General features: G+C 41.2%; 12 protein-coding genes and 6 pseudogenes across 24 annotated transcripts; 14 read left to right on the forward strand and 4 right to left on the reverse strand.

Moving 5' to 3' along the window:
* Positions 1–5,598: 5,598 nt before the first annotated feature.
* On the forward strand, positions 5,599–6,748 carry LOC143336696 (trace amine-associated receptor 1-like; annotated as a pseudogene).
* Positions 6,749–7,551: 803 nt separating this feature from the next.
* On the forward strand, positions 7,552–11,018 carry LOC143336698 (trace amine-associated receptor 1-like). The gene is made up of 2 exons (XM_076756979.1): positions 7,552–7,572; positions 9,975–11,018. The coding sequence occupies exons 1-2, from the start codon at positions 7,552–7,554 to the stop codon at positions 11,016–11,018; spliced, it is 1,065 nt and encodes a 354-aa protein (XP_076613094.1).
* An 8,566-nt stretch (positions 11,019–19,584) lies between these two features.
* LOC143336448 (trace amine-associated receptor 1-like) lies at positions 19,585–20,502 on the forward strand. Its single transcript, XM_076756642.1, has one exon. The coding sequence runs from the start codon at positions 19,585–19,587 to the stop codon at positions 20,500–20,502; it is 918 nt and encodes a 305-aa protein (XP_076612757.1).
* Positions 20,503–23,666: 3,164 nt separating this feature from the next.
* LOC143336699 (trace amine-associated receptor 1-like) lies at positions 23,667–24,647 on the reverse strand. The gene has a single exon (XM_076756980.1). It carries the CDS (start codon positions 24,645–24,647, stop codon positions 23,667–23,669), a length of 981 nt encoding a protein of 326 aa, XP_076613095.1.
* Positions 24,648–27,313: 2,666 nt separating this feature from the next.
* On the reverse strand, positions 27,314–28,291 carry LOC143336700 (trace amine-associated receptor 1-like). Its single transcript, XM_076756982.1, has one exon. The coding sequence runs from the start codon at positions 28,289–28,291 to the stop codon at positions 27,314–27,316; it is 978 nt and encodes a 325-aa protein (XP_076613097.1).
* Positions 28,292–33,907: 5,616 nt separating this feature from the next.
* Positions 33,908–40,438, forward strand: LOC143336701 (trace amine-associated receptor 1-like). Its single transcript, XM_076756983.1, has 2 exons — positions 33,908–33,970; positions 39,395–40,438. Exons 1-2 carry the CDS (start codon positions 33,908–33,910, stop codon positions 40,436–40,438), a joined length of 1,107 nt encoding a protein of 368 aa, XP_076613098.1.
* A 6,541-nt stretch (positions 40,439–46,979) lies between these two features.
* Positions 46,980–47,829, forward strand: LOC143336703 (trace amine-associated receptor 1-like; annotated as a pseudogene).
* Positions 47,830–50,226: 2,397 nt separating this feature from the next.
* LOC143336704 (trace amine-associated receptor 1-like) lies at positions 50,227–52,484 on the forward strand. Its single transcript, XM_076756985.1, has 2 exons — positions 50,227–50,322; positions 51,441–52,484. The coding sequence occupies exons 1-2, from the start codon at positions 50,227–50,229 to the stop codon at positions 52,482–52,484; spliced, it is 1,140 nt and encodes a 379-aa protein (XP_076613100.1).
* A 2,967-nt stretch (positions 52,485–55,451) lies between these two features.
* Positions 55,452–58,833, forward strand: LOC143336705 (trace amine-associated receptor 1-like; annotated as a pseudogene).
* A 3,296-nt stretch (positions 58,834–62,129) lies between these two features.
* Positions 62,130–63,146, forward strand: LOC143336617 (trace amine-associated receptor 1-like; the record flags this gene model as incomplete). Its single annotated transcript, XM_076756879.1, has 1 exon — positions 62,130–63,146. A coding segment is annotated over one exon (1,017 nt), but the record flags the coding sequence as incomplete, so codon positions are not given.
* A 6,570-nt stretch (positions 63,147–69,716) lies between these two features.
* On the forward strand, positions 69,717–70,866 carry LOC143336706 (trace amine-associated receptor 1-like; annotated as a pseudogene).
* Positions 70,867–74,004: 3,138 nt separating this feature from the next.
* Positions 74,005–75,208, forward strand: LOC143336707 (trace amine-associated receptor 1-like). The gene is made up of 2 exons (XM_076756987.1): positions 74,005–74,076; positions 74,165–75,208. The coding sequence occupies exons 1-2, from the start codon at positions 74,005–74,007 to the stop codon at positions 75,206–75,208; spliced, it is 1,116 nt and encodes a 371-aa protein (XP_076613102.1).
* A 3,450-nt stretch (positions 75,209–78,658) lies between these two features.
* LOC143336708 (trace amine-associated receptor 1-like) lies at positions 78,659–79,901 on the forward strand. Its single transcript, XM_076756988.1, has 2 exons — positions 78,659–78,790; positions 78,849–79,901. Exons 1-2 carry the CDS (start codon positions 78,659–78,661, stop codon positions 79,899–79,901), a joined length of 1,185 nt encoding a protein of 394 aa, XP_076613103.1.
* Positions 79,902–83,046: 3,145 nt separating this feature from the next.
* On the forward strand, positions 83,047–84,250 carry LOC143336709 (trace amine-associated receptor 1-like; annotated as a pseudogene).
* Positions 84,251–87,351: 3,101 nt separating this feature from the next.
* LOC143336714 (trace amine-associated receptor 1-like) lies at positions 87,352–90,750 on the forward strand (annotated as a pseudogene).
* Positions 90,751–96,436: 5,686 nt separating this feature from the next.
* Positions 96,437–132,739, reverse strand: LOC143335878 (uncharacterized). Of its 13 annotated transcripts, XM_076755530.1 has the most exons (55): positions 132,644–132,739; positions 128,067–128,210; positions 126,508–126,611; positions 126,331–126,382; positions 124,914–125,066; positions 123,712–123,876; positions 123,146–123,289; positions 122,899–123,069; positions 122,720–122,758; positions 122,450–122,602; positions 121,325–121,495; positions 120,535–120,576; positions 120,274–120,441; positions 119,999–120,163; positions 119,852–119,887; positions 119,616–119,672; positions 119,182–119,241; positions 118,024–118,080; positions 117,834–117,905; positions 117,609–117,677; positions 117,431–117,499; positions 116,637–116,690; positions 116,449–116,517; positions 115,998–116,069; positions 115,817–115,867; positions 115,666–115,719; positions 115,514–115,564; positions 115,182–115,241; positions 114,349–114,420; positions 114,164–114,232; positions 114,016–114,066; positions 113,863–113,913; positions 113,531–113,590; positions 112,697–112,768; positions 112,526–112,576; positions 112,378–112,428; positions 112,226–112,276; positions 110,939–110,956; positions 110,398–110,466; positions 109,398–109,463; positions 109,187–109,258; positions 106,853–107,473; positions 105,743–105,849; positions 105,597–105,655; positions 105,369–105,508; positions 105,078–105,290; positions 100,202–100,411; positions 99,943–100,095; positions 99,672–99,850; positions 99,348–99,512; positions 97,781–99,181; positions 97,617–97,658; positions 97,271–97,330; positions 96,997–97,063; positions 96,437–96,914 (listed from the first exon to the last, which is right to left on the reverse strand). In XM_076755530.1, exons 3-55 carry the CDS (start codon positions 126,607–126,609, stop codon positions 96,844–96,846), a joined length of 6,597 nt encoding a protein of 2,198 aa, XP_076611645.1. In that variant the 5' UTR covers positions 126,610–126,611; positions 128,067–128,210; positions 132,644–132,739; the 3' UTR covers positions 96,437–96,843. The 13 variants fall into 13 exon arrangements, with proteins under 13 accessions (XP_076611645.1, XP_076611649.1, XP_076611648.1 ...); XM_076755534.1 differs by lacking the exon at positions 119,182–119,241; XM_076755533.1 differs by lacking the exon at positions 116,637–116,690.
* Positions 132,740–137,772: 5,033 nt separating this feature from the next.
* tnfrsf21 (tumor necrosis factor receptor superfamily, member 21) lies at positions 137,773–180,285 on the reverse strand. The gene is made up of 6 exons (XM_076756573.1): positions 179,901–180,285; positions 169,639–170,350; positions 163,131–163,715; positions 151,046–151,311; positions 141,959–142,211; positions 137,773–140,349 (listed from the first exon to the last, which is right to left on the reverse strand). The coding sequence occupies exons 1-6, from the start codon at positions 179,925–179,927 to the stop codon at positions 140,120–140,122; spliced, it is 2,073 nt and encodes a 690-aa protein (XP_076612688.1). The 5' UTR covers positions 179,928–180,285; the 3' UTR covers positions 137,773–140,119.
* A 9,970-nt stretch (positions 180,286–190,255) lies between these two features.
* Positions 190,256–236,816, forward strand: cd2ap (CD2-associated protein). The gene is made up of 19 exons (XM_076756673.1): positions 190,256–190,566; positions 203,957–204,114; positions 211,265–211,442; positions 213,131–213,231; positions 213,830–213,956; positions 214,945–215,123; positions 216,943–217,030; positions 217,434–217,528; positions 219,462–219,560; positions 220,282–220,335; positions 222,686–222,722; positions 223,795–223,857; positions 227,339–227,489; positions 227,589–227,698; positions 229,914–230,029; positions 231,406–231,489; positions 233,084–233,304; positions 234,019–234,082; positions 236,465–236,816. The coding sequence occupies exons 1-19, from the start codon at positions 190,563–190,565 to the stop codon at positions 236,504–236,506; spliced, it is 1,971 nt and encodes a 656-aa protein (XP_076612788.1). The 5' UTR covers positions 190,256–190,562; the 3' UTR covers positions 236,507–236,816.
* The last annotated feature ends 39,471 nt before the right edge of the window (positions 236,817–276,287 follow it).

Genomic DNA, 276,287 nt, shown 5'->3' on the forward strand with positions numbered 1-276,287 from the left:
GATGTCAATGGATTTAAGAAAAAGATGAAAGTTTCATCATTCAAAGTGATATGAAATAAATAAGAGTAAATGCAAAGTACTAAATAAGACTTGTGCATGAACGCTAATATCTAAATCAGTACTTTCACCAGCAAGTTGTGCATTGTTCACAACACTATGAATGTTACACTAAAGAAGGATAACTTCTCTGTTTCACTGTACAAAAACAACTTCAGTAAAAAGTGTCTGTCTTGGTTCATCCTGACTGCTTATTGTATTCATGATTAGAAAACATGTTTATTAATATTCACTTCAATATTCTTCATATATCTCATATCTTCATATATTCAAAATGTCCACTTTCATTGCCTTTCACAATTATCAGTTGTCAGCTGCCACTGACTTTTACATATCTGGCCTCTGGTGTGGTATAAACAACTAATCAAAGCACCTTCTGAACCACACATTGCCTAAAATATCTTTAATCTTTCTTTTTAAAGTAGGAAAAACACATTTGTGTGCACTCTATCACTGTTAATCACTGAAAATTCAAATGTGTACCTCATAAACTGTTGTTTACTTTCCAAATGAATTCTGAATTGTGAAGTTAAAAGAATTAGCTGCTGTTAGTGATTAATATTAATATTGACTGGAAAGACAGTTACAATAATTAAATATTTATTGACTAGAGATGGAAAAACTGTTTGTCCATGATGTCACCCATAAGATTCTCAAGAGTCTTTGTGAAGCTCAGGCTCTGGATGTCGCTGTCTTGGCAATGCTTGACTGGCGAATCCAAAAATGTGTTGGAAGGTCAGTGGAGCTGAGGCAGGCATGGTTGCTGAAATACACACATCTACCTCGAAGCTACCAAGGTAGCTAAGGCTAAGACACTAGGTCATAAGCTACTCTCTGTTGCTAGCCGTCTTACCCGGTGGCCTTCCAGTTGGTACGCAGTCTCCCAGCTTACGTTACTTGAGGTAAATTAACCTGAAACTTCTCAACAAAACTTTAAATACTGATTAATTTGTTATTGAGTGTATACTACACAAAATTAAAAGTGCTTCAATATTTGTTAGATATAAAATGGTGGTAATTTGCAAGACTAGAAATTTTTCCACTGTTACTTAATAAATGTCTTACAAACAATTTGAAGCCATCAATTAAAGTGAATTTAAATTTTCACATAATTTTAGTTATGAGTCATTTAGTTGGATCTCACTTATGCTTTTAATAAGTTAGCATTAATAAGCTAAGTTACAATGTGATGGTATCTCATGTATTTATAATTTTTATTATTATTATTATTATTAAATTGTACCAAACAAGAAATTAGAAAATCTGCTTCAGCATCCACTGAGGCGCATAGTGAGCAGAGGTCGGCAACTTTCTGCAGAGTCAATCGCTGCTGAAATCCAAACTTCATGTGGCCCTCAGATTAGCTCAATAACAGTGCGTAGAGAGCTTCATGGAATGGCTTTCAATGGCCGAGCAGCTGCATCCAAGCCATACATCACCAGGTGCAATGCAAAGCGGATGGAGTGGTGTAAAGCAGGCCGCCACTGGACTCTAAAGCAGTGGAGACACGTTCTCTGGACTGATGAATTGCGCTTCACCATCTGGCAATCTGATGAATGAGTCTTGGTTTGGCGTTTGCCAGGAGAACGGTACTTGTCTGACTGCATTTTGCCAAGTGTAAAGTTTGCTGGAGGGGGTATTATGGTGTGGGGTTGTTTTTCAGGTGCTGGGCTTGGCCCCTCATTTCCAGTGTAAGGAACTCTGAATGCTTCAGGATACCAAGAGATTTTGGACAAGTCCATGCTCCCAACTTTGTGGGAACAGTTTGGGGATGGCCCCTTCCTGTTCCAACATGACTGTGCACCAGTACACAAAGCAAGGTCCATAAAGACATGGATGAGAGAGTTTGGTGTGGATGAACTTGACTGGCCTGCACAGAGTCCTGACCTCAACCCGATAGAACACCTTTGGGATGAATTACAGCAGAGACTGAGAGCCATGCCTTCTCGTTTAACATAAGTGTGTGACTTCACAAATGTGCTTCTGGTAGAATTGGAAGCTGTTATAGCCGCAAAGGGTGGACCGACGTCATATTAAACCCTATGGATTAACAATGGGATGTCACTTAAGTTCATACGGGAATCAAGGCAGGTGAGCCAGTACTTTTGGCAATATAGTGTATGTTTACAGACTGTCATCTAAATTTTGAGGTATTGCTACCTTTTTCCGTATTGTCAACATAAAAACTACTGGTCCAGCCATTTTGAGTTAATTTCATATTTTTCATGATGTGACTCTGGAGCTGGGGAAGCCACATCAGGGTGCTGCATGTCACTGTCTGTTGCTTTGACTGTGATGGACTGTAGAGGAAAGGTCTTCCGCCCTTCTTTTCCCACTCCCCACAAGGAAGAGCCCGAAGTCACAATGATGAAGGAGGACCTGCACCAGCTTGACCTTGGCATGAAGATAATGTTTTCTTAAGATTGATAAAGCAAGGAAATTTGTCAACAGTGTTATGGCTACATTTGTTCATATCTTAAATGGTGCCACAATTAAGCATCCTCACAATACACATGATGAACAGTAACCTATGTTGATTCTACTGGACACACCGTGCCGACCCATTCTGGAGTTCACTGATGGTGCCTCGATCCTTCTTCACTTACAAGGGGCCGGGCAGGGGTGCCCTGTAGTTTGCTACATAGAACATTGCCAACGCTAACATCAACAACAACAATTTCCCCCCGGTGATCAATAAAGTATTTCTGATTCTGATTCTGATTCTGATAGCTAAGATAACCTGTTCTGATGATGTCAATGTTCTTAATGTTTTTTCTGTTCTTGTCTTTCTCTGATTGTTTTGTCAGTGTATTGACTTTTTGTCTCAACACACTAACTAACAAAAAGAAATAAATCAAACCATAGACATGATAGTCCTGAGCAATTTTTGGAAGATGGAGTTTATTCAGCACCAAGGAGAAATTATATGGGCAGTTTACTGCTTCCAGTTGGCAGTGTCACTGCTTTTGAATTTGGACTTCAGGAGCCATTTTCTTAGGCCTGAACATAGCATGACTAAATAAAGAGATTGAACATAGGACAAATATTTCACACAATGTCTTACTGGGCTGAATCATGTCTTGTGTGACTGGGCTGGGGCAAGAAGAGTGTCTGGGTCACAGGGTCAACGGGTTCATGGCAATGGCTCTCATCTCATCCTGAGGGGAATGTCAGTGCCCAGGTTTGTGATTGATAAACCAATATATCTTGAGTTGCAAAGGTAATGAATCTGTCAGACTTGTTTGTTCCTGATGGCCTCTGTTCCCCTGCGATGATGGCCCTCAACACAAAAACACACTGGTTTCAACATAAGCCCAATAATGCACAGCACCACTGTCACACAGAACATGTCACTGACATGTTGTGGCACAATTTCCTTTTAGTCAGGTGATTTTCTGCCTTGACTGCAGTTACGTGTTAAATTGTCAAAAGAGTACAATTTTAGCTAAGACAGATTAAAATTCTGGCACATCTTCATCTACTTCCAAGGTGCATAGACGACAGAAAAAGTCTCAAGAAGTCAAAACTTCAAAAACAGCTCTTTGTTTTGCTTTTTTTAAAGAGTGAGCTAATGGTACCACTCCAAGAATCACTACCTTAACATGGCAACGGATTTCTGCATCCCTGTGATGCTGGGACCTGTGTTGTCGGGAGCAATAGTTCTTGGCAGGGTCTCCCAAGATAAATTAGTCCCAGAGGTGGGTGACTGACTAACAGTGATTCACAGATCTCACATGAATTGGCCGAGCACAAACAGCAGCATCTCGGGCCGGACAGGGAAAGAGAAGCCAGATCTGGAAGGGAAACTCACCAGGGAGCTTCTAGTGGCTGGACCTTGACCCATGAGGGCTGGTTGAGCAATGCCTGAACAAACAACATGGCAAAAGCAAGCTGACCCTTTGTATCGCAGACTGGTTTTAGATTGAACATAAAAACAGGGATTGAAAATGAACGGAAAATAAGATGGAGAACAAATCCCACTTGAGTATAATAGTAAAAATAAGGATGTAAAGAGAAGCATCAAAGCTCTTTACACTCTTCCTATCCCTTTACTACTGTGGCAGCCGGCAATTTGAGAGTTAATAGGCAATCAACCCTTATCTCATGATTCTCCCATATTTTACTCTTCTCTCCCATTGTCCTACTGTTTAAATGTTATTTTCCTGTGAATCTCAGCCTCACTGGTCCACTTCCTCACTACAGGTTTGCAGTGCTTTAGTTTCTGCCAGTACGCAGGAATCAGGTGGACCATGAAGTGGTCAGAGTGGCCCAGTGCAGCACGGAGGACAGCGTGACAAGTATCCCTTACTGTGGTGTAACAGTGATCCAGAATATTCTCCTCTCTGGTCAGATATTTAATAAACTGTCTGTATTTAGGGAGCTCATGGAATGAGGTTACCTTTGTTAAAGTCACCAAGGACAATAACTAAAGAGCGGTCTGCTCCACACACAGTATCTGGTCGGCGAGCACGCGCTCGGGTAAATGAGGGGAAAACTGAGCAACAGGCAACTGGTAGAGCATAGAGCGCTAAAGAAAAGAGAAGCGAGAATCTACAGTACACAGGCAGGAAGTAAACTGCTTTACAGAGCAGTTAAAAGGAGCTTTCCTGCTCCTCTCTCTCACAAATGTCCACATCCCGAATCAGATAGATCAGGTGAATTATAAGCTCATATATGATTTCGTAGCAAACTAGCAGCAAATTGTCTTAACCAACTGCTTCACATGCAAAGCAATGGGTATATGTTCACAGCTACGTGAAAAAAACACACTTCATTTTTTTTATTTCACACTACAACATTTAGTCACAGTATGGAGCCTCTTGTAGATTACAGAAGTCCAAACCCGAAGGTGGACTGGTCATCAGCCACAAGTTATGGACATCAATGCGCTCATACAGTATTAATGTTAACTTGACTCTTCTTCTGCCTCCTCCTAATTAGATTGTCTGCTAGGTTAGGATATTCCAATTAAAGTAAAGAAAAACAAAGGTTAACATATTTAATTCTCATATTAAATTGCGCGCACACACACACACACACACACACACACACACACACACATATATATGGATATTACAGTGTTTGTACTAGTTCACAATAGAAAAAATATACAACTCAGTAAAAATTGTGACATATTGCACACATATTGTTTTGTGATATTGTAATGGGAAAACAACATCAACACAGTGGTACATTAAACAGTTAAGTTAATCAGCCATGAGAACATTTTATACATATTTGCACATTTTAAACATATATTTATATGCTTTTTAGCAGAAAGTACTGTATTTGTACAGATTTGCAAAGGTGACGTTTTTTAATGAAGAAGATTTTCATTCTACTTCATGGACCTGGATGAAGACCTGGATGACCTCCCATTGTCATGGGAGATTAAACACGCAGGAGTTGTATGACTCATCATATTGTCTGACGTTAAATGCCACTCCCTTGACCATAATATCCAAGTGAGACCACAATAAAAACTTTGAATCCGAACATACTTCTCAGTAGCACGGAGACCGAGGGCTCCCATCAGGACAGATGCGCAAATCAAACAGGTATGCTATGAAACATACAGAGCACTAAAAGTAACTGAAAACCTCTCTCTACAGAAACCTTGATCCTGTTAATTTACTTGATTTAAGGCACGACTGCAAATGTTACCTCACTGTTCATGGTCATTTATACAGGGAACCTAACTTTTTTTGTCCACAGATCTCAAGATGTTTTTGAAGACAAACATCTCTGTAACAAATCAGAAAATGTATTTGGCGTGACAACAGTGACCACCACCACATATTTATTATGTGTTTTCATTGGCTCTTTATCAGTTCTGATCATGTTTGGAAATCTTCTTCTCATAATCTCTATTGCTTACTTCAAACAGCTTCACACTCCTACAAACTACCTCATCCTCTCTCTGGCTGTGGCTGACCTGCTTGTCGGGCTTTTCGTTTTGCCTTTTAGCGCATTACTATCTGTGAGCTCTTGTTGGTATCTTCAAGATGTACTCTGTAAAGTACGAAGTAGCTTTGACCTCTTTGTGTGTACAGCTTCTATTTTGAACTTGTGTTTCATTTCTGTTGACAGATATTATGCTGTGTGTCAGCCTCTGAGGTATAGAACTAAAATAAATGTCCATGTTATTGTGATCATGATCCTGGTGAGCTGGACTGTCCCTGCGCTAAATGGAATAAGCATCATGATATTGGGAGTGAACCAAGAACAATCTGACAGAACATGTGTTTTATTTCAAAATATACGTCTTGCAATTATAGGAATTGGTTTGGGTTTTTATCTCCCAGCAATCATAATGTCCACCATCTACCTAAAGATTCTGATGGTGGCACAGAGACAGGCATACAGCATTCAGAAAACAACCTGTCAGAGCACAAAGTCTGGAGCAACTGTCAGTAAGATGGAGAGAAAGGCCACAAAAACTCTGGCTATTGTTATGGGAGTGTTTCTCCTCTGTTGGACTCCTTTCTTTCTTTGTATGACCTTTAATCCTTTGCTTAATTATACAATACCAGTCCCAATGATTGCAGCATTTAAGTGGCTCGGATGGTCAAATTCAATGCTCAATCCATTGGTCTATGCTTTCTTTTACAGCTGGTTTCGATCAGCTTTCAGAATGATCATTTCTGGGGAAATATTTCAAGGTGATTTCACTAATTCTAAGCTCTTTTGACTCATTATTTGAAATGCTGTTATGTCAGTGATTCATTCAACACACTGAAGATGAATCTCCTGTCCATTGCATGTCATATATTTACATACACATTGTCACTGTACTCTGCATAAACCTGTACATCTTTATGTTGAACCAGTGCACTGATAACCCTTTGAACAGTGTGTCGACTCATTGTGTATGTATGTTAATAAACGTAGGATCCATATATCTCAATGAGTGGCTCTTTTGCTCTATATATTCAGTTATTACTGTTCTGTATTCTCTGCATTGAATGCGAGAACACATTTTTGTCTGTGTGAAAATTTATAGTCCTTTTCAAAGTCTTGATCTTTGCTTCCCTTGCTACAGCACACAAAGCTTTAAACAGACCTGTAAGGAAATAATGAACGGTGAAATGATCTGTCTCTTACAGCAGTTTTCATTCAGGGCTTCCAGTATTTGAACTGGCTGCAGATGTCAATGGACTTACGAAAAGATGAAAGTTTCATCATTCAAAGTGACATGAAATAAATAAGAGTAAATGCAAAGTACTAAATAAGACTTGTGCATGAACATTAATGTCTAAATCAGTACTTTCACCAGCAAGTTGTGCATTGTTCACAACACTATGCAGTGACTCAGACCTGACAAACAGGGGACAGACAGACAGACAGACAGGAGACAAAGGAGAGGCATAACACTGGAGGTCAATGGGGGAAAAGAGGACAGAAGTCAGATCTCCATACGTTGTGTCAACCACCAAAATATTCATTGGTGTTTATGCAGGATGTCTCAGTTGATCAGACTTGGTGTCACGAGATATGACGGCCCTTATCAGCATGGTAACTTTCTGGACTCAGAAGTGACAACAGGGTTAAACACTGACAATGTTTCAGTATTAGAATGACCGATTTCTGACCATCACTGTGTTTTCTGTTGCCAACCTAATCTCAACAAAGAGTAAAGGGGATTTTTTGGTTCAAGAGATTCCTTGATTGCAAGGCTGTAGCGAAGTTCTGCAACATTAGGAAATCATCTGAGTCACACAGCTATGGCTGTTCTTTAAATGACATGGTTGAACACTTCAACAATACCATGCCATCTGCCTTAAATACTGTTGCTCCACTACAGGATAAGAGAATCTGTTGAACAGCTGAAACAAAAGTGGGCTCACAGTTCACTGATATTCGCTATTAAACCATGACTGTAACAAAGCAATACATTTGGCAAGAAAGGATTACTTTTATAAGATTATTACAGGAAATGCTGGAACAATAGTGGAGAGTATTATTCCCCTCTATTGAGCAGCTACTCAGCACCGCCCCCACCCGTCCACAGTTCTCTGCATCATATTGTAAAGAGTTTACATCATTCTTCAGTAACAAAATAACCTCAATTAGAGCCAGCATTGCTGTTGATGTGAACACAGATGACCTCAACAAACCCTGTTGTAAATGTAACATTCGGAAATTTCACCTGCATTACATTGACTGAGCTCTGCAAGACTGTCACTGATTCGATCTCATCCACTTCATGTCCCTACAGCACTTTTAAAGCAGGTGATTGACAGTGTTTCAAGTTGTGTCCTGAAGATTATAAATACATCTGTACAATCAGGTATCTTCCCCAATGTGTTTAAAACAGCTGTGTAAAACTATTACTAAAGAAACCCAACCTCGATGGTCATGCGCTTAGCAAGTACAGGCCGATATCAAACCTTCCATTCATCAGTAAGATACTGGAAAGAGTTTCAGTGCAAATTTACTTGTTTTGTAAAATAACATCTTGGAGATATTTCAGTCTTCAGAATATACCCCTCAGAATAAACCTCAGACTGAACACTGATGAAAATAAGGTCTCAGTTCTTGTCCTCTTAGACCGAAGAGCAGCATTTGATACGATTGACCAGTACATCTTACTCAATTGTCTTGAACAGTTGGTTGGGCTTTTTGACTGTGTTAAACTGGTTTCAATTACACATCAAAGGGAGAAAGTCTCGTCAGTCTTGGAGATGACATCTGTTTAGGCATTGCACAAGGCAGCTGCCTTGGTCCATTACTATTCTCATTATAGATGCCACCACATGGCCACATCATTAGAGAGCACAATGTATGTTTCCATAGTTGCAGATGACACACAACTGTACATCTCTGCCAAACCAAATAACAATGCAGCTGTTTAAAAATCTGAGGAAATTAACTCCATGGATTAAATCTGACGTTACAAGTCTTGGTGCTCTGCTAGACTTAGATGAGATTCAAGTCCCACATCAACAGGGTGACAAAAACTTCGGTTTTGCACCTTATAAACATAACTAAAGTAGGACCATTTCTAAATGAAAAAAGATGCCAAACAACTGATTCATGCTTTTATCTCAAGCGAACTCGATTACTCTAACAAAAGGATTGCTTCACGAAAAAAGCCACTGAAAGACTCCTGGCAACATCACAAAATCTTGGATCCAGCTATTGGACAGTGTTCAGCATCAGCACAACACCAGGCTCTGCCAAGTCTAGAGGAGGTGTACTCTGCATTCACATTAATGACTCTTGGTGCTCAAACACAGTCAAAGTAATTGGACCATGTTTCCCGGATGTTGAGTTTTTGATGTTGAGATGTCGATCATATTATCTGCCCAGAGAATTCACCAGTGTTTTTGTTGCTTTTTGCATTGCTCTACATGCAATTTTAAAAAAAATGCACTGCAGGAAGTGTACTGTATGAGGTCATCAACAGTCACATGACAAAACAGCAAGATGTTTTTTATTGTGCCTATAATTAAAAAGAACCTCAGAGCTGTTGAACGTAAATTCCATCAGCGTGTCCAATACCCACCAGGGGAAGCAATACCCTGGACCATGTTTACAAGGTAGAAGGTTAATTTATTTATCATCCTACAACACAGGGCTGTACAGTGAAATACAAGGTGAAGCTACAGTAATTAATTTAAAAGAGTCAACTTAAAATTGTGTATTTGTATGGGAGATTAAACACATGCACCAGGAGTTGTATGATAACTCATCATACTGACCAACATAAAATGCCACTCCCTTGAACATAATATGCAAATGAGCCCACGATAATAAATGTAATCCATGTGTACTCAGCGGCACAGAGACCAAAGACTGTTAGAACTACAGATGCACAAGCCAGGATCAATAGACGTGGTATTAAACATACAGAGCACTGAGATTGACTTCAGATGTCTGTCTACTGCAAACTGGTTATGTTTTCTTGATTTAAGACCTGTTTTTACAAATGTTACATGAGCATTAATGACCATCTAAGCATGGAACCTAAATTCTTTGTTAACAGGTCTGATGATGTTGTTGAGGACAAACATCTCTGTAATGAATCAGCAAAAGTGTCTGACTTAACAGCTGTCACCTTTTCATATTTATTATGTGTTTTCATTGGCTTCTTATCTGTTCTTATAATGTGTGGAAACCTTCTTGTGATAACCTCCATTGTTTACTTCAAACAGCTCCACACTCTGACAAACTACCTCATCCTCTCTTTGGCTGTGGCTGACCTGCTTGTTGGCGTATTTGTGTTGCCTTTTAGTGCAATTCTGGCTGTAAGCTCATGTTCGTATCTTCAAGATTTACTCTGTAAGATCCGAGGTGGCTTTGACCTCTTTCTGTGTGTATCATCTATTTTGAACTTGTGTTTCATTTCTGTTGACAGATATTATGCTGTGTGTCAGCCTCTGAGGTATAGAACTAAAATAAATGTCCATGTTATTGTGATCATGATCCTGGGGACCTGGACTTTTTCGGCTCTACTTGGAATTGTCGTCACAACTTGGGGAGTGAACCATGGACAATCTAACAGGAAGTGTGTTTTATTTCAAAATACAATTCCAGTAATCATTGCAACAGTTTTTGGATTTTACTTCCCAGCAACAATAATGTTTAGTATTTACCTAAAGATTCTGATGGTGGCACAGAGACAGGCATACAGCATTCAGAAAACAACCTGTCAGAGCACAAAGGCTGGAGCAACTGTCAGTAAGATGGAGAGAAAGGCCACCAAAACTCTGGCTATTGTGATGGGAATTTTTTTCATCTGTTGGACTCCTTTCGCTCTTTCTTTGACCTTTAACCCTTTGAGTAATAATACAATACCAGTCCCTGTAATTACAGCATTTAAGTGGCTCGGATGGTCAAATTCAATGCTTAATCCATTGGTCTATGCTTTCTTTTACAGCTGGTTTCGATCAGCTTTCAGAATGATCATTTCTGGGAAAATATTTCAAGGTGATTTCTCTAATTCTAAGCTCTTTTGACTCATTATTTGAAGTGCTGTCATGGCAGTGATTCGTTCGACACTGAAGATGAATCTCATGTCCACTGCATGTCATATATTTACAAACACATTCTCACCGTACTGTGCATAAATATGTACATTTGTATGTTGAACACAATGCAGTGATAACGCTTTGAACAGTGTGTCAACTTGTGTATGTCTGTTAATAAATGTAGGATCCATATATCTGATTTTGTGTCTTATTTACTCCATAAATTCAGTTATTACTGTTCTGTATTCTGTGTGTTGAATGTGGGAACACATCTCTGAATTTTTGTCTGTGTGAATATTTATAGTCCTTTTCAAAGTCTTGATCTTTGCTTCCCTTGCTACAGCACACAAACCTTTAACAGACCTGTAAGGAAATAATGAACGGTGAAATGATCTGTCTCTTACAGCAGTTTTCACTCAGGGCCTCCATTATTTGATCTGGCTGCAGATGTCAATGGATTTAAGAAAAAGATGAAAGTTTCATCATTCAAAGTGATATGAAACAAATCAGAGTAACTGCAAAGTATTGAATAAGACTTGTGCATGAACGTTATTCTCTAAATCAGTACTTTCACCAGCAAGTTGTGCATTGTTCACAACACTATGAATGTTACACTGTAGAAGGATAACTTCTCTGTTTCACTGTACAAAACCAACTTCAGTAAAAAGTTTCTGTCTTGGTTCATCCTGACCGCTTATTGTATTCATGATTAGAAAATATGTTTATTAATATTTACTTCAATGTTCTTCATATATCTCATATCACAACTAATCAAAGCAACTTCTGAAGCACATATTGCCTAACATATCTTTAATCTTTCTTTTTAATGTAGGAAAGACACATTTGTGTGCACTCTATCACTGTTCATCACTGAAAATTTAAATGTGTACCTCATAAACTGTTGTTTACTTTCCAAATGAATTTTATATTGTGAAGTTAAAAGATTTAGCTGCTGTTAGTAATTAGTATTAATATTGATTAGAAAGAAAGATTAAATATTTATTGACAAGAGATGGAAAAACCATCTCTCCATGATGTCACCCATAAGATTCTCAAGAGTCGTTGTGAAGCCCAGGCTCTGGATGTCGCTGTCTTGGCGGTGCTTGACTCTAATAAACTCCTGGCGAATCCAAAAATGGGTTGGAAGGTCGTTGGAGCTGAGCCAGGCATGGTTGAAGAGCACCACCGAAGGTCCCCATCATCCACTGTGGCGCCAACAGCATGGGGGAGGTCACAGTGATGAAGGAGGACCTGCACTAGCTTGACCTCTGGTACCTTGGCATGAAGATAATGTTTTCTTAAGATCGATAAAGCAAGGAAATTTGTCAACAGTGTTATGGCTACATTTGTTCATATCTTAATGGTGCCACAATTAAGCATCCTCACAATAGACATGATGAACAGTAACCTATGTTGATTCTCCTGGACTCACCGTGCCGACCCATTCTGGAGTTCACTGATGGTGCCTCGATTTCTCTTCTCTTACAGGGTACAGTGCAGGGATGCCATGTAGTTTGCTACGTAACGCCAATGCCAACATCAAACAGCTGGGGGGGGGGTTACAGATACAGCGCACGCGCACACACACACACAGAGCACACACAGAGGCGCAACAGACAAAATGCTGGAAAGGTGAGAAAATGAGTGACAGCAGGAAATGCAGTAAAATTTGATATAAAGTATGTTTTGTACATTAGTAATTAATTTTACACATAGTTTTACATTATTTTGGTAATAAATAAATTTAAGCTACAAAAAATCTGAAGAGCCAACCGGCTCTCTTAAAAGAGCCAGAATTCCCATCACTATTTCTCTGATTGTTTTGTCAGTGCATTGACTTTTTGTCTCAACAAACTAAATGAATGTAGCAGTATAGAGGTCTGCGGGTTTCCATGCCTAATTGGCAACACGGGAGGCACACTGACCTATAAAAGGGGCAATTCCCACCAGCTAGTTCTCTCTCACTGCTTCCCAAGTGACGATGTCACTTCCAGGCCGGACCTTTTGCTTGGGACAGAGGGGCTGACTTAATGACTCCAGACTCCAGGGTGTGTGTGCCACCTAAATGGCCTGCTCTGGTAGACGCCGGTAGCTGCGCAGTACACTCTCTCCTTCTTCCTCCAGTGTGTCATGCCTCGCCGACCGACGCTAACTGATTCCACTGCCAGCAGAGCGTGAGTGAGGACTGACTGTCAAGAGTGTCTGGATGCTTGCATTTTTGGTTGGGTTTCCCCGCAACAATCAGTAGCCCAGGTGCCGTTGTTGGCAACAATTCAGACAGTGTAAAATTTAACCAGATTTACAAAATCCCTCCGATACCAACCGACCCCTCTCGCGTCGCCACATAACAAAAAGAAATAAGTTAAACAATAGGCATGATAGTCCTGAGCTATTTCTCAACACCAAGGAGAAATTATATGTTTTTAAGTACTTTAGCTAACTGACTTCAAGACCACTTCCAAAGGCAGTTTACTGCTTCCAGTTGGCAGTGTCACTGCTTTTGAATTTGGACTTCAGGAGCCATTTTCTTTGGCCTGAACATAGCATGAATAATAAAGAGATTGAACATAGGATAAATATTTCACACAATGTCTTACTGGGCTGAATCATGTCTTGCGTGACTGGGCTGGGGCAAGAAGAGTGTCTGGGTCACAGGGTCAACGGGTTCATGGCAATGGCTCTCATCTCATCCTGAGGGGAATGTCAGTGCCCAGGTTTGTGATTGATAAACCAATATATCTTGAGTTGCAATGGCAATGAATCTGTCAGACTTGTTTGTTCCTGATGGCCTCTGTTCCCCTGCGATGATGGCCCTCAACACAAAAACACACTGGTTTCAACATAAGCCCAATAATGCACAACACCACTGTCACACAGAACATGTCACTGACATGTAGCATAATTTCCTTATAGTCAGGTGATTTTCTGTCTTGACTGCAGTTACGTGTTAAATTGTCAAAATGAGTACAATTTTAGCTAAGACAGATTAAAATTCTGGCACATCTTCATCTACTTCCAAGGTGCATAGACAACCGAAAAAGTCTCAAAAGGTCAAAACTCCAACAACAGCTCTTTGTTTTGCTTTTTTTAAAGAGTGAGCTAATGGTACCACTCCAGCAATCACTGCCTTAACATGGCAACGGATTTCTGCATCCCTGTGATGTTGGGACCTGTGTTGTCGGGAGCAATAGTTCTTGGCAGGGTCTCCCAAGATAAATTAGTCCCAGAGGTGGGTGACTGACTAACAGTGATTCACAGATCTCACATGAATTGACCGAGCACAAACAGCAGCATCTTGGGCAGGACAGGGAAAGAGAAGCCAGATCTGGAAGGGAAACTCACCAGGGAGCTTCTAGTGGCTGGACCTTGACCCATGAGGGCTGGTTGAGCAATGCCTGAACAAACAACATGGCAAAAGCAAGGACGTAGGCATGCTGATTGAACATAACAGGAATTGAAAGATGAAGATGGAGAACAAACCCACTTGATTATAATAGTAAAAATAAGGATGGAAAGAGAAGCATCAAAGGTCTTTACACTCTTCCTATCCCTTTACTACTGTGGCAGCCAGCAATTTGAGAGTTAGTAGGCAATCAACCCTTATCTCATGATTCTCCCATATTTTACTCTTCTCTCCCATTGTCCTCCTGTTTAAATGTTATTTTCCTGTGAACCTCCTTTTTAAAAAGTAATAAAAAGTTGACAAAAGGCATAGTCCCTTATTTGATGTGTTTAGAAATTCCCCTGAAATACAGCAGGTGGTAGCATGTATGTATGTAGAATAGTAACTGTAACGAGGAGTCAGTCCCTGAAATGGCACCCACGAATAAAAAGAATGTAAAAAAGAAGAATGATGAGCATGAAACCTCCTCCCAAGTAACCTGAAAAGCATAGGGTGAAGGTGAACTGGAATGACCTTACTGAGGCCCCTGTGCACAAGCTCTTTAACTTCCACCTACAGTAGAATTTCTTATGCATTCACCAAACAATATCAATGTCTCTCAATCACTTTAAGGGCTCTATTTTCGTCCCAGCCACTGGCGGAGCGCAGGGTGCACACCCCGCGCAGTGGTATTTTTGTGAAGCACAGGCGAGCACGCAGCGCACTTGGTATTTTGGTAAACCGAGGCGCACAGAGGTACGCCAGGATGGGCGTTGCGGTGCAGCATGGGGAGGTGTCGGCAGGATCAGCTGGCGGATTTGGATTTTCGGTCCATTTCGCTCCACGCCGACGGCATAAAAGTGCGCTGAAAGCTCGCTACTCCAGACCAGGTCAACTTTGTGCGCCAGCGGTGCGCCTTTGGGCTAGTGGATTTTTGTAAACCGGCGGAGTCGGGCGCCCACGTCACCAATACCTCACAGGCAGGTTTCCACATTGTCTGGCATTTCACTGCGATCAATAATTAACAACAGCCACGATTCAATGCAACTATCTGAGTCAGCACATACAGTCAGACCTAAAAAAACGTAAGTGATGATCGTTGTCCGCTATTACCCACGTCATTTCATTCTAAATACAAATGTTATCATTATAATGCTTAACGTTATCTACAAAGATTGAGTACATCACTGCTTTGAGGAGGAGGAGGCCGAGGATTTACCATTGATCGAAGGACCTCATATTTAGACATGAGTGAGCAGGAGTGCAGGTGGGCCATGAGAATAACGCCTTCAACACTGTAAGCTATGCAATTTTCTTTAATCATCTACTCTTTTGCACGTCACAGGAACAAATTACATCTGCCAAGGGAGGTCTTCGACGTGGTAGCGTACATCGTGGCCTCCGATGCGCACCCCAGCTGCGCTCTCCCGGCTGCAGGCTCAGTCATCCTCGAAACTTGCCATGCGCCTCGCCAGCAGTGTTTTTAAAGGTGAGGTGAGGAGCTGCTGTGATTGGTGAAGATTGGACTCGGCTGTGTCAAACCCATTCCACGTCTTCTCCCCTCCCTCCTTCCGAGTTGCGCCGCTGGGTGGGACTGAGATGAGAAGGGGGAGTAGTTGTGCCCGCAGTGCAGTGCACAAAAATACCAAAGTCTGCGCCACCACGCCCCATCAGTGAAGTGGACCTGACTTTGCGCCGCGCCGGCGGCGCAAACGAAAATAGAGCCCTAAGTCTGATGTTGCAAAACCTGGTGCAGGCCTGAGTTGAGGTTTGGGAGCATGGAGGCCTGAAAACTGCAATGGCAGCTTGACTTGTTTACAAAAGCGTAACATAAAAATCCACAAGCAATGTAATCAGTACTCACAAATCCCGAAGATATTCAGGGGGGTAAATGGGGGGAAAACTGAGCAACAGGCAACAGGTAGAGCATAGAGCGCTAAAGAAAAGAGGAGTGAGTCTACAGTACACAGGCAGGAAGTAAACCGCTCTCCAGAGCAGTTAAAAGGAGCTTTCCTGCTCCTCTCTCTCTCTGACAGTCACAAATGTCCACATCCCGAATCAGATAGATCAGGTGAATTATAAGCTCATATATGATTTCGTAGCAAACTGGCAGCAAATTGTCTTAACCAACTGCTTCACATGCAAAGCAATGGGCATATGTTCACAGCTACTTGAAAGAAACAACACACTTCATTTTTTTAATTTTACACTACAACATTTAGTCACAGTATGGAGCCTCTTGTAGATTACAGAAGTCCAAACCCGAAGGTGGACTGATCATCAGCCACAAGTTATGGACATCAATGCGCTCATACAGCATTAATGTTAACTTGACTCTTCTTCTGGCTCCTCCTAATTAGATTGTCTGCTAGGTTAGGATATTCCAATTAAAGTAAAGAAAAACAAAGGTTAACATATTTTGCTGCTATCACTTAGGTTGTTTGGCTGATTACACGCACTAGCTCATAAGAGAAGATAAGATAAAACTTTATGAATCCAACGCCAGGCAAATTGAATTGTTACAGCCAGCAAAGTATAAAAAGAAAGCTGAAGTGAGATCAAGATAAGAAAAGGATGTAGAATAAAAAATAAAAATCAACTATATATATGTACATTGCGTATATACAAGATCATGATGATATTTTTGATGATATTTTGTTTATTTCGGTCACAAAACACCAACATCAAAATCATCCATTATGCATATACAATTTAGCCGGCACATATTATACATAATTGCAACTATGCACAAAGGCAAAAAATAAATAAAAATAAATCATTACTGTAAATTATAATTATTCATTATTTTACGTTTTAAGGCTTTCTTAAAACTCAACAGAGAACTATCTAACTTGAACTCATCACTGAGCTTATCCATATTTTAACTCCCCACACTGAAACACATTTATATTTTTCATTAGTTCTCACTGTACACATCTCAAAAGTGAATAACCCTCTTAAATTATAATTTCCTTCTCTTAATTTAAATAACTGAAGAATACAAACTGGAAGGCTGTTATTCTTTGCTCGAAAAATTAGCTTCAATGTTTTTAAAAACACAATATGTGTAAATTAAAATGTAAATTTTAATGCACCAGATCTTATAAATAGTGACTTAGTTGGTTCACAATAGCTCACTTTGTTTATTATTCTAATTACTCTTTTTTGAAGTTTTATTATAGGGTCCATGTTAGTTTTATATACATTTCCCCAAACCTCAACACAGTATGTCATATATGGTAATATAAGTGAATAGTATAGAATATGCAGACATTTCTTATTCAGTAAGTCCCTTGTTTTATAAAGAATAGTAATAGTTTTGGATATTTTACCTTTGATATATTCCATATGAGGCTTCCAACACAATTTCTGATCAATAATTACTCCCAAACTCAATTTAGTTTTAATTGTATTTCACAATTAGTCTTGGCACCACTAAACACCATAAATTTAGTTTTATTTTCATTCAATGATAACTTATTAATATCAAACCATTTTTTTAGCTGAATCAACTCTACTTCTACTGTCATTAGTACTTCTTTCAAATCCTCCCCTGAACAAAATACATTTGTGTCATCAGAAAAAATAACAATTTTTAACTTATTAGACACTGTACAAATGTCATTTAAATACAGTATAAATAACTTAGGTCCCAATACTGAACCTTGTGGAACACCACAGGTTACTCTTCTGGGGTGTGATGTAGTCATTAATTTCAATATACTGAAACCTATTACTTAAATAACTTCCATCATCAGAATACTGTTGCTCATATTAAATGCACATATAGATACTGTACAAATGACATTTAAATACAGTATAAATATTTTAGGGTGGCACGGTGGCGCAGCAGGTAGTGCATGTGCCGCACAGCAAGACGGTCACTGGTTCGATCCCCGGGTCGGGGTCAGGGCCTTTCTGTGTGAAGTTTGCATGTTCTTCCCGTGCATGCGTGGGTTCTCTCCGGGCACTCCGGCTTCCTCCCACAGACCAAAAACATGCTCATTAGGTTAATTGGTGACTCTAAATTGTGCTTAGGTGTGAGTGTGAGTGTGAATGGTTGATTGTCTGTATATGTTGCCCTGCAATTGGCTGGCGACCGGTTCAGGGTGTACCCCGCCTCTCGCCCATTGACAGCTAGGATAGGCTCCAGCCCCCCGCAACCCCGAAAGGGATAGGCGGGTATAGAAGATGAATGAATGAATAAATAATTTAGGTCCCAATACTGAACCTTGTGGAACACCACAGGTTACTCTTCTGGGATGTGATGTAGTCATTCATTTCAATATATTGAAACCTATTACTTGAATAACTTCCATCATCAGAATACTGTTGCTCACATGCGATACATATGTAGATATATAGATATTAAATATTTGTAATATATATTTGTAACTAGTTCGCACGAGAAAAAATATACAACTCAGTAAAAATTGTGCCATATTGCACACATATTGTTTTGTGATATTGTAATGGGAAAACAACATCAACACAGTGGTACATTAAAGAGTTAAGTTAATCAGTCATGAGAACATTTTATACATAATTACACATTTTAAACATATATTTATATGCTTTTTAGCAGAAAGTACTGTATTTGTACAGATTTGCAAAGGTGACTTTTTTTAATGAAGAAGATTTTCATTCTACATCATGGACCTGGATGAAGTGGATTGTCTGTAAAATTTAAAATGTATTTGATTTAAAATAATTGAAAGTTAATAATAGCTAATAATAAGAATAATTTGAAAGAGATTAAAATTGCAAATTGGTGTGGGAGATTATACACGAACATTCACAAGGAGTTGTATGACTCATCATATTGACTGACGTTAAATGCCACTCCCTTGACCATAATATCCAAATGAGACCACGATAAAAGCTTTCAATCCGAACATACTTCTCAGTAGCACGGAGACCGAGGGCTCCCATCAGGACAGATGCGCAAATCAAACAGGTATGCTATGAAACATACAGAGCACTAAAAGTAACTGAAAACCTCTCTCTGCAGAAAACTTGATTCTGTTAATTTACTTGATTTAAGGCATGACTGCAAATGTTACCTCACTGTTCATGGTCATTTATACATGGAACCTAACTTTTTTTGTCCACAGATCTCAAGATGTTTTTGAGGACAAACATCTCTGTAATAAATCAGAAAATGTATTTGGCATGAAAACATTGACTACCACCACATATTTATTATGTGTTTTCGTTGGCTCTTTATCAGTTCTGATCATGTTTGGAAATCTTCTTCTCATAATCTCTATTGCTTACTTCAAACAGCTTCACACTCCTACAAACTACCTCATCCTCTCTCTGGCTGTGGCTGACCTGCTTGTCGGGCTTTTCATTTTGCCTTTTAGCGCATTACTATCTGTGAGCTCTTGTTGGCATCTTCAAGATGTACTCTGTAAAGTACGAAGCAGCTTTGACCTCTTTTTGTGTGCATCATCTATTTTGAACTTGTGTTTCATTTCTGTTGACAGATATTATGCTGTGTGTCAGCCTCTGAGGTATAGAACTAAAATAAATGTCCATGTTATTGTGATCATGATCCTGGTGAGCTGGACTGTCCCTGCACTAAATGGAATTAGCATCATGATTTTGGGAGTGAACCAAGAACAATCTGACAGAACATGTGTTTTATTTCAAAATATACGTTTTGCAATTATAGGAATTAGTTTGAGTTTTTATCTCCCAGCAATCATAATGTCCACCATCTACCTAAAGATTCTGATGGTGGCACAGAGACAGGCATACAGCATTCAGAAAACAACCTGTCAGAGCATAAAGGCTGGAGAAACTGTCAGTAATATGGAGAGAAAGGCCACCAAAACTCTGGCTATTGTGATGGGAGTCTTTCTCCTCTGTTGGACTCCTTTCTTTCTTTGTATGACCTTTAATCCTTTGCTTAATTATACAATACCAGTCCCTATGATTGCAGCATTTAAGTGGCTCGGATGGTCAAATTCAATGCTCAATCCATTGGTCTATGCTTTCTTTTACAGCTGGTTTCGATCAGCTTTCAGAATGATCATTTCAGGGAAAATATTTCAAGGTGATTTCACTAATTCTAAGCTCTTTTGACTCATTATTTGAAGTGCTGAAATGTCAGTAAATTCATCAGTAGTTTGCCACTGCAGATTTGCATGTTGTGCACTCCATGTCATATGTATGCCTAAAACTATTGTGCATGAAGTAGAGTAAATGATAAATGTACAACTACAGTGCATAGATGTACAATACTATAATACTATGCAGTATAATACAGCGTATGTAGTAACAGTATGTATGGTAATCTCAATGTCAATGTTCCAAAAAATTTCATTGTCTGCCTCATTGCTACATGTACTTAGTTATTCACGCTGCATCTGCATGTTGAATGGAGGAGTGCATCCCTAAATGTATGTTTATGTGAACAAACCTTTAGGAATGAATGAACACTGAAATGATCTTTCTCTTCCAGTGGTTTTCAGTCATGACCTCCATCATTTATATTGCTGCAGATGGCAATGGAATTAAGAAATAGATGTAAGTTTCATCATTCTAAAGGGTAACTAAGTACTGTATAAGACTTGTGCATACATGGTAATATCTCAGTAAGTACTTTTTCCAGCAAGTTGTTCATTGTTGACAGCACTGTGAAGATAAAACTGATGGAAATCTTAAGGATAACTGCTGTAACCATGCAATAACTGTGTCACCATACAAAGACAGCTACAGTAAGTGTGACTGTTTTTTGCTGTTCATAAATGTGTCAGTGATTAGAAAATAGTAAATTTATGGATGTGCATCCTTTCCCATTTAAACACTTTTTGTGCAAGTTAATACGTTCTCATTCTATCTCTGCTTTGACACTATGGAAGATGCTGTGAAATCAAGACTTAACAGATAAAATGTCCACTTTTATGCCTTTTATTGTGTAGAATCAGAATACTTCACAATTGCTATCATGAAATGTACTTATTGTCGACAGTTGGAAAAAAAAAATAATATTTGTTTTTGCACAATTGTAAGGTCTATGGGGAGGCAAAGAGAGGGCCAAATGTAAATGTCTCTAACAATACATAATAAAAAGTGACTGTCAGTCTTCCAGCAGAAGCTTGGGGACCTTGGGCCCTCCTACCTGTTCAGATAGGCAACTACAGCTACTACTCTCTGTACTGTATTGACTCCTGAAGGTTGATGTGACAAAACGACTGGCCATGTTTCTGTGGTGAAGCAATATGGGGATTTTTGGGATGGGATATCAGTCTGTTGCATCCATGGCAGTTATGTTAGATGCATCAGCAGATGTCACAGAATGAAAAAGCTGAAAACATGGCAGACGCACAATCAACTGCATGTCTCCTGACTTCACATGAACCAGAAAATCAGAGAAATAAATACCCTGTGTGCCTCTATGTGAGGAACCAGGTGATGGCTCTTTTACTTACTTCCTCCTCTAATAGTACCACAAAGAGCAGAGCATGCTTAGCGGAGGAGAGGGTGAACCACTGATTTGAATCTATGTTGAATAGTGGGGCTTGGGGATATAGGTGAACGGGGCCGCTAATCGTTACTGTCTGGCAAAGGAGGAAAACACAGCTGCCCACAGGGCAACACTACCTGTTGTGCTGTCATTGGAGAGGCTGCCATGGATGCTGAAGAATTAAGCGTTGAGAGATATGAATCACACTGATCTCTATCCCCCCACTCCCTCTATCCTTCTCTGTATTTCTCACAAAAACAACAACAAACAGTGGCTAGTCCAGACTTCATCACTGACTCATGACAGTGCAGATGTGGTTCTGTTGTTACAGTGTTAGCATGCATTTCTTGACATCCCCAGAGATATGAACAGAGATGGCTGGAGAGATACACACTCCTACATCATGATAAAAGACAAATGGCAAAGCCACAGTTTGTAATGGGCCTGGCTCATTAGGCCTGCTCTGACAAGTGAGATCAAGTTACAGATGCACATCGATCGTTCTAACTTGGTGTGTTATGCACATTTAGCTTTAACCCCAAATTTTATAAAAATGTATTTATTCCTCAGGAAAGCTATTTTGTTAAAGTCTAAGTCTTCTCTGAGTAACAACAGAATTTCTGCCATTGATCTCTACATAAAGAGCCCCCTAGATGATTAACTTAAAAGCAAATTGTAATAGAAGCAATAACAAAGATTGGTTGATCACCACAATTTATTGGCCTGCTGATTTTACAACAGAAAGGGACATACACTGCCATCTGAAGACCCTTTCAGACACAGTGCAACAATACTACCACTGCCCTGTGAAACTTATTATTTTCATTGGCTTGCACCACACTATAACAGCTTTTCACTTCTGAATTAGTTGAACTTCGGTTACAAGCTTGAAGGCTAACTACTGATTCCAGCAGCAAATGCAGCTCAAACTTTTTACGTAATTATGTGATACTGACCCCCTTTTTTTTTCCTCGGTGTGGCAGCAATACGCTTCCGTAGTAAAGCTTTTGATTTATAATAAAAAAAACCAAATGATTTAAAAAAAAAAATATCTATTTTGTACCAGCACAATGTACATTAGCACTCAGCCACATTTTGAATAATCAATTTCAACGACAATAAAACAGCACATTACACCTTTTGATGGGCAAGAGAGGCAATTGAAAATATGTGTGAACTACAACAAACTGGCAAAGCAACAGCTATGCTTATGACATTGCACTTTGGCTGCTGTTTAATGAACACGCGTCATTGATCAGCTACACCGTTCTCAGCAGTGTGCATGCAGACATGGAGAATTTATTAGTGAAAAGGGGTTGCAGGGGTTTCGAAATATTAAAAAAAAACAAAAAAAAACACTTACTCTTGATGGATTAGAGACTGTGCTTTATGTGGATGATCTCCTTGCGAGGATAGAACGGATCTAAAGGTACAATCAAATTCATGACAACATCATCAGTAGTATTAAGTGCAATTTGGGAAATTTTCAGCAAAATTAGCACTTTAAAAGAGCACTTTGCCCTTTTGGAAAATACGCTTTCTTTTCAAGAGTTAAATGAGACAGCCAGCTACACCAACAGCCATTATGTTAACCTAAACTAATTGGCTCTAGCATTACACTTAGTACACAGATGTGAGTGGCAGTGGTGTAAAGTTGCAAGTACATACACAACGTGACACAAAGGTACAGGTTGCAGAGTCTGATGACATGCTTAATCTTTATTGCTCCAAATGTTATCAGTTCTGACTCCTCTATTAGCTTTGCACTCCAAAGAGGAGGTCAAAGCAGTTTTGTGTTAGAAAAATCACCTTGAAATATTTTTCTAGATATGATCATTCTGAAAGCCGATCTGAACCAGCTGTAAAAGAAAGCATAAATAAATGGATTGAGCATAGAATTTGACAGTGTAAACCAGTTAAGACTTTCAGTCACTGCAACTGGCACTGACACATCATTCAACAGCTGGAAGGAAAAACAAAGAAAGAAAGGAAACCAGCACATCAGAAACACTCCCATAACGATTGCAAGAGTTTTAGTGGCTTTTCTCTCCATCTTACTGGCAGTGGCTCCAGACTTTGTGCCCTGGATGCTGTGTACCTGTCTCTGTGCAACAAGGAAAATCTTCAGGTAGATACAGAGCATTAAAATCACTGGGAGGTAAAATGAGAAAATGGGTCCCAAAATGGTTGCAAGCAGAACATCAAGAAAACACATTTGTTTACATTTTTCATGTTTCAGTCCTGCCATTATATAGCCAATAGCGACTAGAACTGGAACACTCCAGCTCACCAGGATCATGATCACAACAACATGAACATTTATCTTCGTTCTGTATGTCAGAGGGTGACACACTGCATAATATCTGTCAATAGAAATACAACCTAAATTCAGGATGGAAGCTGTGCTCAGTGTTACATCAAAGCTCTCTCGTACTTTACAAAATAAATGTTGAGAGTACAAACATGAACTTACAGAGAATTTCATGCTGAAAGGAAAAACTACAGCCCCAACAAGCAGGTCAGCTACTGCCAAGGAAAGGATGAGAGAGTTTGTAGGAGTGTGGAGCTGTTTGAAGTAAATGATGGAGATTAATACAAGAAGGTTTCCACATATTGTGACAACAGACAATGAACTTAGGAAAACATATAATAAAACACATACTGTGGAAGGTGAGCTTGTCAGTATGTAAGAAACATTTTGTGTTTCATAACAGGGATGTACGTCAGTGTAAGTGTGTTCAACAGTGACTTCTTGTGCCATGAAAATACAGATTTTCTGTTCATGTCATACCTTTTGAATGCTGAAGGCAGTTCACACATCAGGGTGTTGATGGGTGTTCGTGACACACTCTAGATTTTTATCAGCTCTCATCTCATTGCTATGACAAGCAACTTCTAAACTTGTCCAATCAGATGTGGGAATGGTCATCTTGGTGACATTTGATCCGAGAGCAGCATACTGTAGTCTCTTCTCGTACATTTATTCATTTTACCAATAATGCTAATATCTGAGTTATTAACTTGGTAGATATACAAAGATCTTTTTCGAGGACACAAAGGCAAAAGTTTCCTTGGTAAAAGAAGTATTAACCCTGACCCAAATCTTTTTTAAATTTGAGAATAGGCCCGCTCTGACAGGTCCATGGCAGGCAAATTTATACTAATAGCAGAAGTGAAAAGAGTAAAACTAGTAGCTACAGTAGAGGAGGCAGCAGTGATTCAAGGACGTGAAGCTAGCAAGACAAAGTAATTAAAACTGTATTGTCCTGAACAGAATAATTCTTAATTTGATTTTCTTGAGGATAGAGACTGATTCCATCTCTCACCTTTGCTTTTTACAAATCTCTGGACATCGTAATAAGAAACACTCCAAGAATAAAAAAATGTGCATGCAGGAGGGAGCATCACCTGACCAGACAAAAATTGCAATGGCTGAATCTAGACTGAAATACGTCTACAACTATTCAAGGAATTTCCATGAAATTCTGCATTCCCCACTGGATGAATCCTGGGACGTGTGAGGCTGCGGGCCAGAGGATATTTTCTTTGGATCCAAATAATTTCTCCACTTTCTCAGCAGTTTTTCAGTTTGTCACTAAAGAAGACAGAAGTGTTGCAAAGACCAATCAGAGAGCGTTGACAGGAGAATATGTGGAAATACTCATGTCGTATTGGCTAACAGGTCCATCAATTCCTCACTTGATGGCGTTACTATGCCAAACACAAGGTCTCTCACATAGTTGTGATAACATGAAGATATTTTACCTGGAAAATGGAAGCAGTGGCTCAAAAATCTTGTTATGCTAAGCTAAGAAAACAAGGTGTGTACATGTCTGTCTGATATCAAACTTATGTGAACATGATATCAGCAGAGCTGAAGTTATGTACAGCAACAGTAACACACTTTGCATTGCACTGTAGCCAGCTAAACCATTAGCAGTGATGGCTTACTTCTGACTCCCTTGGCTAGCGACACCACACTAGCCTCGTCTTATTGTGTTCATGGATGTATAATTAGAACTAGTTTCAGTGTTTGAATTGGGGATCTATTCATTCCTATGACTTTGCTCAGAGGTGCATGAGGCCAAAAAAGTCACTCTGATGAATGCATAGTGCGAGCATGCACACCAGAGACTTCTGTAGGCCGGCTAACTTCCAGTTTACCCCTCTGCTAACTTGAATGGGGATACAATCATTGAATCGTGCAGCTCTTCCAGATTTTCAAGAACTTATTGGACCAAATGGATCAAACTTAGATTTTGAAATTAGTCACTTTGCAAGACTTATGATGCTCATAAATCTTTATCCACTGTGTTATAACCAGTTCATTCACAATGCAAGTCTATGGGAAAAAGTCTTTTTGTGCCTGTGTGCATCACGTGACATTGTAATTACACGATTGTGCTTCGTCACATTGGATTCAAAGCCCTGCGCTCTTCCTGGGGTATCACTTGCATTAGACAGCCCAAAAAAAGTTATATTTTATCTAAAAAAATGCATCCAAGACAGACAGCCACCTCTGTGCTGCGCTCTCTGGTACTTGCTTCTTTTTTTTGTGTGTGTTGTCAAGGTGGCGTGTTATATATGTATATTCACAGCCCTCCACACAGGCTCTGTGTGAGCCCAGACAGCACATCAATCATGGTGGGAAGAGGCAGGAAGGGTGGCATGGGAGAAGGAATGAATGTGACTTCACCAGATCCAATACATGTAGTGCTTGCTGGTAGTATCACATTCAATAACTGTTAGCAACTGTGAAATGCTGTTTGTGAGAAGAATGCCTTTCTGATGCAATCTGTCCACAAGCAACTTGACATTTTTATGGTCTATGCAAGCACATGTATTTCAGTCACAGCTCTGCTGGTGTTACATAAAAAGGGCATTATCTCACAAATGGAGCTCCTTCAGAGAATGACCCTTGTACACTTGATTTTATTTTTCATTACCTGAATCTGACCTTCAGGAACTCTGCAGGGTTGGTTGGGTTATCATACCCAGCAAGTTGGGTACAGCAAACAAACTAATTTTGTTTTCTTTTTTTTTTTTAAGAAGAAAAGCAATAATTGGAAAAAAAAAAAAAAAAAAAAAAAGGTTCAGAATGAGGCCAACAATTACTTATATTGAGAGTCCAACTCAAAACAGGACCAGACAGTTTGAGGCCAATATCTGTATCACTCCTGCTGGGGGAAAATATCCTCCTCCTGACGGTGTTCGAAATGTTATTGAAAACTCACCCACTGATGTCATTCAGTACATTTAATTTTATTATAAATATATATTTGTGATGCATTTTAATGTGTACTAAGTAGAAGAAGACAGGACACAAAGGTACAGGTTGCAGAGTCTGATGACATGCTTAGTCCTTATTGCTCCACATTTTGTCAGTACTGACTCCTCTATTAGCTTTTCCACACTCCAAAGAACAAGTCAAAGCAGTTTTGTGTTCGAAAAATCACCTTGAAATATTTTTCTAGATATGATCATTCTGAAAGCTGATCTGAACCAGCTGTAAAAGAAAGCATAAATAAATGGATTGAGCATAGAATTTGACAGTGCAAGCCAGCCAAGATTTTCAATCACTGCAACTGGCACTGACACATCATTCAACAGCTGGAAGGAAAAACAGAGAAAGAAAGGAGACCAGCAAATCAGAAACACTCCCATAACGATTGCAAGAGTTTTAGTGGCTTTTCTCTCCATCTTACTGGCAGTTGCTCCAGACTTTGTGCCCTGGATGCTGCGTACCTGTCTCTGTGCAACAAGGAGAATCTTCAGGTAGATACAGAGCATTAAAATCACTGGGAGGTAAAATGAACTAAAAAGTCCCAAAATGTTTGCAAGCAGAACATCAATAAAACATTTTTCTTTACATTTATCTTGTAATCCTGCTATTACAAGGCCAATTGCAACTAAAAGAGAAACACTCCAGCTCACCAGGATCATGATCACAACAACAGGAACATTTATCTTAGTTCTGTATGTCAGAGGGTGACACACTGCATAATATCTGTCAATAGAAATGCAACATAAATTCAGGATGGAAGCTGTGCTCAGTGTTACGTCAATGGTCTCTCGTACTCTACAAAATAAATGTTCAGAGTACAGACATGAACTTACAGAGAATTCCATAGTGAAAGGAAAAACTACAACTCCAACAAGCAGGTCAGCTACTGCCAAGGAAAGGATGAGAGAGTTTGTAGGAGTGTGGAGCTGTTTGAAGTAAATGATGGAGATTAATACAAGAAGGTTTCCACATATTGTGACAACAGACAATGAACTGAGGAAAACATATAATAAAACACATACTGTGGAAGGTGAGCTTGTCAGTATGTAAGAAACATTCAGTCTTTTGTGACAGAGATGTAAGTCCTCATAAGTGTGTTCAACAGTGACTTCTGGTGCCATGTTTCCGGGTTCCTGTAAATCAGTTTTCCACGGAAAATCAACAAAATTGAAAATAGAAAAAATAATGTTGATTTTAAACTGTTTAGCCCTGCATGAGTGCAAAGCTGCAATGATAGTTCTCTAAGTGAAAACAGTGATTTTCACTTTATGTCATACCTTTTGAATGCTGAAGGTAGTTCACACATCAGTGTTGATGGGTGTTCTTCATCACTGTGCCACTGGGCACAATCTTGATTTTTATCAACCCCTGCTTATTTCCATAATAAATGCATTTTATCATAGTCCAATCAGATGTGGGAGTAATCTTCTTGTTGACATTAGATGCCAGAACAACATAATGTACTGGAGATGACATCAACAAACTTGAATATCAGATTTTTCATTTTGGTAGACATCCTAAGATGTTTTTCCAAGGACATGAAAGCTTGTGATTTTTTATTTGTTTCACCTGTTCCTTATTATCCTTCTGTCTATAGTGTATTCAGCCTGTGCCAGTTCATCTTAGTACGTTGTGTGCCAGGTGTTCCAGCCTTTTCCCAGTGTTTATTTCAAGTGGTTTTGGATTTTTGTTTTGTTTGCCAGGACCTTGTTTAATTGGATTCAAGATTCGTTCCTGTTCCTCTCCAGATTTTTTCATGTTTGTGGGACTGCCTTTTCCTTGACTTGACCTTTGCCCTCCTCACCCTTCCCAAAAGGTGTGTCCTTTTATGTGACTGGTGCTATGGACTGTAAGGACAAGATGAGATAAGATATAGCGGCCCCTTTGCTCAAATAAGCAAGACGCAGAGAGTTTCAAACAGGTGTCTGTATTTTATCTTTGTTGTGTTGCACCGTCAAAACTACAGAAGAGATAAAAAGAGAAACACTCCTGTAGCTTCACAACTCACATCCAGATTTACAGTACCACACATTATGTCCAATAATATGCTTCTGAAACTTACAACAAATATGACCATTACTAACAGTGCAATGTATTATATGTATCTTCTTTTAAATGAGCTTAAATGTTTGTTCACAGTTAGAAAGTACACTGCCTTAAAACTAGCCACTATGCAGTTATAGTGTATTTCACATGAACCAAAGTATTCAAATTCTTTAACAATATATACAATCAATGTTTCATACCTCAATCCGCATACTGTACCAAGGGCGCTAGTTTAAGAGGGTGTGGACGACAGCTCTCTTTGCTAGCCTTGTGCTTCATAGGTTAGCCCTTTGAAAAGCATATGAACGATACAAAGGTAATGAGGTAAATTACAAAATAGACTCCTTTCTCATGATACAAACATGGAAACAGGATACATGACGATACTTTAGCCTTTTAAACATTTACCTGTACCCTTGATGATCTCTAAGATTAACATTGCGCCAGGAGAACAGCGTGGAAGTCTCTCGAAGTGCGGCAGGAGGAAACAATGGGGGGGGCAGAAGTTAGCAGGATAACAGCCGTGGAGAAGAAGCTTTTCCTGTGGAAGAACGGAATGGAGGCTCCTGAACCTCCTACAAGATGGCTGGGGGCAAACAGTCCATGGTTGGGGTGGTAGCTGTCTCTGCTGATGCTACATGCCCTTCTTAGACACCACTTGCGCTGGAGGTCCTCGATGGCAGTTCGCTGGGCACCAGTGATGTACTGGGCTTTTTTCACCACCCGTTGCAGGGCCTTCCGCTTGGAGGCTGTAGAGCTGTCGTACCATACTGTGATGCAGTTGGTCAGGATGCTCTCGATGGTGAAGCGGTAGAAATTAACTAGGATTTGACGAGCCAGGTTAACTTTCTTCAGTCTCCTCAGGAAGTAGAGGCACTGTTTAGCCTTCTTTATCAGGGTGGAGGAGTTGAGGGTCCAGGAGAGGTCCTCGGAGATGTGGACACCCAGGAACTTGAAGCTGGAGACACGTTCAACCTCAACCCCGTCAATCTGAATGGGGGTGTGACTGCAGCCTTTAGTTTTTTTGCTGTCCACAATCAGCTCCTTAGTCTTCTTGGTATTGAGGGTCACGTTGTTGTCGGAGCACCACATCGTCAACTGCTGAATCTCATCGCTCACGGCTGACTCGTGGTTGTTGTTAATCAGGCCTATCACTGTGGTGTCATGTGCAAACTTGATGATGGATGATGAAACTTGATGATGATGGAGTTCGCATGTCATAGTGGTGACTGTGTATATCCTTCCCTCTGCTATGGCTGATGCAACTTGTGACGTCATCAACACCGTGATCAGCAGGCTGCAGACTCAGAAACCACAGGCCCTCTTATTGATCTCCGGGGATTTTAATCATTCCTCTCTCTCTTCCACTCTGCCCAAATTCATCCAGTATGTCACATGTGCCACCAGAGACAATAAAACACTGGACTTATTCTATGCCAACACCAAGGAGGCATACAAATCATCACCACTCCCCCCTCTAGGAAGAGCTGATCACAACCTGGTTCATCTCTTGCCTGTATACAAGTCCCTTGTTAACAGGCAACCAGTTGTGTCCTGCACAGTGAAGAGGTGGTCTGATGAGGCGGAAGAGGCTCTGAAGGACTGCTTCGATACAACAATGTGGGATATATTCAGTGACTCTCATGAGGAAGACATTGACAGTCTGACAGACAGCATCATGGACTACATAAACTTCTGTGTGGAGAACACTGCACCCACCAGGACTGTACAGTGTCACTCCAACAACAAACCCTGGATCAATCCTGACATTAAGGCTCTCTTTAAGGAGAAGAAGAGGGCCTTCAAGTCAGGGAACAAAGAGGAGCTGAAAACTGTTCAGAGGGAGCTAAGAAGGAGTATCAGGGAGGGGAAGGACAGAACAGCTGCAGGAGAACAACACCAGGGGAGTGTGGAGAGGCCTGAAAACCATCTCAGGTCACCAGGAGCCAAACTCCCAGGCGGCTCGGGATCCAAAGTGGGCATTATGGGAATACCCCCCCAGTATTCAGCTCACCGCAATCAACGCCACCCCCCACTGCTCCTCCCAGCCCCCCATCCACTTCACAAGACACTCAGCCCCCCTGCTCCAACTTGTCCCTCACACCTCTCCAGGTGAGGAATCTACTCAGGAGGTTAAAGACCAGGAAGGCCGCAGGACCGGATGGCCTGAGTCCCAGGCTCCTCAGATCCTGCTCTGATCAGCGGAGTGGGATCATTGGACATCTGTTTAACCTGAGCCTGAGACTGGGAAGGGTGCCACGCCTCTGGAATATGTCCTGCGTGGTACCTGTGCCAAAGACCCCACATCCCAAGGACCCTAGCTGCTACAGGCCGGTGGCCCTAACATCCCACCTCATGAAGGCCCTGGAGCGGCTGGTCCTTGCCCACCTGCGCCCCCTGGTGAGCTTGTCCATGGACCAGCTGCAGGTCGCGTATCAGCCTGGCATCGGAGTGGACGATGCCCTCATCTTCCTCCTCCATCCAGCTCTATCTCACCTGGAATTGCCTGGGAGCTCTGTTCGCGTCCTTTTCCTGGACCTTAGCAGTGCTTTTAACACCATCAGGCCAGCCATCCTGAGACACAAGCTGGTGCTTTCAGGGGTGGACCAACACCTCACATGCTGGATAGTGGACTACCTTTCCAACCGCCCACAGTATGTGAGGACACGGGACTGTGTGTCAGGGACTGTCCTCTGCAGTGTGGGGGCCCCCCAGGGAATGGTGCTGGCACCATTCCTCTTCACCCTCTACACAGCAGACTTTTCCCACCTGTCACCTGCTTGCCACCTGCAGAAGTTCTCTGATGACTCTGCCATTGTCGGCCTCATCACAGATGGGGACAACAGGTCATACAGAGGACTCATCCAGGATTTTGTGGACTGGTGCCAGCAGAACCACCTCCAGATTAACGCGGGTAAAACCAAGGAGCTGGTTGTGGACTTTGGGCGGCGCCCGCACTCTTCACCAACACCAGTGAACATCCAGGGAAGGGACATTGAGATGGTGACATCTTATAAGTACCTGGGTGTTCATCTGAACAACAAACTGGATTGGACTCATAACACCAGGGTTCTAAATTAACAACCGCCAACCCGCCAAATGCGGGTTAAAATTCATATTGGCGGGTGTAAATAAAAACTTACTAGCCAATTTGGCCGGTAATGCATTAGGCAATCATGTCAGTCAGAGCCGCTCTACAGTTCTTGGTCATTTGTCCCCCTGACAGTCCGTCCTACATTTCCCATGAACACTGTCGTAATGCTACGTGATGACGTATAAGACGCCCATTGGCTGTGCGCAGGCACACTACAGTCTGTAGTGCAACGGGCGCGAGAAACCACGGAAACGCAAACACAAAGAAGAAGAAGAATGAACGGCGGCGTATAAACTGTAAAAAAGGAGACCGAGCTAGCTAAAAGTGAAAAGTGAAGTTAAACTAAATGCTGCGGTGGTTGGGACAGACATCTGGGGGCGAGAAGAGGAAGGAGGCAGGGGATGAGAATGTCGACAAAGCGTGCGAAACGAAGAAAAGAAAGTTTAATGCTAAATGGCTGACAGGTCGTGAATGGCTTGTGTTTGATCACGAAAATGCCGTCATGTTTTGTAAGGATTGCCGCATGTACACGAAAGAAAAAAAATTGAAAGTCATGGCTGTTACTTATATATATTTCTTATTAAAGAAGGAAAGCAGAAACACTTTAAGTTGAAAGGAAAAATACATTTTATTAGGAATGTAATGATACTAAATACTTACTGGAAAAATGTCTTTTGAAAATAATAAATCTGACAGCATTTTTTGTTTGTATAAATTAAATGTTTGCACTTTCTGTGTATATTTTGTTTCATGTGTTGTACTTTCTGTGCATTTTTCATGCCAACAATGTAAATAAAATGATCAAATGTATTCAGTGGCACTCATAATCTCTCTTATTTTCTCCAGGAAAAAATTTGGCTAGTGGAAATTCTGATTGGCTGGTAACTTTAGAAGATCACCAGCCACATTGGCTGGTGATCAAAAAAGTTAATTTAGAACCCTGCATAACACCACTGCACTTTACAAAAAAGGACAGAGCAGACTCTATCTGCTCAGGAGGCTGAGGTCTTTTGGGGTGCATGGTGTAGTCTGCTGGGGGAGCAGCACCACTACAGCTGGCAGGAAGAGGCTGGACAAACTTATCAAGAAGGCCAGTTCTGTCCTGGGATGCCCTCTGGAACTGGTGGAGGAGGTCTGTCCTCCATGACAGACAATGACTCCCACCCCCTCCAAAACACACTCACTGCACTGAGGAGCTCCATCAGTGACAGGATGCTACATCCAAAGTGTGTGAAAGAGCGGTATCGCAGGTCATTCCTCCCTGCAGCTGTCAGACTGTACAATAAAAACTACTCCAAGTAATCAGTGCAATAGTCTGGGCAATAAGCTGTGCAATAAAAACATGTACATAACAGTCTGTAAATACTATCTACAATTTCTTACAATTTTTTACAATTTCTTTCTTTTTATTTTTATTTAAAATCCTCACTCTTTTGTATATACTGTTTTTGTAATTTCTAATTTGCATGCACTTCTTATATTAATCTTTACTGATGCTGCTGTATTCTGGAATTTCCCCTCGCGGGACAAATAAAGGAATATTGAATTGAATCGAATTGAATTGAATTGAGTTGGAGCCATGCACAGGCACGCAGTCATGGGTGAAGAGGGAGTAGAGGAGAGGCCTCAGCACACGCCCTGTGGGACGTCGGTGTTCAGGGTCAGGGTGGTGGAGGTGTGTTTGTTTAAGTCCAGGGTCCAGTTGCAGAGGGAGGTTCTAAATATCTGATTTATCATTTTGGTAGACATCCTAAGATGTTTTTTCAAGGACATGAAACCTTTATCCTTCTGTCTGTAGTGTATTCAGCCTGTGCCAGTTCATTGATCCCACGCCGGGGAAATTTAGTCGTTACAGCCAGCAAGCATTTCAAAGAGCACGCACATTGGCATAAAGAGGTCAAAATAAAAACAGTACAAAGGGTACAGAATAGAAAAACAACTATGTATATGTACATTTGTACATATTACAATATGTACTCACTGAAGCAAAAGCCATAGAAAGACTCCTTGTATGGGCCTAATTGTCCAAATTAAATGGCAAATGACATCATCATAATTGTTAGTCATAATTATTATAGCAACTTGTTTTGGGGTTCTTGTCGAAGTAACTGATACTGCTGTTCTATTTGGGAGGACAGTCTCATTTTTTTATTAATTGAACAAAACAGTCTGAACCAGCAAAAGACTTTGCTACTAAACTGAAGACAGTCAGAAAGAGAGCTGTAGCATTATGGACGGTGATATGGTTGTTTGTTGATGTGCATACTCAGAAGCGTGTGAATGATGATGCCAGCTGGGTCAGGAGAGGTCAAGGAAGTTCACAGTCAGTAACTCTGAATGCTCGAATCGAATAAGAGAAGCAGTCCACCTCCAGCAGGCCTGAGAAGCTACTGTTAATAACATAGGTTCCTTTTTAAATTGCCTTTCTGGGACAGAACAGAACAGTTCAGTTGGCTATACAGTTTGTTTGTCTTGTATACTTTTATCACTGTATGTTTATTTTTCCTGATATGGGTAGCATATTTTTCAAAATCAAAAGTTTAATGCATGTTGATCCGAATTCCCACTTATGGCTTCATTGTTATGTCTCGAGCTAGACGATGTGATGCAAGAACCTTCAATTAGAGGTGTGAATGTATGGTGTTGTTATTGGTCCCGAGGCTGTCTTTGTCACAAGCACACACACACACACACACACACACACACACACACAAGCACACTTCTCACCTCCTCAACCTGGGGCCTTTTGGTTTTCTAGCAATAGCAGAACTAATAGAGCAAAACAAACTCATGGCCACTTAATGATCTGAATGATGACATAATAGACCCACAGAGTCCAATTTAATGAGGAACAAGGAACAAACATGACGTCTGAGAATAACCTTTGTTATAGTTTGGGTAATACATCCTGTTTACTGACTGAATAACAAACCAAAACTTTTCTTAAGTGTAAGAATGATGAGTCAGCCTAAGTAGAATTCTTCATTGACATCATTGAGTTCAGTTTCAGTGCACATACTCACACAACAGAAGAGTAATAGTCAAATTAAATATCTGTCAATAGACTTTGACTTTCCAGGTTATAGTGGTGAACACCTAACCTGTTGCTAAAATGAAACTAGCTCATCCCATTCAAAGCACCATCATCCTCGATTGACCTGTTGACCCTGTCTCCTAGATATTATGTCTGTATATTACTTATGTGTTTTCATAATTACAGTTGTGACAAAGTTCAGGACTGTGACACCAGAATCCAGGATGTGTGTCCAGATTCCTGTCTGTGGTTAGGTTTGGGCAAAAAATGCACTGCGGCAAGGTTAGGGAAAGATTGGGATTTTGGTTAAATATAATGACATTTCTGTATTAAAACAGGTGAATGAAACTGAAAATAATAACTGAACCAAGTCTTAAAATAACAAGTCAACAATATAAAAATAAGTTCCACATGGGACACAAACCCTAGTCTCTAGTGTGAAAGTCCTGTGCCGGACCCATTCATCCACCTTGACCTGCACCGCAGGCGGACTTGGTAGCATAATGTCATGTGTAATGATAGCAGCCCTGTCCTGCTCTTCAGTGAATTAAGGAAGTTTACACCACAGGAACCAGTGCCAAAGTACTCTGAGATAGCTTTACATTTATAGTATGTCCTCATCCTAAAAGCTTTTGTCTTGCAAGGTTAAAAGTGGAAATCAGTCGTGTAACCACCTGTAGTCTGCTAGAATGTAAGTTGTGTGTGTGCAGAACGTTGTCAGTATGAGTGTGTTTTTAGTGTTATAGTCTAAAGACATTTTATGTTTCATGCAAGTTCAAGAGTGACTGGTCAAGAGTTTAATGAGAGAGACGTACAGAGTCAGTGAAGTTAAAATGGTGCTCTTTTTCTGAGAAAGCTTGTAAGGAAGTTTCTTTAAATGTATAAATTATCAGTATTATTGATGCAGGAGGTGAGAAGCATGGAACCAGAAGCCATTTTTAATAGAACTTGTGTTGTCAATGATCTACATTCTTGCTATGAATTAGACAATTCATCTTACATATTGCTAAGCAGCACTTCGACAGTATGTGTTTTATTATCTGTTATACTTGGCTCTTTATGTGCTGTCACTATATGTGGAAATCTTCTTGTAATAATCTCCATCATTTACTTCAAACAGCTCCACACTCCCACAAACTATCTTATTCTCTCTCTTGCTGTGGCTGACCTGCTCCTCTGTTTTCATTACAGTCAGAGCCAGGGCCGTCGTGGGGTGGGGGGGTACCAGGCCCTGTGCGAACTTGAAATGCGAGGCCCCGCTCTTTGTTATTCATAATTGCGCATCCATGTCAGTCAGAAACAATTGAAAAGCTTCGCTCGCCCAATGTCACTACTATGTTACTGGAAAAGTCAATAGGATCCTGAACACAATCTCACAGTTAGGGAAAGTTCCTTCAATCCCTTCAAGGTAACGAAGTGTTTTAAGTGCTGTAGTTGTTCCCTTTGGGATTATCTCTTGAAATATCCTCAACTCCGCGAAGAGGTCCGGTGCATTTACATCCTGAGATTCAAATGTGCTCAGTCGTGCTTCAGTGAGGCCTAATGACATAAAGACAATGAAAAACCTGCTTAATTTGTTGGATTTGTTTTTTATTTATTTGTTTGTTTTTAATGTGACCTTGACAGAGACAGAGAAAGTCATATATAAGATTGAAGGTCAGAAAGGCAGGTAGCAGACAAGGTAAAACTGACAAAAGGTACTTAGCGACAGATGATTGGAGGCTGAAAACCTGGTGCTTATATACTCTGTAGGCAGGTGAGTCTTGATTGCTTCATTGAGCACAGCTGTGCTCAAGAGGAGAAGAGACTTGGCCCAATCTGTCGGCCATGCCCCGCAGTGACACAGATTCAGACCTGACAAACAGGAGACAGACAGACATGAGACAAAGGAGAGCCATAACACAGGAGCTCAATGGGGGAAAAGAGGACAGAAGTCAGATCTCCACATGTTGTGTCACCCACCAAAATATTAATTGGTGTTTATGTAGGATGTCTCAGTTGATCAGACTTGGTGTCACTAGATATGATGGATTAATCCTGAATGGAGATCTGAATATTCATATCAACAAATCAAATCACTGAAAGATATGGATCATGTGAATGTACTGGACAATTTTGATCTCACCCAACAAGTAAATGAAGCCCCTTATCAGCATGGTAACTTTCTGGATTCAGAAATGACAACAGGGTTAAACACTGACAATGTTTCAGTATTAGAATGACCGATTTCTGACCATCACTGTGTTTTCTGTTGCCAGCCTAATCTCAATAAAGAGTAAAGGGGATTTTTTGGTTCAAGAGATTCCTTGATTGCAAGGCTGTAGCGAAGTTCTGCAATATTAGGAAATCATCCGAGTCACACAGCTATGGCTGTTCTTTAAATGACATGATTGAACACTTCAACAATACCATGCCATCTGCCTTAAATACTGTTGCTCCACTGAAGGTTAAGGGAATCTGTTGAACAGCTGAAACAAAAGTGGGCTCACAGTTCACTGATATTCACTATTAAACCATGACTGTAACAAAGCAATACATTTGGCAAGAAAGGATTACTTTTATAAGATTATTACAGGAAATGCTGGAACAATAGTGGAGAATATTATTCCCCTCGATTGAGCAGCTACTCAGCACCGCCCCCACCCGTCCACAGTTCTCTGCATCATATTGTAAAGAGCTTGCATCATTCTTCAGTCACAAAATAACCTGAACTAGAGCCAGCATTGCTGCTGATGTGAACACAGATGACCTCAACAAACCCTGTTAAATAAATGTAATCATGGCAAAATTCACCTGCATTACATTGACTGAGCTCTGCAAGACTGTCACTGATTCGATCTCATCCACTTCATGTCCCTACAGCACTTTTAAAGCATGTGTCCAACAGTGTTTCAAGTTATGTCCTGAAGATTAGAAATACATCTGTACAAAGAGGCATCTTCCCCAATGTGTTTAAAACAGCTGTGTAAAACTATTACTAAAGAAACCCAACCTCGATGGTCATGCACTCAGTATAGTATAGGCCGATATCAAACCTTCCATTCATCAGTAAGATACTGGAAAGAGATTCAGTCCAAATTTACTTGTTTTGTAAAACAACATCCTGCAGGTATTTCAGTCATCAGAACATACCCCTCAGAATAAACCTCAGACTGAACACTGATGAAAATGAGGTCTGAGTTCTTGTCGTCTTAGACCTAAGTGCAGCATTTGATATGACTGATCATGATATCTTGACCACTGAGAGACTTCTGCCTACATCACAAAACCTTGGATCCAGCTATTGGACAGTGTTCAGCATCAGCACAACACCAGGCTCTGCCAAGTCTAGAGGAGGTGTACTCTGCACTCACATTAATGACTCTTGGTGCTCAAACACAAGTCAAAGTAATTGGACCATGTTTCCCAGATGTTGAGTTTTTGATGTTGAGATGTTGATCATATTATCTGCCCAGAGAATTCATCAGCATTTTTGTTTCTGTTTGCATTCCTCTACATGCAAATTTAAAAAAAATGCACTACCGTACCTGTACTCTATGAGGTCATCAACAGTCACATGACAAAACAGCAAGATGTTTTTTATTGTGCCTACAATTAAAAAGAACCTCAGAACTGTTGTACCTAAACTCCATCAGCGTGTCCAATACCCTGGACCATGTTTACCAGGTAGAAGGTTCATTTATTTATCATCCTACAACACAGGGCTGTACAGTGAAATACAAGGTGAAGCTACAGTAATTAATTTAAAAGAGGCAACTTAAAATTGTGTACTTGTATGGGAGATTAAACACATGCACCAGGAGTTGTATGATAACTCATCATACTGACCAACATAAAATGCCACTCCCTTGAACATAATATGCAAATGAGCCCACGATAATGAATGTAATCCATGTGTGCTCAGCGGCACAGAGACCAAAGACTGTTAGAACTACAGATGCACAAGACAGGATCAAGAGACGTGGTATTAAACATACAGAGCACTGAGATTAACTTGAGATGTCTGTCTGCTGCAAACTGGATACTGTTGTGTTGTTTTCTTGATTGAAGACATGTTTTTACAAATATTACGTGAGCATTAATGACCATCTAAGCATGGAACCTAAATTTTTTGTTAACAGGTCTGATGATGTTGTTGAGGACAAACATCTCTGCAATGAATCAGCAAATGTGTCTGACTTAACAGCTGTCACCTCTTCATATTTATTGTGTATTTTCATTGGCTTCTTATCTGTTCTTACAATGTGTGGAAACCTTCTTGTGATAACCTCCATTGTTTACTTCAAACAGCTCCACACTCCGACAAACTACCTCATCCTCTCTTTGGCTGTGGCTGACCTGCTTGTTGGCGTTTTTGTGTTGCCTTTTAGTGCAATACTGACTGTACTCTCATGTTGGTATCTTCAAGATTTACTCTGTAAGATCCGAGGTAGCTTTGACATCTTTCTGTGTGCATCATCTGTTTTTAACTTGTTTTTCATTTCTGTTGACAGATATTATGCTGTGTGTCAGCCTCTAAGGTATAGAACTAAAATAAATGTCCATGTTATTGTGATCATGATCCTGGGGACCTGGACTTTTTCGGCTCTACTTGGAATTGTCAACATAATTCCGGGAGTAAACCGTGGACAATCTAACAGGAAGTGTGTTTTATTTCAAAATAAGAGTTCAGCAAACAGCGGAACTGCTTCTGCATTTTACCTAACAGCGACAATAATGTTTAGTATTTACCTAAAGATTTTGATTGTGGCACAGAGACAGGCATACAGCATTCAGAAAACAACCTGTCAGAGCACAAAGTCTGGAGCAACTGTCAGTAAGATGGAGAGAAAGGCCACCAAAACTCTGGCTATTGTTATGGGAATTTTTTTCATCTGTTGGACTCCTTTCACTCTTTCTGTGACCTTTAACCCTTTGAGTAATAATACAATATCAGTCCCTGTAATTACAGCATTTAAGTGGCTCGGATGGTCAAATTCAATGCTTAATCCATTGGTCTATGCTTTCTTTTACAGCTGGTTTCGATCAGCTTTCAGAATGATCATTTCTGGAAAAATATTTCAAGGTGATTTCTCTAATTCTAAGCTCTTTTGACTCATTATTTGAAGTGTTGTTATGTCAGTGATTCAATCGACACTGAAGATGAATCTCATGTCCACTGCATGTCATATATTTATATACACATTTTCACTGTACTGTGCATAAATATGTACATCTGTATGTTGAACACAATGCAGTGATAACGCTTTGAACAGTGTGTAAACTCAATGTGTATGTATGTTAATAAACGTAGGATCCATATATCTGATTTTGTGTCTTATTTACTCCATAAATTCAGTTATTACTGTTCTGTATTCTGTGTGTTGAATGTGGGAACACATCTCTGAATTTTTGTCTGTGTGAATATTTATAGTCCTTTTCAAAGTCTTGATCTTTGCTTCCCTTGCTACAGCACACAAAGCTTTAAACAGTCCTGTAAGGAAATAATGAACGGTGAAATGATCTGTCTCTTACAGCAGTTTTCACTCAGGGCCTCCATTATTTGATCTGGCTGCAGATGTCAATGGATTTAAGAAAAAGATGAAAGTTTCATCATTCAAAGTGATATGAAATAAATAAGAGTAAATGCAAAGTACTAAATAAGACTTGTGCATGAACGCTAATATCTAAATCAGTACTTTCACCAGCAAGTTGTGCATTGTTCACAACACTATGAATGTTACACTGAAGAAGGATAACTTCTCTGTTTCACTGTACAAAAACAACTTCAGTAAAAAGTGTCTGTCTTGGTTCATCCTGACTGCTTATTGTATTCATGATTAGAAAACATGTTTATTAATATTCACTTCAATATTCTTCATATATCTCATATCTTCATATATTCAAAATGTCCACTTTCATGGCCTTTCACAATTATCAGTTGTCAGCTGCCACTGACTTTTACATATCTGGCCTCTGGTGTGGTATAAACAACTAATCAAAGCACCTTCTGAACCACACATTGCCTAAAATATCTTTAATCTTTCTTTTTAAAGTAGGAAAAACACATTTGTGTGCACTCTATCACTGTTAATCACTGAAAATTCAAATGTGTACCTCATAAACTGTTGTTTACTTTCCAAATGAATTCTGAATTGTGAAGTTAAAAGAATTAGCTGCTGTTAGTGATTAATATTAATATTGACTGGAAAGACAGTTACAATAATTAAATATTTATTGACTAGAGATGGAAAAACTGTTTGTCCATGATGTCACCCATAAGATTCTCAAGAGTCTTTGTGAAGCTCAGGCTCTGGATGTCGCTGTCTTGGCAATGCTTGACTGGCGAATCCAAAAATGTGTTGGAAGGTCAGTGGAGCTGAGGCAGGCATGGTTGCTGAAATACACACATCTACCTCGAAGCTACCAAGGTAGCTAAGGCTAAGACACTAGGTCATAAGCTACTCTCTGTTGCTAGCCGTCTTACCCGGTGGCCTTCCAGTTGGTACGCAGTCTCCCAGCTTACGTTACTTGAGGTAAATTAACCTGAAACTTCTCAACAAAACTTTAAATACTGATTAATTTGTTATTGAGTGTATACTACACAAAATTAAAAGTGCTTCAATATTTGTTAGATATAAAATGGTGGTAATTTGCAAGACTAGAAATTTTTCCACTGTTACTTAATAAATGTCTTACAAACAATTTGAAGCCATCAATTAAAGTTAATTTAAATTTTCACATAATTTTAGTTATGAGTCATTTAGTTGGATCTCACTTATGCTTTTAATAAGTTAGCATTAATAAGCTAAGTTACAATGTGATGGTAGCTCATGTATTTATAATTTTTATTATTATTATTATTATTAAATTGTACCAAACAAGAAATTAGAAAATCTGCTTCAGCATCCACTGAGGCGCATAGTGAGCAGAGGTCGGCAACTTTCTGCAGAGTCAATCGCTGCTGAAATCCAAACTTCATCTGGCCCTCAGATTAGCTCAATAACAGTGCGTAGAGAGCTTCATGGAATGGCTTTCAATGGCCGAGCAGCTGCATCCAAGCCATACATCACCAGGTGCAATGCAAAGCGGATGGAGTGGTGTAAAGCAGGCCGCCACTGGACTCTAAAGCAGTGGAGACACGTTCTCTGGACTGATGAATTGCGCTTCACCATCTGGCAATCTGATGAATGAGTCTTGGTTTGGCGTTTGCCAGGAGAACGGTACTTGTCTGACTGCATTTTGCCAAGTGTAAAGTTTGCTGGACGGGGTATTATGGTGTGGGGTTGTTTTTCAGGTGCTGGGCTTGGCCCCTCATTTCCAGTGTAAGGAACTCTGAATGCTTCAGGATACCAAGAGATTTTGGACAAGTCCATGCTCCCAACTTTGTGGGAACAGTTTGGGGACTGGGGGTTGTGCACCAGTACACAAAGCAAGGTCCATAAAGACATGGATGAGAGAGTTTGGTGTGGATGAACTTGACTGGCCTGCACAGAGTCCTGACCTCAACCCGACAGAACACCTTTGGGATGAACTACAGCAGAGACTGAGAGCCAGGCCTTCTCGTCCAACATAAGTGTGTGACTTCACAAATGCGCTTCTGGAAGAATGGTCAAAAATTCCCATAAACACACTCCTAAACCTTGTGGAAAGCCTTCCCAGAAGAGTTGAAGCTGTTATAGCTGCAAAGGGTAGACCGACGTCATATTAAACCCTATGGATTAAGAATGGGATGTCACTTAAGTTCATATGCGAGTCAAGGCAGGTGAGCCAGTACTTTTGGCAATATAGTGTATGTTTACAGACTGTCATCTAAATTTTGAGGTATTGCTATCTTTTTCCGTATTGTCAACATAAAAACAACTGGTCCAGCCATTTCGAGTTAACTTCATATTTTTCATGATGTGACTCTGGAGCTGGGGAAGCAACCTCAGGGTGCTGCATGTCACTGTCTGTTGCTTTGACTGTGAGGGACTGTAGAGGAAAGGTCTTCCACCCTTCTTTTCCCACTCCCCACAAGGAAGAGCCCGAAGTCACAATGATGAAGGAGGACCTGCACCAGCTTGACCTCGGCATGAAGATAATGTTTTCTTAAGATTGATAAAGCAAGGAAATTTGTCAACAGTGTTATGGCTACATTTGTTCATATCTTAAATGGTGCCACAATTAAGCATCCTCACAATACACATGATGAACAGTAACCTATGTTGATTCTACTGGACACACCGTGCCGACCCATTCTGGAGTTCACTGATGGTGCCTCGATCCTTCTTCACTTACAAGGGGCCGGGCAGGGGTGCCCTGTAGTTTGCTACATAGAACATTGCCAACGCTAACATCAACAACAACAATTTCCCCCCGGTGATCAATAAAGTATTTCTGATTCTGATTTTGATTCTGATAGCTAAGATAACCTGTTCTGATGATGTCAATGTTCTTAATGTTTTTTCTCTTCTTGTCTTTCTCTGATTGTTTTGTCAGTGTATTGACTTTTTGTCTCACCACACTAACTAACAAAAAGAAATAAATCAAACCATAGACATGATAGTCCTGAGCAATTTTTGGAAGATGGAGTTTATTCAGCACCAAGGAGAAATTATATGGGCAGTTTACTGCTTCCAGTTGGCAGTGTCACTGCTTTTGAATTTGGACTTCAGGAGCCATTTTCTTAGGCCTGAACATAGCATGACTAAATAAAGAGATTGAACATAGGACAAATATTTCACACAATGTCTTACTGGGCTGAATCATGTCTTGTGTGACTGGGCTGGGGCAAAAAGAGTGTCTGGGTCACAGGGTCAACGGGTTCATGGCAATGGCTCTCATCTCATCCTGAGGGGAATGTCAGTGCCCAGGTTTGTGATTGATAAACCAATATATCTTGAGTTGCAAAGGTAATGAATCTGTCAGACTTGTTTGTTCCTGATGGCCTCTGTTCCCCTGCGATGATGGCCCTCAACACAAAAACACACTGGTTTCAACATAAGCCCAATAATGCACAACACCACTGTCACACAGAACATGTCACTGACATGTTGTAGCACAATTTCCTTTTAGTCAGGTGATTTTCTGCCTTGACTGCAGTTACGTGTTAAATTGTCAAAAGAGTACAATTTTAGCTAAAACAGATTAAAATTCTGGCACATCTTCATCTACTTCCAAGGTGCATAGACAACCGAAAAAGTCTCAAGAAGTCAAAACTTCAAAAACAGCTCTTTGTTTTGCTTTTTTTAAAGAGTGAGCTAATGGTACCACTCCAAGAATCACTACCTTAACATGGCAACGGATTTCTGCATCCCTGTGATGCTGGGACCTGTGTTGTCGGGAGCAATAGTTCTTGGCAGGGTCTCCCAAGATAAATTAGTCCCAGAGGTGGGTGACTGACTAACAGTGATTCACAGATCTCACATGAATTGGCCGAGCACAAACAGCAGCATCTCGGGCCGGACAGGGAAAGAGAAGCCAGATCTGGAAGGGAAACTCACCAGGGAGCTTCTAGTGGCTGGACCTTGACCCATGAGGGCTGGTTGAGCAATGCCTGAACAAACAACATGGCAAAAGCAAGGACGTAGGCATGCTGATTGAACATAACAGGAATTGAAAGATGAAGATGGAGAACAAACCCACTTGATTATAATAGTAAAAATAAGGATGGAAAGAGAAGCATCAAAGCTCTTTACACTCTTCCTATCCCTTTACTACTGTGGCAGCCGGCAATTTGAGAGTTAATAGGCAATCAACCCTTATCTCATGATTCTCCCATATTTTACTCTTCTCTCCCATTGTCCTACTGTTTAAATGTTATTTTCCTGTGAATCTCAGCCTCACTGGTCCACTTCCTCACTACAGGTTTGCAGTGCTTTAGTTTCTGCCAGTACGCAGGAATCAGGTGGACAATGAAGTGGTCAGAGTGGCCCAGTGCAGCACGGAGGACGGTGTGATAAGCATCCCTTACTGTGGTGTAACAGTGATCCAGAATATTCTCCTCTCTGGTCGGGCATTTAATAAAGAATATACCCCTCAGAATAAACCTCAGACTGAACACTGATGAAAATTAGGTCTCAGTTCTTGTCCTCTTAGACCGACGAGCAGCATTTGAAACGATTGACCATTATATCTTACTCAATTGTCTTGAACAGTTGGTTGGGCTTTTTGACTGTGTTAAACTGGTTTCAATTACACATCAAAGGGAGAAAGTCTCGTCAGTCTTGGAGATGACATCTGTTTTGGGGTTGCACAAGGCAGCTGCCTTGGTCCATAACTATTCTCATTATAGATGCCACCACATGGCCACATCCTTAGAGAGCACAATGTGTGTTTCCATAGTTGCAGATGACACACAACTGTACATCTCTGCCAAACCAAATAACAATGCAGCTGTTTAAAAATCTGGGGAAATTAACTCCATGGATTAAATCTGAGGTTACAAGTCTTGGTGCTCTGCTAGACTGAGATGAGATTCAAGTCCCACATCACATCAACAGGGTGACAAAAACTTCAGTTTTGCATCTTATAAACATAACTAAAGTAGGACCATTTCTAAATTAAAAAAGATGCCAAAAAACTGATTCATGCCTTTATCTCAAGCCAACTCGATTACAATAACAAACTGATTGAGTCATGAAAAAAGCCACTGAAAGACTCCTGGCAACATCACAATATCTTGGATCCAGCTATTGGACAGTGTTCAGCATCAGCACAACACCAGGCTCTGCCAAGTCTAGAGGAGGTGTACTCTGCATTCACATTAATGACTGTTGGTGCTCAAACACAAGTCAAAGTAATGGGACCATGTTTCCCGGATGTTGAGTTTTTGATGTTGAGATGTTGATCATATTATCTGCCCAGAGAATTCATCAGTGTTTTTACTTGTGTTTGCATTCCTCTACATGTAAATGTAAAAAAAATGCACTACCATACCTGTACTCTATGAGGTCATCAGCAGTCACATGACAAAACAGCAAGATGTTTTTTATTGTGCCTACAATTAAAAAGATCTCAGAACTGCTGAACCTAAATTCCATCAGCGTGTCCAATACCCACCAGGGGAAGCAATACCCTGGACCATGTTTACCAGGTAGAAGGTTCATTTATTTATCATCCTACAACACAGGGCTGTACAGTGAAATACAAGGTGAAGCTACAGTAATTAATTTAAAAGACGGCAACTTAAAATTGTGTACTTGTATGGGAGATTAAACACATGCACCAGGAGTTGTATGATAACTCATCATACTGACCGACATAAAATGCCACTCCCTTGAACATAATATGCAACTGAGCCCACGATAATGAATGTAATCCATGTGTGCTCAGCGGCACAGAGACCGAAGACTGTTAGTACTACAGATGCACAAGACAGGATCAATAGATGTGGTATTAAACATACAGCGTACTAAGATTAACTTCAGATTTCTCTTGACTGCAAACTGGACACCATTGTGTTATATTTTCTTGATTTAAGACATGTTTTTACAAATGTTACGTGAGCCTTAATGACCATCTAAGCATGGAACCTAAATTCTTTGTTAACAGGTCTGATGATGTTGTTGAGGACAAACATCTCTGTAATGAATCAGCAAATGTGTCTGACTTAACAACTGCCACCTCTTCATATTTATTATGTGTTTTCATTGGCTTCTTATCTGTTCTTATAATGTGTGGAAACCTTCTTGTAATAACCTCCATTATTTACTTCAGACAGCTCCACACTCCGACAAACTACCTCATCCTCTCTTTGGCTGTGGCTGACCTGCTTGTTGGCGTTTTTGTGTTGCCTTTTAGTGCAATACTGACTGTACTCTCATGTTGGTATCTTCAAGATTTACTCTGTAAGATCCGAGGTAGCTTTGACATCTTTCTGTGTGCATCATCTGTTTTGAACTTGTGTTTCATTTCTGTTGACAGATATTATGCTGTGTGTCAGCCTCTGAGGTATAGAACAAAAATAAATGTCCGTTATTGCGATCATGATCCTGGGGACCTGGACTTTTTCGGCTCTACTTGGAATTGTCATCACAATTCGGGGAGTGAACCATGGACAATCTAACAGGAAGTGTGTTTTATTTCAAAATACAAGTTCAGCAATCATCGCAACAGTTTTTGGATATTACCTCGCAGCAAGAATAATGTTTAGTATTTACCTAAAGATTCTGATGGTGGCACAGAGACACGCATACAGCATTCAGAAAACAACCTGTCAGAGCACAAAGTCTGGAGCAACTGTCAGTAAGATGGAGAGAAAGGCCACCAAAACTCTGGCTATTGTTATGGGAATTTTTTTCATCTGTGCGACCCCTTTCATTCTGTGTGTGACCTTTAACCCTTTGATTAATTATATAATACCAGTCCCTGTAATTACAGCATTTAAGTGGCTCGGATGGTCAAATTCAATGCTCAATCCATTGGTCTATGCTTTCTTTTACAGCTGGTTTCGATCAGCTTTCAGAATGATCATTTCGGGGAAAATATTTCAAGGTGATTTCACTAATTCTAAGCTCTTTTGACTCATTATTTGAAGTGCTGTTATGTCAGTGATTTGTTCAACACTGAAGATGAATCTCATGTCCATTGCATGTCATATATTTACATAAACATTTTCACCGTACTGTGCATAAATATCTACATCTGTATGTTGAACCAGTGCACTGATAACCCTTTGAAGAGTGTGTAAACTCAATGTGCATGTCTGTTAATAAATGTAGGATCCATATATCTGATTTTGTGTCTTATTTACTCCATAAATTCAGTTATTACTGTTCTGTATTCTGTGTGTTGAATGTGGGAACACATCTCTGAGTTTTTGTCTGTGTGAATATTTATAGTCCTTTTCAAAGTCTTGATCTTTGCTTCCCTTGCTACAGCACACAAAGCTTTAAACAGTCCTGTAAGGAAATAATGAACGGTGAAATGATCTGTCTCTTACAGCAGTTTTCACTCAGGGCCTCCATTATTTGATCTGGCTGCAGATGTCAATGGATTTAAGAAAAGATGAAAGTTTCATTATTCAAAGTGACATGAAATAAATAAAAGTAAATGCAAAGTACTAACTAAGATTTTTGCATGAACATTAATGTCTAAATCAGTACTTTCACCAGCAAGTTGTGCATTGTTCACAACACTATGCACACAGACTCAGACCTGACAAACAGGGGACAGACAGACAGACAGGACACAAAACGAGAGGCATAACACAGGAGCTCAATGGGGGAAAAGAGGACAGATGTCAGATCTCCACACGTTGTGTCAACCACCAAAATATTCATTGGTGTTTATGCAGGATGTCTCAGTTGATCAGACTTGGTGTCACTAGATATGACGGCCCTTATCAGCATGGTAACTTTCGGGACTTTCTGAAATGACAACAGGGTTAAACACTGACAATGTTTCAGTATTAGAATGACCGATTTCTGACCATCACTGTGTTTTCTGTTGCCAGCCTAATCTCAACAATGAGTAAAGGGGATTTTTTGGTTCAAGAGATTCCTTGATTGAAAGGCTGAAGTTCTGCAATATTAGGAAATCATCTGAGTCACACAGCTATGGCTGTTCTTTAAATGACATGGTTGAACACTTCAACAATACTATGCCATCTGCCTTAAATACTGTTGCTCCACTGAAGGTTAAGGGAATCTGTTGAACCGCTGAAGGAAAACTGGGCTCACAGTTCACTGATATTCGCTATTAAACTATGACTGTAACAAAGCAATATTTGGCAAGAAAAGATTACTTTCATAAGATTATTACAGGAAATGCTGGAACAATAGTGGAGAATATTATTCCCCTCTATTGAGCAGCTACTCAGCACCGCCCCCACCCGTCCACAGTTCTCTGCATCATATTGTAAAGAGCTTGCATCATTCTTCAGTAACAAAATAACCTCAATTAGAGCCAGTATTGCTGCTGATGTGAACACAGATGACCTCAACAAACCCTGTTAAATAAATGTAACATTAGGAAAATTCACCTACATTACATTGACTGAGCTCTGCAAGACTGTCACTGATTCGATCTCATCCACTTCATGTCCCTACAGCACTTTCATATAGTATAAATACATTTTTACAAAGAGGCATCTTCCCCAATGTGTTTGAAACAGCTGTCTAAAACTATTACTAAAGAAACCCAACCTCGATGGTCTTGCACTTACCAAGTACAAGCCGTATCAAACCTTCCATTCATCAGTAAGATACTGGAAAGAGTTTCAGTGCAAATTCACTTGTTTTGTAAAACAACATCCTGGAGATTTTTCAGTCTTCAGAATATACCCCTCAGAATAAACCTCAGACTGAACACTGATGAAAATGAGGTCTGAGTTCTTGTCGTCTTAGACCAAAGAGCAGCATTTGATACGATTGACCATTATATCTTACTCAATTGTCTTGAACAGTTGGTTGGGCTTTTTGACTGTGTTAAACTGGTTTCAATTACACATCAAAGGGAGAAAGTCTCGTCAGTCTTGGAGATGACATCTGTTTTGGGGTTGCACAAGGCAGCTGCCTTGCTCCATTACTATTCTCATTATAGATGCCACCATATGGCCACATCATTAGAGAGCACAATGTGTGTTTCCATAGTTGCAGATGACACACAACTGTACATCTCTGCCAAACCAAATAACAATGCACCTGTTTAAAAATCTGGGGAAATTAACTCCATGGATTAAATCTGAGATTACAAGTCTTGGTGCTCTGCTAGATTCAGATAAGATTCAAATTTCACATTAAAAAAGATGCCAAACAACTGGTTCATGCCAGTCACAGTCCAGCACAGCACTTACCTGTGCTGCAGCTCTTCAGCCACGCCCCATACCTGCCTATCTGCACACCTAGCCAATGAGAGTCATCAGGAGGGTATTTAAGCCACGCTGTCATTCTTCCCAGTTGCCAGATTGTCATTGCGTCATGCCAGACTCTCCAGCGTTCTTGTCCAGACTGATCTCCGGTGTCCGACCTCGCCTTTTCCCGACTACTCCTTCTGTCCTAGCCCTGTGTCTGCGGGTGTGCAGATCTTACCGTCTCGGTGGTTTCAAAGAGCATATTCCTCCTCCGAGAGTGGTTTCAACCACGCCGAAATCTGTCCGTGACTTTAGCGTTCAATCCACTCTCTTCACACTCTGAGCCGGCTCTCTGCTCAGTACGGCACATTGTTGCTCCGGTTGTCCGTTTCCCCGTATTCCCTGTAAATCGGCCAGTACTACAGTTGGGTCCTCCACTAGCCCGTTACACATGCCTATCTATCTATCTCAAGCCAACTTGATCACTCTAACAAAGTGTTTGCTTCCCAAAAAAAGTCACTGAGAGACTCCTGGCAACATCACAAAATCTTGGATCCAGCTATTGGACAGTGTTCAGCATCAGCACAACACCAGGCTCTACCAAGTCTAGGAGGTGTACTCTGCATTCACATTAATGACACTTGGTACACAAATGCAGTCAAAGTAATTGGACCATGTTTCCCGGATGTTGAGTTTTTGATGTTGAGATGTCGATCATATTATCTGCCCAGAGAATTCATCAGTGTTTTTACTTCTGTTTGCATTCCTCTACATGGAAATTAAAAAAATGCACTAGAGGAACTGTACTGTATGAGGTCATCAACAGTCACATGACAAAGCAGCAAGATGTTTTTTATTGTGCCTATAATTAAAAAGACCTCAGAACTGTTGTACCTAAATTCCATCAGCGTGTCCAATACCCACCAGGGGAAGCAATACCCTGGACCATGTTTACCAGGTAGAAGGTTCATTTATTTATCATCCTACAACACAGGGCTGTACAGTGAAATACAAGGTGAAGCTACAGTAATTAATTTAAAAGAGGCAATCTAAAATTGCGTATTTGTATGGGAGATTAAACACATGCACCGGGAGTTGTATGATAACTCATCATACTGACGACATAAAATGCCACTCCCTTGAGCATAATATGCAAATGAGCCCGGGATAATGAATGTAATCCATGTGTGCTCAGCGGCACAGAGACCAAAGACTGTTAGAACTACAGATGCACAAGCCAGGATCAATGGACGTGGTATTAAACATACAGAGCACTGAGATTAACTTCAGATTTCTCTTGACTGCAAACTGGATACTGTTGTGTTGTTTTCTTGATTTAAGACATGTCATCACAAATATTACGTGAGCGTTGATGACCATCTAAACATGGAACCTAAATTCTTTGTTAACAGGTCTGATGATGTTGTTGAGGACAAACATCTCTGTAATGAATCAGCAAATGTGTCTGACTTAACAGCGGTCACCTTTTCATATTTATTGTGTATTTTCATTGGCTTCTTATCTGTTCTTATAATGTGTGGAAACCTTCTTGTGATAACCTCCATTGTTTACTTCAAACAGCTCCACACTCTGACAAACTACCTCATCCTCTCTTTGGCTGTGGCTGACCTGCTTGTTGGCGTTTTTGTGTTGCCTTTTAGTGCAATACTGGCTGTAAGCTCATGTTGGTATCTTCAAGATTTACTCTGTAAGATCCGAGGTAGCTTTGACCTCTTTCTGTGTGTATCATCTATTTTGAACTTGTGTTTCATTTCTGTTGACAGATATTATGCTGTGTGTCAGCCTCTGAGGTATAGAACAAAAATAAATGTCCATGTTATTGTGATCATGATCCTGGTGACCTGGACTTTTTCGGCTCTACTTGGAATTGTCGTCACAATTCGGGGAGTGAACCATGGACAATCTAACAGGAAATGTGTTTTATTCCAAAATACAAGTTCAGTAATCATCGCAACAGTTTTTGGATTTTGCTTCCCAGCAACAATAATGTGTAGTATTTACCTAAAGATTCTGATTGTGGCACAGAGACAGGCATACAGCATTCAGAAAACAACCTGTCAGAGCACAAAGTCTGGAGCAACTGTCAGTAAGATGGAGAGAAAGGCCACCAAAACTCTGGCTATTGTTATGGGAATTTTTTTCATCTGTGCGACCCCTTTCATTCTGTGTGTGACCTTTAACCCTTTGATTAATTATATAATACCAGTCCCTGTAATTACAGCATTTAAGTGGCTCGGATGGTCAAATTCAATGCTCAATCCATTGGTCTATGCTTTCTTTTACAGCTGGTTTCGATCAGCTTTCAGAATGATCATTTCTGGGAAAATATTTCAAGGTGATTTCTCTAATTCTAAGCTCTTTTGACTCATTATTTGAAGTGCTGTTATGTCAGTGATTTTTTCGGCACTGAAGATGAATCTCATGTCCATTGCATGTCATATATTTACATACACATTTTCACCGTACTGTGCATAAATATGTACATCTGTATGTTGAACCAGTGCAGTGATAACGCTTTGAACAGTGTGTAAACTCATTGTGTATGTCTGTTAATAAACGAAGGATCCATATATCTGATTTTGTCTCTTATTTACCTTACACATTTGGTTATTACTGTTCTGTATTCTGTGTGTTGAATGTGGGAACACATCTCTGAATTTTTGTCTGTGTGAATATTTATAGTCCTTTTCAAAGTCTTGATCTTTGCTTCCCTTGCTACAGCACACAAAGCTTTAAACAGACCTGTTAGGAAATAATGAACGGTGAAATGATCTGTCTCTAACAGCAGTTTTCACTCAGGGCCTCCATTATTTGATCTGGCTGCAGATGTCAATGGATTTAAGAAAAAGATGAGTTTCATCATTCAAAGTGATATGAAATAAATAAGAGTAAATGCAAAGTACTAAATAAGACTCGTGCATGAACGCTAATATCTAAATCAGTACTTTCACCAGCAAGTTGTGCATTGTTCACAACACTATGAATGTTACACTGTAGAAGGATAACTTCTCTGTTTCACTGTACAAAAACAACTTCAGTAAAAAGCGTCTGTCTTGTGTCATGCTGACCTGCTATTGTATTCATGATTAGAAAACATGTTTATTAATAGTCACTTCAATATTCTTCATATATCTCATATCTTCATATATTCAAAATGTCCACTTTCATGGCCTTTCACAATTATCACTCGTCAGCTGTCACTGATTTTTACATATCTGGCCTCTGGTGTGATATGAACAACTAATCAAAGCACCTTCTGAACCACATACTGCCTAAAATATCTTTAATCTTTCTTTTTAATATACGAAAGACACATTTGTGTGCACTCTATCACCTTATTTACATTCAACGTACACGTCTTAATCACTGAAAATTTCAATGTGTACCTCATACACTGTTGTTTACTTTCCAAATGAATTCTGAATTATGAAGTTAAAAGATTTAGCTGCTGTTAGTAATTAGTATTAATATTGATTAGACGCGGCACGGTGGCGTGGCTCACAGCGAGGAGGTCGCTGGTTCGATCCCCGGTTCTTCCCATGCATGCGTGGGTTCTCTCCGGGCACTCCATTCCTCCCACAGACCAAAAACATGCTCATTAGGTTAATTGGTGACTCTCATAATTGTCCTTAGGTGTGAGTGTGAGCGTGAATGGTTGTCTGTCTCCATCTGTTGCCCTGCAATCGACTGGCGACCGGTTCAGGGTGTACCCCGTCTCTCACCCGTTGACAGCTGGGATAGGCTCCAGCCCCCCCGTAACCTCGAAAGGGACAGTCGGTATTGATTCGAAAGAAAGATTAAATATTTATTGACTCGAGATGGAAAAACTGTTTGTCCATGATGTCACTCATAAGATTCTCAAGAGTCTTTGTGAAGCTCAGGCTCTGGATGTCGCTGTCTTGGCAGTACTTGACTCCAATAAACTCCTGGCGAATCCAAAAATGGGTTGGAAGGTCAGTGGAGCTGAGGCAGGCATGGTTGCTGAAATACACACAATTAACTCGAAGCTACCAATGTAGCTAAGGCTAAGAAGCCAGGTCATATGCTACTCTCTGTTGCTAGCCGTCTTACCCATTGGCCGCCTGCGGCTAATTTGCTGTGTATCGTCCCCTCTCTGTCTCTGTCCTCTTTCCTATTGCACCTTCAGCTGTCTCCATCATAAAGGCTACCCCCCCCCCCCCCCCCAAAAAAAAACAATAAAAAAAAAGTGCTTCAATATTTGTTAAATATAAAATGATGGTAATTTGCAAGACTAGAAATTTTTCCACTGTTACTTAATACATGTCAAACAAACAATTTGAAGCACATCAATTAAACTGAATTTAAATTTTCCACATTTTAGTTACAAGTCGTTTAGTTGGATAGATAGATAGATAGATAGATAGATAGATAGATAGATAGATCCTCAGTCTGTCATTGGAGCAGGACAGTGACAGCAGCCTGTCACTGAAGCTGCTGTGCCATGATTGACAGGAGCCTGCTCAGTGCCCATCGCTCTGCCACAGATGTCAGGCTGTCCAGCTCTGTGCCCACAACAGAGCCGGCCTTCCTCACCAGTTTGTCCAGATGTGTAGCGTCCCTCTTTTTGATGCTGCCTCTCCCAGACTGCGTAGAAGAGGACACTTGCTACCACAGTCTGGGAGAACATCTGCAGCATCTTTTTGCAGATGTTGAAGGACGCAAGCCTTCTGAGGAAGTACAGTCGGCTCTGTCCTCTCCTGCACAGAACGTCTGTGTTGGCAGTCCAGTCCATTTTATCATCCAGCTGCACTCCCAGGTATTTGTAAGTCCGTACAATCTCCACACAGTCCCCTTTGATGGTCACAGGCTCCGGATGGAGCCTGGGCCTCCTGAAGTCTACCGCCATCTCCCTGGTCTTGGTGGTGTTGAGGTGCAGGTGGTTGGAGTCGCACCATGTGACAAAGTCCTGGATCAGTGTCCTGTACTCCTCCCCCTATCTGTCCCTGATACAGCCCACGATAGCAGTGTCGTCTGCAAACTTTTGCACGTAGCAGGACTCTGAGTTGTATTGGAAGTCCGATGTGTACAGGGTGAACAGGACTGGAGAGAGCACGGTCCCATGCGGTGCTCCTGTGCTGCAAACCATGGTGTCAGACCTGCAGTCCCCCAGTCTCACATACTGAGGTCTGCCTGTCAGATAGTCTGTAATCCAGACCACCACGTGTGAGCCTACTCCCATCTCTGACAGCTTATCTCTGAGGAGCAGAGGCTGGATGGTGTTGAAGGGCGCTGGAGAAGTCCAAAAATGTAATCCTCACCGCGCCGCTGCCCCTGTCCAGGTGGGGGAGGGATCAGTGTAGCAAGTAGACGATGGCGTCCTCCACTCCCACCTTCTCTTGGTAAGCAAACTGCAAAGGATCAAGGGCGTGGCACACCTGTGGCCTCAGGTGGAGTAGCAGCAGCCTCACAGAGTGTGTGCCTGTGCGACTGTCACGAGTGTCTGGGTGCTTATATTTTTGGTTGGGTTTCCCCGCACCAATCAGTAGTCCCTACACCCCGGTAAGCCTCAGCTTTAAGTTAGTTCCCCTCTTTCTTTGGCCCTGTCTGAATGGTGTTTCATTGTTGTTTTTAAATTGCATTTTTGTAATAAAGCATATCCTCGTTTAAAGTGGAATCGTGTCTCATCTGCCTTGGATAAATATTTCACACAATGTCTTACTGGGCTGAATCACATCTTGAATGACTGAGCTGGGGCAAGAAGAGTGTCTGGGTCACAGGGTCAACGGGTTCATGGCAATGGCTCTCATCTCATCCTGAGGGGAATGTCAGTGCCCAGGTTTGTGATTGATAAACCAATATATCTTGAGTTGCAATGGTAATGAATCTGTCATGCTCTTTTGTTACTGATGGCCTCTGTTCCCCTGCGATGATGGCCCTCAACACAAAAACACACTTGTTTCAACATAAGCCCAATAATGCACAGCACCACTGTCACACGGAACATGTCACTGACATGTAGCATAATTTCCTTTAATTCAGGTGATTTTCTGCCTTGACTGCAGTTACGTGTTAAATTGTCAAAATGAGTACAATTTTAGCTAAGCAGTTAAAACAGATTAGGGAATTCTGGCACAACTTGATCTACTTCCAAAGTGCATAGACAACAGAAAAAGTCTCAAGAGGTCAAAACTCCAACAACAGCTCTTTGTTTTGCTTTTTAAAAAAAAAAAAAAAAAAAAAAAAAAAGAGTGAGCTAATGGTACCACTCCAGCAATCACTACCTTAACATGGCAGAGGATTTCTGCATCCCTGTGATGCTGGGACCTGTGTTGTCGGGAGCAATAGTTCTTGGCAGGGTCTCCCAAGATAAATTAGTCCCAGAGGTGGGTGACTGACTAACAGTGATTCACAGATATCACATGAATTGGCCGAGCACAAACAGCAGCATCTCGGGCAGGACAGGGAAAGAGAAGACAGATCTGGAAGGGAAACTCACCAGGGAGCTTCTAGTGGCTGGACCTTGACCCATGAGGGCTGGTTGAGCAATGCCTGAACAAACAACATGGCAAAAGCAAGGACGTAGGCATGCTGACCCTTTGTATCGCAGACTGGTTTTAGACTGAACATAACAGGGATTGAAACAAGATGGAGAACAAACCCCACTTGATTATAATAGTAAAAATAAGGATGGTAAGAGAAGCATCAAAGGTCTTTACACTCTTCCCATCCCTTTACTACTGTGGCAGCCATCAATTTGAGAGTTAGTAGGCAATCAACCCTTGTCTTGTGATTCTCCCATATTTTACCCTTCTCTCCCTTTGTCCTCCTGTTTAAATGTTATTTTCCTGTGAATCTGCTTTTTAAAAAGTAATAAAAAGTTGACAAAAGGCATAGTCCCTTATTTGATGTGTTTAGAAATTCCTGGGTGGTAGCCTGTATGTATGTAAAATAGTAGCTGTAATGAGGAGTCAGTCCCTGAAATGGCACCCACGAATAAAAAGAATGTAAAAAATAAGAATGATGAACATGAAACCACCTCCCAAGTAACCCCAAAAGCATAGGGTGAAGGTGAACTAGAATGGCCTTGCTGAGGCCCCTGTGCACAAGCTCTTTAACTTCCATCGCCAGTAGAATTTCTTGTGCATCCACTAAACAATACCAGTGTCTCTCAGTCACTTTAAGTCTGTTGTTGCAAAACCTGGTGCAGGCCTGAGTTGAGGTTTGGCAGCATGGAGGCCTAAAAACTGTAATGGCAAGCAATGTAATCAGTACTCACGAATCCCGAAGATATTCAGGGGGGTAAATGAGGGGAAACATGGACCTGAATAAAGTGGATTGTCTGTAAAATTTAAAATGTATTTGATTTAAAATAATTGAAAGTTAATAATAACTAATAATAAGAATAATTTGAAAGAGATTAAAATTGCAAAATGGTGTGGGAGATTAAACACGAACATTCACAAGGAGTTGAATGACTCATCATATTGACTGACGTTAAATGCCACTCCCTTGACCATAATATCCAAATGAGACCACGATAAAAACTTTGACTCCGAACATACTTCTCAGTAGCACGGAGACCGAGGGCTCCCATCAGGACAGATGCGCAAATCAAACAGGTATGCTATGAAACATAGAGAGCACGAAAAGTAAGTGAAAACCTCTCTCTGCAGAAACCTTGATTCTGTTAATATACTTGATTTAAGGCACGACTGCAAATGTTACCTCACTGTTCATGGTCATTTATACATGGAAGCTAACTTTTCTTGTCCACAGATCTCAAGGTGTTTTTGAGGACAAACATCTCTGTAATAAATCAGAAAATGTATTTGGCGTGACAACAGTGACCACCACCACATGTTTATTATGTGTTTTCATTGGCTCTTTATCAGTTCTGATCATGTTTGGAAATCTTCTTCTCATAATCTCTATCGCTTACTTCAAACAGCTTCACACTCCTACAAACTACCTCATCCTCTCTCTGGCTGTGGCTGACCTGCTTGTCGGGCTTTTCATTTTGCCTTTTAGCACATTACTATCTGTGAGCTCTTGTTGGCATCTTCAAGATGTACTCTGTAAAGTACGAAGCAGCTTTGACCTCTTTTTGTGTGCATCATCTATTTTGAACTTGTGCTTCATTTCTGTTGACAGATATTATGCTGTGTGTCAGCCTCTGAGGTATAGAACTAAAATAAATGTCCATGTTATTGTGATCATGATCCTGGTGAGCTGGACTGTCCCTGCACTGAGTGGAATTGTCATCATGATTTTGGGAGTGAACCAAGGACAATCTAACAAAACATGTGTTTTATTTCAAAATATACGTGTTGCAATTATAGGACTTGGTTTGAGTTTTTATCTCCCAGCAATCATAATGTCCACCATCTACCTAAAGATTCTGATGGTGGCACAGAGACAGGCATACAGCATTCAGAAAACAACCTGTCAGAGCACAAAGTCTGGAGCAACTGTCAGTAAGATGGAGAGAAAGGCCACCAAAACTCTGGCTATTGTTATGGGAGTGTTTCTCCTCTGTTGGACTCCTTTCTTTCTTTGTATGACCTTTAATACTTTTCTTAATTATACAATACCAGTCCCTATGATTGCAGCATTTAAGTGGCTCGGATGGTCAAATTCAATGCTCAATCCATTGGTCTATGCTTTCTTTTACAGCTGGTTTCGATCAGCTTTCAGAATGATCATTTCAGGGAAAATATTTCAAGGTGATTTCTCTAATTCTAAGCTCCTTTGACTCATTATTTGAAGTGCTGTTATGTCAGTGATTTGTTCAACACACTGAAGATGAATCTCCTGTCCATTGCATGTCATATATTTATATAAACATTGTCACTGTATTGTGCATAAACCTGTACATCTGTATGTTGAACCAATGCACTGATAACCCTTTGAACAGTGTGTAAACACAATGTGTATGTATGTTAATAAATGTAGGATCCATATATCTCAATGAGTGGCTCTTTTGCTCTATATATTCAGTTATTACTGTTCTGTATTCTCTGCGTTGAATGTGGGAACACATCTCTGATTTTTGTCTGTGTGAATATTTATAGTCCTTTTCAGTCTTGATCTTTGCTTCCCTTGCTACAGCACACAAAGCTTTAAACGGACCTGTTAGGAAATAATGAACGGTGAAATGATCTGTCTCTTACAGCAGTTTTCACTCAGGACTTCCATGATCAGATCTGGCTACAGATGTCAATGGATTCAAGAAAAAGATGAAAGTTTCATTATTCAAAGTGACATGAAATAAATAAGAGTAACTGCAAAGTACTGAATAAGACTTTTTCATGAACATTAATGTCTAAATCAGTACTTTCACCAGCAAGTTGTGCATTGTTCACAACACTATGCAGTGACTCAGACCTGACAAACAGGGGACAGACAGACAGACAGGAGACAAAGGAGAGGCATGACACTGGAGCTCAATGGGTGAAAAGAGGACAGAAGTCAGATCTCCACACGTTGTGTCACCCACCAAAATATTCATTGGTGTTTATTGCAGGATGTCTCAGTTGATCAGACTTGGTGTCACTAGATATGATGGATTAATCCTGAATGGAGATCTGAATATTTATCAACAAATCAAATCACTGAAAGATATGGATCATGTGAATGTACTGGACAATTTTAATCTCACCCAACAAGTAAATGAAGCCCCTTATCAGCATGGTAACTTTCTAGACTCAGAAATGACAACAGGTTTAAACACTGACAATGTTTCAGTATTAGAATGACCGATTTCTGACCATCACTGTGTTTTCTGTTGCCAGCCTAATCTCAACAGAGTAAATGGGATTTTTTGGTTCAAGAGATTCCTTGACGGAAAGACTGAAGTTCTGCAATATTAGGAAATCATCTGAGTCACACAGCTATGGCTGTTCTTTAAATGACACGGTTGAACACTTCAACAATACCATGCCATCTGCCTTAAATACTGTTCCTCCACTACAGGATAAGGGAATCTGTTGAACAGCTGAAACAAAAGTGGGCTCACAGTTAACTGATATTCGCTATTAAACCATGACTGTAACCAAGCAATACATTTGGCAAGAAAGGATTACTTTTGTAAGATTGTTACAGGAAATGCTGGAACAATAGTGGAGAATATTATTCCCCTCTATTGAGCAGCTACTCAGCACCGCCCCCACCCGTCCACAGTTCTCTGCATCATATTGTAAAGAGCTTGCATCATTCTTAAAAAACAAAATAACCTCAATTAGAGCCAGCATTGCTTCTGATGTGAACACAGATGACCTCAACAAACCCTGTTAAACAAATGTAACATTAGGAAAATTCACCTGCATTGCATTGACTGAGCTCTGCAAGACTGTCACTGCTTCGATCTCATCCACTTCATGTCCCTACAGCACTTTCATATAGTATAAATACATCTTTACAAAGAGGCATCTTCCCCAATGTGTTTAAAACAGCTGTGTAAAACTATTACTAAAGAAACCCAACCTCGATGGTCATGCACTTCCCAAGTACAAGCCGATATCAAACCTTTCATTCATCAGTAAGATACTGGAAAGAGTTTCAGTGCAAATTCACTTGCTTTGTAAAATAACATCCTGGAGATTTTTCAGTCTTCAGAATATACCCCTCAGAATAAACCTCAGACTGAACACTGATGAAAATAAGGTCTCAGTTCTTGTCCTCTTAGACCGAAGAGCAGCATTTGATACGATTGACCATTATATCTTACTCAATTGTCTTGAACAGTTGGTTGGGCTTTTTGACTGTGTTAAACTGGTTTCAATTACACATCAAAGGGAGAAAGTCTCGTCAGTCTTGGAGATGACATCTGTTTTGGTGTTGCACAAGGCAGCTGCCTTGCTCCATTACTATTCTCATTATAGATGCCGCCACATGGCCACATCATTAGAGGGCACAATGCATGTTTCCATAGTTGCAGATGACACACAAATCTCTGCCAAACCAAATAACAATGCAGCTGTTTAAAAATCTGGGGAAATTAACTCCATGGATTAAATCTGAGGTTACAAGTCTTGGTGCTCTGCTAGACTTAGATGAGATTCAAGTCCCACATCAACAGGGTAACAAAAACTTCAGTTTTGCACCTTATAAACATAACTAAAGTAGGACCATTTCTAAATTAAAAAAGATGCCAAAAAACTGATTCATGCCTTTATCTCAAGCCAACTCAATTACTCTAACAAACTGATTGAGTCATGAAAAAAGCCACTGAAAGACTCCTGGCAACATCACAAAATCTTGGATCCAGCTATTGGACAGTGTTCAGCATCAGCACAACACCAGGCTCTGCCAAGTCTAGAGGAGGTGTACTCTGCACTCACATCAATGACACTTGGTGCTCAAAAGTAAACGGACCATGTTTCCCAGATGTTGAGTTTTTGATGTTGAGATGTCGATCATATTATCTGCCCAGAGAATTCATCAGTGTTTTTACTTCTGTTTGCATTCCTCTACATGCAAATTAAAAAAATGCACTACCGTACCTGTACTCTATGAGGTCATCAGCAGTCACATGACAAAACAGCAAGATGGTTTTTATTGTGCCTGTAATTAAAAAGACCTCAGAACTGTTGTACCTAAATTCCATCAGCGTGTCAAATACCCACCAGGGGAAGCAATACCCTGGACCATGTTTACAAGGTAGAAGGTTCATTTATTTATCATCCTACAACACAGGGCTGTACAGTGAAATACAAGGTGAAGCTACAGTAATTAATTTAAGAGGCAACTTAAAATTGTGTACTTGTATGGAAGATTAAACACATGCACCGGGAGTTGTATGATAACTCATCATACTGACCAACATAAAATGCCACTCCCTTGAACATAATATGCAAATGAGCCCACGATCATGAATGTAATCCATGTGTGCTCAGCGGCACAGAGACCAAAGACTGTTAGTACTACAGATGCACAAGCCAGGATCAATAGACGTGGTATTAAACATACAGAGCACTGAGATTAACTTCCGATTTCTCTTGACTGCAAACTGGATACCATTGTGTTATATTTTCTTGTTTTTACAAATGTTACGTGAGCGTTAATGACCATCTAAGCATGGAACCTAAATTCTTTGTTAACAGGTCTGATGATGTTGTTGAGGGCAAACATCTCTGTAATGAATCAGTAAAAGCGTCTGACTTAACAGCTGTCACCTCTTCATATTTATCGTGTATTCTCATTGGCTTCTTATCTGTTCTTATAATGTGTGGAAACCTTCTTGTGATAACCTCCATTGTTTACTTCAAACAGCTCCACACTCCGACAAACTACCTCATCCTCTCTTTGGCTGTGGCTGACCTGCTTGTTGGCATTTTTGTGTTGCCTTTTAGTGCAATACTGGCTGTAAGCTCATGTTGGTATCTTCAAGATTTACTCCGAGGTTGCTTTGACTTCTTTCTGTGTGCATCATCTATTTTTAACTTGTGTTTCATTTCTGTTGACAGATATTATGCTGTGTGTCAGCCTCTGAGGTATAGAACAAAAATGAATGTCCATGTTATTGCGATCATGATCCTGGTGACCTGGACTTTTTCGGCTCTACTTGGAATTGTCGTCACAATTCAGGGAGTGAACCATGGACAATCTAACAGGAAATGTGTTTTATTCCAAAATACAAGTTCAGTAATCATCGCAACAGTTTTTGGATTTTGCTTCCCAGCAACACTAATGTTTAGTACTTACCTAAAGATTCTGATGGTGGCACAGAGACAGGCATACAGCATTCAGAAAACAACCTGTCAGAGCACAAAGTCTGGAGCAACTGTCAGTAAGATGGAGAGAAAGGCCACCAAAACTCTGGCTATTGTTATGGGAATTTTTCTCATCTGTTGGACTCCTTTCTTTCTTTGTATGACCTTTAACCCTTTGACTAATGATACAATACCAGTCCCTATGATTAGAGCATTTAAGTGGCTCGGATGGTCAAATTCAATGCTCAATCCATTGGTCTATGCTTTCTTTTACAGCTGGTTTCGATCAGCTTTCAGAATGATCATTTCTGGGAAAATATTTCAAGGTGATTTCACTAATTCTAAGCTCTTTTGACTCATTATTTGAAGTGCTGTCATGCAAGTGATTCATTCAACACTGAAGATGAATCTCCTGTCAATTGCATGTCATATATTTATGACATTTATGACTGTACTGTGCATAAACCTGTACATCTGTATGTTGAACCAGTGCACTGATAACCCTTTGAAGAGTGTGTCAACTCAATGTGTATGTCTGTTAATAAATGTAGGATCCATATATCTCAATGAGTGGCTCTTTTGCTCTATATATTCAGTTATTACTGTTCTGTATTCTCTGTGTTGAATGCGAGAAGAGATCTCTGAATTTTTGTCTGTGTGAATATTTATAGTCCTTTTCAAAGTCTTGATCTTTGCTTCCCTTGCTACAGCACACAAAGCTTTAAACAGACCTGTTAGGAAATAATGAACGGTGAAATGATCTGTCTCTTCCAGCAGTTTTCACTCAGGGCTTCCAATATTTGATCTGGCTGCAGATGTCAATGGATTTAAGAAAAAGATGAAAGTTTCATTATTCAAATTGACATGAAACAAATCAGAGTAACTGCAAAGTATTGAATAAGACTTGTGCATGAACGTTATTATCTAAATCAGTACTTTCACCAGCAAGTTGTGCATTGTTCACAACACTATGAATGTTACACTGTGGAAGGATAACTTCTCTGTTTCACTGTACAAAACCAACTTCAGTAAAAAGTGTCTGTCTTGGTTCATCCTGACCGCTTATTGTATTCATGATTAGAAAACATGTTTATTAATATTCACTTCAATATTCTTCATATATCTCATATCTTCATATATTCAAAATGTCCACTTTCATGGCCTTTCACAATTATCAGTCGTCAGCTGCCACTGACTTTTACATATCTGGCCTCTGGTGTGGTATAAACAACTAATCAAAGCACCTTCTGAACCACACATTGCCTAAAATATCTTTAATCTTTCTTTTTAAAGTAGGAAAGACACATTTGTGTGCACTCTATCACTGTTAATCACTGAAAATTCAAATGTGTACCTCATAAACTGTTGTTTACTTTCCAAATGAATTCTGAATTGTGAAGTTAAAAGAAATGGCTGCTGTTAGTGATCAGTATTAATATTGATTAGAAGACAGTTACAATCATTAAATATTTATTGACTAGAGATGGAAAAACTGTTTGTCCATGATGTCACCCATAAGATTCTCAAGAGTCTTTGTGAAGCTCAGGCTCTGGATGTCGCTGTCTTGGCAATGCTTGACTCCTGGCGAATCTAAAAATGGGTTGGAAGGTCAGTGGAGCTGAGGCAGGCATGGTTGCTGAAATACACACATCTAGCTCGAAGCTACCAAGGTAGCTAAGGCTAGGAAGCTAGGTCATAAGCTACTCTCTGTTGCTAGCCGTCTTACCTGGTGGCCTTCCAGTTGGTATGTAGTCTCCCAGCTTACATTACTTGAGGTAAATTAACCTGAAACTACTCAACAAAACTTGAAATGCTGATTAATTTGTTATTGAGTGTATACTACACAAAATTAAAAGTGCTTCAATATTTGTTAGATATAAAATGGTGGTAATTTGCAAGACTAGAAATTTTTCCACTGTTACTTAATACATGTCTTACAAACAATTTGAAGCCATCAATTAAAGTGAATTTAAATTTTCACATAATTTTAGTTATGAGTCATTTAGTTGGATGTCACCTATGCTTTTCATGAGTTACCATTAATAAGCGAAGTTACAATGTGATGGTATCTCATGTATTTATAATTTTTATTATTATTATTATTAAATTATACCAAACAAGAAATTAGAAAATCTGCTTCAGCATCCACTGAGGCACATAGTGCGCAGAGGTCGGCAACTTTCTGCAGAGTCAATCGCTGCTGACCTCCAAACTTCAAGTGGCCCTCAGATTAGCTCAATAACAGTGCGTAGAGAGCTTCATGAAATGGCTTTCAATGGCCGAGCAGCTGCATCCAAGCCATACATCACCAGGTGCAATGCAAAGCGTCGGATGGAGTGGTGTAAAGCAGGCCGCCACTGGACTCTAGAGCAGTGGAGAAGCATTCTCTGGACTGATGAATTGCGCTTCACCATCTGGCAATCTGATGGATGAGTCTGGGTTTGGCGTTTGCCAGGAGAACGGTACTTGTCTGACTGCATTTTGCCAAGTGTAAAGTTTGCTGGAGGGGGTATTATGGTGTGGAGTTGTTTTTCAGGTGCTGGGCTTGGCCCCTCATTTCCAGTGTAAGGAACTCTGAATGCTTCAGGATACCAAGAGATTTTGGACAATTCCATGCTCCCAACTTTGTGAGAACAGTTTGGGGATGGCCCCTTCCTGTTCTACCATGACTGTGCTCCAGTGCACAAAGCAAGGTCCATAAAGACATGGATGAGAGAGTTTGGTGTGGATGAACTTGACTGGCCTGCACAGAGTCCTGACCTCAACCCGATAGAACACCTTTGGGATGAATTACAGCAGAGACTGAGAGCCAGGCCTTCTCGTTTAATATAAGTGTGTGACTTCACAAATGTGCTTCTAGTAGAATGGTCAAAAATTCCCATAAACACACTCCTAAACCTTGTGGAAAGCCTTCCCAGAAGAGTGGAAGCTGTTATTGCCGCAAAGGGTGGACCGACGTCATATTAAACCCTATGGATTAACAATGGGATGTCACTTAAGTTCATACGGGAATCAAGGCAGGTGAGCCAGTACTTTTGGCAACATAGTGTATGTTTACAGACTGTCATCTAAATTTTGAGGTATTGCTACCTTTTTCCATATTGTCAACATAAAAACAACTGGTCCAGTCATTTTGAGTTAAAACTTCATATTTTTCATGATGTGACTCTGGAGCTGGGGAAGCAACCTCAGGGTGCTGCATGTCACTGTCTGTTGCTTTGACTGTGATGGACTATAGAGGAAAGGTCTTCCACCCTTCTTTTCCCACTCCCCACAAGGAAGAGCCCGAAGTCACAATGATGAAGGAGGACATGCATCAGCTTGACCTCTGGCACCTTGGCATGAAGATAATATTTTCTTAAGATCGATAAAGCAAGGAAATTTGTCAACAGTGTTATGGCTACATCTGTTCATATCTTAAATGGTGCCACAATTAAGCATCCTCACAATAGACATGACGAACAGTAACCTATGTTGATTCTACTGGACACACCGTGCCGACCCATTCTGGAGTTCACTGATGGTGCCTCGATCCTTCTTCACTTACAAGGGGCCGGGCAGGGGTGCCCTGTAGTTTGCTGCATAGAACATTGCCAACGCTAACATCAACAACAACAGTTTCCCCTCGGTGATCAATAAAGTATTTCTGATTCTGATTCTGATAGCTAAGATAACCTGTTCTGATGATGTCAATGTTCTTAATGTTTTTTCTGTTCTTGTCTTTCTCTGATTGTTTGTCAGTGTATTGACTTTTTATCTCAACACACTAACTAACAAAAAGAAATAAATTAAACAATAGACATGATAGTCCTGAGCAATTTTTGGAAGATGGAGTTTATTCAGGACCAAGGAGAAATTATATGGGCAGTTTACTGCTTCCAGTTGGCAGTGTCACTGCTTTTGAATTTGGACTTCAGGAGTCATTCTCTTAGGCCTGAACATAGCATGAAGAAATAAAGAGATTGAACATAGGACAAATATTTCACACAATGTCTTACTGGGCTGAATCATGTCTTGAATGACTGGGCTAGGGCAAGAAGAGTATCTGTGTCACAGGGTCAACGGGTTCATGGCAATGGCTCTCATCTCATCCTGAGGGGAATGTCAGTGCCCAGGTTTGTGATTGATAAACCAATATATCTTGAGTTGCAATGGTAATGAATCTGTCAGACTTGTTTGTTCCTGATGGCCTCTGTTCCCCTGCGATGATGGCCCTCAACACAAAAACACACTGGTTTCAACATAAGCCCAATAATGCACAGCACCACTGTCACACGGAACATGTCACTGACATGTTGTAGCACAATTTCCTTTTAGTCAGGTGATTTTCTGCCTTGACTGCAGTTACGTGTTAAATTGTCAAAATGAGTACAATTTTAGCTAAGACAGATTAAAATTCTGGCACATCTTCATCTACTTCCAAGGTGCATAGACAACCGAAAAAGTCTCAAGAGGTCAAAACTCCAACAACAGCTCTTTGTTTTGCTTTTTTTGAAGAGTGAGCTAATGGTACCACTCCAAGAATCACTACCTTAACATGGCAGAGGATTTCTGCATCCCTGTGATGCTGGGACCTGTGTTGTCTGGAGCAATAGTTCTTGGCAGGGTCTCCCAAGATAAATTAGTCCCAGAGGTGGGTGACTGACAAACAGCGATTCACAGATCTCACATGAATTGGCCGAGCACAAACAGCAGCATCTCGGGCAGGACAGGGAAAGAGAAGCCAGATCTGGAAGGGAAACTCACCAGGGAGCTTCTAGTGGCTGGACCTTGACCCATGAGGGCTGGTTGAGCAATGCCTGAACAAACAACATGGCAAAAGCAAGGACATAGGCATGCTGACCCTTTGCATTGCAGACTGGTTTTAGATTGAACATAAAAACAGGGATTGAAAATGAACGTAAAATAAGATGGAGAACAAACCCCACTTGATTATAATAGTAAAAATAAGGGTGGAAAGAGAAGCATCAAAGGTCTTTACACTCTTCCTATCCCTTTACTACTGTGGCAGCCAGCAATTTGAGAGTTAGTAGGCAATCAACCCTTATCTCATGATTCTCCCATATTTTACTCTTCTCTCCCATTGTCCTACTGTTTAAATGTTACTTTGCTGTGAATCTCAGCCTCACTGGTCCACTTCCTTGATGTCCTCACTACAGGTTTGCAGTGCTTTAGTTTCTGCCAGTACGCAGGAATCAGGTGGACCATGAAGTGGTCAGAGTGGCCCAGTGCAGCACGGAGGACAGCGTGACAAGTATCCCTTACTGTGGTGTAACAGTGATCCAGAATATTCTCCTCTCTGGTCAGATATTTAATAAACTGTCTGTATTTAGGGAGCTCATGGAATGAGGTTACCTTTGTTAAAGTCACCAAGGACAATAACTAAAGAGCGGTCTGCTCCACACACAGTATCTGGTCAGCGAGCACGCGCTCGGGTAAATGAGGGGAAAACTGAGCAACAGGCAACAGGTAGAGCATAGAGCGCTAAAGAAAAGAGAAGCGAGAATCTACAGTACACAGGCAGGAAGTAAACCGCTCTCCAGAGCAGTTAAAAGGAGCTTTCCTGCTCCTCTCTCTCTCTGACAGTCACAAATGTCCATATCCTGAATCAGATAGATCAGGTGAATTATAAGCTCATATATGATTTCGTAGCAAACTAGCAGTAAATTGTCTTAACCAACTGCTTCACATGCAAAGCAATGGGCATATGTTCACAGCTACGTGAAAGAAACAACACACTTCATTTTTTTAATTTCACACTACAACATTTAGTCACAGTATGGAGCCTCTTGTAGATTACAGAAGTCCAAACCCGAAGGTGGACTGGTCATCAGCCACAAGTTATGGACATCAGTGTGCTCATACAGTATTAATGTTAACTTGACTCTTCTTCTGCCTCCTCCTAATTAGATTGTCTGCTAGGTTAGGATATTCCAATTAAAGTAAAGAAAAACAAAGGTTAATATATTTAATTCTCATATTAAATTGCGCGCGCGCACACACACACACACACACACACACACACACACACATAGATATTACAGTGTTTGTACTAGTTCACAGTAGAAGAAATATACAACTCTTGTCTACTGTCATCAGTACTTCTTTCAAATCCTCCCCTGAACAAAATACATTTGTCTCATCAGAAAAAATAACAATTTTTAACTTATTAGACACTGTACAAATGTCATTTAAATACAGTATAAATAACTTAGGTCCCAATACTGAACCTTGTGGAACACCACAGGTTACTCTTCTGGGGTGTGATGTAGTCATTAATTTCAATATATTGAAACCTGTTACTTAAATAACTTCCATCATAAGAATACTGTTGCTCATAATAAATGCACATGTGATATATATATAGATATTAAATACAGTGTTTGTAACTAGTTCACATGAGAAAAAATATACAACTCAGTAAAAATTGTGCCATATTGCACACATATTGTTTTGTGATATTGTAATGGGAAAACAGCATCAACACAATGGTACATTAAACAGTTAAGTTAATCAGTCATGAGAACATTTTATACATATTTGCACATTTTAAACATATATTTATATGCTTTTTAGCAGAAAGTACTTTATTTGTACAGATTTGCAAAGGTGACTTTTTTTAATGAAGAAGATTTTCATTCTACTTCATGGACCTGAATAAAGTGGATTGTCTGTAAAATGTAAAATGTATTTGATTTTAAATAATTGAAAGTTAACAATAACTAATAATAAGAGTAATTTGAAAGAGATTAAAATTGCAAAATGGTGTGGGAGATTAAACACGCAGGAGTTGTATGACTCATCATATTGTCTGACGTTAAATGCCACTCCCTTGACCATAATATCCAAGTGAGACCACAATAAAAACTTTGAATCCGAACATACTTCTCAGTAGCACGGAGACCGAGGGCTCCCATCAGGACAGATGCGCAAATCAAACAGGTATGCTATGAAACATACAGAGCACTAAAAGTAACTGAAAACCTCTCTCTGCAGAAAACTTGATTCTGTTAATTTACTTGATTTAAGGCACGACTGCAAATGTTATCTCACTGTTCATGGTCATTTATACAGGGAACCTAACTTTTCTTGTCCACAGATCTCAAGATGTTTTTGAGGACAGACATCTCTGTAATGAATCAGAAAATGTATTTGGCGTGACAACATTGACCACCACCACATATTTATTATGTGTTTTCGTTGGCTCTTTATCAGTTCTGATCATGTTTGGAAATCTTCTTCTCATAATCTCTATCGCTTACTTCAAACAGCTTCACACTCCTACAAACTACCTCATCCTCTCTCTGGCTGTGGCTGACCTGCTTGTCGGGCTTTTCATTTTGCCTTTTAGCACATTACTATCTGTGAGCTCTTGTTGGCATCTTCAAGATGTACTCTGTAAAGTACGAGGTTGCTTTGACGTCTTTTTGTGTACAGCTTCTATTTTGAACTTGTGCTTCATTTCTGTTGACAGATATTATGCTGTGTGTCAGCCTCTGAGGTATAGAACTAAAATACATGTCCATGTTATTGTGATCATGATCCTGGTGAGCTGGACAGTCCCTGCACTAAATGGAATTGTCATCATGGTTTTAGGAGTGAACAAAGAAAGATCAAACAAAACATGTGTTTTATTTCAAAGTGGACGTTTTGCAATTGTAGGACTTTGTTTGGGTTTTTATCTCCCAGCAATCATAATGTCCACCATCTACCTAAAGATTCTGATGGTGGCACAGAGACAGGCATACAGCATTCAGAAAACAACCTGTCAGAGCACAAAGTCTGGAGCAACTGTCAGTAAGATGGAGAGAAAGGCCACCAAAACTCTGGCCATTGTTATGGGAGTCTTTCTCCTCTGTTGGACTCCTTTCTTTCTTTGTGTGACCTTTAATCCTTTGCTTAATTATACAATACCAGTCCCTATGATTGCAGCATTTAAGTGGCTCGCATGGTCAAATTCAATGCTCAATCCATTGGTCTATGCTTTCTTTTACAGCTGGTTTCGATCAGCTTTCAGAATGATCATTTCTGGGAAAATATTTCAAGGTGATTTCACTAATTCTAAGCTCCTTTGACTCATTATTTGAAGTGCTGTCATGCAAGTGATTCATTCAACACTGAAGATGAATCTCCTGTCAATTGCATGTCATATATTTATGACATTTATGACTGTACTGTGCATAAACCTGTACATCTGTATGTTGAACCAGTGCACTGATAACCCTTTGAAGAGGGTGTCAACTCATTGTCTATGTCTGTTAATAAATGTAGGATCCATATATCTGATTTTGTGTCTTATTTACTCTATACATTTGGTTATTACTGTTCTGTATTCTCTGCGTTGAATGTGGGAACACATCTCTGATTGTTGTCTGCGTGAATATTTATAGTCCTTTTCAAAGTCTTGATCTTTGCTTCCCTTGCTACAGCACACAAAGCTTTAAACACTCCTGTAAGGAAATAATGAACGGTGAAATGATCTGTCTCTTACAGCAGTTTTCACTCAGGACTTCCATGATCAGATCTGGCTGCAGATGTCAATGGATTCAAGAAAACGATGAAAGTTTCATTATTCAAAGTGACATGAAATAAATAAAAGTAACTGCAAAGTACTGAATAAGACTTTTTCATTAACATTAATGTCTAAATCAGTACTTTCACCAGCAAGTTGTGCATTGTTCACAACACTATGCAGTGACTCAGACCTGACAAACAGGGGACAGACAGACAGGAGATAAAGGAGAGGCATAACACTGGAGGTGAATGGGGGAAAAGAGGACAGATGTCAGATATCCACACGTTGTGTCACCCACCAAAATATTCGTTGGTGTTTATTGCAGGATGTCTCAGTTGATCAGACTTGGTGTCACTAGATATGATGGATTAATCCTGAATGGAGATCTGAATATTCATCAACAAATCAAATCACTGAAAGATATGGATCATGTGAATGTACTGGACATTTTTAATCTCACCCAACAAGTAAATGAAGCCCCTTATCAGCATGGTAACTTTCTAGACTCAGAAGTGACAACAGGGTTAAACACTGACAATGTTTCAGTATTAGAATGACCGATTTCTGACCATCACTGTGTTTTCTGTTGCCAGCCTAATCTCAACAAAGAGTAAAGGGGATTTTTTTGGTTCAAGAGATTCCTTGATGTAAAGGCTGTAGTTCTGCAATATTAGGAAATCATCTGAGTCACACAGCTATGGCTGTTCTTTAAATGACACGGTTGAACACTTCAACAATACCATGCCATCTGCCTTAAATACTGTTCCTCCACTGAAGGTTAAGGGAATCTGTTGAACAGCTGAAACAAAAGTGGGCTCACAGTTCACTGATATTCGCTATTAAACCATGACTGTAACAAAGCAATACATTTGGCAAGAAAGGATTACTTTTTATAAGATTATTACAGGAAAAGCTGGCACAATAGTGGAGAATATTATTCCCCTCGATTGAGCAGCTACTCAGCACCGCCCCCACCCGTCCACAGTTCTCTGCATCATATTGTAAAGAGCTTGCATCATTCTTAAAAAACAAAATAACCTCAATTAGAGCCAGCATTGCTGCTGATGTGAACACAGATGACCTCAACAAACCCTGTTAAATAAATGTAACATTAGGAAAATTCACCTGCATTGCATTGACTGAGCTCTGGAAGACTGTCACTGATTCGATCTCATCCACTTCATGTCCCTACAGCACTTTCATATAGTATAAATACATCTTTACAAAGAGGCATCTTCCCCAATGTGTTTAAAACAGCTGTGTAAAACTATTACTAAAGAAACCCAACCTCGATGGTAATGCACTTACCAAGTACAAGCCGATATCAAACCTTCTATTCATCAGTAAGATACTGGAAAGAGTTTCAGTGCAAATTCACTTGCTTTGTAAAATAACATCCTGGAGATTTTTCAGTCTTCAGAATATACCCCTCAGAATAAACCTCAGACTGAACACTGATGAAAATAAGGTCTCAGTTCTTGTCCTCTTAGACCGACGAGCAGCATTTGATACGATTGACCATTATATCTTACTCAATTGTCTTGAACAGTTGGTTGGGCTTTTTGACTGTGTTAAACTGGTTTCAATTACACATCAAAGGGAGAAAGTCTTGTCAGTCTTGGAGATGACATCTGTTTTGGCATTGCACAAGGCAGCTGCCTTGCTCCATTACTATTCTCATTATAGATGCCACCACATGGCCACATCATTAGAGAGCACAATGTATGTTTCCGTAGTTGCAGATGACACACAACTGTACATCTCTGCCAAACGAAATAACAATGCAGAAAAAATCTGGGGAAATTAACTCCATGGATTAAATCTGAGGTTACAAGTCTTGGTGCTCTGCTAGACTTAGACGAGATTCAAGTCCCACATCAACAGGGTAACAAAAACTTCAGTTTTGCACCTTATAAACGTAACTAAAGTAGGACCATTTCTAAATTAAAAAAGATGCCAAAAAACTGATTCATGCCTTTATCTCAAGCCAACTTGATTACAATAACAAACTGATTGAGTCATGAAAAAAGCCACTGAAAGACTCCTGGCAACATCACAAAATCTTGGATCCAGCTATTGGACAGTGTTCAGCATCAGCACAACACCAGGCTCTGCCAAGTCTAGAGGAGGTGTACTCTGCATTCACATTAATGACGCTTGGTGCTCAAACACAGTCAAAGTAATTGGACCACGTTTCCCGGATGTTGAGTTTTTGATGTTGAGATGTCGATCATATTATCTGCCCAGAGAATTCATCAGTGTTTTTACTTCTGTTTGCATTCCTCTACATGCAAATTAAAAAAATGCACTAGAGGAACTGTACTGTATGAGGTCATCAACAGTCACATGACAAAGCAGCAAGATGGTTTTTATTGTGCCTGTAATTAAAAAGACCTCAGAACTGTTGTACCTAAATTCCATCAGCGTGTCAAATACCCACCAGGGGAAGCAATACCCTGGACCATGTTTATAAGGTAGAAGGTTCATTTATTTATCATCCTACAACACAGGGCTGTACAGTGAAATACAAGGTGAAGCTACAGTAATTAATTTAAGAGGCAACTTAAAATTGTGTACTTGTATGAAAGATTAAACACATGCACCGGGACTTGTATGATAACTCATCATACTGACCGATATAAAATGCCACTCCCTTGAACAAAATATGCAAATGAGCCCACGATAATGAATGTAATCCATGTGTGCTCAGCAGCACAGAGACCAAAGACTGTTAGAACTACAGATGCACAAGACAGGATCAATAGGCGTGGTATTAAACATACAGAGCACTGAGATTAACTTCAGATTTCTCTTGACTGCAAACTGGATACCATTGTGTTATATTTTCTTGATTTAAGACCTGTTATTACAAATGTTACGTGAGCATTAATGACCATCTAAGCATGGAACCTAAATTCTTTGTTAACAGGTCTGATGATGTTGTTGAGGACAAATATCTCTGTAATGAATCAGCAAATGTGTCTGACTTAACAGCTGTCACCTCTTCATATTTATTGTGTATTTTCATTGGCTTCTTATCTGTTCTTACAATGTGTGGAAACCTTCTTGTGATAACCTCCATTGTTTACTTCAAACAGCTCCACACTCCGACAAACTACCTCATCCTCTCTTTGGCTGTGGCTGACCTGCTTGTTGGCGTTTTTGTGTTGCCTTTTAGTGCAATACTGGCTGTAAGCTCATGTTGGTATCTTCAAGATTTACTCTGTAAGATCCGAGGTTGCTTTGACCTCTTTCTGTGTGCATCATCTATTTTGAACTTGTGTTTCATTTCTGTTGACAGATATTATGCTGTGTGTCAGCCTCTGAGGTATAGAACAAAAATAAATGTCCATGTTATTGCGATCATGATCCTGGTGACCTGGACTTATTCGGCTCTACTTGGAATTGTCGTCACAATTCAGGGAGTGAACCATGGACAATCTAACAGGAAATGTGTTTTATTTCAAAATAAAAATTCAGTAATCATCGCAACAGTTTTTGGATTTTGCTTCCCAGCAACAATAATGTGTAGTATTTACCTAAAGATTCTGATGGTGGCACAGAGACAGGCATACAGCATTCAGAAAACAACCTGTCAGAGCACAAAGTCTGGAGCAACTGTCAGTAAGATGGAGAGAAAGGCCACCAAAACTCTGGCTATTGTTATGGGAATTTTTCTCATCTGTGGGACCCCTTTCATTCTGTGTGTGACCTTTAACCCTTTGAGTAATTATATAATACCGGTCCCTGTAATCACAGCATTTAAGTGGCTCGGATGGTCAAATTCAATGCTCAATCCATTGGTCTATGCTTTCTTTTACAGCTGGTTTCGATCAGCTTTCAGAATGATCATTTCTGGAAAAATATTTCAAGGTGATTTCTCTAATTCTAAGCTCTTTTGACTCATTATTTGAAGTGCTGTTATGTCAGTGATTCGTTCGGCACTGAAGATGAATCTCATGTCCATTGCATGTCATATATTTACAGACACATTTTCACTGTACTGTGCATAAATATGTACATCTGTATGTTGAACACAATGCAGTGATAACGCTTTGAACAGTGTGTCAACTCATTGTGTATGTCTGTTAATAAATGTGGGATTCATATATCTGATTTTGTGTCTTATTTACTCCATAAATTCAGTGATTACTGTTCTGTATTCTGTGTGTTGAATGTGGGAACACATCTCTGAATTTTTGTCTGTGTGAATATTTATAGTCCTTTTCAACGTCTTGATCTTTGCTTCCCTTGCTACAGCACACAAAGCTTTAAACGGACTGTAAGGAAATAATGAACGGTGAAATGATCTGTCTCTTACAGCAGTTTTCACTCAGGGCTTCCATTATTTGATCTGGCTGCAGATGTCAATGGACTTAAGAAAAGATGAAAGTTTCATCATTCAAAGTGACATGAAATAAATAAGAGTAAATGCAAAGTACTAAATAAGATTTTTGCATGAACATTAATGTCTAAATCAGTACTTTCACCAGCAAGTTGTGCATTGTTCACAACACTATGAATGTTACACTGTGGAAGGATAACTTCTCTGTTTCACTGTACAAAACCAACTTCAGTAAAAAGTGTCTGTCTTGGTTCATCCTGACCGCTTATTGTATTCATGATTAGAAAACATGTTTATTAATATTCACTTCAATATTCTTCATATATCTCATATCTTCATATATTCAAGAAGTCCACTTTCATGGCCTTTCAAATTATCAGTCGTCAGCTGCCACTGACTTTTACATATCTGGCCTCTGGTGTGGTATAAACAACTAATAAAAACACCTTCTGAACCACACATTGCCTAAAATATCTTTAATCTTTCTTTTTAAAGTAGGAAAAACACATTTGTGTGCACTCTATCACTGTTAATCACTGAAAATTCAAATGTGTACCTCATAAACTTATTTACTTCCCAAATGAATTCTGAATTGTGAAGTTAAAAGAATTAGCTGCTGTTAGTGATCAGTATTAATATTGATTAGAAGGACAGTTACAATCATTAAATATTTATTGACTAGAGATGGAAAAACTGTTTGTCCATGATGTCACCCATAAGATTCTCAAGAGTCTTTGTGAAGCTCAGGCTCTGGATGTCGCTGTCTTGGCAGTGCTTGACTCCTGGCGAATCTAAAAATGGGTTGGAAGGTCAGTGGAGCTGAGGCAGGCATGGTTGCTGAAATACACACATCTAGCTTGAAGCTAGCAAGGTAGCTAAGGCTAAGAAGCTAGGTCATAAGCTACTCTCTGTTGCTAGCCGTCTTACCTGGTGGCCTTCCAGTTGGTATGTAGTCTCCCAGCTTACATTACTTGAGGTAAATTAACCTGAAACTACTCAACAAAACTTGATTAATTTGTTATTGAGTGTATACTACACAAAATTGTAGAAGTAATTTTGTAGAAAAAATATACAACTCTTGTCTACTGTCATCAGTACTTCTTTCAAATCCTCCCGGAACAAAATACATTTGTGTCATCAGAAAAAATAACAATTTTTAACTTATTAGACACTGTACAAATGTCATTTAAATACAGTATAAATAACTTAGGTCCCAATACTGAACCTTGTGGAACACCACAGGTTACTCTTCTGGGGTGTGATGTAGTCATTAATTTCAATATATTGAAACCTATTACTTAAATAACTTCCATTATAAGAATACTGTTGCCCATAATAAATGCACATGTGATATATATATAGATATTAAATACAGTGTTTGTAACTAGTTCACATGAGAAAAAATATACAACTCAGTAAAAATTGTGCCATATTACACACATATTGTTTTGTGATATTGTAATGGGAAAACAGCATCAACACAGTGGTACATTAAACAATTAAGTTAATCAGCCATGAGAACATTTCATACATATTTACACATTTTAAACATATATTTATATGCTTTTTAGCAGAAAGTACTTTATTTGTACAGATTTTCAAAGGTGACTTTTTTTAATGAAGAAGATTTTCATTCTACTTCATGGACCTGAATAAAGTGGATTGTCTGTAAAATTAAAAATGTATTTGATTTAAAATAATTGAAAGTTAATAATAACTAATAATAAGAGTAATTTGAAAGAGATTAAAATTGCAAAATGGTGTGGGAGATTAAACACGCAGGAGTTGTATGACTCATCATATTGTCTGACGTTAAATGCCACTCCCTTGACCATAATATCCAAGTGAGACCACAATAAAAACTTTGAATCCGAACATACTTCTCAGTAGCACGGAGACCGAGGGCTCCCATCAGGACAGATGCGCAAATCAAACAGGTATGCTATGAAACATACAGAGCACTAAAAGTAACTGAAAACCTCTCTCTGCAGAAAACTTGATTCTGTTAATTTACTTGATTTAAGGCACGACTGCAAATGTTACCTCACTGTTCATGGTCATTTATACATGTGTGGCGGGGTTAGCTGCGACAACAGCAGCTGAACTGCGAGTGGCAGATCTCCGGAACCTTTATGAATACTGACAACGCCACCTTAGGACTTACACCTAAAGAGTATGCTCATGTTTAATTTCTCTGAGAGGGTTTCCCAACACAGCCCATGCACAGGTAAGTGCACAAATGAAAACAGGCACGATGTAGCACGTTTTGTACAGTCTTTATTTATTATTCACATTAAAATATTTCCTTTAAATAATTACGTTTCTTTTGTAAAAAAAACGTTGGTGTAGCTCTCGTTATTCCTACAGTGGATGATGTTCAGCTAGTGCAATAACCCACAGATTTAGCTAGGAGGAAAAGGCAGGCCACAGCTAGTTGTGGCAGAGGTCCCTGCACCCTCAAACAATCACAAAAAAAATTAAAGACACCAAACAAGATATCTATATACAAATTAACTAGTAACTCAAATCAAACCAAAAGAAGAGAAAAAAAACACAAAAGACATGCACATGCAGGAGGTCAGCAGGCCCCTACCTACAACAGCTGTGACAAGGACCTGAATCCTGAGTTCAACACCTTAATAGGCTGAGTACTTGTAAAACCACACCACGGCATAAAAAAAAAGACGTCTATACCACCACAGGAACAACAGAGCAGCTACCACGAGGCGAGAGGCACACACAAAAAAAACAAGAAGAGGAGGCAAGGCAGGGCAACAGCAGCCTAACGCTGGGCAAGCTTTAAAAGAAACGATACCAGCAGTTAGTGGCAATAGATCAGTGCAGCACCTAACTTGCGGCACCGGTCAGCTGCGTTAGCGGTAGCCTGCACACAACACTGCAGCCGCCAGCAGCGAACCGGAAGGGACACGCGCACACACACGCGCACAGACGCTTCACGCTCAACACGCCAACCAGGTAAACAATCCAATGTACATACCACACCGGAATGCCCTGGCTCAACGGAGCTGCACCACGGTCGCCACCCGCTTCGGAGGAGAGAGAGCAACTATCCGCACAGCGGGGGTTTATAAACCGGCCCGCATTAGCAGCCAATGCCGCGCCGGCACTACAGATGCCGGTAAGGGGCGTGCCACACACACCTGCCACAATCGCCGTGCGCGCTATAAAATAAACAGACGGAGGGACACAGACAAACAAATGCACAACTTTTTGTACAATATTACACATGGAACCTAACTTTTTTTGTCCACAGATCTCAAGATGTTTTTGAGGACAAACATCTCTGCAATAAATCAGAAAATGTATTTGGCGTGACAACATTGACCACCACCACATATTTATTATGTGTTTTCGTTGGCTCTTTATCAGTTCTGATCATGTGTGGAAATCTTCTTCTCATAATCTCTATTGCTTACTTCAAACAGCTTCACACTCCTACAAACTACCTCATCCTCTCTCTGGCTGTGGCTGACCTGCTTGTCGGGCTTTTCGTTTTGCCTTTTAGCGCAATACTATCTGTGAGCTCTTGTTGGTATCTTCAAGATGTACTCTGTAAAGTACGAAGCAGCTTTGACCTCTTTTTGTCTACAGCTTCTATTTTGAACTTGTGTTTCATTTCTGTTGACAGATATTATGCTGTGTGTCAGCCTCTGAGGTATAGAACTAAAATAAATGTCCATGTTACTGTGATCATGATTCTGGTGAGCTGGACTGTCCCTGCGCTAAATGGAATTAGCATCATGATTTTGGGAGTGAACCAAGGACAATCTAACAAAACATGTGTTTTATTTCAAAATATACGTTTTGCAATTAGAGGAATTGGTTTGGGTTTTTATCTCCCAGCAATCATAATGTCCACCATCTACCTAAAGATTCTGATGGTGGCACAGAGACAGGCATACAGCATTCAGAAAACAACCTGTCAGAGCACAAAGGCTGGAGAAACTGTCAGTAATATGGAGAGAAAGGCCACCAAAACTCTGGCTATTGTTATGGGAGTCTTTCTCCTCTGTTGGACTCCTTTCTTTCTTTGTATGACCTTTAATCCTTTGCTTAATTATACAATACCAGTCCCTATGATTGCAGCATTTAAGTGGCTCGGATGGTCAAATTCAATGCTCAATCCATTGGTCTATGCTTTCTTTTACAGCTGGTTTCGATCAGCTTTCAGAATGATCATTTCTGGGAAAATATTTCAAGGTGATTTCTCTAATTCTAAGCTCCTTTGACTCATTATTTGAAGTGCTGTTATGTCAGTGATTTGTTCAACACACTGAAGATGAATCTCCTGTCCATTGCATGTCATATATTTATATAAACATTGTCACTGTACTGTGCATAAACCTGTACATCTGTATGTTGAACCAATGCACTGATAACCCTTTGAACAGTGTGTAAACACAATGTGTATGTATGTTAATAAATGTAGGATCCATATATCTCAATGAGTGGCTCTTTTGCTCTATATATTCAGTTATTACTGTTCTGTATTCTGTGTGTTGAATGTGGGAACACATCTCTGATTTTTGTCTGTGTGAATATTTATAGTCCTTGTCAAAGTCTTGATCTTTGCTTCCCTTGCTACAGCACACAAAGCTTTAAACAGACCTGTTAGGAAATAATGAACGGTGAAATGATCTGTCTCTTACAGCAGTTTTCACTCAGGGCTTCCATGATCAGATCTGGCTGCAGATGTCAATGGATTCAAGAAAAAGATGAAAGTTTCATTATTCAAAGTGACATGAAATAAATAAAAGTAACTGCAAAGTACTGAATAAGACTTTTTCATTAACATTAATGTCTAAATCAGTACTTTCACCAGCAAGTTGTGCATTGTTCACAACACTATGCAGTGACTCAGACCTGACAAACAGGGGACAGACAGACAGACAGGAGACAAAGGAGAGCCATAACACTGGAGGTCAATGGGGGAAAAGAGGACAGATGTCAGATCTCCACACGTTGTGTCACCCACCAAAATATTCATTGGTGTTTATTGCAGGATGTCTCAGTTGATCAGACTTGGTGTCACTAGATATGATGGATTAATCCTGAATGGAGATCTGAATATTTATCAACAAATCAAATCACTGAAAGATATGGATCATGTGAATGTACTGGACAATTTTAATCTCACCCAACAAGTAAATGAAGCCACTTATCAGCATGGTAACTTTCTAGACTCAGAAAGGACAACAGGTTTAAACACTGACAATGTTTCAGTATTAGAATGACCGATTTCTGACCATCACTGTGTTTTCTGTTGCCAGCCTAATCTCAACAGAGTAAATGGGATTTTTTGGTTCAAGAGATTCCTTGACGGAAAGACTGAAGTTCTGCAATATTAGGAAATCATCTGAGTCACACAGCTATGGCTGTTCTTTAAATGACACGGTTGAACACTTCAACAATACCATGCCATCTGCCTTAAATACTGTTCCTCCACTACAGGATAAGGGAATCTGTTGAACAGCTGAAACAAAAGTGGGCTCACAGTTCACTGATATTCGCTATTAAACCATGACTGTAACAAAGCAATACATTTGGCAAGAAAGGATTACTTTTGTAAGATTGTTACAGGAAATGCTGGAACAATAGTGGAGAATATTATTCCCCTCTATTGAGCAGCTACTCAGCACCGCCCCCACCCGTCCACAGTTCTCTGCATCATATTGTAAAGAGCTTGCATCATTCTTAAAAAACAAAATAACCTCAATTAGAGCCAGCATTGCTGCTGATGTGAACACAGATGACCTCAACAAACCCTGTTAAACAAATGTAACATTAGGAAAATTCACCTGCATTGCATTGACTGAGCTCTGCAAGACTGTCACTGCTTCGATCTCATCCACTTCATGTCCCTACAGCACTTTCATATAGTATAAATACATCTTTACAAAGAGGCATCTTCCCCAATGTGTTTAAAACAGCTGTGTAAAACTATTACTAAAGAAACCCAACCTCGATGGTCATGCACTTCCCAAGTACAAGCCGATATCAAACCTTTCATTCATCAGTAAGATACTGGAAAGAGTTTCAGTGCAAATTCACTTGTTTTGTAAAATAACATCCTGGAGATTTTTCAGTCTTCAGAATATACCCCTCAGAATAAACCTCAGACTGAACACTGATGAAAATAAGGTCTCAGTTCTTGTCCTCTTAGACCGAAGAGCAGCATTTGAAATGATTGACCATTATATCTTACTCAATTGTCTTGAACAGTTGGTTGGGCTTTTTGACTGTGTTAAACTGGTTTCAATTACACATCAAAGGGAGAAAGTCTCGTCAGTCTTGGAGATGACATCTGTTTAGGCGTTGCACAAGGCAGCTGCCTTGCTCCATTACTATTCTCATTATAGATGCCGCCACATGGCCACATCATTAGAGGGCACAATGCATGTTTCCATAGTTGCAGATGACACACAACTGTACATCTCTGCCAAACCAAATAACAATGCAGCTGTTTAAAAATCTGGGGAAATTAACTCCATGGATTAAATCTGAGGTTACAAGTCTTGGTGCTCTGCTAGACTTAGACGAGATTCCCACATCAACAGGGTAACAAAAACTTCAGTTTTGCACCTTATAAACATAACTAAAGTAGGACCATTTCTAAATTAAAAAAGATGCCAAAAAACTGATTCATGCCTTTATCTCAAGCCAACTTGATTACAATAACAAACTGATTGAGTCATGAAAAAAGCCACTGAAAGACCCCTGGCAACATCACAAAATCTTGGATCCAGTTATTGGACAGTGTTCAGCATCAGCACAACACCAGGCTCGACCAAGTCTAGAGGAGGTGTACTCTGCATTCACATTAATGACGCTTGGTGCTCAAACACAGTCAAAGTAATTGGACCACGTTTCCCGGATGTTGAGTTTTTGATGTTGAGATGTTGATCATATTATCTGCCCAGAGAATTCATCAGTGTTTTTACTTCTGTTTGCATTCCTCTACATGCAAATTAAAAACATGCACTAGAGGAACTGTACTCTATGAGGTCATCAACAGTCACATGACAAAACAGCAAGATGCTTTTTATTGTGCCTATAATTAAAAAGACCTCAGAACTGTTGTACCTAAATTCCATCAGCGTGTCCAATACCCACCAGGGGAAGCAATACCCTGGACCATGTTTACAAGGTAGAAGGTTCATTTATTTATCATCCTACAACACAGGGCTGTACAGTGAAATACAAGGCGAAGCTACAGTAATTAATTTAAAAGAGGGCAACTTAAAATTGTGTATTTGTATGGGAGATTAAACACATGCACCAGGAGCTGTATGATAACTCATCATACTGACCAACATAAAATGCCACTCCCTTGAACATAATATGCAAATGAGCCCACGATAATGAATGTAATCCATGTGTGCTCAGCGGCACAGAGACCAAAGACTGTTAGAACTACAGATGCACAAGACAGGATCAATAGACGTGGTATTAAACATACAGCGTACTAAGATTAACTTCAGATTTCTCTTGACTGCAAACTGGACACCATTGTGTTATATTTTCTTGATTTAAGACATGTTTTTACAAATGTTACGTGAGCGTTAATGACCATCTAAACATGGAACCTAAATTCTTTGTTAACAGGTCTGATGATGTTGTTGAGGACAAACATCTCTGTAATGAATGAGCAAATGTGTCTGACTTAACAGCTGTCACCTCTTCATATTTATTGTGTATTTTCATTGGCTTCTTATCTGTTCTTACAATGTGTGGAAACCTTCTTGTGATAACCTCCATTGTTTACTTCAAACAGCTCCACACTCCGACAAACTACCTCATCCTCTCTTTGGCTGTGGCTGACCTGCTTGTTGCCATTTTTGTGTTGCCTTTTAGTGCAATTCTGGCTGTAAGCTCATGTTGGTATCTTCAAGATTTACTCTGTAAGATCCGAGGTTGCTTTGACTTCTTTCTGTGTGCATCATCTGTTTTGAACTTGTGTTTCATTTCTGTTGACAGATATTATGCTGTGTGTCAGCCTCTGAGGTATAGAACTAAAATAAATGTCCATGTTATTGTGATCATGATCCTGGTGACCTGGACTTTTTCTGCTCTACTTGGAATTGTCGTCACAACTCAGGGAGTGAACCATGGACAATCTAACAGGAAATGTATTTTATTCCAAAATACAAGTTCAGTAATCATTGCAACCGTTTTTGGATTTTGCTTCCCAGCAACAATAATGTTTAGTATTTACCTAAAGATTCTGATGGTGGCACAGAGACAGGCATACAGCATTCAGAAAACAACCTGTCAGAGCACAAAGTCTGGAGCAACTGTCAGTAATATGGAGAGAAAGGCCACCAAAACTCTGGCTATTGTGATGGGAATTTTTCTCCTCTGTTGGACTCCTTTCTTTCTTTGTATAACCTTTAACCCTTTGAGTAATTATACAATACCAGTCCCTATGATTGCAGCATTTAAGTGGCTCGGATGGTCAAATTCAATGCTCAATCCATTGGTCTATGCTTTCTTTTACAGCTGGTTTCGATCAGCTTTCAGAATGATCATTTCAGGGAAAATATTTCAAGGTGATTTCTCTAATTCTAAGCTCTTTTGACTCATTATTTGGAGTGCTGTTATGTCAGCGATTTGTTCGACACTGAAGATGAATCTCATGTCCACTGCATGTCATATATTTACAAACACATTTTCACTGTACTGTGCATAAATATGTACATCTGTATGTTGAACCCAATTCAGTGATAACGCTTTGAACAGTGTGTAAACTGAATGTGTATGTATGTTAATAAACGTAGGATCCATATATCTGATTTTGTGTCTTATTTACTCCATAAATTCAGTTATTACTGTTCTGTATTCTGTGTGTTGAACGTGGGAACACATCTCTGAAGTTTTGTCTGTGTGAATATTTATAGTCCTTTTCAAAGTCTTGATCTTTGCTTCCCTTGCTACAGCACACAAAGCTTTAAACAGTCCTGTAAGGAAATAATGAACGGTGAAATGATCTGTCTCTAACAGCAGTTTTCACTCAGGGCCTCCATTATTTGATCTGGCTGCAGATGTCAATGGATTTAAGAAAAAGATGAGTTTCATCATTCAAAGTGATATGAAATAAATAAGAGTAAATGCAAAGTACTAAATAAGACTCGTGCATGAACGCTAATATCTAAATCAGTACTTTCACCAGCAAATTGTGCATTGTTCACAACACTATGAATGTTACACTGTAGAAGGATAACTTCTCTGTTTCACTGTACAAAAACAACTTCAGTAAAAAGCGTCTGTCTTGTGTCATGCTGACCTGCTATTGTATTCATGATTAGAAAACATGTTTATTAATATTCACTTCAATATTCTTCATATATCTCATATCTTCATATATTCAAAATGTCCACTTTCATGGCCTTTCACAATTATCACTCGTCAGCTGTCACTGATTTTTACATATCTGGCCTCTGGTGTGATATGAACAACTAATCAAAGCACCTTCTGAACCACATATTGCCTAAAATATCTTTAATCTTTCTTTTTAATATACGAAAGACACATTTGTGTGCACTCTATCACCTTATTTACATTCAACGTACACATCTTAATCACTGAAAATTTCAATGTGTACCTCATACACTGTTGTTTACTTTCCAAATGAATTCTGAATTATGAAGTTAAAAGATTTCGCTGCTGTTAGTAATTAGTATTAATATTGATTAGACGCGGCACGGTGGCGTGGCTCACAGCGAGGAGGTCGCTGGTTCGATCCCCGGTTCTTCCCATGCATGCGTGGGTTCTCTCCGGGCACTCCATTCCTCCCACAGACCAAAAACATGCTCATTAGGTTAATTGGTGACTCTCATAATTGTCCTTAGGTGTGAGTTTGAGCGTGAATGGTTGTCTGTCTCCATCTGTTGCCCTGCAATCGACTGGCGACCGGTTCAGGGTGTACCCCGTCTGTCACCCGTTGACAGCTGGGATAGGCTCCAGCCCCCCCGTAACCTCGAAAGGGACAGTCGGTATTGATTCGAAAGAAAGATTAAATATTTATTGACTCGAGATGGAAAAACTGTTTGTCCATGATGTCACTCATAAGATTCTCAAGAGTCTTTGTGAAGCTCAGGCTCTGGATGTCGCTGTCTTGGCAGTACTTGACTCCAATAAACTCCTGGCGAATCCAAAAATGGGTTGGAAGGTCAGTGGAGCTGAGGCAGGCATGGTTGCTGAAATACACACAATTAACTCGAAGCTACCAATGTAGCTAAGGCTAAGAAGCCAGGTCATATGCTACTCTCTGTTGCTAGCCGTCTTACCCATTGGCCGCCTGCGGCTAATTTGCTGTGTATCGTCCCCTCTCTGTCTCTGTCCTCTTTCCTATTGCACCTTCAGCTGTCTCCATCATAAAGGCTACCCCCCCCCCCCCCCCCCAAAAAAAAAAAACAATAAAAAAAGAAGTGCTTCAATATTTGTTAAATATAAAATGATGGTAATTTGCAAGACTAGAAATTTTTCCACTGTTACTTAATACATGTCAAACAAACAATTTGAAGCACATCAATTAAACTGAATTTAAATTTTCCACATTTTAGTTACAAGTCGTTTAGTTGGATAGATAGATAGATAGATAGATAGATACTTTATTCATCCCCAAGGGAAATTCACAAGTTCCAGCATATTCCACAAATTTTAAGTAAAAGGCATGCAATAAATAATCTAAAAGTACAGCAAGCAAGGAGTTAATAGTTAAAGGTAAAAAAGACGTAGGGGAGGAACGACATCCCCAGTCTGTCATTGGAGCAGGACAGTGACAGCAGCCTGTCACTGAAGCTGCTGTGCCATGATTGACAGGAGCCTGCTCAGTGCCCATCGCTCTGCCACAGATGTCAGGCTGTCCAGCTCTGTGCCCACAACAGAGCCGGCCTTCCTCACCAGTTTGTCCAGATGTGTAGCGTCCCTCTTTTTGATGCTGCCTCTCCCAGACTGCGTAGAAGAGGACACTTGCTACCACAGTCTGGGAGAACATCTGCAGCATCTTTTTGCAGATGTTGAAGGACGCAAGCCTTCTGAGGAAGTACAGTCGGCTCTGTCCTCTCCTGCACAGAACGTCTGTGTTGGCAGTCCAGTCCATTTTATCATCCAGCTGCACTCCCAGGTATTTGTAAGTCCGTACAATCTCCACACAGTCCCCTTTGATGGTCACAGGCTCCGGATGGAGCCTGGGCCTCCTGAAGTCTACCGCCATCTCCCTGGTCTTGGTGGTGTTGAGGTGCAGGTGGTTGGAGTCGCACCATGTGACAAAGTCCTGGATCAGTGTCCTGTACTCCTCCCCCTATCTGTCCCTGATACAGCCCACGATAGCAGTGTCGTCTGCAAACTTTTGCACGTAGCAGGACTCTGAGTTGTATTGGAAGTCCGATGTGTACAGGGTGAACAGGACTGGAGAGAGCACGGTCCCATGCGGTGCTCCTGTGCTGCAAACCATGGTGTCAGACCTGCAGTCCCCCAGTCTCACATACTGAGGTCTGCCTGTCAGATAGTCTGTAATCCAGACCACCACGTGTGAGCCTACTCCCATCTCTGACAGCTTATCTCTGAGGAGCAGAGGCTGGATGGTGTTGAAGGGCGCTGGAGAAGTCCAAAAATGTAATCCTCACCGCGCCGCTGCCCCTGTCCAGGTGGGGGAGGGATCAGTGTAGCAAGTAGACGATGGCGTCCTCCACTCCCACCTTCTCTTGGTAAGCAAACTGCAAAGGATCAAGGGCGTGGCACACCTGTGGCCTCAGGTGGGGTAGCAGCAGCCTCACAGAGTGTGTGCGTGTGCGACTGTCACGAGTGTCTGGGTGCTTATATTTTTGGTTGGGTTTCCCCGCACCAATCAGTAGTCCCTACACCCCAGTAAGCCTCAACTTTGAGTTAGTTCCCCTCTTTCTTTGGCCCTGTCTGAATGGTGTTTCATTGTTGTTTTTAAATTGCATTTTTGTAATAAAGCATATCCTCGTTTAAAGTGGAATCGTGTCTCATCTGCCTTGGATAAATATTTCACACAATGTCTTACTGGGCTGAATCACATCTTCAATGACTGAGCTGGGGCAAGAAGAGTGTCTGGGTCACAGGGTCAACGGGTTCATGGCAATGGCTCTCATCTCATCCTGAGGGGAATGTCAGTGCCCAGGTTTGTGATTGATAAACCAATATATCTTGAGTTGCAATGGTAATGAATCTGTCATGCTCTTTTGTTACTGATGGCCTCTGTTCCCCTGTGATGATGGCCCTCAACACAAAAACACACTGGTTTCAACATAAGCCCAATAATGCACAGCACCACTGTCACACGGAACATGTCACTGACATGTAGCATAATTTCCTTTAATTCAGGTGATTTTCTGCCTTGACTGCAGTTACGTGTTAAATTGTCAAAATGAGTACAATTTTAGCTAAGCAGTTAAAACAGATTAGGGAATTCTGGCACAACTTGATCAACTTCCAAAGTGCATAGACAACAGAAAAAGTCTCAAGAGGTCAAAACTCCAACAACAGCTCTTTGTTTTGCTTTTTAAAAAAAAAAAAAAAAAAAAAAAAAAAAGATTGAGCTAATGGTACCACTCCAGCAATCACTACCTTAACATGGCAGAGGATTTCTGCATCCCTGTGATGCTGGGACCTGTGTTGTCGGGAGCAATAGTTCTTGGCAGGGTCTCCCAAGATAAATTAGTCCCAGAGGTGGGTGACTGACTAACAGTGATTCACAGATCTCACATGAATTGGCCGAGCACAAACAGCAGCATCTCGGGCAGGACAGGGAAAGAGAAGCCAGATCTGGAAGGGAAACTCACCAGGGAGCTTCTAGTGGCTGGACCTTGACCCATGAGGGCTGGTTGAGCAATGCCTGAACAAACAACATGGCAAAAGCAAGGACGTAGGCATGCTGACCCTTTGCATCGCAGACTAGTTTTAGACTGAACATAACAGGGATTGAAACAAGATGGAGAACAAACCCCACTTGATTATAATAGTAAAAATAAGGATGGTAAGAGAAGCATCAAAGGTCTTTACACTCTTCCCATCCCTTTACTACTGTGGCAGCCATCAATTTGAGAGTTAGTACGCAATCAACCCTTGTCTTGTGATTCTCCCATATTTTACTCTTCTCTCCCATTGTCCTCCTGTTTAAATGATATTTTCCTGTGAATCTGCTTTTTAAAAAGTAATAAAAAGTTGACAAAAGGCATAGTCCCTTATTTGATGTGTTTAGAAATTCCTGGGTGGTAGCATGTATGTATGTAAAATAGTAGCTGTAATGAGGAGTCAGTCCCTGAAATGGCACCCACGAATAAAAAGAATGTAAAAAAGAAGAATGATGAACATGAAACCTCCTCCCAAGTAACCCCAAAAGCATAGGGTGAAGGTGAACTAGAATGGCCTTGCTGAGGCCCCTGTGCACAAGCTCTTTAACTTCCATCGCCAGTAGAATTTCTTGTGCATCCACTAAACAATACCAGTGTCTCTCAGTCACTTTAAGTCTGTTGTTGCAAAACCTGGTGCAGGCCTGAGTTGAGGTTTGGCAGCATGGAGGCCTAAAAACTGTAATGGCAAGCAATGTAATCAGTACTCACGAATCCCGAAGATATTCAGGGGGGTAAATGAGGGGAAACATGGACCTGAATAAAGTGGACTGTCTGTAAAATTTAAAATGTATTTGATTTTAAATAATTGAAAGTTAATAATAACTAATAATAAGAATAATTTGAAAGAGATTAGAATAGAATTGCAAAATGGTGTGGGAGATTAAACACGAACATTCACAAGGAGTTGTATGACTCATCATATTGACTGACGTTAAATGCCACTCCCTTGACCATAATATCCAAATGAGACCACGATAAAAGCTTTCAATCCGAACATATTCTCAGTAGCACGGAGACCGAGGGCTCCCATCAGGACAGATGCGCAAATCAAACAGGTATGATATGAAACATACAGAGCACTAAAAGTAACTGAAAACCTCTCTCTGCAGAAAACTTGATTCTGTTAATTTACTTGATTTAAGGCACGACTGCAAATGTTACCTCACTGTTCATGGTCATTTATACATGGAACCTAACTTTTTTTGTCCACAGATCTCAAGATGTTTTTGAGGACAAACATCTCTGCAATAAATCAGAAAATGTATTTGGCGTGACAACAGTGACCACCACCACATATTTATTATGTTTTTTCATTGGCTCTTTATCAGTTCTGATCATGTTTGGAAATCTTCTTCTCATAATCTCTATTGCTTACTTCAAACAGCTTCACACTCCTACAAACTACCTCATCCTCTCTCTGGCTGTGGCTGACCTGCTTGTCGGGCTTTTCGTTTTGCCTCTTAGCGCATTACTATCTGTGAGCTCTTGTTGGTATCTTCAAGATGTACTCTGTAAAGTACGAAGCAGCGTTGACCTCTTTTTGTCTACAGCTTCTATTTTGAACTTGTGTTTCATTTCTGTTGACAGATATTATGCTGTGTGTCAGCCTCTGAGGTATAGAACTAAAATAAATGTCCATGTTATTGTGATCATGATCCTGGTGAGCTGGACTGTCCCTGCACTAAATGGAATTAGCATCATGATTTTGGGAGTGAACCAAGAACAATCTGACAGAACATGTGTTTTATTTCAAAATATACGTTTTGCAATTATAGGAATTGGTTTGGGTTTTTATCTCCCAGCAATCATAATGTCCACCATCTACCTAAAGATTCTGATGGTGGCACAGAGACAAGCATACAGCATTCAGAAAACAACCTGTCAGGGCACAAAGTCTGGAGCAACTGTCAGTAAGATGGAGAGAAAGGCCACCAAAACTCTGGCTATTGTTATGGGAGTCTTTCTCATCTGTTGGACTCCTTTTCTTCTTTGTATGACCTTCAATCCTTTGCATAATTATACAATACCAGTCCCTATGATTGCAGCATTTAAGTGGCTCGGATGGTCAAATTCAATGCTCAATCCATTGGTCTATGCTTTCTTTTACAGCTGGTTTCGATCAGCTTTCAGAATGATCATTTCAGGGAAAATATTTCAAGGTGATTTCTCTAATTCTAAGCTCTTTCGACCCATTACTTGAAGCGCTGAAATGTCAGTAAATTCATCAGTAGTTTGCCACTGCAGATTTGCATGTTGTGCACTCCATGTCATATGTATGCCTAAAACTATTGTGCATGAAGTAGAGTAAATGATATATGTACAACTCAGTGCACAGATGTGTAATGCTATACTACAACACTATAATACTATGCAGTACAATACAGCATATGTAGTAACAGTATGTATGGTAATCTCAATGTCAATGTTCCAAAAAAATTTCATTGTTTGCCTCATTGCTACATGTACTTAGTTATTCACGCTGCATCTGCATGTTGAATGGAGGAGTGCATCCCTAAATGTATGTCTTTGTGAACAGACCTTTAGGAATGAATGAACACTGAAATGATCTTTTTCTTCCAGCAATTTTCAGTCAGAACCTCCATCATTTATATTGCTGCAGATGGCAATGGAATTAAGAAATAGATGTAAGTTTCATCACTCTGAAGGGTAACTGCAAAGTACTGTTTTAGACTTGTGCATACATGGTAATATCTCAGTAAGTACTTTTTCCAGCAAGTTGTTCATCGTTGACAGCACTGTGAAGATAAAACTGATGGAAATCTTAAGGATAACTGCTTTTTTTGTCACCGTACAAACACAGCTACAGTAAGTGTAACTTTTGCCTTTTGCTGTTCATAAATATGTCAATGATTAGAAAATAACACATTTATGGATGTACATCCTTTCCCATTTAGCACCTTAAACAGTTAATCCACCAACCTCGCAAACCCCAATATTTTACATATTATCTGCACTACTGCAATACTGCACATACTGTCTATTGTTCACATTTATTTCACAAGTGAAACTGCACACATTTTTTGCTGTAAATACTTGTTTGTATACTTAGTTATATTGTGTTTTTATTATATTATTGTAATATTATATAATATGTATTATACATTATAATACATATTGTATAACTATATATCTAGTACTACTTAGTTGTATTTTTATTTTTAACAAACCACTGTTATTCCTCTTTATATTTTTTGTTACTTTTTGGTTACTTTTTTAAAAAATTGTTGTATATATTTTGTGTTTGTATGTTTAATTGCTACTGCAACAAAAGAATTTCCCAAATTGGGATATCAAGGATCAGTCTAAAGTCTAAAGTCTATTTATACACTTTTTGTGCAGCTTAATAAGTTCTCATTCTATCTCTGCTTTGACACTGTGGAAGATGCTGTGAAATAAAGGCTTAACAATAATAATGACAATAATCATATATTTGTATTTGCACAATTGTAAGGTCTATGGGGAGGCAAAGAGAGGGCCAAATCCTTACTGAAAACCTGAGAAAATCTGTGAGAAGAGAAGAAGCAGAGCATGCTTCCTCCTTAGCCAAGGAAAGGGTGAACAGCTGATTTGAATCTATGTTGAATAGTGGGGCAGGGGTTATAGGTGAATCGGGCCGCTAATCATTAAGCCTGGTTTATGCTTCTGCGTCGCGTCGACGCCGTACCTACGCCGTCGACGCAGACCCCCTACAACAACACCGACATTTTCAAAGTTTCTGTGGTGAGAGCTACAAGAAAAAATGGACCGAAGAAAGAATTATCGAGGAGGTACGCAAGTACGACCACCTCTACAACTCCTCTTCGCAGCAGTATAAAGACTGCCAAATGGCCAACAATTTGTGGAGGGAAATCTCGCGAAACACGGGGATCCGACAAGAGCCCCCCAAAACCATACAAAGACACAGCCACCCCCCCTAACGGCTTGGTGGTGAATTGCGGAGCAACGCGTTCCCTCGACACAGAACTATGAATGCTCAGTGACGGCGTCGGGTGTACGCCCTAGGTACGCCATCGCCGCGACGCAGAAGCATAAACTAGGCTTTACTGTCTGACAAAGGAGGAAAACACAGCTGCCCACAGGGCAACATTGCTTGTAGTGCTGTCGGTGGAGAGGCTGCCACTGATGCTTGAGAATTAAGCATCGAGAGATATAATAATAATAATAATACATTTTATTTAAAGGCGCCTTTCATGACACTCAAGGTCACCTTCCAATATATAAAACCAAATACAGATAAAAATAAAAGGTAGTACAAAGCAAGCAGCAACATAAAGACATGTATTTACAGTCAACAACAGGCAAGTGAGAAAAGTTAACATTTAGTCAGCAAAAATGGGGTGCAGTTGTAGTAATTACAGTGAATAAGCTATTCTAAATAGATGAGTTTTGAGAGCAATTTTGAATTCTGTAACGGAGTCCAGTATGCAAATGTGATGGGGAAGTGAATTCCAGTGTTGAGGTGCAGAACAGGAAAAGGCCCTGGCACCCATTGTACTAAGGTTAAAGACTGGCTGTGCTAGTTGATTGGCTGATGAGGAACGAAGAGAACGAGAGGGAGCGTGCGTCTTCAGCAGGTCTATGAGATGGGGGGATAGATTATGTAGTGCTTTGAATGTAGGTAGGAGTATTTTGTAGTTAATCCGCTGTGATACAGGGAGCCAGTGAAGTCAGGGGTGACATGTTCAGTGAATTTTGTGCATGTGATGATCCGTGCTACAGAGTTTTGACTAAGTTAGAGTGGGGCGGAGTCTGGAAATGTTACATAAGTGGAAAAAAGCAATGCAGAAGATATTGTTGATATGATTTGAAAAGGAGAGAGTACTGTCCAGGGTAACTCCAAGGCTCTTGACCTGTGTGGAGACAGGAATGATGGCATCAACAACTGGGAGGGAACAAATACTATTTTTAGGGAGTGTGGATTTTGTGCCAATGAGCAGTAGCTCGGTTTTACTGCTGTTTAGTTGTAGGTAATTTTTTGTCATCCATATTTGTATGTCATGCAGACAGGCAGTAAGGGTAGTGGGGGCCAGAGTGGAGGTGGGTTCAGTGGACAGATATAGCTGAATATCATCAGCATAGCAATGAAAGTGAATACCATTGTGGCGGAAGATTTTGCCAAGAGGGAGGAGGTACATGATTAACAGGAATGGTCCCAACACTGAACCCTGAGGAATGCCATGGTGAACTGTGGTGCGTTCAGAATAGTAGTTCTGTATCTGAATGAAGTGTGTTTTACCCGTAAGGTAAGAGGGAAACCACTGGTACACAGTGCCCCCAATTCCAATGGTAGCCAGTCTATCCAGGAGCATTTGATGCGATATTGTATCAAAGGCTGCTATGAGATCAAGGAGGATGAGGGTACAAAGTAAACCAGAATCAGCTGTACAGAGGAGGTCGTTTGTAATCCTGACCAGTGCAGTTTCTGTGGTATGCTTGAGACGAAAACCAGATTGGCATTGTTCAGAGAGATTATTGCTGTCAAGGTGGGCCTGAAGTTGAGTTGCAACTACCCTCTCAAGAATTTTGGAGATGAATGGTAAGTTGGTAATGGATCTGTAGTTGTTATGATCACTAGAGTCTAAACCAGTGAATCTCTCGTGTCATCAGAGCGGGGCAAACTCAGATGAGGGTGAGTGGGCTGTTCCTGCGAGTGTTGTGGTGATGACCTGTCGTCCGACATGGGAGGCTGCTTTCCAGTCAGCTGTGAGAAAGTGAACCCCCCAGAGCGGCTGTTAATAGCCTCCCTTAGCAGCCTGCGGCAGTAGAAGGAGGACTTCCCGCTCGCTTGTTACGCCGGGCGGCCCCTTCTCCAGATGTGTGAAGGGTTAGCAGTAACAGCAGTTGCATCCGACACGGGATGAGGGTCTCCTGTCAAGGGGGACCGTGTCAGTTAGAAAGCTGAAGTTCGTGGAAAGGAGAAGGAGATGAGTGTGGGGGAGACTTGTTTCCTTTGTTTCTTCTATAGACAGCAACCCATGGACCCTGACTGTGAGTGGAGTTATAAATTTTTGGATTTGGTGTGAATGAAGTTGTTGCCGGATTCTTTGGCTTAGCTCCTAGCTGTAGCCAGAGATCCTCAACGTGGGACTTGGACAACCAGGGGAGTGGAGTCCAGCTCAGCCTCAGCTGAGTAGGAGTAGCACCAACAGTAACAAGGGAGTCAAGGTATCGTTCCTCATCCCGGAGTGGGTAGAGAGTGGAGATACGTCTTTCCAGTTCAGCGATGGTCAAATGCAGGCAGCAGTCACAACCAGATGGAGAGGTAAGTGGTGGCATACTTCGATGATATCTGTGGAATAGGGAAAACAGCTACAGCAGAAAATGTGTAGTGTGTAGTGGAGTGAAGCTACTGTAGCTTAGCCACTGCTTTGCGGGGGCACGGTGTAAAAAACAAACACTTACACGTGAGGACTCCACTAATGGGAGTCTGCAGCGTTTTCTTGACTTGAGCAGAGAGGACTTTCAGGAAGCGCTGCCCAGTGGGCCCGCAGCAAGGATTCGGCTCCGGCAAGTTTGAAAGTGCTGGTGAGGTTTGGAGATGTGAGGTGAGGATTGCTCAGATATCGGGGAAAAGCCGTTGTGGAGATATTTTCAGTGTCCATCAGCAGCTCACTTCTAACTCGACTTTCCTTATCCTTTTCTTTCGGTGTGCGTTTGTGAGGCGCTGTAGAGGAAGAGTCCACGGCAACCAGGCTGATATGATTTTACACTGATCCCTATCCCCCCACTCCCTCTACCCTTCTCTGTATTCCTCACAAAAACAACAAAAAACAGTGGCTAGTCCAGACTTCATCACTGACTCATAACAGTGCAGATGTGGTTCTGTTGTTACAGTGTCAGTGTGCATTTCTTGAGATCCCCAGAGATATGAACAGAGATGACTGGAGAGACACAGACATTTAGCTTTTATCCAAATTTTATAAAAATGTATTTATTTTATTCCACAGGAAAGCTATTTTGTTAAAGTTGTCTCCAAACAACAACAGAATTTCTGCCATTGATCTCTACTTAAAGAGCCCCCTAGATGATTACCTTAAAAGCAAATTGTAATAGAAGCAATAACAAAGATTGGTTGATCAGAACAGAAAGGGACATACACTGCCATCTGAAGACCCTTTCAGACACAGTGCAACAATACTACCATTGCCCTGTGAAACTTATTATTTTCATTGGCTTACACCACACTATAACAGCTTTTCACTTCTGAATTAGTTGAACTTAGGTTACAAGCTTGCAGGCTAACTACTGATTCCAGCAGCAAATGCAGCTCAAACTGCATGATTTCTGAAAGAACCTTGATTCTTGAAGTTATTCTTCAAGAAAATTGTCCTGAAACAATCAAAGGAAACTATCTTATAATCATCCACAAGCCTGCTTCATCACAAATAAAAGTGTTCAAGTAAAGGCAAATAAAAAGTATATTTCATGATGAAGAATGTGCAAATTGATTTGAACATGTGTAACAATAAAGACAAATGCTAATATCAATGTGACGATGTTATACATAATTGGTGAGTTTCAGTAACTAAATGTTTTGGTGTTTTTATTTTGAGTGAGATGTAGAACAGAGAATGTAAAGAAAATTCATGGGGCAAGATCAGTTTTGTTCAGTCCAATCAGTTTTAGCAATATGTAGCACTTGGCTGTTTATCCAAAGGCATCTGTCCGTCTATGTGTACACAAGTTTTAAAGTGAAATCCAGAATACAGTACAAATAATTTTCAACACTGTTTCAATTTTGTAAAGCTTTTGATTTATAATACAAAAAACAAATGATTTGAAAAAATATATCTATTTTTTTTTACCAGCACAATGTACATTAGCACTCAGCCACAGTTTGAATAATCAATTACAAAAACAATAAAACAGCACATTACAGGCCTCGATGGGCAAGAGAGGCAATTGATAATATGTGTGAACTACAACAAACTGGCAGAGCAAGAGCTTTGCTTATGACATTGCACTTTGGCTGCTGTTTAACTAACATGCGTCATTGATCAGCTACACCGTTAACCAAAACTCAATTTACTTTTCCACAGTGATGCACAAAATAGATTTGATAGCACAAAGCCTACACACTCTGCTGTTATTAGAAGATGTCAACTCCAATTTATTGATTTAACAAAAAGTTACTTATTGGGTCTAAGAACAAGTGGCAAGTAAATGGCTAGCAGTTAGCTAACACTGTTTTCTCAGTAGTGTGCATGCAGACATGGAGAATTTATCAGTAATAACATACATTTTACATGTACAGTACAAATTGCTGCTTGATTCATAAACTAACAAATGATTCCAATGCACCACTGCTGCTTGAGTTTGCGGCTTCTGACAGACGGTAGATATCTGAAAGACAAATGAACTGTTACTGAGGCAGCTTGATGTAAACAGAAAAGCAGCTAAAGTGGCTTACTTAGTGACAACTTACATCTCCTTCCACGCAATCGACTTATCCAGTTTAGTTCACCGAGAGAGGAAATACCACCACTTGTACTCTATTGTTGAAACAAATAAATACATATAAAATCACACGATTGCAAGAACAATGAGATTTAAGGGAATGATTTCTGTACTATTTAGCAGGTCTATATTCAACCACAGGCTATATTGACAAACAAGGAAAACATTTAAGGTATGCAGGGGTTTCGAAATATTAAAAAAAAAAAAAAAGTAAACAATCAAACAAACAAAAAAACACTTACTCTTGATGGATTAGAAACTGTGCTTGATGTAGGTGATCTCCTTGCAAGGATAGAACGGATCTAAATGCACAATCAAATTCATGACAATGTCATCAGTAGTATTCAAGTACAGTGCAATTTGGGAAATTTTCAGCAAAATTAGCACTTTAAAAGAGCACTTTGCCTTTTTGGGAAATACACTTTTTATATTACGAGGCATTGATAACTTTTCTTCAATAAAGGATCTTAATACTTCCTCCTCTACTGTGACAGTGGTATTGATCTTTTTCTCTGACTCAGTAAAAAAAAAAATAATAAAAAAGTGTATTTCCCAAAATTTCAAAGTATTTTTCTTAAATCAACATACCTTTGAATCAAGTAGTGTCCCAAACACTAAAATGAAGAAACCCTGAAGAAAGAGAGATGACATGCATATTTCATCATCAGATGGAAAGAAGCCAAAATGTTTTATTACACAAAAATACTGCTTTGTAAGTATTGAATTATATTTATTTCAATGGATGTAAATACCTGTAGTGAATTGAAGAATGCAAAGGCAATGTGGATTCCTTTATTTGTTGAAGATACCATGGTTCCCACTCCCAAAGACCAAGTTAGTCCAAATAAAGGTGTCAAAATGATCACACACCTTGCAATGACCACCAGTGTATGCTTTTCATCTGTTTGAGCAGTGTCCCCCACACCTCTTCTCAGCATTTTGAACAAGACCACAATGACGATTAAAATGTTGATAAAAACTATGATCAAGGCAGGTATCACCAAGGCCAGCAGGGCCTTTGTATCGATCCAGTTCAGCCAACAAGCATTGTACGTCCTTATGTATCCATTTCCTGATGCTGTGACAGCAACAGTAATAACAGCTATAATCAGAGGGCACCCATAGCCTAAGCTGAAGCCAATGGCCAACATGGTTGACTTGGACATGTGGGAGAAGACCATGACTGTCCGGTAAAAGAGCAGAAGACCTGACACAAGCATCCAAAAGAAGAGAGCTAGGTAGAAAAAGTGCATAAAAAATGTTGCTGTGCTGCATGGTCCAACTGGAACTTCATAGTCCTCCCCTGGGTTTTCAAGTGGGTTCTTTGCAATAGAGGCACCAATGATGAAACAGATGTCAGCAATCAACAGAGACAGGGCAGTGTTAATGATGGAAACATGACGCATAAAAGCAGTGCTATTTCTGGTTATGGCTTTCCAAACGTATCCTTCAATAATGAGACATATAACTAGGCTTGCCAGAGATATCCCAACTCCAACATAAGTGATTACATCCAAGGCATCTTTCAGTTCTGGAGGGACTCCCCTTGCCATCAGAACTGAGAAGGAGGTGAGATGGTTGCAGTTGCAGGTTACTGTGTTGTTTATGTCTGAAACAAATGTACACCCTTCATCATCCCAAGCACCCAGATTATCAAAGAGGGTGAAGTTCCAGAAGACGCACTGTGGGTTTAGTGACAGGGAGTTGTTTAGCTTGTCGTAGCTCAAGGTGACATTCTGAATTGTTGCGTTTATTTGGACTAACACCACAGCAGCATTGATGGCATGATCATCGACAGTTTCATTGCTGGTGCTGTTGAAGAGGCTGCCATCAAAGCTGGAGTTCCGTGATGGCATAACATTATTTAGGGTGGGGAAGGTGATGGTGGTGATAAAGATGTTACTTATCATGGTGTTTGGAATGTCTATGGTGATGCTGGAGTTCAGCTCTGCTGTGAAGGAGTTGTCAAACTTAGTTCGGTTGAGCAGGATCCGTGGAGTTGCAATTTCAAACTCCCCAACCAACTCCTTGGAGATATTCTCCAGTGAATTCAGTAACCCTGAGCTTGCACTGTGGGTTTCATTTGCATTCAAAACTGCCCAGGACTCCCTTGCATCATCACCAATGATTACATCAATTGTTGTAAGTACATTCTGCAGATGGAGAGACATTTCATTGTGAGGGTACAACCTTAATACAAAGTCTAAAAGTACATTTATTGACATAATACACATATATAAATGGATACAGATATTTCATTTATCCCCTGGGGGAAATTCTTATGTAAGTCCTATTTACAGAGGGGAAGGTTTAACCTACCTGCATGACAGATTCACCGACAGCAGTGGAAACATTTGCAATGGTGTTTAGGATCTCAACAATAGCCGATATAGTTGCAGATGAATTTGCAATTTCTGTTCTGTTTTCCTGGACAGTTTTACTCAGATTTGCTGTAAATTGTGGTACTTCCTCCACAACCAAATCCTGAAAGAATGAAGCATTAAAAAAACAGCAGCTTTCTCTCTGCACCTTACTGGTCACATGCATACAGGGCAAGCTAAAAGAATGTGCTGGTATTTGTAATGTCCTGATTAAGTTTTTTGGCACCAATGGGGGATGTGATATCCCCAGCAGATCACCCACCTGTGAATCAATTAATAATTCCTTGATTTGTGTTATGATGCAGGTGTCCATCATAAGTGTCCACTCCCCTGTTTCCTGACAGACCGCAGTTGTGCTTCCCTCTTGGCCGCTATCACATCCTATGCTTGATATGTCATTTGGTCGTCCAGTCCCATACTCAGCATCATTACATGTAATATCTTAAAGAGTTAAATAATCAAATAGTGTTACACAAAGAAATAGTAAAAACAGCAAAGGAACAGTATAGTTGCATTTCAAATGTTGGTCTTACCCTCTCTGAAAATGGTCACTGTTGTTGTCATTTGATAATCCTTTGGTTCATCTACCTTACATGTAAAAGTTAATTCTTTTTCCTGTAATACGCTGCAGCTTCCTAGCTGGTAATCATGCTTGATACAGTAGGTTTCTCCATTGTCAGTGTTGGCTGTGAACATTTGACAGCATTGTTAATAAGATAACCTGTTAATAGATGTGTCTAGTTTCTCACTATGGTCACAATGAAGAGTTTTCAAAATTCACTTCATACTTACTTGAGAGTAAAACAGCTGTGCCTTCAAACCACTGAATTCTATAGGAGGACTGTACGCAACACTGAAGTTGTAGAATCTGCCCCTCTTTGCATTTAACATTAACCTTACTCTGTAGTCGCACAATGGGAGCTTGTTTGACGTGGTCTCCTGTTACAAGTCCTTTTTGGAGGAAATTCATTACTTTGCCTTTCACAGTACATTCATAAAGCCCTGTGAGTAAGAGAAGTATTAATGAATGCATTGGTAAACTGTAAAACAGAAAATCAAAAAATTGCAATTATGTCAGTATTTCACTATAGCTGTGACTAAATATTTCTACACTGATACATCAACAATATATGTGTATGTATGCCTCCATGGGAGATGCAGTAACAGTGAGTGGTTTCTCACTTTGGTCTCTTTGGTCTTGTCTACACATATGCAGATAATTTGAAAATGAATATTTTCCTCTCGTCCAAACAGCGTTTCATGTCACTGAAAGGGAGTTTTTTGAAAATGTTGTCTAAGATTTCTGTGAAATGATGATGTCACCACCACAATTCACACATACACACTATCGCTAAATGCACCTAAACTGTTCAATTATGGGTGTAACCTTTGTTCTCTGAGTGAAGAGTCTCCACCCATAACATATTCCATACATATGACGAATTGACCTACGGAACGTGTAACGTGGATACTCTTTAAGACACACCGGTTGTACCAACCACACCCTTGAGTAGTGTTGTATAAAACACCTGTGCTGGAGTGGGACCAGTGCTTTATATTGATCGACACACGTCTCCGAGTGCCCACTGGTGGAGAGATAGTTTCTTCACTCAGAAAACAAAGACTACACCTGTAACCAAACGTTCTCTATCATATCGAGATTATCTCTAAACCCATTACATATTCCATATGTATGGGGAACCTCTGTAACACACCCCATGAGGGGACTGTGCAAACCAAGCACAAGTGAAAGTAGATAGATAGATAGATAGATAGATAGATGAGCTATTTACACTAATTACAAACCCACAGGCCTGATGGCACTGCCAGACGCAAGTGCTCCTGCCTTAAGCCCAGTGGCAAGCCGCCAACCTGGGCCTACCAACCCCGCAAGACAGTAAGGCTCCATTTCAAGGCCGGGTTGCGGCTAGCACCCACTCTCCAAATGATGGGCTAGCTGCTACATAAAGAGAGTAGTAATTTGCGAAGGTCGAGGGCATTGACCAAGTGGTTGTTTCACAGATCTCCTTTAAGGAAGCACCTCGCCATAGCACCCATGAGGTTGCCATGCCCCTTGTTGAGTAAGCATAGAGCCCTGGTAGAGTTGGCCTGTGTCTGTGTAGGCCTGTTGGATGGCCTGTACAACCCATCTGGACAGTCTTGACTTTGACAGTGGTTTGCCCAAGTACTCCGTCTTACAAACGTCTTAAAACATTGCGCACTGAGTTTGTGCACTTCAAATAAGACAACAGTGGTCTGACAGGGCATATGGGCGGAGCTTGATGGTTTGGTTGAGGTTGGTGTCGGAGAGTACTTTTGGAAGGAAGGCAGGGTTAGGCTGCAGGGTAACTCCAGCATTCCCTGGAAGTACCTTATAGCACTCCTGATGGACAGATAAGGCAACAAGTCTGCTGCGGTGTTCAGAGGGCCCAGCAGGTAGGTAGTTCTAAGTGAGAGGAATCGTGGGTATGTCCATGTCCATAATTCGTGAGCCAGCTGCCCTAAGTGGGGAGAGTCCAGTCCCCCCGTCTGTTGACATAGGCTGCTGCCACTGTGCTGTCGGTCCTGACTAGTACATGGCAGCCCTACAGGCATGGGAGGAATTGTAGAAGTGCAAGGTGAATTGCTCGAGAGCATTGATGTGTAGGTTCAACTGTTTGCCGGTTCAGGCAGCCCGGACACCTAGGCCTGCATGTACGGCTCCACAACCTACCTGTGAGGCATCCATTGCCAGGAGTTGCCGATGCATTACAAGGCTCAGCCTGTTGCCCCTCCCCAAGTTCTGTGGGCACCTCCACCAGTGGAGTGCCACACAAAGTCGTCGTGCCACCCAAAATTTGGTCAACAGGGGAGTCTGGGGGCTCGAAAACAGGCTCAGCAGACATCACTGCACCAGTCGCATGTTCAAAAGGCCAAGTGGGACTATCTGGACAATGGCTGCCATCAGGTCCATCAGACGGAGACACAGCCTCCAGCTCACCCTTGTGTGGAGGCAAAAGTGGGAGAGGCAAGCCCTTTTGGCCTCTTTCCGCTGTGTGGTCAGGGAAATTGATGCCGTACTGGAGTCCAGAAACATACTCAGGAACTGGGTGACCTGTGATTTTTCCAGCTTGCTCTTTTTTTCGTTTATCTGCAGCCCCAAATTCTTGATGTGAAGCAGCAGCCTGGAAACAAGGTCGTGGCACATCTGTTGTGTCTGGGCACATACCAACCAGACGTCCAGAGAATTGAGGACCCTGACGCCTTGTCGACGAAGGGGTCCGAGGACTGCATCCATGCACCTCGTGAATGTGCAGGGTGCCAGAGAGATTCTGAAAGGGAGGACCATGAACTTGTGGGTTCTGCCCCCAGATTGCAACCAAAGGAACCACCAATGCCCTCTCCAAATTGGTATTTGAAAGTAGGCATCTTCGAGGTCAACTGTGGCAAAACCATCCGTTGACCTATAGTTCCTGCTGGGATAGCTGGATGGTCCTAAAGCTGACCCTGCTGATGACACAAGGACAGCCAGGGACTGGTCAATTGGAGGGGGGCCTTCGCAACCAATACGCTCAGCCTCGCTAACATTTGCTAGCCACCTGCCTAACACTGGGCCAACTGCAGGCTCGTGTCAGCATGTGAAACAGTGCCAGAACCACAGCCTCAAAGTCTGGCAGGAGAAGCACCCTTAGCCATGCTGGCTGTGGTGCATTCCTCTCCTCGAAACGAGAGGTAGGGAGGTGTGGGTCCTCTGGCAACATGATATCTAGGGCTGCTGCTGCTCTTGTAGCTGGGAGACCGCTGGTAGCTCTTGCAACCCTGGGCTGGTCTCAGTTCTGTGGCTTTCTTGCCCTGCCATCAGCACGCTCTCGTCCTCAGAGGGAAACAAGGAGAGTGCATCCTCATCTTTTTCCGCTCCTGAGTACCCCAGAGGTAGAGAGGAGAGGCAACATCCCTGTCGGGGGATTGCAATCGCTGACGTTTTGTAGCTCCCTCATTGTTGGAATGGGAGTGGGGCCATTTACCAACAAAGAAATGGGCATGAGCCTCCCTTGTGCACAGGGGCATTATAAAGCAATTCATGCATGCTGCAGGGTTTTCTCTGGCAGCCTCGGCATGCTGGAACCCCAGACGCCAGATGCTTTGCACTTGTCGTGCCCATCCTCCATAGGCAGTGTGATGGCACAGGCCACGCACACATGAGTGGTTACACTGGCCATGTCTGCAGACAATATCAGTCTTTTTTTTTTTTTTTTTTGGATTACCTGTGTTTTTAATTTACTACAACACACTTACCTGCAAATTATACACACCTGCCTATTTATTTATTTTCAATGGTGAAACTTCCCCTTTAATGCCAAGTTTCACATGATTACATCACGGCTGGCAATGAGGGTTTGTTTACCCCAGAGGAATTAGCCCTCCTGCGCTAGGCTAGGTTAGCTGCAGGTTGGTTTGGTCATGGCTCTTCAATTGTGTCAGAGAGACCAACACCCAGAGCTGAAGCCACAATTCTCCTCGGTCGCGTTAACAGCACCAGAGTGCGTAGTACGTCATAAGGGAAACCTGTGCAGCTCACCTTCACTTGGGGAACAGACAGGCCAATCGCTGGCTGCAACCTCTCCTCGGTTGCGTTAACAGCACCAATGTGTGTAATACGCCATATGGGGGAATGTATGCAATGAGTTCTTCACTGGGGGAACAGACAGGCCAACGCCCACTGGAGCCCAACCTCCCTTGGTCGCGTTACCAGCATGACCATGTGTAATACGCTGTAAGGGGGAATCACAGCGTGCTTAAACCTGGGGAACAGCAGACCAAAACCAGCTGGAGCCTCGACTCGCCTGGGTTGTCGTTTAGCAGCGCTGCGGAGAACGGTTCTTAATTTGGGGCGGACAGATACATGGAATACAACCACTGGGGAGAAAGCCTCACGACAATTCTCCCACTACTTAACTGCAACTTCAGCGACAGGTAAGCGGCTACAGTTGTATCCTTTGAAAAGTTTATAGTCTATGTCTTTGCTCTTTTCTCACAGACGTCCGTGTGGAGATCAAAAAAGCACTAGTCCCACGCCAACACATGTGTTTTACACAACACTAATCAAGGGCGTGGCCAGTACAACCAGTGTGTCTCAAGGAGTATCCACATTACACAATCCGGTACATTGATTCCCCATACAAATGGAATATGTAATGGGTGGAGAGATAGTCTTGATACGATAGATAACAACAAAACTGGTAGACTACCAGTTTGCTTACGTTTGGTTAGCACTGCTAAGCTGTGAGCAGCAAAGGCATTAAATCTATAAAAGTGAAAAAATAGGTCTCAAACAACTACAAATAAATGAATAATTAATCTACAATAATAATCTAATAATTACTACTGCAAAAGGAAAATAAGCGCACTACACAGCGTGAGAATATTGTTCTTTGGTATTTTATGTATTTTCGATATAGAAGTTATTGCTACCTACTGGCCCAGCATGCTTTTTTTTTTAAGATTTTAATTTATTTATTTAAATATCCTTTCTCAAAATGTACCTGTACATGTAGACAAGATCTTATTTGCAGTATGATTTCATGGCAAAGCAGGCAGAAGAATTAATTAATTTGTCAGCTTCAAAAGTCAATTCAGAAAACTCATCATTTTCCTCTAACACAGGAAAGGACTGCTGGCTTTGACTTACCAACATCAGCAAGGATGACGTTGTTAACTGTAAGCACAGACTTTGTGCCAAAAGCAGTTATTTTAATTCTTGAGCTGTCTTTAATTTCCAGTCCTTTAAATTTCCACTCAGAACCAGAAATTTGTCCCAAATTAATGTTTTCTGGAGGGCCACAAGTCAGTGTCATGGTATTACCAGTGTAAGTGAGTTCTGGAATGTCGATTGAAGTTGAACCTTTGGAGAAAGGATAAGAGATTGGTTAGGATTCAAGCCAAACAAAAGATATTAAACTACTTGCCTTTTTGAACTTACTGTTGTAAAATGCAGTAACTGAGCCAATGACTGGAGCAATAGGCCTCATCGCTTCTTGGAGATTTTCATTTGCATCAGCCATTTCATCTGCAATAACTTCTGTTGTCTGAACAACAAAGTCTGTAATTACACTTCCTTCTCTGTAAGAGCAAACAAAAGCCAAAGTGATGATGTAAAATGAGTATAGAGTCCTGCCTCCAAATGTTTTCAATGCCAGAATTACTATACCTGAATGCCTTCACAAAAACATTGATAAACCCAGTGATTCCCTTATACTGCTCCTCTAACTGTGGAGACAAGTGGTTAAAGATGTTAAGATGACAACTTCAAGAAGTGAGAATACAAGTCAGATCTGACATTAACAATACACTTACCACTCTAAGAATCTTTGATTCCAGATCCTTGTATTCAGAACTTGTTGCATCATTTAATTCTGCTGTGTATTCCAGGTCTAATCTGATTGACATTTCCACATCAAATCCTGTTTAAAAAATGTTTACAAGCATGAGCAAAGCTACAAATAAACATTTCATGTTTGTTATGTTCTTTACTTTTTTATTTTTACCTGTAGTGCCTTAAATCATGCAGAATAATTTTGGAATGTTAATCGGTGTTACACATTAAGATATGGAAATTTTGAGCTCCACTTATGACATCATGATCAAGAACTGATAGAGGAAATCAATGAACTCTGAATCCTTAGATCAGGTCAAGTTCTAAGTAATGTATTTTAATATAAAATTCATCTTTCTTTCAGTCCTCTTCTGTGCCTCTACTAAAGACCAATGCAGATGTCATTGTTTCTTCCTTGATCTAGTGTGGTGCAATTATGGTGTTTAACCAATCAATGGCCAGCAAACTGGAACAGTGTTGTTTAAAACATCTGATATAAAGTCATTCATAAGATGCCCTGTGATAGTGCCTCCTTAACCCCTTTTTTGTCATGATTCCGTTTTTGTGTTTTCCCTTATTCCGGGCTGACAGTGTTTCCTTTCCTCCCTCTCTGTCAGCAGGTAGGGCGCGAGAGAGAGGCGGGGGCCAATCTCCTCAGGAGCGAGCCTCACTAGGCACACCTGCTCCTCATCTGCTAATCAGCCCGGCTTCTTAAGCCATCTCCGATTTGACTCCTGTGCCAGACTATTCTCTATGCTCTTGTCACACGAGTCTCGCTCTCAAACGATCGCCTGCCTCTCTCCGCGTGTTCAACATTCCCAGTATTTTACCGTGCTTTCCTCTAGTGTTTTCTCCTGGGCGCTTTGAGTTTCATTCCTTCTTGAGTAAGTTATATCCCTTGTGGTGATTTAGTGTTTTTCTTTATTTTGCTACTTTCCCCTCTGTGGTGAATTTTGGTTTGTTTTACTTTGAAGGAGTTTTCCCTGCGAACGTGATTTTCTGTTCTTTCCTGAAACGGTTTTCAAACGACTCTGCAACTGGGCCCTGGCTCTTCTTGTTCATACATAACATTTTTGTTGATAAAACAATACCTGTAACAGCTGTAGAAGTAACTCTGGTAGTGCTCGTGGTGGGGACAGTGGTGGTAAGTTTGGCAGCAGTTGTGGTGGGGATAGTGGTGGTAACTCTCGTAGTACTTGAGGTGGGGATGGTGGTGGTAACTTTGGCTGCAGTCGTGGTGGGGATGGTGGTGGTAACTCTCGTAGTGCTCGAGGTGGGGATGGTGGTGGTAACTGTTGTAGTGCTCGAGGTGGGGGTGGTGGTGGTAACTCTCTTAGTGCTTAAGGTGGGGATGGTGGTGGTAACTCTCGTAGTGCTCGAGGTGGGGATGGTGGTGGTAACTCTCGTAGTGCTCGAGGTGGGGATGGTGGTGGTAACTCTCGTAGTGCTCAAGGTGGGGATGGTGGTGGTAACTCTCGTAGTGCTCGAGGTGGGGATGGTGGTGGTAACTGTTGTAGTGCTCGAGGTGGGGGTGGTGGTGTTGACTCTGGTAGTGCTCAAGGTGGAGACAGTGGTGATTGCTCTGGCAGTGGTTGTGGTGGGGATATGGGTAGTAGTGGTAGCTGTTATGAGGGGTGTGGTTGAAGCTGTGATAGAGGTAACCTCTGATGTTGTGGAGTTAACTGTGATATGTTGGCTGGTCATACTAGAAGCTGAAAATGCAACAGTTTAAAAAGAATGTAATAATTACTTAAAATGTCCTCAATAAATGGTGCAGAGAATTTACAGTTTCTCAACAATTTGTAAATGCCACAAGTCACAGCAATTTTCTTATGACATACATATTTCACATAACCTTAATTTCATCAATAATTGTCCAAATATTAAAAAAAAGAGGCTGAGATTCAGCCTCTCCGGTTCTGTTGTTGAGCGCGACCAGGTCGGCCCTGACTGAGTCAACCAAGCCCTTTATGGCCGCCACTTCCCTGATGATCTTGTCCATTTTCATTTCGAGGTTTTGGTTCACGTTGCGAATTTCTCGTAGGACCTGGCCATGCTCGTCAGCGCCGCGTTGGAGGCTGCTAGCCGCCATAGCTGGGTTAGCTTGTTTGGATGAGTTTGACATTTTGGTCTTAGCTGTGGATTTTGAGGGTCATTGTTGGTTTCTCAGTCGCCTGCTCATGTGATCTCAGATCCCACGGTGTATTTCAGCGTTCGAAATAAATATACTGATGGGAAATATTAACGTTTTAACCTCTTGGAGCGGCAACCTGTGGAAAGCTATTCGCACTGCATCATCACCGGAAGTCCATGTAACAATTGTTTTGAAGCTTGCTGTTGTAGCACTAGATGACTAGACTAGAAATTTTAGTGTACAAGTAATGTCTTTCAAGTTGAAATAAATTGCTGAACATTTTCAAACAAATTTCAAGAAGGGAAGGGTTACCCCATAACTGATCTCTTAATACCTACTGGTAACAACAGTTTTTGCTGGAGTTGGGTGTGTTGTCACAGTAAGCTCTGAATTTGCAAAAAAAAAAAAAAAGTGTCATTGGAGACAATAAAAAAGAAATTATTCAAGCCCAGATTTGCTCTGGATTTAAAAAAAAAAAAAAAACATTTTCATACTATCGCAACTATTTTTCCCAACACTTACTTGTTACAATAGTTGTAGGTGTTGCTCTGTTAACATCTATTGTGCCAACTGTTGTTGAATCAATTGAAGACAATTTTATAATTATGTTTGTTGAAGCAAAAGCTTAAATCCTGTAAGGGAAAGTAAATTATAGAAAAGTTTGAAGTATTTTTAAGCGTTCACTTCACACTAAAATTGTGGCAAGTGCTGTAGCAACTATTGTGAATCTGGAAAAAAAAACAAAATACAATTGTGGATTTTAATTGAGAGATTGAGAAAAATGACTAAATTGTTTGTCCTTGTATTAACTGTTGGTGTAGTTGTTGGTATGTGTGATGTAGTGCTCTGATGTGTTGCAGCATGAGGTGTTAAGTCTGCAGAGACCATTTTGTGATCCTGCAGTTTTGCATCATTCAAACCCAAATAGTCTCTATTGTAGGTTTTGTACTACCTTCAAGTGAATAAAAACAACTATATTAAAAAACCAAAGTAAAACGTTAACAACAGAAGTGCAGCTTCATCGCTTATTACTTGAAAACTCATTGGTAACTGCAGTTGTGGCTGAAGTTAAGGGTGTTATAGTGTTTTGATGAGTTGTGGCTATTGATGTTGAAGAACAATTTCACAACCATCAATTACAACCATAAAGTTACTGATAAAACTATAAACCAAATTTATTCAAGGCAAATTACTTGCTAGAAGTTCTTCTGCATATTAAGAAGTATATCACGAATAATTATTCAAGCCATTATTCAAGACCATATCTTAGCAATTCTTTTTAAGCACTTACTTGTTACGCCTGTTGTTGGTGTTGTGGTAACTGTTGTTGTGTTGACACCTGGAGTAGCAACTGTTGGTGAATCTGACAAAATCATTTATTATTATTATTTATTTATTACTATATGCAGTGTATGTTAAACTGAAAAGTGAGATCTGACAACTTGATTAAGACAATAACTGCCTTGTTATAACAAGGAAGGGAATTATTCTCAAGCACTCACATGTTGGTGACGATGTGGCTGTTGTAGTGGTCACATTTATTGTTGTTGTTGCAACAGGTATTGAATCTGAATGGGACATTTTGCAATATTACTGCTGACAATAGTAAACAGGTGCATAGTTCGAATCAATCAAGTATGTCACATGATCTTAATTCACATACTTCCTTACAGTATATCAAGGAAGGCCATTCCAACAATCCATGATGTAATTGTGGGGGTTATAATGTTCAAATGTGAAATCAGGAGCTGCCCCCCTAGTGGTAGCTGCTTAGAATCTTAGATGCAACAGTAATCATTTTAAAACCCCACAGCAGTCCAGTAAAAATTACCCTACGACACCTATCCAAGGCAAACCCAAAGTAAACTGATAGCTTTTCTTGATCCATTTGTGCATCATGGTTTGGGTCTCTTGAAAGGTAACACTCTGAATGTTTATCCCCATCAGTCAGAATCACTGTAAGTGCTACTGACATAGAGTATTTTTTTCTGCCTAAATATCTTTTTTGGAAATAGATGGTTGCAGATGACTATATCTGGGACTTATTAGCTGAAAAACACAATTGGACCACAGCATTAAGACGTACTGTAGTCCAAGTTCAATAAAGACTGACAATACCACTGCGACTGAATAGTTTCATGTTAGTTTAGCTTAGTTTCATGCTATATATCTTTATATTGAAGCCATTTACTATATTTATCACTTAATTAGCACTGAAATCCTTGATTTGAGGTGACTTGGAACTGTAAACGATCCACTGATGTGGCATATCGGCCTGTTCAGAATTTCATTGGCTATTCGAAGTGTCAGTCATCCACAAACTTGGTTGCAATTGGCTCAATCTTCACAGTCTGTTTAACTCAGACTATTATTGGCTTCACTGGTTGCAAGACTTCGTATGACAGATCATGATTGGTCAAGTGAGGTGTCATTTGAAACCTGAGATTCTATTCCTTTATACTTTATATTTTCACACTGTACAAATAATTTAGAAACACTTACTTGTTGCAGTTGGTGTTGATGTTGCAGCTGTTGTAGTGCTCATATGTGTTGTAGAAACAGGTGTTGAATCTGGGGAAAAAAAAAAACAAAACATTATAAAAGGTCAAATCACTTAATTCTAAAAACGTACTCATAACTACAGCTGTTGGTGGAATTACGGGTGGTGCATTTTTTGATTGTACACAATTGTTGAAACTAAAAAGCTAAATTATTCAAGACCAGATTACCAACTGCAATCTTCACTCCATTTTCATATCATGTTTTTCAGCATAACAGTTGTCATTAGTGTTGTTGCAGTTGTAAAAAAAAGTTAAATTCTTTCAATGAATATGAATTACTGAAATGGTCAAAGAGACACTAACCAGAGAAGTGTCATCCCATCCCTTATATCTACAAACTCACTGGTAACTACAGCTGTTGTAGTCAAGGGTGCTGTAGTGTTCACATGTTGTGGCACATAGGTGTCAATCTACAAATATCACTTTTCGTCTTTTTTATTACTCATAATTTTATACGATGAATATTATTGTTAAGCACTTACTTGTTGCTGTTGTTGAATCTAAAAAAAAAATGACAACAGTCCATATTAAACTGAAAAATCAGCTTTTCAAGTTATATGTTAGGATTTGTTTCGTCTTCTCCCAGTGTTTTCTCTTCCCCTTTTTCCCTAGTGTTATTTGTCTGTCTCCTCTGTCTGTCTGAGACTAGAGCCCCGTGTACACGTACACGGATATTTTGAAAAACGGAGACATTTCCCTTCGTTTGTGCCCTTCGTTTACACGCAAACGGAGAATTCGCCCCTGAAAACGATACATTCTAAAAACTCTGGCCAGAGTGGAGATTTTGGAAAACGTCAGTTGCACGTCTGCATGTAAACAGGGAAAAACAGAGAAAAACTGAGTTTTAGGTAGCCGACGTCACATTATGCACCAGAACTTCCACCTGCACCGGAAGTGTGACCTATGTTTACATTTTCATTTGGCTGTGGTGATCATGGATGCATTCAGAGTAGCAGTCGCACTTATGTTGGTGCAAATGCTTTTCTTATGTTTGCATTTGCAAATACCGCTGCTCTATAGACGAATGAGTGCTCGGAGATCAGCAATTTTGCAAGCCTGAGTGCTGGCAGTACTTACGGAGGCTTTCTGGACACGTGGCTGCCAGTTCGCCCTGATCTTGACCATGTGACCATCCCGTCGCTGGTGTGAGTAACCAACTAAGCAGACCTTTGACAGCCCTGCAATTAAGCATTGTCCTGGAGTTTCCAGTGAATCTTTTTGTTGTATTTTTTGGACTTAATACTTCTGTTTTGCTGTTTGTTTCAGTGTCTTGAGTCCTGCTCAGTGTGCCTCTAAGCCTCAGTTTACCAGCGTGGTTCTTTGTTATTTCCACTCAGTTTGAGTGCGCTTTTTGTTCCTTCCCTTTTGTTAATAAATTGATTTTTGTTTTGTGACACTGTCTCTGTAATGGTCTGTTCATTTGAGTCCCGAAATAAAACTTATTAAATTATGAGTAATTGCTGTATTGTGTCACTCAAATATTAACCAGAGGAGTGTCAGCCATCTGTTAAATGTCAAATCTTACTGCTGACTGCTGTTAGTTTGACAACAGATTTTTGAAACTGTGGGTGTTGCAGTGCTCAGATTTGTTTGAACAAAAGGGGTTGAGTCTTTTGATCATTATATGATCAGCTGTTCTTGCCTTTACAGCTTGTGTTTGGATATAATTCCAGGTCATTTGCTCTAAATGTCCAGCAAGTGCCTTTAATTCAAAGCACTGACTCCCAAGTTTCAATCATGAAGTTGTGGAACAGTTTTTTAAAACTTACTTGGCACAAATGTTGTTGGTGTTGCAGCTGTTGTAGCAACAGGTGTAGAATCTGGGAACGAATATTCTAAAGATTAATATTCATAATCATGTAAAGACTTCTAACATTTTTGTCTTTTTGATTTGTTCGTCGCTCATGTGTGAGAAACTTACTTGTAACTGCCGTTGGTGTAGCTGTTGGTGTAGTAATGTTGAGCGTTGAATCTACAATATAGAATATTTACTTTCACTTTAGCTCAGTGCATGTAGTTTTGTGGTAGAGCTTCTAAAAATACGATGAATATTATTCTTAAGCACTAACTTGTTGCAGCTGTTGTAGTCATCAGATCTGTTGGAGTAACAGGTGTTGAATCTGTAAAAAAAAAAAAAAAAAAAAGAAAAACAACATGCAAGGTAAAGTCTTTCGTGTGAAGACAAAATCGTAAAAAAAAAAAAAGTAGGGGAATGTAATCCTTTGTCTTTGAAAACATACTGGTAGCTGCAGCTGTTGGTGAAGTTAAGGGTCCTGTAGTGTTTATATCTGTTGTAGCAGCAGATGTTGAATCTGCAAAGACCATTTCACAAACATATGTTAATGCTGACAGTAGCAAACATGATTTATGCTCAGATCATCTACTGTAAATTTTAGTTTACCACTTTTACACCAAAATTAGCACATATACGTTGTTTTTTAAGCTCCAAAAAACAGGCGATTGACTCCATTGCTGTTGCCAGTAGACCAGTTTTCCTTTCTGTGTTTGTTCTTGTGTCACGTTCAATGTCACAAATGTACCAACCATTTATAATTATGTTTTATTGACGACACTAAAAACAGCACTTCAATATATTCAGTTATCTCTAACCTTTATTTTGTAGCAATTAGCTGCTAAAGGCAGGGCTAACTCGGAAGACTTTATATGCTGCTAGGCAGCTTGTGAATTTCCTCCAAGGAATCAATAAAGATGTTAATCTATCATTAGCTTTATTTGCTATTTGGTAATTTTGCATCATTAGTATGAATGTGCAAAGAACCTGAAGGGGTCAAATAAATGTATTAAGAAGTAAAAAGTACAGTATTTGCTTCTGAAATGTCACGTATGAAAGCAGCAGAAGATGGACTCAAGTTACCTCAGAATTGCACTTTGCACCGCTGCTGCCTCCTTAGAACAAGGAAGGACACTAACTGTCCTTTGTGGACTTGCATGTGTTGTAGTGTTCACATCTGTTGTACCAGTGAGTTTTGAATGTGTAGAGATCATTCCAGCTGACTCACTGTAATTTTCCTACTACATTTCTTTACTTTAACGGCCATTTTGTGAACACTTACTTGTAACTGCCGTAGGTGTTGTTGCACTCGTTGTAGTGTCCACATCTGTTGTAGCAACAGCTGTCAAATTTGAGCAGAAATGTTCACAACTATAGTTGACTTTTTGAAATTGTGGGTGTTGCAGTGCTCAGATTTGTTTTAACAAAGGGGATTGAGTCTACAAAGTTTGATCGTTATTTCATATTATATGATCAGCTGTTCTTGCCTTTACAACATGTCTTAGGATACAATTCCAGGTCATTTGCTCTAAATGTCCAGCAAGTGCCTTTAATTCAAAGCACTGACTCCCAAGTTTCAATCATGAAGTTGTGGAACAGTTTTTTAAAACTTACTTGGCACAAATGTTGTTGGTGTTGCAGCTGTTGTAGCAACAGGTGTAGAATCTGGGAACGAATATTCTAAAAGATTAATATTCATAATCATGTAAAGACTTCTGACGTTTTTGTCTTTTTGATTTGTTCGTCGCTCATGTGTGAGAAACTTACTGGTAACTGCTGTTGGTGTAGCTGTGGGTGTAGTAATGTTGAGCGTTGAATCTACAATATAGAATATTTACTTTCACTTTAGCTCAGTGCATGTAGTTTTGTGCTAGAGCTTCTAAAAATACGATGAATATTATTCTTAAGCGCTTACTTGTTGCAGTTGGTGTCGGTGTTGCAGCTGTTGTAGTTGTCAGATCTGTTGGAGCAACAGGTGTTGAATCTGTAAAAAAAAAAAAAAGAAAAGAAAAACAACATGCAAGGTAAAGTCCTTCATGTGAAGACAAAATCGTAAAAAAAAAAGTAGGGGAATGTAATCCTTTATCTTTGAAAACATACTGGTCGCTGCAGCTGTTGGTGAAGTTAAGGGTCCTGTAGTGTTTATATCTGTTGTAGCAGCAGATGTTGAATCTGCAAAGACCATTTCACAAACATATGTTAATGCTGACAGTAGCAAACATGATTTATGCTCAGATCATCTACTGTAAATTTTAGTTTACCACTTTTACACCAAAATTAGCACATATACGTTGTTTTTTAAGCTCCAAAAACAGCCGATTGACTCCATTGCTGTTGCCAGTAGACCAGTTTTCCTTTCTGTGTTTGTTCTTGTGTCACGTTCAATGTCACAAATGTACCAACCATTTATAATTATGTTTTATTGACGACACTAAAAACAGCACTTCAATATATTCAGTTATCTCTAACCTTTATTTTGTAGCAATTAGCTGCTAAAGGCAGGGCTAACTCGGAAGACTTTATATGCTGCTAGGCAGCTTGTGAATTTCCTCCAAGGAATCAATAAAGATGTTAATCTATCATTAGCTTTATTTGCTATTTGGTAATTTTGCATCATTAGTATGAATGTGCAAAGAACCTGAAGGGGTCAAATAAATGTATTAAGAAGTAAAAAGTACAGTATTTGCTTCTGAAATGTCACGTATGAAAGCAGCAGAAGATGGACTCAAGTTACCTCAGAATTGCACTTTGCACCGCTGCTGCCTCCTTAGAACAAGGAAGGACACTAACTGTCCTTTGTGGAGTTGCATGTGTTGTAGTGTTCACATCTGTTGTACCAGTGAGTTTTGAATGTGTAGAGATCATTCCAGCTGACTCACTGTAATTTTCCTACTACATTTCTTTACTTTAACGGCCATTTTGTGAACACTTACTTGTAACTGCCGTAGGTGTTGTTGCACTCGTTGTAGTGTCCACATCTGTTGTAGCAACAGCTGTCAAATTTGAGCAGAAATGTTCACAACTATAGTTGACTTTTTGAAATTGTGGGTGTTGCAGTGCTCAGATTTGTTTTAACAAAGGGGATTGAGTCTACAAAGTTTGATCGTTATTTCATATTATATGATCAGCTGTTCTTGCCTTTACAACATGTCTTAGGATACAATTCCAGGTCATTTGCTCTAAATGTCCAGCAAGTGCCTTTAATTCAAAGCACTGACTCCCAAGTTTCAATCATGAAGTTGTGGAACAGTTTTTTAAAACTTACTTGGCACAAATGTTGTTGGTGTTGCAGCTGATGTAGCAACAGGTGTAGAATCTGGGAACGAATATTCTAAAGATTACTACTCATAATCATGTAAAGACTTCTGACGTTTTTGTCTTTTTGATTTGTTCGTCGCTCATGTGTGAGAAACTTACTGGTAACTGCTGTTGTTGGTGTAGCTGTTGGTGTAGTAATGTTGAGCGTTGAATCTACAATATAGAATATTTACTTTTACTTTAGCTCAGTGCATGTAGTTTTGTGGTAGAGCTTCTAAAAATACAATGAATATTATTCTTAAGCGCTTACTTGTTGCAGCTGGTGTCGGTGTTGCAGCTGTTGTGGTAACAGGTGTTGAATCTGTAAAAAAAAAAAAAAAAAAAACAAGACGCAAGACGCAAGGTGAAGTCCTTCATGTGAAGACAAAATCACAGAAATATTTAAGCAAAGTTAAGTAGGGGAATGTAATCCTTTGTCTTTGAAAACATACTGGTCGCTGCAGCTGTTGGTGAAGTTAAGGGTCCTGTAGTGTTTATATCTGTTGTAGCAGCAGATGTTGAATCTGCAAAGACCATTTCACAAACATATGTTAATGCTGACAGTAGCAAACATGATTTATGCTCAGATCATATACTGTAAATTTTAGTTTACCACTTTTACACCAAAATTAGCACATATACGTTGTTTTTTAAGCTCCAAAAAACAGGCGATTGACTCCAATGCTGTTTCTAGTAGACAAGTTTTCCCTTCTGTGTTTATTCTTGTGTCACATATGTACCAGTCATTTACAATTATGTTTTATCGACAACACTAAAAACAGCACTTCAATATATTCAGTTCTTTCTAACCTTTATTTTGTAGCAATTAGCTGCTAAAGGCAGGGCTAACTCGGAAGACTTTATATGCTGCTAGGCAGCTTGTGAATTCGAATTTGCGCTTACTTGTTGCAGTTGATGTCGGTATTGCAGCTGTTGTAGTCGTCAGATCTGTTGGAGCAACAGGTGTTGAATCTGTAAAAACAAAAAAAAAACAATATGCAAGGTAAAGTCCTTCATGTGAAGACAAAATCACAGAAATATTTAAGCAAAGTGAACTAGGGGAATGTAATCCTTTATCTTTGAAAACATACTGGTAGCTGCAGCTGTTGTAGTGCTCATATCTGTTGTGGTAACAGGTGTTGAGTCTGGAAATAATTTTTAAAAATTAGCCAAATTAATTATCATGTAAAGTGTAGCAGGAAGAGGAAAGGGAAATGACAAAACAGCCTTTTCCAGCTGAGCTGGAAAGGAAGGGGGAGGGAGATGATAAGTCCGTCACACCTGAGGGAACACACGAAAGGAGGGAAATCAAACAAAGGAGGCTTGAAGGAGGACTGGAATGAAGTGAGAAAGAAAGAAAAGATAACTCGAAGTTTGATTCGGTTACCAGATTAATTAAAAGAAAACAGTGAAGTAAACTGAGTGTTAAAGAACTTTAGATTTTTTTGGTGATTACTCTGAATATCACATTTGAATTTGGTTTCTGTTTTATGAATGGACATTTATGGATGAAGAGACATTTGAGTTTGATTATTGACCTGATATGTTTTGATTAATATTTGATTGAATATAAGAAAACTAACTAACTGCATCAATTGGTTGTGTTTTATTGTGTGGTTTTGTAGCTAAGAATCCAGCTGCCGGGTTATTTCTCAAATCTACAGTAGTATTTGTTTTAAAATATTGGTCGGTTGCTTTTTTGGGGGGTATTCTCCGGTTTGGCGCCCAACATTATTTCATATTTTGAGAAGCTTCTAAACTAAAACTGAACCCTGGTGATATTATATGAGAATACATATCTATTTTTTTTATCTGTTTTAATTTAGAGTGAAATATTTTGTTTATTGTAGATAATTATTCGATCCCCTTCTTTTAAAATACTTACTTGTCACAATTGTTGGGGTTGTTGTAGCTGATGTGGTGTTTCGATCTGTTGTCGGGACAAGTGATGAGTCTAAAGAGAACAGTTTACAGTTATTTATGGGCTGCAAATAGCCTCTCCTTCAAATTAAGATAATTTCTGGAAATTTTCAAGCGAAAGTTTCATATTCATAGAAACGTACTGGTGACAGTTTGTGGTGTAGTTGTCCATGTTGTAGTGCTTCGATCAGTTGTAGCAACAAGTGTTGTATCTGTAAATAACGTCAATGTTGATTCACAATGATTCAAGCTCAGATCATTCACGGGAACGATTTAGCATTTTTACTGTACGCCTATTTCACACGACTGTAAAAACTCAAAATCACTCCACTTATATGAAGAAATAGCACTGTTGTAATCACACGTACTTGTTACATCTGTCACGGGCGTTGTTGCGGCTGTAGCAGTGTTCAGATCTGTTGTCGAAACAGGTGCGGAAGCTAAACGGAATATTTCACGAGTTATTTATTTTCCACGAGTAATGAGGTAAAGCTCATAACACACACATTTCACCCAGACCTGTTGTTAACCTGAAGGCTGTGATTTCACAGGACTTACTGGTGGCGACAGCTGGTGTCGTAGTGTTGAGGTCTGTTGTACCAACAGGTGTTGTGTCTGTAAAGGACATTTTGAACAACAGAATGCAAAATCAGTCAAGCCCAAATGACTCACTATGAGGTTTTAGCATTTTGACGGCACAAGTTGTGCACAAAACGCTCATTTTATAGTAATATACAAGAAGAGCTTTATTCTACAGCATCTGTGGCAGTTGATGGTGTTGTTGTCACTACTGTCGTGTTTACATGTGTTGTAGCAGCAGGTATAGAATCTGAAAAGAACATTTTAGATATCACATAAACAGAAAAGCTAAATCCTTCATAGTTATTGGTGTTGTAGCATTTAGATGCTGTGTGGCAGAGGCAGTGATTGATCTAGAAGGGTCATTATTGAATTGACAGGAAAACAATATAAATGTTATGTGTGTCAGCAGATCTGTTATTTAGCATATTATTTGCGTGTTACATATGATCTGCATCAGCCACGAATGCTCATTGGCAGTGTTGACATGCTTTTCATATGGCACTGCTAAAGGGTAAGAGAGAGGGGCACTGGACTTTGGATGCTGAGGTCTGTTGTAGCGTTGAGTACTAAATCTCAAATGATCATTAGAGTAAAAATAAAAGTCATTTCATTCCACAATCACCTATGTTTTCTGTAAATCCTTGTGTTTTATGGTGTGGTACTGACACAAGAAGTGAGGTAAACTGAATATACATGCCATGTTTGATAGGTGTTGTGTTTATTATGACTATTCTGTTTTCAGATGTTGAAAATAAAAAGTAAAGTTTTCAGAGCCTGAATAAGTTTCTGTTAAGTTTTAACGCTGTCATTTAAAATACAAACAGCATTTGTTATGCAGATGGAGTAAAAATTAAATTTGCACCAAAATTCAACGTTTTTAGGCAAATATAGAGAACAACAGAGAAAACTGGGGTGTTTAGATCTGTACTATTATTGCAGGTGGTGAGTCTCAAGATGTAATTGTTAGTTTTTTTCACAAAAAACTGTATGCATAATGCATACATGAAAATGGATTAAATGGATTAAAGAAGTGACTTGTTCTCAAAGGAATCGTAGCAACAGATGTTAAATGTAAAAAGACCATTTTGAAATTATCCATAATCATTCAATCAATCCTTATATGTGAATACTTACTGGTCACTACGGTTGTGGGTGTTGTTGTGTACAGGACTGTCGTATAAACAGGTGTTGTGTCTAAAAGGACAATTTATGATCATGTGTTATTACTGACATCACGCGACACGTGAAACACTCATTGTAAGGCTTAACAAGCTTGTAACAGTTGTGAATGGTGCACACAGCCATGCCACAGTGTTCAGATCTGTTTTAGCAACAGGTAATGATGTTAAAATCAATGTATTGGACTATCCATACACTATGCTTCCACTATTTTCAATGCCATGAATGGGAGGTGGTGATAGTAATACAGACACAAAATATGACAGTGATATATTTTAGTTTACTGTGCAAGTTTAACCCTTTTGATTGATTGATTGCAGCAAAACCTAACTGAGGAAGCAAAGTGAAATTCAGTATTCAGTGTCAAATATGAGATGACTAATACATACCAGTTATGACAGTTGGGAGTGTTGTTAAGAGTGTGGTGGTCTGTGTTGTTGCAGTGTCTGTAATTTTTAAAATGGCAAAAAAAATATCAAGAGAACATGACACCAAGGACAGCAGCAAAACTTCACATCACATATCAGAAACTCAATAAAGCAGAGTGACAGGTTGAATGAAGAGGGAAAGAACTCTACACTGTGTGTGGGATAGAATAAATACTTTATACACTGGTGTTTCATACCGTTTGGAGGTGTTGGCGATGGGCAAATGAAGAGATCTGTGTGAAAAACAGGATGTGTTTTGAAAGGGTCTGAAAACAAACAGGAAGTGCTCAAATCTTGAACGGAGCTGGGGAGTGAAAGTAATTCAAGAGGCTCTCAGCTCCTACCTGACGGCGTCTGGCAGTAAGACCCATCTGGAGGAATGGCATTGATGCAGCTACAAGTATTGTCGATTGTATTATCACATTTGCCAAAAGTGGAACACATATGGCAAGGCCAGCGGTACTGGTCTTCACATCTGCACTGGTATGTTGTACCATTTGGGTAACAAACTACAGAGAAAATGACATTGAAACACACATAAAATGAAAGATTGTTGGCTTAATCTGAAATGATTTCTGGAGCATCATAATAATCCTTTCTGTGGGTGTGTTACTGTTACCTGTGGAAATATTGATGTCGGAGATTTGTGTGTGGTCGTCGATGCTGACGGGGTAACTGATGTTGCTCAGAATGGTCCTCAGTTGATTTATTACTGCTACACCTGAGATGTTCAACTCGACAGAAATCAGGTATTCAGAAAGAACTGGAGGAGCTGTGGTGAGAGAATCTAAAAGAGACGTATACGTCAGCACGTGCAGTCAGTACTGTGCTGATCTGTTTTTGTGTTTTCACAAATGAAATATTGCCATGTCAGTCTTACTTGTTGGTGAAGGAGTTGTTGTGTGAGGACAGGCTGTAAAGTCTGTAAGCAGGAAGAGAGAGAGGGAGAGAGAGGAGCAGCTGCTGAATAAATACAAATACAGAGTGACGCTTTGAGGACAGTCACCACTTCAAAGCTACATGCTGCAGTGGGTTGCTGCTGTTATGAGTTTTCAACAGCAGATGGCACTGTTTCCAAAGGTGTCCTTCTAACTGAAGCAAGCTCCCATCTTTTGCCAACTCCACAGCCAGGAATGACAAAGAGAGACACACAGGTCTTGACATAAAAAAAGTGGCTTAGGGAAGGCAGTTCTGCAGGTTTTCAAGGCTTCAGTGGGTTATGCTGCAAATGTTTGGAGCATGGTTATCAAAATGACAGTCATCAAACTGCCAAACAAGGCGGGCCAAAAATAGTAGCTCCTCAGAATGTAACGTTCAGTGATTGTAAGGCCCAAAACACAACCTTCAACAACAGAGAAATACCCCATGATGCCAAAATCAAGCACCTGTAAGCTTGTAATGGATCTTAATAGAGCCTGTTTTTCTTCTTCAAGCTTTGGAAATCACTTATCAGCAGAATTAACCAAGTTTGTCTTTCTTTAAAAGTCTATTCTTCAGTCTGTTTTTTTTTTTGGTTTTTTTTTTTAAGTTTGTTTTAATAACAATAATTCGGTTGAGACATATCCCCAAACCTTGATTTAGGTGTTATTCAAAGTGTATATCATTTTAGTTTTAATCCAAAAACATGTTGCAAAGGGTTTGTCCGAGTTAATTACTACAAACCAACTCACTGTGCTGATCAGCAGACTTGCAGTATTGTCTGTCAGGAGGAATGGCATTGATGCATCCACATGTGTCACCGGTGATGTTGTCACAGGGTCCATACAGGAAACACTGGTCACATGACCAACGATACTGATCCTCACATCTGCACTGGAAACCACCACTGCTCGGAAAGCAAACTGGAGATGGAAGCACATGATGAGTTTCATCAAAAGCTGTGAAAAGCTAAGAGCAAACAGCTGGTGGAACGACTCACAGTTAATTAGGTGAACTGACAACAGGTGAGTGACATGATTGGGGATAAAAAGAGCCTCCCAGAGAGGCTGAGTCTGTCAGCAGTGAAGATGGGGAGGGGTTCAACACTCTGTGACAGACTGAGCTGACAAACAGTGCAGCAATTTAAGAATAATGGGTCTCAATGTAGAATTGCAAAGAATTTGGGGAGTTCATTGTCCACGATACATTAAATGATTCAGAGAATCTAAAGACATTGTTGAAAACCAGTAGTGGCTGTCCGTGACCTTCAGGCCCTCAGACAGCACTGCACTGAAAACAGACATCGTGGAGGTCACTGCATGAGCTCAGGAACACTTTAAAAACCTTCGTCTGTGAACACAGTTCATCACTGCATCCACAAATGAAGCTGAAACTCTACCATGCAAAGAGGAAACTGCATATAAACCAGATCAGAAACAAACAAACATCAAGCAAGAATTTGAACACACTCCACTTTGAAACTGACATCACTCGCTCTGCTCAGTTCCCAAACGCTGTTAAAAGAAGAGGTGATGAAACAAAGTCCTAAACATGAGCCTGTTCCAACCTTTTGACCTTTTTCCAACCGTTTTCCAAAAACAATAAAATTTCTCAGTTTCAACATTTGAAACTTGTACTATTTTCAAGTAAATATGGAATTCAGTGTTTTGCAAATCATGACATGTGGTGCCGAATATGTCATGAGTTTTTCTAATTGTAACACATGACAAAGCAGATGTCATTTTCTAAATTTTAATTTTTTTAAATGAAACTGTTGCTTTAAAATATCATACTTGATGTTAAACATAAATTTCACATACCTACTGTGTAAAACTGTGAATAAACTAAACCAAAATGAAAGAAGGCGTTGGCTGTACCTGTAGAAATATCGATGTCAGAGATTTGCGTGTGGTTCTCGATGGTGATTGGGTAACTGATGTTGCTCAGAATGGTCCTCAGCTGATTTATTAATGCAGCATCTGAGATGTTCAACTCGACAGAAGTCAGGTATTCATAAAGAACTGGAGGAGCTGCAGAGGCAGAAAATAAAAGAACAATCAGACCGCTGAACACTGAAACACTGAACACTGAAAACTAGATCATATGTACAAAAAAAAAAAAAATCTTCATGTGCTTCTCAGCTTTACCTGTTGGTGGTGAAGTTGTCAGAGGACACACCGAAAAGTCTGTATTATTGAGATAAAAATAAGCAAAGGAGAATTAAACACTCTAAATCACTTTTAACAATACACCATTTAATGTAGACAGTGTTAGAAAAACATGAATTTGGGCAGTAAAGCTGGGATTGTGCAGCCATAGTACTCACTTTGATGGTGTATTGACTGACAATACTGTCCGTCAGTGGGAATAGCCTTAATGCACCCACATGTAATGTCTGCATCACCATCACATTTCCCATAGGTGGCACACTTGTCACAAGGCCAAAGGTAGTGATCCTCACAGCGGCACTGGACCTCAGAGCCATCTGGGCTGCAAACTTTTAAAAGGTGAGAGGTTTAAGGCACTGTAAACAACCAGTTCTACCCTCCGAGGGTTCAAATGTTTGTCCTTACCTGTAGTGATATCAGCAGCTGAGATGTTTATTTGCGTTCTGATTTGGACGGGGAAGGTGATATTTTTCAAGGTGTTTCTCAGTTGATCTGCATCTGTAGTGTTCACCTCTATGACAATCTGGTATTCATAAACAACCGGAGGTACTGTTGGAAAAGATAGTGTATTAGAAACAATTCTGGGCTTTATGTCATGTGATCCAGTGCAGTAAGTGCACGTATGATTTGAGTTTTATTCATGTACTGAATGTAGTCCTGCATCAGGTGTATGTTGAATATTAGGTCAACTTTAGGTCATATGGTTCCCAGTAAATATGGTGTCAGTTTATGTGATGTTGACTGTGTTGCTCAGCCCAACAGGAAAACTGATGTTCTCCACAGTGTCCCTTAATTGCCTTTTCAGTACAGTGTCAGTGACAGTGATTTCAGCTCTAAGTGTGTATTCATACAACAGCTTCTAGTGGGCAAAAAGCTGATTATTACAACTTTTAAAGGTGCAGCTTTCCACAGAATAGAATAGAATAGAATGAAAATGTTAAAGTAATAAAACTGAAATAAGACTCGATCACCTTTCTTTGGCTGGCAGTACAGCCCATCAGAGGGAATACTGTTGACACACCCACATGTGTCATCAGTTATCTCATCACAGGCTCCGTACGTGCTACAGCTTCTATATGACCAGACATACTGATCCTCGCATCTGCACTGGAAGTTGCTTCCATTTGGGTAGCACACTAAACAACAACAAAACACACATATCAACAAAGAGAGAACAATTAAAGGTGCTATAAGTAGTTTAATGCATCCACAACCTGCTGACATGCATTTTACACTTGGTTGAGAACTGTGGGTGCAATGAAACGCAGTTATCAGATCAATCATTGATAGGCCGCCTGTGTTTGGTCTGTGCAGTCACTGGGCAGGCTAAGGTCTCTTATGCTGCCCATTGACCATAGATTTTATATTGTTTCTTGTTGAACTTTAACATGCTAGCACACAACCTGTGAAGCCCAAGAAGTACGTTTCTGTTGACATACAGAGCAGTTCAAGTAAGTATTTGGACAGTGACACATTGTCTATTCTGTTGGCTCTGCACTCCAGCACACCTTCAGTTCAACAGTACATTAGGCTCAAGTGCTTCAAAGGTATTTCAACTTGCAGCACGACAATGAACTGGCCATTATTCCTATACTGTTTACCCAGTCTGAAAGTAAATCTCCTCAAATTAAAAGGTGAAATCCAGTAACTTAACGTCATGGTGTTTGTTGTAAATATTAACTTAAGCACACGTTAGGCTATTAACATATTAAATGCGGAAACATGGCCGGTCTGTAGTTTCTAATCACACGTGAATCTAAGTTGGTTGTTGAAAGGTGAGATTAGTGCATGTTTTTGAGGCGGGTTAAGACCCATTTTATATGGAGATTGTAAAAACAATGAGAGACAAACTTGAACACTTCAAGGTCAACAGAGCAGGTGCATGACGAAGCTGCTGTATCACTTCCTCCAGATATGTGGAGTTAATAGGTGAGAAATTAGACAATAAACCCTTTATTGTGCATTGATGCAAAGGAGACCAGTGGTCCGAGGGATTCTTACAGGACGTTGTAACACTATCTTTAATATGAGAAATGTTTCAATGAAAGAAACTAGTAATGTACACAGAAAATCATTAGGAACTGATATGAAGGAATGAATCAGAGTTAACTGTGGGGAGAAACAACATGGCACATTAGCATCTGAGGTGTTCAGATCCATTCTCCATTCTTACCTGTGGTGATGTCAATGTGTGTGATGTTCAGAGTGGGACTCAAGGCCAGGGAAAAGGTGCTGCTGTTCAGCAGGCTCCTCAGGTCATCCACTGTCTTCAGCTCCGTAACATTCAGCTCCACATCCACGGTGTACTCAACCTGAGCCAGCAGTGCTGCAGTAAAAATAAAACATGATTTACAGACAGACGTTCATCATTGGAATGTGAAGTCTGTCCAAAAATCATTTAACTTAACAAGAAACCAGGTTCAGTTCTTTGGGAGGGTCTTTGGCCAGACACTTTGTTGAGCTTGTGATGTAATGTAATACTACATAGCTTTATGTTGTATGTATGTGTTCCACTGTTAATATAAAAAATTGCATTATGGATTACTGCTTGAAGTCACCTGTGGTCGATGAATACAGTTTATTTATTTGAATTAACATGGTTCGGATTACACTGAATTGAACTGACACCCTTTCTGCTTGGTCAGTGCTGGTAAATAGCAGGACAAGAAATGATGCCTCAGAAGTCTTTGCAATTAGATTGAATAATAAATTCTAACTGGACTGCCTGCAATTGGCTGGCAGGACTGGCCATCATTTTGAGTGGCATTTACAGATACCACCGAATATGTAATCACAGGCTCTGTACAAGACGCAGATGCAGTATGGCCAAGCAAATTGAAAAGAAAAGTATTTATACGCTTTTAACCTTTGTAATATATCTGTTCACAAGTTGTTAAAAGAAGGTCAAGAGTTTTGCTGAACCTGTTGGGACACTAATGTCAGAGATCTTTGTGTTGTTATACCAGTTGTATGGGAAAGCTATCAACATTCAAAGAGGAGCAAAACCGCTTAAATGTTTCTACATTAGAAGCATTCACAACAACAGCAATCGTGTAACACCGCTGACCTGGAAGCGCTGCAAAAATTGAAAAAAGAAAATAAACAATGTGAATTTTGGACAAGAGTTAGATGAGAAACTGGATACTGCACTCATGTCTTTATGTTGAATATGAAGCTACATCTATGAGTTAGCCTAGCTTAGCACAAAGAGTGGAAATAGGGGAAATCTGTTGTTGCTCTGGTGGAAAAATTCCCCCTACCAGCACCTTGAAAGCTCATTATTAACATGTTGTGTCATGTTTGTTTCATCCGTTAAAAAAGAAGTTGTGGTTGTAAGCACGGGCTCTTACTGGACTATTTATTGGCTTAGTGCAGTGACATCCTGGAAACTTTGCTGGTTGTCAGCAACCTCATGACAACAAGACAAGACTCAAGGCCAGCTGTTTCCCCTTGACTTGAAAAGTCATGCTGAGCTAATCGGACAGAGAGTGGTGTCAATCTTGTCAAATAGCCCTCAACAAGAAAGCAAATAGAAAGTGTTACATTTTTCATTATTATATCATTTTTCAATATTGATAAATCAGACTAACCATTCCTTTTCTCCCTGGTGTGAGGCAGAGAGTGTTGTTCCTCATGGTGCACCTGGAACAACAACAAAAAACTCTCACATATCAGGTTCATATAATTGTTTTGTGTTTATATCCAAACCTATCATTAGGCACGAGTCCCATATTTTCTGTTCATTATCATAAACACAGTGGACCTACCGGTAAAGCCGGACTTGAAAATTCAATGACGTTATCTGTTTCCAAAATAATAAGAGTCACCAGAAGGGCAAAGATGGTCAAGCCATTCTTTGATATTGCCATTCCTTTGAAGAAAGGTAGAGAAGGACAAAGGAAATAAAACAAGGGTTCACTGACAGCTTATTGTTTGTATTGTTGCACAGACAGTGGGGATGGAACTTCTCACATTAGTCATCTGCTACTGAACAGAAGAAAGACAAGGCAATTATTAATGCCAAACTTAATAATTATCTCATCACATCAATGCTGTTCATTTATTTACCAGCTTTGTCATTAAAATTTCCAGGTGTGACTTTGGGGGAATTTGAAACTCGTCTATACCAGGTCATGTATGTATGTAAATAGATAGATAGATAGATAGATGCATGTGTGTGTTGGATCACTTTTTTGATCAGAACTGCTATTGCCAAAAAGAAGAAATTACATTTTGGTACTATAATTTCATTGATGCAATCACTGCACTGACTATAGTTACTCCTATCACTTAAATCACATTCACGGGCTGTAGCATTGGACATTGATAGCTGTTGCTTTGGCGCCTGTTTCTTGAGAGCTCTGTACGAAACTCATATAACATAACCAGGGCTCTCAAGTCTTTCAACCCACTCACACGCCACACCTTGTATTTCTCACACAGGGAAATGACCAGAATAACACCCACCAAGTTGCGCTGCAACAGTGGAACAGGTAGAGGAATTAGTGATGTGTCGGTCACTAACAAAATGGCTCTTTGGAGTGAAGGATTGGAGCCGTCTCCCGCCTGGGAGCCGGAGCGGGAACCGCTTTGTTTTTTGTTTTTTTTCTCGACCTTTTCCTGTTCAAGCCGCATGGGATTGGTCAACTGCGTGATGTGTGGTGGCTTCCGTGTGTACGCACTAAATTTAGTAGATGGAGTGGAAAACACCCACTCCACAAACACTGTGTCCAAAAACAGTTTGATCCTCTTTTGAAAAAGTTTAAATTTCCTCACAGAACAAGTGAGAAGGAATACATTTAGACTATAACAGAAAGGTTCAGCTAAATTCAAAATCCATTTTTCACTTATCTCTAATGGTTTTTTACTATGTGGAGTGTTTTGGCTTTGGCCAGGTGTGAGACATCCATCTTTGTTGTTCCCACATCAATCACAAGTGACACAGCATTATGTGTCTCAGTTACACTGCAAAACTCACATAACTTACTGTTGACAGTTTTGGACTTCCTCATTATAAGGTGCCATCAAAAAAAAAAAAAAAAAAAACATCAAAGTGAAATTTCATTCACCTGTTGCAGTTTGCTGGGCTAGCAGTAGAGAGAGATCTAAAAAACCTTGGCAAATAAAACAAAAACTATCAGCACAGCCAGGTACCATACCTTGGTGATGGTACCTGGCTGTACCACTATGTTATTTGGGTGAACCCACGAGACACAGACTCTGACCTGTTTGTGCTCCTGACTTACACCCAAGTGTGACACAGCAGCTGCATTTTTTACTTAGATACAATAAACAAAAACCTCATATTGTTTTCCAGTGTACACACCTTTGATGGCTTGTCCCCTTCAAGGTAACTTTAACTGCACTGGACAGAGAAGCTTCCACATAGTTTTGGCTGTAAGTCAACAAGAGCCAGCGTTGCTGGATGGCACACGAGCAGAATATTTCTCATTTTTAAGAGGCCGGATACCTGTTCAGAATTAGAAGTGAGTGACAAATGAATGAAGATACTTAAACATAGATACTACTAGAAAACCAAGGGGAGTGCATTTAATTGTGCTTATTTCCATTTGCAGAGACAATTTCATGTGCATTGGATTGCGGCCAGGGGTGGGGCATGAAGGTTAATTGTTGTGCATTTGCAACTCGTTATTCCCAATGCATCTCATGAGACACAAAGCCTTCCTGCCATAAAGTCTTTCTAACACCGGGATAATGTTGTGAAGTGGTCACAGTTTGGTTAGGTGCAAGTACTCATTGGTTAAGCTTGGTTTATGCTACTGCGTCGCAGTGACGCCGTACCTACGGCGTACACCCGACGCCGTCACTGAGCATTCATAGTTCTGCGTCAAGGGAACGCGTTGCTCCGCAATTCACCGCCAAGCCGCTAGGGGGGTGTGGCTGTGTCTTTGTATGGTTTCAGGGGGCTCTTGCTGCTGCGAACCTACTTGCGTACCTCCTCGATAATTCTTTCTTCAGCTTGGTCCATTTTTTCTTGTAGCTCTCACCACAGAAACTTTGAAAATGGCGGTGTTGTTGTGCTGCGACCATAGGGCTGCGACTGAACCGAAAATTACGTTCTGAACGGACCAATCACAGTCCTCGACGTTCATGTCACGACGCGTTGACGCGACGCGTAGTCAGGATTTTTTGGAGGTGCGCGTCAGGCTACGGCGTAGGGTCTGCGTAGGGGTCTGCGGCGTCGACGCGACGCAGAAGCGTAAACCAGGCTTTAGGTATAGGAAAGATCAATCACTGCTGGTTTCGCTTTTGGTTTCTCACAGGACACTCTTGGGTGTCTGTGTCATGTGTTTGATTCATCCATCTACACCACCTTCCTCCATTTACAGACTTCCTTGCTCTTTGCACTACGTCACCTTGCTCTTTAGTTATTGTCCTTGGTGACTTTAACAAAGGTAATCTCACTCAAGAACTCCCTAAATACAGACAGTTTATTAAATACCCAACCAGAGAGGAGAATATTCTGGATCACTGTTAAACCACAGTCAGAGATGCTTATCACGCCGTCCCCCCGTGCTGCACTGGACCACTCTGACCACATCATGGTCCACCTGATTCCTGCATACAGGCAGAAACTGAAGAACTGCAAACCTGTAGTGAGGACATCAGGGAAGTGGACCAGTGAGGCTGTGGAGGATCTCCGGACATGTTTGGACTCTACTGACTGGGATGTGTTCAGGACTGCTACCAACAGTCTGGATGAGTACACGGAGACTGTGACGTCCTACATCAGCTTCTGTGAGGACTGCTGTGTTCCATCATGCACCAGGGAGAGTTACAACAATGACAAACTCTGGTTCACAGCCAAACTCAGACAGCTAAGGTTGGCAAAGGAAGAGGCCTTCAGGAGTGGGGACAAAGACAGATTCAAAGAGGCGAAGTTTAGCAAGGCGGTGAAAGAGGCTAAATGACTGTACTCTGAGAAGCTTTAACATCAGTTCTCAGCTAACGACTCTGCGTCTGTCTGGAAAGGGCTCAGGCAGATAACCAGATATAAGCCTAAAGCCCCCAACTCCATCAACGACCGATGCCTAGCCAACGACCTGACTGAGTTCTATTGCCGATTTGAAAGACAACCATCCCCCCACCACCACCACCTCAGTGACGACTCTTTCCATCCATGAGAGGGATATCAACAAACTCTTCAGGAGACAGAACCACTGGAAAGCAGCTGGACCAGATTCTGTCTCCCCATCCTCCTTGAAGCACTGCGCTGATTAGCTGTCTCCAGTGTTCACAGACATTTTTAACACCTCACTGGAGAAATGTCACATGCCTGCCTGCTTCAAGTCTTCAACCATCATCCCTATTCCCAAGAAGCCAACAACCACAGGACTTAACGACTTCAGACCCGTCGCCCTGACCTCTGTGGTCATGAAGTTCTTTGAGCGCCTTGTGCTCACACACCTCAAAGACATCACCGACACTGTCCTGGACCCCCTGCAGTTTGCCTACAGAGCCAACAGGTCTGTAGACGATGCAGTCAACTTTGCCCACCACTTCATCCTCCAGCACCTAGACTCCGCAGGAACCTACGCCAGGATCCTGTTTGTGGATTTCAGCTCTGCTTTTAACACCATCATCCCAACTCTGCTTCAGGAGAAGCTCTCCCAGCTGAGCGTGCCTGACTCCACCTGCAGGTGGATTACAGATTTGCTGTCTGACAGGAAACAGTGCGTGAAGCTGGGGAAACACGTCTCCGACTCAAAGACCATCAGCACCTGATCCCCTCAGAGCGGTGTTCTTTCGATTCTGCTCTTCTCCCTGTATACGAACAGCTGCACCTCCAGTCACCAGTCCGTCAAGCTCCTGAAGTTTGCGGACAACACCAATCTCAACGGACTCATCTCTGATGGTGACGAGTCCACCTACAGGTGGGAGGTTGACCATCTGGTGACCTGGTGCAACCAGAACAACCTGGAGCTCAACACTCTAAAGACAGTGGAGATGGTTGTGGACAACAGGAAGAACTCGGCCTCACCTGCCCCCATCACCCTCTGTGACTCCACTATTGACACTGTGGAGTCTTTCTGCTTCCTGGGAACTATCATCCCCCAGGACCTCAAGTGGGAGCCGAACATCAGCTCCCTCATCAAGAAAGCACAGCAGAGGATGTGGAGGCCTGGAACCGCCCTGACACTCTTCACACTCTACCTCTGCCTCTACTTGTCACATTGATATTGCCATAACTCTATGCGTTACATTAACACTCAGTTTGGATTTTCCTTGTTTAAAACAGACCGTGTATGAATATTTATATTGTTATATTTTTTACTTTTTAATAGTTTATTTTTAGAAGATTTGTCATGCACCAACATCACCAAAACAAATTCCTCATATGTGTAAAATCATACTTGGCAATAAAGCTTTTTCTGATTTCTGATTTCTGATTTCTGATTTCTGATTCGGAACTGAGAGGACCAAAGACAGGATAACAAATGCATGTAAGAAATACATATACATTCAGTAAATTAACATGTAATCCAAAGCAGACCTCACAGAAAATATATCCGCTCAAGAAAATTGAGACAATATAAGAGAATGTTCTGAGCACCATAAAGAACCTGCCATGGACATCACACATGTCCACCCTGTTAAAGAAAGTTCAAGAATGGTTGTATTTCGAAAGGAAACGTAACAAAAATAAATTCCAATGCCAAGTTCTTGTTAACTTTTACATAGAAGCAACAGAAAGCATGATGGTTCTGTCATGAATGCACAAAAAACAACCAAACAGTAATCTCCATGTAAGCTCACAGCAGTCATGGTTTATGCCCCACAGTGGCTTAATAACTATTGTCTTCATTTAAACATGAAGAAACAGTTTATGTATTCTTCACTAAGAGGTCAACGGATAATCTCAAACCTAATGTTTATGTTACCGGGGAAAAGCTGACAGTGGTATCTGATTTCAGATATCTTGGTGTAACAATTGATTCTAATCTTACATTTAAAAATAGATCAAGATGGTAATAAAAGTAATAGCATTCAAGTTTCTGCCATGTCAGAAACTGTCTAAACACTAAGGCAGCAACACTGCATTTTAATGCCCCGACAGTGTCGTATTTGTCATACTATTTGACCAGCTGGGCACAAGCCCACAACACTCAAACCTGTGCAGTCAGTAGACCAACAGGCTCCTAAGAAACTCAAACAATCATCACTATTGTTACTGCATCAGAAATCACAATTTCCTGAGCTGCAACAATGTTGTCATATGTACTACACATTCATATACATGTGTATTTCATTGAGTATTTAGTGTGTCACTTTGATGTTGAATATAAGTAAACTGGATCACTGGTTTTGTACCACGACATTTATATCCAGTGTTTTACAGGACAGTAAAAGCAACAGTAGCTTTATGTTGTATGTAGCTTTATTTTACTCTGCTGTTTTTGCTCTAATAACACTTGAGAATCAGCCAAGTATTGAAAATACTATTGTCTCTCAGTAACAAATAGATTTCCAAAGACAAAGCAATGTGCTTTCCTTTGACTCACTTTAACATCAAGGAGTAATTGTCTCTGATTAATATTGCCTTTGTCGGTCCACATTGCATTGGTAACAACACTAGGCCAACAACATACAGTAATTTCACAGAAAACACAGCAACAACTGTGCAGCCTGAACTGACAAAGCTGAGTCAAGGCAAACAGACGATCAGGGAGAGCGATTTCACAGTGACCCCAATCATTTCTCACACGCAAACATTTAGAAAGCTATGGTTTGTTGAAAAGGCACCACATAATAATCAGAAAAGAGGTCACTATGTAACTTAGTGAGCCCATTCCTGAAAAACACCAACATTATAAAACCTGTTCAGCAAAGTCCCAACAAATAAGCATTTTCACACACATGCAAATCAGCCAGCTTTCTTACCATCGCTCTGTTTTCATCTCTCTTCTGCTGTAATTGTCTCCTCTGTATTCAACAAACCCATTTCACTATGGAAGCATGCAGGGTGTAGAGGCTGTCAACCTGTAAGTGGAGCTATGGGAAACATGCTGCTTGAAAAACTTCCTGAAACATAGTAAGGGACACACATTGCTGGCAGTGGTTCAACAGGTTTAATTATTTCTGCAGTTTCCTTGTCTGATTTTATCTGCTGCCTTTTTCTTCCTCATGTGTGAAACAAGGGTGAAAACTCCACCTCAGAAGAATGGTTCATCAGATTATCAAAGATTAAGATTAATTGTCTGCTTCTTTTTCCATAAACATTTCAAAGGAGAGCATTCTTAGAAACAGAAGCAGCAGCTTGATAAGATAGTTAAAAGGTGAGATGTAACGCAAAGCACCAGGGAGGTGTTAAATCAGTGTTCAACACAGTGACAGCTAGATTTAAATCCATATGAATGCACTGTAAAGGAATTCCCTATTATCTAAATGAACAGAAAGTATGTTGTTAATTTCATGCTTTTTATGAATCTAGAACTGATTTCAGTATAGCCAAGCAGTCATGAAATCGTACAAGAAATGACACCTAAACTACTGGAAAACAAAGTCAAGCCTCAACACTCGGCTCTTAGTCCTGAACAGTCAACAGCAAACAGTACACCTCCCAGATCTCAACAATGGATGTAGAGCAAGCTCATCTAATTTACATGCATACTCTGCACTCTGCTCAGCATATCCTTTAAGTATTCCCTTTATAGCTTATACTTTTGCGTCTTCACTGACAGGTGGGCAGGTGTATTTCCCCATGTATTGGGGAGGAGAAGCACTTCACAAAACCTAGCATCTTATGCATTTGGAACATGTTCCCATTCAGAACTGGTTGAAGATACCCAAGCTTTGCTGTTGCGGCAAGTAACTTGTTTGTCTATAAACACTGCAGAGCTTTGCCAAGCCTGGCGGACAGCTGCGCTGTCATAAGTTTAACCACAGTTTAAGGTTTAGAGGGCTTTGACCTGTGTTGTTTGCAGTGTAGGGCTAATGTGTTGCAAAGCAACGCATTGCTGTAATCACAATACATTTGTCTGTAATGCAGTAATTAAAATACAATACTAATATAGTTTTATTTGGAAGCAGTTACAGCCGACTGTGAGCGCCTTGACTCTCTTCGGCATGTTAATTAATCTTGTTCTCACCTCAACATTTTTCTGTGAAGTGCTCCTTGGCCTGCTTTGCACAACTATGCTGTTGGCGTTGTGGTGTTACTTTATTAAAGAGCACAAAGAAGGTCTTGTGTGTGTCATCCTTGTTAGGATAGATTCAGTTTGAGACTGAGAACAAGAAATCAGAATAAGCTGTTTTAGCAAGAGCCCCAAAACAGGGCATATTTTGAGTGACAAAGCTCCCCAATCGCAGTGGTAATAATGACAGGGGCAAAGGAGGAAGTCAGGTGAGGTCAGGGTTGATGCATGGGTCAACAAAACATTGGACTTTAACCTGTGAGACCACTGTTTGTCTCCCATTTCCTTGTTTATCTTAAAGCATGACGATAATTGTTCCATAACTTTTACTGCATATTTGTTATTGTAACCATGATGACAAAGGTCCCCTAACCTTAACAAAGGTCTCATTTTAACCCACAGCATCTTTCTCTAAACCTAAGTAGTTTCATTGCTTAAACCAAATCAAACCAAACCATAGCATTATTGCATCAGAAAACTTTACTAAACTTAAACAGCAGTGACTTGTAACTGTTTTGAAGGCACAGGCAAATCATGTTGTCCTGCTGATGGGGGCATGGACAAACAACATTTTGTCATTTATTTTGGAGGACTTGTTGCGTTGCAGGCATGGTGCGTTGCTGCATCATTCTCATCTTCACAATCTTGCTTGCGAAGCTCCACAAGCCTCACTTGGTTCATTCATATTGTAGCCCCATGCCAATCACTTCCTCTTTCAAAAGCACATCTATTAGCATATGTTAATCAATAGCCAACACATTCTTTAGATCAAGCAGAACAAGGAGGCATGTAACAACAACACAAATTCTGTGCAATGGTGACATGCAGCCATTGTGAAAGTAGACTAGATCAAGTGCTTTCAACTTCTACAGTCTTCTACGGTCTTTCCTTGTGCTTGCTGTTAACAACTCCTATTATAGTTTCGGAGAGCAATGGCAACTAGTGCAAGGATGACCGTGTAAGTTGTACGACTGTGTGCACATTAATTGCTGCAGAGCTGCTGAGGCAATTTCTGTTGTCAAACTTATGTCTACTGTACAATCTATAGTCGTTTGCACAATTAGTAGAAAAGCATAATATGTATGTGGTTTAGAGGTTAGGCTGTTTGTCCTGTGGCAGGTATGGCTGCAAACTTAATCCCTTAATTTGCTTTGTGACTGTAAAAGTTCCCTTAGGCAGGACACCCAACCTCTAGCTACCCATATTGTGTTTGGTCAAACTCAGCAACAGATTGCATAGCTGCAGTGATGGTGTACACAGTGGCACTGACACATAGCAAAAGGAGACATTACCACCAGTCAGCATCAAGGCCGGACTACTTGTTCTGCAGGTTTGAGCTTGTCCAGTAACAACCTGACACTTAGTGCCACTCACATTTTTTTCTCAAAAGTGTCAGTATGTGTAATTTAAAACCAGAGTTATTTCAGGTCTACCGCTCACTCTACTTCTACTACAGCTCTGTCTTTCACTTTCTTGAGAAACTGAATAAGTACATACTGGACACCAATAACAAGAATTCCCATTTTGTCATAATTGATTAGAAGGAAAGCCAACAGCATGTTACAAACTGTTCCTATATAACATTCACAGCGTACAAGTGTCAAGATCAAAGACACAGTACAACATTTGGGGAGTCATTTACTGAGCAATGTTTGCTGGCTTCATTGGCTTGATTCTGTTGAATCTCTGAAACAATTCAATATTATTCATAGAGTGAATTAACCAGTTGGAACAACACTGTGCAGAGCATTCAGGACCAAACAAGAATCTAAAAATGCAAGACACCTTTTCCCCCAGGTCTCAGAATGTTTTTGTCCTGAGGATATGATATATTTAACTATTGTCTAACTGGTTTTTGCATACAAGGTCAATGCTTAGAGTGTATATTGACCATTCAGTGTGACAATTCAAAGTTCCAGTTATGCTGAACCCATGCTGTGGATTGAGCAGCAGAGTTAGTGTGCACTAAGCAGTAGACATCATGATGACGCATACATGACTCGCCATGGTTGTGAGTGACCAATGCATCAGCATTGCAACAACACAACCTGCTACAAAATGAATAACTGAAATGAACACATTGCTCTTTATTTCTTTCTCATAGCAAGCAGAGCAGACTCGTCAGCAGCGTGAAGAAACAAGATATGAGACTGTGCCTTTATTGCACTCTAGGTGGACAATCAGAGGGATAGATTGGTGTGAGTTGCAGAGTTTTGGAGATATCCACTGTGGATTAAATAGATATTCCATCTGCCCTCTCTGGAATGTAATGGAACGAGGTGGCACTTGGCTTTTGTGTTGCTCAAAGTGCCAAAAAATACATTTGAAAAACTCAACCGCAATATCTCTTTCCAGAAATCATCACCTGGTTACTCAAGATGATCCACTGGGGTTTGGGGGGTAGATGCATGCTTCCCTCTGTGTTGGTGGGTGTAGTTTGGTAGAAAGAGAATAGTTTCTACATGAGGTTTGTGGATCATCTTGCGTGCTCCTGTGCTCACATTTATCACCAGCTTTTAGCAAAGACTATATTTTACATACAAATGACAACAACTATTTAGCCAACATTAGGCTTCTAAAAAATCAGTTAAATGGACAAACACATAACTTATTTGTGTCCGTTTAATTCAGTTGAGACTGACAAGTTGGACATACATAAACTTCCTTTGACCTGTCCTTGGCTAGTGTCAAACCTCCAATATGGCTGCCGGAGGACACATTACATCACCTGCACGCCCTCTATTCTGCTCTGTTACACAACACGTCCATTGCGAATTGGTGGGGATCAAAGACATCTTTGTGGGTCCAACTTTGGGCAGATCCTTGTCCTGTTACAGTGAACTCACACACCCACACACATGCAGTGAACTCACATACCCACACACACATGCAGTGAACTCACACACCCATACGCTTACGAGAATCTTATTCAGAAACTTCACCCACCTGTAACTGGAGCCACACTGACCTTTCTGCTGCCCATTGTAGGTGTTGAAATGAGAAAGTGAGGCATTTACAACAATGGGGACACAGTGGTGACTTACTGTGTAACTTACTTACTGTGTGTGTGTGTGTGTGTGTGTGTGTGTGTGTGTGTGTGTGTGTGTGCGCGCACGCGCGCGCGCGCGTGCATGTGTAGAACAAATGTGAGTGTCTGTGGGTGTTAAGGTAATTGGGAAAGATGTGACTGGCTGTGCAAGTAGGTCACAAAAGATTGATATGTTTTCATTTTTAGACTAACAATGAGGAAGAGAAGTGAAAAATGGAGAGGAAAAAATGTTGTAAATGTTTTCCACCCTGTGAGTCACAGTATGAAAAGCACAGGTAAGAATAACAAAAAAGAATGCTGGATGAATTCCATTTAGCTGCCTCAGCTTCAGGCTCCTGGTATTGGGCATGCTGGCTCCCTTTTCCTACTATGACAAGAGAAAAGGTCTGAAAATGGGATTAATGTGTGTTTTTTTGTGGAGAAAACAAAGTTTTTGAAAACATGGTCTAATATACTTTCCACCTGACATACCTTCTGACTCACTCCTATCACCCATCCCGCTTGGCTTCCTGTTACAAAGCTACTGGTGATAGCGGCAGACCTCTCATGGGTTCGTCCAGCCCGCTCCTTTCTTTACATACGCACATTAGCTTTTATTTTAAGCCTAAAAATGTGGAAGGCAAGGTTCCAAATTATTGATTTCTGGGTGTTCCCCAGGTGTGTCCCATCAATGGCTAATATGAGTTATACCCATCCCCCCCATGTGTGATGTCAGTGCTGACCCTCTAAACACTCCCAGACACTTCAAACTAAAAGACTTATAACTGTAAGTATGTATTCATTCATGTATTTACTCATGGAGTGACAAGTGACAACGACACGCAAAGTTATGACAAATGTTTTGAGCTTTAATTGGTTGATTTTAAGAGGTTACATAGTAGTAAACATACTGGTTACACGTGTGAAATTTGATGAAATCATCCACTCAAGCCACATGTGCGTTTCACAACTCACCTTCATCCTTTCAGACTTCCTAAATAAAAAGCTCACACCCTGCAGTTTGAGCCTCCACAGCGACGCGGAGAGCAAGCTCACACATTCTCATCATCACCATAATCATCACTGTCGACATCCCACAGTCCACAGCAGCACAACCTTCACTCTTCTCTCAGTCTGGAATACTTTAAATAGTCATAAGTCTGGGGGTCTAAAAGCCCCCCTGTCAGGCCAACTGGTGAGAGTTCACATCTAGCACCACTGGAGCTTTGATCGTAACTGGCTTCGAGTCCATCGTGTGCCGCTCTCATGGTGTCTGCAAAACCCTCTTCAAAGGTGGATGACTTTGTGGTGGTGCTTTTCAGTTTTATTATTATTTTAAGAACATTGAACTTGGAAGGAACCGAAAGAGTACATTATTTCTTCCTCACTGAAATCAAGTAACACAAGTAGACTTCAAGTAGAGTATGGAGTATGCATATCTTACATCCCAGCCAGGTCATCTTGTCACGCCAAGCAGGGGGAAATACATGTGAATGCCCATGAAAACATGAGATACAAAGAAGTCATAATAAAACAAAGAGATGCTACAATAACATAAGAAATCAAACTAAAAGTAGAAAACATTACAGTTAAATCAAATGTTAGTTAACAGCAATTCGGGATAAAAGAAAATGAAGGACACAGAAAATACATGTCTGCCTCTCCAATAGAAAATACAATTAGTGCACCATTATTACATTTTAATATCAACTACATAGAGCATGTAGCAATATACCACTGCATGAAAAAAATCACGTGTAGTCTATTATTTTTTTAACTATAGCACTGAAACACTCAGACACCCACCACACTGACATGGAGCTCCAAAATGTGTCAAGAACACTTCATCAACGCTACATTTGTTGAGGTGAACAGGGCTAGCTAGCAGAGATCTGAATGTGCGTTCCGGTAGAAGTATTTTATACTGTCCATGAGTCCAACAGTGATACAGCTTCCAGAGCAACAAATCATAACAGTTTTAGATATATGGCTTTGGTTCCAGAGAAGCAGGCAGGGGAGGAACACTGCACCCCCCCTGTCCAGTTTGTTGTTAGCTTTGGAGCCACAAACAGTTCAAAAACAAAGCCATATATCATAATGTTAGATAAGGTGGATATTACTTCTAATTGTGCATTATTGTGACATTTAATCCAGTATTTTTGATATATGGCTTTTGTTCCAGAGCAGCAGGGCCAGTTGTCTCGTCTACCGCTGCCACCTGCTGGTCTGGCAGAGTGGTTAATCAACTACAATGCAACAGATAATCTGCTCCAGGTACAAGCAACTAGAAGGGATGGACGGGGAAAAAAAAAAAAAAAAAAAAAAGAGGACTCATGGGCTGAGAAAAGGGACATGTAACAGGCTCAGGTACATGAGCTACAGGTGAATTCATACCTGGGCAAAAAAAATCTGTGAATGTGGTTTACAAAAACCTTAAACCCCTTAAAACCACATGGATAATACCAGTGTCACTGAGTTCTAGCTTATTGACTATTGTCTGTGTGTAGTTTCCTTTCTTGCAACCATTTAGCAATAACTTTAACCATGTTAAATTATTTTTTTTGACATGATGTCAAAGGCAAAGAAAGCCAAGATGATTGGCACAACCAGCAAAAAGAAGAAAAAAAAAAAAAAAAAGAGAAACAGCATGAACCTTTAAAGGTGAAGGCATTGGTCAGTTAAGATAAAGAAAGTGCTTTTTATATTTTTTCATGTAGCTTTTTCTTCAGACCAGCTTTTTTTTTGTTTGTTTGGAGGCTCTTAAGCCTCATTGTTTAGGTCACAGTGCTCGTGTAATACCACTTTACACAAGTCTGACCGTACTTAAGAAAAGTGAAAACAAAAAAAAATACACTCCTTGCTGTGACACTCTGAATACTTCAGCTCCATTGAGCGTTGACCCTGTTTCATGTCAGAGGATGGAGGTGTTTTGAAGGAGTAATAGTGTGCACACACAAGACAATAGAATTGAGATCGGAGGGTAAAGAGTAGTAGCAGTAAAGATTTGAAAGAGTCACTGGAGGGACCTTATCTACAACACCCAGCCTGAATCATGTGACATTACAGGTCACAATCTACCAAATCAGATATCAACCCAAGTTTCATTTATCGGATTCGTCCCTCCCACGGAGACAATCCTTTTCATTTCGGTGCCACTTCTCATCCGTGTGCTTTTTTTTTTTCCTCTTTCCTCCACTATAACAGGTCAGGGAGGTGGCTGTAGACCGAGTCCAGCAGCGTCTGGCTGGCCTCCTGACTCTTCACTCCTGCGATTTCAAACAGACGGTCCAGCTTGTCCTCGGCAGCCGGGATCTCCTCGATGACGTGCAGCTCCTCTGGGTTCAGGATGTGCAGCATGTCATCAAAGATGGGCTGCAAGTCGCACGGGTCCAGACGCACTTGCCGGAGCACAGTGTCTTTCTTCTCTGGAGGGGAAACAGAGAAGGCAAACCGTGACTGTAATCATCTTAACGCTGCTCAAATCTGTATTTTTATATTAACGGTGGATCAAATGACTTGATGAAATGTGACAGTGGTTCACTTGATAACAGAATTATCAGTCAACATCGCAGTTCTCCTCAGCTCTATGGAGCATTTTAACACCCTTCAGCTTATTTTTTTAAATGTTGCTCTGTGTTGCTGGTTGTGTAAATAAAAGCTATATATAAGAAAAAAAAAGTCAAAAGTTTGGAGTAATATTTACCTTATCTAACATTATGCTATATGGCCTTGCTTTTTTTTGGCCTGAGCAGACTTTACTCTCCTTAACTTTGACAGACAGAATATGATCAACATATGGACATTTTTTTTCTATAACTATCATTAAAAGAATAGTGCATTTAAGAACAATACCCAGAGTGACCACCTGGGGGCAGTCAGCATCCATGTTTGAACTGAGAGCACTGGTCACACCATTTTCAATTATGTGTGAGACACATTAGCAAGCGTCTGAGTAATTTATTAAGGGTTTGGAGAATGTGAAACAGCTGATATTCAGTATTGACGCAGGCCAGCAACAAATCTGGCCTCAGAACACTGGTCTGTCCTGGCTACCACAAACGCCTCGTCAGAAAACAATGTGACACTGCAATGGCAACCTGGGATGTTTATTCAAGTAAGGTAAAATAAAATCTCATTAGGTTTTAATTACAGTAAATGAAAACTGTCTCTTCTGTCTACGTTTGACAGGCTTTGACCGACACTGATCATTAAAGCAGCATAAAGTCAAGATATGCTGACAGTTACCTTACTGACCACAGTAGCATTTAAAACCAGTTTGTTTCCTGCCAAGATGGCTGCCACATATGGAGGATCCAAAAAGTCCACAAGAGATCAAATTAAAAAGACTTATTTTACAACATTACAATAAATAATCGGATCATAATTAAACTTAAAAAGAAAAAGGAAACTGAAAAAAGGTCTTTTAAAATGTAAAATGGTCATTTGAAAATGTAATGTGACAATGAAAAAAAGTGAAATTATGAAAAACCTTCTGTTACTGCTTCTAAATGTCACTTCTTTCATTGTCATTTTACATTTTTAAATTCGAATTTTACATTTTCAATTTGCATTTTTCTTATAATGGCCTGAATATTCCTTATTTCTATTTGGACTTTTAATCACAATTGTGACCAAAAATATCCTCCATAGCCACAGTTAAGAACTGAAAAAGCTAAAGCTGCATAAAGCAAGATTTCAATGTGAAACTATGTGTCTCTATCATACCGACATTCAGTGAGGATGTAATACAGAAAACTTTGAGAAGCATAGTCGATTTTCTGTATTCATATTTTACTTTTCTAGTTGCTGCCAAATGTAGTGGAATACGGGTTAACTGCACAGCAAAACAGGAGCCAGGTAGTATTCTGTCATCGAAATATTTTGAGTGGGAAGAACCTGTGGTTAATAGGCCCGACGCTCATTTTTGCCCCTAAGCCCATTTGAACTGTCACACAATGGTCGTGGAGTGGTTTTAAAAGAACATCTTTGGTGACTCGCTCTGGTTTCTCAGCGTTTCGCGGCTAACTCACTCACCTTTGGTAATGAAGGAGCCGTTCCTGCTGAGGGCGGAGTCTTTGCTGGAGGTGGAGTCACAGCGAAGCAGGGGCTCCGATTCGTCGGGGAAGAAGCCTTTGGTGCGGTCCACGGGGGACTGCTCCACGCCCGCACCGCTGGCCCCGCCCATGGTACCGCCGCTGCCAACGCTGCTGGGAGACTCGAGTGGCTTGTGGATGGGACTGAGGCTTTGGCTTACATTCACTGAGGTCATCAGCTGGTTGATGTCAAACTGCAGAGAGCAGAGGGGGAAGATGAGGAGAAACACATGAGTGTGTGACACACCAACGCTCGACCACACGACCACCATTTGCTGCCCACAGAGCACATGAGATCCGACATCTCCAAAACACTGAATTCAACATCATTGTCTCGTATCTCTCCATCTGTCTCATTCTCTCAGATCTCTCCCCCTCAGTCTCTCCAACCTCCTTGACAATGGAAAAGTGGTCTCTCATAACACAAAGAAAATGGACGGAAACGTGAGAAATCTTACTCAATAACACTAATATTTGCAAAAATACAAGCACTTAAGGGCCTGAAGAACACAAAGAGGATTGGACTGGCAGCTACTCTGGATTGCAGCACATCAAGACATTCATGCTGATGAGTGTGTAGAAACAGGGAAAAGGCAGGAAGTGATGTCATTCTTTTATTTCCCTCTTGATTCTTTCGCCTTGGTTTCTCTTATCTGTTTCACTCCACATCCTTTCATATTTGTCTTCTCATCTATTCTTTGAAACACACCTCTTTCTTTCTAGTAAGAACTGTAATTTTTTCTCTGTTTCTGTCTTTCTTTCTTCGTTTTCTACCTTTCTTTTTTTCCATCTCTGTGTTCACCTTTTGTTTTTTTCTCGCTCATCTTTTCATCCTCTCTTGTCCACTCTTTAAAGTTTCATTTCTTTTTTTTATTTTCTCTCTGTGGCCCATTTTATTTCAGTTTCTTCCCCCATCGCTCCATCTTCCCGTGTCTGTTTCTCTTTTTTCTCTCTCTCTTTCCTCTTTTGTTGCAACCCACCCCCTCCTCTTCCTCCACTCATCCCCCACTCTCTCTCTTTGGTGTGGTAATGAACCTGTGGTTTGAACCAGTAGTGACTGGTTTGGGGATGAGATCATGAGAGCACATCTTGTTTTTCACAGCGTGAGCCCGGCTGGGCCTAAAGGTCGCAGCAGCAGAGAGGTCATTTCATTCACCGCGCACACTGGAGAAGGAAAGTGGAGCTCGAGGAAAACTAGACAGAACAACAAAACACAAAGACAGAAAATACAACTGGGCTAAAACCTTTTCTTCTGATGAAAATCCATTTTCATGCAGTGGAGAATTCAAATCTGTTACAATGAAAGATTTCCAGTTCGCTATCAGGCCTGATGAATGAGCTCCAACAGGACGTGGCACAGAAACACCAGCGCTGTTCTCTCTCTCTTGTGTTTTCTTTCTCCATTCCATAATGTCTGGGTCACGGGGCTGCAGTGTGACACAACTTGCATGATTCTGACAGAACACACTCTGTCTCGCCCACAAAGGCGTGCAGACATATACGGGTCCAGAAGCACACAGACACGTACACACAAAGACGCTGACTTTCACACAGCAGCAGATGTAACTGGAACAAATGTTTTTTTTTTAAGAGCAGATGCAGAAAAAAAAAAAACACAGAGACCCTTGAGGGATGACAAATATAGCAGCCCCAGGGGGCAGGAAGTCAGTGCATACGTGACAAAACGTACCACAAAATGATCCAAGCAGATATTCAGCTTTGTGACACAGACCTTAACTTATTGTCGTTTTTGGGTCTTTCATTCAAAAAAGACTTTAAGCATGACTGAATTTACAATGTCATTTAAATTTTGGGTGTGAACCTGCACAGATACACTCATATTTATTTGGTACTCTGTGTTTAGTCCATCAAGTTCAAGTCAAATTACTGCCTTGTACAAATAAGAAAAACTTTTTCAGAGGGAAAATTTAGGGAAGGACGCAGCAAATCAGCTGAGAAAAACATGAACATATGTAGGCATTACAAGGAGTTAAAAGACAAAAGTGTAATTATAAACCCACCAAAAGTTGGCTGAGCATGCTTGCACCCTTCCAGCAACATCTTGCTTCACATTCATCCAGTTCTGAATGTTCATCTGCTTCCCACTACAGCTATGTTCTATGTATATGTGCAATCCTAACTGTTGGAGCTTCTGGAAGTTTACTGGTTTTCTCCACAGTGCTGGACAGTTTTTTGAAACTGTATCTGTTTTTACTGGATGCACTTTCATTAAAACTCTTGACAGCGTGTTCTGTGGATGATAAGTAGAGACATTGTTTCTGGAAAGAGAAGTTGCTGTTGTTTTTTTTTAATACGTTTTATCAGTGTCACTGCATTATTGTGGGGGAAGGTAGAAACCTCCAAGACAGATACCCTTCAAGAGTTTTGTATCTTGGACCCGACCACCTTTAACATAATGTGTCTGCCAAGGCTATGATTACACTGACACTGTAATCATTGCCATACAACATCACCAGCCCACTGCCACATGAAAGGCTCTGTCCCTCTCTGCCCACCCAGGTAGAGCACTTTGCATACGCCTGCCACTCTGTCTGAGAACCCCTCCAACCACATGGAATCTGATTTCCTCACGCTGGCGGCCTTCAGCAGCTTCACGGCGAGCTACTGAGGACGGAGCCGGAGCACAGGGGTCACTGCGAGGAAGAACAGCACCGCTGTTCCAGAAAGCTCCCAGCATGCTGTGTGTCCGTGATTGTGTGAGACAGAAAAAGGATCAGAGTTGCTGACTACTCCTGTCAGCACAGCACAAGGCCCTGCTGGGGACAGGGATTCAGATGTACCCACACGCACAAACACACACACACTCTCATATGTACGCACACGTACAGACTGAGGCAGCGAGCCTCACTGGCAGAGCTGGCAGATTGCTGCAGTATGAAGGGCACAGGGGACAGACACGCACACTGGGAATATTTTTGATTAATTAGATCACAAATGCTACAGTGAAGAATCTCAGTTAGCTGTAATTAATCCCAAAACAGGTGAGTTATTAACTAAGACGCAGCTAAGACAAGAACTCCGTTTGAGCACAGAATCAGCCCCACTGTTAGAAACTATGATGCTGTAGTATGTTCAGCCCTCACCGCTAATTCATCTATGACATTTAAAGTCGATCCTCGATGGATAAGCCTGCTCCCAGACTGCATTAAAGAATACGTAATGTCAAACGCACTCACAAACATTTGCAGCTAATCTCTCTGAATTACCTTTAAATGAATCAATGCCGTTTCTGGGAAATTTTTGTCCTTTCCTCCAGAAAGCACTGGATGTGGTTTCATTTTATTATCTTAGGGGGCTCGTTATGGAAGGGATTGAAAGGCGTCTAATAGGACCTGAGTCATTAACACCCAATTAGGGAAGAAATTGCGATTGCTTGTGCATCTTTGAGGCAGGAAGGGAGAATGACTACTGTATGTTGGAGTTTTTTGTGCAGGCAGATAGTCAAAGAGGAAGGACGAGTACAAAGAGAGTAGGTGAAAGACTGTGTGTCTCTTGCTTTGTGTGCCTCCTGTGAATAATCTAATAACTGAAAAACAGACTCATACAGTCTGGTTTTTATGAAAAAAAATGAATACATAGAATTGTATGATGCACATAACAAAAAGCTGACTCCTGAGCAGCTCATGCACTAGACTGTGTTGTCTTTGTCTTTGTTGACCACTTTTCAAAATGGAACCCAGCCTTGGTTCAGACATTTATTATCCCCAGAGGATGAATCACAAGAACGACAAAGTTTTCATTTATTCAGTGAAAATCTCGCCAAAAGCTAAATGTAAAGCCACAAAGTTTGGCCCAGACACTCACAGTCCCCTAAGGATGAATTGCAGTAACTTTGGCGTCATAGCTTTGCAGATGACACTCTTTTTCCAGAAATAACTTGGATGTGACACCGGAGGAGCAGCCGTCCTTCGCTGCCAACGTCACTGTGACGACCCTGCAGATGAATTCTCCACAACATGAGGAGGATACATCCATTCCCCACCCAGGAGGTGGTGCAGGCTCTGGTCCAGTCTCTCATCATCTCACGCCTAGACTGCTGCAACTCGCTGCTGGCTGGTGTGCCTGCATATATCATCCAACCACTGCAGCTCATCCAGAATGCAGAAACCCAGCTGGTTATCAATCTGTCCAGGTTTTCCTACACTACACCACTCCTCTGCACCCTGCACTGAGGTAGCTGCTTGAATCCAATTCGAGCCACTGGTATTTGACTACCCTGTTGCGAATGGCTTAGGCCCATTCTACATCCAGGACATGGTAGAACCAAACACTCCAGGACGGCCATGTTGGGTTGTATCCACATGACTGAATACACTTTATTGAAAATAGCTTTTGATAAGAGTCAGCTAAACAAAGTAATGTACAGTAATGTAATAATGTTGCACGTCCCACAGTATCCGTAGCTCTTTTATTTATTGTTGGTCATTTCTTTTTAATCGTTTGACTTTTTTTGGTTCACACTAATGAGGCTACACTGAGGCAGGTGGTAATAAATTTATATTTAATAATCAGTTTATGAAAGGCCACAAAGTGCCGGCTATAGAAAAGGAATTTATTGCTGGTTTGGACATAAGGGCGCTGTGCGATCCTCACCAGGGAGGGAGAAATGAGTTCTTAAATTGTTCCATTATATAACGTTATCATTATCATCATATAGCCTACATCCACCTTTTAATACTGTAATGCAGAGTGCATTTTAACTGACCTACTTTTTACTTTTATCTGAATCAAATTTCTTTTACAGTACTTTTACTAATATGCTAGTACTTTAACATACTTGTATGCTTTGTAGACTTCTTTTAAACTTTAGGAGGTCCAAAGTCAAGACATTTGATAAGTCATGAGCAGTCAGATGAGCAGATTTAGCCAGATTATCAATTTATCATGGATATATCTTATATTTTATATTAGCTGGATACATAACTGAAGGTGAATCCATCTGAAATGTTGGCAATAATGCGTCACTACACAGAAAAAGTGTATGTTCACAACTGCGTTCGTATTCCCTGCACTGCTAGACTTGTTTTTAGCCATGTGGCTACTTTCCCAAATCTCACAAACTAACTTGGTGAATAGAAATTCTGAACAAAATGATAAAAAAATAAGAGCAATAAACCATTAATTCCAATAAACTGAAATTGTTCTTTAATCTGTCACAGCAGGAGAAACTCATCAACGCAGGCTTCACTACAATGACTGGAGTATTTCTACCATAAAGATTGGGCGGTCTGCCTCCTCAGTGCTTCCCCTCACACATCAACATAGACTCATAAGTCAGGAGCTGACAGCTTTCGGCTGTTGGTCATTGGCCATCTCCAAATTCCAATTAGTTGAGCACGTCTTGTTCAAAAACAGAGTGATATTACTTTTTTGGAGCCAGAATTCTCAGCACTTGGCAAAGTAATTGTTGAGTCATTGGAAGTGATCAACAATCCCATCAACAGAGTTCAGCAGTGTTACTCATTTTTTTTGGTTCGTTGTGCTTTAGACGAGCAAGAGTATCAGGATACGGAACAGTTTGAGCCCATGTTTGACCGTCCATCGCAGACTGTCACCATGTTCTATATTCAAATAACAATCCATTCCACATGAGTTGGCTGACTGAAATAGTAGTTAGAAGGATCACAAAGCCAGCATTGACCTGTTTGCACCAACAGCAAAAATGCCTTTGCCACTGTAAGTCTTTTTCTGACTTGCACACACATACTTGACTCTGCTTTGAGTTGATAAACAGAAAAGACAGAACAGCAAAAAAAAAATCACCATCTTTCCCCTCCAATGATTCCTTCTCTTTTTCACTCCTCTCCGAGGACAGCAGCCCTGTCTGCTGCAGTCTCTGACATCATGCATCCATTAGCCACACACAGGAGACTTATCGAAACGAAGCAGCATGGCTGCTCTTTAATCAGTTATTTGTGCATGCTGACGCCCGGGCCAGAAAAGCAAGCAGGCACAGCAGTATCTCTATTAAACATCCATTTACTGCATAAATAAAACTTGCATTTCTTGACTTTACATAAGTCAAATATAATGTAATGAGTTATATTATTTATAGCTGGAGAATTAGATTTGTCATCTTCTCAATTATTCAGAATACATTTTGCTGCAGGGCGGCACGGTGGTGCAGCAGGTAGTGCGCGTGCCTCACAGCAAGAAGGTCGCTGGTTCGATCTCCAGGTCGGGCAGGGCCTTTCTGTGTGACGTCTGCAGGTTCCGTGCATGCGTGGGTTCTCTCTGGGCTTCCTCCCACAGACCAAAAACATGCTCATTAGGTTAATTGGTGACTCTAAATTGTCCTTAGGTGTGAGTGTGTCTCTATATGTTGCCCTGCAATCGACTGGTGACCAGTTCAGGGTGTACCCCGCCTCTCGCCTGTTGGCAGCCCCCCCCCCCCCCCCCCCCCCCCCGCAACCCCAAAAGGGGTAGTCTGTATAGAAAATGGATGGATGGACATTTTGCTGCATTCTAGGTGGAAAATAAGACAGATTTTGGTGCTTTGGGTAGACGTTTTGATCAGATCGGTATCATTGTGGTGACTGTACCTATTCATGGTCATATTCTTGATCTGTCTGCTTCTCAGCTCACAGTGAGGAGGAGCAGACATGATAGTGGAGAGAAAGGGGATCACACCCATCACTGTCTGCTTTCAACTCTCATGCAGCAGCAGAGATAAAAATAGAAACATCCATGAGACAGCTGACACTCAGTTGTTCCGACAGGAATAACGTCGATACAGTGGATGTGTTCTTAACGTCAATGTCATACCTTGCTGTTATGTAACAGATCCATTGACATGCTTCCCATCAGCGAGTCACATTGACCTGCTGTGAAATGAGTGAGAACATGCAGGACATCCACTGAAGCTGACCTTTTTAAATTTCTGTTCTCTTTCTTTTCTTCTTTTTCACTCCCTCCTGTTTTGCTTTCTGGATGTCTGCCTTCTTGTCTCTCACTATAGCTGAGGTAAGCTTAAATCCGTGTTACCAGTTTTTGAAGCAACTAACAGCATATATTAAGTCATTCAGTGAAGTGCAGGGGAGAATCAATATGAGTAAAATCTTAATGAAACCCACTCCTATCTATAAATGCAACTGCAAATCGCTCCTTAACACTTTAAGAACACACACATACAGAACATCATAGGTGGACATTCCTGCAGTACATCCATGTGTAATAGCTCAATGTGTCATTCCACAAGTGGGCAAACGTAAACCTTGAAAAACAACCCCAAACCTTACTTTTGGCCATAGTGTATCCATCTTACATCAGGTTAATTAAGGATAAATCCCATCCTTGAATGGTTTCAGCTACACTGCTACCACTTCCTGTGGTTCCTTTGACCACCCAATTCTCCATAGTTACCATGCCTCCCCCTCAACAAACTACTGCTATCTTATCCATCAGTCCAGTAAGATAGAGAACTATTTCCACAGATGATCTGTTCATTATTAAGATGTGACAAAAGGCCAAATGACCGTATACCTGATGACTAAAGAGCTCAGACACTGAGCTCAAATGACCTGTGTGTCTTTAGAACAGGGCTGTAACTGTGCAGCGCCGCTGACCTTGGAGAATCTAGTCAAGGGCACTCATTTGATATTCATCACTGGAAAGTTAAAAGAGAATAAGAAGGAGGAAAGTAAATGGTGATGAATGATACTGTGTGTCCGCTGTGTCCCCTGTGTTTGTGGCTTTCTGTTTGTGTGTGAAGAGCAATGACTAGCAAAGGTGGAAGTTATATTTCAGTTTGTTAGTAGTGATCATGCAGTACTGAACATAAATAGTTTAGGGCTTTGATTGCAGTTGTAATGGCAAAAATTAGAGCTGCTAGACATTTTAAGCTGTTAACATGTTTGAGTGCAGCGCAATGTAGCAGATATCATTGTTAAGGTGTGTTCAGATTGAAAGTGAGGCAAATATTCACCTGATATCGTGACCATTTGAACGCTTGACAGCTTGCACTGATTCACCCCAGACAGCCAATCTATGGCCACGTCATTGCATCAGTTTACGCCAGCCCAGGATAATTTGTGTCAAGCTGAGTCTTTCCATGTACTTTGTAAGCCATCGTGCACCTTCTGAGTACACAATGTTTTAGGCTGTATATCCCAAATCAGTGAGCTGCTTTATGTTAGCTTGGTTGCAGACCAATGTAGCAAGCGAGCCACCTAGCTTCATGAAAAATAGCAGCAGATAAATAGTAACAAGTGTGGTGTCAGGAACAGGAACACAATATCATGAATGAATGAATGAAGGGAAACAAAACATTAATTCAGTCTTAGGGCAGTTCTGTGAGTTCTGGATTTTTCTACATCAATGTGATCACAATAAATGTCCCTAATATGTTAGATACACTGTGATAGAGGACGTTATATCTCACTAATACTTCTATATATCTAAAAAAAAAAAAAAAAAGCTTGGTTCAGTTTAAATATATCTAAATACAGAAACAGAATAATAAAGAGAATAAACAGGTAAAAATGTCCCATTGTGCTGCCATCTAGTGTTTGAAGTCTGCATTCTGCGGCTCACATTGGCCCCTGCCTGAGTTGTCTATGTCACAGTACCCATTTTACTGGGCTCAAACAGACACAAATCTGATCCAGTCACACTAATTCCTCCCTCACTAATGCACTCATTCCAATCAGCATTTTCCAAAACTGTGTGGTTCAGAGAGAGGTTGCATCAGTGAGTGTAAGAACTGTTAAAAACATCAAATCACTTCCAAAGTGAACTGTTGCTTTAATGTGAGGAATGCTGCTAAACCACAAGGATTGGCTCCTGCCACCGGACAGCTTTCCTCACAGATTAGATTTCAGTGGGAGAGAAATGCAAAGAACAGTGTGTACTACAGCTTGTGCCAGTGATGTTGACAGAGCTGAAGATGGAGGTGAAGAGAGGAAAGGTCAAAGCTATTTTCATGCATCGCGAATAAGCATGATAAACAGATGATCTGGTACTAAACAGTGTCAACGGTAGGTCTTGCCCACACGTGCATCCAGCCTACCTGTGGGTTGTCCTCCATGACACAGCGGATCTTCTCCACCACGTCGATGCGGCGCTGTCGGTGCAGGGCGTTGATCAGCTTGGCCAGGTTGGCGTCACTGTCCCGGATGGTCCAGTGCTGCAGCGCAGCGTACGCCCGCTCGTGGTCTGATGAGTACCCATTGGAGAAGGCGGCCACCTCCCTCTCTGTGGCGTTGGCCAGGGACTGATAGATGTCTATCCACTGGGTGCCCACCTGAGCTGCCACCAGCTTCAGAATATCCACCCCTGAGAGGTGAAAGAGAGAGAAAAGTTAGAGAATCCAAGCTAAAAGGTGGAAGAAGAGGGCTTAACCACTAATCACCCATTCAATATTACAAAGGAAAGAAAATGGGACTCAGATGATGATGGTTTCCTCTTGTTTGGAGAATGTAGGCCAGTCGCTTTAAGCTGTGCTAACTGAAAGCAGCAGCAAACAAATTATCTCGAACTAATGGAGCCCTCATGCTCTGCACAATACACCATTGTTCTCTTTGTCAATTCCACTAAACATCCATATGATGTGTGTATGAGAGTGTGCCCAAAATTATGTTCTTTCACCATACGCATCTTCTATCGCCATCTTGCTGGTTTGTTTACTGTGATGATCTCAAAATTAGTCAGGCCTCAAGCAGGGTTAACAGTGTTATTATTGTTGTTATAAAGAACATTGATAGTCCAGCTGTTTTTTAAGCTCGTGCAGTGGTTGAAACACATGGACCTTCACTAGGCAGGTCAGTGTCAAAAGACTCAAAGAATCCATGGAGTTGTATCTTGGTGATACTGGAGCTTGACCCACACTAGAGACTAAAAGTCAAGATATCTTAGCCTCTGCTGCACTAACTTTGTCAGTCAGAGGACTGAAACAGACCTACTGGATGGACTGCCATCAAACTTGGTACATACATCCACGGTGCCCAGAGGGTGACTTTGTTGACTGACTCTTCCTCTAGTGCTACCATGAAGTTGTACTTTGCATTTAGTGCAGACTGGTAATTGTTAAGAGACTTGTTAGTTCATTATTGTAATAGCAACAAATTGTACATTCACTTTTAAATTGTACTGGGAATTATCTGGATGATTGAAATCTCAGGATCCTTCCAGACGTAAAGCTCTGCTGCACCACTTGTGTGACATGATGCTTTACCTATCGGGTTATCCAACTAAGTCATGAGGTCAGTGGCACTCAAGGAGCTCAAAGAATCCACACAGGCCAACAGATCCACCCCTTACCCGGCACCTCAACTTTCCACACACATGCTCAGGATAGCATATACACTACTCGGGGTGAAGCAAGAGGCAGCATGTCATGCCATCAGTCTTGGATCTCCCAGGATCGGCTGGGGCATTCTCTTCTTTAAGTATGCAGACACACACCTGCTGTGTGGTTGGAAGTGGTGGAATGCACAAACTCATTCATCTTGAAAACCGACAGCTGTTGAGCCACTACAGGATCTGATTCTCAAAAGCTTTTGTGATTACACCAAACACGTCAGGCTGGATCTTGTTCTGATCGATCTTAGTGGAGAGTGTACGGAGAGTTCTCCTCTCGTGAATCTCTCAAGCGACAGTCCACCCTAAAACTGAATTCACACACACGGTGGAAGAGCTCAACATTCCCAGTGCTACATGATTTATTAGCACATTTCTTTTTTTGGTTCCATTTTGTTCACGCCACTGTCTTTCAAGGGAAACCAGGGCTTATAAACAGAAGTCACATGGACTCACAAGTGTGTTTTGTTGTGTGACCAGTGCAGGAAGTCTAGGACCAGGGAGCGGTGAAAACAAATACTTTAAGCACGATGGACTGATAGACCTGTCTACACTTGTTATTTATCTGGATCTCATTCCACGAGAGAAATACCAGAACATGGGCATCAGGGACGAAAGCATTTTTCTCTTGAATCTTTTTGCTTTGATGGTCTTTTTATGAGGAACTGCTGACTATCAGTGGACAATACATATCGATTTAGTTATTCTCATAAATCTACATGGAGTTACATGGAGCAAGGTCCATATTTATAGGAGGTATACCCTATGTACACTTAGCCACTTAATGTGTTTTGGGCAGGTCAGATAGCCATCTGCTATCAAAAAGCTGATTGTAAATGTAACCAAGAACCATTAGGAACAGACTAAAACCTGATTGCATCCATCTCTCCAAGACTCTTGAGTTATCTTTACTCATTCCAGGTGTAAGTACATCACTAAGAGGTCTGTGACAATAGCCACTTACTTAGCCACCCCCTACATACTCAGGGTCTGTGCCCTGGGATAATGGCAGGTGAAGTGACACAGAAAGTACAGTGTAAACACTGCATGTAATGTGTGCTTGAGAGTTGATAAGGATGGGAGAAGGAGTAGCACGAGTGTCAGCCAGGGTACACAAGGAAAACCTTTGTTTCAGCTGGTTTATGAAAAGGTGTTAGCTAAAGGTAGCTGCATTGTTATAGCTGGAACTCAGCTGCTAAAGTGCATTAGTTATTCTTTTGGGCAGTTACCAAAGTGCATTACTGCCACCTTCTATACTGTGACAGCTACTTTTATTGCTTTATGGCTTTTTAGTTGTGGCAATTAAACCAATCCAGTCACTCACTGATTACAAAGTTAGAAAGTTACTTTAACTTGTGCTCCGTGCTAGTTGACACAACTAGCTGGTCCTTTGCACCCGGCTGAGTTTTTTTGACTTATCTCAATATCTACATTTTTACAGTGTAACCCTGACACTGATTTACATTTGATGGATTGCAATCACATTTGTGATCTGGCTAACAGTCACAGATGTACAGAATGTGGCAAACTGTAAATGAAAGTCATAAGTAAGTCGCATCTGGATTTAATCAGGTAAACAGGGCCTAAGCACAGGTAATCAGTGCCACCTGTCTTTTTCATTTGCCCCAAGAGTGTTCACTTTTAGTCTGTAGTTTTTGGGTTAAGTTACTCACATCCACATGCAGTCTGTTATGGATGTATTTCTTCTGACCTACAAACATTAACTGCTGAGTTCTGCAACCTGTTAGCATACGTTCACCCTGTTCTGCTTGCCCTTTAACTGCCAACAACATGGACAGAAAGTGGCCTCTAAGGCACCTTTATAAAGGTAAAAACAGCTGTGGTTTTTAAAGGAGCACACATGACCTGGATTGGTTTTGTTTAGTCATGTAGCCACAGCTGTGCAGGCAGCTGTCAGAGCTGCATCTTGTTACTGGAGCCATGTAAATACAGTGCATTTAAGATAGGATGCTTTGTAAAATTATTAGTATGTGATGACTTTCAGAAATGTATTTTCTCAGATTTTAACTGTATGTGTGTCTCAAATGGTCTCACCTTGTACCGCCTCAATCTCTCTGGTGACACACACACACACACACACATACACATCACCACTTGCCGATTCTCTCCAGCCATGAATACTGATTCTTCATGAGCAGCTCTCCCCCTCAGACGTTCTGCTGCCTGTTCACACACTCTCTGCTCCACTTCCTCCCTGACTGTTATGTGACTTGACAATGACTTGGCTGGAAATATAAACGCTGACTCATCTGTTTGTCAAGCAAAAATATAATAACTCGGTTGCTCTGTGTTCCACAGAAAAGGCTATGCATGTGCACTCTCATATGCATTATCCATCTTTTGCTTGATGCCACGTCCTCCACTGAGTCACACATGACATTGACGCTTAATGACGATCAGTGATTGATATGCAAAATATTTGTATCAGTATTGTCATATTCATTTCACCAGTGTTCATTGTGCTTTCTCTCATTCTGCAAATTCATGAAACCATATTTTACCCACTGAAGCTTTCTGTGGCCCACTGCACTGCCATTACACTTCTGGAGCGTCAATACAGAATTAATTCCATCACTTTTGATAAGCATCATGTTGATCCCTGATTAATGTTTAGTGTAGCAAACATGCTAAGTGCATAAATCCAGGATGAGAGAGAGAGATTAAATGGATGTAAGCCACTGGTTGTAATTCATGGCTCGACACACACACACTCAGGCACACTCACGTGTACAAATGTACACACAGAGAGACATGCAAGCACACACAAGCTGAGAGGCAAGTATAAATAAACATGTGAAGTCTGCACACATGCTTACACAGAAACCCCGACATGTCACACACACTTCATGAACGCAACAACACACTACCCTTCACACTCTCCTCTTACAAACCCTCACATGACACCTCACTATGTAGTGGTGGGTTAACCTCAGCCTTACCTAAACCTAATTCTTATTGTCAAACCTTTGACACAAGTGGTAAACCTAAATTGACCTTCCCATCAACTCTTACCCTAAAATCAAATTGAACTAATCCCAAGCTAACCCTCTGCAGAGGTGAAAACCACATTAATTTGACCTCATTCTGCAAAGCATCCTCACCCAAAATGGATTGAAATTTCAAAAGTAAAGAAAAACACGTACATGCACACAAACACATACACACACAATAACCTACGTGTGCTCAAGATTAATATACTCGAGTGAATCCCGGCGGGACCCAGAGGACCTCGCGTGCAGGCCCTCTAAGTCGAGGGCCTGTCGACTCTCATCCACAACACACAGTGACAGAAGAGAAATCCCCCTGCTCTGCATGCCTCACTGCTAGCTGACCACGTTTAAATGACCTATATAAGTCTCGTGATGATTCACTGTGTCAGCCAGCGGATGTGTTTATGTGTTTGCATGAGGAAGTAGTAGGATGAACTGTGCCTATTTGTGTGTATTAGAGTGTGTGCGATTGTCCTGTATAACGTGCAGACTTGTAAGCTCTCCGAGCCATAAAAAACTGGAACGCCAAACAGCAGCTATTTGCTGTTAGTTGCTGGCATTTATTCAAACAGACATGTTTTGTCAAACCATCATAAAAGGCACAATACAGCTGCCCAGAAGGGACAAACTGTGAAAAGCTGAATAAATAAATAAATTGGTGCATCACTAGAGGCAACTGTCATTTCTTACAGCACGTAATGAGACACTGTTTTTGTTACCATTTGTTGTGTTGGAAAGGAACACAAAAGTGCTATTTCCTGTCCTAGCCCCATTATGAGCTGAAGATGGCTCATGTTTTTTGGCCGTGCAGGTGATAATGACTTCTGTTGTGACTCAGGAGGCGGATTGTCCACTGATCAGAAGGTCGATGGTTCAATCCCCAGCTCCTCCAGGCAGCAGGTCTAAGTTAGCAAGATACTGAACCCCAAATTGCTCCTGATGCTATGCTATCAGAGTGTGTCTGTGTGAATGTGTGCTATATAAATGCAGTCCATTTACCATTTACTAATTGCTTTATATTTTCCATCAGCCCAGTAAAACTAAAGAGAGTCCAAAACAGAAGGAAGATGTTTTCTTGGCTAGTCCTGTTGCAAAGTAACTATCGACCGCTTCTGGCGGTCTGTGCTCAGGGTGCTAAACATTGTAACAAGCAAGTTCTTCCTATTGAAAACAATAAGAAAGCGATGTAAGCACTCTATGGAGAAGCGGCACAGGTATCAACATCAACAGTCATTCAGAGTCTGGTGTGTTGGTGTGAATTGGTTTTCAATATGCTGAATCACTCTGTTTCTTTCATATTAACAATTAAGGCCTTGTTCTACAAAAGTACAACTTTGATAATCATTTTTTACTTAAGTCATTTATCAAGAAACAAGACCACATGTCTGCAACCATTCTAGCGGCTCCATTAAGCTAACAATGCTAAGGCTGAAAATGTTACTATTCTAATATTTAGCAGGTTATGTTAACTATTGTTGCCATCTTAGTTTTGCACATTACCATCCAACACTGACACTACATTTAGCAGTGAACACAAAGTACAGCTAAAGCTGTGGGAAGGTCATTGGTTTTGCACAATATTTCAATCTGGACCAAAGTGAAACTCAGAAACTGTTTGCGATCAATTGACTTTTTATGTTTTCATATGGATGAAGATTTTAAAAAAACAGGATTTTTTTTTTTGAGAATAAACAAGGAAACACCCTGTTTTAAAAAAAATACCCATGTGTGTGCTATTCATGAATCTATCTCAATTGCAATGACAGCATTACATGAAGGATCAGCTGAAGAAAAATCTTTGTCATGTTTTTTATGTTTGCCTGATGACAAAGCAAACACACACTGCTGACACACTGCTGATCCCCTTTCTCCACAGTTCTCCAAAACCAGCCAAGGAAAAACCTCAAGCCCACCTCTAACTACAACACTGAACTCCTTGTATGGCTTATCAGCAATAGCTCATCTGTTCACCTCAGGTCACTGATGTGCAGCATCCCAAGAAGAATGCATTTCTCCTCAGTAAGCAGTATCACATTCACCTCTCCTCCCCCCTTTTAATTACAGACAGTTAACTGGTGTTCACAACCTAAGAGAAAAGGTGAATAAGCAGGCACTGCATGTCAGTTTGGATTACACATGCTATAAGGAAAAATGTTCCTTTCTTTATCAGCAACTACAGTTAAAGTCTGAGACACTTGAGCCCCAACTGCTCTAGTAGACCTCCTGTGTTTCCAACAAGAGACAACTTTGGTTATATCAGGAACCAGGTTTAGGACACAACGGCAGCAGACCAAACAAGGTATGCCAGGCCTCCTTAGCCACAGCCTCCATCTTTTCTTGGAGGATCCTAAGGTGTAATCCCTCGCATGTTCTGGGTCCTCCCATTGGGACATGCCTGACAATCCTCCCCAAGGAGGTGTGCAGCAAGCATCCTAATGAAAAGTCCAAACTAGTGGCAAGCGGCTCATTTCAACTGAATAGAGCAGCATTAATCTACCCACGGAGGGAATCCCCCTTCAGTCACTTGTATCCCAGTCTCGTACTTTTGGTCATTACCCCAAAACTCATAAACCTCCCCTTCTCATTCACCTTCACCAGGAAAAATGTTCCTCACTTTCTCAACAACAACAGCTGATGTAAGAGACAGTTGACCCCCAGCTGCTGTACTTTTTATTAATTTGTTTATTTCCAAAAGACAGCTTCGGTTGGTTTTGGTTGGACGCGTCAATTTACTGCTCCACCCATTTACTGCTCCTTCCACATCATAGTGGTAGAAGACAAAGTCAAATAGCTGGGCCATGTCCTCCAGCTCTTCCCAGAGGACACAGAGGCATTTCCAGATGGGACATGCAGTCCTTCCAGTGTGTTCTGGGTCTACCCTTACATGACCTTCCATTTTGATATACCCAAAATTCCTCTAAAGGCAGGCATTTCAAAGGTCTAATCAGATGCCACAACCACTTCATGTGGTTGTTCATGACCACATGGTCATATGGTATATTGCTCCCTCATCACCACAACAGTTTGGTAACAGTGTCAGCATTATTGATGATGCCACAACAATCCATTAGTCAAGCTCTTGTTCCATCCTCCCTTCCTCATGAGCAAGACCCCACAAACTCCTTTAGTTGGGCCAGTGACACATTTCATTGTTTTTAGGGAGCATTATAACTTATGTGATATGTGACCTTTGCAGAGGGTTTTTGGACAAATTGACCAGTTTCAAACAATTCATTTCAGGATTTTGGATCAGTTCAGCAACTTTTTAAACCTGACCACAATGACAATGCATTCTGGCTGGTAGCAAAAGTGTTAAATATACGATTTATCAGGAACAGAGATGAAACACTGGTTATTCTGATTTAAGCAATAATGAGGTCTTGTTCAAATCAAGCACTGAAATGAGAACTTTTACAGTGAAGAAGAAACAATGGCTCCCACAAGTATTCTCACCCTGTTATTGTGTGTAACATGATGTGAAGCAGGGTGCTGTGTGCATCAGCATCTTTAAAAATACCATTCCGTTAATCACATCACATAGTCCTCTCACATTCATTCCAATTTGGGAACACACAACGTTAAATTGATGAAATGTGTGTGTGGCTTTGTGAGAGCACAACAGGCGCTGTATAGTACCTCCAAACAGGCAACAACCCCCCCCAAACCGTGCTCTTCACAATCAAACCCAGGCTGAACTGAGAGCAGGCTACCTCGGCCCACCCTGGTACTGCACGCCGCAGTATATTCTAACACGTGGCTCCCCACTGGGCTTGGATGTGGAACTTGGCATCATTAACGGTGTAGATGCTTAACGAGGGAGGATGGTGGGCAGGTAGAATGTTGTTTTCCTTCATGTTTTCCTCTACAATCTGCATCTTACTTTGGAAATGTATGTTGTAAATAATATGGCTGGTGACCACACCAGGCACAACCTGCTTCTAGCTGATGTTCTCTTAAAGGACCACTATGCTGTTTTTCCATGTTTATGACCAATAACTACAAACTGCATACACTCTACATTACTGCTGATTATTTTCCACAGTATACCATAAGGTTTTGGATTGAGCCAATGGTTTTATTCATTTCCTGAGGAGTTAAAATCAATTTGGAGACATTTTAAAACTTAAAAAAAAGACACAATCTCATTTCATTTCAAAGGTCATCCTTAATTTGTTCCATTTCTCTTTGTTTTATAATGTTTTACATCTATAACTAAACTATAACTAAAGCTCATTGATTGATAGGTTTAAAACATTCAATGGTGGGCCTGGTAAGTAATGAGATGACGTTAAAATCAGAGTGATATGGCACAATTTTTTTTAGAGGCAAGATAAAAATGTGCTTGACCTTTCTTATGACGCACGCCTGTACAAGGAGTTTTGCTACAGCTCAAGACAAGACGAATACATTTCTGGTACATTAAACATAATGTATTCCTACTGTTTACATTGTGACCATTGTGATGAAGACTAAAATTGTTGCCACCATGATAACTTGGTGTTTTGGCATCTGATAATGCTTAAAACTCATGGATATGTGACTCAAACAGGACTTCCTGGATCATATTTTATGTCCCTGGTACATTAAACAGCATGCTCCCAACAATGCAACCCTCTGAGCGGTTTTAACACAAGACTGTTTTTGGTCTGAAACCCCACTTAGTCACGATTATGCAGTATAGTTAACAGGCTGAAACATGAAAAACCACCAGCATGGTCCATTAAGGCTGCAGTATGCTTCAATCAAATCTATTTATATCTGTTTCTAACAACCACATTTGAAGGCAGAGCAAAAAAGCTTGTGGTCATAGCCTCCTCTTGGCCTCATCTTAATGTCTCCTCAGTCTCTCCACAGCAATTCTGTGTCTTTGGAGTTGGAGATAAGGGAGCACACTTTCTGACCGTCTCCCCTTGAAGGCACCATACTGTACAAACACAAAGTGACAAAGTAGTTATGGTGAAAACCAAAAAAAGAGAGCTTGAAATAGAAGGTGAAACCCCACCTGCTGTCCCATCTCTGCTCACCTGAGCAATCACTGTGTGAAGTGGGCATGGTCATTGGATTGTTTCAGTAAGTTACTAAATTTGTCTGATTCACTGGACGCTTATTTCAACATCTGCGAGATTCAAACACTGTTAGACAATCTGACAAGCATTTTGTTGGAAGCTTACTAGTGTCTTTACTGTTCTCTTTGAATCTAGAGCAGCAAACAGCAACATAACACATACATAACACTATAAGTGACATAGTGACATGGTTGTCTGTGCTGAGGACAAACGTTCAGGCCGATGGTGATAACAACAGCAAGGTCTGCTTAATGTAGCCTCAAGCTGACCTTTATACAACATTTTTGTGATTCCCTTTTATTTAATTTGACTGCTGCACCCTTGTTTCGGATAAACAAATACGGTTTTCAGATCCTATGCAATAAACATCTGGCCCATGGCCCTGGAAAGCCCCATTCAGCCCTGCTGTGGAGGAGTAGCAGTTTTCACTACTTCCTGACCGGCTCTGTGCAAATGCCAAGTACTGTATGTGTGTGATCTGTGCTTTGACGTTTCCCTTCTCTTTTTTTCCTTTATTGCCAGTGTGTTTTAACTGCTCTAGTAAAGGGGCATTACAACCTTCAAGGGGAGCCAGCCACGCACCTTGGAAGGATTAAGAAGCTGTTCTGTTTTATGTTCCAGAGAGTAAATAGTGGTGTAAAATGGCTATTTGGGTTGCATGTGCATACATACATCTCCACGTAAATGCATGCACATGGGTGCAAGATTGCTCATCCAATCAAGAGAACACACATGCACACAATAGACACATGCGCACACAAACACACACACACACACACACACACAGAGGGAGAGAGAGAGAGAGAGAGAAATGTAAAAAGGTCAGTTTAAAGTTTTAAAGTTTTAAAGGCTTCATTACTGATCGTCACACAGACCTGGGTTTCATCTCAACATGTTTTCAATATTTACCCATACTGGCAGCCTGAAGTATTAAATGTCCACAAAATTAAAAAAAAAAAATGCTGTGTTTAAAATACTTACAATGTGCTATGTTTCCATGGTCTTGACAAGTGGTTGGTTGTGGTCGTGCGGACAGTTTTTTTCTCTGAGGTAAAGACAGCAGTAACGGTGCCTGGCTGTGCCACAAAACCTCTGAGGGAGGATGGCTGTGCGTACAAAGTGTTACACTTTGACTACACCATCTGCTTAACAAAAGCAGCACATCATCAATGCAGCAGCTTTAGCTCTTTGTTAGTGTCTATAAACTGGACGTGTTCAGCCACAGTACTGTCAAACCCAAATTAATAAATTAATAAGATTCTGTACCACTGGACACTGAAAACTGCTATTTGTTGTTATTATTATACTATTTCTACCAAAAGCCAACACTGGTTTCTTTTAATGATGACCAAGAACTTTGCCTAATCTTAACCATACAATTCTAGTCACCTAAGGAGGCCACTGGTAGCGCCACATGTGGAACAGACCTATTTTAACTTAATTAAAATACTTAAGTTACATCACATACAGTAACATACTTATTTCAACCCAGGATTTTTTTGTTTTGCGGCCTAAAGAAGCAAACTGTGAGCATTTTACATTAACCACATGAGTATGAATGTCCGGTAAGCCTTTTGCTGATACATGTTCTTTTACATTTTCAGTGACAATCAGATTTTATGTGTAACTACATGCAGTTTATGACTATTTTTTTAATGCCACTGTTATTCATTGTCTCTCTTTTTGATCTCCATCCCTGTCTTTGTCAGGCACCTTCGGTTTCTGGACTAACTGCTGCTCGGTAACAGCAGGGAAGCCCCTGTGTGGTTAGCCAGCAACAGTACAATACAACATTCCCCCCTGTCCAGCCCGCAACCTCCACCCCCCCATGTACAAACAATTCCTGCACCATCTCCCTCTCTCTCTTCATTTCCCTCTATCTATATATGTCTTTGTCGCCATGTAAGAGACCCGATTGACCCACTAATGTGCCTTGCCAAACAACAACCCTGATGCAGCTGAAACCAGATTATTCCAGTTCTCTGTGGTCTGGCACTGAGGGAGCAGAGAGAGGGTGGCGGGTGGCTCAGCTTTATCATAGCACGCACACACATACAGAGTTTCAAAGTGAAGAATCGAGTGCCTCAGGCAGGAGGTGTCCCCTGGGTTTGGGCCTGTTTCAGTGTGAAATCAAGAGCTCAACTGTGGGGCAAAATGTACTCTACCTGTTGATAACCACAGTGCCAATAGCTGGGAGCTAAAGAGGAGTGTGGAGGGTAACTAGTACTAGATCAGTAACTCAGTACTAGATGTGAAATCCAGAATTTAAACAGCAAATATCAGGCAGAGGAAATAAAATGAGGCGGAGAGCACTAAAAAATGGGGTAGAGAGAGCTAAAAATGAAGCAAAAGCAAGACAAATAAAGGAGGCCTACAAAGGAGATACCTAAGATAAGAAAAGGCTAAGAAAGCTACAGTGAATGAAATAAGAAAAGAAGAAACAAAGACTGAGACAAAACAGGAAGAGGAAATGAAGAAAATAAAAGGACGGAGAAGAGACAAAGGAAGAGGAAAGCAACTGTGAGTAAGGAGAGAACATAAGGGAGATGAGGACAGGAAGGAGACACCAAGATGAAACTGAAGAACTGTGTGTGTGTGTGTGTGTGTGTGTGGGATGTGGACAGTGACAACAGTGTGGTATTACAAGTGTGCCAAAGCAGTGTTGTCCAATTTTTCACTAGAACCACTCTTGTTGCAATTACAGATAAAGCGGGCTTACCCTGTCCATTGGAGTAGTAGATCCACTTCTCTTTGACCTGTGCTGGAGGTGCAGGTTTCTTCTGAATCGCCTTCTCCATGATGCTACTGGGGTCCTGCATGGGGCCCTTCTTCAGCACGCGAGAGCTCCGTTTCACGCTGCAGACCACAATCACCACCAGCACCAGCAGGAGCAGCAGCACTATCATCCAGGGGAGGTGCTCGTTGATGTCAAAGTCATTGTGGGTGCTTGGCCTTGGGGAACCCCTGCGAGTGGGCCTGTAGTAGCTGGAGACCCCACCTCCACCACCTCCGCTCCCCTGCCCGGCTACCTTGTTGATACCCGTCCCAACCCTGACTATCTCTGCACCTTCCACACCCTCCATTGCCCTCTTGCTGGGGCCAGGCACAGGGTCAGAATTGGGTAGCCCCTGCTGGGGCTCACGGTCCATCAGTTGCTTGTGAACTGGGGGTGGTGGAGTCCGTGGGGGATCATGATTTGGTGGGCTGGGAGTGTGAGGCCGGCTGGGTAGTCGCTCCTCTGTACGACTGGCTTCCCCGCCTGGGTTACCCCTCAGTTGAATGGCTGCTGACTGTCTGTAGGTGCCTGTGAGGAGAGACCAAAGGATTGATGGAGATAAAGATAGAGCAAGCAAGAAGAAGAGAGATCAGAGAGAACAAAGAGAGCAAAGAGACAAGAGAGTACAGAAGTAAGAGACGAGAGACAACACAGATAGGGAGAGGGAATTAAATTCACTCACTTGAGAGATTTGCTTAACCCAGACAATGAAAACAGAAGGCAGCATGGGAGGGAATCCTAACACTTTAATCCATGCAAGCAATCTGGCACACAAACAGTAGGAGGAACAACATCCTCCTTCTCCTTTCACTCATCTGCTTCTCCAGCTGACTTCCTCCATCCTTATGTGGGCAGTGTAATCTAAACTGGAGTCAGACCCAGAAAGGATTTTTGAGGCTGATACTCATATTTGAGAGTTTGAAAAGTAAGAAAACAATCTATCAGCCAATTTTCAATCAGCCCATTTAACATAAACACTTAACATAATGAAACAATTTTATATAGGATCCCTTAAATTTGATAACAAAAGAATTGTGCGAGAGATCGTCTCAGGTGATCTTATGTTAGGTAATAGTCTTGGAAGAGGAAGGGCTTCAAAGTCCTGCAGACTTTGAACCATATGTAAAGGTTTTACTGTGCATGATGGCAACCCTGCCACAGGGGTGGTAGTCACAGTGAGAGATGACCCATGCCTGCTCATCAGGCAGGTTTCCTGATGAGCAAATTTGAACCAAATTTCTTGAAAATCTGCAAGAGAAAAATTAAACGAATCTACTTTTCAGTCCACCACTATTATGCAGTGGATTGTAACTTTTCCATCTCAGCCAAGCGTGAAATATTTTTCTAATTATTTTGAGTTGTTAACAAATTTTCATTGTTTCCACTCAGGTTCTTTTCATGTGCAAAATTCCGGTGTATTTGTGAAAAGCTAAAATCAGCTGATGTTGTTTTTCAGGCTCTGCTCCAAAGTAAAAATCAAACTGTTCTCAAAGGATCTGAAACTGCTGTTAAAATATGATGTAGCTTCTATGCCAGATGAAGGAGCTTGTATGTTATAGTTGGAGGAGAAATGACTCCTGATCAAAGCAAATCAGCAAACAGGAAGCTGACTGCGACATGCACTGTATACTGACATTATACTCACTGCGATTGATTTATGATTATGTGCACTGTCTTACATTACACAGAGCTCAGTGTGATCCTTTCTCTTCTTTGTTTCTACCAGTTTCCTGTTGATGTTAATGTACCAGAAGTGAGATTTTGCCTTCAACTTTCAGTTATCAGCAGATAGATGCTAAGTAAGAAACTCCCTTAAGAAAGACAGACAGGAGCTATGACTGGACAAAGAGCAGCTTTGTATTAATTAAAGGGCAAATTGCTAGTGGGTAACAGAATGCTCTGTGACTTATGAGACTATACACACAAACACCAGTGTTGAACTCCATAGAGGTATCTCTCAGCCTACCAAGCTCAAGGTCCTCAAGGTATGTTCTGGAGACGCATTTGATTAGAGTGAGTGTGTTAGCATCACTCTAAATCGTCAGCAGAAATGTTGAGGCATTCCGTCAGCTGCAAAGAAAGTACGACCTGCCTTCACTGCTTCCACCACATCGAGGCTGAGCTGTGCTGCACCTCGTAATCTCACAGCAGATGAGCTCTGCATTGCTCATCCCGCAGTCTGCTTGATTAAGCTTAAGCTAGGGCAAATCTAATCAGACTTTGGCTTGAATTGCAGGTATAATTTAAAAAAAAAAACTTCAGAAGGAGAATTGGTCAATTGGGCTTCACAGCCAAATCAATCTGTCGACTGTTGAAATGAAAAGAACAAGTAGGATTGTTCTGTTTGACATAAATAACAGCAGGGACAGTGTTATTCAGGCATGGGAACAAACTGTCATGGTCAGTCGATATCAGTGCGTCATTAACCTCTATTGATTATTGATATGACTGCTGCCACTCTGCTGCTCGCTCTCTGCCTGTGTACTGCTGCTAATGGGATTGGTGTTGTATAACGACGAGCTCACAAATGGGCTGCTGCTTTTTAGGATTGTCACTTGGATGCGTGTTAATCTCGCTCATCCTCTTATCAGCAGACAGGTACACAGGTGCGGGTCTAATCCCCAAATTTAGGCTGATGTTTTGGCTGGCAGCAAGAAGTCTAACATATGAAGTCAACTTTTTAGAGTAGCACAGAAGACTTTCAGGGGATTTAATGAATGGATGAATCAACTGCAGTGGAAATCCTCAGTCTTAAAGCAACAGTGATTGTGTATATATGTCATTCTACATACAATATGTAGGTGTCTAAATACAGACAGATGATATTCTCGTATTGCATGCTGATAATCTCTGTACCTTAGACAATGTAATGTGCAAGGTTGACCGAGGGATTATCTGCCTTTATACTACACTACTCTACTATACTTTTCTTAAGTGTAATTTTATCATTCAAAGTATCAACATACTTTGAAACAAAAAGTCTCTGATGAAGGATAAAGGTCTGTTCTCTCTTTTTCTACCTGTGCTCACAACAACACACCAGTTTCTCCACCTTTAGTCGTGATAAATGTGTCTTTACTGGCATTGTGCTGTCTCCAGTCCAGTTAAGTCATTGTTTTCAAGGTACTGGTATCTCCTTTTTTGGACCCAGTTTATATATATTTAAACATTCACAGCAAATTCTTTGCTGGGCATCTATGGTTGCTAGGAGACTTGTGATGCTGTTTCAAAGCCTCTTTACATCTAGTGAATTATATAAAGTGACATATAGTGAATATAATTAGGCCTTTATCACAGCTGTTATTGTTGAGAAAAGACATTTAGACATTTTGGTGCTCTACAACTCTTTCTCTGCTCCTTTTCCAGGGGCGGTCCTTCCCATCCTCTCCACTGACAGTAAAAGGCCGGTGAAAAATAACAGTCATGAGTGCGTAACACCCACACCCGCCCACCCCCACTTTCCCCCCTTACAGCACAGACAGGGTCAAATTAACTGGCTGAGAATCCATTGATCCAATGCCAACACAAACAGTGGTGTCAGTATTATGGATGTGGGTGTCTACATGGGGAGGAGGGGTATACTGGCTATGGATGGTTGACTGTGAGAAATGACTGGCTGACTGACTGAGACAGGACTGATGTAAAAACAGAAAGAGGTGACACGGGATGAGGTCAGACCAAGAACAGGAGGACAAAAGAAAAGGGTGATGTTTTTCATATTCTCTGATCTAAAGGTAAGGAGAGAGGCAGAAAGAAAAAAGGAAGGTGACGGAGAAAACAGAAATACCCATAACTCCTCCTGACCACAAATAGTAACATTCCTGAGACAGGGAGCTGCCACCAGTTTGTTTCCATGCCCACGAATCTCCTTCATTGTAGGAATTCCCACAAGAAAAACCCTGTGTGTCATTGATGTAGTGGTGCTGTAACAGCAATTATGAACAAAGAGGTGTAACTCCACACAGAAATCTTCACGTAAAATAAAAACATAAAAATCATCTAAAACATCTTTAGCACTGAAGATTCAAGGAGGAGGTAAGCAGCTAGAAAATGCTTTTACCAGCACTATAGCTAGATTTATAATGTCTTTGTTCACATACTGTAAACTGCTCTGTACACAACCAGAAATATAAAACTGGCATTTTTTCTTTTAGGGGTTATTTTATTGTTACGTGTCGTAACTATTTCTTTATGAAATCAGGGTAGGAACCCACGCTATGGCTGGAGCTGCACAAAAGTACTGGAGTTAATGGATTAACCGTTTGTGTCTTAAAGCATGAAACCTTGAAAAGCACAACTTTTTTTCATTTTTACATATCTGTTTAAAAAAATTAGACACATGATAGATGTTAATTAGTCATCTTTAAATGAGCATGTGCATTTCTGAACTAGGTGTTTCCCCCTGCTTGCACTCTTTCAGTTAAGCTTAGCTGATCATCTCCTGACTCAAGCGCTGTACTAAATGCATGTGAGTGGCTTCTTCTCACTTACACTCAGAAAGAAAGTTAATAACAATAATAATAATAACAATAATTAACTGTATATAGCACATTTTCAAAATAAGTTTTACAAAGTGCTTTAAAAAGAAGGTGTCAATCCTAAAAACAATGTGAAGAAGAGCACTATCACAGAATAAGTACTTAAACCGGATGAGAGGATCGGTGTAATGTGCTCTAGTTTTCTACCACTTGTTAAAATCCTGCTTGCTGTCCTGCTGTGAAGTTCAGCAGGAGTTTTTTCCCCTCTTCCAGAACAGAGCTGAATAGGACATCCAGACTGTAATGCAATTGTGACTGAGTTTGTGCATTTGTGTATGTTAAGTTTGAGAAGGGGCTGGTAGTTTAGCTGAAGGAAATTTTGAGCCATCCATTTTTAAATGTCCTCCAGACATTTTATAAATGAAAAAGTTTAATTGATGCGAGATAAATCTCTGTATCATCTGCGTAAAAATGGAGACTGATGTTGTGTGATCTTATGAGATGTCCCAACAGCAGCATGCTGCTTAAAAGAGTGTGTAAAACCATCTGAAAACATAAGATGAAACTTGGTCTTGACAATGAGTCGGCCCAGTCAGTGAAACAGATATATTTGTCAGTGCAGCAAACATAATTAAAACAATTAAAACAACGTTATACCTGGATAGGATTATTGATTGGAGCTCTAAGAATTCATTTTTGATGGCAAAAGAAGATTTTTTTTTATGGGGGCTGTACATTAGAAAGCACAAACACTGGGCTTTCCACTGGAATACTACTGAAAGAAAGACATATCATTTCTGAAGAAAACAGCTACCCCCACCCTCCCCTAGCCAAGCATCAGGGAGTATCCTCAGGTGGATTCTATTATCATGAAAATGTCCAGATCTTGAGATAAAATGTAATCATTACAAACAAATGATGTGATTTTACATTAGTGGCCTTGTTTTGAATGTATTTGGCACTTTGACATGGGCGAGTCGTGCGTTGGCAGAGAATGTGAATGAGATTAGATGGTGTGACCATACGGTGAGAAAGATGACTTGCTGAGCACTTAATCCTTCTTATGCTGGTCACAACAGGAAAAGTACTTATAAAATCAGAGAAAAGGCCAGCAGGACACTCACTGTAGTAAAACAGGCTTTTCTGAGGAGAAGTGTGGAAAGGGTCATGCTGAGGTGTGTGTCAGAGAGAATTCAAAGCTATAAAATGGATAAAATTAGAATCCAGTGGAGGAGATCAGTCATAAGACTTACAATGGAAGAGAACTCAGTCTTAATATTAGAAATTTTATCAGCTATGGTCATCACTGATGAGACCCGCAACCAGCCTGGTATCAGTCCAGTTTCTCAGGTGAAAATCCAGGATTGGAGGGTTGAGTAAAGTCCATTTAAACTGCAGACATGCATCCTTGAAGACCCTCAACCGGGCAGAGTAAAAAGTAAAAATTGCTTAAAATCAACCGTAAAGGTGACCGGCTAGTGTAGCTACCAGGCTAATAACAACCTAGCTCTGCTATCAGCAGCTCAGGTGGTCCAGTCACCAACATCCAGCTGGCAGCTAAGCTTGACTGAAGGTCCAAAAAGCAGATTACTAAAATCTTTTGCCTTGTAAAACATGCACGGTAGGTAAAAACAACCAGAATGTAAAACTGTAACTTAAAATGTGTCTTTAAAACTGGATAAAATGTCAACACACCTTCTGGTAGAATAAGCCTATTTCCCAAAATGTTTAAATGTGGGGTTGCAACTGAAATTAATGACAAAGTACATCCATACTTAAGATTAGTCTTATTAGACTAATTCAGCCCTTTCAGGGGCCAATTTCATTTTTACAAGTCACAAGGAGTAACAACGCCACTATCTGACATCTGAAAAGCCATTTGAAACAATGTAATTAACATACTCAAAATGCAAATATGCCAAAAATTAGCTATATTGGAAATAAAAGAGAAGAAACAGGGTCTCTGCTCTCACCTTTGTGTGCAGGTCCAGTCAGTGATGATGATGGATAGGATGAAGAAGTCATGGGTTCCTGTAGAAGCACAGTCTGTGTAGGCACCTGTGAGGTGGTTGTAGAGACTGATGAAGAGGAAGAGGGCGCTGTAGAAGGGGGTCCACAGACATTGTCTGTATCTTTAGTCCCTGGTGTGAGCAGCACCAGCCCTTGAGCTTGGCAGTCTGTGTGAGTTCGGCACTTCACTGCGCTCGACTCCACACCTGAGAAAGTCCCCTTGGTGCACGGCTTACAGAGCACGTCCTCTGTTTCACTGCCCCGCTTCTTCACCCTGGTCCCTGGAGGGCACAGTGAGTAGGGCTTACACTCTGTGCCACCATCCCCCGACAAGAAGCTGTTGGGTGGACATGTGCAGAGGCGGTCCTGGGTGGCCGTGCAGGGCGCTTTCTCAATGAGTCCTGCAGGACATGGAGCCCGACAGCGATGGCATTGCTGGACCCCGTTTTCACCCCTCGTGAAGGTGCCTTCAGGGCAGGGGCTACACTCCCTCACAGCTGTCGGGGAGCAGTGGACAGACACGTAGGTGCCTGCCGGGCACTTGTCGCAGACCAGCTGGGTGCCAGAATCGGGGTCAGTGTGCTGATAGTGGCGGGGAGAGAGAAGGGGCTGGTCAGCTGGGCTGCTTGTGGTCAGAACCCGGGCTGAGATCTCAACCAGCACTGTATACAAGAGCTAAGAAGAGAAGAAAGCGTGGATGTTAAAGATAAGACTAAATACTGGCAATAGTATTTGAAGACATGTTCATTACACTCAACAATACTTCAACCCTGCAGCAACTGAATATTTTGGGCCACTTGGGGGCAGCAGTAACAAGTTTTGAACACAGCATTGACATATCATCACCTTTTAAGTTGATATGGCAAACATTCAGCTGTTACAGAGCAGCGTTATCAGTCACTTAAAGTTGTGTTTTTGGCCACCTGATGAATCTAAGTTCACTCTCCATTGGGATATGTTTTTGGTCTCTACCAACTCCTGATAGAAATATAGTTAGTTGCTAACTGTGTTTGTCTGAATTTAGCATTGGCCTGCCATTTGGTGCTGGAAAAAGGCTGAAACTCATTATTGTTCTCCGTCTAGAATAATGTATAGGTCAAAAATGCTGACACGTTGATACAAATGGTTCTTCAAATAGGTCTGCAAATATCACAGAAAATTGGCCATCAGTTATCTTGTGTAAAACGTTAATGCACTTGTATAATGGGTCTAAGAAATGGCTGAAAAGTTTATCTACAATCCCCCCAAAAAAGAACTTTTAGCCAAAGGGTGGCGCTCGAGGACAATCAAGAGGAGACCAAAATCAGTCGCAATCATCATCTGGAGACCAGCAATATCCAGTTTTAATAGCAAGATGACAACGAGTTGTTAAGATACGGTATCTTGTTCTTGATCAAATGGGTTGGAGAGATGGCTGGATAGGGTGGACAGACAGATGGACTGACAGACAGGTGGACAGCTGACTTTACAGATGAACAGACAGAAAGACCAAAAGCTCCCCATCTCAACCTCACTGAGGCTGTTCACTCTGTTTGCCCAAACTCATTTTTAATATGCCTTTGTACTCTGAGGCTACTTTGATGAGATGTGTAGGGAAATATCTCTTTCAGAAACCCATTTCAATCCAGCGAAATTGAATTTCCTCACACCCCTGACTCATCCTGCTCCTCGTAAGCTGAGCACCTCACAGGGCACGATCACTTTACAACCACAACTGATATTTTAGTTTTCCTCTTTCTTTTTTTTTTTTTCCAGGTTTCCCTCTCACCTCTGCTGGGAAGCAGACAGCTCACTGGGTTTAGGGGAATAACCCACACATGTCTAAGGTTACACACACACACACACACAAAGGGACTGAGTCATGTCAGAGCAATAACATCAGGCAGCCCGACTGATGGAGGACCGTCTCCAATAATGCTTGAGTGCTGACAGAGCTTTACTATGTAGTTATTATGGCACAGTTTAAACCAGGGCCCTCACTTACAATCCTTTTGTTAATCCTGTGTTTTGTCTTAACTACTTTAAGCCATGCGTGCAACATATGTGTTTTGGTTTGCAGACACACTTTAACGTTCTCTGTTAATCCTGCCACTTGGGGGCGCCAAAGTCAGAAATTTCGAGATTCTAGACATTGTGTCTTTAAAGAAGTTTATTGAAGAACTTCTTCGTTCACAGCTAAAATATACTGGAATGGGCATGTTTGTGTTATTCTGGGAAAAGTGTAACAGACATCGCTATAATTGTAATGTTGATTCTGCATATTGAGATTAATTATATATGTAGGAGGCTTTGTTGTAGACTTATTGCCACTTATACATGGCAATGCAAATGATTTTTATTTCATTTCAGTGAACCTTTGTCCATCTGAATATCACCCTTGAGTGTGACATCAACCTCTACACCCATTATATATGCTGCTACCCAGGTGAAAGGGAAAAAGAAAGGCCAGCTAGTGAACATGAATTGTCCTGGTTGGTGGTGAAAACTGTGTTTCACAAGCAGCAGGTGAAAGTCCGACTGCAACAATCACCAATGTACTTGAAGCACAATGTACAATGGCCAGCTCAAAAAGCCAAAAATAACATCATATCACCAACAGACAGTTTAAAACGGAATATATCAGTAACTTGATGTGCATTCACTGCAGCATACAACCACCATCCCAATAAAGTTAGGAGGCTGTATGAAAGCACACCACGACAGATGGTGAGAGAAGAATGGACACAAGTCAGACCAAATGTGCATCAGTGTGTGTGTGTGTGTGTGTGTGTGTGTGTGTGTGTGTGTGTGTGTGTGTGTAGAACAAACAGACTGGTGGGTTTGAAGTGATGCACTGAGGGGAGAATTTTGCTGATGACGCATGTGAATGTTGGTCATCCATGAGCACTGATCTCAATCTCCCACTGAACAAAAGCATTAGCTTAGAGTCCTACCAATGTAGTGTGTTTTGATGCATTCCAGTTATCTGGAGATCCTATTTGAAGGAGGATTAATACATTTTCAAGACATGAAGAAGGAAAGCGGGATGCAAAAGGACATTTCCCACAAACTTCTCTTGTCTAAACAGTCAAAGCAAGACAAACTCATGTCATGATTAGAGCTAATAAGAATAAAGCTGTCCTTTCTTTCACCGCTCCTTCGCCCTTTCACCGCACCACCCATTCAGCTCTTTGTGTTCATTCCCAGGGCCTCATCCATAAACATCAGCGCATGTTCTGGACATGCTGCTCATAACTCAGTTGCGTCAGTGCGTCAATGCATTCATTCACATCAACGTTCAAAGTGAGACTGGTAGAGAACACGCGCAACAGTAAATGGGAACATTCTGCCGGTTTCAGGACAAAGGATGGTCCCCCCCCAGCTCTCTCTGCTTGTTTGTGAATTTTATCATTAGAACAGCATGCCCTGAACATTACCATAATTGAGGTGTATCAGTCACTATTTAATGCGAGGCTGTGGAGGAGAAGGCATGCTGTGGTATTAAACAGGAACTTTCTGATTGCTTAGTATAGGACGCTCATGCCTTCCATGCCGTTACCCACGGTGCTGATTTCCCCTCTTCTGGGGAAGAGAGCTCATTAAAAAATAGCAAACATCTCCTGAGAGTCAAGAGAAAACAGCTTAATAACTGTTTTTTTAGTAACTTAAACCTACTTCTCCATCTGCAACTTCATGAACACACAGTACGGTACATAGAGGCTGCACAAAGTGCACACACATAACCATCAGTATCTCACAACATATTTGTGCCTATAACTGGAAAACTCAACTCAAGAGTGTTTGAGGTAGAACAGGGTGAGTTGTTCTTGGGAGTAAGGCAATTATTTAAAATGAATAAATAGTAAATACAATTATTTCTTAATCTAATTATTAATTAGGCTCAACCATGGGCCATAATCTATATTGTGAGTTGCCCTACTAGACTCAATAAGCAGTGAACTCAATTTAGGTGTTGTTGTCTTCTTCCGGGGGAGCTCCACCCACCGCAGTGTCACAAATCACTGAAATATATTTTGACAAGTTCTTTGAGGGTCAGACACAAGTTTGGGCCACCATCCAGTTATTAAATTGGTGATGAGAGGAGGTGCAAGAGGATACCAGCCTCATGTCTGCTAAATATGAAGCTACAGCCAGCAGGTGGTTCGCTTAATTTAGCATCAACTGAAAGCAGGGGGAAACAGCTCGCTGTGTTCACAATCTGCCTGCCAGGACCTCTGAAACCCACCAATTAACATTTTTAGTCTCACTTGAGTGATCTGTCCGTTTAAAACCACAGATTTGGTTTCACCCAGCACAGTCTGCATTGAAACAAAACTAGATTCAAGTTCTGTTTAGCTACATATTGACCAGCTGGACTGTGTGTAATGTTAGCAGGTTAGCAACAGTAACCAAGAAACCCATCCTCTGCAACCCTACACATGGATGTTAATTATTAATCACACAGTGTCATGTCTATGTTTAAGTTACACCAATTTACTGTTACTTTGCACACTGTTTATAAGCCATAATGATTTATGTCACTCTGGAAAGATTTTAGTAAACAAAGAGCTGTCTACGCTGAGTCTACCCTCCACTGTAACATAGCTCATATGGTATTAAGATATTTGAAGCTAATGGAGGAAGGACCACCAATGGAAGGTGAGTGAAAACGGCCCGACTCTGTCTGCAGCTCCAGTTCTAAACCGATGAGGATAACCACTGCGACGGCCGCTATTAAACACGTCAGGCAAAGGGCGCAGTCAGCTAATGGCAGAAAACAGATGCTCATGTTTGGTCAGCGCGTGTCTCTCTTCAGTCTCTGTGAGCATCCTTCCCTCTCAGACACGCACAAACAACCGGTCTTGTGTAACCGCATTTCCAGTTTGCCATTAGGAAAATAAAATGCCAACAAAGACGCAAAAAGCAGAAGAGGAAACAAAGTGCAGTGCTGGCACTTTGTCAGTACATTCCTGCTTACACACACACACACACACACACGTGCACACACACACACACACACAGATGACAGGCACTGTCTAAAGCCTTTCTGCACAGCTACCTCTGCCTCTCAGCAATGCATGGATCAATTTCAGCCTCAGCACTGCCAGCCTTCCTCTTATTATGCCAACTTTGTCTCTATGTCTTGCCGCACTGCCCATAAACTACATCATGTGCCTCGTGCACAGGCCAGAGCCAATCAGACAGCTGGACACAAAGTGTCCTGTGAAGGCTCATCAACCAAGTGCAGTAACAAGGAGCAATAAAGAAATGCTTTTAAGCCGCATTATGGGAAATATAGGATACAGAGTTTCTGGAGCTTCACTCGAGCTGGAGACTAATACCACATCCATGTCAGATTGTAGTTACTGTAATTATGAGAATACAGCTTGTAAACAGCGTTCCCATCAACAAGTTGTAACTGATGTGTCAAACATGGTGAACACAGATATCTTTCCATCTCTACCTTCCATCACATATGATGTGAACACAGCAGAAGTCAGGAAATCTCAACCTCTTCTGCTTCAGATTGGACCAGTCTTTCTTGAAATCTGTCTCTTGAGTGGCACAAAGTTACGTAACTGCAATACTAAATTCCTGGGGGATAGGGGAGATCGATAAAATTCTCCCCCTTAATGTCAAATGTTCATTATTTGTCACTTTGGGATGAAGCTGCAGATGCTGTTTCTTAACTAAGTTGCAAATGGCTGATTACTGAAACAATCACTATATTGTATTCTTTCATTTGAAATTAACTAGTATTACTCAGGATCTATTTATGATTAGCTGGTGCAACCCAATGCCAAGGTATTTGCTTTTGCTCTGTGTTGGGGTTTAGTCTGTTAGTGGAAAATGTGGGGGGGGGGGGGTCACGGAGGACTTTTCACCTGATGCCTCTGTAACTCACTGACAGAGTAAAAGACAGAACCCAGGGTGAAGGGAGAGATCTGAGGGTGGAGTCGCCGGTCAGGCGGCTCTTGTTTACATCATATAGGCACCAGCGTGGCACCACTGCACCACTGCAGAGCAGGTTCCTGTTGAGCACATCCACCCACAACACACAGACAGTCAAGGAACTGAGTGCTTCAACCCCCCCGGACTCTGTGACTCCCTGCCTGATGGCTGACAGGCTGAGCAGGACACCCTGTAATTCCACCTCCAACAGGCCATCCAGAGACACGCCCAGGACCCAGTTAGCTTGGAGGCACTGGAGCAGGAGCACAACTGATAGGTCAAACATTTTTTAAGGTAACAGGCAGTTAAACCTGAACCTCGTTTCACTTCCCTGTTTTTTGTGTATGAGCATAAACTGTTAGTCGTCTGCACATTGGGCATGTGATGGGCTGCCCGCACTGCACGCATCAGACAGCGTGTGTGACTGGTCTGAGAGTCACAGAGCAGCAAAGTCAGTTTATGTAGCAGTGAATGAGGCGGCGTTGATACAGGTGTGTTTACTCTGAATCACACATATAATGTGCACCAACAGCACGTCTCTCCTCTTTGTGTTGTGTGCATGTGTTGCCTTGAGCCTTTTTTTTTCAACACTGATGTATTATTGATGCCATATCTTAGCAGAATTACAGTAAGCAGCAAATGTCTCATGACGGTGGAATTGCTGCACAAAAACATATGACATCAGTGTCTGGCAGGACTCTGTGTTTTGTGGTCTGTGTTTTCTCAAGTATTTGATGCAAACTATTGAAATTTCAGCGAATGTAGAGTCCAGTCTGGGTAGAGGTGGGATGAAGAATGAGTCACCACCACGACTCAAAGTGATGAACAGGGCCACCTGTCAATCAAGCTAAAATGACCCAATTCTCAAATTCTTATTGGAATTCTCCAAAGCCTCAAATTCTTATTTCTGTTTTTGTAGAGTCTTAAATGAAGTACATCTTCCAATCAGGCTTTACAATCAATTTACCCATTGGTAGGAAATAAAAAAAAACTCAAGAATCTCATTTCCCATCAAATAAAGTTTTCTTTTTAACCTCTCATAAAGATAAATGGGTAAATGCATACTGCTATCGAAACTGCTGAATCATGACTTTTTTCCAGAGAGTATTCATTCTTTCTCCTCTCTGCTATTGTGAGACCTTCTGACACCTGCAGCTCCGTGTGAGCTGGACACACTGTGAGCCTCCTGTTGACACCTCCTGACTCTTGATTTTACAATACTCCATGCAGCACTTCTAATGATTGCCTATTTCGGCCTGGAGCCTCCTGACTACCACACAAAGGGCAAAAGAACCCACCCACCTGCAACTTGATATGGACGGCGGCACCTTCGAGTGTCTGCGTATTTCTTCACAACATCCTAAAATAAGCAGTGAGCGTGCACGTGGACAGACAGGCTGCGTGCCATCAAAAACAGCCTGTCGACATCCAGGAAGAGCTGTCTGTCTGTCTGTGAGACAGGGCAGCACCGCCACAGCTCAGTCTCACTGTGTGACAAGACTTTTGATTCACGCTTAGCAGCAACAAACTGTAACGCAGAGCAGGAAGCAGACTGAGGTCCAAGAGGAGCCTCGGATGTCTCCATATTGTAATTCCTTTCGAAATGCAAGCAGGTTTTCACGAATGACTTAATTAACTGAACACGGTGGGTCCGGACAGAAAACAATCAATCTACTGTTTACGCCAGTGTGTGTGTCTTTGTGGGTGTGTTGGGCCACGTGTGTTACATAATGAGGTGTGTGCATACATACACTTGGATGTGGGTGGGATGTTTGTGTTTGTGTGTGTGTGGCAGACATTAAGTTGTAATTACTATCCAATTAAAGCAGGGCCCACCACAAACACACACACACACACACACACACACTTGCAGTCCTGCATGCATTTACTCACTGGGCCCCCCCCTCCCTCGACACACACACACACAGATTCACCCACACAGCAGCACCTGTGTGTCCTCATGCCATCCTGCACTGAGTCGCAGCTCATTTCAGCTCTGAGAAAGGGACTCTGTTTGGATTCAGTCGTGCTGAATTCATCACTCACAATAGCCAGCAATGATTGTTTGTGTAGACGTTTGAGCTAACTGCTCAGAGCCCTGAAGCAGGCAGCACTGAGGAGAACTGAGCTCGTCCTTTCAGCAAATATAACTTGCAAACATCAGTCTCTGTAGTCTTGGGTTCATGGTTTGGACAGAATCTCTTTGTTGTGCATACACAAAGTGATAGGAGCCATAAAAGTGAGGGACAGACACAAGAGTAATGTCTTTAAAGAGGGTTCTTTTTAAAAATATTAGAAACTAAAATTATGCAATTAGTGCTTAGTGGCAATGCAGGTGGTTTTATGTCACTATGATTTAAGTGATGTCACTGAAGTTACTTGGGTTTTTCGTGTCATATAAAGTGGCTGCTGGGGAGAACCAGCTTTCACTTTTAATCCTTAATTTTCTTTGAAGTGTATGACTGCGTTTGGGATATGCTGTCGCTTAACACTAGAATACGTTTGGAGCTTGGCCACAAATATACTTCAAGCAGGGTAATAAAGTTGGGAGTAGATTCTTCCAACATTGAAAATTACATGATAAACAATAAAAGCCTTTATTGTCCAAGTGTGCCTTTAGGGAAAAGCACAGGTGCTACTCATAATATCAATGTTGGCTCCGTTCTAAATGGAATTCAGCCATCATTCATTTTATTATTTACCCTGGCGCTTTCTCTACTGCCACACTGCAAAGTGTCTTCCATGGAAAAGGCCTGAATATGAGACCCATGCTTTCAAATTTGAGCCCCGAACCCTAAACTGAGGGCAGAATTTTCCTTTATTTCATCTATAACTAAGCATTATCTTGGCAGAGTAATGCAATGCATTGGCTACACTATGTCTCTTTCCCTGATCACAGTGGGCTTTCTACATCCACTTGGAACACATGACAGTGGAGAGTTGGCAGAGTCAAAGAGAGCAAACACAAAAACATCTTCATAAACTCTGTCATATATGAAAATACAAACCAAAATCCGACCAAAGCCCAAAGCTTTTTGCAGCAACATGCTGCGAACCTGACCTGAAAGCGTATACTATGCTTGGACCTTTGGGCAGATACAGTCGATTAGACCAAATTTAGTTTATGTTACATTGAGTGTTTGCATAGGCACGTATGTTTCTGCACAGCTACCTCTACTAAATTGTACATATTTCATATATTTATTCAATTGTTTTTATAAATCTATACGTATTTCATGTTGCGCATTTTTAGAAGCATTTGGAAAAAGTCAAGTCCTAAATTTGTAAAAATGAATGCATGGCCAAAGACGAAGCTCTTGTTCATTAAAAGTTAAAATAATCCCACAGAGTTAAGCTTTTTGCATACTTCACATCCATTTATTCACTTGATTGAATAAAAACAGACACCTTGATTGTGTCCAGTTTATTTTTTTTTTTTTTAATCATTATCCTGTCTTAATACCAAAACACATCAAACTCAATCCTCTGAATTCCATAAAAAAAAAAGTCATTAAAAGTGAACTGGATGTCTGCCTCTGACAACAACGACAACAGACAGAACTGGCTTTGTGTTGAAAAAGTCAACATCTCCAGCTCGACAGCAGCCGTCCTGCTCTATGAGGAGACAAAGGCTAAGTCTTTGTGCTGGAGCCTCAGCTGACTCACTGAGGATGATGAGAGCTCGAGCAGCAACTGAGCCAACACATACAGTGTCAAACACATATATTCAACGCATCACAGGCACAACAAAAGAACTCCTCCACCATGTCACCAAGGGGAATCCTGTCTGCTGTCATGATCGCTGGCACAAAAACATCCATCCAGCCTCAACACTTAAGTTATGATGATGACAAAATTCTCATTTTGCATTTAAGCAAGTCTCTTAGAGCTCACAACGATATCATTGGAAATTTTCTTTGTTTAATCAAACCTTGTCTTTGACAGTCAACAGACGAGAGTCAGTTAACTGACATTTCCAGAGTCTAATGGAGTAAACAATAGACTGCTGGGTGCCCTTTCTTTCTCCATCCTTCCACTGGGGACTCTAATGTGTTGCTCACTCGCAGAGGATGGAGTGACACACTGGTGAGATGTTAAATCTAAAGACAGAAAAGTACCATTTCTGGAGTTAATCTAGGAGTCAAAGTTGGAAATGATTTGGGATACTTGATTTGAAGTTGAGTCTGGGACGAAAAAAAAACAGGCACTGTGCCTTTAAGTGGAGAACCTGCTGGAGGAGTCCTTAGAATGAAGAATAAAAACAAGCAGGGTGAATAAGATGTGATGAACTCACCACTGCGGACACACACATGGCAGGCATGGTCCTGGTTTAGAACACACAGATGAGGATCGAGCAAACGTCCTTGTCCAAGTTGTCTGCGGGAGAAACACTTCTCATCTCTAGATGTTTCTCATCCTCCTCCTCAGCTTGCTGGAGGAGAGAAGCTGATCCGGGCTCTGGTGCAGCGACAGTCTCAACTGCAGTGTTTTATAGTCCGTGTCTCCAGGTGGACCGGTTTCAGATAGTACGGGATCAGGGCTTGGTTCAGAAAGAACGCTGTGGTAATTCCCATAGCGATGATGGATGAGGGCCGCACTGGGATCGCCGCCTCGCCCCGTCCAGGCTTGTCAGTGAGCAGTGCGGCTCTCTTTCAGCGCCGCAGAGCGCCGCGGACACTGCCGCGATGACGTAGGCACAGAGGGGCGGGAGAAGCGACGCGTCGCAGCCAATGGCAGCTGCTCAAAAGCCATGCACGTGTGTTGAACCCCTTCTGTTTCTGGAGGGCCGATATGGCTCACAGGTGAACCCATGTTGAAGCCCAGAGTGTGTGTGTGTGTGTGTGTGTGTGTGTGTGTGTGTGTGCTACGACCAGTAAATGATTACTGATTTCCTGTTAGTTTTCTGTTGATCAACTAATTGATTAACTAACTAATTGTTTCCCTTCTAACTGTGTTTGTGATGGTACAGCACTGCACAAGCTCCAGTCTGTGCCTCTCAGGTAATCATCACAGATTGTGGTTCAGAAATATGCCAGCTGCCCTCAAAAAAATGACAATGAAGGAAAGGAAAAAGTTTGAAAAGGAGTTACTGTTGTTTGGATATTTCCAAATTCTTTAATATCTCGCTGACAAGCCAAATATCCCATGCTGTGTACAGTGAAGCAGTTTTCAGGTTTGTTTATGTGGCATTTTTTATTTTGTATGGTGTGCTGAAGGAGGAACAAGCTGTGTACACTAGTCTACTGTAAAGTAGGGACTTGTCTCATGTCTCTTAAATGGTTTGTCCGTCCAGTATATACAGTATGTTTCCCTTCATGTGTCATCAGTTAAAGCTGCAGTAGGTAAGATGGAGAAGAGAGCAGACTTAGCACAACACAAGTTCCAGTCACTCCTCTCCGCTGCACTCATGCCCTGCCTCCAAGCCCCCCCTCCCTGTGGCGTCTGCACAGCCGCCATGACAACCAGTAACGTTAGCCTTAGCATCAGAAACAAGCTAACTCTGCCCAGCCGCTACATCACAGCCCCTAACGTACCGTACGCGCTGCGGAGTGTTACTGTAACAATCACCATATTAGCTTTATGGTTATTTGTTGTCTTAGCCGTATATGCTGTTGTTGGCAGCGGCGGTATGAACAGTTTCTCCTTTTTCGGATGGCTGATGCTCCGCCACAGCTTTCACTAGACTCCTTACGCCGCTCACAGAGCTGTTTGACTGAGCGGCAGCCTGCAGCATGAGTGGAGGGAGGGGGCGGTTCGCTGCGTGTGTGAGTAGTGATTGACAGATGTCAGACACACCCGCAGACACTCCTCTGGCTCTGATTGGTTGTTTTGTGTCGGGCGTGGTGAATTCTTGCAAATCGCGGTAGGAGCAGTAGGTGGGACCAATGGAGGCATTTTTTTCTCACAGATTACATGTTTCATGTACTGCTGTCTGGGCATAGGGACACTTTTAGCAAATGTGACAAAAAATTACTTTTATACAAGTTACCTACTGCAGCTTTAAGTCACTCTGCTCTGTTGCAGTTCAGCTGGCTGTACTTGGAGTTTACTTGTGTCTTGATGACCTCTTTTAGGGCCACATTTACTTAATGATCATATTTGCTTTATCTTGTCTCATTGGGTAAATGAGAACTCCTTTTTCAAAATCCAAAATCCTGTGTCCTCCTGTTCAGCCCCTGACATCAAAATCATAGACTAGTCAAATTCATATCCACAAAAACTCAGCTCACTGCCATAGAGCCCTCTTAAGTTTTATATCGTGATGTTTCAACCCAACACTCCTCCTGGTCTGAGGAGGATCCATAAGTAACCAGAAAAAGGGATAGTGCTATAAAAACTGCATTCACTGTGCAGTGCATTAAAGATGCACTTCAGTTTCATTGGATTACCCCTTTAAATGCAGGCAACAGCACTGGGTAATGGCAGTTCTTAGGGTCGTTGGAGTCAATTAAGGGCAAGTCTAATCCACAGTCGATGGAGATGTCACCTGAGGCCATCTGTGAATAGTTGTTACATTTCCTGGGAGGGGATGGAAGGACAGCACCCCTGATTCAACCCTCCCTGGATGACACTGTGGAGCCATTCCATTACGCTAGACAGTCATCCAGCCTCTCCTGTCGCAGCATGAGGGCATTCTTTGTGTATTTAGCTGTTTTTAGAAAGTGCTTAGTAACGCTCAACATATGAATAATTTAGCAGCCTTTTTGATCCGAGCAAATGTTCATTTCTACTGTGGAAAGGAGGTCATTGTGTCTGGTAGGGATTTTGCGTGTGTATGTGTGCAGCACAGATGAAGTAAACCAACCTTAAGATTGAGACCGCTCGCATTGTTGATCATTAAATCTGCAGTTGAGTTGAGTTAGCATAAAGTCTGTAAGCAAATACTAACTGCTAGCCATGCTTCAACATGCGAGATCTTCTTATTTCAATCTGTACAAAGTGTGAAAGAACAGTTTCCACTCAGATGTTATTTGCTGGAACTGCGTCTCGGCCAGGTGCACTCTCCACCTGTTATGTGTTTTACCTGTTCATGTTAATTAGTGAATTATTTAAAGGTGCCGGTAGCAGATTTTTGTTGCCTTCGGACAGAGCCAAGCTGGCTGTTTCGGCTTGCTCACATTATTTACGCTATTTACGCTTTTCCATCTCCTTGTTCCAGCTTCACATTTAACAGACAAGATGAACAAGAAGAAATCAGAGTTGTGCTGATCTTCTCAGCAAGAAAGCGAATAAGAATATCTCCCAAAATGCCAAACTCTCCTGTAACCACACAGTTGTAGTTGCTCAAACCTACCCAAACCCAAAGTCTGCAGAACAGACACTGGCCCAGGTTTCTACTGGGCTCGTCTATCATCATGCAATCAAGCACCAACTGTGGGACAGCCACTGTCCCATATGTGTCAGTGGAGCAAACATGGAGGCTTAAGCAGCTTGGGTCATCTGTTCGGAGCAGTCAACCCGTCATCTATCCAGTTACCGTCCTGCTGTTGAGATATCCAGACACAACGCATGCAGTGTGTTGGCCCGTCAGGCAGGCCATTAGTAAACAGTCTGCGTACACACAAGCTGCCGTGCTTGTAGCCTCAGACGTTACTACAAATAGCAGCAGCCGATAAAAGACTGGAGCACCATCTGCCCTGCACATGGAGCGTGAGCGAGTGGACACGGAGCGGCGAGGGGGAGGGGGAGATAAAGGGATGAAACGTGCCACTTCACTTTTGCTGGTGGGGGAAAAACTGAGCATAAGTGAGTCAGTGACTGAGTCGGATGAGGGGAGATGAAGGGGAAATCCACGCAATGTTCCTTTGATAGTAGGCCTTGGTATAGAAATGCATGACTGAAAAGTAGAGTGAAAGAAAGAGTGACCCCCGGGAGCAGGTTCCAGAGTGATACGTCACACGTACTGTATGTGCTGGCCAACGCTGCTGCTCACTCATGCTGCAGAGCTGAGCTGACGTTCACTGGGCCAAACAGCCTGAGTGCTGCAGGGCCACGCATATCCTCAGACTGCAGTAACTAGGTGAAGTTGCCTTATATAGAAAAAAGAACAGGCTATTATGGGGAAAAGAGCCTCGCGCTGTGTGTTTGAGGAATTGTGTGTTTGTATGCTTTCACACACACGAGCTCAAGCCCTCAAAGCATGCATGCATCTACTATCAACACCCACAAAAATTGGTAAAAACAAGGTGGACCAGGCGAGGCACATGCCGTGCAGGTCACGCAAACCATCCTCCAGTTAAGGTGGTTTTGATCATCTAAGATGTTGTCTTGTCTGATAATCTGACTGGTCTTGTTTCTTGCTTGTCCAACTCTGTTCTGGGGATGCTGTGTTCCCAGATCTCAGCCATCATAAGCACAGTGTTATCATAACTGAAAGAAACGATGGTCAAATCTATGAAAATAAGAAAAAAACAGACCTTTAAAATGAGCTTTCCACTCCCTGTTGTACATATTGACAAGCATCTTCCCTGAAATTACTTCAAGCCCCTCTTTTCCATATTATGACTTCTCTTCAATGTCTGGTTTCACCGTGCAGAATGATGTATGTGCAGAGTGTACTGGGTGGTTTCTCTGCGATCACCAATCTCAGCCAATCATGGCCCAGCATGCAGCTTCCACACGTGTGATTGTAGGAGAAAACTTGTCTCCAGGAGTTAAAGTTTTGAAATGAAGAATGTTTTCATTTCATTTTTCAATGATAATACCAGATAACTGAACTTTTGTGGAAAACCTGTATTAGATACAAACTATTATTCAACAGCTTTTTCATATGTCTTTAAACATGTCTGGAGGGGATCTTTAAAATGGACAAAAATGTCTCTGTCAGCACCTCCCTATGTTAGGCATGGTTCGGCTTTGTCTTCATTCTGGTTTAACTGGGATGAAAGGATTAGTTTTCAGACGCACGCACACACACACACACACACACAGACACACACACACACACACAGTGGGAGGGAGAGAGGCAGACAGAATGATACTGATACTGCTGCTAACTGCGTATGCTGTCAAATGCTAATTCAATGGCATTTACCCCTGCAGATGAGACCACTATGAGCCTGTTAGCATTATGTTGGAGAATGTCAAACCAGTTATGACTCAAAGCTAATTAACTTTTAACCCTTTTTCCACCTCATCCCAGTCACATTTTCGACACTCTTGTGTTCAGAGGTGTGCACACGTATGCACATACCGGCTCTGAGGGTGGAAAGGCAAATAGCTGAGCAGCTTTCCATTGTTACATGTTCATCTTCACGCCGCATCTCTGTTGGGGGTCTGCTGTAATCACACAGCTCACTCAGGTCTGTTGTGAAAATGTGACTTCATTGTTTATACCCATTACAGGCCTCAGGCACACGTCTCAGTGCCAGAAACCTGCTGGTGTATTTGCATTTAGAATGACTGATGCTCCCACTAGATGCTAATAAGACTGATACATTTCCTCTTTTAACCGAGCAGTGTGTGTTAACGCTTACTATTTCAATACACATCTGTAGTTAGAAGATGCTGTAAGTCTTTTGGCTGACAGTTTAGAACTTGTCTCACCTTGTATCTCTCTAAAAATACATACTCCAAAAAAGCCCCATTGTTGATGCATTTCATTCCATAAACTATGACCAAATGTTCACTTTGCTATAGCTGAATTCTAAGCTGCCACCCATGAAGCATGTGAAGAAGGATCCTTCAGAGGTTTGGGCGTGAGCTCTGTTCTTTTCATGTCTTGTAGTAAATGCTTGACTCTTTCTCAGGCAACCAAAGCGAAGCTCCTCAATGGAACCATGTTGGGGTTTTAAGTCGTCAGTGGCAGCTGCTAAGCAGAGTCTCCTGGTAACAGTCAGATCTCAAACCCAAGTGTCCAACACATGAGGCCTAAAGGTGTCCAAAGAGAGACATTTCTGCCACAAGTGGTAGATGGTGCCAAAATTTAGCCACCCTTGTTGGAAAAAGAGAGTGTTATATGAAAGCTTACAATTGAAACTAAATCTACATTCTGACTTAACATCCGCGTGGTGCTTCATGACACAGACGAACGTACTCGTCACAGTGTTAGTGGGTGGCACAGATTTCCTTCTCTGCTTATAGGGATAGCTCGAAATGTTAGCTTTTGGCAGACTTGTGTCAACATGGGAAAACACTTAATTTATAGGTACAGGCTGCCACATGGAACACGTCTGAGAAGTGGAAGACTTCCTAATTTGGTTTGGGATGGATTCTGATTGCTAGGTGTAACATCATTACCTCAATTTTTGCAATTTTTCAACAGAGGAATGTATGCATCAGGCCCATTGAGTGTGAAGTCATAGTTTGACTGAAATAAAAACAGCATTTACAATAAAGTAGTTCTTTTTTTTTTTCACCAGAACCGGAGAAAATACTGTATTATATGCTATATTCTTATGGATATAATGCTTTTACAGAATTTCAGGGGCTGAGCATGGAAAATAAGTCAAATCAGTCAAAATTAGTGAGACAAAAAACTTGTTCCTCAAGTTAACAATGCATCAAAACAATACCAGGGTTAGCCTGACCTCTACTGGATGCTCTTTGTAATTACACTTTAATACAGCACCAAACATTACATATCAGGCTGGTCAGTTCCTGCATTAATTGAAAAAAACAAAAACAAAAACAAAACAAAAACATAATGATGTTAGTAATAGCTTCTATATCTTACATACATTTGATGATTACCCCTCTTTTGATGGAAAAAGACAGAAAAACAATCACTTTATGAATTATATATATAAATATGTAGCTTTCAGGACATTTTAAGTGTTAATTCATGTACAGTATGTTAGTAATTGTATCTTCTCCAATGAAAATGTTTTATTGACTCATTCATTGTCTGTTTATAAAGCAGCCCACAGGAGGAGTCATCGACAAATACGTTAATAAACACCAATATGTTCTCAAAACTACATCCTTATAAGCCATTTATTAAATGTTTATTTATTGTTTATGAATGCTAAAGAGGGGCTTAAAGTTAAGCATTGCTGAAAACGTCTCTGACATATACTGTAAGCTGCTACATTCTGTATATAACACAGACTGATCCATGAGCTGACATGGGACTGTTTGCAGTTACACATTTTACCCACAAGGTGGCTCTAGATGAAGCAGTGAGGCCGAGTTATGTTGAGCAACAGGTGTTTTTGAAACATTGAGCCCCACAGTAGATGATGCAGTAAAACAGGACGGGTGGATTTGTTGTCAGGGTGTTACACTGCAGCATAAATGTTTAAATATGAACCTTCGTCATCATCTGCTGTCCATTGCAGATGTTTGTGAGCAAGCGAGCATCAAACGAGCGCCTGCTTGCTGTATTTTCGTGTGATTTGTCTTTTTCAGAACAGTTTTTTAATGAGTGAAGTAGAAATGACATACACATAGAAAACAATACAGTATGTTTTTTTTGTTTTGTTTTTTTTGTCAGATAATAGAGACACAATTCCCATCCAACCCTCAACTTACCACCCAACCCCAGGTAGTTCATGCTATAAGAAAATTAAACAAATAACAAAAGCAATAAAAACAATAACCGATAATACGTAAAAACATAAGTAAATGAACAAGAAAGAAAAAGAATGTGGTGTGTTTCTGAGTGAGGGGTGAGGTTTCAGAGAGAGTAAATAAAATGTTTCACAGGAGTTTAGCTAGTTCAGATAAGACATAACAGGAGAAAGTAAAAGTGGTTCTTGGATCCCCTGAGTGTGAATTTGATCTTTTCAAGACTTAAATGGAGCATAAGTTCATTTATCCATCAGGAGGTGTTCGGTGGTTTAGGGGAGATCCAGTGGAACAGAACCCTCCTGTGAGGAGGTCGAGTCATGAATGCAACAAAGTCTACGTTCTTAATGATCTGTTGGTCAGTGGTCAATGTGCCAAAGACGGCTGGATATGTGTAATGTTGTACATTTAGGGCACTGATTGTGACAGGGTCTTTAAAACTGCTGACCAACAGTCGGATAAGGAAGGTCATGACTAAAACATGTGTGTGCGGGTAACTGGAGCCCAATGACTTCTGTTACAATGCTCATCTCTACGTCAGCATTGGAAAGGTGATTAAGTCCAAATTCTAATTTGTCAGTATTCATATAGGAGCTACCAACACTGATAACTGGAAACTGCTCCTTATCACTGCTGGGCACTGATCTGCGTCATTGGAGGCGTTGGGGGAAGGTGCCTTTTCTCAAAGGTGAAGACAACTTTTTACACAGAAACAGCTGCTGCTGAGCCATGCATGGAAATAGGCCCATTTAATTTGGTACTAATTCTGATGAAAATAAGAATTGCTTTGAAAGAATTGGTCTATTTAAAGCCAAATAAATAATCAGTCATTATTAATTGATTGTTTGTAACTGTATGCAGTCAATTGGAGTCAATAATTAGAAGAATACCAGTTGTAAACTGTCTCTATTTTGCCTTTGATTAATGGTGAACTACTCAGTTCTTATTTTGGAAACTTTAAGGAACTTAGAAAATTGCAGACCCATAAAATGAAGTGGCTATAAAATAAAGGCAATGTGCCTCTATTGATCTCCAAACTTTGGGAATAAATTCATAAATGTGGACAACAAATGGGCTGCAGAAAGCACAGATGTTTGAATTAATGAGAGTTAATGAGGACCGTTGTGGTTCCCATGATCCACTTTGACAGCCAGGCATCCACTGCATGTTATTCAAATCTGTGTGTGTGTGTGTGTGTGTGTGTGTGTGTGTGTGTGTGAGAGAGTGTGTGTGTGTGTGTGTGTGTGTGTGTACGGTATTTATGCGGTCAAACATTTGCATAGAGTTTCTGTTTTTACGCTGCCTTTTGAAAGGTTGTTGACATTTTGCTTGGATGCATCCTGTCTGGATGAATTTGCCCTGAACTACTTCCTTTTTTAACAGTTCATTGTCTGGTTTTAGAGAGATAAGCTGGGTAATTGACAGCAGGCGCTTTTTATGTTACGCCGCCGCAGAAAGGGCCTCGTCACTGCTGCAGTCCAAGCTATTTTTCTCTGTGCGATTTTTAAATCTAATGTGAAAAACTAAATCTTGCTATCGGAAAAAAAATGAATATATCAGAATCATTGAAGCCACATTTGAAAGTAAGTCACGTCTGACTTTTTTTATGGTTTGGACACATTTTCACACAGGCTGAGCCATGTGATTGTTTTATGAACGTGAAGCAGTTTTCACTTCATTCCCTTTCCCACAGTCGCTTTGCTTGGGGTGCGGTTTGAATGTTTCAAATAGCATGTTGTCACTCAGCAGATGGGAAAGATGCTATTGTGCCCTTTGATACCAAACCATTTATGGCACTGCCAAAACTCATTCAATCAAAATGGATTTAAATCAGAAACACACACACACACACACACACATACAAAGAGAGCGAGAGAGAGAGAGAGAGGGAGAGAGAGGAGTGAAATTAAAAGAGTCGAGCAAGATTATTAACTGAAATAGCCTTGGACACTGCGTTGGGGCAGGAATACAGGGAGATTGTGAGTTAAAGCTGAATAGCTATGACAGTTTTTTTTCTTTATCTGCCCCAGGCCTTTCAGCACTTGAGAACAGATGAGGTGTTGAGGTGAGGTTGGTGACAGGAATAACAGCTTTGGTTCTCACCTTCACTGACAATCCACTGCAGACAAACCTCATTACAATGTATAAACCTGCATGCACTCTGCTTCCTGTCATTCATAGTACTGTATGTTTTTTATATTGTGTGCATATTACATAAAATGCACATATATCATATAGAACATGATGTAATTCAAGTATCATTATGTATATTGTACTTATTATTCATCCTTATATGCTTATGCTGTATGTATAGCTGACACATCATGGCTACCAGAGTTGCATTAGTGGAGTTCTTTGGCAAAAATCACTTATGTAGTCTAAGGTATTGTCATATATACAGTATATAGCTTTCTAATATCCTCTTTCTTATCTTATCTTAAATCCATATTCCAAAAATCAACCACTTCAAGAACATTTTCCTTCCTTTGTCCTTGGTTTTTCGGACGCTTACGTTTAGAACAGTCTCCCCACCATCAAAGCCAGCCTTAAAAACCACACGTTGTCATTGTTATACACGGTATAACCCACCGTCATCCTGGCTGGTTTAACACCTGCGGCTGTTTCAACCCACCATCTCATCTGGCTGATATGTCTATATTATATAGATATATTAACACCTTGTTTTGGCATACTTTAAATGTATTTTTCACTTTTTATATTGCGCAGTTTTTTTTCTACATATTAATAAGTAATAGTACACCAGCTAGAGGCAGGGTGCTCTCAATCATGCAGTGTCATCTTAGACTTATGGATAAGAGCCCTCACAGTTTATATGAGTGCTGATAATGTCTGTACTGCATTTTTTATTAGGCTACGGGTAGAGCTGTTTCCCACACTATGCCAACCCTATTACTTCAGAATAAAATCACCACAAACATTAAAAAGGAGCTCGGGTGAGTCTCTCTCTCTCGCGCGCGCGCGCGCTCACCGACACGCCCGCGCGCACGCACATACAGTAGTGACTGTACTTGCTGAGTGAGCCAATAATACAACGGGGGGGAATCAACATTCCATTAAACATTCCTCTCGCGGGACTGTCCTTTCTGAAACATCGCGAAGTTTCCTGCTATTTTGGATTTTGGTGGCAGCAGGCAGCCCGCAGCAAGCCGTGGAGGCAAGTCCAAGAAAGGTGGAGACTCCTGGTTAACTTCCTGCACAATAATCTTGAAGCACCACCAAGAGAGAACTCGGGAGGCTGCTGCTGCTGCTGCTGGGGCAGGGACGAATGGATCTACGGCTCACTTGACTTCTTTTTTCGGTTGTGAGTCGACAAAAAAACACTTTGAGGTTGATTATACGCGTCTACCTGGCTATTAGCTAGCTAGCAGTGAAGCTGCTGGATAAGAGATTCCCAACGTTTGATTGCGAGGCGTTGTGAAGGACAGGAATGGGTGAGTTTTCCATGATGTGGCGCCTGTGTTGTGTTTAACGTTTTATGTTATGTTCTTTTCGACTCAATATACAAAGCAAGTCGAACACGCGTAAGGCATTAAACCAAGTGTCAGTGACATAAATCATGCTATCTGCTTTTTCCATCATGGAGTTAAAGTTAGCAAGCCAGTTAGCTAGCTGGTTAGCCTAGCCAGCTAGCTGTCCGGTTAACTGGATAACGCCACCTCCATCCTTGGATTTGGCTGTAGTTCTAATGCTAATGTTAACATGAGCTACCTTAAAGCTGATGTCAACATGGCCTCTGTAAAACCACTAAAACTACTTTACTAGTGTGATATTCCCAGTTTATTCTTTCCTGGTTGTGCTATGTAATCACAAATTTGGACTCTGCAGTCGAAATAACTCCACGGACGGGAAACTTCAGACTGAAAGTTAGCTTTTTCTCATAGTATAGGTCAGCTTCCTCTTCTTGCTTCAGGTCTTGATGTAAGGGAAAGGGTGTCATGACATACATTCTTTCCATGACAATGATAGTCTTACAGTAAGTTCCCACATCCCAATGCATACAATACTTTTCGCCACCAGAACCGACCAGGGCTCCTTTCTTATGGACACCCATGACCCCATCCTTTACCCTTAAAACAGGGTATTAAATGAATCTGATTCTTAAGGAAATTCAGGTCTTTTGGCTAACAACTTAAAGAGTATTTCACTGAAACCACAGAGTTAAAAGTGACTGTATTTGATGCTGTATGCATGAGTTTAAAAAAGACACCAGAAGTGGGTGATGCTTGTTGTTACTTCTTCAGAGAGAATGGTTATTGTGATGGTCATGTTGATTGAATATAGAGGAAACTGACATTTGTTTATATCAAGAAACCTGCCTCCTGCCTCCTGCATGTTGCAGTGCAGTGTGGTCTGTGTGGTTGTGTGCAGTAGGACTTGTTCAAGAACTGTGCTATGTTGTAAAACAGGTTTTAAGCCCTGCTTTGCTTAGCCTTCAGATGTGTAAGGTTGCAGACTGTGGTTTTGACATTCTAAGTCAAGAGAACTGCTTTAAACGAAACTGCTTTGCATGCACTGTTGCATAGACTTAGTATTAAAAACTGTAGTGATACCACAGAGAAGATGTGGGGGACAAATGAAACTAACACTGTATGTAAATTGCAAAGAGAATAAGAAAAACAGTACAGATGATAATTAGACAACAAGCTCGGGATTTCTTAAAAATGTGAACCTAGGAGAAAAATTATATATCCCGTGGACTTAGAAACTTTCTGACACTCACTCAAAAACTTCTTAACTAGTGTCCATTTATAGGACACTAGGTTCACATGAATTTGTAATGCACTGTAATGCTCTTTGGTATTCCTTTCCTCAGGTGCTTAGGGTATCTCAGATATGTTTGAACATGTCCTCGCTGTGTGAGAGCGCCCCTCACATTCTGTGTTTGCTCTCTCTGAACTTCACTGGAGCTACATGCAGCCTGCTACTGGTTGATTGGCTAAAATCCACAAACTGGAATTTTGTTTTGTAGCATTAAGTGGCTGAACATTCCAGTGCTTTGTCTGGTCTGCTCCCCACATCTGTGTCAGCAGCAAATCTTCTATCTTGTATTGCATTTTTGGGTCATTTTTTTTGCTTTTATTTTGGTAGGGGATAGTACAGAGGAAGATGGAAATGAAGGCAGAGATGGCATGCAACAAAGGTTCCCAGCTAGACTGGGGGCATTGTGTTTACATGGATAAATTCTTAAACCCTCAGGCCACCAAGGGGACGTCCCAGTTTCTATTTTATTAGCCAACTTCACTGCAGGATTCCACTGAACCAAGGAAAGACTGGACTTGTGCCAAAATGTCTGATTGAATATTAACCTCACTGGCCTCAACCAATATTTACCAGCATGTGCTTTGTTTTAATTTCCCACCCTGGTTTTAACTTAACTGATGAAGGTCAGATTATCTAGCCTGGTTGATCTGGTGCTTAAAGGTTCATTCACTTATGAAAATAACCCAACTTGGCTCTGTAAAGAGGCATTTATTATGATACTTAATGTAATTTTGCACAAAGGCACAAGATAAAAGAATTATCACAAATATCACAAATGTCTCAAAATGAACACTGATGAATGAAACAATCATTACTGGCCTGTATACTTCTAGTACCTACCACCTTTGATCACTGTCTTCAAATGTGCAGGTGTTCCCTTTGATTATCTTTCATATGACTGCAGTTACATTGTTCCTGTGTTTTTCAGTCTTGTGAAATATCACATTAGATCATAATCATTCAGTAGTAAGCATGCATTTGTCACATCTAAAAAATGTGATTTTGTTCATTTTGGACAGGGATGTTCCTACTGACTAATTTCCCTGACGTTAAACACAAGTTTAAAGAAGGGTAGACTAGTCTAAAAGAATGAAAGCACTCAGAAAACAGTCAAACTTTGGTCTATAAGGTCAAGCATTGTCTGAAAAAAAAATATTGTGTGTATTATAAGAGCCATTTCAAACGGTTAATCACATGAATCACATTCTTTTCAATGTCCTGGACAAATGGGAGAAATTCTGTGTTTATAGACCACATTTTCTCATGTGGCAAACCTAGTATTTATGTGGTGGTGACAAAAAGATAAAAAATATACATACAGCATTTGAATTACAGAAAGCTCCCAGCACTTCCTGGGGAAAATATTACATCAAACTCCCGTTAAGAAATAAGACATATGAACAGTTCCTTGCGTATCGGAAAAAAAAAACACATGATTCTAGAAACAGATGAATAAAAGGCATCATATGTCGGCAGTCTTCTTGTCAATTCAGCCTCAATATAATCATAATCCTGACAAACTTTACAGATTTTCGATCAGACTCCGTTGGTTAGCTGCTAAACAACGGATGCCATTTATTTAGTGGAAGAGGGTTGTGGGAATGAAAACTAAAAACGGAAAATAATGAAGACACATTGAATGAAATGCGGACTCATAACAATATTAATTGTGTAGCACTGTGTAGCATCAGGGAAAAAATAAGGTATGTCCCCTGGACACGTCAACGGTGACTTTACTACGTCCTTTCATATTTTAAGTAAGGAAGCATGTTCTACCTTTAACTGGCTGCCGTATACAGATTGGATTCAACTTACCTTACGAAAGAGGTTTCACCTTTACGATATTTACTCACAATTTTGTTTCGTTCCCTTTCCAGTTAATACTTTGTGCACTCTTTTAGTGGCATTTATCTGAAAACGTAGCAACAGCAAGTTAGATCTCCCAGCAAGTCACAAAGTCTATGTACGTTTGTAGTTAGCGAACACTGTGCAGCAACATCCTGGTAGCTAGCGGGTTAGCTATTAATGTTTATGGAGCTGGAGAAATCTTGTGCTACTTATGTCTACCTGATGGCAGAGACACTGAGAAATGTGAGCTTGCTTGTTGTATTGCATGTAGTTTTAAATAAGGAAATCTACAACTTTCTTTTAAGGGCATAACAGCCAATTCAAACCAGTTATGCCAAACTGGTCATGTGGCAGAAGGGACATTATGGGCACACTCAGTGGCAACCACGGCAATGGCCATTCGGCCAGATTGATGCGTTCCTATAAAGCTTTTCTTCAGACACACTTCTCACATTAACAGTATATCTTGCCTATTTGTAGAGTTTTATACCAGCTTCCAAACTTGTGTTTTGAATTTTGGTAGAGCTGCCCTTTTGTATACAATTGCTTCACAGATTGTACCCATAAAACAAGCTACAGATGTTGATATGACTCTTGTATCGATTATTCACGTACTCTTTTCTCAGAGCATGGCTGTCTTATCTGGTAGTCCAGTGTTATGTCTGTAATATGCAATGCTTACATCTCCTCTTAGATTTCCACGACATGGTTGACCTCTGACATTTGACAGGCACAGCCATTGTTAGCACATGGCAGTGGTCCCATAGAACAATTGGTTACATAATTTGTCAAGCAGGGAAGGTTTAATAACTTCAATAAAAAAAAAAACTTTTCAAAGCGTTTATCTAGTTGCCCCAACTTAGCTTCCAGGCGTGTCTAATGTGTGTCAAGGTGTTGGCACAAAATGCATGTTGAGCTATTACCTCGAGTGACGGTGCTGTGGGTAAATTAAGGTGAACAGGAGAATTTATTTAGACAACAACAGCTCTCTCATATCGCTCTCACTTGATTTCTCTAGGGTAACACTTTGCCCTTCATATCAGCTACCTCTCACATCAGTGGGAAGGAATGCAGTTATGAGTTTCCTCTTTACTGATTGTGTGTATGAGTGAGAGAAGCACAGAGAGCACACTGGTTTAGACAGTCTGCCTGGCAGTCAGCTCGCCTGCGTGGCCTTGAGTACCCACCCCCTCTTCTTCCTTTCTCTCCCTCCCCTGCAACATCCTCCTGTCTGTCACTGGCTTATATAAGACCCATATTGTACAAACTCTTTATCTGGAAGCACTGTGTGAGGAGAGGAAAACGATAACCTGGAAATTCCTTCCTTTCTGCTGAACCTCGACCCGGCACACAGACAGGAAGTGAGCGCAGGATTTGCTGTGCACTCCCAGGAGTGCTATTGGTACACTTGAAAGCAAGGACAACATGCAGAAATGAATAAAGTTGATTAAGAAGACTTGAGATTGTGTCTGGTGAGGGTGAAATTCTCAGTTTGAATGCTAGGTCATAATAGTGAGGCGTATTTAAATCACTCTATTTAATTCTTGTTCCCCTATGTGGATTTAGTAAAATGACATTGAGGGGAGGAGAAACAAAGATAAATTGTATCTGATAAGAGGGACACAACTCAAAGCAAGACTGGGCATGATGGAGGTATGCTGAGGAGACAGCACGCACACACACAAAGAGGCATTCATAACAAAGCAGCACAAAGGCAATTGTTATCGTTGTATTGTTTTTCCATCTAATGGACATAAATCACAAAAATAGATGTTTGAATGGTTGGAACCTACGTTTTGTTAGAGGGAATAATCAGCCGTCATTTTTGGCCAATTTTGACATTCCCGCTATTAACTCCAGTGAGACGAGATGTCTGATTCAGCTCAGCAAGACAGATTGATCACTTCTCTTTGCAGTAATAATCAGCATTGCTTTGAAAGACTTGTTAGAGATAAACTGCTCTAATCAGTCACAATCAGATGTATACTGAGGAAAATACCCTCAGTGCTCTGCAGGTCTGACGCCAGGCTGAATTTAGTGATAATCATCCATTGTTTTTCCCAATAAAGCCTGCATGGAGTTGTTAGCTAAGTTAGCTAAAAGTTTGTATTAACCAGCTGGACTTGCATCATAAATGGCTGTGATCCATGCAGGGATTTGTGTGTATTTTTTGAAATTGCTTGAGTTTATTGTGATAAGTTCTAAGTTTTCCACCACACTGACTGATACAGCTGGATATAATCACACAAGCTTGATTACATGAAAAATTTAAAACATTGTAAAAACATTTGTACTTTTAATGTCAACATTAGCTATTTCCAGAAGTAATCCAAGGGGTGTATTGGTGGTACCAGCTGCATCTAGGGATGGGAATTGATAAGATTTTATTTATACCGATGCCATTACGGATTCTCTTTATCCATTCCCTTATTGATTCTTGATACATTTTAGTTGAGGCAGAGAGCTAGTCGTAGCTACAGTCTGCCTCTCATCATCTAAAATGGAAGAAATGAGAGACTGTATGTGCAGCTTTCATCTTCATTTAGGCTTTCTTAGTCAAAGAAAAAGTCTGCCAAGCCTACCTGCATGGGGGTAATTATTATAACAGGATATTTACCGTCTGTAATGGACGTGCTGCTTGTTTGGGAAGCACTAGCGCGTGTGCATAGAGTGTCAGGTCATTGCTGGAATTTAAGCCCATGTTATATTGAAAGCTGTTTCAGTGTAATGCTGGTGTTTCCCACCTTACTTGAAATTATCATTTTACAGACATTACAACCAGTCATCTGTCTTGGTCAAATGAAGCCACACTTTGGACTGTGTTTTCCTCTCTGCCATGACTCTTTCTTGTTACAGGTCTCCAGCATCAGAGAGGCCCGAGTTTGACGCCATTGTTTTGCAATGCGCAACTGTCATAAAAAAGGCCATTGTCAATAAAACTAATTAATAAGCTCGATACCCTTCAATTCCACTGGATGGGACAGTTTTAAACCAGCTCTTGATGGTTCCTGTTATCGATCCCCATCCTTAGCACTGTCATGTAAGAGGAAATTACCAAAAGCTTCATAAATGTAATATAATATTTAAGGTTTGAATCAAGGGCAATAACAGCAACAAACAACTCCACCACAACATGGTAGCAAATTGTGGACGGGGTGTGTGCTTACATACTAGTACATAGTGAGCTTGTTTTAGCTGAAAGTGTCAAGGAATCACTTCTTTAGCCTTCTCGCTTATGCCTCTGAGCTGCAGCAAATATGTCAGGAATGCTCAGCTGCCACTCCCCAAGACCAAGGTGTCACTGAAAGATAGAAGATTTCCTAGTGTGTGTTCATGTGCACTCCTTTATTTTTCTTTTTCACCCCTTCTTTCTGTCATTATCACTTGCAACTCTTTTGACACAGTCATCAGAGACTGTTAACTCTGTTTTTCCTTTGGTGCTGGTGGTCTGTAGAACTGTGAGCAATACCAAGTAATCTGTCAGGATGTAACATTGGCAGTGTGGTTTGAAGCAGTCTAAATATGTAGTTCTTATCGTACATTATAAGAGCCAGGCACTGTTCTTTATCTCTGTATCATTCAGTCAAACACAGCATTTCGGCTGGTGAATGGAAATGTTTTATCCATTTCACGTCTCGGTCCACATCTATGCCACACAAGAAGCAGCAGGAGAGACTCCCTGGAGTGGTGGGGTGGTTTATTATGGCTGTACAATTTGTCATTAAATTTCTAGAAGCTGTAAGTCAGAGGCAACTACACTTTGTTTTGTAGAGGATCCAACACCTATCTAACAAGTTTCACAAGTCCTGAACTTTGTTGTCATCTTTATTATTTTGCTCAGTGCTCAAAACTGTTAGTCTTAGGAACAGCAATTGAATTTTAATACGCATCACATTTCTTTTTATCATGCCACATACAAAGTAAAGCAAAAATAAAAGTGTGAGTACTGATGACACTATTTAACTGCTTTGCATTAGCCTAGAATTAATCAAACATCTTACCTAGAGCTGATGTTTCAAAAACAAAATAATTCATATACATGTTTTAGAACTCAGAGTAGCTGTTGAGTTCTCCTCTTGCTCAACCGCACGCTTCCCCTTGAGGTGGTGAAATAAGTTTGTTCTATGGCACCCTTTTGTTGTTACAGTGTTCTTGCAGTTCTTTCATGTTACCACAGTTTGTTGTACATCTGATCTTTTGTAACCAAACCTCTTCAACACTACTGAAGTCAGTCCCCTTTTTGGAACTAACTCACTCCACCACGGAGCTGTAGCAATGCTGCAGGACACCCAGCACCCCATCATCCCTTGGCTGTATATCTCATGTCGTGCTTGTACAGTCTTTTTTCTCTCATCATCTGCTTGACAGCACACCATTTAGTGGATGTGCTTTTGGCCATAGCACTTAGCTTTTTGACCTATTTCTGCAGTTATGGCAAGACAAGAGAACAACTCTGGCTGTGCAGTGAGGCTGCTGCTGGGCCCGATGATGGTGTTGTTTCGGAAAGCTGTACATCAAATCTTTATAATGTTTATTCCTGTATAGTGTCACTGTGTTCAGACTAGACTGAACTTAAATGAAAGTGTGACGTAATTCATTCCACATCAAACACTTCTTTTGAGGGCTCTGCATGTGTGACACCAATAACAGCATCATATTTTATGGATGTACAGTCCGACATCAGGTAGAATATGAATGAGCCGCAGACCTGCCGACCCACGTCCACTCTGATTCATTAACACAAAGGTTGCCAGGGAGACATGCATGCAGGCCAGTTAGCTTCCTGCTCTTGCAGTGGGCTCAATAATAAGCCAGTATTAATGTCACAGTTAAGGCAGTGTAACTGTTCCTGGGACAGTGGCCAACACTGGATGAATGAAGCCGTTCTCCAGCCTCTGCACAAACCCCAGGTTGTAAACCCTGATTGAAGGCCCCGATGTGATTTGACCTTGGATAGTTGTAATCCAGGTTACTTTGTTGTTGTTGTTAGCAGGCGTTTCTTCACTGTCATTACTCAAGAAAAGTCTCGGTTCTGCCCTCTGGGCCACTTCATAAATCAGTAGAACTATTTAACCCAGAATCCCCCTGCTGCTGCCTGACTGCAGTGAACTGGCAGGAAGTTTGCTCCTCTCACACACACACACACACACACACACACACACACACACACACACACACACACACACACAAACCACCTGTACACTGACTGTTTTTGGCTGCATGGAAATGTATTTAGAAAGGCATTTCCTCTGAGGAACAAACCAAGAAGACTTTGTCCACTGCCCCACTGCTGGCATTTCACAGGCCGACACCCATCACTCACTGCACTCATTCAGTAGCAGCAGCCATAAGTGGTGAGCAAAATGCCTGACTCCTAGAGAAGTGAGCATCAGTGAGTGAGTTCATCTGCGTGCATTGCTTGTCCTCACGTAGATAAAGAAGAGACATGTTGTTCCTGCCCCCAGAGCTCAGTTACCAAAAGTCTCAAAAGGCACATAATTGAGTCAGGTTGGTCCCTTTTAAACAAAGGTTTCAAATAGACACCAATTCAAGTTGTAGATGGAAGTAAACAAGCCATGAACACCATGGTTGCCTCACACCTTTATACCTGTGTAATAACTGTAATGTATGCAAAGGATTTAAGTTTTATTAAAATAAAAGTACACTGTGATTAACCCAAATATCTCAGCTTTCACTCTGAAAATGTGTTCAGTTTAACTCTGCCACCGCAGTAACGGCAGCGTCTCTACAGAGCACAATACATGAATCAGAAGGTTTCGTCTATAAATATCCTCCTTCAGCTTGCCATGCAATGTCATGTACAGTAACATTACACGGGTGTCTGTATCAGTCACGGCATCAACTAGCTACAAGCTGCTGAGTGCTGCCTGTCATTTGCAGTTCTTGCTCTTCAATGAATGCTGCACACATTCAAATTTTATGCGTTTCCAGTCTTTGAAGCAAATACCTCAATGAACGTATCAATAGGTGAGGGAACCTTTTTTCAACATGGGCTGCAGGTGTGCCCATACACAGGGTTGGAAGCTGAATGGGCAGTTTTTGATATATGTCCAAAAAGATTTTTTCCTCTCCAAGTTTTGTAACTTTAAGTTGGACTAAATTGCAAAAAATAAATAAATAAAAGCTGATTTCTGATTCCCCTGCCTAATTTTTATGTTACATCATATCCTTAATGATTTTGTTTTGTGCTTCGTCGAGCCGTTTCAACAGTACCACATTCATTTAAAGAAATGCTTTAAAAAGACTGAAATGTGACAAAAAATGGCTGAAACCACTTGGTGTTTCATAATTTTGTTTTGCTTCCCCTCCACTGAAGATAACTATATTTTAAGTTAGCACTATATTATCAATGAAAATCTGAAGCATAAACTATAAGTAGCTGTGTAGTGACACTGAATTGGCTGGCCTGCGTTCCTCAGGCAGGGTGTGTTTGTGTGGTTGCAGAGTCCTTCTGCTCCACTTGCAATCATCTGGAAGATGAGGACCGCCCTGTGTGTTGCATTAACTCAACAGAGTATGATTATGTCTGTCAGCATCGCCTCGTGTTTTGTTTACTGTAGCAGACCGTATCTCTTCCTGTGGTTACATGGACAGATAGTCCCAAATTACTGTCTGGGGTCCTTGCTGAGTTGTTTATTGTGTGTTGCTCAGTTTGTGTTGTGATTTTTCTGCACCTCGTCTCTAGACTGTACTGCGTAGAGCTGGCTCGTTCATGATCTTAAATATAGTCCTATCTACAGCTGATCTGCTTTGCTTAAGGGAAAGTGATTGCATTGTAACTGGACAGCAGCTGGACTAATTACTGACGGAGGCTGAGAGGAGACGAGTGTTACTCTACTCGTCTGGAAGTAAATTAAGCTCAGAGTGGTGTCACTGCCTGATCCATAATGTCTGCCTGGTCTCCAACAAACTGTTGCTCAGGCAGTTTATTATCCTGTTCATGCACATACTAGATGGTGCTTGTGACCATGGTGGAACTGAGGCGGTGAGGTAAATGCTGCAGTAAAAAGGTTGTTTTTTGGACGTGTCTGACGGGGAAGTCACTGTACCAGAATAATATTTGTCTTCATGTATCAACCTGCTGGGCAGTTTCAGTTTGACAGCTCCAAAATCAAGAGAGCTGCAGTCAGCTGCCAAAACACTAGTTGACTAGTCATCATCTGATAGTTGAAAGTGCTGAGATCACCCAGAGAGGCATGCAGGGGAGGGAGATCTTACTTGAATTTACTAGAAGGCACTGGGTGCCAAATTCAATGAAAGTCAGCAAGCTGTTAGAAAGCACTTTTGAAATTGATGGAAGGATCCAGCTTCAGAAATACCCTGCATTCTATTTGTTGCTTTGCAAAGTGTTGCTTTGCACGTTGTCTTATGCTGCATTCATGTGATGTCTGCACAGTGGAAAGAATGCTCATTTCCAAAATGGCTTCCCCTGTGCATAACCTTGTAGTCACATCAGTTTAAGTTTTAAAGTTTTAAGTTATTTTTTGTCGCCTGCTCCAGCATACATATCTGCTCTGTAAATCTGACCTTCAAAAGGGAGAAATGTATTTTTTCTGTTTTTGGGTTCATTTTTTTTTTGTTCTTTTTTACTTAATAACCATTCTGGTATGTCTACATAGATGGAGACCTTATTTAGAAACAGCCAATCAAATCACAGCATTCTATTGCAGGCAGAGCAGACAGTCACACTGAGCCAGACAGGAGCTGCTACACAACATAAGAACCACAGGCTCTGAACAGCAGCTGACATTAGCTTTCCTGCTAACAACTTCGTCTTATCTAACTTGCAAACATGAACACACGTCTGCACGTCCTGCACCGTAGCTTCTTGGACAAGCCACCGAACAAACATTCACCGGGGAAAAGTGCACTGCTAACGTCATTTTACAGCGAGATAGCTGATTAGCTGCTCAGCACATTAATCAGCAAGAGCCTTTACAGTCATTGTGCTGCAGGTTTGTTGACACTTCCGTCGTTCTTTTCACCAAGTGGGAGATATCGCCGCCCTCAGAAATTACCCATATGTCTGACTCAGACATGCAACAGGGAAGCGGATGTGATCAGGTTTTCCTACTCATTTCCTTGTAATTACTGTGTAAATGATTCGACATGAACATGCTATTGTAGGTACTTGTAGTAGTACAATGTAGGTATTTCCTGCAAGAACAAGAACAGGAGCCAACTGATTGGCATCTGCTGCATCAACCTATTCTAATGACATCAATTTGATATGGCATAATGAGGAGCAGTGTCCTCCCTTTCATGCTTGGTTTTAGCATCGCTGGATTTCATCATCCCACCCTCTTGCCCCTCACTGCAGACAACTGTTTGATTTTTTTCAGGCATTAAGACAGTGGAGCAGGCAGCTAGGCGAGGCCGGCACTCCACTCTACTTTCTCCGTCCTCTTGAACCGCTGCTCCTCTTATCCTCTTTTCAAAGGCTTAAATGCAGTGTGTTTGATGTAGAGGGAAAGGCTGGTCTGAGATCATTGGTCGGGGCCAATTTCTCCTTGGAGTTTGGCCCAGGCTGGTGAAGTGTTGGGGCCAAGGTTGGTGATGTCAGAGGGAGAGTGGAGCCACACACACAAACACGTGCCAACAGTCAACACTGAGCCAAGTGTTAAAGCAATTCGTCTTAGCATTGCTTGACCAATATAATGCTGAATGACTCTGCCGTAGTGTGTGTGTGGGTGTGTGTGTGTCAGTTGTGGGGTTTGGGGACAAAATTTGCGGTGCACCCATCATGTTTTTGTTTTGGCTGCGTTTGGTGTGAAGCCAGCTGTGTCAGTGGAGTTTCTCTGCTCTGAGTCATGTATCAAAGGGCCACACCACATAGTAAAATACCTCATTACCAGTTAGTCCTCTGCAGCCCGCTTATTTTTAGTGGCTGCTCAACCTGCTGCACTGGAAGCAGCTAGGCAGCCTCTCAGTCTCCCTCGCCTCTCACTTTCATTGGATCATGACTTTAACATTTTCGAATAGAACAAATCGAGTTGTGACCATTGCGTCTTAAAAAAGACATTTTTCCATGTTTTTAACCTGTGTTTGTGTGAGACATAGTTCACAGCGGGGTGGGTGTCTGTGTGCATGGGTGTGTGTGAGTGATTGAAGAGTACCTGCATGTTATAGCAGACACCGTAAAGTACATGTTACAGGGAGTGAGTTATAATAGTCAGTGTACAAGTGACCAGTCTCAGGTTGCAGCCTAATTAGAAGGCTGCGTGTTCACAGTACAATAACTTTATTGCAGTTTTATTCCTCAACAGGCTTGCAGTGTCTTGCAAAAAAGCAGCACATTCAAAGTCTTTAAACACTCTTACTGTCACGTACTTGTTGTGACCATTGTTTACAGTTGTTTTATATGAATGATGAGCACTTCTTTTCACTGAACCATTCAAACATTCATTTTTTCTCAGGGCTGAGGGAATAGACCTTCTTTCACCAGTAGAACTGCCATATTTAGGCTGGGTTTGTATGATTTGATCAGTGGTTATTGTGAGGATTTCTGTGTGGCTGTTGCCACAGAAACTAAACAGAGTGATGCGTGTATTACTTTTTGTAAGCAGTTGTGCCTGATTTGGGGCGATTTACCATTCCTTCCTTATCTTGTAATGTCAGTACACATAAGAGAGCGTTTTGCTGAAGCTCATTGTTTATATTGGTTCTGGATCATGTTGAGTTCCTTCACAGACTCTTTTTTAACTGTTGGAAGGAACGCATGACATTAACGTTTCTTCCCAAAATTGCAATTTCACTGGATACTGTCTTACTAACTGGTCAGAGTTATAGACTATAAGTTCTTCAAATCATGGTTTGGTGTAGGAGCAAGCACACCAACCACACTAAACCAATGTTTTGGAATGATTGCAATGGTTTCTTCCAACAATCTGAATCTATTGTTCTTTAACAATGTTGCTTTGATAATTTGTTAATTTCTGTGCCTCTTTGTTTCTCTTGTCACCCCCTTCAAACCCCTTCTTCCCCTGAACTTCCTCTTCTTATCTCTCTTACCCTTATGCCCTTCCTGCCACTGCCTTCTCTTTACTCCTCTCTGTTTTTCTCTTTTCCGTGACCTCCCTCGCCTCCTGCTGCCCACCCCACCGCACTGGCTTCCTCTCTTTCTATCACCATTCTTCCCAACCTCCTTTTCTTTTCCCTCATCTATTTCCTCCCTCACCCTGTCTTGAGTAGAGGTCGTGGTGGAGTTTGAGTACGACGCGCTCCATGATGACGAGCTGACCCTGCGACTGGGCGACATCATCAAGAACGTGCGGTATATAGAGGAGGATGGCTGGATGGAGGGAGACCTCAATGGGAAAAGAGGCCTTTTCCCCGACAACTTTGTTAAGGTGAGTTTATTTTTAGAATATTGCTCTTCTGTCATTCCACTTACTTGATCATATTAACCCCTGTGTTATAATAGAGTTAGCTTGTGTACTCTGTAGAGCTGACAGTGCGCTTCCTCTGAGGTTTCAAATGCCTTTGTCTGTTGTTGTTCCATTAGAGATAATCCTATTGGAGCAGCAAGCATTAAGAGACCATAGCAGTCTGTGGCTGAGTGTTGGTGCGGCAGATGTGGTCACTGATCTATTAGAGTTTCTGAGATATGCCAGGTGTATGCTTGGTTGAAAACAAATTAAATACATTTCTTTGGTAATTTAGTAGGAATGTTTTTACAGAAATTGAGCAGGTGTTATGATTTCCGGTGTGGGGATGACTCCATTTCACTAGATTTTCCATTACCCGATTTTCCTCTTCTGATCTGGAAGAAGGCGAAGTTTGTCTGAACACAAGAATCCTTGATGCAAATTTTGCACTGAAGTTGCGGTGAGCATAGCGTTTTGCTAGCCTTCTTCGAGTTTATCTGGAAATCACTATAAGCTGAAGTGTGTAAACAAACCTATGTGCAGACATGATGAGGCTGTTTGACCCGTGGTTGTGCTGGATTGGATGAAAGATGTGAGTTGATAATGGTAAAAGTTTAGTCCAGCCTTTCTTCGTTGGATTTGATAGAACAAGTAGAAGCTGCACTCAATCAATCAACTGTTTCTGCCCTTGGCCTACAGTGCAATGTACTGACAAGTGTCTCCACCCATCTCCAGGTGGCTAGCTGGCTCAGGCTGTGTTGTAGTGAATGTAACAGCCGCATCTGCAACAGGAACAGACTTTGCACGCTATCCTGAGCTCTCAGTTCGTGTTTGTTGAAGAGATATCATCTCTGGTTATGATGTTGAAGCCACAGGAGTTGACAGTGTTCTGTTAGCTAACCCTAGCTAGCCAGCTTTCTGCAGATGTATGTATGTAACAAGATATAAAGTACGAACATATAAATTCTAAAAAGGTAAAAAGAACTGTCGTTGAAAATGTGAATATGGTCAACATTATCACAACTAAACATATAATATACTAAACCTGAATTGTATTAGCAGTCAAAAGTAATGAGAGTTGAATGAAGTGTTTTTGGCTTGGCTCTGTGTCACTTGGATCGTGTGTTTGCACCAACTCAACCCTGTTTTTGACTGTGTAAATTGGGGCCAGCAGGCGTTATCTCTTTTCATCTTTGCGATTCTTTGTACATGGTGTGCTGTGGGCAAAAGGCTCTTGCAAAGTGTGAGGCTGGGCTTTGTTTCGAGCACTCGACCAGACTTATTTTGAACCGCCGGAAGATATTTAGACTGGCTTCTTACACATAGTTGTGCACAGTTACAGATTCTGAATTCTGTTTGATAAAATGCATCAAGACCCACCCAGTCAGCCTTTTTCCTGCGGTTGGTCCTGCCTCTGCTCTGTCCTCCTCTCACTTCTGTCGTCCTGTCTAATAATGAAATACATGAAGTAAAGTTCTCGATTAAGCATCCTCCCTTCATTCTGACAATCATCAGCCTTTCTTTTTCTTTCTGACCAGTTTATCAAACTCATCTGAAAATGTAATAATATATAATTTGACTAGCAAGTTAAATGTACAGAGATTTACAGTGATCACATTTTGGAAAAAGTCTCTCAACAATGGCCAAAAATGACATTGTGATAGTCTTAAAGAAAGGCTCAAATTGAAATATATTTGTATTTCTGTGGGATGTTTTGCAGTTTGATGTTCCGTGTTACAGTACATACACACCAAAGGCGATTCACAAGGCCTACATTTATCTCAGTCGCCAAAGGTTTGGGAGAGTTTATTATTCTGTGATTGAGTTGATAACCAGATCCGATTAGGGTGAACAAAAGCCTCTGCTGCTAAACATAGAAACTCACTACGACAGTTTGAGGTCTACTGAACTGTCTCACCATCGTCTGTGCAACAATAATGACAGGAAAAGTCATACCTGGAGGGAATTGGTGGATATTGTTGATGTGATCAATGACAGCAAATTGATGTAAAGTTATGACGAACTCATTGCTTTCAGTTTGTGTCGGTTGGAAGACTGTGGAATTTAATATTTTTGTGTAATAGACTTTAGTAGCACTTAAGATGTCTGAGCCTTTTTAAAAGTACATTATATTGTCTCTGTGTCCTCGCTGAACTTGGTTCTAATAGGAAGGAAGGGGGGGCCTCCGTTGCTACCATGTCTGGCCTTGCTCGTTCCAACTCTGGCTGCTTTAAGTGGAGATAGTAATTTCACAGTGTTTGGAGAGATTTTTTTGAATCACATTGCAGCGGCACTTGACGCACGCATTTAAATGCCGAGCCGACACACTGTAAACAGTGGTACGACTGGGCTCAATGCTAACTTAAAATCAGCTGCAAAAAATGCTACTGGTCAACAGCCTATTAATTTAAAGTGAGGAGTTAAAACGCTGTTAAAATGCCAGGATTTAAATCAAATTTGGAGACTCAGTTTGCAGCCAGTGATTACACACAGTTAACTCCGTGGGGCAATAGATACATAATGTTTGCGGATTTGAAAGAGTTGGTACACTTGAATTTTTACTTTTCTGTGCAAGATATTGACACAGCTAATGCACTTCCCTTCCCCTCTTTCATCTCTCTGCCGTTTTTTTTTTTGCTCATTCTGTAATCCTACGTAGTAAGATAGGTAATCAGCTAAACAGCCTGGCCCAGGCACTGAGCTTGGATAGTTAATCCTCTAAGAAGCCTGCTGGCTGTTGAACTTTGCTCCTGACAGCGTTACTGTCGCCCGAGATGTTGTCTTCCTCTTGCTTCCTTTAATTAGTGTTGTAGCTGAACAATCAAGGGACGTGAAACATGTCGGAGGGTGACTCGGTAAGGGATTTAAGAATTCGTCATTGCAGTTAGTATTAACTGACACGAATGTGTCTTGTTGTTGAAGTAGAGATTGTCTTGAAGAAAGGAATGTTGTTGTCTGTGATTTTGAGTGTAGACTTTGGAAGAATTTGGGGTCTGTGTACACAAACTGCCATGGGAATATGTTTTTAGGACTGTGTATTTCTGTAGGTACAACCATCCGTTTTCCATTGCTTAAGCAGGTTGGAGTGTTTCTGAGTGTGTGAGATTATATGTGACAGTGTGTACATAGCAGTTTGCTGGAATGAAAACAGAAATTGGTGTTTCCAGCAGTCTTACAAATGTGATTTAAAAAAAAAGATATATGATGATGAAAATGCTGTATGATAGACCTATTAAATGATAGAACACGTGTAGACTGCAAAGTAAAGTATATTGAAATGTCAATGGATGAACTAGCGAAGCAGTATCATGCCGTCGCTGGGCGTGAAGCGCACCACCAAGCCTTTCTGTCCAGACCAACAATACATTCCTTTTCTGTAGATAGACCTTTGTCTCCCTGTATTAACCAGGAAAGAGGACAAAGCTTAAGCTTAAGGGATCTATGGGCAGAATATGGCAAAAATAGAATATAACATTCTTAACTATGCCTGAAAATCACAATTGTGGAAAGAGAGGGGTGAGGTCAGGGGTGTTCACCAGTCTGTCACCCCACTACTACTGCCACTAAATCCTGCACTGTGGACCTTTAAACAAAAATGGCAGACAATAAGTGAACATAGCCATGGAAACTATGTTAAATGAGGTTAAACTAAACGTCTACAGTTGTTCATTTTCAAAGCATAATATAAGCAGTCCGCTCAGCCTCTCTCGCTAGGCTGGGTTCGACCTCAGCCCTCATACCCCTGGCACTCACCCAGTGAGTGTACATATTCAACATGTTGCATCATTGATTTATTGGTCCTGCTGTACCAAATACGTAATGATGTTCAATATCCAAGTCCAATTAAGATTGCCTTTCTAATAATGTGGTGCCCTCTCCTCCCCTTTATTTAAATCCCCTGTTGGTAATAGGAGTCAGTTCTCATTAGATGAAATGATTACAGGGATCATTGTCTTCTGATAGATCTACTCCAGGTGATTATGAAACCGTAAACTGTCAAGCTGATACTTGTGTCCACCATGGAGAGCTATCAGTCCAAGTACTCACAGCTTAAGCCTCACCTCTTCAGCAGAGTGTGTGTTGTTTCTTAAGCAACTTTGCTACTTCAGCTACAAGAAAAGAACAGAAATCTACTGAGAAACATCCTTTCATAAGCGGAGAATGCTGGAAGAAGACGCAATGCCCGCTTGTACGCTCTCATTGTATGTGCAATCTAATTAACACCCAGTGCGTGGAAAAACAGTTTATGTGTGTGTACACACTGCAGACGTGGCGACATGTGGTCTCACTTTTTAAGTTCTCAGCATAGGCCTTTTCACACTCTTCAGAAGTGCCGGTGAACTACACAGAGACACGTCAAATGAGTGGAGGTCATTGTTGAGTGTTCACATTGATCTTTTGTCACTTCACTTCTGTCAGCTGTGGGTCTGAAGCAGTTTGCTTGCGTCACTTTGTCTCTGCCTCTGTAGCAGATCGTGCCATACTGTTTGTCTTTGTCTTGTTCTGTTGCTTTTCTTCTCATCTCTGTGTCAGTGCCTGCCTGCTACACACACACACACACACACACACACACACACACACACACACACACACTCACGCTCACACACTCACACAGCTGGACTTCCTTTCCAGTGAAATTGCAAAGTCAGCGTGTGTGAACCAGGAAGTGGATGGTGAACTGGCTCATTGGCCAGCCACGCACACACACACACACACACACACACACACACACACACACACACACACACACACACATTTAATTGCTGTTGCTCTGAGCTCCCAGTGTGACGGTTTTATTTTTAAGAGCTGGAAACTGCTGAGCACCACTCAACCCCTGTCTGTTGGTGTGTTTGTGTAAAAATCAGAATCATTTCTTCACATAAGAAATTTGTTTTGAGATTTAAGAATGATATCCTGACTCTGTGGTCCTGTTTCTGGGTGTCAGAGCTCTTGTTAGCTTAAGGTTCGGCTGCTTTTTGACTTTAGTCGACACCGAGTGAGATTGCAGTATATGTCATATGTCAGTCATGTCACTGGCTTGGCCTGGTCATTAAAAGTGTGATCACACCCTAATATTACACCTGGGTTTCTTGTGACACATGTGCTTTAAGAGGTGAGACTGCCAAGCTGATGAAGAACAAAAGAAATATAAAGTTTCTGGTGCGCTTTCTTTTTTTCACACGTCAAATACGGTTTAGATCTCCTGGTTTTAGTGGAAGGCATATTTGGAAATTGTTTCCATAAACATGAAAAGGGGCATTATTCCCATATTTATATCATCATGTATCTAATATTCAGCCTTAAAAACCTAAATATCCAGCAGTGGATACAGTAAGATGAGGAATCTCCTCTTTCTGAAGATGATCTGTGAGTTGAAGGACTAGTGATTGATTAAAATGTAAGGAATCGGCAACTAAAAAGACAGTGAATAGTGAAAATCCAGGGACATCGGGCCATATTTGACGCTAATCCAACATGTCTGATAACCCATTAGCTACCATTAGACAACAGCTAACATTAGCATTGAACCACTTCTGAGCTAACAGTACTGTTTGATAGTGTTGCACGATATGATGGGAAAGGCATGAATGAAATCTGAATTATCAGCACACCTCTTGAACACATTTATTTAAGCCTGGCAAAGTAGTGCACACCAGATGTATTCAAGCTTGCGATGTAAATGCTAGCTTAATGTAACAAAGCACGCATGTCTTGTCAGCCTGCTAAAGAGCTTGGAACACACTGTTGTGATGGTTCTGTATGAACACTACACGGAAATATGTGTTCTCGTGAGCATAATGTCACAGAACGTTACCAACTCAGCCAGAGCATTTCTGAGGGGCAGGTGAAGAGACAAGACAGATAACTTTACATTACAAGCTTGATAACATCACTTCCAGGCTTACATAACTGTGTCCAAGATCTGCAGATGTATTTCAGAATTAATATTATGTTGTTTTACCTTGAAAATGAAACCTGACCTGAGCTGTTCTCCAGATTTTCACTACCCATTGTCTTTCAATTCCCGATCAATCTGGAAGTGATTGATCAATCAGCAATGTGTGGGTGCTTCACATTCTTCCAACAGCACCAAAGCATGCAGGTTGGGTTAATGGGCAACCTGTGTGTATAAATGCAGTGCAAATGTGGTTGAGTGTGTGTGTTTACTCCTCTGATAGATAGGAGATCTGTACTCCATCTCTTCCCCACGCACGCTGGGATAGGCTCAAGCCCCCCAGGACCCTCTACAGGATCAGTGTCCCACATGTTCATACTCACACTATTGAGTGAAAGTGTGACGTGGACTTTGTGCTGTTGTCAGGGAGTTCCCCGGGCTGGCAGAATGCAAAGCTGTTTTGCAGCCTGGCTTGTGACATGATTTGGATCATTAGCGGTAGCTACATTTAGCATGAGTGGGCCGTAACTAATACAATGCTGCATTGAGCACTAACTCAGGTTGCCATAGTTATGGTTTACGTTGTGTCTCTTGAGCTCAACAGAACACAGATTGTCATTGTGTTGTGAAGCTGACAGTATGCATATCCTCACCTCCTTCATGGGATCATTTGGGGTTTAAGGTTGGGGTTAGAAAATTAGTTTTTGGTCAGTGGTCAGGAAATGAGTCACAGCACTGCTGAGAACAGCAGTAAGAAAAACTTGTGTCTGCTACAGTCAAACTATGTGAATGAATAGATTCACCAGCTATTTGTATCCTAAATTAAGTTACTGTATGCCTTCTTTTAAGGATATGTCCTCGGAAGAGACCTGCCTCTCTGCTCTGTGAGACGATTAGTCGGCCTTGTGTGTATGTCTGCTGCTGCTCTGATAGAGCTGTGCTGCTTCTCCATGGACATTTACCTCACTGGCCTATTGTGTCCCACTGTCCCTGGTGTCCCTCATTTCATCCTCTCATGTTTTAATGCACCTGTACTTATTAAACAATCCTTTTCTTGACTACAAAGTTTTTTGTCTTGCCTAAATATGTAAAGAATATTGTTGTTCATTGTTGCTAAACATGCTGTATGAGCAGTATGAGCACTAGCAGCTTTTAATGAGTGTTCAAAGTATGCTGCTCTAAAGACCGTTAAAAAACCACGCTTTCCACTTATTGCTGTGCGTCTGGTGTTTTTAGGAACTGAAGAAGGATTCCAAAGAGGCCAAGGAAACAAAGAGTGAGCCAAAAGAGGAGACGTCTCAGCCTTCAAGGAGAGAGAAGAGTGCAGGGAATGTGGCCAACCTGGTTCAGAGGATGAGCACTATTGGCATCCCAACTGGTGGCTTCCAGCCTCAGCCTCCACCAGCTGCAAGGAGTAAGATGCTGCAGTTTTCTTTATATGTTATTTGCATTTTGTTGTTTGCAAATATCATTTCTCCTGCGTGTGCTGTGTGAGCTCGTGCATGTGTGCATGTGTGTTACATCCCCGCACTGTGTTCAGCTTTGCTCTGAGACTCAATCACGAGTGCCGTCTTATCTTTGTCTTCACCCACCTAGCTACTGTTGCCATGTTTCTATTTTTACAGATGCTTATGCTCATTGAGGAGTCCCAAGTAAAAAGCTCAACTTAAGGGAAAAATGCAACTGTTGAACATGATAGCACAGTGGTGGTTATTTCTAGTTTTATGTCATGTACAGTATCGTCCTGTGGTGACTGGTGAATGGATTGATGATTGAAGGGCTGACAGTTGGTTTTTCCTATGTCAATATTAAGGCCATTTTAATTAATGTACTATCAGAACTAAGATATTATAAAATGACATGTCTGCCTTTTTCCCACCTCTTTTCTATGGATCCTGCACCCCACACGTCTGCTCCCCATATGCCTGCTCACCAAAACTTTTCTCTGTGCTCCATAAGAGAAGTTACCTTTATGGAGATGGTTTGGATTGTAATATTAGAGACACAATAATTATTTTAAAGGCATTGTAAAGCACAGACACGTATCTTTCACTTAGCTTGCAGATGGGCTGTGTTATATCCTTCCTCCTAAACCTAATTGGGTGCAGCTCTGCCTTTTCCTTACCACAAAATGTCATTAGAAATAGTAAATCAGTGTAAGTCAGTTTGCAGTGCTAATGCATTAATAACTTTGTAAATATTTGTTTTGCATTCAGAAATAGAGTAGGATATAAAAGCCTGTAATATAAGTCAACCTAAGCTCTGTGTATTCCTGAATGTCGGTACCTGTGACCATGTGACAGAGGGCTCCTCCAGCACCAGCTGTCACTATCTGCTCTCTGCTCTGCAAACTGCCATCAATTCACAGAACATGATGTTAATAAGCATGAGTAATGCTGACCTTTGATGTAGTCTAATTTGACGAGTCAGTGAAAACGTGCTCCATACACTATCAGATATACAGAGACTTCTTGTAATAAAAGCCTTGTGTGAGGGACGTTGTGGTGTGGTGAAAAAGCAAAAATTCTGATCATAGAACATTCAGCATATGCTGCAGGCGAACTAATGCTGTCCTGTTAATGACGCTGTGTTGTTACTTTATCATTACACTGAGCCTCTTTTGTGTAACTAGACACTCGCTTTCTCGTGGAAAGCTTTCTTCCTAAGTCTGGTCTCCATTGGAGCAAATCTGTGCAATCAGCTCAGACTGATGCAGCGTTTGGGCTGTCCTCGTTGACGACATATTCTCGTCAACACCATGTCTTGTTCGGTTGTTCAGTTTTCTGTGTGCGGCTCTGCTTGTTCAGCAGGGTGTGTCTGCCACCTGCCACAGGATCACCGAGCAGAATGGTTTCAGAGTTCACTGTGGGGAGGGTTAGGGTTCTTGCTAGCTTTCCCACTTCCTGGATTTACACCTTGCTTGCTTTCTCACCTGTCACAGTTCTCACACCGCCCCCTTTGGCATTACAGAGGAGACAGAGACGTACCCGTGCACACAGCATAGCTCTTTCCATTAGATAAAAACAAAAGCACGGACTGGCATGCACATGTGGAGGCCACACAGCAGGTCGGTTGAATTAACTGGTGTTTTCTGTTCCACAGAGCCTAAGAGGAGACAGTGCAAGGTGCTGTTTGACTATCAGCCAGTGAACGAAGATGAGCTGGAGCTGAAAGTCGGAGACATCGTCGACATCCTTGAAGAGGTACTTGATTGATTGTAAAGTTATCTTACCAAGTCACAGTAAGTGCACCTTGTGATATAACTGTTTTCTTTTGCAATGCCATTTCCTGGGATATGCACGTTCCCCTTGTCTGACCTTTTAGTGTTTAGGATAAACACAACACAGAGCTTCAGGTTTTGGTGTGTGATTTGAGACATGCTGGTAGAGGTGGAACATTACAACCACTTCATGTATTTAACCGCTCAGATACACCAACTGTTAAACGGTTATTTGTGGCTTGGGCAAGTCAGAACAAGTAAAAGACAGGACTGTGCATTCTGCAGCACTGTGAGTGTATGCTACAAGAAGAGCTAACAGGAAGATTGTTAAAAGGGAAATACATGTGCTGTGGTTGTAAAAGTGGTCTTAAGTCACAGTTTATGCATTGTTTTAATTAATAGCCTTGATCATATATCTATAATTAGCATTAATGGCATCAGGGGAATTTCAGTGCAGCTGTGGAAGACTTCACTCCTGAGCTAAACAGGACCTCGGAGCCACCAGATATCTTTAAAAAATAGAGGGGGAAAAAAGTCACATTTCCATGTCAGATAATTCAATGAATATTTTGTCTGTGCAGATTGAAGAGGGCTGGTGGAGCGGCACCCTGGCAGGCAAGTCTGGGCTGTTTCCCTCCAACTTTGTCAAAGAGCTGGATGCCAATGGAGAGGACGGAGAGTCCAACGACACGGCAGCAGACGAGACCGGTAAGAGAGAAGCAGCAAACAAGCAGGGCCTCATTAACATGAAGGATGCAGCTCAGCTGGAGAAGGAGCATTGCATTTGCTGCAGTTCAGCAAAGTGATTCAGCAGTTTTCTTGTTCTTCTTGGACTCAAATGCGGTTGTAGAGTGCCTTTAAAATGCACTTGATGTTCTGGAACACTGTATGAGAACAGTGCAGGTAAATTCAGTGCAGTCTTCTGAGTGTCTGACAGCAACTGCTTACAGCGCTGTTCAGGGAACAGAGATGAACACTTTCTCTTGTCTCATTCAGACATGTATTCTCTGGTTGAGGTATTGGAGAACTGTTTATGCAGAGAAGTTCTCACCAGTTTTGTAATGTTGTTCTTTTGCCCTCGTGGCCCTTAATTTATTGTCAGTGTAGTAATGGAGCTGTTGAGGTGTAATTGCAGCCTCGCTGCATGCCTCAACAAGAAGTTCAGTGTGCAGCTGCATGTTTGTAAGCCTTTTACCTGTGTGTGTGTGTGTGTGTGTGTGTGTGTGTGTGTGTGTGCGCGTGTGTGCGCGCGTGCGTGCGTGTGTGTGTGTGTGTGTGTGTGTGTGTGTGTGTGTTTGTGCGCGTGTGTGTCTGCGTGCGTAGGTTTGTGCACATATTTGAATAACCACAGCTTCAGGTTATAACTACATTTGAATACTACATTGTTAAATATTACAGTGTGTATTTACACACACGTTTCCCATCTTACATCTGTTTTTCATCAGAGCTGTGGTGAACTGTTGACATTCAGAAGAACTGTTTTTTTATGAATTAATCTTTTCATTCATGCGTTTCGGAATGTTAAAATGTCTTTGTTTAATAAACAAACACAATTGTAGCACCCTCTGGTGGCTTAAAGGGGAATAAAATGTGGATTTTTCTCAGCCAAATCATGTGTGCTGACCTATACATTACTGCAAACGCAGTAAGATGAGATACTTGTGGATTAACTCACCCTGCTGTATGTCCTCTCCAGATGGAAGTGGAATGGAAAGCACCGCCACCTCCACATCGCCTCAGCCTGCCTCAGGGAATGGAGTTATAGCTCAGCCCAAGAAGATCCGAGGCGTCGGCTTTGGAGACATTTTCAGAGAAGGGTCGGTCAAACTAAAGGCCCGACTGCCAAGCCCTGAGACAGAGGAAAAGAAGGAGAGAGTGAGTGAGATGCAAGCCGGGAATATACAGCATATATGGCACAAGAAATGTTGTGAAAGCACTGTGATATGTATTTAGGTACATACGTGACATTCATTATGAGCAACATCGATTCCATCATTTCAGAAATATCTGATGTTTTAGAATATTTTTAGAGGAGGCACAGTACAGATTAGGGTTCAGTATGGTATTTTTTTTTCTGTTTCTGAAGACAGGTATTTTACAGTGAAAAGATACTGAGAGAACTGACAAAAAATTCCTCCTTTAGCTCCTGGAAAATGTGCACTTAGAAACTGCACATGTACTGTGCCTTCGTCATCCTACTTTCGGTAATGGATGTAATTGTTACACACATCATCCCGTAGCTTTCCAGTGTCAGAATTTCTTTAACTTGACAGTCTGACATTCACATCCACTTCATCCAATGATTGGCCACGTGTGTGGAGGTGACAGAGAAGCTCTCCTCATTCTTCATTCATGACACAGCTGCTTCTGTCACCTTTCATGTGTAGAGCCGACCGCAGCGCTATGACCGCCTTCCCTCTAGTGTGGCTGTTCAGAACAGATAGAAACACCTGACCGCCTTCACACTTAACCAACTACGTGTTCAGACAGTGAGAAGGCTTCAGTGATAGCAGTAAAGGCTATAGCAGCAAATGAGAAGATAGATACTGTAGTTATCTTACAGTAGCTCTCTGGAACAGCCCGTTCATTTTCACATGACGTTACCTTTCTGATCCCCTTCTGTGGTCTCCTGCTCTGTGTGTTTTTACTCTAGTCCACTGAGATGTGATGAAGGAGCCTTTCTCTGGCAGGATAAATACATGTGTAACACACGTCAAAACAACCTGACATCAGATGTTATTTAGCAGCAACATATGCAAATCAGATGAACTGTGATTGGTCTCATTTGATATCCGCAGCTGGAGGAAAATAAATCCATAGTAGGGATGAAAAATTGAATTCGCTTCGCTCGCTGTCATCGGCACATGCACACGACTTCAGAATCAGGCAGGAAATATCTTCTTGTGTAAATGATTTTCTCTGTTTTTATTTATTATTCTGACATACTCGGCACAAGGTGGATATACTCAAGTCAGTGGCAGGTGGATAATAACATATTGACATTTAGGTGTAGCAATGAATAATGAAGACTTAATTAGCATAGCATGTAACTCCTATCTGAAACTGTCCCCTCTTCTCCCCTGTCTCTCCTCTTCACCACAGCCCCTCACACTCTCTTCCACCACTAACACGGCTTCCTTCTCACCTCCCCACTCCTCACCTACCACCACATGTCGCATGCCCTCACACTTTCTTCTTCACAGGATATCTCACTTTGGCCTAGATCGGCCTGCATAATCCACTTAACTGCTCTCCCCTCTGCCTGCAGAAGCATCCAGGACGTAAAGCATCCTGCTTGTGGCATTTTCAGTTTTTGATTGACTTTTTTTTGGGTTGTTTTTAATGATTTTCTGTTGATCGGAACAGTTCTGTTATTCGCCCGTGTGGTACTTTCAGCAGGTTAATATGACACATTAATTTTGGTTGTAGTAACAGGCAGAAAAGGTACATGCTTTCTCTTTCACTGTTACTTTCTTTCAGAGATTATTACTTCTTTTCACATCCTCTGCGGTGCCTACCTGGTAACCCCATAATTAACAGCATCATCCATGAACATTTTTACTTAATAGCACAGAGTCATGATCAGATGAGTTCAGACACAAACTTCCTCACACACAGGACCCGCCCACATGAAGCCACATATCCACTCATGTGCGATAAATCATTGCCATCTGTATGGTTTGCTTCATTTTAGCCAATCCAATCATTACCATCTGCTGCAAAGCCCGCCCATCCCAACATGACAGAGTCGCAGAGAGCAGACGGAGACAACAAATCCAAAGGTAAAACGCCGACAAAGTACTGAAACATTATGCTTTGACTTGTGGAAAAGTGCTTTTAATGTCACCTGATTGTCGTCGGTGTGAGAGGAGAAACAGGTTTTTCTGTTTTACTTCTGAAGTTGGCGTGTTAGCCCTGTTAGCGTGATTTGTATCTGTCATCGGTTACAGCGCCACTGTAACATCATCTGCAAAACTGAAAACAGAGTTAAAGTTTTTCATTACAAGTCATTCAGAGAGAACTGTGGTGACTCGAAGTGTTCGTATCCCTGAGAAACTTGTCAAAGACATGTAAGACATTTGTGCTCGTGTACGCTTACGGGAAGAAAACTTCGCTGTGTACGTGTACGTCCATTACGCTCTGTTTGCTTCCCTTCCTAAGACGCTATTATGTCTGTTTCCTCAGCGAAAGAGTACTGTAAGGTCACGTTTGCTTTTGAAGCCACGAACGAGGATGAGCTGACCCTGAAAGAAGGTGACATCATCCACATCCTGAGCAAGGTACAGTTTCACTGCTTCGTGCATTTAAGTGTTACAGCAGCGGATTTAGGAACAGTACAAATGCTGACAGGCGGAGTTTTGTCTGTGTTCACCTGTGAATCGCAAGCAGAGAGCAGAAAGAAATCACTGAGCCATGTTAGCTGCACTAACCTGTTAGATTGGTTGTCTGATGTCATCCTTGCTCATAACCGCAGAATTGCTATTTAAAGATTGTCTAAAAGCCCAGCCAGTATGAGCCTTCTCTTGCTCTTCTTTTCTTCAACATCGAAAATTTCAAAATTGTTGGCAACTTTCTGCCCTTAAGCACTTCTGAATAAATCAAGATACAGACCGTGCACTGGCAGAATTGTGCTTCTTGACAACTATAGCACAATATCTAATTTTAACAACAGAACTTGTGAAATAAATGTTAATTTTTCAACTGAGTGCATTTGTAACAAATCTGTCCATCCCACTACAAGAAGGAGACAAAACAACTTAGTGAAGTCCTGCCGGTTTTTTATTTTGAACTGAAGACAACATACAATTCAAACGCAACATTTCATGTCACCCATTAGCCCCACGGTCTCTTCTCCACTCCCTCCAGATGACCAGAAATCTCAGCTGTAACATAAGTAATGATATAGAAATAAGTGCCAAATAAGTGCACTGTCACCTTCATAAGAGGACATGAGTAGAAGATTCATCATGCGCTGATCATAGGAAGGATTTTTCTCAAACAAGGTTAAAATGTGAGATACTGCTTCGACTGTGTCAGAGGAGCAGAAACGAGATCAGTTGTGAGATGATGTCACCCACTGTGCTCGCTGCATGTCTTCATTTCCTTCTTTCATAGCTGTTGATCCATTTATAAATAATGTACGTGATCACTGGGTGCAAGGGAGGGCTTTGTTTTATACCCCTGGTATTAAGATGTGATCGGTATCTGGACAAAAAACGCATGTTAATGCAAGGTGCAAATGTGTTGTGATGGAGGTGTAATGGGATGTGCCTTGCTCACATTGTGTTCAGATCGTAGGTCGGCATAAACGCAGTCTGTACAATGTGCTGCATCTGTACACAACACAACACTGACACAGATGTGTGTAACATAAGATAGAGGATGAGAGAAGGCTGAAAAAGACGCCTCTAATCAACTGATTATATGGCTGTTCTGTGTCATGACGGCACTAAAAGATGCATTGTTCCACAGAACTGCGTGAAAATGAAAGCAGCATGAGCGGGAAATGAATGATATACTGTGTGTGACAGTGTTTGTTGTTTCATCTGTGCTGCTGATCTGCTGTTAATGAGGCTTATCATTAATCATCACAAGAATTTGTCATGGACAGCATTTCACAAAGTTTCTAAAGTTTCCTCTAACTCAACAACTCACAGAACAGATTTTTTTAAGAGGGTTCGCGGCTGATTTGCCCTCTTAAATCATTTAATGACTTTATTGTGCATCCTCTAAAATTACTCACTGTCTTCAGTTTAACATCTTTCTGTCACACCTCTGTGTTTCTATAAAGCCCCATTTAGTCGTCTCAGTTTAAGACTGATTTAATCCAGAGAATTGGCCCCGAGTCCTTCCTGTAGAGTCACAGTCATTCAGGAGGAAATGATCATGAATGAACGAGCAGCCAGCCAGCAGAGCCACACACTGCTGGCTCAGCTCAGCTGACATGTTGAGGTACGATGACTCTGACTCTGCCGCCACCTAGTGGAGACTGTTGAGAAGTTCTTGGAATATGATCTCATGCGGCTGTTGTTGTTTTCAGCCACTTTTATAATTGTAAAGACATTTGTTTTGTTGCTTTTCTTCTGAATCTGCTTCTTGCTGCAAGATAAGCAAATAACAGACATATTAGACAGAAAGAGACGAAGCAAAGATTCCTAATTTATGAGTAAATGTTCCAACCATTCAGCCTTTTTTTCCTCTCTTCTCTAACAGGACACAGGGGAGCCCGGCTGGTGGCGAGGCGACATCGGGGGCAGAGAAGGTGTTTTCCCAGACAACTTTGTCGTCATGTGTTCTGAAGCAGAGAAAGAGGTGATACCGGGAACTATTTTAGATGATTAATCGTCACTTTTAAGCAAAAATGGCAAACATTTTCGAGTGAGTGTTTGTGTCTCCCTCTACTGGTACTGGTGTCACGTGTCATCTGGAAATGTTGTGTGGTTGCAGTGGGTGTTGTGCTTACAATGCTCGGGCCCTGCGCTGGTATGGAAAGCCTGCAAACAGAGGGCACTTGAGTAGGAGCATTCCCTCATAGTTAACTGTTTTTTAATTGAAATCTATTGCAGTTTTCCGTAGAAGTCCTAAAAATGTTGTTGCTCTGTTGTTCCTCTGGTAAGAGGCCAAAAAGATGTCAGCATTTTAATTTTAGTTCATTTAGTTTTTTACTTTTTCAATGATGGTCTGAACATGCTTGAGACAAATGCAGACATCCTGTTTGATTTCTTCTGAATGCTTTTCCACATAGATAATAAGGCTCCTTCATAATCAGCCAGATGCCTAATGGGGGTTAAGAGCTTATTGCTGAGACTTCGCTTCCAGGCGTCTTTAATGATTGTGAAGCAGCCATGTTTGAGCAGACTGTGAATGTGCTCTCGGGGCATCTGTTCTGTATGAAGGCGAACTGATTTCTAATCCCCACTGTTCTCCATGTTCATCTAAAGGACCCTTGAGGTGTGATTAGTGAAGGTGATTTGTGGTTTTTCATTGATTTGAATCCATTATTATACTCCGTGTCCTTGTGTTCATATTTCAGACTCCCACGTCGAGGGGGTCAGTGAAATCATCCCCTAAGCAGGAATCAGAGGAGGTAAGCTCTCAGTGTCTGTGATCATTTTTGTCATTTGTGTCTTGGCAGAATGTGGCTGAAAGGCCTGATTTCCATTTCATCACTCTTTCATCCCTTTATTAGATTAGCCTGCTGCCTACATGCAGTTGAATATTGATTTTGTTCGAGGAATGTTTGGGGCCGGGGGTGGATGACCCAGTAACGTCTCAAAGCATTACTGACAGGCAAAATGCTTGTCATTAACGGCAACAGTTCAAGCATCTAATCAGCTTCTTAACAAGAGACAAATTGGGGCGCCTGAGGAACTTAACCAGGAGAATAAGACTGAGACAAACCCACCTTCTCATACCTCACATGTAAAGCCATTGTTTGGAGTTTTGGTTCAGGCACAGATATGCACATACAAACGCGCCCTAAAATCCTTGCGTGTTCCGTTTGTCCTCCTCCCATTTCGTCTCTCTCATATTTAAAAAATGTCAAAGGCAGACGTGAAATCAGTTTTCATATAAACTGTAGTGAGAAGTCCATTTTTCAAGCCGTGATACTTTCCACAGAACTGTGACTCAGTGACATCTCCCTTACACAACATATTTCTCTAACGCTGGTAAGAAACAATCAAAGGTGTTTTCCAAGTGTGAACGTATAACCACTGTGAGTATGACATAATATGTGTGTTAGGCGAGACCCGCCGGGGGTTATGTAATATGATTGGATTGTAAATGACTTGCTTATTTAATGGACATCACCCCGTCATAGCTGATAATTCAGCCCACAGGGTCTCTGACGGTGCTGGCCGTGGAAAGAGATTACAGTGAACAGCCATTTCAGTCATTACAGCCGCGGGTCTACTGTTAGTGATGCTCCTGACTCGCCGCAAGGTTGAATCAGGGTAATCCAGCGGGTCTGACGTGCGTGATCACGCTTCGACAGTACACGTTGTTGAGACTGCAGACGGAGAGCATAATGTCACATTCAGATGGTAATCAGCTGAAAGGGAGCTGCTGGTGAGAGTCAGAGGCAACGGTGTCGTAATAAAGCACGTTGTTCTGAGCAGTTGGCTGTGTCTGCTGAAAGAAGTCATTATCGAAGCGATTTTAAGAATGATCTGAGAACGGCCTTTCACCAATTCAAGCCATAAAGAGAACTTGAATGTGAAAGTAGCTCCCACCGCCGCCTGTTGGCTGAAGATAACAGCTCCAGTGACAGTCAGTCTACCGTGCCTCTCCTCCCACTTTCCACTGTAGATGAAAGCCCTTTCCATTTTAGCTTTAGGTCCTGGTCAGGGGACTACAGTTTACTATTCCCATGAGTAATCCCTGTTTGATGCTCTTGGTAAATGGAATAACAGTATCTGCCGGGAAGGCTGCACAGAGCCCTAAAAGCCTTTCACAAGTGTTTTTGTTTCAGTTTGGCTTCACTTACCCCAGTCATGCATACCGCCCTCATCCTCCAACCAAACACATTTAAAGCACTAACATACTTTATAACTACAGGCAAGTTCATTTGTATAACCCTTTTCAACAGTAGAGCAATTTAAAGTGCTTTACATAGAACAAAAAAGGCATTAAGACAATATAGGAAAAAAAAAGTCCAGACGATATAAAAAGACACAGAAATAGATTTAGAGGAGTAAAATAGAACATAAGAGAATACAAATTACAGCACAGTTACATTTACAAAGATCTTTTTTTGTTTCCTGTGTTCTGCGCTTGTGGCAGCATGTACATGTTGAGCAGAGGAGGCCAGAGAATGGAACGCTGGGGGAGTCTGCATTACTTTCATACACCTGATGTGTAATTACCAATCAACGCAACCAGTTTAAGACCATTTTCAGTCTGCCTGCTTCAGGTGCTGTTGTCGACCACGTTGAAGCACTGAGATCTGATACTAGCAAGAGCAAAATTTGACAACTGTCTGTGTTTAAGTCAATGTCATTCAGTACTTTAACACCTTTTCAATGATTTCTCTTAAATGAAAAAGGTTATCAGAGACAGAACCCCGCCTCGCGGTACTGAAATAGGTTTATATAAAGAGGCTCTCAAAATGCAGTTTACTTGAGGCACTAGACTTGGGCATCACAACTTATCAGGATCTCCATGTAATTATTGACTTGTTGCCCATAGACAGTATATAATTACTAACCTGGTCTTCCCTCGCAACTTTTCAGCTATAAAAGCTTTGAGGCTGAAATCTCTCTGTTATTAGATTGAGGTTTAGACCAAACTTAATTTGTTCCTCCTTCCTTCGGGGTTGGGGTTTCTGTGGCTGAGACCATAAATGTCAGAGTATGTTAACGAATTATCATCTGCTTTCATGTCATGTCACTCTGACCTATTTTTCTGTCTTATCGCCCCCTTTCTCTTCCTGTCAGAAGCCGAAGAAGCCACCTCCACCATCAAAAAGTGCCGGTAAGGAACACTTTGCATCCTCCATCTCATTAAGTGCTGTCAGCTCAGTGATAGGTGTGAGGCAGTGGTGTTATTGGAAGGGCTCACCTTATTGATGTTGAATACATTTCCCTTATACAGCTTCAACATACGCGTTGACAGGATCTGTAACTGTAGTGTTTAATGACTTGTTCATGTCAGTCCCAGAAACCAAGTCTCATTTAAAATGCATGTGTTTCCCCTCAATCAGTGGAGGTTATTTGTCACATGTAGTCATGTAATGTACCGCGGGTATTGTGTCTTCGCCTTAGTCTTGCAGCGCCTGGTGTATTCTGCAAGCAGAGGAGATTACCACCTAAATTTAGCTCTTTTTCATTCACTAAACATGTGCTTCGTCCTTGAGTTTGTGATTTCCTGCAGAGGAGGTGTAGAGAAATCAGATTACGGCTGAAAACCGTCAGTAATAACATAAGGTCAGCCACATTGTTTGTAAGGTGAATTTTACAGGGATCTACTGCACGTGCAGAGGTTTCCTTTGCTTTTCGTCAAAGTCACCGTGTCAGTAAAGACAACAATCAGTTCACACACAGGAACCAAGCCTGAAACGTAGAGCTGTCGAGCGTTCACTGTGAAAGCAGCAGTGCTTCATATCAGCGCTCCAGTTTGCAAAATGCACACTTGCATCATTGTTTTCCTGTCTGCACAGGAAGTAACAGTGAGTTTGCATTTGTGTCCCTCCACAGTTTGATGTGTGTGTCTCTTTCTGAGACATCAGTGAATATGTGTCTGTAAACCACAAATGAGTGTGTGTGTGTCAGATGGAGTGTGTGGAACTGTGTGTCTCTTAGTACCTGGTAGAAGGTGCTGTGTGTGGGTGCGCATGCCTCTGTGCCTCTGTGCCTGTGTGTGTGTGTGTGTGTGTGTGTGTGTGTGTGTGTGTGTGTGTGTGTGTCTCAGCGAGCAGCGGATTTCTGTGTGTGTGGTCGTACTTGTGAAAGTGTGTGTGTGTTCCTTGTCACTGTGTTGTGAGTCTTGAATCAGGCAGGTCAGACAGACGAGGTGACTTCTCTGTGGACCATGTTTCGTTTTTCAGCCCTCAAGCCGGACATTCCCAGCGCCGACAAGAAGCCTCATCACGCCAGGACGGAGGACAGAGGTACATCTCAGAAGCCACATTTTTTCCAAATTTCTTTCCAACTTTCAAACAGTCTGTTTCTATTTGTCTGAGACACTATTAACTCCATTAGTGACCCGAAGAGCCTGGAGAGACAGACCATTTTAAGGGCCGTTCTGTTTCTGTTTTATTTATCTCTGCCTTCCTCCTAAGTGGTAGCAGACGTACTCACATCCTGAATGTAAAAGAACCAATAACTTCATATAAAAACACACCCTATTATGGTCCTAAGTAAAAGCATGGATGTATTATCAATAAAATGGACTAATAATATCAAAAGTAAAAGTACACATTCTGGTACACGGGCATTATTCACTAAGGCATGTGTGAAAACAGCATGTTGTTGGAGGTTTTTTTTTTTTTTTTTTTTCAAAAGCCAGAAAAGTTGGAAATCATTGATTCAGTCTTTTTAAAAGACTTTTAAATGTTTTTACGGAAAAATCTGAATTTGTAAAGCAGCAAGTAACTCTTGGAAGCTCCTTTCAACACTCTCTCTCTCCGTGAATTCATCCCTCATGCTTTCGCTCTTCGGGCTTCATCCTTTATCTTCTCTAGCTCATGCTCCTCTCCCTCCAGGTATACTTGGTTTGAGTAGCAGTGCCGGCAGACACATGAAGACCGTTTAGTCATGCTGTTGCATTTGCACTCTTCGACTTTGCTCTGAAGTGCATTCGTGCGTGTGTGACTCCAGCAGCGCTCCTTTGAGAACGGGGTCACTGTGCAGCCTGTTGTGTAATGTTACACAATTACAGATTTGTGAGTGTAAAGTGCAGAAAACACACATTAAGATTGCTTTTTTTTTTAAAAGTAAGCTCACAAGCAACATAATATCTCCATAAGAGCTTAACTTGGGGCTGAAACGTTCACCACTGTGACCAGTAAAATTCTGAGATGGAAATTTTGAGGTACAAGGTTGTGTCTGCCAAATCTGTGCCTGCAGTTCTTTGCTTCTCTTTCTTTCCCTTTAGCTTTCTGTCTTCTTCTGTTCTTTGATTGCAATGCAAGCTACATATATTTTAAGTTAGATTTGTTGTTGAATCGGCTGCAACATTGAATGAAAGTGATAATAGGTTAAAGTGACACATATTGTATTATCAGTATACGTTGATACAGCATATGAAGTCAGTGAAGGTACCACCAACCCACATTAACACATCAGACTAAATCACATCCAGTTTTAAAGCAGAAGAGGAAAGTTACATTGGACTAAAAGTAATCTGTTATTAATAGATCAAAATAGAAAGTGAAATGAACAGACTTCCCCCGTTTACAGAGCTTATGTCTGTGGTGGCAGGTCTGCAGGAAGTATTGATACCTGAGGTCAGTTTATTCTCGTCATGAAATCACATCACATGTTGAAGTGAGCTGTCAAGTCATTGTTGGTGAGGAGACAGACGTGCTGCCAATGCAGTTTCTATCTTAGTAAGCCACACACAGGAAATGAGCCCTGTGTGTGTGCGTGCGCGTGTGTGTGTATGTGTCTGCGTGCGCGTGTTTGTGCACATATTTGAATAACCACAGCTGCAGGTTATAACTATTACAGTGTGTATATGTGTGGGTCATGTATTACTCAGGTTGTGGGGACATAAATCTGTTTACAGTCACATTGTGGCCTCACCTTCCTTATGGGGACAAAATGCAGGTCCCCATAATGTAAATCATTCAATTTTTAGGATAAAGACTTAAGGTTAGGGTAAGGTTAGGTTTAGGTTAGGGTAAGGTTATGGTGAGGGTTAGGTAAGATAAAAACGCAACATCCTATTGGATGTTGCGATAGGCATGGGCTCAGGGGAAAGGGGAAGACACAGTCTTATTAACAGGGCCGTTTTAACCACTGGTGGTTAAAAGATGAACCTTCCAAGCATAAAAACGTGTATGATGTCATGGTTGATATAACCATTAAAAGAGTATCTGTCAGGAAGCGGAAATCTAATAGAAATTAAAACCATTTTTCCTTTAATACAAACCTACCTTATCTTATAAAAGGCGTTTATTCCCCTCGAGTTTATAGGTTCAGTGGGTTGAAGTGACTGTTTGTGACCAAAGACAAATAAATAATTTAATAAAAGGTTAGAAATAGATAGTATACAATAGGATAAAATACTGGATTGGTTCAAGAAATAGGTGCAATAGTAAGACACACATATATTTCAAAATGGTGGAAAAAAGCATGCAAACACACACACATATATAATACTTTATATATAAAATACAAATAATAAGTGAATTAGTGATAAGTGATAAAAGTGCTTAAAAAAGGGGGTAAGCACTAAAATAAATGCTATAAATGATGTTTTAAAATACAATCATAACTTTTGAAGGTGCTCTAAAAAGTTCAAAGAATCCAGTATATAAATATGGCTAAAATGTACACATGATTTTAAACATAGAAATTACATTCAAAATAAAACATGTAAAATTATTAGAGGAATGTAGAATAAATAGGTGGATATGGTTATTGTTCGATCCAGGAAATGAATGTAAATCTAAGTAATGGAAACCTAACGTGTGTGTGGAGTATGACATGAATACAAGTCACTGTAAAAGATGAGTGAATTAACACACAGGCACAGCATGACACGTCCTCCTGATCCCACACTTCAGCTTGACTCGAGTTCAGTTATTCTGTCTTGGTACTGACTAAATCTACGTCGTTCTATATCGCCTTCATTCAGATTCAATCCGCAGAAAACAGATTTTGCAACCTTGAATTGCGTAGCTGTATCTGCTGTTCCTTAAAAGATCCTAACGTTGTTTGGCTCAATAGTTCAGCTCAGTTAACACAGCTCAGTTCAGAAGAAGCTATTCCCACGTGTTAAACGAGTGCATGCTTCCAGTCGTCCCTTTCAGATGCAAATTAGATGGGGCATTCAGAGCGTAGACTTCATATGTATTTCTGATATGACAGTTATGAACTGTGACATGCATCAAGATCCATTTAACTAACTTTAGCTAAATATTTGAAAATATATGTTCAGGACAGGAAGTTGAGAATGAAAGCTGCCTGGTTTTCAGTGAAAATATTGACTGTCATGTGCTGTTATTCTCACCTGAGTCTCTCCAGTCATTAGTCAGAAACAATATTTTAATTTGTTTAAAGGCACCGTAGCAGGCAGATCTCATTCTTAATGAGCCAGAAGCCAGGAGAAGCTATAAATAATTCACTATGCAGAAATATTGCAGATAGAATGGAAGGTGGCCATTTTAGCTCTGCACAAAAACAAAAAACATATATTTATTTGTGTGATTTAGACTGAAAATAACCTCAGTTAATGTGTGTAATTGTGAAAGGTGAAATTTAGTTTCAGTGTTTCTTGCAGACATGGCTCATGTTGGCTGTTCAGATTAATTAAAGGGTGTTTTCATTATATGCATGTACTGTCTCTCCTCTCTCTTTCTTTTTTTCCTCACATCATTCACATTTCATCACACTCTCCTCTCTGCTCTTGTTTCTCTGTTGCAGTTGACAGGCCGACGCCAGATCTCAAACCATCCAAGCCCGCGGCGCCGGTGGTCCCACCCAAGAAGCCGATCCCCCCTCCTGGAAAAGGCAGGCCGGGCAGCCTCCCACCGAAGAGGCCCGACAAGCCTCTCGCTCCCTCGCCAAACCTCAAGTGAGTCTATTATTTCCGTCACCTGTTCATCCATGCAGCCTGTCGTTTCTTGCATATACAATAAATATGTCTTTCTTTTCTTTTCCCTTTCATCCGCAGACACAATGGAGAGGTGCCTTCCACGCGACCAAAATCCGACTTCGAGCCATTATTGCCCACCAAACCCAAAACTCTGTCTGGGGAGTGGGGGGAGAAGTCTTCGGATATTGGTATGTACACTGTGGCCTACAGGCTGTGTCAAATTAGAATCCTGAATTATAGGGTGAATAGTTTTACTCATTTTGTTGATTTAGTCCTTTAACTCCAGAAGATATTAAGGATGACATCTCTCTCGTTCCAAGAATAAGCTGCGTTTAGATACAGAATGAGTTTTCTTCTTGCTTTGATCACTGCAGTGCTTTTTCAATCTGTGTCTTTTAGCCACAAGCGATCCATGAATGAGTTTTCCAGACTATGTTTGCTTTGACAACAAGCGGCTGAGTGTGTGACAGCTCCCAGACTTTTCTATGTTTGAAATTACTAGGTGCTTTACCTGTTTTCCTCCAGACTTTCAAACCGTTTGCTCCTGTCACACAAGGCAGAATAACCTCAAATATCCCTTCATATGTCCGAGTTCAGTGTGTCTTTGCTTCAGTTTATGGCTGAAACGCTTGGACTTTTGGCTTTGTTCGCATGCTGCGTGTAAATACTTAAAAAAAGCTGAAATTTAAAATAGAATTGGTCACATGTTCTTTGGTGTCTGTGGTGTGTGGAAAATGTCAGTCCAGGTCCATTCATGTATTGATTATCAGTAGGGCTCAGGTGGGAAAATCTGATTTTGCTCAAGAACTGTGGTTCTTAACTTTACGATTCCATTTGCCAATCAATCATAAATAAATAAGAATGATGGAAAGTCTCAAGTTTATCAAACCTTGAGTCCTCCTATAACATTGAAATGATTTAAGAACTCCAGTTGGGGCTGAGATCGCTCAGTAGCAGAATACTTTGATAGTAAGTATGAGGGAAATACTCCTCATTAACTTTCCCCACCATGAGTTCCCTCAGGTCAAGCCTTAGAACATTGTCAATCAACAGTCTGCTGCTGTCAGGTCTGCATATTTTAGCTGTTAATGTGTAAAAATGGTGAAAGATGTAAGAACAACATAAGGAGCCTTAATTGACATCACCTCCACTAACGAAAGCAGCTCTGTGGAAGTCTGAGGAATCAAAAGAGAGAACAGGTGGCGAGGAAGCCGTCAAAAGGAAGAAGCATCATTGAAAAGATGAACAGATTAAAGGTTGACATTTTGAGAAAAGAAAAGAGTTTAGTGACGAATGGAGACACAGCGAACAGACAGGGAGGCGAAAAGGTCGCACAGAAGATGGATTTAATAGAGTCGACCTCAAGGTATATCGCTAGAGGCTTCTCTGCTTGTGCTCCGTAAAGGTGATAAAGAACTGCTAAAACTCTACACTTCTCACCAGGAGTCAGTCTGACACGCATTGCCGTGGAACATGAAAATTCAATTCAATTCACTGACAAGCCTTTCTAAGGGCAGTAGTTTGCCACCGTGTAGCTGCAAAGTGCTGTCACGCAACGGTCGCAAAAGTTTTTCAGCGTTGCATAATGAAACTGGGAATGACTCATTCTTTCCTCCGCATGTGTTTGCTGTGCTCACAGGTACAGGCACACGTAAACTGAAGTTATGACATGAGCCATTATGGTCAAAATGATACGACCTCCTCGTGTTATTCAGCCTTCAGTAGCGCTAAGTTTGTATTTGTTCATGCTCTTAGTATAATTTCGAACTGAGTGTTAGAGCATTTTGAAGGCGTCTCCTTGATCTGCTGTGTGGGGGATTGGATCTCACTGCCTTGAAAGAGTTTAAATGAAATGTGCAATATGGCCTTATACAACTGAAGGAGAAGGAGGTCAAGGGAGCTCCACAAAGGTGCTACAGGAAGAAAGAGGAATCTCAAGTGTGTGCGGCACCCACAGATCTCTGCCTTGTGTAAACCCTCTCTCTGCTGATGGTTATGGTGTTAGCTTTAGCCTGTTGTAATGCATCAGAGGGCAGAAATTCTGCCTTTGGAGGTCCATGTTCCCAATGTCAGAACATGCACTTAAGTGAGCGTTAAAATAGCTGTAAAGAAGACAGTCTTTGCATTTCGACTGCTGCTTATAATTAAATTGAAACGAAATGAAATTGTCACTCTAAAATAAGTCAAGCATTACAAAACAGTCTATTTTCTGCTGCTCTGTTTGCTGATATCATTAACTGGTAGGAAACAGAGCTGTGCCCAAGCTGTTAACCAGCTACTCATTTCAATCAATTTGAATGCAGTGTGATTAATTTCACGACTGAAATATTCCCCTTAAAACCGATTTCCTCTGTTGTTTTCCCTCCTTTTGTCTCCCTCTGCCTCCTCATCTGTCCTCCACAGATCTGATGAGTTTTGATGAGTTGTCGTCTACCTCGGAGAAGCTCTCGCACCCCACTGTTAACAGACCAAAGATGCCTGGCAGGAGGCTGCCTGCCCAGTTTGGTGGAGGACACTCGGTGAGCACACACAAGCACTCACACACACACGTTATGACTATGCCAATGCAGATCAGCAGTTGAAAACCGTGAGGCCTCTCAGCCAAAGTAAGATTTAAATTGACCCTTTGAGTTCGAGTTATCTGTAGCTTCAGTTCAGCTCTCGACATAATGAGAGTCAATTAAGGAGTTGAAAGGATTCAGATCCAATGATATGCTGTCATCTCCCAAACCCACTACAGGTTATCTGTTCTATCATCAAAGACTCTCAAAGAAATAGCTGCTCAGAAACCATAAGTGATTCTGAATGATACTAAATGTGAGTCACAACCTTGTAATCTCGCAGTCCATTGTGCTGGATGGACACACCTCACCACTGAAGTAGGTCTAAGTATCATCCGTACATTTTTGCAACCTCACACTAAGGACTACGAACATGCTTTGTTTTTACAAAACCCTTTTTTTTTTATCATTGAAATACGATGGCAAATACAACAATCACAAATACAACAACGGAAAGTGTGCTGCAAATGAAAAAATCTGCTGCAGAATGCCAAAACAAACACACTCCAAATACACAAATGATAGACTCTAATGATCCACTCCAAGGAGCACTAAGTGGAAGAGGGATTAAGGCTTATTGTAAAAAGATCGCTTATCTTTTGGTGCCTTGTCCCTCTTTACTCTGCTTTTCTTCCTTTGCCCTTGTCAGCCTCCATATTTAAACATACAAAATCTAACTTTTCCTCGTTAAAATATGTTAAAAAGACTAGACCCATGTTGCAGTTTGTTGAGTTTTGTAAACATGGCAGCTAACAACAGTCGAAAATTTGCCGTTTCAATCAGTAGCTGTCGAATGAAAGACTAGGTTGTCAAGACATTTATGTTCAGACAACTGATGCCCGCTTGCAGGAGTTATAATTATCGAAAATTAAACACATTTCAGTCGCCACCGAAAAGCATTGCTGCAACGCAACATGATTTCCTTCAGCCTGTCTGTTTGTGCCTCACACCTCTTTTTTCCTAATAACTTCAAGGTTTTGTGAGGATGCAGCAGCTTTTCCCATGTTGTTTTCTGTCACCAGCAGTCGTTTTTATTGACACAATTTGCACTTTGACAGCCACTTTCTGAGCATGTGAGTTGTTGTGAAACGCCCACTTAATGGCAGCCCTCCTCGCACCGGGCTCTCACCGCCTGCCTTCCTCCAACCTGTCAGAGCTGTGACTTGTGTCAACTGCACTTCTCCATATAGTTGTGTGAGATTAACTGTCAGACGCCAATATGGATAGGTGCCTCCCTGAATGTTGTATCACTGGCCAGTCAGGGAGCTGTAAACTGAAAATCAAATAAAAATATGAATGTAAATCAGACTATAAATGAAACTTTTCCCTTGCAGCCCAACAAGGAAGTGAGCGCGGAGAAATCCCTCAAGATTGATGAAGAGGACGCAGCCAAACCAAAGCTAACAGAAACCAGAAAGGTAACTCAAAGCACTGTTAGTCACCAATTTCATGATAGTTGCAGATGGCAAACACCACACATGGCATTTATTTGTGTGCGTGCATGTGTGTATGTGAGAGAGAGACAGAGAGAGAGGGAAGTAAGCAAGGAGAGAGGGAGATGGAAGAAGGACTACCACCCACTGTTCAGTCTTCCTGTTGAGCTTTTCATTAATTGCCTTAGATGCTGTGTAGTCTGGATTGGTCATGGTCAAGCAAGACTAATTAGACCTAGCTCTTCAGCTGGGGGTGCACAGCATCAAGCCACCCCGCTGTCACACACATACACTCAGACAGAGGGAGCAGTCAGAATAAAGCCTGTCCTGGAGCACTCATAATCCAGAGGCTGGGACATCCAGAGGTGAAATCACAGGACATGGAGTCTGCATGTTCATCTCCTCACCCTCATCTTATTTCAAAATGAGATTCTGAGCCTCCAGTCGAGTTGAAGGATGAGAGAAGGAGTCTGCAAGCCCTCTGGGGCAGCAGAGGTGAATTCCTTGTTTAAACTGAATAACTGAAGCCAATGAGAGGGAATAGATAGATAGATAGATCATCCCCAAGGGAAATTCACAATGAATGAATGGGAATGGAAAAGCTGCATTGTAACAGAAGGGCAAGCTGTGTTCTCACATGAAGTACAGATCATTTCCAGACCTGAGTCTCTTTCCACACACGTAGCACACACCAGGAGACTGTCCTTGTCAGACACGATCTCTCTACTGGAAACGAGGAGGACTCATTCGTAATGAATGCTTCACGTATCTGAACGTACCTGCAATATCAACAAAAGAGTGGAAAGCAATATAGAGGCAGGCAGAAAAGAGTACGAAGCAGCTACACTCACTCTCTGCCAAGGTAAAGTCTGGGTAATGTGCGGTCCAGCTGATTTGTACATATGCATTCACACATACAGCTAATTTGGGTAATGTCAGGAAAAGTTGAGGGTAGCAGTGAATGTGAGAATACAAGGTAAACAATCACAAAGACTGTGTGGCACATCAACTGTGTTTACGTGCTCATGTGCCCAAGATACTAACAATACAGGAGGCAGAGATTGCTTCCGAGCACTGCTAGCAGTCCAAAAGGTTCGCAACATTTAGACAGCAGGGGATTTGTGCAATTAAAGCGCTGCCTATGGAGACGCGGGGGGTGCGTGGTGATGCGGGCTCACGTGGAGTCAGTATAGATTGCAGTTTTGAAGAGAAGCATTTCTGTTCATGCATGCTCATTTGCCAGTTCAGTGATGCAAAAAATGGCGGCGCTGGTTTACAGAGATGGAACAACAGTGACATGATCAGATGAGTCATCGTTCAGCATCACGTACTATATTCTTGACATCTGTCCCCTTCAGAGAAAGGGTCACGGCAAATCAATGATGGTTATTCTGAGTGATCACCTTTATCCTATGATGAAATATTTCTATCCTCGCGCTGCATAAGGGATAATTCTAGTTAAGCTATACATGCCATGGCTAAATATCTTTTCAACGATTGCTGGTCATCCCGTCAGTAGTGGTCCACACTCTCCTATGTCGATGTCTGATCTATGTCTGTGCTCTTGTTATGTTCGCAGCCTTCCACAAACACCATATCCCACTCTCCGTCACTCCACAAGCCCGCCGCGATCAGCGTCGACGCCAAGCCGAGCCCCGCGCCAGCCCCAAGCTCAGACGGCGCGTTGCTGGGTGGCAAAGCCCCGCTGGAGCCTGAAGAGTCCAGCTCCCAGCTGGACGAGCTGAGGAGCCAGATGAAGGAGCTGCTGATGTCCGTGGAGCTGCTCAAGGCCCAGCAAATGTAATGAAACTCAGTGTGGATGAAAATAGGTTGGGAGGTAGACTTGGGAAAAGGAATGTGTCACGCGAGCATCCATCCTTGTAGAAATGTGCTCTTGCATGTGTCTCTTTGAAAGCACACGTACTGTACACTCATTTAGAGAGTGACAGGACAGACTTGAGTGACAGAATGGGATCTGACAGAAGTCACAAGCTGGTTTTGAGCCTATTTTCTGTTTGCATTACACAATACTCCAGTCACTCTGAATTAGTAATCCTTTTAAATTCTGTCAGGCATTTCCATGGCCTACAGCAATTTTCCAACCAACATTTGCCCATATCCCACATCATAGGGAAGTTGGGTTCTTCATACTATTATATACCATAATATTATACTCTAAATAGGTCAGGCTGTCACATTATATATTGCGAATCTGGCTGTTTTAAGGAATGAAATGAGCTGTTTGGCTCAGTAGGAACATGTATGTAATGTGGGTCACTGAACATTAACCATAAATTAAGTGAAGTGATTTAGATGCAGAGCTTCATGCACACACTTAGAATTACACTGACGTTTGGTTTTGTTAGTGGAACTTCAGCATGTCAGCACTTAAGTTCTATGGGAAAAAGAAAAAAAAAAGAACGTACGGGAGTTAGATCACGAGTTTGAACCTTTTGCACTTGCTGCAGGGGTATACACGTGCTAATGTGTGTGTGTGTGTGTGTTTATCTCCAGGAAAGAGATAGCGGAGCTACGAGGAGAGCTGGATGAGGAGAAGCTAAAGCGTGTGGCCCTGCAGGTAACATTGATCCCCACAACAACACATGCTGGGCTGTCTATAGCCATTACTCTCATTAGTTTAGCCAAATATTGATGTTGTCTGTTCACACATGAAGACTATAACGGGCTAAATGGCCGGAGTGCACACAGTGAAGGTACAGACAGGAGCACGGTGAAGTGCAGACCTGATGAGAATGGTTGACAGAGGTGGGAGAAGTATGAGAATGTAAATTAGCATAATTACCGTCACAGATAAAAGGCTGCGAGTTCCTGTGCCACATGTCAGGAAGTGATCACTCGTGGAAAGCGTAAAAATAAAAACTTGTTCGGGGATGGACGACGGAATATGTGCTGTAATAGGGGATGTCAGGCACTTCAGCAGAGGAGTAACTGCCATGTTTCCTTACACGGCAGTTTCATAAACCTCCTCCTCAATGTTTAAGGTATAGATATGCACCACATTAACATGATCAGCTTTATCTCCCTCTGATCCTACTCTGTGATTTCCCTTTGTCCGGATGATGGAAATACAACTGTCAATCATCAACTGTCAATCAAAGAGCCATCTGATGCACTGTCTGACTGTCTCTCACACACACACACACACACACACACACACACACACACACACACACACACACACCAGTATTGACAGTAACTCCTCCTCTCTGTTTCTCGTCCATCTCCCTCATCCCTCCTCATAAACCAACAAAGTGTTTTAAACTCAGCATTCTTTGCATCCATGTCTGATACCCAGCAGCTAGCCACCTATTGATCCGTGGAGTAGTGTCAAACCATTGACCCATGTGCGCACGTGTACATGTGCATGATGCACGAGATGAAGGAGACAGGGACTCGCACAGAAAAACAGCTTAATCGCACTGGTGGAGGTCCTTGAGGGCCACTCTAACTGTTTTACACATGAGGTTCAGTTATGAGTACCACTCAGCCCATGACAAGAGGGGCTCTGAAGGAGGGGAGAGAGAGAGAGAGAGAGAGAGAGAGAGAGAGAGAGAGAGAGAGAGAGAGAGAGAGAGAGAGACTGTGTCGCAAACTTCAACTGTGAGGTTTGAGAGAGGTGGACATTGAGGAGGCAGAGGGGGTCTATTGATGGAGTGTGACAGTTGTAGGATCCAGTATTTAAGTAAACTACAAGTACCTCAAATCAGTTTGTGTAATAGTATTAATAAGTTTTCTTGACTGACAATGGTAGTGGTAATATGTTAATGCAAGAACACACAGAGCTGATCCTCCAGCCAGTGTTTTTTTTTTTTTTTTTTCAGAAGCTATCTTAGCTTGTTAGCGCAGCGCCAGGTCAGCTTCTTCACCTTAGCGGTCCCTCGAGCGCTGTCAGCCTCCCTGTGCTGTGCCGTGACCCAGCACCAGCAGCCTGACTGTTAAATTCGTGCGGTGAAGCAGCGGCGGACACGGCCCAGCCCTTCTCAACTCACAGGGAGAGAGAGAGAGTTGCTGCGGAGAAGCCCGGGCTTACAGTCCACACGTGCACACATGGGAGAACATAACTGTAGGTTTACTTAAAGCCCCCTACGGTTCACATCTACTGCCACAGATAAAGGAGAATGAGATGAAAACAAGGGAAATAAAAAGAGAGTTCCTTCACATTTATTGTGCCTCAGGACTTTCAGGCTTTCCTCTTGCTTCTCATTCAGATATTTCCTTGGAAGTCATATTTGTGTTAGTGGTAGTAAGAATAATTAGAGCTAGATTTGACTTTGCCTTGGGACTTGGCTTCTCTCTCATTTCCTGGCTTTATGCTAAGCAAAGATAACTGTCTCCCGGCCCCAGTTAACCATGCAGATGTGAGAGTGGTATCGATTTTAGAATTACCAAAATAAATGTGTGTTTTCACCCACTATTAGTCGTTGGTTCATGGAGATAAACAGCTGATCGCAGCACTTCTCCATTAAACCCTCCTTTAAATCATTGCAGAAGAACTAAATATGATCATTATGTTATCACAGTTCACACAAATCTTCCCTTTTTGTCCGTCGCTGTCTTTCATCTCTCCAGTGAAGTCACGTTCTTCCAACATTATTGATTTATTCGGCAAGTCTGTTTCCGTAAACGGAGCAGAATAAGCTTAGCTGGTCCCTCAGTCATGTATGTCATGTAAAAGGTCACGATGACGTGAGAACTTGTCAACAGAGACGTTTGCTTCTCAGCTCAGGTCCCCCCCCCCCCCCCCAGCACGCCGATTCATTGTCAGTCCAGCTCGTCTAAGCCCTGCCACAGCAGGACGCCTGCAGCACTGCGCTTCACAGCAGGGGTGACGTCGGCTGGATCGTGCGCTCAGACTGTTCCAGCAGATACAACACAAGCAGCCTCGGTCTACTTTTTCCAGCGTTACAGTCTCCGTCCTGTGTGCGTTGTGTCTTCACAGGTGGAGATAGAAAAACTAAAGCGGACCATCCACTCGACGTGAAGCCTGCGCTTCCATCAACAGCAAGCCTCAAGGTCACCCGCTGGCCTGTCGACCAACCAGAGAGCTGGGGGGGGGGGGGGGGGGAGGGCGCGGTGATGGACAGATGGAATGGACAGAGAGAAGGTGGGGAATCAGATGCACCACCTCGAGCACAATCCTTTTCCAGTGATCGACAAAAATAAACTCTCCCCATCTTTGTAAGATTTACATTTTGCACATATATTTTTTTTTTCAAGCTAGATGTAATTAAGTTACAGATGTATATGTTTCTCTGTATTACTTTTTTTTTTTTTTTTTTTCTTGCCAACATAAAAAAAAAAAATAACTGAGGCCTTACTTCAAACTACTGCGCTGGACAGCCCTGCCGCTCACGCTCTCTCCCTTCACTCTGGCGTTCCTTGAACTCCTCAGGGAGGAGGTTCGCTCTCAGTACTACTGACTTTGTACAAAGCAGGCGGCACTCGTTTTCCTCTCCTGATTTTCTGTCTCATTTTCTTTTTTAGGATGCGCAAATAGTTAATTTTTAAAAAATCGGAAGATGTTTGATTGAGCGAATTGTTTTGCTGTTTCAGCACAGCGCCTGTCAGCAGCACTCCACTCCACACGGCTGTCGCGCTTCAGACGGAGCTCTGCTTTCGTTTTTCTTTGTCTTTTATATGGTTTCTAGCATTCCTATCCAGGGTAACACTACTGTGCCTGTTAAAAACAAAATTATATTATTAAGTGTTTCTAATGGGAATTTATAGTGGCATGAAGAAGTTTGGGGACCCCTGATCAAAAAGTTCTGTTGCTGTGCGAAGCGAAGAGATTTGAAAAAGGCATAAAGTTCGAGATGAGACGTTTCTTTAACAACAAGCGAGATTGCTTTTTTATTTCTGTTTTGTTTTTTTCTTTTTACAGTTTCCAATTAACAATAAAAGGAAAAAGGGCCTGAAGCAGGCTTTCCACAGCCAGCTTTCGGTTTCAGGTCGCCCATTTTTCCTCTCAAAAGGCTTCTACTCCTCTGAGAGTCTCGCTCTTCTGAGGTCTGTTCACAGGCTTTCAGTGACGTTTAGCTTCAGGGACTGTGTGCGCTTCTTGAGGTACTCAATTGTGGATTTTGACGTGTATTTAGGATCATTATTCTCTAGATCCTCCATCCTCCTCTCAGCTTCAGCATTTTTATTGGCAGAATTGAATTCGGTCTGTTCTATCGGAGAACTGATCCACCTCCATGCTCGACAGCTCTACAGATTAAAAGAGATGTTGTTGAAAGGAATGCTTGATATTTAACGTTTTGCCTTTTGCACAACAGTTCGTCTTCTACTCACGTAACTATTCAACCAACAGAAATCTTTGACAACGGTGCCCAAACTCTTTCATGTCGCTCTTCCTGAATGGTATCTGGAGATTTTGCAGCATGATATTGTATATCTATATTTTTTAAGTCTACTGACATGCCTAGTCAAATACTATATAGAGGGCCTCTTCTATGCTGGTCTCTTCTATTTTTGTCAAACTGTCTCACCCGCTGGGAATGTTCTAACAGGTTTAGCCAGAGTTATAATCTGCAGCGAATGCAGACAGAATCCATATGCAAACAAACTCCAGAGAAGAGAGAGGAAGGAGAACCTGCAGTCTTTCTTTAACGAGGTTGCTGACCAACACGTCGGCAACCTCGGTATGATCATCTCTGTAACCCGCTTTTCCCTTCTCGCTTTCAATCTGGCCACCATCTCTCTAATCCCTGACACGGCCCGTTCCCCGTTTCCTCCTTTCTTTCATCCCTCTTTGATTCAAAGTGAATCGTATGATCTGAGAGAAGCCTCGTCTTTCTGCTCTGTAATGTGTTATGCATGAGCCCGCACAGCACTCATCACTTCTGTCCTTACTGTACGTGTCTGTCTTGTCATCTGCTTATCTTCCCACATTCCAAGTGCATAAATTAACTGGAAGAAAAGAGCAGAGAGTTGCAATAATAATGAAATTAACTGACGTTCTCTTTATTCTGACTCTGCTTCAGGAGCAGAGTGAAGACCCCCACTGTGTAGAGTTTTAATGTCAGAATATAATCCTTCAAATTACATAGAATTAGAAAAATGAGACAATCCCGATCAGGCGATCCACCGCTGAGGTCACTCTTATCTGTCCAATACTTCACCATTAAGCTGGAAACTAATGACATTCCCATCAGCCTCAGCTGTACCTGTTGGTAATTAGCATTCATCAGCATGTTGCTATCATTGCCTGACTGATACTGGATTTTCAAGGCTGATATTAATGTTCGAGTTTAATATCTTGACCAATGGAATTGTGTTCATGCAAACACATGCCCCCCCCCCCCCCCCCCCAAAAAAAAAAAAAAAAAAAAAGTTATGACCAAGACATTTTACAAATCAACTTGTAAGAGTTCTCTGCAAACAAGATGTATGTACCTATGGTTGTCGTTGAGTGTTAGCATTTAGCTCAAAGCACAAAGTACAGCCTCGCAGAGCTGCTGTCATGGATGCCTGTTGGTCTCATTTGATACTACCACATGTTAAAATCCTACACAGAGGGGCTTTAAGAAGAAGCTCACGGACAGAAAAGGAAAGGGTCACTTTTCCATCTCAAAGGTTTGGTTGTTACGCTGTCTCACATCTACTACTGTGTACCACAAATACAAGTACTGGTTACTGTTATTCCTTGTTTTGTTTTTTTAAATATCTTTATACATATCTCACAAATGTCTTAAAGAAGTGTTACTTTGCTTTTAAACCATCCTCAGGCTTCGTTGCATGTGTTCGACGTGTGTGCGCGCATGCTTTTGCCGGTGTCTGCCCGCAAACATTCAAGCGCAGCAGCGTCCATGATGCTAAATTCTGGACGACAAGAGTGCTTTGACCAAGTTGATACTGTATATCTGACCTTAACGAGCACAGCAGTCATGCAACATGTTGATGCCTACCATGAAACGGACTAACTTTTAGCACAGCAGCTCTTTAACAATATGGCTGGGCAATGAAATAATCACAGTGTGGGAAAGCGGGACCGGGGGATTGAGGTGACAGCTCTTTGTGTAATATCTGTAATGCGGCTTAACTTCCACATATTGTACATTCCAGAGTTTGACACCAAGAAAAGAAGAAATCTGTGCACATTTATAACATATTTTCAAGTGATTTTGTTTACAAGAGCTGTATCCTTGCATGAGTTGAGATTCTTCTCAAAAATGAATAAATATCTTTATTTACTGTCACAGACTCTCCTCTTTTTGTTTGTCTTTGCCTTTGAATTGGGCGTCACTTAAAAAGTTTCCAACAACTTTGAGGCCTTTTTTCATGCTTGAATTCTTAAAAACTTAAGCTTTCTTGGAAATATCGAGTGAAAATATCGACAGTTCGGAGCAGAGAGGGAGTTTCTGAGGACCCGCGGCTTACAGTGAAGCTCGGCCTTTGGGATGTGGCCGTTATTGTATCGGACTTCTGTCTGGTGGGTGTTGGCGTCTGGTGTGGTTAAGAGGGAGCTGAGGCGGAAGGCAAAGCTTTCAGTCGATCTACGTTCCAGCCCTCGCCTATGGCCTTGAGCTCTGGGCACTGACCGAAAGAATGAGCTGGCGGACACAAGCGGCTGAACCGTAGATCACCTCAGGACCCCCTGGAGGAGCGGAGAACATTGAGGCACGTCTGGACTGCCTCGTCTGCTTCGACCTGGCCCCTGATAAGTGGCAGAAGATGGATGGATAGAGGGGCTTCTGTCCGTCCAGCCCTGCGCTTGTATGTGTATATATTGCATGCATGCACTCGGTCTGTTTAAATAACAGAGCATCATTGTGTACAGAAACTTGGGAGTAAAGGTTAGTCTGCACATGCACATACAAGTCATCCGTTCGGAGTGGAAAATGGTCTTAAGACTCCGGTTATGAGAATGTGCAGCATTTACAAATGAGGGATTTATGACGCTGCCTCAAGACATCTGCTCTAATCCAAACTCTGACTCCAAGTCTCGCAGCAGTATTCTGCATCTGTGGAGCGTTTGAATGGTCTACAGCCACCAACATGCAGGACTCTGCAGCCCCTCTGTGCACATACAGCTGGAATTTGAAACGTGGCCTTAAATATTCAGGAGCAGCAGGAGTTGAAGTTAAAACATATCTGGATATTGTTTAGAAATACTTTTTTTCCTCGCCACTGTCACCAAGTGCTTGCTCAGGGGGGAACTGTTGGGTGTGTGAAGATAAAAGTACCAGCTCTACGTGGAGAGTGTCCTGAGGCAACTTCTGTTGTGATTTGTCACTATACAAATAAAATGAAATTGAATTGAGAAAGTTTTCAGGGCATTTAAAGTTCATCCATTTTATTCTACATAACAGTATCAACTAGTTGCTTTATTATATTTACGCTAATAAAAACACAAGATTCCTAATTTATTTATGTTTTCCTTCTTGGCTGCACTAATTCATTAGATTAGAACAAACTCATTAAATTATTGCAGCCTGCTTTCATTAAATCACCTCGTGGACACATTTTCATTAGAATTCAAAGCCGCAATAAACAGCAGATCAACACGGCACGAACATACTGTGACCTAATTAAGCTGTGGCCACCGTGTTAAAACAGCTACCTGTCGACGCATCCATGCTTGTTAAAGGAGTGTTAGAAAAAGTTTCAAAGAAGACTCAGGAACACCGTGTGAACTTTATGACAGTAGTTTATTCTTGCCGCAAGGGAACAAGTCACTACAGAGAGGCTGCAGTGTAAATGTTCAATAATACAGAGTTCATATATATGAGACTTTCATAATGCCCAATGGGCGGAGGCTTGTGTTCCTGCCACTCTCATGGTGAAGACAACTCATTGTTTGTCATATAGGAGCAAACAGGTGAGACGGCCTTGAGCTGAGGAACTGAAATGCTCTGTTCCTCTCTGGTATTCGCTCCCCTGGACGCAGCCTCTGTCAACATGAGACAGCAGCACAGACTCTCACACAGATAACAATATGAGGTCAATACGAGGTGATCACACAAAATGGGCATAAAGTTTAAGAGCATAATATAACAAGGAGTTAACTGGCCTTGATATTTCCAGCGCAGATAAACATGGAGCTTGAAGAAGATTCCAGCACTGAACGCCGCGTTCAGGTGTCAGTCTGCGAGAGCTCTTTGAGAGCGAGTCACAGTGATGTTGAACAGACATATGGGGCTGAATCCATCATGAGAGAGGAGAGGTAGCCGACCTTCCCTCAACAGACCAGAATGCAGTGCAGCCTTAGCTCACATCCCTCAGAGAAAATGAAAAACAACCCCCCTTAATTCTGGGGTCAGGGGGGTCATTCTCTGACACGTGCGCAACCTTTAACTGAAGAGGTCGGTTCATTAGGAAACAGTCCAGCTGCAGGTCAGGTCAACTTGGAATCTGTTTTTCCATTCTGAATCAACCATGCATGTGTGTATGAGCGCGTTGGTGAAAGTTTGTCCAGATAGACGGAGATCAAAGGTCTCCCGCAGCGAACGAAACCACCCTGCAGGGATATTGAGCTTTTCTCTTCTCTTCTTTTGAAGTCCCAAATTGACAATCTATCTGAATTTCATCTTTCTCCTCCTTTGATTCAGATCTCTGTTTGCTCTGACCCTCCTGTCAGCATCATGTGACTTTGGCTCTTTGCCAGCTAATGTTCCTCAGCCTCTCTTGGTTTCTTCATTCGTCCACATTTTGCCCCTTATCTCAGCTCAGTTTAAGGAAAAATCACTCTGGAGGTTTGGTTGTTCAGCTTTTTAACCTCGTGTCATCCCCTTTGGCGCAGCAGCACAGGACAAGGCGTGCCTACACAGAGGGACATTACATGCTGCATCTGTAGCGAGGGCAGGAATCTCTGACTGACTGACCTTTACTCATTGATGGTTTGATAACATGCAGCGGCCTCCACACGGAAGATCGAGATCAAACTGCAGCAGATCCCATCCGTGTCTGATTCTGATACAGTAGAACTCTTGGACGTTCGCCGAGGAGGAATCCTTCAGCTTCAGGGTTTATCATACAGGTGCAGCACGTGCGCACAGTGGTGGAATCCATACATGCCTGCTTGATCCGCTGCAGGGCAATGTCCGCTTTTCATCTCAACTCTGCACTTCAAGGGAGCAGCTGCGGTAGAATTTGCCTCTGCAACACGCACTAACAATTCTTGGAAGTGTTGAAGACAGTTAAGTGAGGTGTCCTGTGCACGTTCAGGTCGCGGTGATCGAACGTATTTGCAATAACAGGATGCAGGATGTGAACTGATGTGAGCAATCGGAACGTTGAGATGATGATGATGATGATGATGATGATGATGATGGCTGAGCGTCCTCCCGAGGAGCCCCGCGCGGGTGTGCTCTCATTTCCATTCTCCGCTCAGCTGTTAATGTCCTTTTGTTGCCCGGTTTGCTTGAGTTCGTTTATTTACTCTGCGCTCCACATTGTTGAAGCATGAATACAGCACTGAGCTGGTGAGACGAGCTTCTTTTTTTTTTATGAAGACAAAAAGACAAAACAACGTAAGCGAGGCAGGAACAGCAGGCTGCAACGCCAGGTCCCGTTCTTAATGGATAGCTAATGAATGCAGTGGTCTTCAGTGAACGGCCCTCCTCTGATGACAGGCCGCATTCACCTTAAACTCAATCAGACTCCTTCTAATCTATGGCCGCCCAGACCCTCTTAGATACATGTCTGAATGTGTATTAGGAGCAGAATGTCAGTGAGCTCGCGCCGTAAGCTCATTCAGTCATGGAGTCTCACACACGATATTAATAACGTGCCTTGCGTCCATTCAGTAATACAGCATGGTGCCACCCCTCACCCTAAAGCCGTGGTTAACATCAAACCGTGTGGACATGTTGAAGTGCGCTCCTGGGTGTTAGGTTCGTGTGTGCGTGTGTGTGCGCGCGCGTGTGTGTGTGTCTATAATGAACCATGAACAGATCTCTCGAACTCACTCACTTGGAATGTGTTATTTGTGTGTTGCTCTCGGCGCAGACGTAACAGGGCTCAATTTTCATCTCAGTGTTTAATAACTGTTGAAATTTATGTCGCGTTAACATCCAACTTAATTTATTTTCATTTGCAACGCCCCGAGAGCTTTGCTTAAACACCAGGCTCGTTCGTGTTTCTCTGCTGTGTTTGACACTGCAGCACAAACAGCGCAGCGCAGTCAAAATAAAAAGGTACTAATATTACATGGGACTGGAAACGACTTCATAATGTTGTTATCTTCTAGATTTTAATTAACTGAAAACACATGATGATGTAAATGCTTCATTTTTTTTTAACACAATGTTGCCAAAGGGACTGTTTCCAGTCTACCATACATAAACTTAATCTTCTACTTTCAAATTGTGTGAATATAAATAAGCTCATGTTAGGAAAAGAGGAAGGAGTCTCTCACCACAGATCAATGGAAGAATCAATCAGAAAAATATCAAATCAATATCTATCAAACAGTGGTGGGTATGTGCACACTAGGGCTGTTTGAGCGTGGGGGGAAATCACATGTGCAACACCACGTGCCTTCCACTGTCTCAGTCTTAATCTTAGTGTGTTGTTGAAAAGCCATTCTGCTCCTGAGATCATCCAGTTTATCACCCAGTCACAACATTCAGTACTATCAAAAAAAAAAAAAACATCAAGAGCGATCAAAAGACGGCAGCTCACAGTAGTTTTACATTTCGCAGCAATCCAAGGTGCAGATTCTCTGCAGGTTTGTTGCAGCTTCTGTTGAGACTGACTGAAATCAAAGCATCTGAGGAGACAGACAGGGGAAGTTGCTGAAGTTGAATTATCACCTCTTTCACAGCCTCTTTCCCAGCGGCAGTAAGTGGTGCACAAGAAATCAATTCTCAAGATTTCTTGAAGTAAGAAAAGGTAATTGTAGAAGAAGGGAATGGCTTTTCCTGCGTGTGTGTCCTCGCATATCACGACTGTACCTTAAATGATAACTGTCAGGGGGTCTCCAAAAAGGAATCGAAGCGCCGAACCCTGACACAATCTCAGCAGTGTTTTTCGGGCCACAGCGCATCAGTGCCAACCAATCATCAGACTCCCGCTGAGCGCCGCTCATCTCACAATTGGATTATCAGCCTATTCAATCGCACTGTCATTTCCAGAAACTCAGCAGGCCGACGAGCGTTCGGTCATCTCCTCATGTCCGTCTGTCAGTGATCACTGCGCTGGGGTGTTGGTCGTAGCATTTCTAAGAATCCAGCTTGCTGCTTTTTTGAGTTAACTGTCAGCTCATTTCTCATCAGGCAGAGTTACAGGTGAACTGGATAAATCCCGCCCCACGGAAGAATTTCAGGCATACTGACAAAAAAAAGGTAATAGAGGCTGATTAATGCTGACAGCATGTGAGAACAGATGACCAAGACTAAAGACGTCAGTGTATCTTCAAAAGCACAACATGGAGGTCATGATGTTTTCAGTGCGGCTGCCGTGGAACAGCCTGTTTTTGTTAAGCGTCCTGCTCCCTGCCAAGCCGACAGTTTGCCTCCAATTTTCACTTGTGCAGTTTCATCACTGGCTCCAGACACACGCTGCGATTACAACACTGGGTAGAAGAAGAGAAGTTCGGACTCCTCTTTCAGTTTCCCCTGGACATTTTGCAGAGGATCCACACCTGTGCTCAGTGAGAGGACTCATGGGTTGATTACCAAATGGGTCCAGGGGTCCAATCAGACAGCCTCCTCCGCTTCATCCAGTCACATAAATGTACACGGCAGCGTATCGTTTAATGCGTTACATCTGTCTGCAATTATGATTAGAACATGATGAGAGAAGAGACATGAATCAGCTGCCCGGCATCACGGCAGCTGCTCTCTAGCTAGATCATCCTTTCAGCCCATCAGTATTATGTGGCTAAATATCATGTCACTTTGGACACAACACCAAAGTTTACCAACCCCATACATCCATAACCTCTCAAACACGGACAAACTCTTACATCTACTAACTACTGTTCCTTATTTTCTTTGCATACTTGTTGGTTGTCATGAATCTGATATCCTCCTTCTACTGCGTTCCTTTTTTTTTTGTCGTGACCCCTTCACACACTCACTTTTCTCTAATAGTTTCATCATTTCTGAAATGTTTTATTCTTTATTTATTCAATTTCTTTCTCTCTCATGCAACGTAATCAACTTTCGGGACGGGGGTCCGCCCTGTCCCTGGTGGCTGCTGCTCCATTCGGGGTTCTTGGATGATTCTCTGAGGAACAGCTGAACACGGGGAAGGAAGGCTTTGTCAACTTTTTTCCTCATTTCCTCACTTCTGATTGAATGAAAACATTGACTGGTAATCCCCAACAAGAGTCTGGGAGCAGTTCCATACGGGATCAACCCCGCAGTGGGCCTGCCCCCTCCTCTAAGGGCCCGGAGGCGACCCAAAGTGGGGGCGCCCCCCTCACCCGCCTCAGACTTATTGTTAGAAATAGTATTGTTAGCAGTGGCAGTGATGGTAGCAGCAGTTGTACGCAGTAAAAAACGTCTCTGTTAAGTTAAACTACTGGCAGCTACAGTTGCCAGCATGAAACTGTTATTCTAGTGTACCGACTGTAATCTACTACAGTAGTTTATTACTGTAAAAATAAACAGCATTGTGCTGTATTTACACTATAATACTGCCAGCTGTTGCATCGATGCTGTTATTCTTTTGCAATCTCCACTGCATTGTAAAATGTATTGTGAAGCTGCAGAATGTAGAATCAAAAGCCTGAAAATTGCCAGCATAGAAATGACCTGGACAAGTGAATACCTTACAAAATGAGTCTTTTATTGAAGTCAAGGCAGCGTCCAACGCATTCAGTGACTGACATCTTTGAAATAATTTATTTTTGTGGAACATATAAAGCACTCCTTGTGCTGATCACCCGCGCGGTCTGCATGTCCTCACCCACGTGTCCTCTGTTCACCCTTTTATTCTTCAATTATGACAAGTGATGCCTATATCACACTACATTTATGACACTCAGTAGCCAATGCACTTCAGATAATGAAATTATTGCAAAATACAATCAATGAGAACAATTAATTATGTCAAACAGGTTCTCAACAATTTGTACACAACTGACATATGAAACTTAATGCATCTGCCTTCAGTGTCCATCTTTCATCAGTTATGATCATGTGCAAAGTGCCATGAAATGAAGACTTGAAATAGTTCAACAACATATGATAAAATAGTGCAGCTGGTCCTTCATCACATCTTACCTTCGCTCTTTGATTAGATTACAAATTAACATGAGCTCATGTGAATGACCAAGCTAGCTAACTCAACTTAGTTTGCTGATTGTGTAGAAATTTGATCCTGTGGCCACGAAAATGAAACAAATTGACACGTTACTGGTAACGTGGTTCAGCAGAGGGATCTTCAAATTGTGTCCACCGAGCAGCTGGAGGGGTGATGCTAGCTGCTAGCTAACGTTAGCCGAAAACACCTGCAGGCGTGCTAGCGTCAGCACAAAATGAGATAACGGGGTAACGCGGGCTTTGGTAAAACCACAGCTGCCGTGTTCAGTAAAGCACAGGAGCAGGACGGAGGACGATGAGCCGTGTCTGTTGTCCAGGTGGAGAGCAGCGCTTAGTGTCCGTCCACTTCGGCGCTGTCCGATCGGAGCAGGGTGGGAAGCGTCCTCCTCAGCGCTGCCGCTTCTTATTCTTCCTTCTACCGTAAATAAAATCAATGATCGGTAATACTTTTCGCCTATTTTTTAGTATCTTTACATTGACTGCGCGAGCAAGTCAGCCGGTCTGACTGCAATGGGATGAGAAAAAGAAATGAAAAATAAAAAATACGTACTCCATCATATATTCTGCTACATAAACCACCTGTTAAGGACAGGTCTGCACGCACGCACATGCGCGCGCGCGCACGCACTCAAAGTTCAAATAATCCTATTCAAATGATGCATATATTCAAATGAACAAACCAAAATATCAAGGAGAACATCAAAGCACTGAGAAGGCAGTGACGTCACAGGCCTATATCAAGAGAGGCGCTCAACCCAGTCAGACCAGAACAACAATTCAGCACAACTTTATTTCGACAAAGAGGAACATCAGAACACTATCATAACAGAACAACGAGACGAAGACCGAGCAGGATTTTCTGCTACTTCGGAGCAGATGCCTGATATGCTGCATATTGACCTGCCCCAACTTGATCCGCAGGTGGCCTTTCAGATTATCACGAAATGGTTGACAAATTTCTCCACAGAGTAAGTACTGCAGCTTCAAATATACTATTTACATGTAAAGTCATGTTGTTTGTACAAAAGCCGAAGTAAAATGTAAAATGCAATATTTGTTTTTAGATGGGAATCAACAGCATATTAATTTCTTTCTTTCTGTTTTCTTATAGAGAGTGCGACTTAATGAAAACCAGTGTTTTCAGCTGTGAAATCCTGATGAACATAAGCAATGATTGCATGGAGATTATCACGGATTTTGCGAAAGCCATCATAGAAGTCGTTGCGCCGCAGGTCTACAAATACATGAAAATCTATGGCACGTTTTCTCCAGTCGTCCTCGGTCTAACTGAGGACCGAATCCACACCTTCTTAGGGGATTCTATTGAAGAGGTGCTGAACCGGTTCCTGCAGATCAAAGGAGATTTAGCCATGCAAACTAGGGTGTTCTCTCACATGCTTCTGCGTCAAATTTCAAATACCGTCAACTCAGTCTTGGCAGTCATTTTAAGACAGACTCCTGTCATGGAGTCCAGAGTCCCAGTTATTTTTGTCAGCATCTGTATGACTTCCATGACTGATTTTAGGAATATCACTCTTCAGCTTGCCACCATACTGAGCAGAAGCATCAAAGCTCAAGATCAACAGAGGACTGGAGATCAGTCAAGCTCTGATGCATCACATACACTCAGCACAGAACAGTATGTCCTGTTCTCAGTAGATTCCAAATGTGCCTTTGAGAAATTGATGAAGGCTTACATCCTTGAAATGGTGACATTCCTAAGAAAGACTGCTCAAACGTTAAATTTGAGCATCCACACAGGTGTCTGTACTGGAGCTGAGACAAACGCAAAGACGTTGACTGTGGAACACAACCAATCACATGACCGCGTGGATGCCATACCAGGTGCTGTGCCTGACAGCAATGATGCCGCGTCCCATTCTGAGCACTGCCCCCACAGTTCAGTCACAGTGATTAGTGACACGGCGGACCGTTCTCCTCATTTGAGTCTCGCTGAGATGGCAACTGTCGAGAACGTTACCGCAGACCTGGTACAAGCATTTTCAGCAGAATACCTGTGGAGCACAGCACAGAGGAGTGGTGACCTCATGGGCAATGAGAATTTGAAAATAAGGGAATTCACAGACAAACTCTTCAGTGTGGTAATGGGCGGATGTGACTACCAGCTTTTGCTCCCGCCAGCCAGAACACGCCTGTGTGATACGATGATGTATAGAAAGCCGGGGAGAGACAACCCACACTTCTACGCTCGCACCCTTTACATGAGGACAGAGGAGCTTGTTGCACATTGTGCACTGCAGAGTCTCCTATGGTTAGAAATATGCTTGGGGGGGTTTCGTGCTTCACCTCCATATGAGTATCCTCACTCTATGCTTGCAGCATCACTGGGAGCAGAACAGCATATAATTCAAAATCATAGTTATCCAGTAGATGTTAGTATTACTTACCCTACTCCAATGGTGCCTGAGCCGATCCATGATGAAATCCTTTCCACAGATTGTGTGAGTGAAGAGGAATATCTGAAAGACCAAACAGAGCAACGGCAGCGTTCACTCATGGGGCGCATGGCTGCCTTCACCAGGAACATATGCTCCTCCACAAGGAAGAGGTTTTGCTCCATTGCTAGAACACTGATCACGCCATTTGTCATGTGCTTCCACCCAGAGAGTCAGTGAAGCACTAGCACAAGGGAGACTTTGGAGTGTCTATAGAACTGTGAAGTTCCACCCAAGTTTGCTTAACACCAGAATTTAATACAAAACACAGATTTGGGGGTTGCTAAAATCATAAAATCCAACCTTATCTGCAGGCAGACTGGAGGAAAGGAGCAGTAACTGTTGCCCTCAGAGCACCTATCAGCCCTGGAAGGGGGTCCCCTCTTATGTGATCCTTCTCGAGGTGTCTTCCATTTTACCCGTTAAAGGGTGTTTTTGGGAGTTTTTCCTCGCTCGTTTGAGGGGGGTGTCATATCTATATACAGTGGCAAGAATTAGCAGCCATCTGCTCCTCTAAGCAGCTGCCTAGCACTTTGAAAATTGATATAAGTGACACCAACAAAGCAGAAGAAGGCTAAAAAAAAAAGTAAAGTGTGGCCACAATGAGCAAATAAGGGTGCAGAATATCTTGAAAAGGACACCTCTCGAACTACTTCAGAATCAGAATCAGAAATACTATTGATCTCTGATACAGGTGCTCCTTACAAGAATAGAAGAGATAGAAGAGATTTAACTATTCAATTAGAAGAGAATATAGAGATATAAAACAAAATATAAAAATACTTGCCAAAGGATGACCGTTCAAGGTGCCCCAATTTTTAAATCAGGCCTTTTCTGTTTTTATCATTTTACAACTCTAAAAGATTGAAAAAAAACAAAACAAAACAAAACAAAAGAAAAAAAAAAACAATCTGCTTAATAAATAAAAAAAATAATAAATCTGTAAATGTGTCATATTTAACTTTCTGCCTTTTGGAAATCAGGTCATCTTTTACTTGCTTAACTATTCACAAGAACAGAAATTTTGTATTTTTCATTCTTTACTATGTCTCCTTTTTTGTTCCTGTTACTATCGATGCTGTCTGTAACGTCTCACTTTCCAGATTTTCAGAATTGTGTTTAATTTCTCACTATGTAATATTAATTACCTTTACGTTCTACACTGACTGATGCTCGTATAATGCCATGTTTTACACTGAAGTTTGTAGCTTGTGAGTCTGGCAGGTTTACATGCAATGCACTTATGAATAAAATCTCATCTCATTTAATCTCATACACCATTAGAAAGCTGGTCCGGCAACATCCTCAAAGGTTCAGACAGTCCACTGCAGCTAAGATATGTGGTCCAAACAAGACGGTCATCCACAGAAAGCTGTTTTCTCCTTTCCCATTAGCAGGCGATGTGCTCGTCTTCTGCTTGTCTTCCGTGTTTTCCCCCATTACAACTTCCAGAAACATATGCAGAAGGGCGCTGGCACATACTCCAACCAAGGTCCTCCTTCTCTTCCCAGGTGTGAAGATCAGGCTAACCACAGTCAATTTCAAGCATGACTGGCGATTCAGTATAGCAATGAAATTCTGAATATGCCGATATGCCCTTTATTTACAGCTCCGGTGCCTCAAATCAAGGATTTCAGGATAATAAGGATATATTACTCACAATTGCAGGTGTTAAATGTATATTACATTATGTACACATGCAAGAAAAACAATAGGTTCTTACCCTTGACTGAGCAGTGCAGCTCAGTGGTGAGAGATTTTATTCATACCACATAATCTTTGCATTCAAAGCCACAGGACGCCCACAGCAATTCAACCAAGGAACGTACTGGGGACCATGAGCTCCAGTGTTGTGTTTTGCAGCTTACTCTTGGCTGAATCACTATACCCAACATTTACCTCGTCCCTCTTGGCAACATGCTCTGGCACTGCTGGTCTGCAGTACCTATTCTTTCTCCTCATATAATCAGTGTCTTGCAGGTTGCCTTTCTCACCAGCAAAACAAGTCCAAATTACACACTGTTTGAAAAAAAAAACGTTCTGTAGGAAGTCTCAGTCTTATCATGCATTAGCTACTGCAATCCTGACAGGTATCCCCAACAAATGCATTCACCGTACCAGCACTGATTATTACACATTCAAAGTCCACTCAAAAGTCACACCCCCCCCCCCCCCCCCCCCCCCCCAACTCATTCAACTACACTGGCTACACATTTAAAGTTATAATCTATGCTCGGTTTATCTCACAGACTTCCTCCAGACGGGGTCCCTGCAGTCTGCATCTGTAGGTCTGCTGGCACTAGCAGCCATCAACCTGGGCACAGCGAGGGTTAGGGCCTGCAACCAAACTTTGAAACTCCCTTCTCCCTCACATCCACATGCCGGACTCCATTACAGAACTCAAAACTGCTCTTAAAGCCGATCTCTTTTAAAATAGCTTATAGCTGCATCAACTGATGTTTAATTACTTGCGCTGTATTATTTTATGTTTTATTACCAACAGTTCTGATGTTTTATTTGTAGTGCATTGTTGTTTCCATAAATACAATTATTATCATTATTATGATGATTATTAATTACTATCATGTTCATCAGTTTTTACTGTCCACTGGAAACTTCCCTTGACTTCTGTATGACTTCTAGGGCTTCTGTATTTGTTTCTGTTGTCTTACTCACACTGCATTTTGTATGCCACACATGTCTTGTAAAACTGGGGAATATGTTTGTTTCCATATTCAACAAAGTTCTGTGGTGAACATCTTTTCATTGGCTTGTGTTTTGTCTGTTGTGTTTTCTGTGCATAGGGCTGTTTTAGCCACTGTACATCACCTGTTAGAATGATGCTGTACACCCATGGATGTACGGGTATCATGTTCCAAGAATGTGTTTTCAGGCTGCTTACACGTTTTTGGGCCCACAGGAGAATTTGTGTTATATTAAATAAGATTAGATAATACTTTATTAATCCCCCATAGGGGAAAATTGGGTGTTACAGGCAGCAGCAGATGTATCAGAAGTATAAAAAGTACAAAATAGAAAATTAATGATCTGGTTGTAATGTGCCAAGATACGGTGGCACAGGCAGGAAAGAAGACTGCTCGCTAATAACATGGATAAACACAATGCAAACAAAGCGAAATTCAGTTGCAGTTATGAACAGCAAAGAAATACTTTTCCTCTTTGTTATTTGTCTCTTACCATGCAATATGACATTGCATGGACTTTTTTTTTTTTTTTTTTTTCATTTTTTCCCAATACTTTGATTTTCAATCAAATATCATGCTAATAAACTAGAATAAGATGGTAAACATAGTAAACATGCTTTGCCATTGTGAGCATGCTAGCACGCTATTGTGAGCATTTGGTTAAAATTGTTGTTGTTTTGTAGTCAAGATGCTCGTATTGTGTTATCATATGAAAAGCAGCTTCTCTTTATTAGTGTGAATATTTACAATAACCTTCGAATGCCAGTTCAGTAAGATCAATAATGAAACTCCTCTCATGTCAATCTGATTTATATCTAAAATCACAAATCCGGGTCTTTGATAGAGTTGAGATGAATTTTTTTCCATAGTTAAGGCTTATGTCACTGAAGAATAAATCTATCAAAAGGCATTAAAAATGGAGCGTGCGGCTTACTAATGTAAATAGCATCACTTTCAGACAATGCTGCTCTATTCTGTATCAATGTAATGTTGATTTTTTACAGGGTCTGCATTGTTTTGTGTTGCTGGGAGGTCGCCTTGGGGAAGTTGTAGGGGTTTACTTTGTGTATATTTATTTAGAGCTTTGTATAAGCAATTCATACATGTGCTCACAAATCACGCCTTCTTGGAAAACTGTTTGTCTTTATTGTATAATATACTTATTGAACTTCAAGACTATACGCTTGCTTGGACTTGCCTTCTCATCAGTTTTTGAATTATAGCAATTGTTAAGAATATAACTAAATATATAAACAAGAATAATAGCAGCAATAGATAAAAATATAACAGGTTTATAACATGGATATAAGTATAAATATAGAAGTAAGTATATAATGTGTATTATAATATATAATACATATCATATATTCTAATAATACAAGAATAATACAATATAACTAAGTATATAAACAAGTATTAAGAGCAGTTCTTAAGCGAGAGAGCGAGCCAGAGCTATAAATTATGTACCAGAAAAAGGACAATCATTACTGTTGCCGAACGCTATTTATGGAGGACTTTACACCTACTAAGGGTTAGGTATGCAATTTAAGTTATAACTTATGACTATTTCAGCTAGTGTAACCCTTAAAATGTTAAAACCGAATTAGACATTACATTCAAACTACGTTCGGTCTTACGCATATCTGGTACAACCCACATCTGAAATCTTTTTGCACACAGAGCAGCATTATCCTTTATTTGCTGTTTGTGTCCACCTCCAATAGTTGCTCTGTTTTGCTCTCCATTAATTCTCCATTCTGTTTACTAGCTGGTAGCTAGGTTTTGTGTGCAGTTTGGTGCTGTGCAGATGGTGTAGGTCTCATTTCTTTGTAATTCTTGCTGAAAACAGCTGTGTGCTGCTGCTGTATATTAAGTTATTATAAATGGGACTGAAACAGAGTAAAACCAAAACAAGAAGCCAAAAGAGGCTTAAAAGCACCTGCAGAATTAGGTGATCAGTGTGAGTGACCCTTTCCATATCACATGGTCAAGACATGACCAAAAAAAGTCACCCGGAACAGCATGAGGCTGTGCAAACATTTGACACACACTGGCCACAGACAAAATTGCATGTCACAGAAAGACTTTTTCACACACTACAAAATGACTGTTGAACTATCAACATCACACATTACCCTGAACATTTATATTTTGAGATATTACAGGCAGAGCAGGATGTGAGATCTTGGATCTGAGTCTAAAATACTTTGATTTAACATGAACTTCGCTTCCTTCAGTTTGCTGTTGTGCAAAAACAGACATAGTTGATTATAACCAACATTTATTAACATAACAGTCGCTGCAATTTTTAGATGGGGTGTGGACAACAATTGCACTTACTGTGAGTGTGTGTGGGTTTTCACTGTTGCCGTGTGAAAAAGATGTCTTTTTTTTTTCTCTTTCTCACACACATTAAACATTTTGCTTCACAGCATCTGGCAACAATTTGTTGTATGGTCTTACTTTCTAACACTTGAGGTGCAAATAACGAACAATATGTGCAGACTGTCCTATCTTTGGTACAAACAGCATCATCTGTTCTGATAACAGGCTGTGGATCAGCTTGGTCTCAACAAAGATTTAAATAGTACAAGAAATATATGTGTTTAAGTGTTAGTTACTATAAATGCTGTGTAATATAGAAATGACAGGACTGAACCCCTGTATTGATAATTTAAGTAGTAGTTATATTGTTCTGCTACTAATCAGCTGCTGTCAACATTAAAATAGTAAAAATCTGCCATAGCCAAGACGCTCTGCCTATGAGCTACAGTATACATATGCTACAAGTGAAATGAGTCAGACAGGAGAAATGTGTGTGAGAGAAAGAACCTGGAAGTGTGGCTCTGTGGGAAGATGGACAATTAGCGGAGGAGACAACCACACATCCCTGCTGGGAGCCTTAAACCTAATGGGCAGCTGCTGTATATATCAGGAAAAAAAAAAGGATGTGTCTTCTAAGTCAGATGTTTTCAGTCAGGCAGTAAATCTCAGGTTGAGCACATTGGTCTAGAGCTCAAAGCTAACGTAAAGCTCAATGCTGCCTTTCATCTCTCGATGCTGTGAGGCATGAAGCACCGTTTGCCACATATAGGTAAACAAAAAGTGGGGTCATGCTATGGTAAACAAAGGAAATGTGAACAACAAGCTTAGCTTCAGTCCAGATTCAGCACGAGACAATAACAGTAGGATTCCAGTTTGGAAATCTTACTGTTGGAAAATGACAGATTGTCCATGAAAACTTGTGTTTTTTTCATTAAATTACTTTTAAAAAAGAAAATAAAACATAGTCATGAGAATTGCATGATTAAAAATGCTAATTTTGACGTGAATTAACAATTTTGTGCATTAAACTTTCATGCTTTCATTGAAGAGTCCTCTATTTGCAGCAATTACAGTCTTGAACATCTTTGGCAGTCTTGCTGTCAAACTGAGGTACTCTTCAGAAATGTCACCCCAAGCTTCCTGAAGTACCACGCATTAGTTGGATTGGCTTGATGGGCACTTCATTCAAACAATATACTGCTGCTCCCACAACAGCTCAACAGGGTTGAGATCTGGGGACTGCGCTGGCCAATCCATTACAGAGGAAATACCAGCTGTCTGCTTCTGTCTTAAGTATTTACGTACAATTTAATTTGAAGCAATGTTTCAAGTCATTGTTGCTGTTGGCGCTGGAAAATAGAGTGAAAACTGTCTTTGTTCAATACTCCATTTGATTTGTGCAAATTCCCCATTTTCCCAATACCAAAGCACATCCAGTCCATCACATGTAATGTAGAAATGTAGAAAGATGAAACCAGCTAGGAGGCACTATTGAAAAGTTTTCTTTACCTGATGCTTTGTATCGTAAGTCTAACTGAAAGCTGCTGGAACAATTGGGGGGATTTGCTTCAGGCCCACATGATATCCAGTTTATCATGTGAGTGCAGCGGCCTTCACCTCATCCCATGATCATGAGCTGCTTTGGAGAAGGATGTCCATTCTTCAAGGTGGTGTACTGTTCTGGTGGAAAAAGCTTCCCTTCAACCCTCCCCTAGCTCAACTTAAGTAAACCACAGGAATTTCCTTCCTACAGAACATTTGAGTTAGTCACCCAGACAGAGATTACCCACGAGACCTCTACTGTATGCTATGGGTGCAAATATTTTTGTGTGTTAGTGCATGAGGATCGTCCAGATTGAACTTACGATCACCTCACCCCCACTCTGATCCTCATGTTTCAAGAAGTCTAAAATCAAATCATCGAAAGCTGTAGTTGTCAATCGTGGCTGCTATTCACAAACAGTTGTGCAGACTCACTTTAAAGAGGTACTCTACCAATTTAGTATCATACTTCCATAAAGATGGGGGAGTCACAAGCAACGGAAGCCAGGATATCCTGATTTTTAGAATGTAGTATGAGTCCAGCTCCAAAAACGCTGGATCTTACATTTCCCATGATGCAACTTAATAGAGAAGGAGTTCAAGAAGGTTGGGGTTTGGCAGTTCAGTGATGGAGCGTGAGACTGACAGGCTGATTGGGGATGCTGTTCTGACTGAGAAGCTTTTGATCTGACACGTCCATCCTATGTTTCAGCCCTAACCTATAGTCAGGAGCTTTGAGTAATGACTGAAAGAATGCAATCTGAAATGAGTTTCCTTCACTCTGTGACTGGGTCTCAGAGAGCCTCAGAGATAGTGTGAGCAGCTCAGATGTCCACAAGATGCTCGAAGTGCATTTTGGCCTGGGTGGTAGCATTAGGATGGTAAAGACACACAAGCAAGGGTTTGTCTAAATCAGGGGTCGGCAACCTTTAACACCGAAAGAGCCATTTGAACCCGGTTTCCACGAAAAAAAAAACACTGGGAGCCGCAAATACTTTTTGACATTTAAAATGCGCACAGCGTCTGCAAATTGAAGCTGTACGAAGTCACTTTCATCTTTACGCTGGACTGTAAGCTGTCATCTGTGAGGCGTGAGCGGTGTTTGTTTTTAATGTAGTTCATGGTGGAGAACAGCTGCTCACATACATATGTGGATCCGAAGATCGACAAGACTCCAAAGGCGTATTTTTTCATGTTTATGTAGGTGTCGGGGATGGCATTCCAGGTTTCAAACACGAGTTTGTCCGGTCTTGGAAGGTTCTCAATTTCACTCCATTTGTGATTCTGCGCAAGAGTGGCCTTCTGACGGGCAACATCTTCAAGATCCTCTGTCAAGCGTTTGAATTTGGAGAACCACATGTCTTTGTCAGCTATGTCAGCCAACTCCAGCTCCAGATCAGGTTGACTTACATCTGCAAATGCAGTCACATTTAGGAGAGATGGATCGATGTTCAGGGGAGTGATGGGGAAGGACAATGTGGTTTTTTCCTCTCTGAACTCACGGAATAGTTTCCCAAATGATGCTTGCATTGTGGTGAAAGTTGCGTTCTGGCGGGTATACCGGCTTTCGCGAGTAAATATGACGTTTATTTTGAGCGTCGAAAAACAATAAAATATACCTATTTTATTATTATTTTAATATTTCAAGACCACAATAATCTTCCAATTTAGAACTAAAATAAAAATAACTAACACAAATAAAATACACTCAAATTAAATACTTTTTTTTCAGTAATTTATTTTCCCAAGCCACTCGGAGCCGCAGTGTAAGGGTGAAAGAGCCGCATGCGGCTCCGGAGCCGCAGGTTGCCGACCCCTGGTCTAAATGATGGGATTTCAGGACATTTACCTTTGGCAAATCATCAAATGAATATATCATCAGCCACCTAAAAACTTTTGATGAAAACCTTAGTATAAGTATTACTATGAGATGATCCATCTTATATAGTCCAGCTTGGAAAACCTGTATCCTCCCTGCACCGGTAACGCCCAACACGGACCAGTTACTGTACATACCTCCAAACCAATTCCTGACTCCAACTGTTAATATGGTAATATAAGAGCTGACTTGATCCATGATTAAATATAGACTGAGAGCTGCTGCTAGCCAATGAAGGTAAAGGTCAGGATGCAGGTTACTGGGCACAGTAGCAAGAGCTAATAGATGAAGGACGAGAAAGAAAACTGCAGTTCACTTCTGTTTCCTTCTGCTCAGAACCAACTCCATGGTAGAAGCACACACTCACACCTCTCCAGCATCATGTTCGTTACGCACCGCTTGCACGGCACAGATAACATGAATTATTCAAATCTTACAGCACAACCAGCAACAACAGCTTTGAGCAGAACTTTTTCAGGCATCTCAGTGTACGGTATGCCATGAGAGCCTGAATCACCATTTTGTTTCATTTCTTTCATTTCAGCCTGACTTTGTGGTCATGTGAGCTGATTCCTTGTTGGGAGGGGAGTGATTTTGTTCATTTGTTCACAAATGTAGCCTCTATGAACCCCAAAACTGACATTTTGTAAAAGGCTACTAGATAATTCAAATATACAACTAGCAAGCTAAGTTTTTAGCATTACCTTGCCAGTCAAAATACAGTGATACCACAGCAGTTTGCAATACAGTATATGGATTCACTCATGCCTTTATCCAGGTTGGGTGGGCTTGAATCACACTGTTCTCAGTTGTCCATGCAGCAGCGTGTGGCAAGTGATATTGATGCAGCATCTAGTCGAACATGTTGTTAATAAATATGCAGCTTTACATACATACAGCATGTGTGAAACGTGTGTGCACACTTTGCTGTAAGTGAAATTACAATAGGAGGCAGGCCATATGGTTTTATGCTAATCTTCTCAGTGAAACACCACTTTTTTTTTTTTTTTTGACAAAGTGGTGATGTGCAGTATGAAGGTACACCTGTGCTTCCATTTTGAGCTGCTGTTTGAGTCACAGTGTTGATTAAACAGGTGCAGCGTAATGATGTAACTCTGCAACACTGACTTCTTTTATGAGTCTTTTGTGGTATATTTCAATGGATGTTATTCATCACAGCTCTGTGGAGGTTACAGCAAAAGCTGGATGAAGGAAGACTCTTTAGAGACTGTATAGAAGGAGATCTATACAGAATGAGGAGGAGTATGTCTGTACACATGGGACTGTGGGTGTTTTTTCGATACAGCGATGTGTTTGGCCCTTCTGTCCTCACTGGGATTGGAATTCACTGAGCAATTCTAAACTAATTAACTATAACCAGTAGGGAGACAGAGCTGCTCTGCTCCTGTGAGGAAAAAAAAAATGAATGGGTCAGCAGACAGTTCACTGGGATCTGGTAATCCACAGTGTGCAGTAAACAGGGCTGGACTCAGCTCACTTCCTGTACCGTAACTGGATTTTTGGAATATTTAGGAACGACAGTAAACCACTTTCAAGAATCAGGTTCCTTTTTCCTGATCAACAAATACCCTTAAGAGACAATACCACAAGTAATTTCTTCGCAGACAAAGCTTGATATATGTAGCTCATTCATCTGTGCCATAATGCTGTATTGCTAATTGTTATTAAGTAAAAAGCATCAGAATTCCTGCTGCTTGTGTTGCTAGGCAACATGTGGTTAAACAGAAAGAACTGTATCTGACTGAAAAGCTTTTTTTTTTTTTATTACATTAATAGGTTATGCAAATAACACTTGCTCCGAGCACCTGAGTGAAGGTGTACTGTTGCTGTGTTTACATAGAGTCTAACACTGATGCATCAAGAATCTGCAGAGGTACAAAAACACATCGATGAGCCACACATTGCATTGTATGACATGTTCCTTCATACCCATGAACACACACTGGAGTTTGTTTGGATTCAAGTTCACAAACACCATTTGGCCGCCTGAAATACTCAGTAGTGAACAAAATGTGTTAATCCACAGATGAAAATAGTACCCAACAGATGTGTTATTTCCTCCTGTTTGAGTCATTTTTGTTAAAAACTGCAGAGCCAGCTGCTTGAGGTAATTACAGAGCCTTCAAATATATATATATATATATACAGTGCTTAACAAATGTATTAGACCACCACCCAAAGTAAGGTTTATGCCACAGCTGCCCCAAATTAACACCATTGGTAATTACCAAAATCATTTTTTTTATGTGTCTGTAATGGTTAATACACCAATATGTAGAAGCTCTTTAACAGAAATGATATTTTTAATGCTCGAATATAATTATTATTGTTATCCATGAATTTTCAAATTTACTGATTTACAAAAAAACTGAAAAAATAGTGAAGCACATTATTATTTCTTGATTAATATGTCAAATTATTGTTATTTATTTGCATTGCTGAACAGAAAAATTAGTTTTAGTGGTTGAATTCAGTTTGAAATTGCTCAATCCTGTTCAAAATGGTAAAACGTTGAGAGCTGACTGACAATGAAAGAGTCTGCATTAAAGCACTGCATGATGCTGGATGGTCTGTGAGACAAATAGGGAAAGACATAAAGTGTTCTCACAGTGTGGTCAAGTATGCTTTGGAGTCAATTGCAGAGACTGGTACTTAGAAAATGCGCCAAGGAAGAGGCAGGAAACGAAAGGTAACTGAAGCAGATGTCAGACACCTCAAGATTTTAAGTACTAGAGACAGAAGGAAGACCACTGCTGATCTTCAGGCAGAGATGAATGCTTCTCGATCAGAGTCTGAGAAAGTCTCCAGAATGACAATAAGCAGATGACTGATGGAACAAGGCTTAAAGGGAAGAATAGCTGCTAAGAAGCCATTATTGAGGCCTGCAAACATCCAGAAACGCCTCAGATTTGCCAGGGAGCACAAACACTGGACTGTTGCTGACTGGAAGAAGGTACTCTGGACAGATGAGTCCAAGTTTGAACTCTTCAGTCAGCATCGTCGTGTTTATGTCCACAGAAAAGCTGGAGAACGTTTTGATGCCAGATGCATTGCACCCACAGTGAAACATGGTGGAGATTCCGTTATATATGGGGTTCCATTTGTGGAAACGGCGTGAGCAAAATTAGTGAAAATCAACGGTATCATGAACAAGACCATCTACCACAACATCTTGCATCATGTGCATCATGTGCATCATGGAATCCCTTCAGGACTGAATCTGATTGGGCGGGGGTTCATATACCAACAAGACAATGACCCCAAGCATACTTCAAAGCTGTGCAGAGACTATTTGACCAAGAAAAAGGAATCTGGAGTACTGGAACTGATGGACTGGCCAAGTCAAAGTCCGGATTTGAATCCTATTGAACAAATTTGGGATTTAGTCTATTCAAAGATTGATCGCACAAAAGTTTTATCTAAAGCAAGTCTGTGGGAACAGCTAGAAACTATTTGGAACTCAGTAACAAAAGAGACTGTGGAAAAGTACATAAAAACAATGGCAGCAAGAATGCAAGCTGTTATCAAGGCCAAAGGAGGCCATACAAAATATTAAGTCCTATAATCTGAGCTCAGATTTGGCCCGAGGATGTTCTCTGAGCACGTGCCAGCACCTCACTACCCTCTCCTGCCAACTGCTGTTCTCTGGGAGATTCGTAACAAGGATCGATGGAGTTTGAATGAATGTGGGGTTCAAGGTCAAGCAATGCTCGCTCACAGTTCATGGAGCTGTTAAAAAAATGTCTAGGGTCTGAGCTAACCCGAGACTGAACCTCCGAAAGGTTCCATTAAAGGTGTTGAAGCAGGCTGGAGCGACTAAAGCGTGCAAAAGGGCCTCTGACTGGGGAGAGAGCCAAATGCTTCCACACATGATGCACCAGGTCTTGTGTGAATGCATGAGGGAAAATAAAGAGTTCTTCCAGCTGCTCCCTGCTAATCATCTAGAAAAGAAATGGAACTCATAAACGCACAGACAGGATGATGTGACGCTGACGTATGCTTGGTATTAAATGTTTTTCAAAACTGGAATTGGCATCAAAAGCTGTGCATGCACAGTGTAATCACCAGCGTTTGTGATCATACTGTTGCATTATAATTCCATGTCTTTTGGCGGTATCTAGAAACGTAATTAATTACTTTTTTTAAATTAAATAAAGCAATTACAATTACTGAAATCAAAATGGCCTGTTAACCTATTGCTTTTTACCCTGATTATTTTATTTGCAACAATAGCTGAAAAATGTTTTCTTTTTATCTTCTTATATTTTATAGATTCATATTTTAAATTTTGTTACTTAAATATTTGAAAATTTGAAAAAAAAAAAAAAAAAAAAAAGCCATTTTGCATACACCTTGGCTTGTCCATGGCCTGAGCTATGATAATAAAACAATACAAAACACTTGTCTAACACATAGTTTTCCTTTTCCTTTGCTTTTTCATAGCAAACATTTTAACACGTTATAGCAGGAAGAGCATGTCAATTACTGACAACACAAATAATGACTATAATCAACTGAGGTGTGTCCGTTCCGGTGGCATGGTATTATGCATACTGGCACACTGGAATGGCTTACTGGGAAACTTGAATGGAGTTAAGTTATTGTTAATGTTTATTAATTACTGCTGTGCTTTTAAAATGTCTCTTGTGAGAGACAACAGTCAATGCAACATTTTGTTTTTGGTCACACAAAAGCATTTTGCCAACTGTGATGTATGTATTTTCGTCATGTTGTGCACAGACTTTGGAAGCATCTGCAGTAAGATTGTTTGGCCCTTCCACTATTGACTTTTAAAGTTTAACTGAATTCATCTGTCCTTCCATTTTTGACCAAATAGATGCAGGAAGTGTGCGAGGGGAAAAGTGAAAGATTTGCCTTGAGAAAACAGCACTTTTGGATTGTTGTTGACTGCTGGCAGAAGCACCTGATGCCTACTGCTTGAACAGACACAAAACTGACATGTTTAGTTGCATCCTTTGCCCTGAACATGGTTTCAGAACATTCCAGTTGTAGCCTGAGCTGCAAATATAGCAGATGGCCCTGAGGTACGAAAATAAAACAGTAGACACTGTCTATAACTATCTTCCTCACAATATCAATCCTCACTGGCTGTGCTGTGGTTGAGACACCTGCAGGTGCAGCTGGTGACGTCTAGTTCCTGTTCTGCATCAATGACAGATTTTTTTTTTTCTTTTTCCTTTATTTTTGTTGCTGTGACTTGACTTCTTTTTGATGGATGAGGAACCACAGAACGGGATGACCCAGGCAGCATTCGGCAGCTGTTTGGCATTCAGTAAATGACCTCCAGACCTTATGAAGGCCTCACAAAATGTCAGAAATGAATCGAGTATGAAATGGCACACTGTCAAAATGCAGCAATTACTTCTACCTGAATTGACACTGTCACACTTTCTTGCTCTATGCAGACTAACTGAATCAATCATCCTAAATGCATTGAAATGCTATGGACATCCCCTAATCGCATCATCTCTCATTACTTTTACTCACTCAAGCTTACCTGATAACGGCCCGTGAGCGGAAACATTTATTAAACTGAATCTGACCTCATATTGTCATAATGTACAGGCAGCCATTTGAAACACAACCTGGTGTTGTATGAATGATTAAATATTTTAAACTCTGTTGTACTATGTGTCCCAGAGGCTATAATAGTCCTTTTCTGGACACACAGAAATGATTAATTTCCCCCCTTGCCATTCCTGTCCTAAGTTAGGCTATTTCTTGTGAGAAAGATATGATAGTGGCTGAAGTTTGACTATTATCACAGGGCATTTTCCTTAGCCATGATGCCATCAAAACCAGCTCTATATTCAATCTGTGCATATAGGGGTTGCTGGCTACTGACCAAAGATGGACTGCAGAGAGACGTCGAAGTTTCACAGAGCAAAGATAACTGCATATTGTACAGTAATATATCAATTAATGCATGGACATTTAGGTAGGCAGAAAAATTTTTTGGATCCTTTGATAGAACAAGGCTTGTCATTTCCTTCTTCTTACACTCTTTTTGCTGAAATAAGCCAACGATCTGTTTGCTATTTACCTTAACAGATAGTGAACAAGTGTACAAGTGGTCTTGATCTTCTCTGTTGTGCTGTTGTCAGTGTGGACCTAAGCACAAGACAGACACAGGGGTAAGGGAGTTAAGGAGGATTTATTGAAGGGAAATGGGGGAATGGAGGAAAAGATGCATGGAGAAGTTGGCTGGCAGAAATAGTGGGCAGAGGGGTGATGGTGGAGGGCCAGGCTAGATGATATAGATGAGGGTGATTGGCATGGACAGGCTGGAATTACCTTGAGGGTTAGCAGAAAGGAAAGCAGGCAGGGATGCAGGCAAGCATGAGATGAGAGATGAGGCAAAAGGGGAAGACTGTGAGTGACAGGCTAGGAAAGAATATGAAATATAAATCACCAAAAAACGTACAGAGGCCTGAAGTGTATAACTACAACGTGGATGAAACAATGCTGTGGCCACAAGTGGGAAAATAGCCAGGGATGATCTACAGAAGAGGTGACGAGCTGATGGATGGCAGGTGTGTCGGTATACAGAGATGTGATGAGTAGCAGCTGTGCTGGAAAGCCACAGAACAAAATCTCCTCATGTAAGCAAAGGAGATAATGGCGCACACTCCATACACAACACAGTCCAAGCCAAAAACACAATGCTGGGGTGCAGCCGTGGCCATGTGACCTCTTATCTAACTCTCAACAGGAACGCAAATAACCACATTTCCCAAGACAATTCCATGAACTTTCCCATTCAGGGGGATAAAAACAGCAGAAATTGAAGATATACTAAAATCAAATTTGGCCTACAAATGAGAACGCAGCCATTACTCCGAAAAACCTCACTACAGATTACCTATTACAATTGCAAATAAAAAGGAATAGTTTCACATTTTGGGAAATAACTTCACTTTCTTGTTCAGAAGTTTAGTGGGAAAACCGATGTGGTACACTTCCATGCTTGTATGCTAAATATGTAGCTGGAGCCAGCAGCTGGTTAGCTTAGCTTAGAATAAAGCCTTGAAACATTGAAGGATTTGTTTAACCTTTGGACAGAGTCGGTTGGGGTCCTCTGTCTTTATGTTAAACTAAGCTAACCAGCTGTGAGTATTTATTGAATTCATAAGTCGTTCGTCTTGAAGTTACTGGTGTAATTTCAGGCTGCTGTTTTAACCGTAGAAATAACTGCAGTGTTTATGCTGGTTGGCCTGTAATGACTGCTTGCATTTTGAAAGTCACTTTTCAGTTTGTACCAGTAGCAATGTAATCATGCCTTGCCACAGGGGAAATGACTGGTGATTGCAAATTGGTAGATAATAATACATAGACTTTTTTTCTGTTGGGGAAAAAAGTGAACAAGAGTCACTGTTTACAACAGCACAAATGAAAATGGAAAACTGTGAGTAACATCATACAATACCCAAATAAAAACATCTTATCTAGGCATCTAGAGGGCATGAATATTCCTGTCTTGTGTTTTTGGGACATTCTGATAACCAACATATCTGGAATGTTCAATTTGTGACGCCAATTGGACAAAATGGCGAAACAAAATGGGGTTTTGTTTATTTTGGCCTGCAAGGGACCATGACCCAGCCGAGATCACAGGATACAAGTCCTTTTGCCATCTGTGATGTAGTTGTTGATCCAGTTTTAGAACAAAGGACAATGTCCCACTTGTGTGGCATTCAGTGTAATGAATGAGGAGACAAACACTTGAGGAAGCTTCACATCTACAAACAGCCTGTTGGCAGGAAAGCTGCCTTTGTCAGGTTGCGCGTCACTCACCTCCTTTATTATTTTCATTGACTTTTCAAACCTTGATCTCAATAGTTTATTTTTTCTCAGTCACTCCTCATAAAACAGCCTCAGTCTCACTACTGCAGCATCAAAAATACCCACTTCACATTGTTTTACAGCATTACACTACAGAGAGTATCCTGTCATAATCACAACATGAGCTCTTATTTGTAGTCCCTTTATGCTACTCAAAAAACAAAAAAATCACAGAAATAGTCTTAAAAAAAAAAAAAAAAAAAATTGTGGTGGAGTGCAGAGGATGAATAAAGAAGTCTTGCAGCCTGATGAAAGATGCTGCTCTGTAGTCTGGTGGTACAGCAGCAGATACTTCTGTGTCACTTGCCAGACGGCAGCAGGGTGAACAGGCTGAGCCTGGGGGGGGGGTATCTGATATCTTTGGGATCTGTGCAGTTTGTTCTGGATGGCTTCCACTCCAGAACTCTCCTGTCCTGGGTTGGATACAAGTCATGTTTTCCTGCTTTCTATTTCTTCTCTGTGTATGGGAATTTTGCCTTTCATTAGTTTCCAAGTTTCAAGTTTCTTAAGTAATGTTGATTCCAAGCAACCTAAAAGACTTCACCAGCTCCACCTCAGCTCCAATTATGTCGACAGGAGTGTGTGTCTTTGTCTCCTTTTTTTCTTAAATAAAGAAGCAGGTCTTTGGTTTTGGTGACCTTGAACAGTAGATTGTTCTCTGTGCATCCCCTGACAGATTGTTGATTTCTCCTTGATATGAATTCTCATCATTGTTTGAAATCTGGCCAATGATGGTTGGATTGTGGTCGTGAGTGTACAGTGTTAACAAGAGCAGCCTGAGCACACAGCGCTGGTGGGCTCAGAACTGTCATCCAGCTACATCAGCACTACATGAAGCCACAGAGGAAAAACAAACAGCTTATCAGGTTTGACGATATATGGTACCTCACTGTGCCTTATGATACCAAGGCTAATCTGGAATTATATTTACCTAAATGCCAGCTGTCCAGTGCAAATGTTTGTGCCAAAGATGTCAAGATCCTTATACATAGCAAAATGAATATACATGTAGCATAAGATCTGCAATTTTAATTTGCGAAATTGACATGACACAGATGCTAACAGTTATGTTTGCATTGGAATTGAGTGATTCTGTCTATTTTGCCTCTGTGGGTGTCAAAAGTGAAAATCACTGGCAGCAGCCCACCAAGATCATTTTTCTCACTTATAGACTATTTTCACTTGCAGTGAACTGCTCGTACTATAGAGCCAGGCTGTAATAAAGGACAGCAGGTTTGCAACGGATTAGGTGGACAAAACACAACAGACTACAATTAGAAAGGTGGGTATTTGACTAGGTTTATACCAGCCGATATCCATCCATTAAAATATGCTATATGTTATTTATCTACACTGGTGGTGACAAAGCGACCATGAAGAAACGAATGCTCACAAGAGTTATTAGTCAAGACTCCAACTGGATCTTACATTTCAGAATGCAGTTGGAACAAAATCAGGATGAAAATAAGTTGTTGTAACAGAGTGCAGTGGTCATGTTCTCTCAGTTTTGAATGGGAAATTGCCAAAAGAAATGGAGTAGAACACACTTTTCACATTGTACAAGGGAAACTATGTGTTCCCATGATACCAAATAATCTTGCACAATAGTCAAAGATATTGCTTCCTTAATAGTTTCCGTTAACAGCTGGTGAGTCAAATTTATCAGGTAAATTTGTTAAAACTGTAATAACTGAATTTATGGCCACTAAGGGGCAGCACAAATACGCTATAAACGCAACGCTGGTGTATGATGTTCCACTCGGAAACCCTTTTTACGTAGTCTCAAAGTTTTGTCATACACGTTTTCTCTTATATGTTTTTGCACTTGGCTAAGGTTGTTGGTGTAAAATGTGATCAAAAGGCCACAAAGTGCAGTGGAAACATATTTAGAGAATTATGAAGCATGTGGCCTCATATCCAAGCTTCTGCTCCACTGAAGAGATGAACGATTGTGTCAGATTAAAACACCGGATCGGATCATCTGTGTGGAGTGATGAGGAGGCTGTTACCTTCATCACATGAATACATTAAACAACATAGATGCCATATTTCCATCCATCATTTTCATTTGTTTGAGTTTGAACGGATGTTTTTTTAATTACATAATCTCAACAAATATTCACATACATCAACAGTAGCGGATGAAAATGGACTTCACTTTTCATTTTAGATGGAAACTTGGGCTTAATGTTAAGTCCACACCAGAGCTTGAGTGATTGTTCACAACAGCATAAAGAAACTAAACCTCATTACGCAGGTTACATGTGAGAGAACAGTCTCCCTAGAGGACATCTGGGGAAGTCACTAGTAGCTGGCCTCAAACCACACCCCCACTTGTCCTTGAAATGATTTCCTTTCATAATCATAATTGCAGGACTGCCTGTCTGCCTATGCATTCCGGCACAATAGTGATTACATTATTAAGCCAGAATTATCTGGTCCAGCCTGGTAACATGGATGTGTGGAGCATTTTCTCAGAGTCTGCATCTAATATCTGTGTGAGTACAATGGATGTCAGTTAAGTAGCGTCGCAGATTCAAACTATGTTCTTTGAAGATTTACAGTTAGCAATAAGAAAAAACTCAAAATTTATCTTGAGGTAGCGGAAACTCAAAAGCACAGGAACAAATGGTTAAAAAAGGCAACAAAAACATAAAGTAGACTAAAGTACACCAAGTCTCTCACAAACCCAGGGAACTGGGGCAAGTGTTCGATTGCTTTTGTGTTTCCACCCACCAGTGCTGCCTGTGAGAGAAGAAAGTGGGTATAGAAACGCAGGGAAGCAGATAAAATCTGTTAGCAGAGCTTTCTGTCATCATTGGAGCATCAAATGGGATATTCTGATGGGCTGAGAAACATATGGTTCTTTCACACCTGTGTCATGCATCCAAAGATGGTCTGCATTTTCGGATGGAACACAGGAAGTTCTGGCAGACATTCATCACAACTAAAAAAAAACAAAAAACAAAAAAACAAAGCAAGTAAACAAAATGAGTTTTGATAGCACATGGAGAAAGGAGGAGACCAGATGCTTAACTCACATTTGGTCTTTTCAGTTGCTTTCTGAAATGATGAGAGAGGGGGATTGAATTGAATTGACAACACATGTTGCAGATGCACGTGTCTACAAACCAATTAACTGCCAGTATAGGGAGATGCAAGTAAGAACATATACAGTAATTACAGTGTGAAACCAAAACTAAATAACAATATCAAAAAAGCAAACCTTGCCTCAGACCTTGCAGAGGCTGATTTACATGTGTGTATTATGTATCTGTCATGTTTCGAGTGTACAGTAAGTGAGACCAGGCATGTTTGTAACACCTCTCAAATTCTTTCCTGACTTCTTTGTTGTGTTTTCAGTTCAAAATACATCACGGAACTAATTGTAAAAGCAAACCCTTCTGTTTCATCTAAAGGTCCTTATCAGATGTAGAGTGATACCATTGAAGTGCTATTTTATGGCTTTGGTCATTTGACCAAACACTGATCCCAAGAAATTAAATTAACATAAATTTAATTAAACTTGAGAGAATTGTAAAATGCTTGCTCTGTTACCAACACTACATGTTATTATGACTACACAACTATGGCTATCAAGTCAAGTCAAGTCTAGTTTATTTATAATTCACATTCAAAAAACCCATATTGACTAAAATACTGTACAGACCAGAGCAAGTAGTTGAAACCACAAATACATGAAAATCAACATAAACATTATTGCAAATAGCTCATGAGCACAAATAAACAATACATAGACACAAGTCAATAAAATCAGCCACATCAGTCGTATTGGTTGTTTGATGAAGTGTTAATATCAGTTTGGTCTCTCGATGTTCAGTTAACAGACTGGTACGATTAATCTGGCACAGGGCCTGGATGTATGCGGAGGCAGTTAGGCTCTACCAAAAAAAAGAAAAAAAAAAAAAAAAAAATAGAAATGTGTCTCCCTGTAACTCAAAGGTTGTCCTATTCACATGCTGTGTGCTTTTTTTGTATGTTAACTACCACTAAAAAATATTGGTTAGTAGTAAGACCACATACAGTAATCATCTGCCCTCCATACCTTCACGTTAAACCTAACATTAAGCTTGCTGCTACAGTTAGATTTATAGGCTATGGACTGGACCCAGGTGGATGCAAAAAGAAGGGCAGCTTGGGACTTCAGTGGTACAGATGGAGCTGGACAGAGGTAACTGCAGCCTTGGCCTCCTTTGATGGGAACGAGGGAGGTTGGTAACCAAGAGCACAAAAAGGTAACAAAAGGTAACATATCCAAGGAAGTGTTGATGAGGGTATTGTGGGTATACCACAGACTACACTGATGAATGTCCAGGGCTTGCATGTTGAGATCATAGGGGATTACAAAAAATTGGGTGTTCACCTCAACAACAAACTGGACTGGACAAACAGCACAGATGCCCTGTGCAGGAGGGCCCAAAGTCGTCTGCACCTGCTAAGAAGACTGAGGTCCTTTGGAGTATGTAGGACACTGTTATAAACATTTTACGACTCTGTGGTGGCATCTGGAGTGGGCTATGCAGTGGTCTGCTGTGGGAGCTCAGAGAGGGACAGGAAAAGACTGAACAAACTGGTCAGTAGAGCTGGCTCTACTCTGGACTGCCCTCTGGACACCATCAAGGAGGTGGGTGACAGGAGAATGTTAGCCAAGTTGACATCGATCATGGACAACCCATCCCACCCCCTGCATGAGACAGTACAGGGCTTAAACAGCTCCTTCAGTAACAGACTGCTGCATCCAGTGTGCAAGAAAGCGTCATGTAATGTAGTACTGTATTGATGCTATCTTTCTCAATTCTACATCATAAAACCCACTGTGTTTGCACTACATTGATATCAAGGGAAGAACAGAACAATTTTTGTACTTGGGTTGTAAACTGGGGTTAATCACAAGGTCTGTGGTTTCCCTGGAGGATGGAGCTTAGGAAGAGTAAATAACAGAGTTGTTTTAGAAAACCTATCAAAAATGGTAAAGATGACTGTTATATGGGGGATACTGATGATAAAGGCAGGAGCTATGTGTGACCAGGATTGGCTGGGTATGGGCAGAGGGTGAAGCAGACTGGGAGTAGGTTTAATTGAGGTCTCTCTCCAGGTACAGACCAAGCAAGTTGAGAAAAACTCCCAGACATCCTTCTCCATCCCGAGACACCAATTCATACTTAATGGATTCAGACAGATCACTCTGGAAAGCTCCTTGAAGAGCTTCCTTATTCCAGCCACCGAGAGTGTGAAATTCAATCTCCATTGCAGCAACACTGTAGAACCCTTGATGGAGGGATAACAACCTTTTTGTAACATCCTTAAAGGGCTTCCTAAATTATTCCATGAAAAAGGCATATGAAAAACACAGGGCATACTACTTTTCCCACTCTGCCGAAGCCCAGGAAAGCACAGTTCTACAGAGGCAGCCCATCAGGCAGGAGATTTTGACTCTTTCATGGAGATACATACGGGGTAGCTGCTGGGAAACTAGCGAGCACTGAACTAAAAAGGCTCTGTAGCTTCAAGGTTAGCATCATAAGGCACTGGTGTAGGGCTCATGGAGTGGAGGAGAGGGGATGCAAGATGGCAGTGGTGGGCTTGGTGCCGGTTGTGGCATCTGGAATGTGAATTGGTTCTGCAGGTTTAACAGGGTCCGTGACATTTCTGTTACCTAAACCAACGAGGTATGAGGGCAAGCAACTACGTCACACACACAGACACCCACACACACACAAAAGAGAGAGAGACAGTGAGACAGGGCCGCTCCAACAGTCACATCAGGTCAATGAAGCACTGAAGATGATGTCCTCGGGGCAGATGTAACACACTTGATAATATGCCTATCCAATACAATCAAAGTCTATACATAAAAACATTCAAGCATCCATCAGACCAACAGGGCAAGGTGACAGATAAGTAGGTCTTGAGTCAGTGCATGGCAGCTGATACATATTTTCGTGGGTGGGGCACAGCCACTGAGGACTTCTGCTTGCACAGGAACAACACTGTTGTCCAGCTTGGTTTGCTTTGCATCAGGAAAGCTTTGCTGCTTCATCTGTTTCTCTTGTCACCGAGCAGAAAGACCCTCTGCAAAACACAAGAAACGTTTGAGTTCATTACATGTAAACATTTCACAACATAAATGTTGTGTGTAGGTGCACATTCACTTTGTTAAACACTAGGAAAGAGGATAGAAAATAAACTAATTTCTGCAGTTAATTTCATAGTTTAGGGGGCACCAGTGTGCATGTGTGGGATGTAGGCGTCTTTAGCCTGTGCTCTCCACTGCAACTTTTACAAAATTGCTTTACACCTCAATCTACTCAGGAGTTGATATTTTTTGCTTGCACACCTGTCTCATTTGTGAATGTTCCAATCTGAATAATGCCGCTGAAGACGAGCACTTCAGGTAAAAGCAAAACCATTGATGGATACATTGGCAATGCTAGTGCTAGCGGGCCTAATGCTGGCGGTAGCCGTCCCAGTGAGCCTTCTGCTCTATCTGCAGCTAGCACTCCGGATGACAAAACCCAAACGTACGAGATATGCAAGGAAATGTGTGAGGAAATGTCCGAGTCAATCCTGGAGAAGCTTGATGAATGTTTTGATGCTTTTGGAACTAAGTTCCAGTCAGTTCTTTCCTTGCAAACTGACCTGCAGAACCGCATGGTCAGTCAAGAGCAAATGACCAGCGCACCTGAGGAGTGCATAGAAGCGCTTGAAGGATCTAACCTAAGTACGCCAACCAGCTCCAAACCAAAGTACTGGATTTAGAGGCTTGTTCTCGCAGACACAATATCAAGATTATAAGTATAAAAGAAGATTCAGAAAAAGGACGGCCAACTGATTTTATTTCCAGACTTATTCCTGAATTGTTGGGCAAACACTTTCCACATCCAGTGAAAGTTGATCGTGCACATCGCTCTCTGTAGCCCAAACCAGCAGCAGGCGACAGGCCGTGTACCATCATGGCTCGAATTCACCACTTTCAGGTGAAGGAGCTGATTTTACGCCTCAGCCGGACGCAGCCAATGGAGTACAAGGGAAACAGAGTTCTGATTTTCCCCGACTACACCAACGACGTGATGAGCCAAGCCATGGCTTCCAAGACGTGATGCAAGCCCTGAGAGGCGAAGGAATTAAACACTACCTACGCCACCTAGCCAAGCTTCATGTGCATTGGCGTGATGAGGATGCACCAGGGATTTTCAGCGATCCAGCAGCAGCAAAGGCAGCTTGTTCACTGCAGAATCGTAAAGCTTCTGTAGATGAGTAAGGAATGTGTTGAGTTATGACTGCAATAATTCCTATAGCCTTTTCAAGGTGAGGGTGTTCATTATTTTCAGGCTAAGTACGCCACACTGTAGACTATCTTTTGAACTGCATGTCATTGCTTTATAATGAAGTGACTATCAGTCCAGTTACAGCATAATTATTGATACATCTTAGTGCAGAATAATCCCCCTTGAAGGTGTATTTTCATTTGTTTTAATTGGTGTTACGCTGCTATCTTTTCAAATCAGTGTTTATGTTGTGGCGGAGGGTGCCGTGAGTTGGGTCAGGCCTACTGCATGTCCGGCAGCTCCTGTTTTGATAAAGAGGGGAAGCTATGCGTCAGGTTCGGGAGACGCGGATGTGGGGGAGGGGGGTGGTTGCGGGATTGTGTTGTTCTTGTTATGTGACTCAGATGCACATGTTCTCTTTCGTTGTACTGTACTATTACAACGGCCAGTTTGGATTATTTGTATGCACACAACTGCTTTAAATAGCACACAAGGTAATATGCAGGTAGGAGGCAAAGTTTTACAACTGATTTCATGGAACGTTAAAGGGCTTGGCAGTGCAGTCAAAAGAGGAAAAGTTTTTAAACACTTGAAATCTTTATATGTGGATATCATTTTCTTACAAGAGACCAAAACAACTATGCAACACAGATTAAAGTGTAATTGGATTTCTCAGATTTATCATTCGCCATTCACTTCACATGCACGTGGTGTGGACACATTATTTAGGAATTTCAGGTAACCTCTGTAATCAATGACCCTCTTGGTAGATATATAATGGCCTTTGATGCTATAAACTAATTTCCATTAATCCTTCTTAATATATATGGCCCGAATATGGATGAGCCCAGTTTTTTCAAAAGGGTTTTTGACCTGCTTCCGGACGATTATAACTGCAGGGGATTTAAACTGCTATCTAGATCCTTTTCTAGATAGACTATCTACACGACCATCACCAGAAATTGTATCTCTAAGGCTTTTAAACAATCCTCTAAAAACTAGAAATTTTGTAGATATTTGGAGGATTCAGCATCCTACAAGCAGAGAGTACTCGTTTTACTCTCATGTTCACAAATCCTACAGCAGGATAGATTTTTTTTGATCGGTTCTAACCTTATTTCTCAAATCACCAATTCTAAATATCATAATATATTGATTTCTGAACATAGTCCATTAATAATATCATTAAATCTCTCCCTCCCAAAACAGGCTTATTCCTGGCATTTTAACCCAAATCTTCTTAGCGATGACAATTTTGTTATAAACATAACCTCTAAATTGAAAGATTTTAAAGAATTAAATGACAATGGTGAAGTGTCTGACTCTACCCTATGGGAAACATAGTGGTGTGGTGATATAATCTCCTATACTTCAGTCCTCAAGAAAGAAAGAGAAAAGCCATTAATTGAACAGCACTCTTCCTGTTTTGGAAAGAACATACCAAGTTTCTAAATCACCTGATGACTATAAAGAGATATTAAAGCTTAAATATGAATAAAATGGTATCATGAGTGATCAAGTTAACAATTTACTTTTGAAATTAAGGCAGAAACATTTTCAGCTTGGAGATAAACCTGGTAAACTGTTAGCACGACAGCTTAAAGGTGCTCAGGCTTCTCGAGCAATTCACAGCATTAACTGGCACTCTTTTAACCAATCCTATTGACATAAACCATCGTTTCAGCGAGTTGTATTGTGATCTTTACTCCCCTAAACACAACATTTAACAGTCCAATCTTAATGATTTCTTTGACTCTCTTTTGTTACCCAGGTTGAGTAGCGCTGCCAGGCAATCCCTTGACTCTGACTTTACCCTGCAGGAAGTCATCACTGCCATGAAGTCACTGCGCAGGTTCGGATTCGGTGGAACCTTTATATCTTGGGTGAAACTGATACACGCAAATCCACTGTGTTCTGTTCTGACGAATGGTGACCGGTCAGCCCCGTTCCTCTTCCTCCTAAACACTTTCACCAGCTCGTGGAATCCATAGGTTAACTGTGCTCCTGTCCCAACAACTCTGTCTCCTGCCTCTCCTACAGTGCATCTGTTTGTAACTGACTGGTGAAAATTTAAGCATCTGAGCCCTTTTGTTGTGTTTAATGATGAAAAATTAAAAAAAATAAATAAATAAAAATTCATAGCTTAGAACTTATATATCAAAATGGTCATTGAAACTGTATTTATTTATTCACTACCACTTAATATTTAGTGATAGTCTTTTCAGCTTGCTGGCTCTGCCTTGTGGTCAGTGCAGCGCTGCTGAAGTCACCATGTGCAAGAACGTGGACATGAATGTTAATATCAGCGAGTCAGCAGAGCAAGACAGTGTTGATTTGAGAAAAATGAACAGGTAAAGCATGACGGATTCTGATGTTTCCCAGTCACAGGTCAGTGTTTAGGCTTTTTCCTCTCAATCAACATTAGACTGTCAGTTCTTTTCCGGCTCCGCAACATCTGTGTGCAGGAGTGAGGGGCATTTCCTTGCCTAGGCTATTTTGAAATGGTTGTTTTTGGTTTATTTTCCTGATGGAGTCATCAAAACTACAGCAATGTTGTCCACTGGGATTCAGTTAGTCAGTCTCTGCTTTGCTACTGCAAAGCTTCAGCAGAAAGCAGCTGATTCTGCACTGACAACTTGTGGTCAAGTCAGGTACACACAGACACAAACACAACAGGAAACAGGAGAGTTTCCCTTCAAAGTAAAGTTGGAGCTAGGTAATATTCCAGCACAGAAAAAACTGCAGCGAGTGGGAGGAGCAGGTGGTTAAAAAAGAGCCCAAGATCTCATTCTGGCTTTCAGGGCCCCTGGCAGGTTAATCCAGCTCTGCTGTGGACCAGTTGTAGATCTATAAAATACATCAATAGTCGAAAAAAATCTCTACCTACAGACTTAATGTCACAGCAATAGCAACAGTTAAGTAATGAATACAGTAATGATAATCTTTAAGCTCTTTTCAGGGATGCAAGTTACAATTAGTTTCTTTATCAATCAAAATGTATATGATCATTATGTTATTCAGTGAATCATTTAGTCAGACAATATGAAAAATGCCCGTCACAAGGTCTCAGAGCCGAATGTGGCATCCTCTTACAGGGTCAGCTTATTTTGTCCCACCAACCCTCCGAACCTTAAAGATATTCAGCTTTCGATGATATAAAACATAGAAGAAGAAAACGGGTTCCACTGGAGAAGCTAGAACTGGAAATGGTTCGAAAAATTGACAGAGGTGATTTATTGATCATCAAAATAGTCGCCAGTTTATTTCATTTCATGTTTTGACTGATCGTCTAATTGTTTCATGTCTTTTTCATCTTTGCAATGCAATGCTGAACCGCGCTGGTGAAACTGTGGAGGGCTGGCAGTCTACTGGGTGTTTTGTTAAATGTGTTTCATTTTTATTCATAATGGGTGAGAAATGTAGTTTGAAACCCCAAGAGACCTCTGATCAATAAAGCAACCAGTGTCCCT

The sequence above is a fragment of the Chaetodon auriga genome, chromosome 18, assembly GCF_051107435.1.
Source record: "Chaetodon auriga isolate fChaAug3 chromosome 18, fChaAug3.hap1, whole genome shotgun sequence".
NCBI classification, from domain to species: domain Eukaryota; kingdom Metazoa; phylum Chordata; class Actinopteri; order Chaetodontiformes; family Chaetodontidae; genus Chaetodon; species Chaetodon auriga.

Excerpts from the sequence above, each read along its gene's own strand:
- LOC143336448 (XM_076756642.1), top strand. The coding sequence starts at position 19,585 with ATGAAAACATTGACTACCACCACATATTTATTATGTGTTTTCGTTGGC.
- LOC143335878 (XM_076755530.1), bottom strand. The coding sequence starts at position 126,609 with ATGGCAATATCAAAGAATGGCTTGACCATCTTTGCCCTTCTGGTGACT. Across the intron at positions 123,877-124,913 it reads ACACATTGACATCACCACAG|TGTGCTACCCAAATGGAAGC; the intron begins GTAAGAATGGAG and ends GTTGTTGTTTAG. Across the intron at positions 117,500-117,608 it reads TACACCACAAACTGTCACCA|ACTCATCACTTGTCCCGACA; the intron begins GTACGTTTCTAT and ends TGTTCTCTTTAG.
- LOC143336704 (XM_076756985.1), top strand. The coding sequence starts at position 50,227 with ATGCCAGACTCTCCAGCGTTCTTGTCCAGACTGATCTCCGGTGTCCGA. Across the intron at positions 50,323-51,440 it reads TCCTAGCCCTGTGTCTGCGG|ACATGTCATCACAAATATTA; the intron begins GTGTGCAGATCT and ends TCTTGATTTAAG.
- cd2ap (XM_076756673.1), top strand. Across the intron at positions 215,124-216,942 it reads CAGAGGAAAAGAAGGAGAGA|CCAATCCAATCATTACCATC; the intron begins GTGAGTGAGATG and ends GCTTCATTTTAG. Across the intron at positions 220,336-222,685 it reads CTAAGCAGGAATCAGAGGAG|AAGCCGAAGAAGCCACCTCC; the intron begins GTAAGCTCTCAG and ends TCTTCCTGTCAG.
- LOC143336701 (XM_076756983.1), top strand. The coding sequence starts at position 33,908 with ATGGGTGAAGAGGGAGTAGAGGAGAGGCCTCAGCACACGCCCTGTGGG. Across the intron at positions 33,971-39,394 it reads GTGGGACGTCGGTGTTCAGG|ACATGTTTTTACAAATATTA; the intron begins GTCAGGGTGGTG and ends TCTTGATTGAAG.
- LOC143336708 (XM_076756988.1), top strand. The coding sequence starts at position 78,659 with ATGCCCTGGCTCAACGGAGCTGCACCACGGTCGCCACCCGCTTCGGAG. Across the intron at positions 78,791-78,848 it reads CGCCGGCACTACAGATGCCG|ACGGAGGGACACAGACAAAC; the intron begins GTAAGGGGCGTG and ends TAAAATAAACAG.
- LOC143336699 (XM_076756980.1), bottom strand. The coding sequence starts at position 24,647 with ATGGCACAAGAAGTCACTGTTGAACACACTTACACTGACGTACATCCC.
- LOC143336707 (XM_076756987.1), top strand. The coding sequence starts at position 74,005 with ATGTGTGCTCAGCAGCACAGAGACCAAAGACTGTTAGAACTACAGATG. Across the intron at positions 74,077-74,164 it reads AGACAGGATCAATAGGCGTG|ACCTGTTATTACAAATGTTA; the intron begins GTATTAAACATA and ends TCTTGATTTAAG.
- tnfrsf21 (XM_076756573.1), bottom strand. The coding sequence starts at position 179,927 with ATGCCTGCCATGTGTGTGTCCGCAGTG. Across the intron at positions 163,716-169,638 it reads GACTGGACCTGCACACAAAG|GCACCTACAGACAGTCAGCA; the intron begins GTGAGAGCAGAG and ends CTCTCCTCACAG. Across the intron at positions 151,312-163,130 it reads CTACTACTCCAATGGACAGG|GGGTGGATATTCTGAAGCTG; the intron begins GTAAGCCCGCTT and ends TTCACCTCTCAG.
- LOC143336698 (XM_076756979.1), top strand. The coding sequence starts at position 7,552 with ATGACGGCCCTTATCAGCATG. Across the intron at positions 7,573-9,974 it reads TGACGGCCCTTATCAGCATG|ACCTGTTTTTACAAATGTTA; the intron begins GTAACTTTCTGG and ends TCTTGATTTAAG.
- LOC143336700 (XM_076756982.1), bottom strand. The coding sequence starts at position 28,291 with ATGGCACCAGAAGTCACTGTTGAACACACTTATGAGGACTTACATCTC.